This window comes from Podarcis gaigeae (genome assembly GCF_964106915.1).
Source record: "Podarcis gaigeae genome assembly, chromosome: 15".
Classification (NCBI taxonomy): Eukaryota; Metazoa; Chordata; class Lepidosauria; order Squamata; family Lacertidae; genus Podarcis; species Podarcis gaigeae.
In genome coordinates this window covers 44610993-44835801 of record NC_139692.1, presented here as the reverse complement: position 1 = coordinate 44835801, position 224809 = coordinate 44610993, and the positions used below count along the sequence as shown (strand labels likewise).

At 54.2% G+C, this 224809-nt stretch overlaps 10 protein-coding genes and 1 long non-coding RNA gene across 25 annotated transcripts; 8 read left to right on the top strand and 3 right to left on the bottom strand.

Annotated features, from left to right (window-relative positions):
* Positions 1–11229: 11229 nt before the first annotated feature.
* On the bottom strand, positions 11230–32941 carry LOC310832861 (apoptosis-inducing factor 3-like; the record flags this gene model as incomplete). Of its 6 annotated transcripts, none has more annotated exons than XR_014558468.1 (20): positions 27189–27833; positions 21318–21390; positions 20024–20133; positions 19828–19937; positions 18640–18684; positions 18415–18496; positions 18215–18327; positions 16657–16743; positions 16130–16221; positions 15819–15949; positions 15499–15614; positions 15075–15146; positions 14898–14961; positions 14002–14078; positions 13806–13923; positions 13382–13480; positions 12974–13049; positions 11918–12022; positions 11461–11812; positions 11230–11392 (listed from the first exon to the last, which is right to left on the bottom strand). XR_014558468.1 is itself a non-coding variant. In XM_083715119.1 (19 exons), exons 1-19 carry the CDS (start codon positions 32924–32926, stop codon positions 11776–11778), a joined length of 1755 nt encoding a protein of 584 aa, XP_083571245.1. In that variant the 5' UTR covers positions 32927–32941. The 6 variants fall into 6 exon arrangements, 4 of the variants coding, with proteins under 4 accessions (XP_083571245.1, XP_083571242.1, XP_083571243.1 ...); XR_014558469.1 differs by having other exon boundaries at positions 21318–21387; XM_083715119.1 differs by lacking the exon at positions 27189–27833 and adding an exon at positions 32779–32941 and having other exon boundaries at positions 11230–11812.
* Positions 22068–35318, top strand: TLCD2 (TLC domain containing 2). Its single transcript, XM_083715315.1, has 5 exons — positions 22068–25010; positions 25506–27093; positions 27929–28011; positions 30619–30701; positions 33263–35318. Exons 3-5 carry the CDS (start codon positions 27948–27950, stop codon positions 33629–33631), a joined length of 516 nt encoding a protein of 171 aa, XP_083571441.1. The 5' UTR covers positions 22068–25010; positions 25506–27093; positions 27929–27947; the 3' UTR covers positions 33632–35318.
* A 2965-nt stretch (positions 35319–38283) lies between these two features.
* On the top strand, positions 38284–62067 carry PRPF8 (pre-mRNA processing factor 8). Its single transcript, XM_083714982.1, has 43 exons — positions 38284–38475; positions 39462–39576; positions 39781–39949; positions 41036–41200; positions 41283–41501; positions 42952–43164; positions 43509–43634; positions 43744–43849; positions 44132–44322; positions 44914–45033; positions 45243–45432; positions 45723–45842; positions 46380–46514; positions 46652–46781; positions 47172–47368; positions 48062–48268; positions 48360–48523; positions 48864–48990; positions 49124–49316; positions 49790–49977; positions 50107–50345; positions 50743–50889; positions 51013–51223; positions 51851–51967; positions 52062–52309; positions 52407–52586; positions 52708–52843; positions 53304–53473; positions 53572–53701; positions 53868–54014; positions 54462–54622; positions 54751–54942; positions 56215–56452; positions 56589–56717; positions 56886–56999; positions 57142–57315; positions 57516–57709; positions 58053–58292; positions 58409–58550; positions 59440–59580; positions 60171–60310; positions 60512–60714; positions 61643–62067. Exons 2-43 carry the CDS (start codon positions 39477–39479, stop codon positions 61795–61797), a joined length of 7008 nt encoding a protein of 2335 aa, XP_083571108.1. The 5' UTR covers positions 38284–38475; positions 39462–39476; the 3' UTR covers positions 61798–62067.
* Positions 62068–63617: 1550 nt separating this feature from the next.
* Positions 63618–75204, top strand: RILP (Rab interacting lysosomal protein). 2 transcript variants are annotated; one of them, XM_083715230.1, is made up of 8 exons: positions 63618–63923; positions 64595–64718; positions 67748–67869; positions 68104–68295; positions 68555–68706; positions 70224–70346; positions 71369–71458; positions 72846–75204. In XM_083715230.1, exons 1-8 carry the CDS (start codon positions 63651–63653, stop codon positions 73018–73020), a joined length of 1251 nt encoding a protein of 416 aa, XP_083571356.1. In that variant the 5' UTR covers positions 63618–63650; the 3' UTR covers positions 73021–75204. The 2 variants fall into 2 exon arrangements, with proteins under 2 accessions (XP_083571356.1, XP_083571355.1); XM_083715229.1 differs by having other exon boundaries at positions 68098–68295.
* Positions 75205–76797: 1593 nt separating this feature from the next.
* Positions 76798–91395, top strand: SCARF1 (scavenger receptor class F member 1). Its single transcript, XM_083715067.1, has 11 exons — positions 76798–77352; positions 80615–80676; positions 80776–80877; positions 82352–82877; positions 83503–83724; positions 84072–84200; positions 84307–84410; positions 85584–85704; positions 86566–86690; positions 87757–87897; positions 88383–91395. The coding sequence occupies exons 1-11, from the start codon at positions 77240–77242 to the stop codon at positions 89345–89347; spliced, it is 2610 nt and encodes an 869-aa protein (XP_083571193.1). The 5' UTR covers positions 76798–77239; the 3' UTR covers positions 89348–91395.
* Positions 91396–92979: 1584 nt separating this feature from the next.
* Positions 92980–119901, top strand: SLC43A2 (solute carrier family 43 member 2). Of its 2 annotated transcripts, none has more exons than XM_083715157.1 (14): positions 92980–93306; positions 96726–96958; positions 101520–101769; positions 103131–103186; positions 104055–104131; positions 107063–107155; positions 108271–108404; positions 108937–109139; positions 109954–110100; positions 111944–112088; positions 113159–113288; positions 113811–113884; positions 115879–116002; positions 118602–119901. In XM_083715157.1, exons 2-14 carry the CDS (start codon positions 96799–96801, stop codon positions 118761–118763), a joined length of 1755 nt encoding a protein of 584 aa, XP_083571283.1. In that variant the 5' UTR covers positions 92980–93306; positions 96726–96798; the 3' UTR covers positions 118764–119901. The 2 variants fall into 2 exon arrangements, with proteins under 2 accessions (XP_083571283.1, XP_083571284.1); XM_083715158.1 differs by having other exon boundaries at positions 93268–93815.
* A 7171-nt stretch (positions 119902–127072) lies between these two features.
* Positions 127073–146709, top strand: PITPNA (phosphatidylinositol transfer protein alpha). The gene is given in 13 exon segments (XM_083715329.1): positions 127073–127222; positions 131609–131639; positions 135451–135596; positions 136660–136751; positions 139331–139359; positions 139361–139375; positions 140346–140420; positions 141354–141437; positions 142223–142300; positions 142621–142731; positions 143394–143516; positions 143775–143844; positions 144314–146709. Coding segments are annotated over 12 exon segments (852 nt in total). The 5' UTR covers positions 127073–127202; the 3' UTR covers positions 143823–143844; positions 144314–146709.
* Positions 146710–148180: 1471 nt separating this feature from the next.
* On the top strand, positions 148181–161847 carry INPP5K (inositol polyphosphate-5-phosphatase K). Of its 3 annotated transcripts, none has more exons than XM_083715166.1 (13): positions 148181–148545; positions 150344–150451; positions 150935–151043; positions 151974–152090; positions 152772–152947; positions 153812–153923; positions 154383–154492; positions 154697–154723; positions 155871–156060; positions 156952–157089; positions 158111–158194; positions 158282–158386; positions 158646–161847. In XM_083715166.1, the coding sequence occupies exons 1-13, from the start codon at positions 148196–148198 to the stop codon at positions 158745–158747; spliced, it is 1728 nt and encodes a 575-aa protein (XP_083571292.1). In that variant the 5' UTR covers positions 148181–148195; the 3' UTR covers positions 158748–161847. The 3 variants fall into 3 exon arrangements, with proteins under 3 accessions (XP_083571292.1, XP_083571293.1, XP_083571294.1); XM_083715168.1 differs by lacking the exon at positions 148181–148545 and adding an exon at positions 149110–150178; XM_083715167.1 differs by lacking the exon at positions 154697–154723.
* Positions 161848–167987: 6140 nt separating this feature from the next.
* Positions 167988–172692, bottom strand: LOC310832960. Its single transcript, XR_014558479.1, has 3 exons — positions 172587–172692; positions 171112–171225; positions 167988–168238 (listed from the first exon to the last, which is right to left on the bottom strand). It is a non-coding gene; the product is annotated as an uncharacterized lncRNA (long non-coding RNA).
* MYO1C (myosin IC) lies at positions 168316–206624 on the top strand. 5 transcript variants are annotated; one of them, XM_083715044.1, is made up of 32 exons: positions 168316–168558; positions 190333–190491; positions 190941–191056; positions 192303–192501; positions 192883–192963; positions 193500–193679; positions 193861–193959; positions 194100–194213; positions 194859–194930; positions 195112–195231; positions 195456–195541; positions 195848–195953; positions 196349–196429; positions 197184–197275; positions 197498–197592; positions 197751–197797; positions 197921–198001; positions 198109–198214; positions 198553–198670; positions 198956–199069; positions 199155–199231; positions 199385–199453; positions 200278–200362; positions 200514–200673; positions 201582–201665; positions 201795–201888; positions 201980–202035; positions 202232–202367; positions 202767–202837; positions 203838–203935; positions 204538–204637; positions 204975–206624. In XM_083715044.1, the coding sequence occupies exons 1-32, from the start codon at positions 168442–168444 to the stop codon at positions 204999–205001; spliced, it is 3240 nt and encodes a 1079-aa protein (XP_083571170.1). In that variant the 5' UTR covers positions 168316–168441; the 3' UTR covers positions 205002–206624. The 5 variants fall into 5 exon arrangements, 4 of the variants coding, with proteins under 4 accessions (XP_083571170.1, XP_083571173.1, XP_083571172.1 ...); XM_083715047.1 differs by lacking the exon at positions 168316–168558 and adding an exon at positions 172721–172983; XM_083715046.1 differs by lacking the exon at positions 168316–168558 and adding an exon at positions 186272–186620.
* Positions 206625–208763: 2139 nt separating this feature from the next.
* On the bottom strand, positions 208764–223845 carry YWHAE (tyrosine 3-monooxygenase/tryptophan 5-monooxygenase activation protein epsilon). 2 transcript variants are annotated; one of them, XM_083715283.1, is made up of 7 exons: positions 223581–223818; positions 220412–220611; positions 216849–216955; positions 215997–216203; positions 215272–215408; positions 211267–211312; positions 208764–210263 (listed from the first exon to the last, which is right to left on the bottom strand). In XM_083715283.1, the coding sequence occupies exons 1-6, from the start codon at positions 223642–223644 to the stop codon at positions 211305–211307; spliced, it is 723 nt and encodes a 240-aa protein (XP_083571409.1). In that variant the 5' UTR covers positions 223645–223818; the 3' UTR covers positions 208764–210263; positions 211267–211304. The 2 variants fall into 2 exon arrangements, with proteins under 2 accessions (XP_083571409.1, XP_083571408.1); XM_083715282.1 differs by lacking the exon at positions 211267–211312 and having other exon boundaries at positions 223581–223845.
* Between the last annotated feature and the right edge of the window lie 964 nt (positions 223846–224809).

Genomic DNA, 224809 nt, shown 5'->3' with positions numbered 1-224809 from the left:
AATTTGAGTTTGGTGCGTGGGCGGGTTGGAAGGAACATCATTGACCCGCCCGGGAACTCCAGACCCGACCCCCCCCCCCGCACCCACCACTGTAGCATCTGGAGCTGCGATGCCCCCTGGTGGCAACCTCGTCTTTTTCCGCGGTGGCGGCTGTTGCGACACAGCCGGCAAAGGTGGGCAGGCTGCGCGAGGAAGAGGAGCCTGCGAGCCCACCCTCTGCCCCTCCAGGCGCCTCGGACTTCAACTCCCATCAGCCCCAGCGGGTGGGCAAAGGCTCCTGCAAGCTTTCTCCTTTGTTCCCAGAGGTCGGGTCGTGACCTCCCTGGATTGTACAAGCACTCCAGGGCCCTCTCTGAAGATCAGATCTATGGGGTGGTGGGGCACCTGGGGCACCCCAAATCCTGCTGGACTCCAGCTCCCATCGCAGCATGGCCAATGGGCAGGTCATGGTTCTGGGAGTTGTAGGTCCAGCAACATCTGAAGGGTGGGGGTGGGGGTCTCCACCTTTGCATGAAGCCCTTGTAGTTCTGCGGGGGGGGGGTTGCCTTCCTGGCCCCCACTACTCTGCAAATCTCAGCTGCTGCTAAAAGCAATTCATTTACAGCAAATTGTTGCTCCAAAGAGTTCAAAGCTGTGTATCTTGTTCCTTGTTCCTCCCCTTCCCCAAATTATCTTCACAACAATCCTGAGAGGTAGACTAGATTTAGGGGTAGCAGTGGGACCAAGTTGGGCTGGCTGCTGAGTTTTATTATCTTGGGCAGCTGCGCTATCTATTGGGGGACCGTAGGGGCCAAGCCCCCCCACACCAACAATTTTCACTGACAGGTCAATATTCCTCAGCCAGCTGAGCCCCACGGGGCCTCCTCCCATTGTGTTGGACAGAACCCATCACACCTGATCTCGGGTCTCCTCAGGCCTAGTCTGAGACACCAACCCTGACAGACTGAACAAGTGGATGGACTCCCACCCCTCATCTGTGGGGCCCCATGGCTGCTCTCACCCCTGCACCACACCAGCTCCCTCCCAATATGCTGAGGTGCTTCTTCCTCCTGGTAACTTTCCACTCCACCATTTTTGGGTGACCAAGCAGATGCCTCTCCTGGGAAGCCCCCCAGCAGGACCCCCCTAGCTGCTGCTCTCCCAGTTTGCTATTCCCAGCAACTGGTATTCAGAGGCCAGCTGCCTCTCACAAGGGAGGAAGAACGTTGTCATTGTGACTAGGAGACACACTGAGCTTTACTCTCTTCTGTTCATATATCTCATCCTTCATAACAGCAGCAGCTGGATCTGGCCAAAGCAGGGCTATCTAGTCTGGCATCCCATCCTCACAGTGGCCAAATATCCCTAGGAGTCTAGGTAGACTGCCTGTGGACCTGGAGGTTCCATAGGACCATAATAAGAGCCTGGCTGCTGGATCAGGCCAAAGGAGACCCATCTAGCCTAGCCTCCTGCTTTCACATTGGCCAACCGGTGCCCCCAAAGGGAAGCACGCAAGCTCCCCCCAATTTAGTTTCCCAGTAATAGGCACTCAGAGGCCTCTGGCAGTGGCTATAGGCATTCAGCAGCTAGTTCATAGCTAGGCAGAAGAGTATCCGCAGAGCCAAAGTCAGGAGGATATCTCTTGCAAAGCTATTCCAGACTTTGGGTACCACAACTGGAAAGACTCTGTTTCCATAACTCATCAGCCACCATCCCATAATTGGTGGGTGGGGGCAGAGAAGGAGCACCATTTTGTGGGATGAGCAACTGTTGAGAAATTTTTATCCCATGCAGTTGGAGGCTTTGAAAGGTCAAAACCAACGCAAGAGATAAGCAATACAACCCTATGTGCTGCGAAGGAATGCCTAAATACCGGTAGTTACCTGAAAGATAAATAAGCAAAACCATCTCCCTGTGGCCAGCAGATGGCGCCCCAGCCAGGTTTTAGAGAAAGGGGTTTTCCTTCGGGGAACTTTTGGGGGAGCCCTGAAGGACAGCAAGTCGGGGGTCTCTTGTGCTCCCTTGATTCTTCTTCTACTGCCTCCCCACCGACAGCGCACAGCGCAGTGGATAAAATGTATTTTCGCCGCTTGGGATAGTTGCTTGCCTTTTAAAAACTGAAAAATACCTTTAATTGGTTCAGGAAAGGGGTCAGTTTTGACCCACCAGCGGGTCACCCTCTTCCTATTTCTATCTCACCTTCCGATTTTATCCTCCCAACCAGCCCTGCGCTGGTTGATACCAGCCCTGTGTGACCGTGCGTGGCCCAGGGTCACACTGAGCAGGAACTGCAGTCGGGGTCTCTCCGGGGTCCCAGCCCGGCATCCTCGCCGCTGCAAAGAGTCGCCCCCTCCTGCCCGCCCCCGAGGAGCTTCTCCTCTCACAGCAGGCGCGCGGGGGGAATAGAAATGGTCAATGGAGGGAGAGGAGAGGCTTGCCTGCTTCTGAGCTAACGCCTTAGCTGGGTCCGCAGGCATCCGCGCGGCTGATGACCCTCCTTCCTCCGGAGACGGGCCAGGGGTCTGAGCAAGGGGCGCCTGAGGGGGCGAGGGCTGCGAGGGGACGGCCAAGCACCAGGGGGGAGATGTGGGGGGCTGTCGCCTTCCTGGGATTTGCTGCGCGCCTCTCAGCCTCAGTCTCCCCTCCGGGAAATGGGAATAAAAGAAACCTCCTTCGCGGAGGGGTGAGCAGGGCAGCCTTGCCCGAGTTCTCCCCTGTCCAATGTGGACTCGAGGGAAACGGGTCGGCGCCCGGACGGGAGCGCGCGCGCGGCCCCGGGGATGGGCGCCCCTCACCTTGGCACAGGTGCGCCGGAGATGCTGCGCTGCCCTCGCCAGGGGCGGCCAAGGGGAGTTACGTAAGTCCCCGCTGGGTGCCCGAGGCAGCGGCCTATACATAGCCCGGCGGCGGCGGCGGCTATTTCAGTCCCGGGCGGCCAGGAGGAGGTTCTGCGGAGGTCAGAGCGGCGCAAAGGCGCCCCGAGGCCGCAGTCGGGAAAGTGGCGCTGGCGAGGCGGCGGCTCGTAAAGGCTCGGGCACCGGAAGGGCGCCTAACGGGGCTGGCGATGGGTGACGTCGGGGAGGGCCGACGGGGGAGCCTGGGAGTGGGAGCCTCTTCGTCCTCCGTCTAACGCAGAAGCGGAGGTGGCCGCGGCTGCAGCCGCCTTCCCTAGGAGAGGAGTTGGTTCTTTTTTCCTTTTAGAAATCCCCACGGGAAGAGCCAGGTTTCTGGCTGAGATGGCTCAGAAACCATTTGCCCCAAGGAAAGCCTCCTGCCTTCTTCACTGGAGATTTCCAAACACGCGTTGCCTATTTTAATATTCTGTTGGAAGCCGCCAAGAGTGGCTGGGGAAGCCCAGCCAGATGGGTGGGGTATAAATAAATTATTATTATTATTATTATTATTATTATTATTATTATTATTATTATTATTATTCCTCTCTAGCTGCCATTCCTGAATCACAGGGGGTTGGACTAGATGACCCTGGAGGGCCCCTTCCAGCTGTATAATTCTATGATTCTGCCACAGCCCTCCTAGTTGGCACCGGGAGTCGTGAGATGGGCCTGGAATCCCATCAGCAAAAGCAGCTGCCTGGGCCTAGGTCCATCTTCCTCACCCCACCTCTGCTGCCAATTCCCTTGCTCCAGGCCTCCAGCCTTGGGCCAGCTGCTCTCTGGCCTCCCCACACCCTCCAGGCCAATGGGGGGGGGGTCTGTTTCAGGTGACATGGGAAGAGCGAAGGCCACGACTGCTGGATTTCTGCTGCTGCCCCTGTGGCCACAGAGCATTCCTCTGCCGCCTCCTCCTCCCATGACTCATCCAGGAATGTCTGGAGAGTGTGACAAGCAAGGCTCCCTCCCTCTACACCCCAGGGCTGCTGAGGGCGGAGGGGCCCCCGGCAGAGGCTGCCTTTCCCCCTCCCACGTGGCATCCCTCAGGATGGTGCCCTTTACACCTGTGTTCACACATGCAGGCAAGGAGCTGCTTGTGGGGGCCTTTGCTGCCCAGGTGGGTTTGCCCTGCCCCTCCAGCACCAAAGGGAAGGGCGTGGCATTTCCTGGTTAGAAAAGCCCTCCCTGGGTACCTTCCCACTTCCAGGGGGGCTGCCTGCCAGACTCCTGAGCCAGGATGTGGTCCCTCTGCCTCTCCTGCCACCCACCATGTGGCACCACTCCTGGGCACCTCTGTCTCTCTGGCTGGAAAGGGAGCCCCTGCCACCCTGAGCTGCCTCCAGGGCTCCGTCAGGCCCACATGCTGCAGGAAGGGCGGAGGCACATAGCTGACATTGCTGGGGCATTGGCTCATGTGCAGAAGCCTGATTCGCTCTGCAGCTTCTGACAGGGTCTGGAGGGGCCTTGGCAGGCCAGGAGTCCGGCAAGGACAGGAGAGGCAAGCCAGGACTGGGGAGGGGAGAGCAGGGACTGCCCCAGAGGAGGAGGGGGCAAGCAGGGGGAAGCAACTTTCTGGGAGAGGGTTTGGCAGACTCCAGAGGGAGGGAAAGGAGTTGCAGCCGCCTGGAGTGAGTTGGTGGACCCCATCCCGCTCCTGTCTCTCCTGGGGCATCTGGTCCCTATGTAACAGGTCACCTCCAGGGACTAAGTTGCCAAGGCAGGCCAGAGGAAGAGGTCAGTGTGCTTGGGTGAAACAGAAGCTGATGTGTCAAGCTTGTGAGGAATAAACATATTGCCTCAGTTCTCTCTCAACAGCCCTCCTGAGGCTTCCTGGCCTGCTTCCTCACAGGGACAAGAGAAGCTGCCTTCTGCTGAGTCATAAGAACATGCGAAGCGCAGGCTGGATCAGGCCAGTGGTCCATCTGCTCCAGCATCCTGTCACCAACCAGGTGCCTAAATGGGGAACCCCAAGCGGGACCTGAGTGCATGAGCCCTCTCCCCTCCTGCAGTTTCTAGCAACCAGGATTCAGGATTCAGAAGCATTTACTGCCTCCCAACTCTGCAGAGCAGTCATTGTAGTTAGTGGCCACCTCCATCAGAAGAGGACGCAGGTGGCGCTGTGGGTTAAACCACAGAGCCTAGGACTTGCCGATCAGAAGGTCAGTGGTTTGGATCCCCGCGACGGGGTGAGCTCCCGTTGCTCAGTCCCTGCTCCTGCCCACCTAGCAGTTGGAAAGCAAGTCAAGGTGCAAGGAGATAAATAGGTACCGCTCCGGCGGGAAGGTAAACGGTGTTTCCGTGTGCTGCTCTGGCTCGCCAGAAGCAGCTTAGTCCTGCTGGCCACATGACCCGGAAGCTGTACGTCGGCTCCCTCGGCCAATAAAGCGAGATGAGCGCCGCAACCCCAGAGTCGGCCATGACTGGACCTAATGGTCAGGGGTCCCTTTGCCTTTACCATCACAAGACTCTTGTGCTCCACACGGACCAGCAGCAGTGGCTCTCCCAGGGCTTCAGGCCTACCTGGAAATGCCGCCAGTGGGGACAGAGCCACCTGCATGCCAAGCAGGGCCTCTGTGCCCATGCACTTGGCCTCTTCGCCTCCTGAGACCCTCCCAAGCCTCCTGTGCCTTAGATCCTCACCCTCATAGGCAGCAGCCCCCACAGCCCTCCCAAAGTGCCTCCCCTTGAACCTGACCAAAGAGGCAGAATGATAGAATAATAAAAGCATAGAATTGTAGTGGTGGAAGGGAACCCCCAAGCGCCATCTATTCCAACCCGCTGTAATGCAGAAATCATGGCTAGAGAATCCCAGACAGGTGGCCTTGCTCAAAAAGCCTCTGCCTCCCAGAGGCTGACGACTAGGAAGCCACCTCCAAAAGCCGCTTAGGCTAATTAGGGCTTAGCAAAGTCTCCCTCCAGCCAAGCGGCCTCCTCCTTCTCCTTCTCAGAAGCCTTCGCCATATGCATCTATCATATCTAGAGTTCTCATTTGCCTCCCCCGCCATCCTTCCACCCTCCAACATTAGCCTGCTTCCTCCATGCTGGCTGGGCTTCTGCTGAGCCTCGTGGCCGATTCCGTGGCCAGGATTTGGCAAGGCGCCTCTTCCCTCTCCCTCCCCAGCCTCTCAGTCAGGCTGCAGTCCTCTTTGCGCCTGGCCAGCGTCAGAGGAGCAAAAGAGCAGGAGGGGAAGGCCTAGGCTGCCCCAGGGCGGCCTCTGTGCCCCACTCCCAACACGAGCAGCTAGCCAGGGGGCTCAGCATGGATTGGCAGCAACAGTTCTCCAGGTTTGGGGCAAAGTCTCTCCTCCCAGCTCTGCCTGGACCTTCTGCATGTGGCTCTTTGGTCATGGAGGGGAGGGCTCTGGATGGCTCCCCGCCACACCGACAGGCAGCAGTGCTTTGATTTCCACCCTGGACCCTGCTTGCTGCTTTCTCACTGTTCAGCCACTGGGAGAACAGGGCACTCCCTGGACTATTGTGGGCTAGCTGTGGCCTGAGCCAGCAGGGCTCGCCTTGTCCTTATGATGAGCCCTTGCTCCAAAGAAGGAAACTTCGCCAATGCCGTCTACACGTGCAAAAAATCGTAACTCGCAACGCGGTGCTTCGCGCTTTTCCACCGCTGAGAGCAAGCGGGCTTCCCTCGGAGTGGGGGGCGGGAGTATGCGGGCGGCGGGCCCTTTAAGATCCAGTTTCGGGGAAGTGGCGCACGTGGGCTGCCCCCCCTCCGGTTGATTGCACGGCCGCCGCTGCGGCTCCTCAGGCGCGTGGTAGTCACGTGGGCGGGATGTGGAAACAGCTGATTGGCCCCCCGAGGTCCCGGTTGCTGCTTTGCATCCATCAGCTGTTACTGGGGCGAAGGGCGGCCAAACTTTCTTAAAGCGGCAGAAGCTTCACTGAGGGTGTTCGTGTGAATGCAATGCATTGGTTCATAAGCTTCAAAAGGGGGCTTCTGGCCGGGAAGTGGGGCGGCATTTGGAATAGGTCCTGGAGGCCAGGGCTCTGGCGAGAGCTCCGCCTTCGTTCTGGAAAACTCTCCTCCGGAGGGCAGAGACGGGCCTCTGCGGCTATGGGGAATGGGCGAGCACTCTGCATGTGCTCAGAGACTGCCTCCCGTTTAGCGCGAACCAAAATTCCCTCGCCCCCACCAGCTGAGCAGCTAGAACGGTTTTGCCAGGGAGAATTGGTTCGCACGTGTAAGGCGAGCGCATCTGGGCAGGTGGGGGGCGGCGACCCAGGTGGGGAGCAGGTGAATCCCCCTGACTCATCCTCACATTGGCAGCGATCGGTAGCCCTTAAAGGCAAGAGCCGTCAAACGTGGTGCGTTCACACGGCGCCTCTGTCCAGAAGCCTCTTCGTCCTCCCGCCAATGACGCATCCCCCAGACACCCAGAGGCGCCCCACTCTCGCCCAGGCCAGCGCACCCCGCCCCGCCCGAGCCGTGGATGCGAGGAAGCGGGGCCTGCACTACCATCAGGGCTTTCAAATAGGCTCCGAGAGGAGTCCTCTGCACATGCTCCGGGGCGCTCTTGTTTCGCCCTTCTTCCCCCGCCCCGATTCCCGGCACTTTTCTCCCGAGTTCTCCCGCGGAGCTCCCCACCCCCACCCGCGCCTTCCCACGGCGGGAGGCGCAGCAGGGCAGATCGGGCGTCTGTCCCTTTAAACAATTTGCGCAGTCATCGTCCGCCCTGCCCGGATTGCCAAGTCACCGGGTTCAACTGAGTTCCCCGGGCCACGCCCCCTCGGCGGGCTCCGATTGGCGGGCGGCGGCGAAGGACGAGAGAGGCGCTTCCGATTGGCTCCCGCAGTTTGCAACATCTCGGAATCTTTGCCTGCGTCATTGAGCTGGAACTCTCGTTAAAGCTGCAGTGCGCGCGACCCCGGGAGCAAAGAAACGGGGGCGGGCGAGGGGGGCGGGAGATGGCTTGCAAAGCGAGCCAGACAGAAAGTCTTGCAATCAGCATTAATGGCATCAGTTGCCAGGGATGACCCGCCCCCCCCCCGCCGCTTTCCCCTATTGCATTCATTAGAGGGCCCCATCCGAGTCTAGAGAGCCTCTTTCCCGGCCCCCCAGACGGGCTCGCCCCGCCGCAGCTTTTACTCCCCTCGAAAATACCAACTCACAGTGACGGCGCCGGGCATGCCGGGAGGGTGCCGGAGCCGGTGCTCCCCAAACTACATTTCCCGGCAGCCCCTGGCGCGGCCGCGGGGTCTCCCTGGGCCAGCCAGCCGGGCCCCCCCTCCCCTCCCCGGCTCAGCCCCTGTCAATCACGGCCGGCTTGGCTCGCACGTTGCAGCGAGACGGGGCGGGGCTCGGGGCCGAGGGAGGCCGCCGGCGGCGCTGATTGGCTGGGCCCGCTTGCCAATCGGGGGGCGGCGGCGACTGGGCGGCAGGCGAGGCCGCCAGCTGATCAGAGGCAGCGGGAGCCGGTGAGTGCGGCGGGGCGGGCAGGCAGGCGGCCGGCGGGCGGAGAGGGAGAGGGGAAGGGGCGCCCAGTCGCGAGCCCGGCCCCGCCCCTTGAGCAGGGGTCCCTTCGGCCAGCTGCGGGGTTCCTACCCCGGAATGACAGAGGTGGCGGGGGGTTCCTCCCTGGACGGAGGTGGCCGCCCAGGGGTCCCGCTGACTCCCCCTCGCCCCCCCTGCTGCTCCCTCCCCCTCCGGGCCAAGCGGGGTCCCTGCCCTCCTTCGGGGTGGGGGCGAAAGGGTTACTCGGCGGGGTTGCCGCGACTGGGCTGCGGCCGGCGCCGCTTATGCAACCAGAGGCCGGTTATAGGGTTTCCAGTGGGTGGCACCCGCCCCGCCGCCGCCCCCGCCGGAGGTCACCTTCCCTTGTGCCCGGCCGGGGAGGGGCGTCTCGCTGCCCCGCGCTCGACCTGTGCGGAGACCCGGCTGGGGGTGTCTCGTGTGGCTGTCCCCCGACCCCGAGGGGGAGTCCCGAGACCAGCCGCCTTCTTCCCCGGACGGCCAACTCCGCTTCCCACTCCGCGAAAGTTTGGCGCGCCCTGCCGGGGAGGCGTCCGGACAGCAGCACCCCATGGACGGCACGGAGCCCCTTCCTCCGCCGCGCCGTCGGAGCGCGCCCGGGCCACAGCCTTGGCCCGGGCCGGCTGCTGATTCATGCCTCGGAGCCCCCGGCAGGAGGGGGTGGAGTCCGGCCGGGCCGCCCTCGGGCCGAAGTTCAGCGCGGCAGACGGGCTGGAATGCGGAGCATCCGGAGCAAACGCGCGTGGAATGCGCGTCGCGCCCCTTGGCGGGATAAGTGGCGGCCCGGGAGCCGGGCTTGCTGCTGCCCGGCGTCGGCGAGGGTCCCCGCGGTGGAGGTGCTGCCTTTGGCCGGGCCGAGGGGGCGTGCCACGCGGGGCCCCGAGGGGGGCGAGCGGAGCCCTTTGGCCGAGCGGCGCTCCAGCGGGGATGAGTCAGAGCTCCTCTGGCGGAAGCTGCTGGTTCCTTCGGCATCCAGCCGGAGGCCAGAGGGCGCCGCCGCCGCCGCCTGGGGAGAAGGCAGGCGGGGAGGCTGCGCAGGGCTTTCCTTCGGCAGGCCAGGGCGGCGGCTGCGCGCCCGCGTCTGCCCGCCTGGGGTCCGTGCGCGCCGTCTAACGTGTCCCCGCTCGCTCCGCAGGCTCTGCGCCTGGTGGGCCCGCCTGGCTACCGCGCAGCAGTTCTTCAGTGGCATGCTTTACGTCTCCCCTCTCGCAACTAAAGCTGCCAGTTGAAGAACTGTTGGCCGTGGCTGCTCCTCTCCTGCCCCGACGGCGCCTCCGGATGGGTGTGGACGCGCCTCGCTGCGGCCTCCAGGTAAGTCGGACGTCTCTTCCGCGGGCTCTGGCCTTGACTGGGGGTCCGCGGGCAACGTGGCAGCCCCAGCTGGGAGCTGGTGTTGGTGGGCAGCCAGACAGGGGACTTTCTCAGCTCAGCTTAGCCCTTTTCCCCACCCACTCCGGTTCCAGCCTTGCTGGTGCTCCCACCACCCTAGAGACAGACAGCCACAGGATGAAAGGGTGTGTTCTTGTGAGAGAGAGAAATGGCAGCTCCAGGAGGGTTAAGGGAGGAGCTCCACCCCTCTCCCTCCCCAGGAAAGGAGACCCTGGTTGGGGCCTCTAGTCTGTTGGGGCAATTCCTCTGTGGCGCAGAGGGCTACAGAGGGTTGGCAAGCGAGGATAGGTGGGCATCCAGCCACCTCCCACCCTCACAGATACTTTCGCCCGCAAGTGCAGTTGTGTGGGGTGGGGGCCCCGGGGGCCCAGCAGTAGCGGAATGCAGAATGGGAGCCCCACCACCACAGCTTGGGGGGTGGGGGGCCTGGCCTTCCCACTGTCTAGTTAAGGGGCCCAGTGTATCTCCCATGGCTACCCTTAGCATTTGAGACATAAGGGGGGGGGGAATATTTGGCATGAGGGGTGTCTCTGGCAGGGGAACAGGTGACAGGACAGGCTAGCCTCCCCCCCCCCTCTTCTCAGCCAGGATCCTGTATCAGCTTATTTGGTCCAGTTCTGCTTTCCTGCTGGAAGCCTCATCTAAGGGGATCTCTTGTCTGCTTTAGCTAAATGAACTTGGTCGGTGTTTTTAGAAATGGTTATTGTGGGGGGGGCAGGGTCCTTCCTACAGCTAAAAGAGAGACTCTCTCTCTTGCTGCAGAAGCAGGGGAACACCCCTCCCTCCTGCCTGGCCCTCAAAGGTCTGTCCTAGGAAGAACTCCCTGGAGTTTATACCTGGGCCCTTCATTGCATGCAAAGCAGATGTTCTGAGCTCAGGGTTCTCTCCTTGGAAGCTGCCTGGCAGGGATCCAGCCTTTGCCCCACCAGAGTGCCCCCCAAGCTCCTTCCAGGGTACATGGGGGCACCCCTCCTGTGCAATGCAGATGCCGAGCTGCTCTTTGCGAGGTGTCCTTCCTCTCCTCCCTCCTTAAGATGGTTCTGTAGCAGAGGCTTCCCCACCCCCAAACTGGTCGTAGAATCATAGCGTTGGAAGGGATCCCTGAGGGTCATCTAGTCCAATCCCCTGCAATGCAACAAAATCTCACCTTCCCGCATGTCTTTCTGCCTGGAATGGCCCAGCCCTGCCAGACACTTGCCTGACTGGTGATGCAGCTGAGAAACTGGGGAGCCGAGGGGGGGGCAGGGCCTGCCTTGGGACGCTTTTCCCTCTGTCCTGGTCCCAGGGAACCTCCAGTCAATGAGGAAGTGAGCCGGCCAGAGAGCAACCAGAGCTGGGGCAAGAGCACCCTCTGCCGGCCAAGAGTGGAACTCTCAGCCTCTCGCCATCTGAGGAGGTGTGGGCTTAGTGGGGGCGTCTGTCTGTCAAATCTCCTTAAGGGGGATCCACATGCAAAAATCCTATTACATTAAAGGCTCTCACCTGGAGTTCTTTTGGACAAACTGTTTATGAACACTGCTACAGTTAATTCAGAACAAAAGTGGCAAAGCCCTTCATCATATCAGAACAAATATTACATTTTGCAAGACCTACTAGGCAGCTGCCTCCTCTCCACAGAATCTGGTGTTGTCTGCACAGGCCGGCAGATGTTCTGCAGGGGTCTGAGCAGAGCCCCTCCCTGGAGATGATGCTGATGCTCTACCCGTGAGCTGCTGCAGCCCCTTCTCTCTCCCCCCCTCCAAAAAAAACCCACGGCATGGGGGCCCTGCTTGGAGGGAGGGTGGGACATCTGGAGGCAGCTCAGCTCAGGCACTTTTTCCTGATCTTCAACACTAGCAGAGAGGACAGCTTAGATCGGAATTTCAAAAGTTTGTGAGAAACCTAAAGCTAACGTAAGTTTTAGGAATTCTTTTAGGCAAAAATTAGAAGCTTCAGTGCCTGTTAGGATCAAATCCAGCCTCTTTTTTCTCAGCAGGGCTAGGAGCCTCATGGCCTCTCCCTGGCCCCGATCCTGGCATGGGGTGGGGAGAGAGGTTAGGCCTTCTCTGGCGGGGCTTCTTCATTCATCGCCCTGAAAGGAAACAAGATGGCTGGGGTCACCCAAAGAGAGGAAGCATGGTGGCCCCTGGTGGGGGTCAGCACCTGTGTTGGGGGGGGGACCCCTGACGCAACTTACTCTGCCTCATCCTTGGTGATGATCTTCCCCGAGTACAGGACCTCAGCCACCATGGCCACCATGGGGTCAAAGTTCAGGCTGGCCACTGCAGTCACAATGCCATCCCTGCGCAAGGAAGAGAGAGGGCTGGGTCAGGATGGTTCCCCCCCCCCCCTCAGGATCTTTCCCATCAGCCCCTGCTGCCTGTCCTGTCTTTAAGGAGAGATTCTGAGGAATGAACCTGGGACTTGCCAGCAGCAATGTTCCCCCCCCCCCCCGCCCCTAATGACGGGTGCCACTCTGACAAGCCTCTGCCCAGCCCCACCCAGAGCAGAATGAGTCCTGCATGATTCCTGCATCGCAGGGGCTTGGCCGAGATGACTCTTGGGATCTTTCCAGTTCTAGGTTTCTCTCTGCAGAGATGCTCTTTCTGAAACTGTCAGGCCCAACGTAAGAGGGCAGGATTGGAGAACACCCCTCCCCCGCAAGGTGGCAGTGGATTCCCATCATCCCTGACCACTGACCAGCAGCATTTAGGGGACTCCCCCTTGCTGTCTCCCCTTCCATGCAATAGGCGTTAGAATGCACATCAGCCTGAGGGGTGGGGTGGGGGAGAAAAGGGATCTATCTGCCCCTACCTTAAGACACTTTGGAGCGTCACCAGCATTAATGCTCTATCCTTAACCCCCACCCAAAGAAAATACTGTTTTATCGATCAGAAAATGCTATATTGTCGATTTAGAAATCATACAATATGCCTTATGCTGTAATTCTGATGTTCAACTTATTTTTTAGGTTCCGTTTCGCTGACCGAATTTCATAAATTGCAGTTGTTTTACTGATTATTAATTAAATGATTTGTGCTGTACTTGTTCTGCTCTGTTATTGTTGTTCATTGTTTTGTGAGCCGCTTGGGGTTTCATCTGAATGGAAAGCAGCACAGAAATGCAACCAATCCAATCCAATCCAAAGCACAGCAGTTGCTTCTCTGCAGTGCTGGGTATGGGGGCTTCTGCGCTGGCAACTGGGGCCCCTGCTCGCCCCCCCCCCCATGACCAAGCAGAGCTCTTGACTCACCTGATGTAGAAGATGAGGAACTTCTCCTGGCTCAGATCGCCCTTGAGCACCGTCTCAGTGTAGCCGATCCCGCAGCCTGTCAGGCAAGAGGGCAGCAAAGTTTTGGGATCCGACAGGATAGTTGGCAGGGAGCTGGCAGAGGACTGAGACCTCTCCTGGACATGAGGCTCAAAGCTCTAGGATGGCATTCTCTAGGTAGTTTATGCAGATATTATGTTTTTATGTTTTGCTGGAATCCGCCCAGAGTGGCTGGGGAAACCCAGCCAGATGGGTGGGGTATAAATAAGAAAACTATTATTATATTTCATAAAACTATGAAAGGGCTGGGGCACCGCCAGTTGGTTGGCTCCTCTGCCTCCTGGCGGCTTTGGGGCAGGAGGCTGGTGTGTGCCCGCCCCCCTCGCCTACCTGCGTAACGGATGCTCTTGGCCTGCAGCTTGGTCCAGAAGAAAGGCACCGTCTGCAGCTTCTCCTGCCTCTGCAGCATGTTGAGGGCAGCGACGCGGCCTGGGGGGGAGAAGGAGAAGGGGGGAGATGGAGGGGGGCTGTGGTCAGTCCTCTAGGGATCACTCTGAGGACACAGCGACTGAGCAGGGATAGCTGCCCCCCACCCCTTTCTGGCTTTTCTTACACTCCGCCTGCCTGCCCCTTCTTCAAGAAAGCAATCCTCTGTTCTCTGTGGTCAATAAGGACTAGAAACCTGATGTTTCTTTAAGAAGAAACACATGCAAGCTCTAGGCTCTGGGCAATTAATTCTGCAAACGCTGTACTTGGGCTGAGCGGACTGCCCTGAGGGGTGCACACATTCCTTCCCCACTCCTGCAGTGCCTACCGTGGGCTTGGGCGATTTGCCAGTGGCAGATGTCAATGTTTTTCCCTCCGAGCAGAGCCACGGGGAAGGAGGCCACGTCCCCAGCAGCGAAGACAGAGGGGGCGCTGGTTCGCATGAACTGAGGGGGCAAAGGAGATGGTGGTCAGAGATGGGGAGGGGACAGAGGGAGGGGGGGTCCTCTGCATCTTCCACCTACCAAATCCACGACGATGGCACCTCTGCGGTCCAGCACAATGGAGCTGTCCTGAAGGAAGCTGGAATTGGGGGTCACTCCTGGGGGGTGAGAGGGGGGAGTGAGGTGGTGGCCATGCCCAGCTGGCACCAAAGTGCTTTGCCCTGGCCTCTAGCCTGGCATTGCTGAAGCCCTGGCCTGATCCCTCCTTGCCAAGCCATGTGACTTACAAATTATTTTCTGTGTGTGTGTGCGCGCGCTTATTTATTTGCTTGTTTGAGGGGAACACTAAGCTCCCCCTTTCAGAGCAAGATTGTGACCCTGCTGGCATGACATGCTAGAAATCATTGTAGCTAAAATAGCAAAGGATATGTAATAATAATAATAATAATAATAATAATAATAATAATAATAATAATAATAATATATTATTTATACCCCGCCCATCTAGCTGGGTTTCCAGCTAGATGGGCGGGGTATAAATAATATATTATTATTTATATCAGCCACTCTGGGTGGCTTCCAACCAAATATTAAAAACAACACAGCATCAAACATTAAAAACTTCCCTAAACAGGGCCGCCTTCAGTTGTCTTTTAAAAGTAAAATAGTTGCTTATTGCCTTGACATCTGCTGTACCGCTGAAGACATTTGTATTATTCTGTGCCTAGATATTATTTTTGAAAAATAAATAGAAACATACAGAGAAAGAAAGAAATCATTCCAGTTCTGCAATGGGTGGGTGGCAAGAGCACCGTACCTTGTTGCCAGAGTGTGCAAAGGGCTTCCAGCTTTTTTGGATGTGGGGGGGAAGGAGAAAACACCACCATCCCTGTATGTGGGGTACAGAGCCGGGGCTTCCTGCCCTGCTGCTCATGGGGGACAGCGCTCCCTCCATACAGCCCGACCCTTCAACTCACCTATTCCCACCACCACCACATCTGTGAGGATCACCTGCCCGCTGCTCAGAAGGACCTGCGTGACCTGGGGGTAGGGAAGGAAGAGGAGGAAGGCAGCTGTGATTTGAGGACCTGCCAAGCCCTCAGCCTCCCGCTTTTGTGGGCGCTGAGCTCAGCCCCTGCCCCCCCATCACAGACCTTTCCTTCTTCGCCTTGCAGCTCTGTCACCTCTGCCTGCAGGTGGAACTTCACTCCCTGCACCTGAAGCATCTGCAGAGGTGGAAGGAGACACAGGTGTTGGCCTTGGAGCACCCAGGGAGGGCAGGCAGCCTGCACCACCTTCTCCTGGGTTGCAGCTACTACACGGGTGCTCTGGGAGGGCGTCACAGGTGCCAGAAAATGCCCACAAGAAATTACCCCCACCTTCTACTTCTCTTTCCAAAGAGTCACCCCATAACCCAGCCTGGAGCTGTTCCAAGACCACCTCCTAGCCAAGCCTCAGAGGGGTGGGGGGAGGAAGGTCCAATCCACCATCAGAGCATGCCAAGCAGGCACTCTGGCCCTGAGCGCCCCCCTCTTCCCTCTCTAGAAATCCCTCTGGCTCCATGCCTGGGCTGCTCACCTTCATGGCCACGTGGCCCACCTGGCAGCCCAGGGCTGCTTGGTATGGGCACTCTGCCCTCTCAATCACCTCGATGCAAGCGGCTTTGCCCACGAGGCTGGCGGCCACTTCCATGCCTGCAAGAAGGAGAGGAGGTGCCTCACTCGGGGGGCCTTTTTGGGGAGGGGGTGCAGGGGGGAGAGGCCAGCTGCGTCTCTTTGGTCCTAGGCACCTGCTTCGCAGAAGGTTCCGTAATACCAGGCTCCTGCAACTGCTCTGTCCCTGCCTTCCCCCCTGCTGCTTGCCAGGCCCACCCTAACTGAGCCGCCTGGTTTCCCTACCGATGAAGGACGCTCCCACAATCGCCACCCTCTTGCCCGTTGCCAAGCGCAGGATCCGGCTGGAATCTTCAGGGGTGAGGAGGACGCAGACGTTCTGGAGGTTGGCGCCTGGGCACTGGAGACGCCTGGGGCTGAAACGGGGGCAAGAAGAGAGGGGGCTGAGCAGGATGGCTTGGCTTATGGTAGAGGCAGCGTTCAAAACTCCCATTGTTCTAGGCACGTTTTGCAACGGGGAATTTCAGTAGCGTGAGCAGTTTCTGAGCTCTGGGCGCAATACTGTACCCTTGTGCCTGGGAGGGGGCAGTGCCTACCTGCTGCCCGTGGCAATCAGCAGGTGGTCGTAGGTCTGCCAGGTCCCGTCACTGAACTCTGCCCTTTTGCCATCCAGGTCCAGAGACGCCACCTGCAGCCAGGCCAAAGAGAGGACCCGAAGTGGGACTGTGATGGAGGGTTGGGGAACAGACAGAGTCCTAGAGCAGTAGAGTCGGAAGGGACCCCAAGAGTCATCTAGTCCACCCCCATGAACTAAATCTGCCCTTAACATCATCCTCCGTTGAGCCTTTGACCACAGTCCTTAAATGGCCTGGGGAAGAGCTTGGGCTTTAAGAAAAGCCTCATCCTGCAGGACAAGGGTCAACACTGCTAGCTTCTCCTCATCCTGCCTTTCTGTTTGTCCTTTCCATTGTTCTGAAATGGGGGCACCCCATTTTGCATGGCATGAGACCCCCTCCTTATGCAAAGGTGCAGGGGTTTGTGTGGCATCATCCATGTTAATGGGGGGGTCTCCTTTCAGTGTCCTAATCTCCCCCCTCCCCTCACAGGTGGCAACACCACTCACCTCTTTCTCCATCCAGACTTCGATGCTATGAGCATCCAGGAAGCTCTGAGACCGCAGGTAGATGTCTGTTGCTTTGGCACCCAATGCCTATGAACAGCAAAGGAAGGAGACCTGCTTTATACCAGTGTTATTTTTGCTGTTTTATATTTATAAAAGCAGAGACATCACCTAGCCAACAAAGGTCCGTATAGTTAAAGCCATGGTTTTCCCAATAGTGATGTATGGAAGTGAGAACTGGACCATAAAGAAGGCTGATCGCCAAAGAATAGATGCTTTTGAATTCTGGTGCTGGAGGAGACTCTTGAGAGTCCCATGGACTGCAAGTAGATCAGACCTCTCCATTCTGAAGGAAATCAGCCCTGAGTGCTCACGGGAAGGACAGATCCTGAAGCTGAGGCTCCAAGACTTTGGCCACCTCAGGAGAAGAGAAGACTCCCTGAAAAAGACCCTGATGTTGGGAAAGATGGAGGGCACAAGGAGAAGGGGACGACAGAGGAGGAGATGGTTGGACAGTGTTCTCGAAGCTACAAACATGAGCCTGACCAAACTGCGGGAGGCAGTGGAAGACAGGAGTGCCTGGCGTGCTCTGGTCCAGGGGGTCACAAAGAGGCGGACACGACTAAACAACATTTATTTATACTCTGCCTTTCCCCCTGACATGGAATCAAGGCAGCTTACAGCTAAAAACACTGGGGGAAAACAATAATTTTAAAACTCTTAATTTTAGTTTTTTTTATTTAATTAATTCTAAACTATAGAATTAAAACTATACCTTTCGATGGATCTATATAATCTATTAAAAGATACAAATTACTGCAATAAAAACTTCACAGCACCAGCCCTTTCATTAAAAAGCAACCAAAGGACTTCAGCTGCTGGTGGAAAGACAGCAAAGAGGGAGCCTGTCTGGCTTCAATAGGCAGGGAGTTCCAAAGCTGCCTGGGAGAAGACACCATTGAAGCCTGGGAGCACCCAGCTCATCCCTCCCCAGCCCAGCAGTCTTCTAAAGCAGGGGATTTAAAAAGTGGTGGGGTTGACTGGGTGGGGTTCCTGCTAAAGGGCAGTATAAAAATGCCATCATGTGGCACAGGGGGTGCCCATCCTTTTGGGCAAGTGGGCACAGGTAGTGCCTTGGGCACCAGCCACAAAAGGCTGCCATGCAGAATGTGGCACAGTACACCATTAAACGACTGTCCTGCCTACCCTGCACCCGGGCAACCTTATGCCTGCCCAGAGAAGGCCAGTGCTTCCTGCTGGTCCTGGGTGGGCAGATCCTACCATACTGATCCTCTGTGCCAGAAAAAATGGGCAAGGCAGCCACACCACCCTCTCAGTTCTCAGAAATCACTTCAAAGGGGCCTCCACCTCTTGCCCTGTAACTTTCCTCCTACGGAAGCTAGAGGCAGCCTCATTGTAAAAAACAAAAGCTGAAAGTCTGGGCCCCCTGAAAACCTTGGGTGATCCCTGGTGTAATGAACGAGGGGCAAAGAGACTTCCCATCCTCAGCATTTTCAGGTATTATGAGCCCCACTGCTCATGCCCCAGGCCCCCCAGAGACCTTGCTCAGCTTTGTCTTGTCATAGGGCAGGTGGTTCTCCCGGGTCACCATGACGATTCTGCCAGTAAAGCCCTCCTGGCGAAGGATCTCGGCGCAAGTCAGGGCTGCGGGGCCTAGGAAGGAGAGGGCAGCCAGGTGAGCAGTGATGACACTTTGGCACTCTGGGTGACGCCCCCCAGCCTTGGCCCTCCTGGACTCACCTGCCCCCAGGAGCAGCGCCGTCTGGCTGTTGAGCAGGTTCCGTTTGCTCATGGGCTTCACCCTGTGGCTGCTCTCCAGGTCCTGCCAGAAAGGGGGGGGGGCAGGTGGGGAGAAGAAGGGTGTGAGCCTGGGCTGTGGCTGGGCAGGAGGAAGGACAGGTAGCCAACACCATGGCACCCCTGACATCCAGCCTTGAGAAGGGGAGGGGAGTCAGAGTTCCTTACCTTAATCTTGGCCGTGACGTACACATGCCCACCGTCCACAGTCACCTGCAGAGACCCAAAGGATACTGACTGGAGCTTGGACAGCAGAGGGTTAATGGGGCTGCAAATATCCCTTGATGCTCTGTAGGAAGTGGGCACAGACATCTTTTGGTGGCTCTCTAACTCCCCACACCCTGCACCAAGGTAACTGAGGGCGTGGGGTGTCTCTGGGGCAGGAAGCCAGGGGGAGAGCAGGAACTTTTCAAGGGAGACCCAAAGAGAGACAAGGTTTCTGGGTCTCTGGGAAGCCACCTCCCTCCGGGGATCTGATGGGGAGCAGTGCTTTTTGGGTGTGTGAAGCTGTGCCTGCCGGCTCCACCTGTGCTCACCTGTATACTGGTAACTGAATGCCACAAAATGCTCGTTAAGTCTCCTGTGACTTTTCCTTCCAGAGGAAATCAAAGCCCAGGCGAGTCCTGCATTTGTGGGACTTCTCACCCCCAAGGGAAGTAAGTGGGGCCATGTGGAGCCATCCTCATTCCCACTGCAGCATTTGTGGACTGGCCTCCCTCTACTGAGGCTGACCAAAGGCCAGGATTCCAGCTGCCACAGGCATGAAAACACACACTGATTTATATGCTCATTTTGGCGCCTTCACAGCTGACTCACTTGAGGCTGACTCTGGTTGCGGCCACCAAAGGCAGCTTATAGCCGTAATAATTCACATGGCACAACTGAGTCAGACCCTTGGTCTACTGAGCTTAGTATCCTCTACTCTGACCTGCAGCAATGGCTCTCCGGGATTTCTGGCAAGGAATCTAGACCTCTCCTGGGGTTGAATGGGCCTGAAGAAGTCATCCCTTCCACAGCCTGCCTAAGTGCCTTGAGAGAAGAAGGCAAGCCAGCCGCTCTTGAAAGGGAGCCCCCCAAGCTCAGGTGCCACAGGTGAAAAGGCCCCGCCATCCGTCCGAAGGGGCAACAAGATAAGCAGCAGGGCCTGGGTGGGGAGGCTGTCCTTCCAAGATCCTGGCCCTGAATTGGGCATGCAGTGAAGCACAGGCACCCTTAGCAGCCCCTTCCACCCAGGCAGGGAAGCTGCGCAGCAGGACCACAGCGGAGGCCTCCCCCTTCCTCTCAGGACGAAAAAGGCCCCTTGGCTCTCTGTGCAAGGAAGCCCCAGCAGATGGGGCAGTCAGAATCAGAGCGCACCTTGAAGGACGTGAGGCAATCCAGGGTGGGGTATTCCTCAATGTCCCCCGTCTTGAGGCTGAAGCAAGCCCCGTGCCAGGGGCAGCGGACCCGTCCCCGTCCCAAGTAGCCTGGAATTCAGAAGGAGAGACCAGCTGAGCAGGAGAGAGAGAAACAGGCAGGGAGGAAGAGAGATGGGAGAGAGGCACTCCCTTACCTTTGCTGAGGGGGGCTCCGGCATGGGTGCACCTGCTCCCTAGAGCGCTGAACTGCAGGTGGTCCCTCACGAGCAACACCGGGTGCCCAGCCACCTCCACCTCTCGCATCCTGCAAGTGGAAGGGAGACAGGTGGCCCTTGAGAAGCAGAGACTCATTCTCCCTCCAGAAGCCTATTTTTGGGAGAGTTCGGTGATGCTCTCCAGAGGAGTTTCCTAGGAACTGGACTCCCCCAGCCCACACATCCAAGGGAGCCAGGGACTCTAGGGTTTAGGGTGCAAAGGAGTCCTGCAGGCAGGCAGGCAGGGATTGTCCTGCTGCCAGTTGCCCTCCCCCTTGTCCAATCTCCTGCCTCCACAACAGCGAAGGCCAGAGGACCAGGACAGATGCTCCAATCTCTTTGTTGACTCAAGAGCTCCAAATGCACCAGGCCTGCAGGGTGGATGATTCTGCACCGTTTGCAAATGACAGCATGTCTAGCTTGCTGTGAAACGAGCTAATGTGAAAGCAGGAAAAGAAGCCTTTGCTGAACCTGAGCTGCCAGACAACTCTGCAAGGCCTTGGAGACATGTGCAGATGGGTGGGGAGGCTTGTGTAAGACCCGAGCAGGAATTATGCAAAGGCCTTTGCATAACATGCAGGCTCATAACATGCCGCCTGGCTCAGCTCCTGTTCTGGGCAGCCCGATGGCTTAAGAAACCGTAATGGAAAAGAAAGCATCCCATGCACGAGGCCAGGATACATATATTGTAAAAGTGGGAAGGGAGGAGGGGAACTTGGCAGCCTTAAAAATGTGTCCTTTCCCCCCCCCCCCCATCCAGATACTCTGCAGGTCTATAAAAGGGCAGAACTGGGAGGGGCTGGGTAGCCAAGCAGAAACCTGGAGGAAGAGGAGGCAGAAGTTAGTAGCAGGAGGGCTGGGTGGGGGGAGCGGGGAAGGAAGGAAGGAAGTCTTCCTTCGGGAGAGGGAGGGGGGAGAAAAAGAGAGAGAACGCTTCCCTGTGTGTGTATCTATATCTGTATCTATATATATCTGGATCAGCCCACAGCTTTCAAAGACTAGACAGATCCATGCAGGAAAGAGAAGTCAATCATTGGTTATTAGCCTCAAGAACTTCATGTGGAACCTCCAGGGACAGAGGCAGTCTATCCCTGAGCAGCTGGGGAGAAGCGACAGGAAAGGGCTGTTCCCTCCGTGTCTTGCTTGGTGGTCTTCCATGGTGGCACTGCTTCTGTTCATACAGCCAAAACAAACGCAGCAATGCTTTTACCGCTTCCCTGCCGTCTATACTCACTCTCCGTCATACATGTCGTCCTCCTGGCAGACCTGCTGCGTGACCACCGTGTCTCCCCCTTCCATGGCTCCTGCTGGAGGCCCAGAAGAAACAAGGTCAGGCAGAGAACACAAGGGCAGACCCTCCCTCCCTGAGCAGCCTCTCTTGTCTGCCCCCCACCCTGGGACCTCTCTCAGCAGAATGAGCGGTGAGATGAGTGGGTGGAAGCACCCAAATCCACCCGGGCCACACTCCAGTTCATTAAGTCTGCATTAACATTGCCCAGCTGCACACTCCAGGCAGTGAGTTCCACAAGGCAGGACTCAGTCAGAAGGGAAGGGAGCGAAGCTTGCTTTTTTCTGACATCAAAGACATTCCATGAAACATTATTTCTGACAATGATGACACCAGATTCCCTCATGTTGCGTTTGTAAAAGAAGAGAGCCCAGGGCAAATCAACGCCTAATTCCTTGCTAGAAGTCGGCTGGCAATGCAGAGAAAGCACTCCACACACTCTCAGAGGCACTCTCTTCTTTATTAGAACACACTATCCTTTCAGCTGCCAAGCACCTTGTGGTGGCTCAGCCCTCAGCAGTTTCTGATAACACCCAGCTGACAGCCCTGAGTTGAGAGGGGGGCTCAGCTCCGTGGCAGAGCTCACTGTTCTGCATGCAGAAGACCCCAGGCCAGCCCTGGGAAGTGTCTCCTGCTGAGAAATGACCCAGCAGCTGGTGATGGTGAGGCAGGCCCAGTCCTCCTTTGCCTGGGACCAGAGACAGAGAGAGAGGCTGCCTGGCAGAGGGAGGGAGGCCAAGTAGAGATGAGGGTTGGGCAGACCTCACTCATGTGGGACCTACTTTGTGCCCTCTGATTAGGACCCCCAAGCTCTACCAATCAGAGTCAGGTGCAAGAGACAGGCAGCTATGGCATGGGAGAGACAGAGAGGGCAGGGGAGCCTCCAAGCACCTTCTGAGCTAAAGGCCTTTGTTCTCAGTGGCAGAACCGTTTAATTTAATTTTATAAAATGTATACACAACTTTGTAAAAAACAAACAAACCTCAGAACAGTTAACAAACAGGATATGATGTGACCTCACAGCCCTCTCCCATAAATCCGCTTTGAGGTTGGCTGCTTCTTACAATCAAGCAGTATATTTTTAATGAAATAAGCATGACGTAGGAACAAAGCCCCACTCCTGATCAGCATCTCCCCCTCCCAATTCAGGAGCCTAACTTAGCACACCCAATGCTGTTCCCCTGTTTCATTTTACTGCAGGGCAGTTGGGAGCCCCTCGCCCCAGCTTCTCTCCTCCCGGCTCCTGGGGGGCGTCTTTCCCAGTGTCACCTCCCTCAGTGCTCTTACCCAGCCCCAGCTGGAGTGGCCAGGGTCCTTCTACATCTCAGGCACCTTCTGGTGTGCTGCTTGCGTGTGGGAAGGCAAGAGGATGTGCCTGGGGGAGGGAAGCCACTGGGCCGGAAGAGGCAGAACCAGGTGCTTCGAGTGCCATCTATTTATTTTTTGTGAAATTATTCCTGAGCCTTCAATGGCAGCTCATCAAATACAACTTTTTATCAAGGGACCCTTTCCCTGACACAGAAACAAATGGCACCATGACAGAGTTTGCCAGCCTGGCGCCCAACGCATGTTTTGGACTACAACTCCCATCAGTCCCTAGGTCATCACCACTGGATAGGCTAACAATTGGGCTTGGATTGGAGGGATCTGGGTTCAAATGTCTATCTGTTGATTGGAGAACCTCCAGCCAGCCAGCCAGCCTCTCTCTCTCTCTCTCTCTCTCTCTCTCTCTCTCTCTCTCTCTCTGCCTACCTCAAAGGAGCGTTGTGAGGGTTCAATGGCTGCTGTTACAAGACAGAGAGACAGTGCATAGGAACATAGGAAACTGCCTTATACCAAGTCAGACCATTGGCCCATCTTGCTCAATAGTGTCTACACTGACTGGCAGCAGCTCTCCAGGGCTTCAGGCAGGGGGTCTCTCCCAGCCCCACCTGGAGAGGCCATTGGGGATTGAACCTGGGACCTTCCATTTGCAAGGCGACATTCTACCCCTGAGGACTTGGGATGCTGCCTTCTAACAACCGGCCTGATCACCTAAGCTAGGATTGTGGCAGGCAGGGAAAGGTCTTCCTCATTGCCAGAGACCCTTCCAACAGAGCACAGGGAAACATTGGTGGCTGCCCTCCAGATCCCCTCAGCATCCTCCTCGCCCCTAGCTATGAGCCCAGGCTGGCTGCGGAGAGCCCAGCAGGCAAGGCCAGGGAGGAAGCAGCAGCCTCCCAAAGGCAATACAGGTTCTCTGTCCCCAGGGGGGAAATCAGATGCTGGCCACCCTTCAAACTTGGAGGCAAGCCCCATCCCTTGTACCTCCTTCAGCCTGTGCTGCCAGGGAGGTGGCCTGTGGCAGTGCCAGCGAGGCAAAAGCAAGTACTCACGGCCTTGGATTCGGTTTCCCTGGAGCTCAGCTGATCTGCCTGTGGCTCCTTCCCTCCCGGCTTCTCCTGGGAGAGAAGGTGGGCGTGAAGAGAGGCAGCCGGCCTGCTTCAACCAGTTCCTCCTCTCAGCTCCTGCCTCCAATGCACAGCTCCTCCACGGCTGATGCTCTGCTGGAAACGGGGGCCCCCAGGGGCACCCCTGTTGCTCCGGAGGGCTGAGACCTGGAGAGGAGCTTCTGGATCTCCTTAATCAAGGTGTCAGAAAGGGAGTGTGCAGACTGCCCATGGGGTAATGAGCAGCTGGGCCTGGGTGTGGCAGAGGCTTGGCAACTCCTACATCACATGCAATGAGGCAGGAGTTGCTCCATCCATTTCAGGACTGTCTACGCTGACAGAAAGAGAGCCATTCCTAGCCCTCCCAGGAGATATGCCACTGGGGACTGAGCCCAGGCCTTCTGCATGCCAAGCAGGTGCTCTGCTCCTGAGCTACGAGGACCCTGCCCAAAGCCAGCCCAGCCAAGGACACTTCTTCTTGGACTTGCAGCCTCAATCCTCTCCCTCTTCAACTTGGGGGAGGCAAACAGTAATACTCGAGCCCAGGCTGTTGGGGCCTAACTGCAAACCATCTCTCCACTGCCCCTACAATCTTTGGAACTCCCTGCCTATTGACACCGGACAGGTGCCTTCGCTGCACTCTTTTCGGCACCTGCTAGAAGTGCTTTTGCTTCGACAAGCCTACCCAGATGTTTGGAAAGTTTATGTGAGTTTTGATCCATTTTTAATCCCTTGTTATTTTAGCTTTTCAAATTTCTTAACTCATTGCTGCTATATTTTCTTAGTAATAATTTCATTGTTTCATCTCTTCTGTAAACCAGCTTTGAGGTGTTTTGTTTTTTTAAAATAATAATCAAGTGGCGGATAAATTTTATGAAACAACCAGCAAAACTTTCATTTGTATAGACAAGCAGATGTGAAGAAGGTGGACAGGCCTGTCTTGGAGGATGTGGAGGGGACCCAGCAGGCAGATAGGAAGATGGGCAAGATCCTGCTCTCTGGTGAGAACAGCCTCTGAGTCAGCAGGGAAAAGGGAGAGGCAAGTCCTGGGCAGAGGAGCAAAGATGCAACAGGTTGGTCCTCTAATGAATGATGAGTCCTTTATTAGGACTCAGAAAGAGTGCAGAGCCAAGTCTGCAAGTCTGGTGTTGCAACAGGGACCTGAGAGTGACTTGACTGGCTCTCGTATCGCTTGGAGAAGCACGAGAGTGTGCATAAAATTATTATTTTTATTTTTTTATTTTAAATGTTTATTAAGGGTTTTTTAATTACAGTATAAATAAGCAAGCAAAAATATTACATATCATAACATCTTTTCTTATCTCCTTTGGACTTCCTCACATCTCCCGCTCCTGCGTTCCAAGTTGTAAAAATTAAACCAGCAATTTATCATCTTATCTCCATCCTTACTATCTAATTTTCCAATGTTATATCTCAAATTTTAGATCCATTTATTTCACTCCTTAAAAAATTAAACTTAGCCTAATAGTTATCTAAAAATTTGTTTTTTCTTAAACTTGACTTATCTTCAAAATTCACTTCGTCTGTTTTAATGGTGCCAAGTTGTTTATAATCAAGCATCCTGCTTAACATTTATACAATTTACAATATTTTTGCAAATAAATCTTGAATTTTTTCCAGTCTTCTTCTACCGTCTCCTCTCCCAGGTCTCGGATTCTGCCAGTCATCTCGGTCAGTTCGAGAGTGTGCATAAAATTAGCGTTGCCAGAGGTTGGGTGTCAATTTAGAAAGAAAAGCATAGCTTAATAAACATTGGCAGAAAATTTCTGGCACGGCCTCCCCTACAAGTTGCAGAGTAAACAATGATGGGGGGAACCAAGGGAAAGCATGGCCATGGGGCAAAGCAGGGCACCCAAGACTACGGAATGAGTTTGCTGTGTCAGTGGACAAAGATTAGGCAGGCATTCTCTGGAGGGCTGTTAACCTTAGGAACGTAGGAAGTTGCTTTCTACCTCAGAACATTGATCAGGGCCTCAGACAGGGATTCCTTCCCCAGCCCTTCCTGGAGATGCTCTCTGAGAGTGATCTGGGGAACTTCTGCTTGCAAAGCAGATGCTCTGTCACTAAGTTCTGGCCCTCTGACCCTTGGCCAAGCCTGTGGGGAAGAGCGCATACTCAAAGTGTGCCCTCCCACTTTCTCATATGCACACACAGGCTGGTAGCATCCCCACTATTTGATGACTGGAGAAAGGTAGATCTGAATGCCCTTAAGAGCACTGGGCTCTCCCACCCCAAGCTTAGTGCTGATTTTATTTCTTCTTTTTCACCTTTTCTTCTGCCACCAACATTGTCTAAGTCTGGGAGAGGGCAGACAAATTTGGCTGTTTCCCCCCCCCCCTTTTGCCCCCAAACAGAGCGTTCTGCACTGGCTGGGAGTGATGGGGGTTGTGGTCCAAAGCATGTGACGGATTGGCACCAGATTGGCACAGGCTGCCATGGTGTCCGCTTTAGCAACGCTTCCCACACAGTTTGGTGCTTGAGGGAATTTACATGTGCCTTTGCTCAGTCAAAACAACACAGATTTTTCTCAATCTGTTACAGGCTGTACTCAGTGTCAAAGTAATGAATGGGCATTATGTCCTGAGGTCCGTTAATTTCAAGGTATCTACTCTTAGATGGGAGTGAGAGATTTTACTTTCTTGGGCTCCATGATCACTGCAGATGGTGACAGCAGTCATGAAATTAAAAGATGCCTGCTTCTTGAGAGGAAAGCAATGACAAACCTAGACAGCATCTTAAAAAGCAGAGACATCACCTTGCCAACAAAGGTCCGTATAGTTAAAGCTATGGTTTTCCCAGTAGTGATGTATGGAAGTGAGAGCTGGACCATAAAGAAGGCTGATCGCCAAATAATAGATGCTTTTGAATTCTGGTGCTGGAGGAGACTCTTAAGAGTCCCATGGACTGCAAGAAGATCCAACCTCTCCATTCTGAAGGAAATCAGCCCTGAGTGCTCACTGGAAGGACAGATGGTGAAGCTGAGGCTCCAAGACTTTGGCCACCTCATGAGAAGAGAAGACTCCCTGAAAAAGACCCTGATGTTGGGAAAGATGGAGGGCACAGGGAGAAGGGGACGACAGAGGAGGAGATGGTTGGACAGTGTTCTTGAAGCTACCAGCATGAGTTTGACCAAACTGCGGGAGGCAGTGGAAGACAGGAGTGCCTGGCGTGCTCTGGTCCAGGGGGTCATGAAGAGTCGGACTAAACAACAACACTCTTAGATGGAGAGAACGAGCCATATCTACAAATTAGAGATGAATATTATTATGTTGGTAGGTTGTTAAGCATTTTCAAAATGACTAGGTGGGCAGACCCCTCCCCTCTCCGGGTCCACTTTTCCCCCTCGCTGACCCTGCCCATTCCTAACCGGTTGGGTCCTTGCTGGCGAGGAAGGGGTCGTCGGAGTACCCCACCACGGCATCCAACGCGGCTGGCGCTACTGCTCCAGGGCGTGCCTCCCTGCCCCAGTTTCCCCGCTGGAAAGGGATCCCCGTGTAGTCCTGCCGCTGCCGGGCTGCGCTTTGCTTCTTGTGGGCGGCGAGCCCGTTGCTCTGCCGGGAACCGGACCCTACAGGACCAAGTCGCTCCGGCCGCGTCACTTCTGCCGCCGCTGATCCCGCCCGCAGCGCCCCCTCCCGTCCCGTCGGGGCGTGCCCGTTGCCATGGAGACGGGCTGGCCGAGGAGCCAATGGGAGGCGCGCCCGGGGGCCCGCTTCGTCCGGCGGCTCCTGCTCCTGCTGCTGCGCCCGGGCGCAAAGGGAGCTGGAGGCGCCGCCGTCGGGGGCAGTTCTCTGGGGCGCGGCCGGGCGAGATCGGCGGGGCTCGCGGCCCGCGGGCAGCCCCTCGATGGATCTGCTGGTCCTGGGGGGGTCGGTGGTCGCCTTCCGGCTGCTCAACGGCGGCCTGGAGCGCCTCGTGCCGCCGCCGCCCTCGGCGCAGCGCAACCGCTGGAAGTGGCGGAACATTTGGACCTCCCTGGCGCACAGTCTGCTTAGCGGCTCGTGGGCGCTGCTCGGGTGAGTCGGGGGCCGAGAGAAACTGGGCGGAGTTGGGGGGAAACGGAACACCGCGCGCTCAGGGGTCTCACGGCTCTCTTTCCTTTTCCAGCTTCTACTTCCACCCGCAGATGGCGGAGGACCTCATCGACACCCACTTGCCCGCCGCGCACCACCTGCTCGGGATCTCCGTGGGTGAGTGGCCGCCAGAAGGGGCAGCAGCAGGAGGAGGGGTCCCCGCCTGCAGCCGACCCCCGCTCCTCCTAAGCGCTGACCATAAAAGACGGGCGGGCGGGAGTGTGTGAAGCCGCACCGGTGGGCACAGTGGTTGGCACTCTGTGCGCACCCAGAGGCACTTTGCCCACGATTCCCCGGTCCCAGAGCTGAGGTGGGATTGAAAATGGGCCCTGGAAGCTGAACACAGCGCTCTGGACCCAAGGAAGCCACAGAAGGACGTGTGTGGGAAAGATTGCCTCGGTGCCCCCAGAGCCTTCCCTTTCAATGGCTGCTCTGCTTGCCTGCCTTTGTCCCCTGGGGCTGCAGTCTCAGCAGCTGACCCACGGGGCGGGAAGCGGCTGGTGCCAGGCTATCTCCTGGGTGCGCCTCTCGCCACTTCCCTCTGGCAGGCACGTGACCTGGGGGCAAACAAACGAGCCCATTCTCATCCCTTGCTGCTGCCGCCACAGCACATTCCTCTCCGCAGAGTTCAGCCTCGCTGCCCACCCCCAAGAGACAGAGAGTCATTGAAGCGCATGCAAAGCACCCCTTGGGCCACGCCCCAGCCTCACCCCATGCAGCAGACCCGTTTCAGAACTATGCCTGACTATGTCTCCCCACCACTGACAGGATATAGCATGGTAAGCTTCCTCTAGATAGCAGGGAAACGGGGAAAGTCACTGGAACATTTGCTTTGGTTTACCTCCCACAACGGAAGCCTGCAAAGCAAGGCACAGAGGTGGCAAGCCTCGCCTGCTGTTTCTCCCCAGCGGTTCAGTGGTAGACTGCCTCTGACCCTGGAGGTTCCGCACAACACTCTTGAGCGCATAGCCAGTGAGTGACATCTCACTCCTCCTTTTCAAACCAGGCTCCAGCACCACACCTCACCGCAGGTCCCTGAGGATGGGGCCTGGGAGAGATGCGAGTGGCCCAAGGGGCTTGGGGGGAGGCCTTCCAGAGCTGGGCCACATGGCCTCTTTCTCTCCCCACACTCCAGTCTTTTGCTCCAACAGACATTCTTCCGGATCAGGAGAGAGCAGGGCACCCGCCTGGGGGAATTAGATTCCTGGAAGTGGAGATGCCCCACCCAGCACTATGAGATTTTCCCCCCAGATACTCTTGAGGCAGGGGGGATGCCACGAGGAGGAACAGGAATGCTTCTCATGTGACTTTTAAAATAGTCGGCGGGGGTGGGGTGTTGTTATTCCAAGTCCCAGAGTCCTAGCCAAAGGGACATGGAAATGCCTTGCGGTTGCCAGCCTTGCTGAGACTGCTGCCTTCCCCTATTGGCAAAAAAAACCCTCATTTTATTTTTTGGCTGTGTGTCTTCACCTGCCTTGATCCCTCTGGGGGCACTGAGGACTGGGCTCTTGGCACTCGTGCCCATGTCGACGGGGAGGAGAACGTCCCGGTGAACAATTTGGGGGCCTGGAGAGGTTTCATCTTCTTAGCATTTGACAGAAGTGGGTGGAGAATCCTGTGTTTCCATAGATGATTTGTTTGATGCATGGGATTCTGTCTCAAAACATGCCCAAAGCAGCTTAGGAAGATCACCTTTAAAGCAACATATAAGCACAGCAGCCGGCAGTTAAAATTATGCCGCAACCAGAGACTCAGTTTTCGTAAATTATAACTAAAGGCCGTGAGAGCAGGCTGTTCCAATCTATCAGAGTGGATCCCTTGTGTGAGTGATCCTGCAGGCTCTGCTGGTGGGGTTTGTCCTTGAGCTGTGAGAGGGCTGGGGCAGCTATGGCTTCAACCTGGATCATGAGCTTAAATCCCAGGACTCAGTCACAGAATATAGGCAAGAGTGCCTCTGAACCTGTGCAGGTGCTGAGGCAGTATTCAGGTGGCATGGTGCAACTGCCGGTTGACCATGCTCATCAGGACGGCGTTTGCCAGCCTGGCCGGGGCTGATGAATGTTAAGACATCTGGAGGGCACCAGGTTGGTGAAGTCTGCTTGAGGAAAGTGGCCTTGAGCTGTCAGCCCCCGGGACAGGCTGCTGGGATCAGAGGCTGTCACATTGGAGAGGAGAAGGGGAAGCGAGAGGCCTTCTCTAGGCTTGTCCCGAAGAGGCCCTGTTGTTTTTTTTACAAGGGGGCGAAGGGCAAGGCCGGGAGCTTTAGAGGAAACGGCATTGTCAGGGAAACGTGGGCAAACAGCCCTTGCCAGCCTCGTTCCCTGCCACTGGCCCTGAATGGAGACACTAGAGCTGGGAGGGGGGGAATCTTTATCTGTCGGTTTAGAGGGGGAAACGCCCAGGCATCTGCTTGCCTGGGGAGCTGAAGAGACAGGCAGGGCCATCTTCCCCTCCCTGTATGCATGTTCTTAGCATGGGCTGAATCTGACCGCTGCAAACTAAGCAGTCAGAGGTGGGGTAGGGTGGAAGAAGTCTGGAGCCAGGAATTTGGAGACTTTTTTCCAGCCTCTTCAGCATCTTCATAATTTAATCTGTGGAAAGTTTAACACACGCCAGTCCTCAGAGGAGCACGAGGCCAAGCTCTGCACATTCCCCTCCTCTTTGATCTGGTGTGTGTGTGAAGGGGCCTGGCTGCTAACGCTTTCTTTTCTGTTCCTCCCTCAGGATATTTCGTGCAGGACTTCGTCGACATGATGTATCACCAGAAGATCCAGCAGTGCTGGGAACTGCTCTTCCATCACTCTGTGGTGAGTTCTGGGAGCACCTCTCCCCCACATGCAGTGGGAAGGGATTCTTCCTCCTCGCTTTATCTGCACAGCAGCCCTGTGAGGCTGGCAGAGATGACACCCAGTGGTCTCTCCTGGGTCCCAGTGCAATTCTCTCACCCCTGCACCACACTTCCCAGGCATCAGCCGACTGGCTAGGAGAAACGAAGGTGCCTCAAATTAGTTCAGGGATAGGGCTCTCCGGGATTTCAGGCAGGCAAATCCCCAGATGGCAGAAGTTTATAAAATTATGCATGGCCTGTAGAAAAGTAGATAAGAGGAGTTTCCTCCCTCCCCTGTCTCATAACACTAGAACTCCTGGCCATCCCGTGAAGCTGAATGTTGAAAGATTCAGAAAGGATAACGAAAAGCCTTCCTCACGAACCACACTCACTCCTGCAGCAGGCAGGGATGGCCAACTTGGATGGCTTTAAAAGAAGATTAGAGAAATTCATGGAAGCGGAGAGGGCTGTCAATGGCTGTGCTCTGCCTTCCACATTCAGAGCATTCCTGAATGCCAGTTGCTGGAAACCACAGGAAGGGCGAGTTGCTCTTGTGCTTGAGTGCTGCTAGCAGGCATCCTCCTGGGGCACCTGATCCAGCAGGCACTTTGGTTCTGATGCCAGGCGAGGATTGTCAGCAACCGCCCCGTCCCTGAGCGTGTTTTATAATGATGTCTGTGCAGCTTACATAAAGAGAAGCTGACCTGTGCCTCCTTGGAGCTGGGCAGGGCAGGGCGTGCCATGCTTGGCTGCTCTCCAACAATGGTCTCTGGCAGCTCAGCTTCTTGGCGCAGCCCTTGGCTCAGGCCACTCTACAAGGGCCAGGGGCTGTGAGGTCAGGCAAGCGGATACGTGCAGGGCTTGACTGCATGTGCTGGGTGGTCTCATTCCCCATTCAGACCCTGTTACTAGGAAAACGTGCTTCCTGCTCCTCCCGGTCCCTTTGCAAGTGGGCAAAGTTTGAAGTGGGGGGTGGGATGAGCGCATGATAAGTAATCTAGGAGCAGCTGGGGGGGGCAGGGGGTAGAGAAGGCAAGGAAAGCAGCCTTCGTAAGGCTTTGCCCCAGTTTTCAGTCCCAAGGCAGTTCAGCCTCACAGCAAGTAAGGTGGTGGTGAAGGCAGGAGTGTCTCTGCACATGCAGACAACCTTTTGACCCACACTGATTAAGCTGCCTGTCTGGAGTATGTTGGGGGGCAGTGTGCACACCCTCCAGGCAGGCACCTCTCCTCACTGGGCTTCCATCCTTCTGGTGGCTTTCCAGCCCATTAGAAGCTGCTGCTAGATGGGTCAAAAGGCCATTTAAATAATACATCTAATTCAGGCAGAGACAAAGCTTAATCCCCAGGGGGCAGCTAATCCCATTAGGGCCTGTGCTGAGGACAGCATTGCTGGGAAGAGCTAGAGGACCCCCCCCAAAATAATGGATCTCCTACACACACACCCCATTAAGAGAAGGGGATCTTGGCAGCTCCCCCTTCCTTCCTCTGCAGTCCTACCCAATCCACTGAGGTTTACAGAAGAGCAGGAGTCTGTCTGCTGTGTGATCCCAAGATCCTCCTCCCTCTCCCTGCCTCCCTCAGGTGCTGAGCTGTCTGGCTGCTTCTCCTCTTGCTGGCCACTAGAATTTTTTTGGACAAGGCCCCACTGCTTTTAACAGCTGCAAGACAGGTAGAAATTCAACAGGTGATGTAGGCACCACTGCCACATCTCCATGCAAGGGGAAAGCCATGTTTTTGCTTTGCTTTGCTTGCAGTTGTTAAAACCTCTTTATAAAAAACCTGAAGATTCAAACTGTTTTAGCTGGTGCCTGGCTTTGCTTTGCTCTCCCCACTCCCTGTCCCTTTGGCCTCATGTGTCGTACTTTTCAGATTGGAAGCCTATGGGCAGAGACTGTCTTACTTTAATTGACTGTAGGTAAGCTGCTGTGGGTGCCCTTTTGCCTGATACAAATCCTGTAAATTAAATAAATCCACCACAGCACCCTTGACTGGCATTGACCCAGTCACAGGCACTCACCCTCTCCCCCAGCCAGTAGTGCCCTGCCTTCCTTCCTCACCCGGTGGATTCAGCCTCAACCCCAAAGCTGCTCCCCAAAGTCTTCGTTGTAGGAAAATGATGTGACATGAAATTGGCTGGGGCTGATCCGCTCTCAGGCTCTCCAGGCTAGCCGTCTTCAGTTGCTGCAGATGGAGAGAAAGGGGCATAACTGCGTGGACACCTGTCTTGCATGCAGAAGGCCCCAGGTTCAATCCCCAATGGCAGCCTCTGCAGTTTACAAGGGTCAGGAAGCTGGCAAACAAGCTCTCTGCCTGAGAGTCTGGTGACCCGCTGCCAGTCTGAGCAGGCAATCCTGGGCTAGGTGGACAGAGAGTGTGAAGGAAAGGGCGTAGACTGTCTGCTTTGCATGGAGGATGCACTCTCCAATGGCAGTCTCTCCAGTTAACAGCTGGAGTGGGAGAGACCTTTTCCTCAGCCAGAGACCCTTCAGAGATGGTGCTGGCTTCCTAACAGCCACTGCTCCCTTCTTGCCTCTCTCCCAGGTGATCCTCTGCTTCGGCTTTGCCTTCCTGGTCCACCGCTTTGTGGGCTTTGCCATGGTGGCCCTGCTGGTGGAGATCAACTCCATCTTCCTGCACCTGCGGACGATCCTGTTGATGGCTGGCTTGGCCCACACCACCTCCTACCGCTTGACCAGCCTGCTCAACCTGGGCACTTACGTGGTCTTCCGCATCACCACCCTGGCTTGGATGACCCGCTGGCTGGTGCTCAACCGGGAGAACATACCGCCCAACACCTACACCCTCAGCACGGTGGGCATGGCCGTCATGACTCCCATGAACATCGTCCTTTTCTACCGCCTGCTCCGCAACGACTTCCTCACCTCCAGCCGGCGTGAGAAGGAGAAGTGACCACCCCTGGCTCCTCCCTCCCCAACAGCTGGCTGTACAGGCCAGAGGGAGGAGGAGAGCAAGTCAGCAGGACAGGAGAGGAGAGCAGGGGGTGGTCTTCAACATCTGTTTTCCAGGTTGCAACTGCCCCTCCAGCTGGATCATGGAAAGGCCACCACAGCCACAGCTGCAGCCGCATGGCAGGAAGAAGCTGCTCCTGGAGAGTCTCTTGGGACAGTGTTTGGGGGCCCTCTGGTTAGCTGGGGAGGGGTCTTGGCAGCGGTCAAGGAATGTGGGCTAGCAGGAGTAGCCAAAGATGTAAGGTCTCCCTGCAGGGAGGGAGCTGGTTGAAATGACTTGGCCCTCACAACTGTCTGTGCTCTGACCATTGTTTTTGGCACCTGCCTGCCCCCCCCCCCCCTTGCAGGGTGGGAGTTTCACTGCATCAGAGCTCCAGAAGGCAAGACCCCTTTCCGAACGCCAACACCTGAGATCCAGGCCAGAGCAAGTGGCAGGATGCCAGGACCCCTCCCTTCTCCCTCACCCCTCTGTCTTGTTGCCTCCTGGCCCTTCTCTGCCTGCACATGAAAGCAGGATTGCCCTGGCCTCTCTTTCTCTCTGCAGAATATTTATCTCCTTGAAGAGCCTGTATGTGATCTGCCCTTCCATGCCGTGCTCAGCTGAGCCTCTCGGTAACTAACAGTCTGTAGGTGCATTCTCTGCAGGCAGGCGTGGGGGAGTGCCCATTGGCAATTGTCCTTTTACTATTCTCTCTTTTGAAGAGTTGCAAGCAAATCCCACTCTCCTCACCTCTCTCCAGGCTAAGCCAGGGATGCTGCCATGGCCACGTTCTGACCCTGCTGGCCACCTAGATTAATCCAAGGCATCCCTGTGCCAGGGGACGGCACCACCTGGTTGTACTGGATGCTGAGGGCCAGGATCTTTTAACCCTGCTAAGAGCCAAACGGCTTCCTCTGAGGCCTCAATATTGTGTAGACCAGTGGTGGTGAACCTATGGCATGCGTGCCAGAGGGCGCACTCAGAGCCCTCTCTGTGGGTATGTGCGCCGTTGTCCCAGGAGGGCCGTAGCTAGGGAGTGAAACTGGTGCTCCAGCACTGCAGGGGGCTCCTGGCCGCTTCCAGCATGGTCCCAGCACTGCTAGGGCACCATTTTCATCCTCGGGGCCGCGCTGAGGGGAGGAGGAGAGGAGGGCTCGTGCTGGGAAACTGCCAGTCTGTCCAGGCCTCGACTTTTGATGCGTCAGGGCCTCCCGCCAGATTGTTGTTCCTACTCGGGAGTAAGCCGCCTTGAGTTCAGCAAGGTTAGACAAATTATCAGCATGTGTACAACAGCAAAAATCACATTAATTGTTCAAAAGCATGCCAAATGCAAACTTTTACCTTTCAAAAAAAAAAAGTTGTTTGTATCATAGAAAGCACTGTTATTGTGGGGTTTTTTTAAAACAAAAGATGTTAATGTATGAGTTGTTTTTTCTAAACTAAAACCTCAGTATTCAGGTTAAATTGCCATGTTGGCACTTTGCGATAAATAAGTGGGTTTTGGGTTGCAGTTTGGGCACTCGGTGTCTAAAAAGATCGCCATCACTGGTGTAGACAATAAGGGAGAATGCACTTACAAGAATTTTATTCTAACAAGGTGTATGGATATGTTTGCACAAAAGTAACAGAAATAAAAGGATAAAGTGAATGCTGGTGCTCGGTCTTACCTGGCAGGAGGGAGGTTCCTTGGCATCCAGTGGGGAAGGAGGCTCCAAGTGGCCCTGAAGGTGGGGCTGGGGGAACCCAAAGCTGTGTTGCTGCTCAGGCCAGCGTCATGGTTGTCCTGTAACACTGACCTTACAGGATGGATACGCCACTGTCCTCAGGAGTTTGACCAGGTTTACAGATGGACAAGATGGCAGACCCCACGAAGTAGTCACACTCCGAAAGATAGCTTTCTGAATTCAGAGGCCTTCCAACACGGCAAGAGCTGTAGGAAGACCCATGAAATGTCACAGAAGAGCAAGCTTTTGAGTGTTTCTGAACCCTTCATTGGGCTGGGATGGAGGATTCAGAAAGGCCCCCCTGTTCCCCAAAAGTAGAGCATAATGAAGTTGCCCCAGAAATTTGTAACAATTATTGAAATGGAACACAGGAGGCACCTTCTGCAGGTAAAGATGGTCCTCTGCACCAAGTGTTGGGGCTTTTCCTCCGGAGACAACCTTGTGTGCGTCTCCTGAACAGGTTTCGATGGAGCTTAGCCCCAGGCAAGTGTGTCTACAACAGGGCTAGGGAACTGGTGGCCTTCCAAGTGGTGCAGGACTCCCACATCCCATCAGCATCACCCAGTAAGAACCATGGCTAGGGATTATAGGGACTGGAGTCCAGCTGCATCTGAAGGGCCACAGGCTCCCCATTCTCCTGCTAGAGGATATCCAGTAAAACTGAAGGGCAGTAGATTTTGGACAGGCAGGACATACTTAATACATCAGCCACTTACACACCAAACATGTAAGGCACATTATTTGACCCTTTCAAGAATCCTGGAAACCATTTACCTCTCACAGCTACAATTCCCAGCACCCTTGAACTACAGTTCCTAGGATTCTTGGGGAGGGGGAAGTGGGCTAAAAATGGGCACCCCTCCCCCTCATGTATGGCCAGTAGCCAGACCGGGGGGGGGGGTGAGAGCAGGAGGGGCCCTGCAGCACCTGGAAGGCCACCACCAACACACACGTTCCTGTAGCCCCTGGGAAACAGGGGGGCAGCCTCAGGCAGACCAGCCTCAGCAATTGTAGGAGACACCCAGGGCTCACAGGATAGAGAAGCTATAGTGGCTCCCCATACATAGATACATTTGAAATATCTTAAATTGAAATTGAGGGAGAATCATTACTATAGTACTTTTAAGGCTAATAGTGGCTGCCGTATTTTTTAAAAGTAAAGGTAAAGGTAAAGGGACCCCTGACCATTAGGGGTTGTGGCGCTCATCTCGCTTTATTGGCCGAGGGAGCCGGCATACAGCTTCCGGGTCATGTGGCCAGCAGGACTAAGCCACTTCTGGAGAACCAGAGCAGCGCGCAGAAACGCTGTTTACCTTTCCGCTGGAGCGGTACCTATTTATCTACTTGCACTTTGATGCGCTTTGAAACTGCTGTTATAATTATTACCATACTGTTTAGGTTAATAAGTGCCTGGAAGCTGTACGCCGGCTCCCTCGGCCAATAAAGTGAGATGAGTGCCGCAACCCCAGAGTCGGACATGACTGCACCTAACGGTCAGGGGTCCCTTTACATTTTTTATTGTTTTTATAATTTTTAATTTTAAACGTTTCAAGGGATGAGTCATTACTACTGTTAAGGTTAATAATGGCTGAAACATATAAAAATGTTACTACCTATTTCAACTTAATATTATTATTACACGGGTGAATTCTTACTATTAAGGTTCTTAATGGCTGTGTATTGTTACAGGAAAAATCCGAGGGCTCCCTTGGACAAAACAAAGACACCAACCAGGATAACTTGGAGCAAAACAGCAGCCTGTAGGCTTGGCCTTTATTGAACTGTTGCAACAGGGTATTCCCCTCACGTGCAGGAGAGAGGAAAGACCCAGAAGAATAGTGTGCAAGGTCTTATAAAAACTTTTGAAATTCCCCTCCTCTAGGTCTAGCCCACCCCCAGAAACATCATGCATACATTACAGAAAGGAGGAGTTGAGGGAGGCATACATTACAGAAAGGAGGGGCTGAGGGAGGAGTTGGTGGTAACATGAGTGTCTTGTCACCTGGCTGGTTCCTCCTTTCCCCCTCCCCATGAGTACTTTCCAGAGGACAAAGGGGAGTTTGCAGTTTCCTGCCCCCTGAGGGAAGATCTGATCAGTGTCCTTTGTTTCAGTCCATGTTGAATCCACTCCCATATGCAAGTTCTTTGTGATCTTGATTGTCTTCTGTCTGGGTTGGCATGGGCAGGGCTCCTGTGTTATGTGCTGAGACAGTGAAGGGATTATGGCTGACCAGGACTAAGTCACCCCCCTTTGTTAGTTCTTGTCACATGGAGTAAAAATAAAAATGGAACAGTGCAAATCCAATGTATGGTTGACTTTCTATGAATTTATAACAGAAATGTGGTGTTATGAATTTATAACATAAATGTGGCGTATGTAGTGTGTGAGTGTGAAGTTTATACAAACAGAATGATTGGGGTGGGGGGGTTCCTGCTACAGTATGTTACATAAATACAGGCCGGCAGCCATTGAGAACCTCCAGGCAACGCAAATGTTTCTTGTCACGAGAGCGAATCAGTCGCTCCTTTGACGGCGAGGGAAGATTCCTCTCAGGACTTTCCTGGGGCGCCTATATTCGCCTCCCCCGGCCCTGCTGGACGCATTTCTTTCTCCCCGCCTCCCCTCACCTATTTTCGAGGGGGTGGGGAAGATTGTGGTTTCTACGTAAATGAAATAATAATAATAACTGGGGCGGGCGCGTAACCGACACCCTCGCGCGCGCCCTTTCTCTCTCCCGCTCTCACTAACCGGAAGTTCTGCTCGTGCCTTCCGGAGCGACGGTGGAGAAGACCTTTCCACTCGGCGCCGCCGATTGGACCCATTTTGCGTCCGTCTCTCGCTGCCGACAGTTGATTGGCTTCAACGGCCGTTTGCGCACACCGCGCTCCGCCACATCCGGTTCCGCGGCGCCGCGCCTGCGCAGTGGCTGCGATCTGCGTCCCGAGGGTGGCGTTGGTGGCGGCCATTAGAGTTTTCCGAGGAGCTCGGAGAGAAGCGGCGGCAGGGAGAGAGAAAGCGGGACCCGGAGCGGAGGCGAGGGGAGAGGAAGAGCCGGGCATCCCCCCTCGCGGAGGGGACAGGTATGCAAAGAGAGTCGGGCCTTGGGGGAAACCGGAGTGGCCGATTCGGATTAACGGCTCCACATGCGCCAATCCGGATTAAGGGCCGCACCTCCCCGGGAGAAGCGCCCTAAGGGTCGTTTTAAATGTGCGTGCAAAATACGGCACGACTAATTTATGCGTGGAGCGTGTGTGTGTATATGTTTGTATATATGTACATTATGTATAAGTATGTATGTATGTGTGTATGTGTATATACATGTACACGTGTATGTGTGTGTATATAAATACACACACACACGTCACTTTTGTGTACATACACACACACATATACATATATGTATTCGTACGGCTGATGTAATTCTGTTTGTAAGGCACCCACATTCCAGCACACGAGTCTGCATGCAACTAAGGTTTACTTGGAGGAAACCCCCAGTGAGTCACGCCCTTTGGGCCTTTCAGGGGGTCTCCTCTGAGTAGGGCTGACCTTGGCGCAACTCACTCACACACACACACACATTTCTAAATGTTGAAATGTGCCCTCATTTGTTTGCATGTACCATTTTTGTGGGCGTGTTTTGGATGTGCTTTGATATTTATATTTAAATGAACTTGTGAGGGAGCTGTAGTCCTGCAGCCTCTGGAGGGCACCCAGATGGCTCCCGCTGATCAACCTCATCAGATGGACGGACCTGGGGTGTGATACTGCCTTGGCCTCTTAGCCTGAGGCTTTGCCAGGCCTCCTCAGATGAAAAGTAAAACATGGGAAACACTGATTTTCTTGTAGTGTAAATCTTCCTGCAGAACATATTCCACAGCTTTGTGAGATATTGTGCTCCCTCCTGAAGGATTTCTGGGATTTTAAAAATGCTTTTCTGTCTCTCCGCAGAGGTGGTGTGTTTGGCGGGGTGGAGATTGGAGCGTGGGAAGTGCAGTGCAGTAGAATTCACACCCCTTGGCAGGAGGAGCACCCACTTCTCTCTCCCTGATTTGCTTTCTCTTCGCAGCCCTAACTCCTCAACATGGCAGGCGTGTTCCCTTTCCGGGGGCCCTGCCCCCCAATGCCTGCTCCCTTGACCCCACTGCCTGACTACATGTCTGAAGAAAAGCTGCAGGAAAAAGGTACGGCTGTGGCAGGATGTGTGTGCCTATCTGAGAGGTAGGGAGGTCTGTCTTTCTTCCGCTTAGACCCTGGGGGGTTGCCCTCTTGGACGGAAAGGCATTCATTGCAGATAGCTCTCCAGCTCTTTCAGTAAGAGCACCTTCCCCAACTCTCCCTGGAGAGGGCAAGGATTGATGCTGGGACCTCGCCTGCTCCCCTTCCAGCTCGCAAGTGGCAGCAGCTGCAGGCCAAGCGCTATGCCGAGAAGCGGAAGTTTGGTTTTGTGGATGCGCAGAAGGAGGACATGCCGCCAGAGCACGTGCGGAAGATCATCCGGGACCACGGGGACATGACCAACAGGAAGTTCCGGCATGACAAGCGGGTCTATTTGGGGTGAGAAGGGGAGATGGTGACCTCGGGCAGTTTGGGGGTATGGGGTGTTTCTGGCGTTGCTTATGCTGGGAAACAGCCACGCCTTTCAAGGGGTGGGAGGCTGAGTTGATTATGGGAGCTTTTGGCAGAATCCTTTATGCTTTTTACTGGGAGGATCTCCAAGTTAAGAACTTCAAAGAAGCCCTGAACTGAATTGGACAGAAGGCCCAGCAACCTGTTTTCCCCCATGTGGAGGCACTGACCTTCTTTGGCTTCTCAACAACTGGTCCTAAGAGGCAGACTGCCTCTGAATGTGGAGATTTAATTTAGCCATTAGGACTGGCAGCCATTGATAGCTTTATTTATTTCACCCTATTCAGTGGCTGCCTGTTCACTGCAAGTTCTTTACAGCTCTGCCTTGAACTTTCAGTGACCTGATGTCAGCTGATTGACAGGTGGGCAGCCCCATCCATCTGGCAGAAGTGGCCAGCAGAGGGTTGGCCACTCCTGGATCTGGCCCTCTTAACTGATCCAATTCCCCCTCCCCAGAGACTTATATTTTGCTTATTTAGCAAGCAAAGCTTAAGGCATTGAAACTGTCAAGGTTGCCAGATGCAGTACATGCAATTGACATCCATTCACTGTTACCCATTCATGAAACAAACCCACAGAAAATTAAAAGTACTGCAATTTTTTTTTTCTGGAAAATGTACCTGCAGAGCTTTGTGGTTGTGTGTTGGCTGCTAACAGCCAGTCAGCTAACCCTGATGATAATAAAGCTTCTGACTACCAGTTGCTGGAAATGGCAGGAAGGGAGATTTGCTTTTGTGCTCACTTCCTGCTTAATAATAATAATAATAATAATAATAACAACTTATTATTTCTACCTCACCCATCTGGCTGGGTTTCCCCAGCCACTCTGGGCTGCTTGTGGTCTTCTTCCCTTTGGGGCGTCTGGTTGATCACTGTGAGGGCAGGATGCTGGACTAGACAGACCCCCTTTGGTTTGATCCAGCATGGCAGACCTTTTCTGATGTTTGTATGACATTTGTAAGTACTGGCCCAACCTTTAGAGCCTGTTTTAGCTTTGCTTTTCCTCCCTCCCAGTGCCCTCAAATACATGCCCCATGCAGTCCTGAAGCTTCTGGAGAACATGCCGATGCCCTGGGAGCAGATTCGCGACGTCCCTGTCCTGTACCACATCACGGGGGCCATCTCCTTTGTCAACGAGATCCCGTGGGTGATCGAACCCGTCTACATTGCCCAGTGGGGGTAAGTGAGGTCTCCCATCCGGCTCCGGGGTCTTGGTCTTGCAATGTGCATCTCAGCCCCTGACCCTCTCGATCTGCTCCAGGTCCATGTGGATCATGATGAGGCGGGAGAAGAGGGACCGGCGGCATTTCAAGCGCATGCGCTTCCCGCCCTTCGATGATGAGGAGCCGCCCCTTGACTATGCTGACAACATCCTGGACGTGGAGCCCCTGGAGGCCATCCAGCTGGAGCTGGATCCCGAGGAGGACGCCCCAGTCCTGGACTGGTTCTACGACCACCAGCCTCTGAAGGACAACCGCAAGTGGGTACCATCTTGCCTGGGCTCATGGCTAAAGCAGAAAATCCTCTATGTCTGGCTCTGTACAGAAGGCAGGGATGGAGAGAGTGGGACCAGGTAGAGAGGGAGTCAACCAGAAGGGGGTCTTTATGGACATCAAATTCTGCTACCCCAAACAAGGCATGGCGACTGACAGTGATTGAGAAACCTGCAGAATAGGCAGAGGACAAACTAGGGGGCTTATAGGCAAGTTGCTAATTTCGGTATCAGTTTCCGTTTATGGAATTTGTATCATGGCAGCAAGGAGCCTCTCTCCCGATTCTCGTCATCCTTTGTGGTCGTCCATTATTCGTAAATACTTTGAGCCCTCAGCATGAGTTTTCCAAATAACCTGGATCCTAAAAATCTACCTAAAGACTGAATGTGTCAATACGTACTATCTCCTTCTGGTAACCCTCCACTCTCCTCCCTACCCTGGATTCTGGATCCTAATCCCCTTTAAAAAAAATTGTTTAACCAATTTATCGATACAAATATCAACTGCAAAAGACACATACAACAAAAACCGTAATAACAGTAATAACACAATTTGACAATTCAGATTTGGATACACTGATATACCTGTGACTACACCTTTTTAAACAATATTTTCCCACCTCTCTCTCCTCCTCCTACTTCCCACCATTATCCGCCTTATCACTTAAATATTCGTTCCAGATTCTTCATATTTATCCATTCTTATTTTGCGTCGACATGCAATTCGTTAATATGTAGCTAATCTGGCCATATTATCAATCCATGTGCTCAATGGCATCTTTTTGCAGCTCTTCCAATTCATCAAAACAAGTTTTTTTGCTTCTAATATAGCACAATACATCCATTTTTTTTAATCCCTTCTTTGATTTTTCTGCAGAAATGTAGCAGGATTGTGTTTGTTGAATTATGCTTTTTGTTCCATCGTGTTTGTTAAAAATGAAATTACTTGGGGGGGGGGAGCTTCACTAGGGCTTGAAAAAGGTGCTGCTGGAGAGCTTTGGAAAGTGTCAGTCAGGGTGGCTGAGAGGTGATGCACTTGCTTTTTCGGCTTGGGAGAACAACCTGCACTCTCAACAGCCCCTTTCTCCAAGGCCGTTCCTTTGTGTCTCCGGCTGGAAAAGGGAGAGCTCTGAAGGTGCACATGGGTTGGCTTTCAGTTGGGCCCAGTAGGTGCCTTCGGAGCCCTCCTTTGGGAAGCTGTGGAACTCAGGACTAGATCTGTGCCTTCCCCAGATGTAGGCTCCCCATCAGTTCCAGCTGGGACCCCTGAGAATATCCTGCTTTTGGTGACTGAAGCGTTCCTTGTCTCTATTGCTAAGCACTGCCAGTTTGACCTGCAAAAATACCATGCCAGTTTCTATGTGCAAGGCCTGGTTTCTGCTGTGGGGATAGGAAGGAGAATGGGTTTGAAAGTTGGCTTTCTGCTCTGGGCCTGCAGATACGTCAACGGTTCCACCTACCAGCGCTGGCAGTTCACCCTCCCCATGATGTCCACCCTTTACCGCCTGGCCAACCAGCTCCTCACGGACCTTGTGGACGACAACTACTTCTACCTGTTTGACCTGAAGGCCTTTTTCACCTCCAAGGCCCTCAACATGGCCATCCCAGGGGGGCCCAAGTTTGAGCCCCTGGTCCGAGACATTAACCTGCAGTAAGTGGGAGCCTTTTTCCCTGGGGGTGGGAGGGAGATTTGGTGTTTGAGGACCCAGGCTGCTTTTGGAGGAAGCCGATCTGGGGTTCACTGCCCTTGGACCATTTCAGGTGTATTTTGACAGGACCCAGAGGTGGGGTGCTAAGAACCACTGGGGGACAGTCGCTTGACCTGTGTGGCAGTGAAAGCAGGCTTTGAGGGGGGGGCAGCTGTAGCAGGCTGCTGTTTCCAGGGAGATCTCTCCAAGGCCAGCTTGAGGCAGGGAAGGAGGGAGCTGCCAGGTTTGTTCCCTTGCCCCATAGAGCCCTGGGGCTGACCACCCGTCTCCCTTCTGGTCCAAACAGGGATGAGGACTGGAACGAGTTCAACGACATCAACAAGATCATCATCCGGCAGCCCATTCGGACAGAGTACAAGATCGCCTTCCCCTACCTGTACAACAACCTTCCCCACCACGTCCACCTCACCTGGTGAGATTTTGAGGGTGGGTGGGGCTGGGCCAGTTGCGGGGTGGGGACGGGAGGGAAGGAGGAAGTGGTGGAGGGCATAGCTCTGCCTGATGTCACCTGTTCCATGCAGGTATCACACCCCGAACGTCGTCTTCATCAAGACGGAAGATCCAGATCTGCCAGCTTTCTACTTCGACCCCCTCATCAACCCCATTTCTCACAGGCACTCTGTTAAGGTAGGCTCATGGATCTAGTGAGGAGGGGGACATGTGGGGGGTGAGTCCACCCTGCCTTTCTGCCTTGAAAGTGGATAGAGCAAAGAATGGAAATTTCCTACACACTTGTCCACCCATCTATCCTCCGTCCAGCAAGGAAGAGGCATCAGAAGGGCAGAAGGGCCTGAGCTTCCCCACCGCACTTACAAAGGAAGGCAGGCAGGGAGGCTCACTTAAACAACTCCATAAATGCTTGCTGGCAGTTTCTGGAGCATTTTTGTGTGCGCCGGTTTCTCCTTCCAGAGCCAGGAGCCTCTCCCTGATGACGATGAGGAGTTTGAGCTCCCGGAGTTTGTGGAGCCCTTCCTGAAGGAGACACCCCTCTACACCGACAACACAGCCAATGGCATCGCCCTCCTCTGGGCCCCTCGGCCCTTCAACCTGCGCTCTGGCAGGACCCGCAGGGCCCTCGACATCCCCCTCGTCAAGAACTGGTAAGGGGGCTCTTAAAAACACATTTCCCAATGGCATTTCTAGGTGGAACTGGGAGAGACTCCTGTCTGAAATCCAGCGGAGCTGCTACCAGTCAGTGTAGACAGTATTGAGCTAGGTGGACCAAGGGTCTGACTCAGTATAATGCAGCTTCCTGTGTTTAGTCCTACCCAGAGTGGACATGACTAACTTGGGTCCCTTAAATTCAACATGCTTCTGAGCAGAACTTGGTGAGATACAACTGAGGGTGTTTTTTCAGTTGTTCCGTTGTAAATGCTTGAAGTTCTAACTTAGTGGTTGTAAACTTCCTGGAGCTCTCTCTCTGGAGAAGTAAAACATGTTACTGTATCTTATTTTACTTTGTAAGATTTATACACTGCTTGACTTTAAAAACCACACTCAAAGTGATTTACAGAAAAGGTAAACAATGAAATAATCATTAAGAAAAATTAACAGCAATAGACATTCGAAAAGTTAGGATAACATCCTTCTAAATATCTGGGTAGACTTCTTTAACTAGAAATGTATTTAGCAGGTGCCAGCCTGATATCAATAGGCAGGGAGTTCCAAAACTTTTTGCCTTTGACTCCCAGGTACCGAGAGCATTGCCCCGCTGGGCAGCCCGTCAAAGTCCGCGTCTCTTACCAGAAGCTGCTCAAGTACTACGTCCTGAATGCTCTCAAGCACCGACCCCCCAAGGCCCAGAAGAAGAGGTGAGCGGCCCTCCCTGGAGGGGAGTCCGTAGTTCAGTGACAGAGGATCTGCTTTGCAGGCATAGGGGTCCTTGTTGAAGCCCCACTGGCGTCTTGGGGAGGAGGGAAGGGTGTCGGGCAGGAGGTGATGGGAACTGGGCCTAGTGGACCAGGCAGCTTCCTGCACCTTGATGTGACACACAGCCTGCCTTCCCCTCTCTCCCCTCCAGATACCTCTTCCGCTCCTTCAAGGCCACCAAGTTCTTCCAGTCGACCAAGCTGGACTGGGTGGAGGTGGGGCTGCAGGTCTGTCGCCAGGGCTACAACATGCTCAACCTCTTGATCCACCGCAAGAACCTCAATTATCTCCACCTGGACTACAACTTCAACCTGAAGCCTGTCAAGACCCTCACCACCAAGGTGCCGGCTCTGTTCCCCAACAGGGGCTGACAACCTTCTCCAGTCACTGAGGGGCCACAACACAGCCCCTTCCCGAGTCCCATTCTTCTGTCAAAGGGATTGTGGGTAGCTGCTGCCAGTCAGAGTCGTGGGAAGATGGAGCTGGCCTTCCCTGTCAGCCAGCTCCTGCTCCCAGCCTGATTTGGGGAGGGGGGCTTGGCAGCTGCTGCTGGAGCCGTGGGCAGCTTCTTTGGTGCAGTTGCTGTTGGGGGGTTCTGCACAGCACACCTCTCCCTCCTCTTTGTCTGCAGGAGAGGAAGAAGTCCCGCTTTGGCAATGCTTTCCACCTTTGCCGGGAGGTGCTGCGCCTGACCAAGCTGGTGGTGGACAGCCACGTCCAGTACAGGCTGGGCAACGTGGACGCCTTCCAGGTAGGTCATTGCCAGCCCAGACCCTTTTCTGCTGCCAAGAAGGAATGTAGCAGAACAATGCAAGGAGAGCTTTCGAGATCAGTTCAAAGGGGCCCCATAATAGTCCAGCTTCCTGTCTTTGTAGCAGCCCGTCCCTTAATCCACAAGCAGGATCCTAGCACCAGGGTCCCCTCCCCTTCTGCATTTTCCAGCATTCAGAAGCATTGCTGCCTCTGACCGGGGGGGGGGGGGGGCAGAGCATGGCCATGCTGGCTAGGAGCCATTGATTGCCATTATCCCCCATGAATTTTTCCTGTCGTCTTTGACAGCCTATCTAGGCTAGCGGCCATCACAGCTGGGTTCAGGGTTGCCCTCATGGGCCCTCCCCTTTGCGGTATAAGAGGACACTCAACTAGATATGCCCCCCCAGTGTGACTCTTCAGTTCTGAAAGGAGATGCATGTCACTTGAAGAGAGGCTGTGCAAATGCCCCCCCCCCATTGTAACATATTGGCCTTCTCTCTCTCTCTGATCCCCAACTGCCCCCCTCTGCCCGCAGCTTTCAGACGGCCTCCAGTACATTTTTGCCCACGTGGGGCAGCTGACGGGAATGTACAGGTACAAGTACAAGCTGATGAGGCAGATCCGGATGTGCAAAGACCTGAAGCACCTCATCTATTACCGCTTCAACACGGTGAGTCCAGCGGGGAGCCTGGATGGGGGGTTGCAGCTGAGCTGGGGGTGGAAGGTGGAAGCGGGGGGAGGAATGCTGATCTGCTGGGTTCCCCCACCCCAGCTTTTTAATATGCTTTTCCTGCCCCCTTCTCCTAGGGGCCGGTGGGGAAGGGTCCTGGCTGCGGCTTCTGGGCGCCCGGCTGGCGCGTCTGGCTCTTCTTCATGCGAGGCATCACTCCCCTGCTGGAGCGCTGGCTGGGCAACCTCCTGGCCAGGCAGTTCGAAGGTGAGCAGATGGGGAGGGAAGGGGGGGGTTATGTTGCTGTCCATTTTGTGCCGCCTTTCAGCCAAGGAGGCTCCCAAGATTAAGAAGATGCCAAATAATGCAACTACAAATGACAAATTCAAAGCATACCAACAATATTGAAATCCAAACACACCTGTGTTTGTGCTAGAAAAAGAGCATTCCCTGCAAAAATGTTAAGAGACAAGGAGGACACTTGAGTAGCATCTCTGCCTTACAAGGTTCTTGGTTTGCCTGGGGTTTCCTGACCCATCTGGGTGGGAGTCTTTGGGGGCCGTTTCCAGAGTTCTCTCCCCCCACCCCTTGCTGCATAGCTGTTTGGCTGGCCTCATCTTTCCTTCCCTGACCAACCTTTCCTTCCTCCCTCCTTAGGCCGTCACTCCAAGGGGGTGGCCAAGACTGTCACCAAGCAGCGTGTGGAGTCCCACTTTGACCTGGAGCTGCGCGCAGCCGTCATGCACGACATCCTGGACATGATGCCCGAGGGGATCAAGCAGAACAAGGCCAGGACCATCTTGCAGCACCTGAGCGAAGCCTGGCGGTGCTGGAAAGCCAACATCCCCTGGAAGGCAAGTCCCTCGTGGCCCCTGGCTGCCCCCCAACCAAATACCCATATAGGACATTGGGAGCTGCCTAACAGAGTCTGACCCTTGGTCTACCTGGCCCACTGTTGTCCACACTGACTGGCAGAGGCTCCCCAGGGTTTCAGGCAGGCCTCTCCTCCAGTTAGAGAACGAAAGAGTTGGAAGGGACCCCACACCCTGCAACGCAGAAATCTCAGCTAACGAATCCCTCAGCAGGTGGCCATCTTACCTCTCTTTAAAAACTTAAGAAAGGAGAGTCCTCCACCTTTCCAGGGAGTATGTGCCTTTCTCAGAACCTGAATCCGTTGGTTTGGGTCCTGCCCTCCAGAGCAGCAGAGAACAAGCTTGCTCCACCTTCCCTGCGACGGCCCTTGAGATATTGGGCTCTCAGTCGCCCCTTCTCCAGGCTAAACATCCCCAACTCCCCAGGTTGTATCAGGACATGCTGAGGATTGAACCCAGGATCAATGGTCCTGTCCTCCTTCCACCTGATGCCAACTCCTCCAGGCAGCCTGCCCGCTGTCCTTCCTGTCTTAGAAAGCTGTATTTTCTTGAACTTCACAGAATAATAAAAAGCATAGACAAAACCAGAACTTGGAGTACATGTATCTTTGACCTTATGCAGCATAGTAAAGGTCCTGTCCCACCCAGTGACCTCTCCCTCCCTCCCCCTGCCAGGTGCCAGGGCTGCCGACCCCCATTGAGAACATGATCCTGCGCTACGTGAAGGCCAAGGCCGACTGGTGGACCAACACGGCGCACTACAACCGCGAGCGCATCCGGCGCGGAGCCACCGTGGACAAGACAGTCTGCAAGAAGAACTTGGGCCGCCTGACGCGGCTGTACCTGAAGGCAGAGCAGGAGCGGCAGCACAACTACCTGAAGGTGGGGCCGGGTGGAGTGGAGCGGGGGGCTGTGGGGCAGTGCGACGGAGAGACCCCTGCCTGACTGTGTGCCTGCTGTGCCTCCCCCACAGGATGGTCCCTACATCACGGCGGAGGAGGCCGTGGCCGTCTACACCACCACCGTCCACTGGCTGGAGAGCCGGCGCTTCTCGCCCATCCCCTTCCCCCCTCTCTCCTACAAGCACGACACCAAGCTGCTCATCCTGGCCCTGGAGAGGCTCAAGGAGGCCTACAGGTGAGCCGCAGGAAGGCGGGAGGGCACAGGCCACATTGCGGGGCCCAAACAGCGCTATGGTCCAATGCTGGTGGTTACCAGCCACAACGGCTATGCATCACTTCTGAATAGCTGCTGGTGGAAGCTGCAGGAGGGGAGAGGGGGGCTCTTTCGGTCCTGCTTGGGGGCTTCCCTTTGGGGCACCTGGGTGGCTGCTGTGAGAATGGGATGTTGAGCCTGATCCAGCAGTCAGGCTCTTCTCAGGTTCGTATGGTGGCCTTGGGGAACCCTGTTTTCTGAGGAAATGCGGCCATTGAGGAATGCCTACCCTTCCATGAAATGTAACTTCCCTCCCATGCAGTGTGAAGTCTCGGCTGAACCAGTCCCAGCGGGAGGAGCTGGGCCTCATTGAGCAGGCTTACGACAACCCCCACGAGGCCTTGTCCCGCATTAAGCGACACTTGCTGACCCAGCGAGCCTTCAAGGAGGTAAGGCTTTTGGAGGGGGGAGCGCCTACGGGGCCTCAGCATCCCCAGAGTGACGTGTTCCCAGCTGTGGCGTCCTTGGGGTGCCCTTCCCTCGCCCCCTGCTGGCTGACTCCTCTTCATCCTCTTTGGCCAGGTGGGCATTGAGTTCATGGACCTCTACAGCCACCTCGTCCCGGTCTATGATGTGGAGCCCCTGGAGAAGATCACAGACGCCTACCTGGACCAGTACCTGTGGTACGAGGCCGACAAGAGGCGCCTCTTCCCACCCTGGATCAAGCCGGCAGACACGGAGCCCCCTCCGCTGCTCGTCTATAAGTGGTGCCAGGGTGAGCCCTGTGGGGAGAGGGGGCCTGGGGCGGGGGGCTTCTTGGTTGTGCTGTGTAGGAAGTTGCCTGGTACTAAATCAGGCTGTGGGTCCATCTAGCTCAGCTTTGTCTGCAGTGACTGGCAGAGGCACTCCAGGGGTTCAAGGGGGGGGGGGTTGCCTTTCCCAGTCATACCTGTAGATGCCATCACAGGTGCTCTTGTCCGTGGGAAGCATCCATGGATCCAGCCCTCTGAGCAGCCTCTGTCTGCTTTGAGAGAGGGTTGGGTGTTTCCTGATTGGGAATAGGGCCGAGAAAGGCCTTGGCTGTTGAACTGTCAGCCCCTGAGCCTATTCCTTGACTCCAGTTCCTCCAGGGAAGTCTTGAGCAGGGCACAGCTGGCCTCAGGGGTTCCTTTCTCCCCTTCCTTCCTTAGCAGGATGGAACTGGATTGAGCTGGGCTCCTTCTCTTCCCGCCCTCCCTTCCCTTCCAGGCATCAACAACCTGCAGGATGTGTGGGAGACCAGCGAGGGCGAGTGCAACGTCATGCTGGAGTCTCGCTTTGAGAAGATGTACGAAAAGATCGACCTGACGCTCCTCAACAGGCTCCTGCGCCTCATTGTTGACCACAACATCGCTGACTACATGACAGCCAAGAACAACGTGGTCATCAACTACAAGGTGGGGCCTGGGGGCGTCTTCCTCTGAGGGCCCAGGGCCTCCTTCACGCAGGTGGAGTCTGATCTTGGCTAGCTGGGGCTTGTGCCCCCGGCTGAGCCCTCTGGCTGACCTCTCTCTTTCCTCCCCCAGGACATGAACCACACCAACTCCTACGGCATCATCCGCGGCCTGCAGTTTGCCTCCTTCATCGTCCAGTACTACGGCCTGGTGATGGACCTGCTGGTGCTTGGCCTGCATCGCGCCAGTGAGATGGCCGGCCCCCCGCAGATGCCCAATGACTTCCTCAGCTTCCAGGACATTGCCACCGAGGTGGCCCACCCCATCCGCCTCTTCTGCAGATACATTGACCGCATCCACATCTTCTTCAGGTACTGGGGGCCGTGGAGGGAGCAGGAGAAGGGGGGGGTGCTCCTGCAGATAGCGGGCTCCAGGAGGAACGCTAATGAGATGAGGAGGGGCCCTCGTAGCTGAGTGGCACAGAGCCCCTGCTTAGCATGCAGAAGGCACTCGGTCCCGTTCCTAGTGGCGCCTCCAGGAAGGGCTGGGAAAACCTCCCTGCCTAAAATCCTGTAGAGATGCTACCAGCCAGTGTTGGCAACACTGATCTGGATGGACTGATGGGGCGGCGCAAGGCAGCTTCCTACGATCCCATTGCTGAACTGGAAAGAGCCCCCTCCGCACACAGCCTGCACATGTCCAGCTTTGCCCCAAAGCGTACTGTGTCCTGGTGGACCCTTCTGACTTTGCCCTCTGCTGCTTCCTCAGGTTCACTGCTGATGAGGCAAGGGACCTGATTCAGCGCTACCTGACAGAGCACCCGGACCCCAACAATGAGAACATCGTCGGCTACAACAACAAGAAGTGTTGGCCCCGAGATGCCCGGATGCGGCTGATGAAGCACGACGTCAACCTGTGAGTGGCCGGCTCCGGGGTCAAGTGGACGGGCCGGTTGCCCTCCTGGCTCTGTGGCCAGAAAGGGGGTGGGTTGTGGGGTCTGCCTGGGCCAGGGGATTGACGCCTCTTCCCTCCTGCCAGGGGCCGTGCCGTCTTCTGGGACATCAAGAACCGCCTGCCGCGCTCAGTCACCACGGTGCAGTGGGAGAACAGCTTCGTCTCCGTCTACAGCAAGGACAACCCCAACCTGCTCTTCAACATGTGCGGCTTCGAGTGCCGCATCCTGCCCAAGTGCCGCACGAGCTATGAGGAGTTCACACACAAGGACGGCGTCTGGAATCTGCAGAACGAGGTGGGGGCAGAGGGCAGGCTGTGTTTGGGGAACAGTCTCCTTTGGGTTCAGAGAGGCCACGGCCAGGTCAGTCCATGGAAGGTGGTGCTTGCTTTTGCATGCTGGTCGATGGAAATCACAGCAGGAGAAAGTTGCTGCCGTTGTGCTTCTGTTCCCCTTTTGGGCTTCACTTTGAGGCATCTGGTTCACCACTGTGGAAGTTTGGGCAATGATGGGGGCCCCTTGGCCTAATCCGCCTGCTGCAGGCCTCTTCTGATGACTTTCAAAGAGAATTAGACAAGTTCACAGACAGGGCTGTGTTCTTTCTCCACTGTTGGAGACAGAAGTGCAGGGAGTGCATCACCAGTGCAGGGAATGCTGCTTGTGGGCTTTCCTTTGAGGGTGCCTAGTTGGTCAGTGTGAGAAGAGGATGCTGTGCTAGGAAGAATCAAAGAATTATAGAGTTGGAAGGACCCCCTAATCTGACCCCTGTGATGCCGGCACAGCTAAAGAACCCCTGGCTGGTGGCCCCAAACTTCCAAAGAAGGAAAGTTCCACTGTCAGAAAGTTCTTCCTGAGGTTTAGTCCTTTGGCCTGATCCAGCACTGCAGGGCCCTCCTGAAGTCCTTGCTCTGGCTACTCTTTCAGGTGACCAAGGAGCGGACGGCTCAGTGCTTCCTGCGGGTGGATGATGAATCCATGCAGAGGTTCCACAACCGGGTCAGGCAGATCCTGATGGCTTCCGGCTCCACCACCTTCACCAAGGTCGGGAGAGGGGCATGTCTTTGGGCCTGGGGTGTGTTTGTGTGGTCTCAGTGCAGAGTCTCTGAGGCCTGGCTCTCCGCTCTCTGCTTTTCAGATCGTGAACAAGTGGAACACGGCCCTGATTGGGCTGATGACCTACTTCCGGGAGGCCGTGGTGAACACCCAGGAGCTGCTGGATCTGCTGGTGAAGTGCGAGAACAAGATCCAGACTCGGATCAAGATTGGCCTGAACTCCAAGATGCCCAGCCGCTTTCCGCCAGTCGTCTTCTACACTCCCAAGGAGCTGGGGGGTCTGGGGATGTTGTCCATGGGGCACGTCCTCATCCCCCAGTCTGACCTCAGGTGAGCTGGGAGGCCGAGTGGGGAGGGAGGGAGGGAGCGGAAAGACCTTCCGGCAGGGACTTCTCTCCACCCACACCTTCTCCCCTCTTCCCTGCAGGTGGTCCAAGCAGACGGACGTGGGCATCACCCACTTCCGCTCGGGAATGAGCCATGAGGAGGACCAGCTGATCCCCAACTTGTACCGCTACATCCAGCCATGGGAGAGCGAGTTCATTGACTCCCAGCGGGTGTGGGCCGAGTATGCCCTCAAGAGGCAGGAGGCCATCGCTCAGAACAGGTGCGCTTGAGAGGCAGGAGGGCGCCTCCTTCTTCTCCTCCTCCTCCTCCCTCCCTGGTGGGGCAGGAGAAGAAGAGTGAGGAGCCAACGGCAGCCTTGTCTCTCCCCTTCTCCTTCCCAGGCGCCTGACTCTGGAGGATTTGGAGGACTCGTGGGACAGGGGCATCCCTCGCATCAACACCCTCTTCCAGAAGGACCGCCATACCCTGGCCTATGACAAGGGCTGGAGGGTCAGGACGGATTTCAAGCAGTACCAGGTAGGAGGGTCCCTGGCTTCCATAAACCTGTTCCTAGCGCCCTCTCACCCTGCCCTGTAAAAAGCATCGTTCAGAAGAGCGGTCTGCACAACCCAACCAAGGACGGTGGTAACACATCAAAATTCAGTAACAGTTAATTGTACATTTGTTCAAAATGAAATTAAAATTACTAAGGTTAATTAATTTAACAGAATTGATAAATGTCATCTGGTGAGTCCAGCTTTTCAGAGTCTGGCAGTTATTTTCACCTCCAGTAGGGAACTCCCCTGCCCCACTGGGCTAGGTGGGGACTGGGGGCCCATGACCAACCCTTCCCTCTTTCTCTTACAAGGGCTGGTGGCTTGGCAAGCGACAAAACCTTCCCCACCCCTAAACTGCCCAGGGGTGCTGAGCCCTCTGCTCTTGTTCCTCTCCGCCTGACGCTTCTCCTTCTCTAACATTCTCCCCCTGCCCCTTCCAGGTCCTGAAGCAGAACCCGTTCTGGTGGACCCACCAGCGCCATGACGGGAAGCTCTGGAACCTGAACAACTACCGTACAGACATGATCCAGGCGCTGGGCGGGGTGGAGGGCATCCTGGAGCACACCCTCTTCAAGGGCACCTACTTCCCAACCTGGGAAGGTCTCTTTTGGTAAGGAGGATTGGGAGTGCGGAAGAGAGAGGTCAGAAGACCCTTGCACGACTCCAGGCCTGAGCTCAGGCCTCACCGTGCCTGTGTTTTGCTTCTAGGGAAAAGGCTTCCGGGTTTGAGGAGTCCATGAAGTGGAAGAAGCTGACCAACGCCCAGCGCTCAGGTCTCAACCAGATCCCCAACAGAAGGTTCACCCTCTGGTGGTCTCCCACCATCAACAGGGCCAACGTGAGTCTCCTACTGGCTTGGGGGGGGGGCTATTGCTGAGTCATCTCTTGAGGGGCAGCTGGTGAGGACATCAACTCCGTCTCTCCTCCGCACCTCCCAGCTTTCCACTTCTGAGGTTTTGTGGTGCTTGCCCCCCTTTCCTGAACGTCTGCCCTTCTCCTTGCAGGTATACGTGGGCTTCCAGGTGCAGCTGGACCTGACAGGCATCTTCATGCACGGCAAGATCCCCACGCTGAAGATCTCCCTCATCCAGATCTTCCGGGCCCATTTGTGGCAGAAGATCCATGAGAGCATCGTCATGGACTTGTGCCAGGTGAGGAGGCGGCCAAGTGGGGCAGAAGCAGCAGCAGCCCTATGCTTGGTCTCTGGCCTTGGTTGCAGGCTAGTGGATTTTCTCCCCCCCCCCCCCACTGCCCTCCTTGGAGATGCTGTCGGGGTGAAGCTGGGACATTCGGAGCCCCCTCCTCTTCTCCAGCCAGTCCCCAGTTGCTCTTAAGGGGGTTCTCTGGCTCCTCTTCTGCCCCCCCCAAAAGGAAAATGGGAAGGCACCAAATTGGGGGGGGGGCAGAGGCTGTAAGAGGGTTTGTTTGGCGAACCTTCCGGCACAGTGAATGAGTCTCTAGGCTTTGCAGAAACCTCTTAAACCTCTAGGTGAGGCAGGACTCGGGGGGATCCCTCTGGTGCTGCTGCTGCCTTCTTAGGGGAGTGGTGGTGACTTGTGGGCCCACGGGGCTGTTCTGAGTGGTCCACTGCTCCCCAGGTGTTTGACCAAGAGCTGGACGCCCTGGAGATTGAGACGGTGCAGAAGGAGACGATCCACCCCAGGAAGTCCTACAAGATGAACTCCTCCTGCGCAGACATCCTCCTCTTTGCTTCCTACAAGTGGAACGTCTCCCGTCCCTCCCTCTTGGCAGACTCCAAGTGAGTCCGTCTGCTTCTTCCCACTGAGGGCAAGCGGGGACAGAGGGGGGAGGGACCCCCTTTGGGGTGGCAGTAAGGCTCCTGGGCTTGCCGAGTACCATGCCAACGGCTGCCCGCTTCCTGCGCAGGGACGTGATGGACAGCACCACCACCCAGAAGTACTGGATCGACATCCAATTGCGCTGGGGCGACTACGACTCCCACGACATTGAGCGTTACGCCCGGGCAAAGTTCCTGGACTACACCACGGACAACATGAGCATCTACCCATCTCCCACCGGCGTCCTCATCGCCATCGACCTGGCCTACAACCTGCACAGGTGAGGGGGTGGGATGGTGTTTTCCAGGGGATGCAAAGTAGGTTGGGGTCCCAGCAGGGTGTGGGGGCTCGCCTCTTAATAGGAACCTAAGAAGATCTGTCTGCTGGATCAGCCTGGTCCCGTCTAATCTCCTTTGGGAGAAAGGGAGAAAGACAGGGTAGCCCAGGTGGGTTGGCAGGGAATCGCCCTGTAAAGTAGACATGCAGAATGCCTGGCTTAAAAGCAATTATGCTGAAGGTGAGGGGGCTGGGAAACCTTGTCAAAAGAAAACACATCACCTCGTACATAAACACCATGAAACCCCACACAGCCTTCTTGCAAGAGGTTCACAACTCACCCAAATGAATCAAACTCCTGAGCGAACCCTGCTTCAGTCAACAGTGGGCAGCGCTCGGATCAGGAAAGGCTCATGGAGTAGCCATACTACTCAGATACTTGAATTTTTAATTATTATTTTATTTATACCGTACCCATCTGGCTGGGTTTCCCCAGACACTCTAGGTGGCTTACAGCATATATAAAACATAGTAAAATATCAAACACTAAAAGCCACAACAGTGCTAAAAGACAAAGGAGGCGGATTCATTTTCGCTAAAGATGGCAAAACTAAACTGACATTTGGCTTCATATATGCCCCTCTGAGAGAAAGGGCAGGATAGAAGTTTAGATAAAGCAAAAATAAACAGCCCAGCACCTTGATTGCCCTAGTGAGAAGCTCACAAACAAGGTCTGAGCATCTCTGCACAGTCTGCACCTTGTCCTCCAGCAACCGGGATTCAGAAGCAGACCTCCCCTGGCAGCGGAGGGAGTCTGCTGCCTCCAGCAATCAGTGGTAGCCTTGTCCCCTTCCGTGAATTTGAGCAATCCTTTAGAAGAAGAGCCTGGCTGCTGGATCAGGCCCAGAGGGGCCCATCTCCTCCATCTTTGCACAATAGCCAGCCAGATGCTATCATTGGAAGCCCATGAGCAGGACCAGGGGCAACAGCATGCTCCCTTCTTGCGAGTCCCTTCAGCTGCTGTTACTCACAGGACGAGCACAGCTATAGTTACCTGCACCCAACACATAGGCTTCTCCTGTGACTACCAAAAAGTAGATAAGCAAGCCAACGAAAGCAGACCCCCAGCTTTTTTGGTCCACAGAATGGGTCCCCATATAGGTGTCTGTGACGCCCTGGAGGAACAGGAGTGTCTGTGCAGCCCGCTGTGTGGAAGGGAGGGGAGGGGCTGGCCCTGACCTGTGGCCCTGACCTTCCCCCTGCTTGGCTTCCCCAGCGCCTACGGGAACTGGTTCCCCGGGAGCAAGCCCCTGATCCAGCAGGCCATGGCTAAGATCATGAAGGCGAACCCGGCTCTCTACGTCCTGCGGGAGCGGATCCGGAAGGGGCTGCAGCTCTACTCCTCTGAGCCCACCGAGCCCTACCTCTCCTCCCAGAACTACGGGGAGCTCTTCTCCAACCAGATCATCTGGTTTGTCGACGACACCAACGTCTACAGGGTCACCATCCACAAAGTGAGAGCCACCACGGACCCTGCGGGCTGGGGAGGAGGCAGCCTGTCCGCGGCCTGAGAAACCTGCTTTGAACCGGGGTGGGGGCGAGGGCAACGGAGGGTCTAGACACTCAAGGGCTTGTTCTTTCCCCTTCCAGACCTTTGAAGGGAACCTGACGACCAAGCCCATCAATGGGGCCATCTTCATCTTCAACCCCCGGACGGGGCAGCTCTTCCTGAAGATCATCCACACCTCCGTGTGGGCGGGGCAGAAGCGGTTGGGCCAGGTGAGGAGTTGGGGCCTGGGCCTGCTCCGCGGCCACCTGTGTGTGCACCTGTGGCTTGGCTGCTTTGGCGCCAGAGTTTTAAAAGGAGCCATTGGGCCAATGGCAGGGCTGGTTCTTTACTCAGCGCCTTCTCTTCCTTTTCTCCCTCCCCATCCATCCCTTTTCCAGCTGGCCAAGTGGAAGACAGCTGAGGAAGTGGCGGCCCTGATCCGCTCCCTGCCCGTTGAGGAGCAGCCGAAGCAGATCATCGTCACTCGGAAGGGCATGTTGGACCCTCTGGAGGTGGGTTGGGGTCTTTGTCTTGGGATGGGGGTGACTCCCTTGGCACCTGCAGAGTCTGTTCTCCTCCAGGTGGCGCTAGAGACCTCTGGCCCCACCCTGCTCTCCTGACCTGCCTCTCTTCTCTCTCTCTCCCTCCTCCCAGGTGCACTTGCTGGATTTCCCCAACATCGTCATCAAAGGCTCGGAGCTCCAGTTGCCCTTCCAGGCCTGCCTGAAAGTGGAGAAGTTCGGGGACCTCATCCTGAAGGCTACAGAGCCCCAGATGGTGCTCTTCAACCTCTATGACGACTGGCTGAAGACCATTTCCTCCTACACGGTGAGGCTGGGGTGGGAGAGCCGCTCCAGCAGAAACTGGCGTCTGCCAGGGGCTTGGAGCATGGTGGCACCCCCTCTGGCCAAGCTCTGGAGGCTTCCCAGAGAAGGAATCCCTCCCCAGCAAGATCCAGCCGCAGATGCCCACCCTTTGGGATGCATTTACATCCCTGTTCACCCGTCTCCCTCTCTCTCGGCCTGCAGGCCTTCTCCCGCCTGATCCTCATCCTCCGGGCTCTGCACGTGAACAACGACCGGGCCAAGGTCATCCTGAAGCCAGACAAGACCACCATCACGGAGCCTCACCACATCTGGCCCACCCTGACGGACGAGGAGTGGATCAAAGTGGAGGTGCAGCTGAAGGACTTGATCTTGGCCGACTATGGGAAGAAGAACAAGTAAGAGGCTCCCTAGTCTTTTCAGCCAGAGGGACGCATTCCTTCTTTGGGGCGGGGACAAGCACAGGCCTCTCGTGGAGGGGCAGGGGCATACGAGGAATGGCTGCAGAAGATGTGCACAGGGTCCATGTTGGTTCTTGTGGAGAGAGGCACTCCTTGAGGCATTGCACTCTTTGGACCTCCCTGAGCTGACCCCCTTCTCCCCCATCTTAGCACCAGCCGCAGTTTTTAAGAAGCAGAGGGAGGGAGGTTTGTCCTGCTGCCTTAGCAGGTGCCATGGTAGGAGAGTGTCTCCAGGCCTCTGGCTGCCCCATCTCACCTTTCCTGGCTCCTCTCCCACCAGTGTGAATGTGGCCTCCCTGACGCAGTCTGAGATCCGGGACATCATCCTGGGCATGGAGATCTCTGCCCCTTCGCAGCAGCGCCAGCAGATTGCCGAGATCGAGAAGCAGACCAAAGAGCAGTCGCAGCTGACGGCCACCCAGACACGGACCGTGAACAAGCACGGCGATGAGATCATCACCTCCACCACCAGCAACTACGAGACCCAGACCTTCTCCTCCAAGACAGAGTGGCGCGTCAGGTAGGCAGCCGAGGGGCTGGCGGTGGCAGCAGCAGATGTGGCCTTGGGTGAGGCGGGGGCGTGTCTAGCTCCTCCAGTAACCCCCTTCCTCTTCCTCCTCGTCTCCCCCCAAACAGGGCCATCTCCGCTGCCAACCTCCACCTGCGGACAAACCACATCTACGTCTCGTCGGATGACATCAAGGAGACAGGCTACACTTACATCCTTCCCAAGAATGTCCTGAAAAAGTTCATCTGCATATCGGACCTGCGTGCTCAGGTGCCCTGGCCGGTGGTGGTGAAGGCGGGGGTGGTGGCGGTTGAGGGAGTAACGGACTTGGGCCCTGGGGGGGTCTTTGCTCGCGCTCTCTCTCTCTCTCTCTCTCTCTCTCTCTCTGTGTGTGTGTGTGTGTGTGTGTGCCCCATGGCTGGCTGCGTTCTTGCCCACATTCTGTTGCCCTCCTGATCTCACTGATACCCGTTACCAGTATTATTCCTCAGCAAAAATGTTTTAAATGCTAGGAATTTTCTCTTTGGGGATAGGGAGGAGTCCAGAATAACACAGTGTCAGCCAGTAAAATTGTGTGTGACAAAGACAAATAGTTAATTAGAGAGGGAGGGAGGCTTTATAACTAGGCCAGAAGTTGGTCATAAAATTGACACAACTTTCAGTTGTCTCTTTTCCTCATGAAAACTAACACTCCAGAACATCACAACTGTTCTTCCTGTTGTGTTTTGTGTACAATGTCAGTGCAACGTAGACGGCACGGCTCTGATGTTTTTGTCATATACTGTGAAGCTTTGCTGCCCCCTGAATTCCAGCTCAACCTTCTCTACCCCTTGGGTCTCCTTGCTGTCATTGTGGGGATCATCTGCAGGCCTCCGGATGATGCCGGACTCCAACTCCCAGCAGGGCCAGGGACCAGGGGTGATGATGATGATGGGAGTTGTAGGTCAGCAACCACTGGAGGGCCAGTCGTTCCCCCGCCTGTTTCACTGGATCTGATTTTTTCCTGTGTGTGCCTTGAACCCTCGTTCCCTTCCTGTCCACTGACCTATTTCATCCGACTTGATTCTGTGGGGCTTCCTGGGCCTTTTGCCTCCTGGGGGCTGCTTTGCCAAAGCCTCTCACTGAGGCTGGTGTGCCTTTTCTTTTTTCCCCCTCCCAGATTGCAGGATACCTGTATGGGGTGAGCCCCCCAGACAACCCCCAGGTGAAAGAGATCCGGTGCATCGTGATGGTGCCTCAGTGGGGCACTCACCAGACTGTCCACCTTCCTGGCCAGCTGCCCCAACACGAGTATCTCAAGGTGCGTCCGGCCTGGGCACCCCAAACGCGGCAGGGGAGGCGGCTCTGGGTGTCTCTTGGGTCTTGGTGATGGGCCTTTATCTTGTGCCTCTGGGGGAGGAAGTCATGAGTGGTTAATGCAGCAGCAACACAGTTCTATCCTTGAATTTTTGAATCATTCCAAGGTGATTTAGGAACATCCCATGAAAACAGTTCCAAAAAACCCCAGGTGGGAACATCTGTTTATCTTTAATCCTGAAACCAGAGACCTTTTTGCCCAGCTAGGAAAGCTGCTTGAAATAATAAGGTCTGTGGTCTTTTTTAGAAAACACAGACCTTGGGTGTTAGTCGCATCCCATCAGGGATTTGCTGCTCCTTCTTGCCACCATCTTTGTGCTGCTTCTGGTGACCCACCAGTGGGCTGGAGGGGGCAGAGGAACAACTGAGCCCCACGGCAGGGCACAGCGGCTTAGGCCTGCCTGCGTTCCTTGCAGAGATGCCTGGCTTGCTCTGTCCGTTAGCCAACGGCGCCCCACCCCACCCCCTTTGGGAAGCCTCCCCCTGCCGCCAGCCCTGGAAGGAGTCAGCGATGACTTTCTCTCGATTTTTCAGGAGATGGAGCCCCTGGGGTGGATCCACACGCAGCCAAATGAGTCGCCCCAGCTCTCCCCACAGGACGTCACAACCCATGCCAAAGTCATGGCCGAGAACCCCTCTTGGGATGGCGAAAAGACCATCATCATCACCTGCAGGTGAGTCCCAGAGGCAGGAGAGGCTGTGGGCCCTGCTTGGAGGCTGGAGCAATCACTATCGCACCTGGGCAGTGTGCTTGGGCGCTGGGTGTCTTGGATCCCCTTGGAGGGCACAGGTGGGAACTGAGCTCTGCTGAGCAGGGGGGCGGAACAGAACTTGCCCTGTTCCTTGTCTTCACCCCGGGTTTCTCACCTGCCCAGCTTCACCCCCGGCTCCTGCACCTTGACGGCCTACAAGCTGACCCCCAGCGGCTACGAGTGGGGCAGGCAGAACACCGACAAAGGGAACAACCCCAAGGGCTACCTGCCCTCTCACTACGAGAGGGTGCAGATGCTGCTCTCCGACCGCTTCTTGGGCTTCTTCATGGTGCCAGCGCAAGGCTCCTGGAACTACAACTTCATGGGTGAGTTGGGGCGGAGGGGTTTCTGCTGCGATGGCCCATCCCATAATGAGCCTCTTCCTCTCTCTCCAGGCTGATGGGCCTGTGACCTAGAAGCAGCTCTCCCTGGTTAGCCTTCTCTCCAGTCAAGACCCGCCTCCTTCCCTCCCCAGGATCTTTTCCCCCAGACTGATCCAGTCCCCTGAAGCTCTGAGCTTTTGTGTCTGGTGGCAGAGATGAGGCTGGTGAGAAAACCAGCCAGCTGTGCCCACCACCCCACCTGCGCCTTCGCTTCCTGCCAAGCAGGATGTAGCCGTTCTGCTCAGAAAGGAAACGGAGGGGAGGAGGGCAGCCTTACTTCTGCCCTTCCTGCTGAGCAGCAGAATCAGCCTAGGCCAGGGATTGGGGGCGGGGGCAAGAGATCTGTGGCACTTGATATGTTGTTGGGCTCACCGCTCCCGCCAGCCCTGGCTGCTGGCAGTCCATAAAGCATCTGGAGGCGCCACAGAACTCCCCATCCCATGTCGGCTTAGCCTCAGCCCCGCTTTGATGTTTTCTCACCATCCATTCATGGCACCAAAGCAGGAGCCATTGAAGCCGAATGACGGAAGATTCAGGGCAGGTAAAAGGAAGGACTTCTTCATGCAGCGCAGACTGTGGAACTCACCCCCACAGGAGGCAGGGATCACCACCCACTTGGATGGCTTTAAAAGAGGATTAGAGGGCAATCAAGGAAGTGGGGGGCAGGGGCTATCGATGGCTACGAAGCCACAGTGGCTGTGCTCTGCCTCCAGACACCAGTTGCTAGAAACCCCAGGAGGGGAGAGTTGCTCTTGTGTTTGAATCCTGCTTGCTGGCTTCCAACAGGGGCATCTGGGTGGCCCCTGTGAGAAGAGGAGGCCTGACCAGATGGGACTGATGGCGGTGTTTGTGTCCCCCCCCCCCCTTGCAGGTGTCCGTCACGATCCCAACATGAAGTACGAGCTGCAGTTGGCGAACCCCAAAGAGTTCTACCACGAGGTCCACCGCCCCTCTCACTTCCTCAACTTCGCCCTCCTGCAGGAAGGGGAGGTGTACTCTGCCGACCGAGAGGACCTCTACTCCTAGGCCTAGGGTGGCCGAGGGAACCAGACGCTCGCTGGCCAAGACTGAGAACTGTTGACATTCAACAGTGCCTGCCATGTTTTACCTTCTCCCCCCTCTCACCTGCCCAGTTAATGTTCAGCATCTCCCTCCCCCGCCCCTTTTAAGGTTTCTGAGTCAAGTCACTTTACAACACTTGTGTAAAGTGTGTGTATTGGTTGGTATGTGTGTGTATAGTGCCTGCTTCGGAGTGTAGTTCTACAGTTGTTTAATAAAAATTTTGTATAAATGGGAGCTTTGTGTGGTCTCTCTCAGCAGGTGGGGAACAGCAGAGGATGTTGTTAATTACATTTGCATTCTGCCCTATACACATAGACCTCAGAACAGTTCACAACATACAAATTACAATATAAAAACACAAATACATAATAAAAACAAAGACCGCTCAATAGCCTCCCTCCTTCCACAAGGCGGTTGGCAGAAATGTAAGTCACATCCCATTGCCAGAAAAGTTTTCAAGGAGGTTAATTTTTGCCCTCCAAGGAGGTTAAATTTTGCCCTCCAAGCCGGGGAAGCCCTAATTTCTGTGATGGTGTTACATGCAGGAGGCCCCAAAGTCAGTCTCCCAGTGGTATCTCCCAATAGTGCTTTGAGAGACCGTCCCTCTGGCCCACCTGAAACCCTCAAGAGCCACTGCCAGTCTGTGTTGGCAGTACTGAGCTAAGTCGCTCAATGACTGGTTCCTTATAAGGCAGCTTCCTAGGCTCAGATACGGAGTGGCCCAGGCTCAGCATTGGGGCTCTGGTAGGCAGAAGGTTCAATCTCCAACAGCAACTCCACTTAAAAGCCTGCTGACACAAAGACTCCTCTAGGGAGCTGCTGCCAGTCAGAGCATGTTGAACGGGGTTAGATGGTCGAAGAATGCTGCTGCCACACACAAACTTCTTGTAGGTCCACTGCTCAGGGCTGCCAATAAGCCACCTGCTGCCCGGACCCTCCCCTGGGCAATGAAACTGGCCGCAAGCCAAGACTTGAAGGCAGCCGCTGCCACAAGCTTCTGGAAGCTGCAATCAGGAATAATGTGGCTGTTGTGCTGAGTCCTGCTTGCAAGCTTCCCTTTGGCGAGTCTGGCAGCTGTGGGAAACAGGACACTGGGTGAGGGAGGTGGGCCTCATCCAGGCTTTTTGCCTTCTGAAACACTGGCCTCCTACCCTTAACTGCCGCCGGTTGGGCTAGGACAAGCTTGCCAGGAAATCCCCAGCAGTGAAGTGCAATGGTTAGAGCGTCAGGCGAGGGCCTGGGCGAAGGGCAATGGAAACCCCTGCTGAGCCGTCAAGTTCACGGGATAACCTTGAGCAGGTCGCCGCTTCTCTCAGCTTCCCTCGCTTGTCGTGAGGATAAAGGGGATCCCCCTTCAACTCCTCGGAGGGAAAGTTTGCGGACTGACGCAAGAACGATCAAGGCAGCCGTGGCATTTCTGCCGCCTGCGCCTCCCTTTCAAGAGGCACAAACGGACTGCGTTATTTTGGCACCACCAGAAAAATCCTCCCCGCGCTGCTTTTCCCTCGAAGGAAAAAGCAGCCCCCCTGGGTGCTCCTCCCTCCCTCGGCTCAGCAGGGAGTCCCGGGGGCCGAGCTGCGTCACTGCCGCCGTCACAGTAGCCCAAAGTCCGCTGGCAGGTCCCGGGCCAGCCAGGCCGCCTTGGCCCGCCGCTCTCTGCGCTCCCGAGCCGCCCCGGCGGAGAGGCGGGCAGGAGGCGGAGCGGCGCGGCGCCTCCCCGTTGGCCGCGGCTGCCCCGGAGAGGAGGCGAGGCGCGCGGCGGCGGCGGCTGGGAGTCTGGACTCCGGGGACGGCGCCCCGCGCGGCTCGCTGGCTCCATGGAGTCTCCGCCGGAGCGGAGGGCGCCTGTGTCGGCGGCCGCCGAGCCCGTGTACCGGTTGGCGGGGGCGCTGGGCTCGGAGCTGCAGCGGCTCTCGGGCCTCTTCGGTCCGGGCGCCGTGGCCGGGCTGGTGCCGCAGGTGGTGCGTCTGCTGGAGCTCCTCGAAGCGCTGGCTTGCCGCGGGCCGGAGCGGGACGAGGGGCCGGGCCGGGCCCGGCAGCTGCAGGAGGCCGGCGAGCCGTCGCCGGGCCCGACGCGGGACTTGGCGCAGGTGGGCGGCGAGGCCGAGCTCGGCGGTGGGAGGGTGGCTCTCTGCACGCGCTCAGAGGCCCGGCGGGCGCCGGACGCGCTCGAGGGCTGAATCCTGGCACTGTCCGAGTGGAAACGGGAGGGAGGGAGGGAGGGAGCGTAGCTGGGCGCCAAAGCGCCCCTTGGGGAGGCCGGGGGGGGGGGGCGCCGGCTGGGAATAGCAAACCTTCCCTAGACCCTACTGCGCTGGATGCCCCAGCCGGCAGACTCCGTCTAAAAAGGCACCTTTGGGTGTTCTTTGGGGGCCCCTGCTCCCTTCCCAGGTCGGTTCAGCAGCTGTGTGCTGGACTTTCCACGTGGGCCTCTCTGTGTGCGCCCAGTTTTAGATACTCAGGAGGCCAAGGCTGGTTTTTTGCCCCTGGGAAGAAGGGGGGGGGGCGATTGCTGGGTCCCAGCTGCCTCCTTGTCCTCTGCCTGAAGTGGCTCTGCCTGAGTCCAGTTGCCAAGAGGTTTCCTAATAGGACAACCTTTGCCAACCTGCCGGCTGGCAGTGCCTGATGGGAGGTGCAGTTCACAATGTCTGGAGGGCTGCCCTCAAACAGCCCCCAGGATGAGCTGCCCACAGAGCGCTTTGCCTCCATCTCTCCACACATGCTTTCTCTGGTCCAGCTTTCTCTCCCTCCTCTCCCTCAGGCTCTGGAGATGCGGCTGGCTGAGGCCCAGGAGAGAGCGTGCCTCCTGCAGAGCCATCTGGCCCAGGCTGAAGCAGAGAACCAGCGCCTCTTGGCCCAGCTGGCAGGCACCCAGTCCCAGGAAGGTGAGTTGCAAGGGAGGCGGGATTGGGGGGACGGACTGCACCAGCCACGCTCAGGTGCCTTAGGAGGCACTTGGGCTGACATGTGGGGTTGTTGTGCCTGGCCTGGGGGAATCTCCCAGGGTGGGGCAGAAACTCGCCTGCCTCGTGACTGGTGTAAATGTAACCCACGTGGCTGTGGGAGACGTGCTGCCAGCTGGTTAATGACTTGCTGTGTGCTGCCTGCCCGGGACCGCCCAAGACCTTGTCCTCTTTAAGGGCTTCCTCGTGTGCCCCTTGTTTCTCTTTTGCTTTCTCCTCCCTTGGCTTGCCAGGGCGTGGAGGAAACTGGAGCGAGGAGACAGGCTGGAGGGGCCTCCCCGAGCAAGAGCAAGCAACTATAGTGCAAATAACTGGGCAGGTCACATTCACAGGTTGCAGACGGTGGAGAGATCTGGTTTTTCCTCTCCTGCATTGCAGGAGGTTGGACTAGATGACCCCTGGGGTGCTTTCCACCCTTACGATTCTGTGATTCTAGGAATGCCACACTTTTCTGTGACAAAGGGAGGCATTTCTTCAGCATTCAGTTGCATTTCTTACATGACGATTTCCTCCCTCCCTCCCTTAATCTGGCCTGCTTTACTTAATGTGTGAAATGCAGTTGACTGAATGTTGTGGGCAGTCTGGCTGGCATCTGTCTGTCTTGAGACACAACGGAGGTTTGAGACCCGCTGGCTGCCCTCACCTGCTTTAGCCGGCCAGTTGTGGGCAGCAGTGTAGTGGAAAATTCAGAAGTGCAGGGTCCTGTCATTATAATCATAGTCATGCCCTCTTCTATGATTATACGACATTCTAAGATAATGCAATAATCTTATAATTTGCAACTCTGGACCTCTACATCTCTGGGTGTGGGTGGCTATTGGCTAGTGCCTGTGACGTTGCTAAGGAGGAACAGGACTTCTGACTCTTGTGCCTCACCACTCTTCTGAGTTTTTAAACTGTTGCTTTGGGTTTAGAACAAGGGAGGGGACTTTTAGGCCCAAGTGCCGAATGCAGCTGTCCAGGCCTTTGCCTCTGGCCCTCACCTGGCCTCATCCCCACTGTCCTCGAAGGAATGTCTCCTTGAGCTGTGACATCTCCCTTGTGTGACTGGTTGGAGAGGATATGTTGATGTCTTTGCCCTCTGTGTGGCTGGAATGCAGCCCTGTGCAAAGAAGTGGGAATTGCATCTGTGTTGCTCCTCCCACTTTTGCTCCTGGCTCCGCCTACCACTGGCCTGTGGACCCTGGAAGGTTGTCTGTGAAGGAATGTGGCCCCCAGGCTGAAAAAGCCTCCTTTAGACTCAGAGGCTGGGCGCTCTCTCCCCTCCGGGTAAATGAGCCTGGAAGTCCCTGCAGGGAACTTGAAGCCAAGGCCCAGATGAGTGGGTGGGTGCAGAGGAGAGGAACAGCAACAGAGCTGCCCCTCTTCACACAGTGGCGCTTCTGTCTTCTCCTTTGCAGCCTGCACTTTCTCCCTCCCTCCCTCCTTGCCTTGTTTTTGAAAAAGAGAAAACCCTTGACATTCAGCTGGTCCACTAAAGGCGTTGGCTTGGCTGCTGCTGGCCTGGGTGCTTTGAGCAGCAACTTGGGCTGAGTGTCAGCGCAGCAGGGAGGCTTGTGCACTTGTTCAACTGTTTACCGTCCACGGTCACCCCCAGTCCCCCAAGCAGTGCGGAGTTCAACAGGAGCAGCGTTTCCCCAGACCCAGCTTCCTCTGGAAGGAGGTCAACGGAGGCTTAGGGTGTTTTGTAACAGCTGGATGGATCTACAAACAGGGCAGGTTTTGTAGTGACGGAGGCACAGTTTCAACACTCGGGCCTGCGGCCAAATCCACTGCCCTGCATTGCATCTCTGGGGAGAGGTAGGCACACCCCACCCCACAATGTTCTTATCAAGCAACTCATTCCAGTTTTGTCCCTGCCCCCCCCCCCCCCACAAGACCGAGGAGAAGGGAGATTCAGGGAACATTCAGGACAGGATGAAAGGACAGTGCATTTACACTGTGGAACTCCTTCCCACAGGAGACAGTGAGGACCAACCACCAACCTGAATGGTTTGAAAGAGGATTAGAAAAATCCATGGAGGAGGAGGAGGAAAGGGCTAATGACAGCTACTAACCACTCTGCAGTCAGAGAGTTGCTGGAAGCCACAGAAAAGGGCTCTTGTGCTCCAATCCTGATTGCAGGTTTCCCATTGGAAGCACCTGGTCAGCCACTGTGAAGCTGGACTTTTATGGCCCCCTTTGGCCGGATGCAGGAGGATTTTCTGATGTCCTTATCAAGCCCAAAGAGAGGCCGAGCCAAGTCCTTCCAGTTTTGTCCCCATTCTCCTTGTGGAGTCCTTCCGGACACTGAAACTGAGGATGGAGGAAAGGGAGCTGACAGGCAAGACCAGGCCCTGGGCTGGTTGTTCAGTAGCTGGGTGGGGGATGGATGGACGGGCCAGCTGAGGTTGGTGGAGCTGCCTCCCTTGATGGCCTGACTTGGTCTAAAGCAGCTTCCTAGGATGACGGCAGGGACACCTGAAAGCCTCTCTTCCCTCATAAGAACCTCCCTGGGTTCTGAGATCTTTGGGGGAGGCCCTTGTCTCAGTCCCACCACCTTCACAGGGGTGCTTGGTGGGGACGGGGGAGGGGACCTTCTGGGTGTTGGGTGCTCTTGGAGGTCTAGCTATCTGAGCGCAGGGAGAACTTGCATCGGCCAAAATTCTCCCTGATATTAATTTTACAAAAGGCCTGATTGATTTTAACGGATATCCTTTATGTGATTTTAGCTTTTTGGATTTTATCTGTGTAGTTGTTTCCATTTGTGGAAGCCGCCTTGAGTCTGGGGAAGAGGTGGGACACACATGAATAATCATAATAATAATAATGATAATACCATGGGCAAATGCCAGGTCAGGAAGAGTGTCTGGGGCTAGTGAAGGCAACCAAGGACCCTGCCAGAGCTGGGGGTGGTGGGTGCTGTGACTGTCCGCCCAGGGGCGCCACTCAGCTCTCTCGTCCTTGTCCAGAGAGCACCCAGCGCAGAGAGAAGGAGGTGATGCTGCGCCTCAAGGAGGTGGTGGACAAGCAGCGGGACGAGATCCGTGCCCAGGCCCACGAGATCCTCTGCAAGGCCCGGGACACCGAGGCGGTAAGGGGGCGTGAGGGTGGGCAGGCACAGGGGCTGGCCTGGAGGGGACCGGCAGGCGCTCAGCACCATTCCTGCGGCACGTGAGAGCAGCGCTGTGTCCTGTGTATGAGGGCCCCTTTCCCCCTCCCCAGTGTGGGGCTGGCACTATGGGCCATAGCACCCTAGAGTTGGAAGGTACCCTGAGGTCATCCAGCCCAACCCCCGGCAACACAGTGCCTGTGTCCTCAGCTGCAGGAGCAGCTGAACCGCTTCATGACGGTCAACGAGGAGATTCGCCGCAAGCTGGCCATCGTCCAGGCCCAGCTGCAGAGCGCCCTGCAGAGGAAGGAGGAGCTGGAGAGCGCCCTGCTGGAGGCCCGCCAGGAAGTGGAGAGGCTGAGCAAGGCTGCGGGGGCAGCAAAAGAGGCCTTGAGGACTAGCGCCACGGTGAGAGGATGTAACCCAGAACTATGTATCGACTTGTAAAAAAACTGGCATATCGCGGTTTACAGTAATAGCCTTGCATTGTGCCAGTCTGTGGCAACCTGGTGCTCTCCATCAGCCCAGATGTCCAAATATCTGGGTGGCACTAAGTTGGTGATGGCTGCCCTACCCCCCTCGATGGGCTCCAGAGAGGGTGGTCTGCGGGAGGCGGGAGGCCGGGCTTGTGGGATGGGGGTCCTGACCTCTCCCCACCTTCTCGTAGGACCAGGAGTTGGGGCCTGACCAGGAGCTTCCTGGCAGCGGCCAGGGCAGGCAGTCCTACTCGAAGGAAGAGCTGCAGCAGATCCTGCAGGAGCGCAACGAGCTCAAGACCAGCCTGTTCCTGGTGCAAGAGGAGCTAGCCTATTACCAGCGGTCAGTTTATTCCTGCCTTTGCAGGGGGTTGGACTGGATGACCCCTTGGGTCCCTCCCAACTCTCCATTTCTATGATCCTATGTTGGGAGGGGGAAGCCAGGCGGTTCTACTGGCCAGTTGCTCTTAGAGGACCGAATGCCTAAGCAGAGGGATGTGCAGTTTTATCCAAGAGTTGGGTTCCTGTAAGTTAAGAAGTAAGGGACGCGGGTGGCACTGTGGGTTAAACCACAGAGCCTAGGACTTGCCGATCAGAAGGTCGGTGGTTTGAATCCCCATGACGGGGTGAGCTCCCATTGCTCAGTCCCTGCTCCTGCCCACCTAGCAGTTTGAAAGCACAGCAAAGTGCAAGTAGATAAATAGGTACCACTCCGGTGGGAAGGTAAACGGTGTTTCCATGCGCTGTTCTGGTTCACCAGAAGCGGCTTAGTCATGCTGGCCACATGACCCGGAAGCTGTACACTGGCTCCCTCGGCCAATAAAGCGAGATGAGCGCCGCAACCCCAGAGTCGGCCACGACTGGACCTAATGGTCAGGGGTCCCTTTAGTTAAGAAGTGGGGAACCTGTGGCCGTCCAGGTCTTGTGCAACCACCACTTCCTCCCGAGTTAAGTGGCTTCAAAGATGTAAGGATGGCCACTGACTTGGGTGCCTTTAAAAGAGGAGGAGCAGGAGAGGGCTGTCGAAGGCTTCTAAACACCAGGGCTCTGTTCTCCCTCCAGGGGCAGAGGCAGTAAATGTCTCTGGGGTGCCAGTGGCTGGGAACCCAAAGTGGGGAGAGTGTTGTTGCCCTCGGGTCCTGCTGGCTGCTGGGCTCCCCATGGGGGCATCTGGTTGGCCACTGTGAGGAGAGGAGGCTGGGCTAGATGGACTCTCTTTGGCCTGATCCAGCTGCCAGGCTCTTCTTGACTCCCACCAACCCTGACTGCTGGCTGTGGGAGCTCAGGATCATCTGGAACAGCTGTTCTCAACCTGTGGGTCCTCAGATGTTGTTGGACTACAACTCCCATCATCCCCCAGCTCTGCCGTTGCTAGCTAGGGGTATGGGAGTTGTAGTTCAACAACATCTGGGGACCCACAGGTTGAGAGAGGCTGATCTGAAAGGTCACAGGTGTTTGGAACGTTGTTAGATGCAGTAAAAATGACTCAAAACAACTTACAAATTCAACAGAAATGTTAAATCAATACAATCAATAATGCCAGTCATTGCAGATAGTACCCGTGGATGGCCTGAGACTCTGTGAACTTGTCTAATCCCCTTTGAAAGTCATCTAGGTTGGTGGCCATCACTGCCTCCTGCAGAAGGGAGTTCCACAGTTTCACAATGAGCCATGCAAAGCAGTCCTTCCTTTTCCCTGTCCCGAATCCTCCCTCTTCCGACGTCTGTGCTCCCGAGCCCTGGAGATTCCTGGGTGGGAGGGAGGCACAGGCCCTTCTGTCTCCCTTTGGTGGGAAGAGTCCATTTCCTTCCTTCCAAGGCTCTCCTGAGACTCTCCTGCCTCTCTTCCCCCCCCCTGCAGGGAGTTGCTGAATGATGAGCGGATTCCCAGCCTCCTCCTGGATGCCGTGAAATCCACCATCAAGAAGCAGCGCAGGAAGATCCGGGCCAAGATGCTGGGCACAGCAGAGGAGCCCCTGAGCAGGTGAGTCTCCTGCTGCCTCCGCCTGAGGAATACCTGCAGGGCTGGTGTGTGTCTGGCCCACCTGGGACTCTGGCAGGAAGAGCCGGTGGCTGAGGGAGCTCCTGGCGCTGGGTCGCTGTGGATGCACTGGGACAGGCCTGGCTGGGACTGACTCTCAGGGACTGAGAATGTCTTGCTGAGCAGGGCAGTCTATCCTACACTTCCTTACAGATGGCTCACCTGTGGTCCTCCGGTTTTTGTTGAACTCCAACTCCCAGCAGCTCAATGGTCAGGGATGATGGGATTTGTAGTCCAGCATCAACCAGAGTAACACAAGCCCCCAGCCTCTGTGGTAATAATAATAATAATGATGATGATGATGATGATAATGATGATAATAATAATAATAATAATAATTTATTTATATCCCACCCTCCCCAGCCAAGACCGAGCTCAGGGAGTCTCACACAAAATATAAAAACAATTGATTGAAATACAGCTTAAAAAACAAGGTTAAAATACAACTTTAAAACATTAAAATGCAGCCTCATTTCAGTGGAAACTCAATCAAAAACTTTTTTGGGGATGAAAATGTCAAGTCTTCATGAAGGCTAACTATCCAGACTGGTCCTACATGGGCCAGAAAAAAGCCAGGGAAGTCCCCAAATAGGAGTTCCAACACAGAAGGAGAAAGGAAAAAATAAAGAGGGGAAGGGAATCAACTTGGTACACATTATTATTGTCGTCAATTAAATTTATATCCCACCCTTCTTTAAAAAACAACCCCGTTGCCCTGGCTGAAAGCAGGAGGCGCCAGGGTCACTCTGTGCGCGCTGGAGGTCCTTCTGCTGGTTTCACTGAAATGCAGAGTTGGGAGGGGACCCAAGGGGTCATCTAGCCCAACCCCCTGCAGTGCAGGAATCGGTTGTGCTTGGGCGACAGAGCGCTTCTTCAACCTGCTTTGGCTGTGCAAACCTCCAGTTCCAGTTTGTCCTCGGATCCCCCTGGCAAAAGACGTGACGGCCTGACCTTTCTCTTCCCAGCGATGAAGAGGAGGAGGGCGTGTGGCTGGCGTCCCCCACGGGCTCGGACTGCGTGGACGGCCGCCTCCCTGAGTCCAAGATCCGGAGCTTGTAAGTGGAGCCCCCTTGGCAGAGGGGTGGCTGCTTTGGCTGGAGTGAGAGGTAGGGGCACCCGTCTCCGGAAGAGCAGCAGGACAGCTTGCAGAGAGAGAGCCAACTGGCCCCAGCCAGTCCAAGCCTGCAGAGCCGCTGGGCGGCAGATGGCGATCTTAAATTCAGAATTAAACAGGTTTAAGTTGAAGGCAGCCTTCAGTTTAATCAGCCTGAGTGGAGCAGGATCACAGCGGCTGGAGAAGAGGCAGGAGCCTGCAAAGGATGGTTTTGCATTTACAGACCTTTCAAGCCTGGTGCTTTCCAGATGTTTTGGACCCCCAGCTGTGGGGCTATGCTGCCTGGTAGACGCAGCCCAAAACATCTGGAGGGAATCTGGTTAGGGAAAGCTGTTCTGAGTTCTCAGGGATGGCTTAATCATGGTACAACCTTAGAAGTTTTATACCTGCTTTTTAAAAAAACAACCAAAGATTATTTTTATATCCCACATTTATCCTCCTATATATGCTCCCGGGAGCACAATGAGGAATGGATGGTTCTCCGCTCCCCTTTGATTCCCACAGTAACCCTGGAGGGTGAGGCTCTCAGTGGCTGCTGGTCCTAATGCACAAGCAGTCAGTGCCTCTGAATACCGGTGACTGGGAATTGCAAGCTGGGAGAATAGCTGCTGCCTTCAGGTCCTGCTTGTGAGCAGAGGAGGCCGGACTAGATGGGTGCCCTCTGGCCTCACCCGGCTGCTGTGGGGCTCCTGGGATGGTTCTTAGGGGGTGAGAGGCGTCTTCTTTCCCATATGACCTCAGCTGGGGGAATGGGCTGGACACCCGGCATTTCTGCCTCCAAACTCTCACCCAACCAATCAGTCTATTATTTATATCATGTTTCTTTTTCTGCATGAGAACTTGGAGTGGTTTCACAGCATCAAAATAGAAATTAACATGTACACAAAAAAGAAACACAAAAAACACAAAATTTCAGCCAGCAATCGCAAACTCTAATAATCAGTTACAGATAGGTAGCCGTGTTGGTCTGCCATAGTCAAAACAAAAAAAATTCCTTCCAGTAGCACCTTAAAGACCAACTAAGTTAGTTCTTGGTATGAGCTTTCGTGTGCATGCACACTTCTTCAGATACACAGTGTATCTGAAGTGTATATTTCGTGTATGCACACGAAAGCTCATACCAAGAACTAACTTAGTTGGTCTTTAAGGTGCTACTGGAAGGAATTTTTTTTGTTCTAATAATCCAGTAAATGGTAGCAGTGAATTCAATCGGAGATGCAAAAACTCCACTCAAAAGCGAATGTTCTGGTTCTTCTGTGGGGCATTTCTCGACCTCTGCCAAACTCCACTTTTCTCTTTCTCATTCTTCTCTCTCTCTCTGCCTGCAGTTTTGGCCTCTGGTACCGAGGGAGGAGCAAAAGCAGTTCGCCAGAAGACTGCCCTGGAGCCTGGGAGATAGTTGACCCTCAAGATGTGGGTCCTGAGGAGGAGGAGGAGGAGCAGGGAGGGAGGGAGGCCTCCTGCAGCTTCAGCCCCCCAAGCAGACCCTCGCCCTTCCCTTGAGCCAGATGCTGCTGGCTGAACCCACAACAGCGCCCTGTCCGGGCTGACCCCACAAAGACGGCAGGCTCACAGAGGTCGCTGCCTGGCTTGCGGGAACAGCTCCAGCCTGGGAGAGGGAGGGAGGGAGGCAGCCTTGCAGAAGGCTCCTCTCGTGGGACTCTGCAGAGTCCTGCTTGAACCCAGGCCTGCAGCACAGCCGCTCGGAGGTGTCTCTGGCAGTCGTCTGCTGGTGCTGAGGGGAGAGGCGCAGAGGTTTTTATTCCTGCATAGCGTGCTCTGCTTGGCAGGGGAAGCAAGCTCCCCGTTTTGAGATGTGTGTGGACTGATATAGCTGACTTGTAGAGCTGGGGGAATGTGAACCTGCTTTTCCCGTCAGCTTTGCTGGGCGGCTGATTTTGCCTGGGCTCCTTCAAGGACTTTTCAGTGTGTCTTCCCCGTTGCCCCCCCCCCACTGATGTATGAACGGCAGGCGGAAGCGCTGCTTTGAACACACTTGAACCTGGAATCTCATGTAGGAAAGTGCCCTTAGAACCATGCCTCAAAATCTTCCTGACTCCGTGAAGCACAGTTTGAAACCTAAAGCACTTCCCTCCGTATAATTTGCACGCGTTTGGGGGATGTGATTTGTTTTTGCGAGAGATGTGTTTATATTGCACAAGAAGATCCCCAAGGTAGTTAACAAACATTGCAATTAAAATGTCAACCTTTGAAAGCGAATAAAGCAGGAGCCAGTAAAAGACGGAGACATGCAGCGGGGGGAGTGGGGCCGCATCGTCTCGTTAAGGGTCAGGAGAATCCCATGGTGTCGTTCCAGCACTGAGAAACTATTAAATTTGTGCCAGCCCCAACAGGGGGGGATTTATTATTGGCCAACTGGGGTGCCACCTGCACCCCCAGAAAAAAGGGCCTGCTCTCCATTTGCCACCCAAAGCCTGCCCTCTGACCCAAATCTGAATGTAGGGACAGAGGTACAAAGGGTGATAACCTGAAGGTGGGCCAGAAGTCCATGCAGATATTTTTACAAGGGGTGACCTGGGTTCTCGATTAGTCAAGAAACTGGTCTATGCATTAGGAATGGGCCCTCCCTCCAGGTGCAGTGGGGGCCCCTCAGAGGTTTGGGGTGGTGGTGGCTGCCAGGGGTAGCGTCCCCTGAGCTGTGGGGCTCCCTCCCAGCAGAGGTGCGCTTGGCACCTTCACCGGACGGGGCTGCAGGTGCATTTCTCCACCCTTGGATTCGTTGGACATTTTGGAAATGTATATTTTTAGGACCCACCTTATTTCTGTGATGAAAAGTTGTTTTAAACTGTATTTTTACATATATAAATATATTGTGTTTTAATTGTTGCAGCCTGCCTTGGGACCTTAGGATGATGGGCGGGTTAATTAATTAATTAATTAATTAATTAATTAATTATATCATATAGGAAGCTGCCTTAGACTACATCAGACCATTGGTGAAATGCAGAAGATGAGTGAAGGGCTGGTGGGGGCATTACAGAAAGTGTGTGTGTTTTTTGGGGGCTCCTCACTCTGTCACCAGGATTCCCTCCAAATTTAGGGCCCCTCCAAATGACTTATTGATGAGAGTGTCCTTTCTGATTTCCTTGCCCCAAACTTATATGGAGAACGCATTCTGCCTACTCTTTATTTAACCATTAGAATCATTTTATTGTAGAGTTGGAAGGGACCCAAAGGCCCCTCAATTCCAGCTCCCTGCAGTGCAGGAATTGCAGCTGAATTCTGATTAATTAATTCTGATTTGTTTGTGGGGCGGTGATTCAACAGTGAGCCTCCCTCCTGATCTGCGTGGCGGGTATCGTCTGTTAATCATTTGTTCAGCCCACATCATGATTCTCTATTGATTTCCTAATTGCAAGAAGTCAATTTAAACAACAGCAAAAATGTCAGCTGCAGCAGAGTGCTTTCATACCTGGTAATTGTGCAAGCCTGCCTTTGTGCTTTAATCTGCCTCACAAAATACTGACCGTCTGGAGGGAAACCCTCATTGCAAGGGAGTGTGTGCGTGGCTGCAATGCCTTCTCTCGACCAATATAATGTTACCTATCAATGGTGGAACAACACACCTTAGCCAAAGCAGGGTAAGGTTGCCGAGTGATTATGAAACCAGCTGTGAAATGCATGTGTTTTTGGCTTTGTGCATACAATAAAACCAATTTAGTTTGACAGCTGCTGCTAGTTGAATCAATGAGCGTGGAGCAGAGCAGAGCAGCATTCATGGATTGCTATAGCTGGCCGTTTGCCCTTTTTCTAAGAAAGGCTGGGATTTGAGAGCAGCTTCAGCCATTCATAGAATAAGCACATCACACCATTCTCTCTTTTTTTAAAAAGATTTTTATTAAAGTTTCAAAAATTATATAAAAAACAAAACAAAACAATAATACAGACAGACAAAAGTAAAAACAAGTATAATTTCAATCCCTTATTTTCTTATAACTTACTTCCCCGACTTCCTCAAACCTCCCCTTTCTGTATTCCAGTTTCTAATTTATTAATTCAGCAAATCCTTTCCCTTAATTTTCATTTAATTTTTGAGCACATCACACCATTCTCCGGGAGCCCACCTCCGACTCCCTTCAGAAGGATTCAGGACTTCCAAAGAGAACTAAACTTCCCCAAGACTAGAGACATCCTTTATCTTAAAACAATATTAAAATCAATTTTCTAAGCTGAATTCTACAGTGGGGCTCCAAACCCCACAGGTAGTTTGCGCAGTACAGCACACAGAATCCGGAGTCTTGGAGCCGGCTGCCATTCTTGCACACTTCACCCTGCCATCGTAAGTCCCTGCGGGTCCTTCTAGATTCGTTGCTGCTGCTTGAGGCTCAGGTAGCCTTGGTGCTGAGGAATGCCTTCCATCGGCTTCGACTGGTGGCCCAGCTGTGCCCCTATCTGGAGGGACAGACTAACTTCTGTGCTCTGTGCTCTGGTATCCTCTAGGTTAGAATGCTGCGCCTCATTATACATGCGGCTGCCTCTGAAAATGGCTTGGAAACTTTGGCTGGTGCAGAATTCAACGGCTAGGTTGCAAGAGGGTTTGAGCATACAGTGCCAAACCTGGCCTGACTGCATTGGCTGCCAACCAGTTTCCAGGCCCAATTCAAAGCACTGCTTTTGACCTATAAAGCCTTAAACAACTCAGGACCACAATACCTCAAGGACAGCCTCTGCCCATAGGAAGCAATCCAGACGCTGCTATCACCATCTGAGGCCCTTCATGTGCCATCTCTGTGAGCGGTCCGGGGGGGGCTCCCCGCTTGGGGGGTGCTCTCCCCAGGGAGGTTCACCTGGTGCCTTCATTACAGATCTTCAGGTGCCCAGTGAAAACATTGCTCTTCTCCCAGCCCTCTGACTAATTAAACAACCTATGAAACTGTGTGTTGGGGTGCATTTTTGACTTTTTCTATTGTAAACTGCCCTGTGATCTTCGGGTGAAGAGTGGTATAGAAATTTAATAAACAAATGCATGAAATAAAAGAAACCCAAACACCTACAATTCACAGATTTTCCTGGAAAGAGGTGTTGATGATGGGTGGGCTGGTTTTAGCTCTGCAATGCAGAAAAGCCTGGGACACAGACTCCGGCTGGACACGAGGCCTCAAGCAGCAAAGGTGGCGGCGGCAGGGGGACCGTCTCTGCGCAAAGCATCCATCGGAGCAGGAAAAAGGTGTTTCCTGTTAATCTGCTGACATGAAGCTATGCTAAAGGCGAGGGAGCGAACAGGAAAGACCCTACAAGGCCCTTGACTCCCCTCTCCATGGGGCTCCCTCCCTCCTGGAGCCTGTCCTGAGAGCTGGGAGGAAAGCTGGGACCTTCTGAAGGCCTTTATTGAAAAGGCACCGTTCTGGAGTCACCACTGAAAAATCGCAGCCATCACTGAGAAGGTTTCTGGACCACCAGACACACTGGGGGAAGGAGATGACTCCCTTCCCTCGATCCCAAGAGGCACCCTCCGCAACCACAGCTTCCCCTGCTCTTCCTCTCGCATTCGGCTAAAGATAGCCAGGGGCGCATGTGTGTCCATCCCTCTGTTGGTCTTGCCCTCTGCACCCTTCCACCCACCTCCCAGTTTGCTTCCTCAGGAAAACCCAAGGAGGAAATGGGCGGGAGAAGCAGCGCAGGAAGGAGGCGGCCCTGGAGTGGTGGCCACAGCAGCCGACCGGGCAGAGAGTCAGTCTAGTGGGACTCCCTAAGGAGGGTGATGGAGCGCTGGGCCCTGCCGCTATTCCTCTGCCTCCAGGCGCTGGGCTTGGGGGTCGGGAGCAGCAGCCCTGACCTGGACCCCAGTGGGAGAAACGTCTGCAGGTCCAGCAGGTAGGAGACCCCCCCACCCGTGGTGGAGGGCGGTGGAGGGTCCCTCGCTTCCAGGCTGGGAAAGTCAGGCGAGTCCCAGTCCATCTTGCTTAGCAAGGCTTTCTCTGTGTGGCTGTGGCTCTCCCAGGATGCAGGCAGAGAAGGACCTTCCCCCCTCCATCACTGCCCACCTGGAATCCTTTTGAACTGGAGGTGCCATGGGGGGGGGCTGAACCTGGGACTGACCTTCTGCATGCAAAGCAAGGGTTCTATCCTTGCCTCCATAGTTGCCATCTACCAAGTTGGACCTTTGCTCCATCTAGCCTAGTACTGGCAGCTCTGACTGGCAGAGCTCCTCAGGGTCTCGGGCTACTCGCTGGCTTTCCCCCATCACTGCCCCCCTTTTAAAAGCAGGATGCCTTAAGGGGTAGTCAACCTTTTTATACCTACCACCCACTAATGCATCTTTCTTGATGGTAAAATTTCCTTACCGCCCACCAGTGCTCAATGGAAGGAGGATTCAGCTTCTGCCGTAGAACCCCCTAGCGCCCACCTAGAATCCTGAAATGCCCACTAGTGGGCGGTAGGGACCAGGTGGACAACCCCTGCCTTAAGGGTTCAGACCTGTGTCCTTCTGCTCTGCCGCTGAGCTACAACCCTTCCCTTGTATATGAGATTCTGTTCCTCGTGGTTCCTTGTAAAGGGACTGGATTTAAAAAGGAACACAGGATGCGGCCTTGGGCTGACCCAGCTTGCTATTGCCTACACTGACTGGCAGCTGCTCTCTGGTGCTTCGGATCTCCCATCCTTTCTTGGTGAGGCTCCAGGGACTGAGCCTGGGGCGTTCTGCAGGCGGAACAGATGCTCTGTGTCACTGAGCTGTGGGGTGGGGGCAGAGTGTGTGGGCCCCATGCCGTGCCCCCTGCTTGAGGCGCATTTTCCACTTCTGAATATCTCCCCCACCTCCACTATTGTGTTTTCAGTTTCCTGCCATTCATACTGAAGTCTATTTAAGTTTGGGACTGCTCTGTTCAAAGCGCAAGGAGGAAGGAACAAAACCACTTCTCCATGGGCACATTCATTCAGGGGCCGTGAGCCTGTGTGCCCCCCCCCCTTCCCCAGATGATGATGGGGCTTCTGCTTCCATCCTCATCCCTGACCATTGACCCTGCTGACATGCTGGGACTGAGCTGGAAGTCAACAACAGCCGCCCCCCTCCATGCATTTAGGGTCACCCACAGAGCCAGCAAGGGACCTCTTGCAAAGTTTCCCCTGCCGATCGATAGCTAAACTCAAAGTGGAGGGAGTGGAGCCCCCTTGGGTGACATGCTCTGTAATAAAGAATCATGGAACTGTAGAGATGGGAGGGACACCCAAGGGTCATCTAGTCCCACCCGCTGCAATACGGGCTCCGTTTCCTTACTGGGATCAGTAGGCCAAAGTGACCAGTCTGGAAACAGAGAAAGCTGAAAAGTGAACTTCAAAGACACCCCCTCTAAAAAAAATGTGGGGGGGGGAGATGCAGGCCTGTTCTTACTGGCTGTGGGAGTTTATAATAATAATAATATATTTGTACCCTGCCTATCTGCCTGGATTGCCCAAGCTACTATGGGCAGCTTCCCGTTTCTGTCAAAAAACGAGACGAACCTGATCTCGTTTTTTGACAGAATTACAAGCCTGGTAGATGAAGGGAACGCAGTGGATGTAGCCTACCTTGATTTCAGCAAGGCATTTGACAAGGTGGCCCATGATATTCTTGTAAAGAAGCTGGTAAAATGCGGTCTTGACTATGCTACCACTCAGTGGATTTGTAACTGGCTGACTGACCGAACCCAAAGGGTGCTCATCAATGGTTCCTCTTCATCCTGGAGAAGAGTGACTAGTGGGGTGCCACAGGGTTCTGTCTTGGGCCCGGTCTTATTCAACATCTTTACCAACGACTTGGATGATGGACTCAAGGGCATCCTGATCAAATTTGCAGGTGACACCAAACTGGGAGGGGTGGCTAACACCCCAGAGGACAGGATCACACTTCAAAACGACCTTGACAGATTAGAGAACTGGGCCAAAACAAACAAGATGAATTTTAACAGGGAGAAATGTAAAGTATTGCACTTGGGCAAAAAAAATGAGAGGCACAAATACAAGATGGGTGACACCTGGCTTGAGAGCAGTACATGTGAAAAGGATCTAGGAGTCTTGGTTGACCACAAACTTGACATGAGCCAACAGTGTGACACGGCAGCTAAAAAAGCCAATGCAATTCTGGGCTGCATCAATAGGAGTATAGCATCTAGATCAAGGGAAGTAATAGTGCCACTGTATTCTGCTCTGGTCAGACCTCACCTGGAGTACTGTGTCCAGTTCTGGGCACCACAGTTCAAGAAGGACACTGACAAACTGGAACGTGTCCAGAGGAGGGCAACCAAAATGGTCAAAGGCCTGGAAACGATGCCTTATGAGGAACGGCTAAGGGAGCTGGGCATGTTTGGCCTGGAGAAGAGGAGGTTAAGGGGTGATATGATAGCCATGTTCAAATATATAAAAGGATGTCACATAGAGGAGGGAGAAAGGTTGTTTTCTGCTGCTCCAGAGAAGCGGACACGGAGCAATGGTTCCAAACTACAAGAAAGAAGATTCCACCTAAACATTAGGAAGAACTTCCTGACAGTAAGAGCTGTTCGACAGTGGAATTTGCTGCCAAGGAGTGTGGTGGAGTCTCCTTCTTTGGAGGTCTTTAAGCAGAGGCTTGACAACCATATGTCAGGAGTGCTCTGATGGTGTTTCCTGCTTGGCAGGGGGTTGGACTCGATGGCCCTTGTGGTCTCTTCCAACTCTATGATTCTGTGATTCTGTTTATATGAAAACATAATAAAACATCACACATTAAAAAGCTTCCCTAGGCAAGGCTGCCTTCTAACAGTTACAAAAGTCTCCTTGACATCTGAAGGGAGGGTGTCCCACAGGGTGGGTGCCACCACCGAGAAGCCCTCGGAGCTGAATCTCAGTGTCCAGGCTGAACAAGGGGGGTGGAGACGCTCCTTCGCGTAATGGATGGCACCATCAAACCGGCTCTTCCTGGGTACTTTTGCCAGAAGAGGGTGGTGCTGCTGGGGGGAGGGACCAGAGAGTGGGAGGCCCCTTCATTGCAGGGGGTTGGACTAGATGCCCCTTTGGGCACCTCCCAACTCTACAATTCTATGATGCTAAGACTTTCCAAACTGCAGCCCGGCATGGTGCCTTTTTGTTTGCCGTTTGTCTCTTTTTCTGTCCCCACCACCAGCCACCCGCCAGTCTATACCTGCTGCCCAGGATGGAAACAGGAGGGCCAGGAGTGCCCAGCTGGTGAGCATGCCCACCTTTCCCTTTCTCTTTCGGTTCTCATTGCCCGAGAATGAGGGCTTGTCTGAACACCTCCTTCTGTCTCCTTCGTGCCGCGGCCAGCACTCTGCACGGGAGCAGACGCCTGCCGGGAGGGCGAAGTCTGTGTCCGCCCAGGGGTTTGCCGCTGCCGGCCTGGATTCTTTGGGGCCAACTGCATTGCACGTGAGTACGGGCTTCAGGGTGAGGGGGGGCACAGGCGGACAGAGTGGGAGGGGGCTGGGAGATTCTTAAGGGACAGACAGACGGACCATCTGGTCCGCGAGGGCAAATGGGGCTCTGCCCCAACCACCTAGGCCAACCCCCACCTGCCTGCCTTCTGAATGGCAACCAACCCAGGGGTGGGCTCTGCCTCTCATTGGCTCTCTGGCGCCACCTACTGCTAGGCTCCCTGCCTTCTGCCCACTGGGGCTCCCACACAGTGGACAAGTGCAGGCAGTACTACACTATAATAATAATAATAATTTTTATTTATACCCCGCCCTCCCCAGCCAAGGCCGGGCTCAGGGCGGCTAACAAGCAATAATAAAAACTAGTTGAATGAATACAACTTAAAAACAAGATTAAAATTAAAATATTGAAAGTTTAAAAATATTAAAATGTAGCCTCATCGCAGGAGGAGAAGGAAAAGAAAAAAGAAAGAGGGGGAGGGAATCAAATTGGCTCCAAGCCAAAGGCCAGGCAGAACAACTCTGTCTTACAGGCCCTGCGGAAAGAAATCAGATCCTGTAGGGCCCTGGTCTCATGAGACAGAGCGTTCCATCAGGCCGGAGCCAGAGTTAAAAAGGCCCTGGCTCTGGTTGAAGCCGGTCTAACTTCCTTAGGGCCCGGGACTACTAGGGTGTTGCTATTTATGGACCTTGAGGCTCTCTGTGGGGCATACCGGGAGAGGCGGTCCCGGAGGTACGAGGGTCCTAGGCCGTGAAGGGCTTTAAAGGTCAAAACCTTAAATCTGACCCTGTACTCCACCGGAAGCCAGTGCAGCTGGAAAAGCACTGGGTGAATATGCTCCCATGGCAGAGACCCCGTGAGGAGCCTCGCTGCAGCATTCTGCACCCGCTGGAGTTTCTGGGACAGCTTCAAGGGCAGCCCCGCGTAGAGCGAATTACAGTAGTCAAGCCTGGAGGTGACCGTCGCATGGATCACTGTGGCCAGGGCGGGGCGGGAAAGGTAAGGGACCAACTGCTTGATGCGGCGAAGGTGGAAAAATGTTGCCTTGGCTGTTGCTGTAACCTGCGCCTCCATGGAAAGGGAGGCGTCAAGGATTACACCCAAACCCTTAACGGAAGGCAATGGCACTAATTGGGCCCCCGCAAGAGAAGGGAGTTGGTCCCTCATCTCCATGCCATCCCGACCTAGCCATAGGACCTCTGTCTTCGAAGGATTTAGTTTCAATTGGCTCCCACAAAACCATCCAGCCACAGCTAGACAAAACAATGGCAGCTTCCAAGTTCCCATGTCAACCCTGGATTCAGAAGCATGAGGACTAGAACCCTCTTTTGTTTTTATGGGGAGAGACACAGCTCTATGGCAGAGGGAAGAGTCCTGGCCTGAAACCCTGGAGAGCGGCTGCTGCTGCCAGTCCGTGCAGGCAACGCTGAGCGAGGCAGTTTCTTCACCACCTGCCCTTCCCTTCCAGGCTGCCCTGACCAGTACTGGGGTCCGGACTGCAAAGAGAGCTGCGCTTGCCACCCCAACGGGAAGTGCGACCCGGCCAACGGAGAGTGCCGCTGCCACCCTGGGTGGTGGGGCCCCCTCTGCCAGTCCGTGTGCCCGTGTGGCCCCAGAGGCCGCTGCGACCCCCTCACCGGGGTCTGCCATTGCGAGCCAGGCTGGTGGGCGCCCGACTGCAGGCGCCAGTGCCCGTGCAACCTCTCCGGCTCCCGCTGCGACCCCGTGACGGGCCGCTGCCTCTGCCACCGGGGCTGGTGGGGCAGGAGGTGCTCCTCGCTCTGCAGCTGCCACGGCTCCCCCTGTGCCCAGGAGACCGGCCGGTGCGAATGCCGCGCGGGGCAGTGGGGGGCAGCCTGCCAGGCCAGCTGCCAGTGCCTGCACGGGACCTGTGCCCCCCAAGACGGGCGGTGCACCTGCCATGCCGGCTACCAGGGCGACAGCTGCAAGGACCCCTGCCCTGCTGGGAAATACGGGCTGCAGTGCATGCAAAGGTAAGATGGCGGAAAGCTGCCATGATATATTTCTGGGAGACGGCGGTATATAAATATTTCTATGAATACGTGCAACTTGGGGTTTCTGGCTAGGGCTGAGACTGGCCCCACACGACACTAGCCATGGCGGGGGGGGGGCAGGGTCCAGTATACCTAAAGGAGCCTCTCCACCCCCATCATTCTGCCCGGACACAGATCCAGCGCCAAGGGCCTTCTGGCGGTTCCCTCACTGCGAGAAGCCAGGTTACAGGGAACCAGGGAGAGGGCCTTCTCGGTGGTGGCACCCGCCCTGTGGAATGCCCTCCAACCAGATGTCAAAGAGAACAACAACTAACAGACTTTTAGAAGACATCTGAAGGCAGCCCTCTTTAGGGAAGCTTTTAATGTTTAACAGACCACTGTATTTTAATACTTTGTTGGAAGCCACCCAGGGTGGCTGGGGAGACCCAGCCAGATGGGTGGGGTATAAATAATGAAATAATAATAATAATAATAATAATAATAATAATAATAATAATAATTATTATTATTATTATTATTATTATTATTATTATTTTATTATATTTGGGAAGCCCTTCTCCTGGGCACCCACTTCCTCTCTTCCGCATCCTGCCTCTCCTCACAGCTGTGGCCACTGCCAGGACCTCAAGGCCTGCTTTCCCGTGGACGGATCGTGCCCAGCTTGTGACCCGGGCTGGAACGGGACGCACTGCAAGCAGCCATGCCCACCGGGGCACCATGGGAAGAACTGTGCCCTGCTTTGCCCTCCCGGCTGCCGGCGAGGAGAGAGCTGCCACCCAGAGACAGGGGAATGCCGGAGCTGCAAAGCAGGCCTCACAGGTGCCAGGTGGGAGCATGCGGGGGCCGGCCGGGTGTGGGAAGTGGCCCTGACCTGCCTGGAGTGTGGGGAGGGCAGCTGGGGAAGGAGAGGGGCTCAATGGGGCTGGTGCGGGCCCTGCTCAATGACATGGGGGGAGGGCAAGCCAGAGCGGTGGAAGCTGCTCAGAGGGGCACCCCTCCTTCTTCATAGACTCTGGTGCCACCTACTGCTCGGCTTCCTGCCGCCCGCCCTATGGGCATCAGCCGCCACTAGTTTGTGGGTGGGTGCCTTAGATGCCCTTGGAAACTGAACCCGGGACCTTCTGCATACCACATCAGCTGCCCTGCTGCCCTTGCCTGCCTCCTCCCCTGCAGGTGTGAGCTCTCCTGCCCAGAGGGCTTATTTGGAGATGGATGCCGGTTTGCCTGCCCAGACTGCTTCAACGGGAGCTGCGACCCGGCCTCTGGGGCCTGCGTGTGCCAGGCTGGGTTCTGGGGCACCAGGTAAAGCAGGGGGAGGGGGCTTGTGGAGGAAGAGATGTGGGCTTCCCAGCCCACGAGGCGGCTGCTGCAGCTCGGACACTTCCTGCTCCCCTCTCTCCCTTTGCAGCTGCAACTGGACCTGCCCTGAAGGGTCTCACGGCCCCAACTGCTCGGAGCCCTGCCAGTGTGGAGGGCGCCTGTGCCACCCTGTCACCGGGGACTGCCAGTGGAGTAAGTCACTAAGGGCACAAAGGCAGCACAGAAGCAGCAGCAGCAGCTGAGTCAGGCCATCAAAGACCAGTATCCTGCTTTCTTGGTCCCCAAATACCCTAAAGAACCCAGGAATCTAAGTATACCATCTCTGGACCTGGAGGCCCCATAAGAACATAAGAACCCTCTTCTCACAATGGCCACCCTGGTGCCTCAAGCCTGGAAATGGTTTAAATTTGCAGAAAAGGGAACGTCCTTCCTTACTAAACCACCCCCCTTCTAGGACTGTATAACCAAAGCAACCTTTAGACCAATGCAGGCAGTACAAATTCACCCTGCTTGATAATCCAGTTTGAGGCAGAGTTCTGGTGGGGTTCAACACCCTGCTCACGAATTGGTGATGTTTTAGTTGCTCTTAATAATAAAGGGACTTCTGGATTTTTTTCAGTGGCAATTTGACGCTTTGCCTTGCATGCAAATGTCACGTCTCTCTGCCACTGAACATGGGGAGAGCCAGGATCTCGGTGGGCCAGGCCAAAAGGGGCCAATCAGGCACCCCCAAGGCAGGACGGAGTGTGGCAGAGACACTCTCCCCACCTGCAGTTACAAGCAACTGGCCTGTGATAGGGGAGATAGAACACAGAATCACAGAACTGTAGTTGGAAGGGAGCCTGAGAATCGCCTTGTCCGACCCCCTGCAATGCAGGATCCAACCTGTAACCTTGGTGTTTTCAGCACCACACTCTTAACAACTGAGCTATACAGGACCACGCTTAGCTTATTTATTTTGCATGCAGAGGATTGGAAAATGGTGCACCAGGATAGAAAAGCAGGACTGCGGCTGCGCCCACTGAGCAAGGCAGCCAGAGGCGGGGGTGGGGGTGGCTTGGAGTGTTGGACGAGGACCTGTGAGAGGCCAGGGTTCAAATCCCCACCCGGCCATCATGACGCTCACTGAGGTGGCCTTGATCTAGTTGCCACCCCTCTCAGCCAACCTCACAGGGTTGTTGTGAACGTAAAAGGAGGAGGGTGGAGGAGAACCACGTGTGGCACTTTGAGCTCCCTGCAGGAAAGGTGGAGTGTTTTATAGATGCCACCCCTGCTTTCCAGCACAGCCAGGCCTTGCTTCTGTGATCATCTCGGAGGTGGGGGCTTCTTCCCTTGCTCTCTCTGACTTCTCTGTCTCCCCAAAAGGACAGAACCAGGCAGCCCTCTTAGCAGGAATCCTGACCCCTTTGATTCTCCTCGTCCTCCTCTGTATGTGTTGCTGCTGCTGCTGCTGCTCCTCCTCTGAGTCCCCCTCGATGGACGCCAGGTACTGATACAGGGTCGTGGGGAGAACCCTGACACTCTGTTTAGCAACAGCCATGTGCCAGCCGCTGTATACAACCTCTGCCTGGGGCGCTGACACTGTTTGGAAACGGAAATTGCCGGAGTGGTGGTGGGTGGAGTGGGGGGAAAGTCTTGAGAAACAGTTAAGCCAGTCTTGGACTTAGAATAATGTGGACTAGAAACATGCTTTGTTTTCAAAGGAAGGCCTAGAACACTTATGCAAAGGGTCCCAGTGGCACCTCCAGCTTAGAAGGTCCAGGTGTCCGGCAAAAAGACCCTTCTCTGCCAGGGATTCTGGAGAGCTGCCGGCCAGAGCAGGCAATATTCGTCTTCTAGAAGATGGAGTACAAGGCAGCTGCCTGTGCTTTAAGACAAGGCCCACAGTTCAGTGGGGCAGAGCGCCTGCTGTGCATGCAGAAGGTTCAGTTCCAACGGCCCCTCCAAGCAGGGCTGAGAGATGCCCTTGTATGATCCCTGGAGAGCTGCTGCTCTCATTAGAGATCCAGAGGAGATCTGCCATACTGATTTCTGAAGTGCTGGTGGTATTCCACGAATCATAAACTGTTGGAGGAGCATCTGGTCCTATGAGCCAGAGCCCACAGACAGGCTGACCACCTCAGAGACTGAGAACTGGGTCAGAAACCACACCTGGAGCCGGAAAAGGAGCTGCTGAGGGTTTTTTCTCCACCTGTGCTCCCTGTCCCACAGCACCAGGAGAGGGGGCCCCACCTGTGCACAGGAAATGGTGTGTGTGTGTGTGTAAGGCCTTTGTCCCTGCTTGTCACTTGCACAATGCCCAACACCCTCCTTGTGTGAAGCTGGCATCTCTTTGCTCCCTCCCCAGGTCGGCAGCTGCGGAGGGAGATCCCATCTCCCGCGTGAAGCACCATGTTCTGGGGACGTTGGCCAACCTCAGCCCCGCCTTGCCCTGCTTCTCCTTGGGGGGCTACAAGCTCCCACGCGTGACAGGTGAGATGTAGCCGGGGGCTGCTGCGGCGGCGGCTGCTGCTGCTGCTGCTGCTGCTGCTGCTGCTGCTGCTGCCTTGTGAAAGGCTTCATCCGGCTTCTTGGCCTCCTAGTGCCCCTTGGAAGTAAGAAACGATCACACGGCTCAGGGACAGGACAGCTGCTTTGCATGCAGAAGGTCTTGGGTTCAATCCCTGTCAGTGTAGCCAGGTGAGGATGATGGGAACGTCCCCTGCCTGAAACTCTGGAGAGCAGCTGCCAGCCAGCATTCTTCAATCTGGAGTCTCAAGAAGGTGCTGGACTACAAAACCCATCATCCTTGGCTAAGCTACCTGTGGATGATGGGAGTTATAGTCCCAACGGAGGACCAAAGGTTAACAGCACTGGTGTAGCCAATACTGAGCCAAGTGTATACGTAGTAGAAGGCAGCTTCAATCTATGGTTACACGCAACTTGACAGTGGAGAGCTCCCTCCCACTTGCTGTCCTAAGAGCTGGGACAGGTGTGCCTGAGCTGAGCTACTGTAGAGCAATGGTAACCCCCCCCCCCACAAGATCTGTGGGGCAACAAAGCCTGGGAAGGAGAATGGATGGGTGCTGAGCAAAGGCCTGTGGTTTAGAGATCCAGGATCTGGGAACCTTCCTGTTTGTGCCTTGCTCTAAACTCTTGTTAACTTATTATTTATTTCATAAAATGTATACCCTGCTTGATTGTAAGAAGAGAAAACCCTCAAAGCAGTTTACTAAAATGATTAAACAATAAAATTATCAATGCACAAAGCTGACAACTTGAATTCAAATGTTTCTAAAAAGTTGTAATGACGATAGACTAAAAACAGGTTAAAACGGGCACCAGCATTTCTCCTAAACAAAAATGCTTTTAGCAGGTGCCAGAAACAGTACATCAAAAGGCAGGGAGTTCCAGAGTGCGGGTGCTGCCATACTAAAGGACCAAGTTGGGGGGTAGCTGTTAGTGATGCCAGTTCTGCAGATCAAAACTCTTGCACTCCCCTTCCCTTTCTTGGGGTTTCTTTCTCTCTCCCTCTCTCTTCCCCCCTCGCTCTGGGCAGTCTCCCACCATGACGCCGAGATCCCCTTCAACCCCAGCTTCATTGAGCCTCCGTCAGCCGCCTGGCCTTCGGACAGCTCCTTCTCCTCCTCCTTCGACACAGACGACGACCAGGAGGACCCAGCCTCCCCTGCCCAGGAAGGTACGGCTGTGGGTCTTGCTCCCTTCTTCCCATTGGCCTCCCTAGAGGGCTGGTGAGGTGGGGGGGCGGGCACAGTGTGGCACAGTTCAGATGCCAAGACCTCGGCTACTGAGTCACACGCTCAGCCACAGTGAAATGGTCTCCAGCAGTGGATTGGCCCAGATGGGGACATTTGGATTTTTGAGGGAGGGGGCCACCCCTCTAAATCGCCTCCCTGACCCCCAGGTCAGCCCCCTACCCCACGCAGAAAGCAAAGGCAGACACACAGACGTAAACATTGATCTTTCAAGGGATCTGGATAAAAGCTGAGCCCTTCTCCCCATCCTCTGCCTGAGTCCCACACTCAGGGCTTTTTTCCAGCTGGAACTCACGGGAACTCAGTCCCAGCTCCTCTCAACTGGGGGCAATTGCCATTCTAAGAGAACACGTGATTTCCAGCACCTCTTTTCCTAGAAAAATAAACTGCCCACGCTCCTTTCTTTCAGCGGCCCGTGCTGAGCACCAGCCAGGATTCCCCCCGGAGGAGCCAGCCTTGAACTCGGAGCCCTTCATCATCCCCCGCACCTCCAGCATTGCCAAGGCCAAGCGCCCCTCCGTCTCCTTCGCAGAAGGCACGCGCTTCATCTCTCAGAGCCCCAGAGGCTCCACGGAGGCCCTGAACCCCACCTGGAAGGCCAAGGCCCCCTGGGGCTCAGCCCGAGCCACCTCCTTGCAGCAGCCCATGGCAGCGGACCCTGCTGGGCAGGAGGGCCTCCCTGCCATGGGCGATGCGCCGGGGGGATGCTACGAGAACGTGGAGGCCGGTGGCAGGGAGGAAGGGAGCCACAGACCCTGCTCCTCCTCCTCCTCCTCCACGCAGAGGAGCAGCTCCGGGGGCCACAGGAAGCGGGGGAACAGCTCCCGGCACGTGGCCCAAAGAGTGGAAGCCCTGGAGGCCGCCTCCAAAGCACCGACCAAGGGCCCCAGCGTCACCACCATCTACGTGACCGTGGGCAAGGCGGGGGGCGAAGGGCCAGTGCAAGCTGTCCTGCAGCGGCTGGGGAGCCTGCAGAGGGCCAGGCAGCTGCCCAGGGAGGAGGCGCAGCAGCGGCCCAGGAGAAGGAGCCTGGAGGGCCTCCTCCAGAAGCCGCCGCGGAGGAGAGGGCTGCTGGACTCCGAGGGGGACGCCGGGAGGCTGCTGCCCCAAGGTGGGGCCGGCCAGGAGGCTGCCACCATGCTCTGTGCTGAAGCCAGCACCCCGGAGGAAGCGGCTGAGGCCCAGGGCTTTCCCAGGGGGCCAGGAGCTCCTGCTGGTGGAGAGAGCGGCGGCGGCGGCAGCAGCCGTGAGTCACCCAGCAGCCACAGCCAGGCTGAGGTGGCGGCTGGAGGAGGTAGAGGAGGCCCCTTGCTGGAGAAGGAGGAGCAGGAGCCAAAGTATGAGAATGTCTCTGGGTGGTCTAGCTCTCCGTAGGCACCTAGAACCTATCCCACCCCCAAGAACCTTCACGGAAGCCATTTGGAGGAGAGCCAGCCATGTAAAAGGCCATGTCCATTGGTGGGGGCGGGAAAGGGGCCCGTGGCTCCACCGGACGCTCCTTTCCTGCATCCGGCAGAAATCTGCCATGTGGCAACTTGAACAAGGGGCCAGGAGAGTCCAAGGAGCTGATTCTTAAGTACCGGATTTCGAATGAACTTCTGCATATCTTCTTGTCTGTTTTAATTTGCAGGCCTTGTGTGGCTTTGTTGTATTGGGTTGCCATGAGGTTTTATAATATTGAACTTTCTTTCTTGGTAAGCAGCCTTGCAGTCAATTTGGTGAAAGGCCGATGTAAAATAACACAGATAAAAGGAGTGGCACGTGCATGCACAAACCCTTTCTATCCCTTTGCGCCAGTCCCTGGTTTTTATCCTGAGTTCTTCACAGGCTAACAACTGCTAGAAACTCCCCTGGGACCTTGATCTCCACTATCACAAACCTAAAGTGGCCGGGAAGCCCCTCTGGCTCACCTGCAGTCTCTTCAGTCACTCAGGAAATGCTTACCTTTGTGAAGAACCGCTGCACAGACATCCTTTATCCTCCTGAACTCTGAATTCTCCCAGAACTGACCTCTATGAAGCTGAGCCAAGTTTCTTTATGTCCTTAATACACGGAGAATACCGGATCTCTCCTGATTTCCCTGGTGGGGAATGTTTACGCTTCCCTGACAGAGAATATTCTGAGTGTCATGACGCCAGTTTTGGTGCAGGCCTGGATGGGACCACTGTAAGGAAGATGAGCAGGGGATGTACCTAGAATCAAAACCAGATTATTACTATTATTGATTAGTATTATATTATTTCCACTTTAAGAGATTTATTAGCTGCTCTGCAGCTGGAACCCTGACAGCAGCATACAAGAAGTCAAAAGCAAATGTAAAAACAGGATAGTATAATACACAGCCCAACTGTAAAACTGGGCAGTGATAAATTTCAGTCATAAAAATGTAAAACTAACAAGTTTTTAAAGACTGAGGTGAACAAACAGACATTTTTTCAGCTGGTTCCAAGAGCAAAAGCAAAGTGGAGGGGGGGCAAGAATAAGAAGACCCTTTCTTAAGTCCCCACCTGCCTTAAACCTGGGGGTGGAAAGTGGGGTCTCCAAGGGAGCCTCAGGCACAATAATATCAATTTAAGTATCCTAGCCACCTATGCCGATGGTGCTTTGAAATGCAAAAGCGGCACTTTGAGTTGCACTCATGACTGGTCTAAGAGTCAGCACAATTGTGTAAAAGAGATGCTGTCATGCCCAGTCCCAGTTACAAAACACTGCTGCATTTTGCTCAAATTGTAAAGCACTCTCCCAAAATATTTACAGAGCAAGGATAGCTGTGGCCACAAGGGGGTGCTGCTGCCACTGGCAACAGACCAGCCTCACCTGGTACAGGGTGCTCCAAATTAGGCACCCAATAGCACCCTCCACCCCCACAAAGTCTGCTAATCTTGGGGAGTGTGACACCACCCAGATCACGCTGGACACTGCCTCCCATCCCACAGGAACCACCTGCCCACAGCACCACTGCCTTGGCTTCTGTGCCTTCTTTGGCAATCCCTCGTAGCCAAATAAGATTGACTTCCATGAACACGGTCTTAACAGTGAGTCAATAAGTGACTGTGGAGGCCAATTCTGGATCCACACATCCGTCCACAGTGGGGACATAGGTTTCCGGGTGGGAGTTGATCATGGTGTGGATTTGCCAAGTGTGCCTTCCTCCTAGCACGTTTCTCCCTTGCGTCCTGAGTTGGAGTGTCTTCAAAGCTTGTGACACCTCTGGTAGAGGTTGTTCTCCAATTGGAGCGTTTGCAGGCCAGTGTTTCCCAGTCGTTGGTGTTTATGCTATTTTTTAAGATTTGCCTCCAGAGAGTCTTTAAACCTCTTTTGTTGTCCACTGGTATTTCGCTTTCCATTCTTAAGTTGGGAATAGAGTAGTTGCTTTGGAAGACGATAATCAGGCATCCAAACAACATGACCAGTCCAACAAAGTTGATGTTGAAGAATCATGGCTTTGACGTGGGTGATCTTTGCTTCTTCCATCTGTCATTCCAGATGACATTAGATCATCTGTCTTCCCAGGTGATGTGTAATTTTTTTTGCAGACACTGTTGATGGAATCTTTTGAGGAGTTGGAAATGGCGTTTAAAAGTAGTCCATGTTTCACAAGTGTACAGTAAAGACTAACATGTCAGGACAGAGCTGAGCATCATACATGAGCCTTGAAGGCAAGACCTTGTGCCTGGAGCCAGCCTGCAGAGATGCTTCACCCCAGAAACTCCTCGCAGTGCCCTGAGACTAAGAGTGGAGGACAGTTTGCCAATTAGGTTGGTTCACCTGTCACTGCAAAGGATGTTTCAGAGTGTCGAGCAAGGCCTCCACCTCCAACGCTTCCCATTTGTGCAAAGGGAAAAATTAAAGCAATAATTTATATTCCACCTATCTGACTGGGTTGTCCCAGCCACTCTGAAAGACTTCCTCCCACTTTTTCTCCTGGCTGCTGAACAGCCTGCCATCTCTGCTAAAACTACCAGGAGTTCTGCGGCAGGCAGGACCCCTTGGCTGTGGGCTGAGCTGCTCTTTCTGCCTCGCGAGCTCCAATGGCCCCCCCAGCAGCTTGGAGGACAGCCCCTTCAGGCTCATGCCAGCCAGAGCTTGGCATGGAGGTGGGCAGGGAGGACACCAAACCCAGAGGCCCACCCCCACTCCTTGCATAAGCACAAACTATGGTTGGGGGGGCAAGAAGGGACCGCACCTTTGCAGCCTTTCCGGGGTACACCCAAAGAGCATCGTTTCTTGGCCTCCAGGCACAGGAATTCTTTGCTTTCCATTCCCACAAGAAAGGCTGACTGATCCTGGGAGCAAAGCAACCCAGTCACACGACGCTGGACGTCAGGCAGGGCTGGCTCAGACGTTGGGGAGGGGGGTCATCTCTGTGGCAGCCCCCAAGTGGTGGACCCCACCCCATCATACAGCTGAAGACGTCCGTCTTTCCCCTGGCCTCTGCGGTGCGTTTTCAGCCCCCTGCATTCATAGAAGTGTAGAGCTGGAAGGGACCCCAAGGGTCATCCAGTCCAGCCCCCTGCGACTCCTGTTGTGGGAATCTGATTTCACTCTTTGATGAGGGTGGGTAATAAATGCAATGACATTGCTAATAATAATAATCATAAGGAAGACAATCCCGCCCTGGGTGGCTTGGTGCTGCCTGGGGAGCCGTGGCAGCTGCCCCCAACTGCTCCTCAGGGCAGGAGAGGGCCAGGGCTCCCCCAGACCGGGCGGCCAAGGGGGAGACGCTGCCCGGGAGCCCCGCCGCCCTTTCCTTCGGACCGAGGGAGGGACGGAGGGAGCCGCCTCCGGGGCGCCCGCGGGCGGCGCGACGAACCTCAAGTCCTGGCCCGCCGCGGCTGCGCTGCTTCGCCGTTTCTTCCTCCTCCGCGAAGTGCGCGGCTCTCGCGGCATCCTCCTCCCCGAGAGGCACCCGCTGCAGGCGGGAGAGGACCCCGCGCCCCCGACTCGCCGCCCCTGCGTTCCCTCGCCGGCAGCGCGCAGAAGCCGGGCGCGCGCGGCAGCCAGGTGAGTCTGGGGCGAGCGGAGGGCCGGCGGCATCGCGGCGAGGCCCGCTTCCCCCGGCCCCCCTCCGGGGCCTGGGCGGCGCGCGGGAGAGCCACTCTGCGCATGGCCAGAGGCACCCTTGTCCCGCGGGGCTGCCCGCGGCGAGTAGCGGAGCGAGCTCCCCATCGCCGGGCGGGCGCGGCCTGATTGGTCCCCGGCCTGTTTCTAGCTGCGCCGCCGCCAATCAGCGCCCCGCCTTGTTTTGCTCCTCCGGCCGCATAAAAGGCGCGGAGCCGCTGCCGGCCCGGCCCAGGAAAGCAGCGGCGGAGCAGCAGAGCCGCGACCGGCAGGTGAGCGAGCCGCGGGAGGCCGGCTGCTGCCCGGCTGGCCCTCCCCGCTCTCCTCTGGGGGATCCCGCGCGAGTCCGTCCTCCTCGGGACCCCGGAGCCCCCTCGCCGCGCTCTCCCCATCTCGCTTAGGAATGAGGTGGGACCCCCGTCCCGGACTCGACTTCCAGGCTGGGGACCCGGTGGGGCGCTGGGGGGGGTGGCCCTGCCCTAAGCAGCGTCTCTTGGGGGGTGTCCTGGTGGAATGGGGGTGCGCCCTTGTTTGCTAAAGGGGAGGAGAGAGGAGCCTTGCCGAGCGAGCATCTCTTTGGGCGGGGGGGGGGTCCTTTCCGGGCGCCCCCCAAGCAGGACGCGAAGGCAGCAGCCTTCCCCTAATCAGGCATGTGATCTTCAGAGGTCCACTGCCTTAGCACATGGAGGCTTTACTTCGTTATCCTGGCTGATTGCGCTCGATGCATCTAGTTTCTGTCGAATTCATCTTATCTTGGCAGCTATTGCCGCATCTTGTGATGGCGAGTTCCAGAGTTTTTGGGTGCTGTGTGCGAAGAAGTCCCTTCTCTTGGATTGTCCTAATCTCCTGCTCTTCTGCCTTCATTGTGTGGCCCCTGCGGGAGGGGAAACTTTTATCTTTCCACACCAGGAATAATCTCGCACACCTCTGTGATCTCTCTTCTTATCTTTTCTCTAAACTAAAAAGACCCAAAAGCAGCATTGCCTCATAGGGGAGTCGTCTGTCCATTCCCTGGATCAGTTTGGCGGCACGCTTATGAACCTTTTCCAACTCTGCAATTTATTTTCTTTCTTTCTTTCTTTCTTTCTTTCTTTCTTTCTTTCTTTCTTTCTTTCTTTCTTTCTTTCTAGCTTCCAGATCTGTGCGGCTGCACCACAGATTGATGCAAAGGCATCATGAGTCAAGGACAGTTCTCTCTGCCTTGCCTAATAATTTTCTGTTTTTAACTGCAGCTGCATGTTGAGAGTTCTCTTTCTCTGCTTCTAAATAGTTGTCTCCGGGTGCAATTTGGATTGGGGCCATTTTGCTGTGTGGGTGGCGGTGGGGTTTAACCTAGTTGCACAATTGGGTAATTTTAGACTCCTAACTTCATGGTCTTATGGGAGCCCCCCCACAATTTAGGAAGCAACATGCATTACTTACTCAGAATTAGGATGGGGGCTCTATTCTGCTGACTGGGCTTTGGGTTCCCAGTGCCCCACTGATTAACCCTTCCCACACTTTAAACCACCCACCTCCTTTGCTCCGCAAGCTTTTATTAGCTGTGGAGAGATGCTCTGCATAGTTCTTAAATGATCACAGCCAGTTCATACCCCATCAGGAGATAGATAGATAAACTTTATTCGCATTAGCCAACGACCATAGCAACATAAAACAAGCAATATATACAATTAAAAAGACAACAATGGGTAAAATGACGAAGATTATCATTCAGATAGCGGCCCATCAGAATTTCACCCCCCACCCAATAAACGTGCACCACAGAAAACCACACTTGTATTTGAAAGCCCATTTTGGAGAAATCCTTCTGGAAATCCTTGGAAATTCCTCTTTCATTTTTAATCACCCTAGATAATTTGGTACCATCAGCAGACTTGGCCACCTCTCTGTTCACCCCAACTCCTGGTCGCATGTTAAAAAGCACAACTCCCCATATTGGGTGGAAGAAAATCTTTGCCTGCCTCCAAGGGTTCATTTTCCATTGTTTTTACCCCTGTATTCAGAAGTTGGTTTAGCACCGCTTTCAAAACTTAGTTTTACCTGTTTCTGTGCTGTGTTTGTAAACTGTCTTGAAATGCATGTAAAAGTCAACTGACTTTTTAATTATAATTAAATAACAGTGATCCTTGGAGGACCCTTCCCCCCCCCCCCCGCTTTCTTCCCCCTTCCATTGTGAGAACTCCCCATTTATTATTCCCTCCTGTTGTTTATCTGGAAGAGGAACCTTCCTCTTAATCCTATCACTGCTGAGTTTACTTTGTGGAGATGTTTTGGGAAGTCCAGGGGTATCATGTTTGCTGGATGACCCTTATCCGATGTGCTTGTTGACACTTTGAGAACACCCAGCGCCTGGCCTCTCTTTTGCAGGAGCTGCCAGGTGAGACTTGCTCCTCCTACGCTTCAGCAATGCTCTCCGGGGCTGCAATTCCTGGTTCTTTTAAAGTTTCCTTGGCTCCCTTCCACTTTTCCAATACGCTGCATATCTTTGCTAAAAGTTCACCCGTCCCGGGCGAACGCTCTTTGACCCCACGGTCTGGCTTCTTAATTCATAACTTGCCACTGGAATTTTCTGTCCCCTGTCTTGCCTTGGCTGTTGCCTTCTCCTCTGAGCCAAGAGAAGGGGAAACGCCAACAGGTACAGGATGAGGAGTCACTTACACGGATCATGGCCTTGGACTGAGCCACCCACAGCTCACCTGACATGGAGCCCCATGGAGATCCTTGGTCCTCAGTCCTGGGCGGAGGGGCACCTGTGTCTGCCACCAAGTGCCCCCTCCTCTCCACCAAAAGGCTTCTGGGATGGAGAGCTTAATTGAGCTGGGGAGCTGCTCCCAGTGGCCCCCCAGGCAGTTTCAAGGGGCTGCTTCTTGCAGCAGTTCTGGCTGGCTTTACAAGGGGGTGGGTCCAGTAAGAGAGAAAATGAATTAGTATTATTATCTTTATTTTGGCTATGTATACCCTGCTTTTAAAATGCTTCCAAATTATGAGGGGGTGGGTGGGGAACTCACAACAGCACAACACAGATTGAAAATAAATCCAGTTAAACAAATATTAAAGAAGCAGAAAACGGCACCAGAAGAGACAGAGTGGAAGAAAGGATAGGAAACCACCTGTCTGATATGCCTGGGAGATGAGAAGGGGGGGAGGTTACCTGGAAGCCCCCCCCCCCAATCCGCTTCCCCAGTCAGTCCTCCCCCACCCCAGGAGTTATCATCATAGAAATGGCTTAGTCAAGTGGGGGTTGGTCAGGACTTTTCAGGGTCTTCCTTCCCTTCTCTGCCACTGGGGCTGGAGGATAACTCAATTTATTTCGCACCCCACAAAAAGTTGCTTCCTTCTGCTGAATCTGGATTCTGCTTAATTTTCAAAGCCCAATTAAAACTTGACAGAACTTTGCATTCCCTGACCTAGAATTTAACGCTGTGTCCTCCCCCCTCCCCCGTGATGTTTTGTAATGTGCTTCTCCCTCATCCTCTGCCCCCCCCCTCAATGTAAGCGGCTACTAGTACTATTCATGGTGGCCGGGCAGGCCTGTGTGTTGAGGGTCTTGTGTCTCCTTGGTCCTCCTCCTTTCACTACTTAGAGGTGTGATTGGGACCTCCTTCTTTGAGGAGGTGGCTGCTCCTGTGGCTCCAGACCCCTTGGGAGCTCTCCCAGGGCCAAAGCATTGACCGCTTTCTGTTTCTTGCAGTTTGGAGGAGCCCACGTGAAGAAGGCCCCGCTTGCCTCCCGCCATCCTCGCCTTCACCCTCCTCACCGTCGTCATGGCTCCCACTCTGGCCACGGCCCACCGGCGGCGCTGGTGGATGGCCTGCACGGCCGTGGTGGAGAACCTCTTCTTCTCTGCCGTCCTCCTGGGCTGGGGCTCCCTCCTCATCATGCTCAAGTCTGAGGGCTTCTACTCCTACTTGTGCCCCCCGCCAGGTAAGGGGAGAAATGGCTTCCCAGCTCTCCTGGGAGGGCGCATGTGCTGCTGGAGGGGGGAGGCGCCTATGCCACCAGGTTGGGATTCTGGCCAGAGCTGACCTTGCTTCCTCCCTCTGCATTTGCCAGGCAGGCCTTGGGAACAAACTTCCATTCCTGGCCAGCTTGAGCTGCTTCTCAACCAGCTCAACTGGACACAGCATTTGCAGGCCAGGCTGGAAGCTGGCCTGGGAAGGGGCGTGTTTGTGCGTATCCAAGTGCTGTGCTCTGTGCTGAATGGGGTGGAGAATGAGCCACAGGCTGACCGGTGGGAGAAGCAGACCCTCTCTCTAAACTGAGGTTGGAAGGATTTCCTTTCATCCCAGGTAGGCAGGAGTGGGAGGTCCAGAGTAGTAGTAGAAGTGCCCACTGCGCATCCCCACATGCCACACAGTATTTTCCCCCTTTCCTGAAGGGATTTACAGTATCTGAAGCAGGCAAAGCCTGTGGCTTTCCAGAGGCTGCTGAACTACAACTCCCATCAGCCCCAGCAAACGTGGCCAATGGCGAGGAGAGCTGCAGCTCACCAGCGTTTCCCACAGCCCACCTCTCAAGCCCTTGAGGGATTTGGGCTTCTCGTAGGCTGTGATGCCCCCTTGCCCACTGGGCCAGTCACTGCCAGGAAATTGCCCCCCCCCCCCCCGGTACACCCACACCCCCAGGACTGAGTGGCCCCCAGTGTCGCACAGCAGGATCTCCTATCTCTCTTCTCTCTCTCCTTTTTCCTAGCTTCCCAGGCTCCGCTCTAGGCGCTTCCCTTGCAACATCTAATGATTAGCTTGTAAATGGATCTAGATGATTGCCAAAGATTAACAGCTGCGAGCAGAGTGGGGGGGGGGGGAATGAAGCAAACACTGGAGCAACTAGGCGGACTCTGTTGCTGCTCCCCTCCTGCTAAGGCTGGAGCAGACCTTACTGGCCAGGAGAGATTTATTTAAAACAGCATCTTCTCCTTCCCCCTCCCCACCTTGGCTGCTTACATATTTGCTGAGGGCCTTAAAGCTTATCAGAAGACTTCTGCTAATCTGCAGAAAAAATGCCTTGTGTTGCAATTGGAAAAAGGTGCTGCCATTTATTGCTCAGTAATGACCGAGGAGACATTTCCGGTTTAGGGTGGTGGAGTTCAGTAGTTTTGGACTCTGGAATTAGTGGTCTTGTGCCCCTCCCTGTCTGGGGAACGTCAGGCCTAAGACAACCTTGCTGTGCCTGCTCCCCACCCCTTCTGCTCATGCTACTGACTGGGCTCAGGCCCTGGCCTCTCTCCTGCCCCTGATGGTGCCACGACTCCTGCAGGTGGCCTCTGATGATGAATCTGGCAGGCCAGTCCTGGGCTAGTGGGGCATTCCTGCTGCCTTTTGGACCAGGAGTTGAGTTGGTGGGCAGGCAAACAGACTGGCCGTTGCTATCTCAGGGCTGTCCTTGGTCCCCGTCCTTGGGAGCAACAGTTGTAAGAGGAGGCAGCATCCAAAGAAGTCTGCTGGAAGCTGGCAGCCTCCTGGGGCTCTTGCGGGTGCCCAGCCTTGTGTCTGTGTGTCCTCTTTGTTGCTCCGTCTGGCTTGGTCAGGACTGCCCTTTGGACGCCAAGTCAATCTTTCACTGGCTCTGAAGAGATGCCCCATTCAGGGCCAGGCAGAGGTTTGGTGGAGAGCACGGGGCCCAGGGCGGTCCCTCAAGGGATGACTCTGCTCCGGGCTGCTTTCCTGCCCTCTGTGGCTGCTTCTGCTTCGGCTCCCGGAGGCAGGAAACAGGCTCCCTTTGCCAGAAAAGAGAAACTGAGATTGCTGAGTCAAGGCAGCCAAGGCACAGGGCAGGAGGGGTGGAGTCCAGAGGGCAAGGGTCAAGGTGTGGGGTCACAGCCAAAGGCAGCCCCATTCCTCGGCTGGGACTCTGGTGTGGGCCTGTGCTGCAAGACACATGGCTCCTTGTGAGACCTTCAGCCTCCTCTGTGCCAGGGGGGACTCTGGACCCTCCAGAATGGGTGTTGGCTTCTCACCCTCACCCCCAGAGGGGAGCTTCTACCTAGAGAGAAGGGACCCTTCCCCCCCCAACCTGGCCCACCCGCTCCTTCTACTCTGCCCCAGTCTTAATCGGTTGCCCCACTAACCCGTTGCCCTAGTAACCTGTTGAGCCAGCATCGTCTCCCTGCTGACTCTGCTTCCCTTATCTGCTTTTATCTGGGTGTCTAGGGCTGCTGCTGCTGCTGCTGCTGCTGTTTCTGCCTGCGTTTTCCTTCCAGAGTGGAGCTGAAGGCTGGGTGGGGGGGGGGGAAGGGTCTTGCTCTGTGCAAATCCTGTGTCTCGCTCCGCCCTTCCCTCCCTGGGCAGACGGCTGAGATCACCCTGTTCTCCTTCAGTTTCCTGGGTTAATGAATGTCAAAGAGCTCTGGGTTAATGAATACCACTGAGCTCTGGCCTGCCTGGATTGCGGCTGGGGGACATTCTGTTTGTGGGGTGGGGAGGAAAACGGCACAAGCTTGAGTTGCAAGTAGGAAGCTGCCTCCGAACTCTCAGCAGGCTGTTTGTTGATCCAGCCAGCTCAGGTTTATTGCCTTCCCCGGCTTCCAGAGTCTCTGCGCTAAGCCCTCTGCATCACCTGCTACCTGAGATCCTCTTAGCCGCAGGATGATGGAGACTGAACATCCTGGTGCCTTCAGAATGCAGAGTGGGGAGCTGTTCATGGGGGGGGCACTCTGGTATGTCCTCCCCCCCCCCCAACCAGTGTATTTTTCATTGAAGTCACCCGCTGGAACTTGGCTCTTAACTTCTCCACCTGTTGTTGTCATTATGTAAAAGAAGTCTATGGTGGTTTGTACTTGCGTGTAGCCTGAGTCACACCCACCCAGGACTCCCGGGAGAACTCGAGCAGCCGTGGGGCAGAGGGAACCCCTCTCTGGGGGACAGGGAGCCAGTTAAGCCACAATGGCTGTGCACTCCCTCCCCTCTTGGAAGCAGTAAATGCACCCCACTAATGCCTGTTGCTGGGAACCATGAGTGCGGCTGTTTGGGGCACTGGGCTGGGCGCTGTGGGCCTCCTGGGGCCTGATCCAACTGCTGCTCAGGGCTCTCCTTCTGCTTCTATGCAGACTGTATGAAATAAGTGGGTTGCAGGGAAAGAGGACTGAGGAGTGGACACCCCTAAGGAGATTCCTGGTTGAGCCTGGGGCTAACAAATGAGGGATAACAAGCCAGGGCTGAGCACAGAGGTGGCACCACCAGTGAAAGACCACCAAAGGGCCCAGACTGGATTGGGTGGGTTTTAAAATGGCAGCCAAGCTCCTGCACAAGTGGGGCCTGCAGCGAAATGTTGCTGCGTATGGAGTGTTCCTGTTCAGACCCCCACCTTGGCTCCAGAGAGTTGTCCCCACCAGCCCAGTTTGGCCCGCAGGTCCTTGGGCTGATCATCCTCCGTGCCCTCGATGCCCTCAGCTCCATGCCAGGTAGGAGTGCCTGTCACCTGAGCCGGGGCTTCTCAAGGGCATGGCAAAGTGTCCCCTGCCGGAATCTGTGTTTCCACTACAAACAGTCCCCTGTTTGTGGTGAGGCAGCTGCTCCTGCAAAGCCAGTCCTGCGCTCAACTGGTAACTGGCGTGACTGAGCTGCAGCCGAGGGAGCTCAGGTCACAGGCAGCCTCCAACTGGCAGCCCCCCTCCCTTGCCAGTGGCTGCTGTGGTTTTCTCTGAACCCCCTCCCCCCCCCAGTTTGGCAGAGTCTGGCCTACCCCCTCCACCTGTTTCCTGCTTCTCCCTCTCGGTCAGGAGGACCCCCCCCCAGGCTCTGCGTGCTTGAGCTGCTCTGCGGGTGCCCAGGTGAGGGAGCGTGTCTGCGAGTTTAGTTAATATTTGCACAGAACCATTGGCAATAGAGGCCTCCCTCGTTGGGGTGGGTGGGCATTAGCCAGCTGTTGGGTTTGAAATGCTTCTGAGCAAGGGGTGGGTGGGTGTTGTGTTTCTCTGAGCTCACAGCTGCAGCAGCAGCACTTCCCAGATTGGGTGATTGAACAGAGTCTGTCCATATTGCTCAGTATTTCCCACACTGGCTGGCAGCAGCTCCCCACAGCTACAGGCAGAGAAGGGTCTCTTGCCTGGGGAAGGGCTGTAGCTCAGGGGCAGAAGACAATCCTGGGTTCAATCCCCGCTGAAGTCCCCAGGTGGGGTTGGGGAAGATTCCCTGCCTGAAACCCTGGAGAGCTGCTGCCAGTCAGTGTAGGCAGCACTGAGCTAGGCTGACCAAGGGTCTGACTTTGTATAGGCCTCTAGCTCCCTGTGTTCCTGTGCCAAGCAGATGTTCTACCACTGAGCTCTGGTCCCTCTATATATGCCTGGAGAGCCTTTGCAGCCAGTCCGTGCAGATTATATTGAGCCAGGTGGATCGCTGGATGGCTTTCGGCTCCTACTGGAGCCAGTTCTGGCCGCTGGAGGTTTTCTGCTACAGCCGCCCTGTTAGTCCCAAAGGGCCCTGAGAGGCTGAGCTTCCTTCTGCAACAGCGGCTGCTGCCTGGGCTGAGCTCCCTCGTCTCCCTCCAGAGAACTCCACCAGCTCGGCGCACAGCAGTCCCGCCAACTCCTCCCTGGCGCTGGGCAACCGGACGGTGGCAGCAGCCTTGGCGGCCCCAGAGCCCGAGGTGCGCATGAACGGCTGGCTGATCTGCAAGGAGCAGGATGAGATGCTGAACCTCGCCTTCACCGTGGGCTCCTTCCTGCTCAGCGCCATCACCCTGCCCCTGGGCATCGTCATGGACAAGTATGGCCCCCGAAAGCTGCGGCTGCTGGGAAGGTGAGGCTGGGGGCTATTGGGTTCCTGAGCAGGGGTCTTGCGAGGGTTTCCCCCCGGGCATCAGACCAGGCCTGTTGGGTCCAAGCTGGAGGTTTCCTGAATCGAAGCAGAACTGGTCCTTAGCGCATGGTGGGTGTTTGTGATTTGTGTGTGTGTGTGTTTGTTTGTTTGTTTGTGTGTTTGTGTTTGTGTGTGTTTTCGCTTGCCTGAGCCTTTGCTTTGCCCCCAACTGCAGGAGGCAGTGACAGCCAGCAGCTGGGATGGCTTTAGAAGAGGATAAGGGGAATGTGGGCAGGAATGTCTGCTAGCCAGGGGCCAGTGTGGCTGTGTACTGCCTTTCGCTGGGTGAGGCTGTCTGCCTCTGAGTACCAGTTGCTAGGAGTCTCTGTTGCACTCAAGCCCTGTTATGGGGCTTCCCTTGGGGGCGCCTGGATGGTCCCTGTGAGGACAGGGTGTGACCAGGCGGGTCCCCTTTGGCCTCTTCCAGCTACTTCTGACATTCATAAAGAGAACCTAAAGAGCAGCCTGCAGGATCAGGCCCATGGCCCATCCAGCCCAGCATGTTGCTCTCTCAGGGGCCAACCCGCTGCCCTGCAAGAGTCCCACAAACAGCATTTGTGCACCAGAGTCTTCTCCCCTCCTGTGATTTCCAGCAACTGGTATTTGGAAACAGGACTGCCTGGCCTAGCACCTGGGACTCCAGATTTTTTTGGGGTGGGATTAAAGGCAAAGAGCAGAGCTCTTGAGATTCCTAAGTGGCCTGGGGTGGGGGTGGGGAGAACCACCATTGCAGCTTGGTCTGCAGAGGTGAGGAAGCAGTCCTGCTCATCTCCAGCTGTAGGAAGCTCCACCTGCTGATGTCTGCAGGTCAGACTGCTCTTAAAAGTGCAGGAGCAAGCCAATGGTAAAAAGCTGGCCCATCTCTGCAGCAGAAGAGGGGGAGCGTCCTTCTCTCCTGGGGATGAACCTGCAACCAGGCCAGCCTCCCCCAACCTTGAGTCCTCCAGGTGTTACTGGACTCAGCTGGCACCACCACCACTCCCTCCCCCCCCCTTTGTCTTGTGTTGGGCCTGTGGGGCTCCCCATTTGCCCTGATCCAGCACGGATGTCTTGGAAAGTAGACCGGAGAGGAACAGGGGGACCGAGGGGCAAAGAGGGAAGCCTGTATCAGTCTGTCTTCCTGTTTCAGCCTCCATTAATTGGGAGGAAATCAGAATGAGTGATGAAGGCAGAGAAACCATATCTGCTGGCTTTAGGTGTCCCTGTGCTAAGACTGACATGGCAAGGCAGACATGCCCCCCCATCAATCCTTCTCCTAAGCTCTGCCAGCCTGTGACCAGTTGCCTTTTCCTCCATTGCAGCGCCTGTTTTTCTGTTTCCTGCGTCATGATCGCCTATGGAGCCAGCAACCCGGACTGTAAGTCGCCTAGTGGTTGTGGGGGGACAGGGGACGGGACCCCTGTCTCTAGGGGAAGGGGAGGTTGTTGTGGGCCAGGAGCTGTCGGGTGGGGTTTGTGCCCAGTCCTGCCTCCAACCTGGACTCCACCTTCTGGGCCTTGGTTGTCTTTGGGTGGCACTTGAGAAACCAAGCTGGTTAAAAGCCCTGCCTGAATCAAGGGCGAGCAGCCTGCGGTTCTCCTGACGCTTCTGAACGACAGCTCCCATCTTCCCTGGGCATTGGCTGTCCTGGGTGAGGGGTTTTTATTCTCCAGCTGTGAGAAAGGGCACATCTACCCAGAGGTACAGCACTTCCCGGTCCAGTCCTGGGCATCTCCAGTGAAAGGGGCAGGTAGGCCCCTGCCTGAAAGCTACTTTGTGGGGAGGGAGCTATAGGTCCATGGGGAGAGCCCTCCCCAAATTGGGGGGCTTTGCAGCAGACAATGTCCCTGGTTCAAGCCCTGGCAGCCACCTCTGCGGTTATAGAAGGACCAGGTCACTGCAGCTGCTGGCATCAGGAAGACCCCAGAGAAACTGCTGCTGGTCTGGGCAGATGCTCATCTACATGGACCTGCAGTAAAAGCCATTTAGAACCACAAGGACTACTAGAATCTTCACTTTGGGGGAAGGACCACAGCTCAGTGGCAGGGCAGAAGGTCCCACGTTCAGTCCCTGGAAGAATGCCCCATTGCAAAAGGAATCTCAGCACTCTGTGTGGGATGGAGCTGGGGGGCTGGCAGATCTGGCCCTCTCCCAAAGCTGGGGCTGAGTTAGAAGGCCATTGGGGTTTTTGCTGGTGGGCCTGCTGCCCCATTGAAAACCTCTGCCCTCCCTCCTTCCCTCCTCAGCTCTGTCGGTGCTGATCTTCATGTCCCTGGCACTGAACGGCTTTGGGGGGATGTGCATGACCTTTACTTCGCTCACGGTGAGTGCAGAGAGAGTGCGAGGGGAGGACGGGAGGGGCTCCCTGTACCTGGCAGCTGATGCCCCCCACTCCAGAGTCCCTGCCTGGCCTCCCCTTCACCCCTCCAGCCCTTTCAGGGACCTCAAAATGGGAAGAGCGAATGAATCTGCCGGGACTGAGGCCTCATTGAGGAAGTGTAGGCGTCTGGTGCCCAGGGCTGTTTTTTCCGCTTGTCTTGAAGGCTTCACTTCCTTCTCCCGAATCTTGCCACATTCTCAGGCTCCCTTCACCCCTCCCACCCGTGGTTTTGTTGCACCAAAGTCTCTTGGAAATGAAGATGTGGTTACAGACCCCCAAGCGGTCCCCTGCCCCAAACTGGGTTGAGAACAGGAACGGGCTGCCGGGGGGCTTCTGTGTTCCCAAATCTCCTGGTCCCCCCCAGCACCCATTGACTCTGGCTGTGAAAGAGTCTGTAGAGCAGATATTGGGGTATTTTTTGAGGGGGGAGTTGTCAGTTTTTCCAAGCCTGAATGGGCTTTGCCTGGATCCAGGCTGTGTGCTCCCTCCAAGCCAGGGCTTCCTCTGAGCGGAAGGGACCTGGGGGGGGGGGGTCCCTAAACCCAGGAGCCAATCTGCTTTCCGGTTCCCAGGATGGCCTCCCAGAGATCCTCTTCTGGCAGCTGGAGGGGCTCAAGCAGGCTTTACCTGGGGTGCTTTCCCTCCAGGCAGCCCCCAGCACCTCTCCTCCTGCAGGGGTGGACCTCAGCCTCCCCCCCCCCACACGGGTGGCGTACAGCACTGCAGTGCAGTCCAGGATGCGGCTGCAGCCGGCTTCCTCTTTCCCTCCCCTCTCTGAACGCAGAACAAATCTGTAAGCTGCTCGCCTCCTCTGCTCTGGGGTTATTTAAGGACCCGGCTGCTGCATTGCATCCAAAGCGCTGCAGCTAGAGAGCCGGGGGGGGGGAGGGACGGAGCCAGGTGGAAGCTCCCCCCCCACATCACTGCCAACCCCCCCTTTCCTGCTGGAGAGATCCTCACAGCAGGAATATCCTCAGCCCTGTAAACAGGCAGCTGCAACAGGAGCCCGGGCAGCCTTTGGAAAAAGCAGCCAGAGCTCTCTGGGCATGTTGAGGGGGGAGGCCTCTTGAGCTGGGAGGGGGGGGTGGAGAACATCATAGTCTCTGCCCCCTTCCCTGGCACCTGCCTGTGTCCCCTTCAGATGGGCGGCCAGTGAAATGTCTCTTCAGCTGGTGGGGGCAGGTGGCAGCCATGGTTCAACACATCTGGAGGCTAGGGAAGGCTGACTGAGCAGGGAAGATCTGAGTCTCCCACTTCTCTCTCTCTCCCCCCCCCCCCGCCAGTTCCTTTCACAACTTGGTTTCTCTTTTCCATGCAAGGCTAAGATATCTTCTCTCCTGGCCATTGTTTGCCCAGGCAGGGCAAGGGCGGGAGCTGTTTTTCTGTTTCCAAAGTGGTGCTTCCTCCATTCCCCTTGGAGGGATGCTTGTCTCACTGCAGCCTCTCAGGGCTGGAGGGAGCGAGTGTGCCTGGTGCCTTTGGTGTGCAGAAGCTGCAGGGTGGCCAGGGTGGGGCTGAGAGAGGCACAAAATGGGCACCAGAGTTCATGGAGGAAATTGTCCCATTTACCGTAATATTCCCCTGGACTGTGTTACTGAGTGAAAGCTGGTGTGTGCTTCCAGAGGTCAAGTGCCTGGCCAGCCAGCCATTTCCTCAGAGCCTTAGTGGGGGCAGCTGGCTGGACAATGCTCCCCCCCCCCCAGCTTCTTGCTGGGCCTCTTGCACGCAGCCGAACCCAGCAGAGCACATTCAGCCACAGCTGGGGAAGGACAAGACCTGAGACGTACGTGCGCATCCAGGTCTTGTTTTGTTGGCAGGCAAGGCAGCCTGGAAGGGTGACTTCGTCAGCACGGCCCCCGGCTGCCTCCACACAGACTTGCCCCGGCCTTTGCAATCTTCTTCCCACGAGGGTGAGCCCAGGGCAAGAGTTGTTGTGACACTTGGGAAACTGCCTTGCGCTGAGTCAGCGCATTTGCACCATTCGTTCTGGGCTCTCTCCTGTGACTGACGGCAGCTGCCTTTTTTGAACCCAGAGCCTTCTGCAGGCCAACAAGCTGTGGCATTTTCTCACTTGGATCCTGGAGGGAAAAGGCTTTGAAACAGAAAGCCTGATGTCCTGGAAGAGTCTTTGCCTCACATGTTGCCAGGGTGCTGAGTGGATATTCTGAGCTTGCGTGTCAAGGGACAGCCCTGGCCCCCGAGGATGCCCCAGGGTGGGTTGTGGAGGGCAGCCGAGTGCGTGCAGAGAGCAAGCCTTGCAAAGCCCTTTGTCCGCTGAGCCACCTCCTGGCCTACTTGTGGGAGATGGTAGTCAGGCTTGCTGGCTGTAGCTGCTGTGGCTTCTGACAGACCCTGCAGGGCTGGCTGCTTTTGGGGGCACTGTGCTCTCGTTTTGTGTTTTCACATTGTGAACCGTCCTGTGATCTCCACGTGAAATGTGGGGTACAAATTAAATAAACGAATGAATTTCCTGTTCCCTAGCAAGCAACCTCTTCCAGCTCTGAGGGGGCTGTAAAGGGCTTGTGAGAGGCTTCCTCTTGCTGGTTGGACACCTGCCTTGGCTTGCAGGCATTTGAAATGGTACCAGAAAGCCTGCAAACTGTGGGGGGACGCCAGGGGGTTGCGGGGCTCTCAGGCGGCTTTTAACTCTTTAAAAGGGGGAAGGCAAATCTGCCTCCAGCATTGGATACCACAAGATATGGAGACCTCCCTCCCAAAGCTACCCTAGGAAGCCTCTTGATGAGCCTGGCAGCACCTGCCTCCCCCTCCTGCCCCCCTGGTTTCTGCTCCCGAGTAAACAGGCTCCTTTCCTCCCCACACAGCCCACCTGCCCTAACCCTCCCCTTCTTCCTGCCTTCCTTCCTTCCTTCTCAGCTGCCCAACATGTTTGGCGACCTTCGCTCCACCTTCATCGCCCTCATGATTGGCTCTTATGCCTCGTCGGCCGTGACCTTCCCAGGAGTCAAGGTATGTTGGCTGGGAGCTCCAGCTTGTTGCTGCCGGAGGCAGGTGGGGTCCTTTTCCAGTGATGCAGGCGAGTGACGCTACTGGGGGGGGTCCCTTGCCAAATGCAGGGATGGGCTCTCTGGGGGAGGTATTTAAGCTCCTCCAGCTTCTCTACAGTGACTGTCTGCCCCCCCACTCAAAAAAAACAAAACAAAACAAAACAAAACCAAGGCTGCCGTCTGTTGAGAGAGCAATGGGGGAATTCTCAGGAAATGGCCTTGGCATTTCAGTCATTCTGCCAGCTTCCTGCTACTGACCCCCCAAAACCTCAATGCCACTGTGAAGTGAGATGAGCTTTCCTAGAATTCTGCTGGCACCACGATGAGAATGTGAAGGTCCTCTTAACCAAGGGTTTGCTTAAAATACGCAAATAAACTGGAGGAGAATAAGCAGAGTTCATATTTTTAACCCGCTTGTGGCTGACAGAATAGGCAGCCATGCCCAGCTTGTCTTTCCACGGAGGAATCTGCAGGAAAGAGGGCATTATACCAGGGGCCTCTTATTGCAAACTGATGGACAGAAAAAGCAGGACGGATATAAGACATTTGGGGCAGCGGGTGCAGAATCCAGTTCCAAATCCCCAGACTCCCCAATGCCAGCTGTGGGAAGATGCTTTTTGTTGGCCGGACGAGCTGTGCGATTGGCCTTAAGGCCTGACATGGGACGGGAAAGCCCCAAGCAGGAGGTCAGGGGAACAGGCCCAGCACTCTCCCCTTCCGTTCCCGACCTCTGGCATTGGGGAAAGGGCCCCTCGGCTGGTGGGGCTGCTCTGTTTCACTATCAAACACCTCTTGATAGCCCCCCCCATACATTTGTCTCATTCCCTTTGAGGTTGACTGTGATGACTTACGGAATTCATTGCAAGAAGATGCAGAGTTACATGACAGAAAAATAGATGGAGCATCTTCTGTGCTTCTGTTCTGACATCCTGACTCTTCCATGGCAAATGCCTTCGACCTGAGATGCCCCCCCAGCCCGTGGGGAAGGAGGGGGTCCTGCTGCTGTTGCTACCTCTGGTGACCCCCCCCCAAGGGCCTGGCTGGTGATGGCTGCCTTTCCTCCCTTTGCCCCTCCAGGTGATCTATGACTTTGGTGTCTCCTTCATCCTCATCCTGGTTGTCTGGGCCTGCTGTGCCGGCCTTGTCTTCTTCAACTGCTTCTTCAACTGGCCCCTTGAGCCCTTCCCAGGCCCAGAAGACATGGACTACACGTAAGTCCTCTTGTGTGTGTGTGTTGGGGGGACCCTTGGCTGCTCTTCTGAGACCCTCCCCTCCCAAGGCTTTCCTTGGGATGTGCGGTGGCCCTTCCTGGGAATTTTTCACCTCGTCCACCATAGTGCATTGAATCGTAGAATTGTTACATTGCAAGGGACCCATCTAGCTCACCCCCTGTAAAACAGGAGCTTGCCATTTCTACATCACTTCCATGATACAACCCTAAAAACATGGCAAGTAAAATATGCTGAGGGTATTGTGTTGCACACATGAGCAAGGCCTCTCCAGGGCTTCATGCCAGCCAGGGGTGGGCGGGTGTTTGGGGACGCAGGCAGGGCATTTCCAAACCACCACTCTTTTGTTTGTGGTCCCAGAGTGGCTGACGCCTTGCCTCCCTGCAGGCAGTCCAGGGCAGATGCTGCCTTGAACCGGGTGCCCGTCAGCAGCCCAGCCCGGATGCTGCAAGTAGGGCAGCAGGTCAGGCAGACGTCCCAACCCTCCTCTGCCCTCTTTCTTCCCACTGGACAGGGTGAAGATCAAGTTCAGCTGGCTGGGATTTGACCACAAGATCACCGGGAAGCAGTTCTACAAGCAGGTGACGACGGTGGGCCGACGCCTGAGTGTGGGCGGCTCCATGAAGAACCAAAAGGAGCTGGCCACCCTGCAGGAGAACAAGAACCTCTGTCTCTCCACCGTAGACTTGGAAGTCAAGTGCGAGCCGGACAGCGCAGGTGGGGCAACCAGCAAGATGGTCCTATGTTCGTCTCTTCCTGGACCCCCACGTGTGTGTGTGTGTGTGTGTGTGTGTGTGTGTGAGAGAGAGAGAGTGAGAGAGAGAGAGAGCACTGTCAGGGCTGCCAACCCCCCTCATGTGGAAATGCAACTTTGTCTTACTGCTGTGTTTTTCTGGTGATGCAGAGTCCAGTGTGAGCTGCCCCCTCAGCTCTCCCTCGCAGGAAGGACTGGGGGCGTCCTGGGAAGGGCCTACTCTTCCTCCTCCTCCCCCAGGGAGCAAATGGCCCCCTGCCCAGCCCCAGGGCCGTTCCCCTCTCTCTCTTCCAGAGGTTTGGCAGGAGTTGACCAAACCATGAAAGACACGGGGAGGGTTGTCTGCACCTTTACTGATGGTGGAGCACTTCCTTTGTCTGCGCAGATATTCAGCAAGCCTCACTTGGTCCCCAACAAGGTGTCCAGAAATAAAACAAGCACAACCTTAGTAAAAACTATGCCAAATTTAAAGCTCATAGCAGCATGAAAAGCAGTATCACGAAACGTACAGCACAGGGGGAAATTGCTTCCCCCACTTGTGTGGGCCACACACTTTGGCCAGCCATGTCTGCACAGACTGTTTCCTCCCAGCCCCAGCAAGTGATCTGGGGCTACGCATTTGCGGGATGAATGCAGAGTGTGATTTGGGATGGCCAGGCGGCCCCGGCTAGCAGGAGCTGCCTCGGTGACCCTGTGCTGGCCAAGTGGCCCAAGGGGCAACTTGCGTCTCCCAAGGAGCCCCCTTCCTTATTTCCTTCCTCCTCCCTCCCCCCGCAGCCTCCCCGTCCTTCATGCACAGCGTCTTCAGCCCCATCCTGCTGCTCAGCCTGGTCACCATGTGCGTCACGCAGCTGAGGCTCATCTTCTACATGGGCGCCATGAACAACATCCTGGAGTTCCTGGTGGACGGGGATCTGCAGACAGGTGGGTGCAGCTCCCCCCCCCCCCAGCGGCTTGCAAGGGAAGAGCAGCACTTTCCCTGGCTGCACAGAGTCAGCCGCCCGGCAGCCTCACGCCAACGGAATTGTGCCTTGAAATATTCTCTAAGCCCCTTTCTCGAATAAAAGGGCGTCTGACTCGTCGGTGGCCTCCCAAGAGGTCCTTGGGGCTTTAGAAGTATTGGAAGCCAACAGTTTCACCTCCCTTCTATACATTTAAAGTACATTTATGCCACATTAACAGTCATGGCTTCCCCCAAAGAGTCATGGGAACTGTAGTTTGCTACTCACAAAACTGTGATTCCCAGCACTGCCAACAAAGTACACATTCTATATAATAATAATATAATTATTATTCATGCTCTGCCCACCTAGGGTTCTTTGGGGACAGCTCCATCATTCAAAGGCACAGCACTCTCAGTTCAGTGTCAGGAATCTCACCCATTCCACTGAGAGTGTGGCGCTCACATGCGCTTGTCATCTTGGCCACCCAGGCTTTGCCACTGGTGGTTCCTGCACAGGGTGAAATTAGAGCGTTTTGTGGCGGGGGGGGGGAGGCTCAGGAGGTGCTCCTTGCAGACCCCTCTTTGTGCTGGGTCTTCAGGTGTTGCCAGCACCTGCTGCTGCCGGCTGGGTCCAGCTGGCCTGGTTGTGCCTCCAAGCATAGGCTGGCAGACGCCCCTCTCCACGAGGGCAGCCACCAGCTGAATGCCAGGCTAATTTCAGCCCTGTTTCCGTGACACCCTTGGGTGTCTTGCGGCTCAGGGGTACCTGAGTTCAGTTCCTCAGAATGCCCCGACAACTCTTTCTGGTTTGCAGGAGAAAAAAATCGGTCAGCTGCGGCTTGCGCTGCTGCTGCTGGCTGGGGCGGGGGGGGGGGGGAGTTTCCTGGCTCTGGCTTCCCTTCCTCGCCCTCCCCAGAGCGAAGGGAGAAGCCCAGCAGCTGACAGGGTGTCACTGGGGGAGAGGGGGTGTTGTGCCTGTGAGCTTCAGCGCCGCTGACTCAAGGCCCGTATTTATAGCGGCTGGAAGGGAGCCAGCCAGGAAAGGGAGCGATTTCCATGAGCTGGTTGTTTGTCTTTTGCACAACAGGATGAAACCATTTGTGTCTTGCGCACCGAGATCCAGTTTGGGCTTGTTAAATCTGGAATCTGCGAGGCAGATAAATCAAGAGGCGCTTTCATGAAAACAACAGGGAGGCTGAGGGGAAGGGAAGCGCAGCCGAGCGAGCAAGTGGCCAGGCGGGCGGAGGGGGGGGGGCTTGAAGCTGAGCGGCTGCCAGGCCGACCCCCTCCCACCCCTCCTCTCTCCTTGGGGCTTTGCTGCTTGGCAAGCTCTGCTGGGGGAGGGCAGCCTTTCGGCCTTCACTCTGGACTTCCAGACCCCCACTTCCCTCCTGACTCTGCTCTGCTGTCCTCAAACTCCTTTGCCCCCAGCCTGGGGGGCTGTGGCTGCATCTCCTCAGGGTCTTGCTGTTCACCAGCCCTCCACCCAGGAGGCGCCCAGGCTCAGGACTGGGAGTGTTACACAAAGGAGAGAAGGGCCCGTCTGTGGCCCTGCAGAGACTGCTGGACTCCAACTCCCATCATCCCCCTGTCCATGCTGGCTGCTGGAGGAGCACAGCACCTGGACTGCTGCCACAGGTGTCCCCTGTTTTAAAGGGCTGCACCCCAGCTGCTTGCCTGCCCCAAATGGCACCACACACAGTGCCCCTCCTTTGCTTGTTGGCCAGCTGCCCTCCCCTCTCAGTCTCCCCTTTCCAGCCACCCAAACCCCACAGGCCTTCGCCTGGCCCTGCCCTGACGTCCCCCTTCCTCTCTCCCTCCCAGTGGACCTTTACACCACCATCTTCGGAGTCCTGCAGCTCCTCTGCCTGATGACGGCCCCCGTCATCGGATACATCATGGACTGGAAGCTCAAGGAGTGTGACGACGGCGCTGCGGAGGAGGCGGACGAGGGGAGCGCCCCCAGCCAGTGAGTAGCGCCAAGGCAGGCTGCAAGGGCACTCGCTGCCCTGTGGATCCTCCGTCTGGGGAGGGGGACCCCCAGCTCCGTCCTCCCCAGGGGAGTCTAACCAGACGGGAGGAGTCTGAGGTCACTAGGCCAAGGCTGGAAGCACAGTCTGCCCAGCCCTCGGCTGACCTAGAAAGACCAAGAGCCTGGAGGCCGATGTGGAGAGGTGCCTCCGCCTTCGTTTTTGCCAGGAGCCAGCGGTTGGCTTGTGGCTAGACCTCCTCTGCCCAGCTTGCCACCCAACCCGCTACTCTCCTGGCGAAAAGGGCATCCCAGGAGGGGGGAGAAGCTGAGCTCCTCCAGCAGATACTGGACTCCCAGCAGTCCGGGAGGAGGGGCTCAGCTGCTGCCCACTGGTGGCATGACCCCAGGGCTTGTGTGTGTGTGTGTGTGTGTGTGTGTGTGTGTGTGTGTGTGGAACACTGGCCTTTGGGCCCCTCCAAAGGGTCTGAGGTGGGTCTGCAGCAGCACAAGACACCCTGCAAGTATCTGGTAACACAACTTAGATGCAACTGCCCCAAACGCTCAGGTGGGTCTCAGGACTTGTGGCATGGTGGGTGAAAAGAGGGGCAGGCTCCTGTGGCCCCTCTTTCTTTGCCAAGCAATTGAGACTCCACAGCAGGGACCCCCACCAGGCAGCAGGATTGAGGGGCATTGGGGGTCTGCCCAGACCCCGACTGCTGTGACCGTGACACAGGAGCACAGGAAACTGCCTTGGACTCAGCCAGACCCCCAGTCCATTTACCCCAGTACTGCCTACACTAACTGGCAGCAGTGGCTCTCCAGGGATTCCCCTCCTTGCAGATGCCTGGGACCTTCTCCCTGCAAAGCAGCTGCTCTTCCTCTAATTTGCTGATCTATTCGATCCTTTTTTGGTACCACCTTCTCTCCCAAGGTGTTGGGAATCTCACACCATCTTTTGTTGTGCAGCGAAGGCTGGAGACCTGGGCCTCCTTCCTCCCTTGCGGATCTCCCCCTGGCCCCTGCAAGCCCCTCTGACCCCCTCCGTTCCTCTCTCCCTCTCTCTGCAGGGGCAGCAAGAAGAAGCGCCGAGACAGGCAGATCCAGAAGGTGGAGAACGCCACCCGTGCTTTCGCTTTCACCAATCTGCTGCTGGTGGGCTTTGGGATCACCTGCCTCATTCCCAACCTGCCTTTACAAGTGAGTAGCTGGCAGGGAGAGCAGTTGTCAAAGGCTCAGCACAGGAGAGGCAGGAACTGGGCCAGGAGGTGCTGTGGGGCCAGTCCAGGCCTCACCTGTTTGCTGGCTTAGCGGTCCTTGCGTCTCCTGTGAGCAGGATCCCCACTTCCCAGCCTGTTTGAACAAGGTGTTCCTCCAACCCCACCTGCTCCCAATAGGCAGACAACATGTGCTGAGTGGGAAGATGCTTGGTCATAAGACCATCAGAAGGACCTGTTGGGTCGGGCCCAAGGGGGGGGGGGAGTCCCACGTTGTGTGCAAATGTCCTTTCTCTTCTGACAGTCAGCTTTGTGGGACGTCTCTGGGCTCGAGTGTGCTGATGCTTCTTCAGTGCTTCTGTGGATGGAAGGGGGTCCCTGTGGAGGGGAGGGGCAGCCCTGCAAGCTCCCCAGAGGGCAGAGGGATGGGCAAGCAGTGTGCTGGGCATTCAGAAGCTGACTTGGGGTGAGAATTCAGGGTTGTGTGTCTTCCCCCCTTTTCCAGATCCTCTCCTTCATCTTGCACACCGTCGTGAGAGGGTTCATCCATTCTGCCGTGGGCGGCCTCTACGCAGCCGTGTAAGTCTAGTCCTCAGCCGGCCTCTGGCCATGTGTGTTTGCCCAATCGCCCGCCTGGGCTTTGCTGCCGCCCACTTTGTTTACAGGCACCCGGTTCCCGGCTGGGGATGCTCCTTTTCCCTGGCCACCTTGCCCTCCCTTCCAGCCCGTTTCTGGGTCATGTTTGTCCTCCTTCCTGGATTAGCTTCCGAGCAGCTGTGGCTGCTGGCTGTGGGCCTGCTTCTCTGGGTGTTGCTCAAGGGGAGGGTGCTGAACATGACCCACATGCTTTCATCCTCTCCTCTGCACCTGATACCCATTGGATGTCACCCTCTGCTCTGGTTGCAGCATTCCTGGTGGGAGCAAAACAGTTTCCTAATCGCAGGCCCAGCCCAGGGATCCCGCCCTCTGCTTAGGCCACCCAGACGCTTCTCTCCACCACAACAACCCCTTCCTTTGGAGAGCCCCATCTAGGCCAGAGTCTCTGGGGGGAGCCCAAGAAGGGAGTTCAGTCCTCTCCTCTGAACCGGGTCTTGCCTATCAGGCATGCAACGCTCAACCCATAACCAGATCCGGTTTCAGCTGCTGCAGCTCAGCTAGACCTGACTTGGGTGTTTTTGTCCTTGGGCTTCTTTTTTAATCAAAGAAGTATATGAACGTGATGATCAATGCGGGAGTTGTTGGTCCAGCTCCAGTTCTTGGCTTTTCAACATTGCTCAACTGGAGGAGGAGGAGGAGGAAGAGAAGCCCGCTGGCCTGCTTTCCCAGGCTCCTGTTTTCTCCTGGCAACCTCCAGCCTTCAACACTTTCCAATCAATGATGCTGATCTGCCTGGCTTGGCTGGGCCACTCCTCGAGGGCTCCTTCGTGCCCAGGCAGGCGGTGGGAAGGGAGCCAAGGCTTGTAGCCCAACCTGGACTCTGTTTGCTCAGAGGTGCCCCACATTCCAGCTCAGGGTGTGTGGAGAGTTGAAATCCAGGGGCCTGTGGTCCAAAGCAGTCGTTTCTGGTCAAGGGCACTCTAGTCTGGGGTGCAAGTGATCTGGCCCAAGGTCTGGACTCAGGGCACAAATGCCATATATATTTTAGCTTCCTCTCCCACCCACTTGAGGGAAGCTTGGAACACGTTACCCAGAAGCATCCCTTTGGGACAGCTAAATTTGATCAGTTAAGCTTGTGCATTTAGCCTTTTGTGGGATTTGATGATGCGCAAACCAGACTCCTGAGGATTGTAGGCTTTCCCTGCTTCCAAACACAAACATCTAGTCCTCCTTTTTCCTTGGGCAAGAGGGAAAATAATCTCTGCCCATGTTCTGCTGAAGACTTTGAAGGTAGAGGAGGGAAACTGCAGAGTTCCCCTCCTGTATCCTGCCCTGTGGCTGCTCCAGCTGTGCTCTGCACAGGGCAGAATTGCGCAGGCTGCTGCTGAGAGGCTGGAATGAAGAACGCCAGGAGCGTGAATTGCCAGGGAGCGGCAGGGCTTTGGGGAGATCCTGCTTCATGGCTGCTTGCTGTGTCTGCCACGTGGGGCCTTTCTGCTTGGAGCCTCCGTGCCCCTGAACGCCAGTGTTGAAGAACATAAGCAGAGCCCCGGTGCTGAATCCGGCCATAGGGGCTCATCCAGTCCAGCACCCTGTTTTGTAGCTAGATGCTCCAAAGGGAAGGTCCCACTGGCAGGGCTTGAGGGCAGCAGCCCCCTCCCCACATGGGACTCCTGGTGACTGGCACCCAGGGGCATTCACTGCCTCCAGCAGAGGAGGAAGATGACAAGGCAGGAAGGGGGCTTCTGCCTCCACCCCCTGCTTTCAGGGCTTGCTGGAAGCACCTGGCTGGCCGCTGGACTGGACTGCAGATATGGACGGGGCCTCCTGCTCAGATTCTGATAGGCCAGTCTCCAAGGGCCTTTGCTTCCAGAGAGTACTGGGCTGTGGGGCTGGGCTCTGGGAGGAGCCCCATGTGGCCAGGCTGCAAGTGCAGAAACATGACTGCCCCCTTTCTCCCCCCCCCTCTCCTGCAGGTACCCCTCCACGCAATTTGGCAGCTTGACAGGGCTGCAGTCTCTGGTCAGCGCCCTCTTTGCCCTCCTGCAGCAGCCCCTCTTCCTGGCCATGATGGGGCCCTTGGAAGGAGACCCTCTCTGGGTAAGTGGTTGGGCGGCTGGCGGAGTGAAGCTCCCAGCGCTTGGCTTTTGTGCAGAGGAAACGGCAAGGGACAATCAGTCGGCTGCATCTTACTCAGGAGACCCATTTAAATCAATAGACCTGGCCTCTGTGGCACTCTCCATTTTGATGAGTTTAGTCGGAGTAGAGCTGAGTTGGAGACAACCCTTTAATTCCAAAAGCAGCCTTGGGGGGCATTCCTGAGCAGGCAAAGGGCTGGGATAGCTCTCCCCCCTCCAGCTGTTTCTCTGCTCAGCACCAATGCCCCCACCCAGGTGCTTTTCTCAGCCACAGGCACTCCTCACCCTCTCCTGTGGGGAAAACACGCCAGGGCTGGTGGGGCTGATCTTTAAGTGGGCACAAGCAGTTGGAGGGGAGGCAAAGGAGAGTCTCTCTTGGCCATTCCTCTGCACAGACTTGAAGCAAGAAGCTGCCTTTGGTTTGGGAGAAAACCGCACCGGGTGGGTGGGTGAAGCCTTTTCGGTGGTGGCCCATTCTGGCTGCCTCTGTCTCCCTCTGGTTGGCAGGGCTCTTGTAAAGGCAGGAAACCCGTGGCCAAAGTAATTCTTGGCACCCAGGTGCCAACAAGAGAGGAAGTCCCCAAGCAGGCAGGGTTCGGAGGGCAGCAGCAACTCTCCCCTCTTGGGGTTCACCCTAGCCGGCACCCCACATTTACTGCATCTGGCAGTGCAGGAACGACAGAGGCTTTGACAGGGGCTGCCTCCTCCTCCTCCTTTGGAGCAGAAGGTTATGGGACCAAGTCTGCCGCTTCTGCCACACAGGCTCCCCCATGGCACCCTGGTCTCTTTGCTGCAGCTCCCGCTCTGGAAGGCGTTCCAGGGCCTGTTTGGGAAGTGGGGGAGGCTGCTTGGATCCTGGCTGGGCTCCCAGAGGCCACGTTGTTTTCTGTTTAGACAGCAGAGCACCTGACACCTGCCTGGGAACAGCGGAGGGCTGGCTGGCAGCCGCTGGTCTGTTTCCAAATCATGATGGGGGCACACGGGTTGCGGAGCGCAGCAGAGCAGTGCTGCCGGAGGGAGGCTGGCAGGAGCAGAGGACTCCTTCCTGTGGGTGCTGTGTCTTCCCGGGGGAAGAAACTGTTCAATAACTGCTTGGCATTTCCAGCTTCTGTTTCTTCCTGGGTTTGGGGCTAGCACAGACCCCCCCCCTTCCCGTACAACTGGAGCTACTGTGGGGAGACCCCAGTGGGTGCTGCTGGCCTGCAGCAGGAGTTTGCAGAGCTCTTGTGGCAACCAGTCAGCCTGGGGAGGAGCCACTTCCACTTCCACACAATGCCTTAAAAAATACCATCCCCCCAAAAAAAGGGTTTTCAAGAGAGCAGAGCCCCCCCCCCCACTCCTAGGCTGCTGCAGGGGCAGAGGCAGTGCTCTGTCCCCGAGAAGATCTTGGCTTGTTGGCCAGCGAATGATACCCAAGCAGATAATCCCAAGTGGGGTGGGGGCAAAATCCTGGCCACATGGAATCTCCTCCAGCTCTTTCCCCCCCAGCCCAGATCTGAGCAGGAGGTCAAATCCTGCCCTCCATCCAACACCTGGCCTTGTTGTGTAAACATACCCAGGTTGCACAGGTAAACGGCCTCGGTCCAGTATACCTGAAGGAGCGTCTCCACCTCCATCATTCTGCCCGGACTCTGAGGTCCAGCGCCGAGGGCCTTCTGGTGGTTCCCTCACTGCAAAAAGCCAAGTTACAGGGAACCAGGCAGAGGGCCTTCTCGGTGGTGGCACCCGCCCTGTGGAACGCCCTCCCACCAGATGTCAAAGAGAAAAACAACTACCAGACTTTTAGAAGACATCTGAAGGCAGCCCTCTTTAGGGAAGCTTTTAAGGTTTAATAGGTTATTGTATTTTAGTGTTCTGTTGGAAGCCGCTCAGAGTGGCTGGGGAAACCCAGCCAGATGGGTGGGGTATAAATTATTATTATTAATAATAATAATTTATTTTATTAACACCCAGGGAGGGGGCCTCACATCCCTCAGCTGCTTCCCCCCATCCTGGGGGCAGGGAGAGTACGCTTTGCTTGCAGAAGGCTCTCCCCTCCAGTTCAAGATGGGGGAGGCAGGTGCTTCAATGTGACATTCCTCATCATCCTCACCACTGAGTGTTGGGGAATCCGACCATGGGGGCTACTGCCTTATAGAGTCTAACCAAGCTGGCCCTCTGGCTCAGTATTGCCAGCACTGGCTGGCAGCAGGGCTTTGGGGCCATTCCTGTTCCCAGCACTCCCTGGGCTCTCCCACTGAGTCACAGCCCCTCCGAAGCCCCTGTGCAAACAGATCAGACTCCAGGCAGGCTGAGCTGCAAGAACCAACCCTCTGTTGCTGCTCTGGAGCAGCTCCTTTGCTGCCATTGCCACACCCTCCTCCTGCTCCCTGTACAAAGGCACCTCAGGGATCTTGGGGCAAAGGGGGGTGCTGGGCAGCTGGAACCCCCTACCCTCACCCCCCCATCCCTGCTGCAGGCCTTCTGCTGGCCACCAGGCTCTTCATCTTTGGCTGAGCTTCAGCCTTTCCTCTGCCCTCCTCCTCTTGCTGACACTGCCGGCCTCTTCTGCCCTCCTGCAGGTCAACGTGGGGCTCCTGGGAGCGAGCATGCTGGGCTTCTGCCTCCCGCTCTACCTGATCTTCTTCCGCCGGCGGCTGGAGCGTGAGAAGCAGCAGAAGAGCGAAGATGCCAAGCTCTTCCTCAAGATCAACGGCACACCCAGCCAGGAGGCCTTTGTCTAGGAGGTGGCTTCTCTTTGCCGGACTGGGCTGGCAGCCTCCATGGGCAAAGGCAGCAGCATCTCCTCCCACTCCCTGCTGGTGCTGCTTGTGCCCCCCCCCCGGCAGCTCCTGCCTTGTCCTCTTCTGCCCAGCCTCCAGAGACAGGCAGCGGCTGGGCCAGCATGGGCCTCACCTGAGTCCTCAACGGCTGCCACACACAGCGTCACGCCTCTTCCGCTCCCTCGCTGCTTGTTCACGGGACTCTGGTGTCGCAGGGGCGCTGACTGGTCTGCAAAAGCAGAGCCCCTTCACTGCCCCCAACTGCAGCTTGCGCCAGTGCAGGACACAGGTGCTCTCCTGCCGCCCTCCTCTGCCCTCTGCCATTCCTGGAGCCCAGAAGCAAGCCTCTTCCCCCTGCCTCCAGCCTGACGGGGCGGGGAGAGGAGGGGAGCCCAGTGGGACTCTGCAAACTGACCTGGGCAACAGCCACGGACCTCTTCGTTCTGCTCCGGACAGGCCTCCTGGCTACTTGCTGCAGGGCAAGGGGCTGCCTCTGGGCCACTGAAGGAGCAAGGAAGATTGGGGGGCACATCCAGCTGGCCTGGATCTAGGGGCGGAGGAGCTGGGGCCCTCCCCCTTGCTCCCCACTGAAGGGCTGGTCTGATGTGAAGCTGGCACTGGATTTTGCAGGGTTGCTGGGAGCCGGGTGCGTGTGTGTGCGGAGCTTGCTCTCCTCTCTGCCTGGGGAGGGAGCAGCTCCTGCTTTGCAAAGCAATAAATAGGCTGGCGGGGGGGGGGGGGGGCTAGAGTGAGCTCCAGGGAGGCAAGCTTGATGAATGTTCCCCTATCCCTTTCTTGAAAGGGATGCCACAAGCTTGCCCACCCCTCTCCATCCGTAGCTCTTTGGGGATCTCTCAGGCCAAGGGGGGGTCAGGGTGGCGGATGTCTTTGCCCCGGAAGGTACTTGGGCTCACCCTGATCCTCTTCTACTGGCAGCCTGGTGGAGCCTCTGCGCCCCCTGGTGGCCGACAGTCACTCCACAGGGAGGGCCATTTACTCACACGTAGTGACAATGGCAAGGATGACACAGCCTGTTTTGTGTGTTCTGAACAACCTCCTCCCCTGCTGTCTTGTCTCTTAAAAAAAGAAAGGAAAACCCCGACATGGTTTGAGTGCTGATTTCACAAATCTCTCATCAAAACAGCCTTCCTCCTAGGCAGGGAAGGGTTGGCTGCTCTGACTAGCAGCTGCTCAGGTGGGGCAGGACAGGGATGTGGGTCTTCCACATCTTGCGCTCCCTAGGATTGAAACTCCCCCACTCCCCTTTATTAGAAAGATGGGTGGGGTGATACCCTGCTCCCTCCCTCCCTCCCTCCCTCTTTGTTTCTGAAATGCAGACAGGGAAGGGGGGGGGGAGAGAAGAGGCAAACCTTTAACCAAGAGAAGCTCTGGCGGCAGCAGAGGGAGTCTGCTGTGATCCATTATTGAGGTGGGGGGGGGGAGTGGGGCTCATCACTGGGGTGTGGGGGTAGTTAAAGTGGAGCTAACCGAGGGGAGATTCTGAACCTGAAGAGCAAGGGGCCACCACCTTTGTAAGCCCACAAGCACAAACATGCGATGAGAGGCTGTATTATTTTAAAAGCAGTGGCTGCAGTTTTCTCTTGGGCTGCTTCTGCCCCAGCCTCTTCTTGCAGAAACCTTCCAGGTCACTCTAGGGGCTCTTCCCTCCCCATCTGGGGAGGGGGGAAGGAAATGGGCAGGAAGCTTAACCTCCCAGGCTGAGGCAGGGGGAGAAGACCCTCTTACAAGAGCCTCCCCCCCCCCGCCCCTTGGTACCTTCTAGAAGTGGTGCCAGCTGCAGAACTGGCCTCTTCCTCCAGCTCTGATGCCCCGAGCCTCACACGCCCCCACACTTCTCCCTCAGGGCTGCCACCTGCCAGCTCCTCCCTGCTCTCTTGTCCTGGCAAGCAAAGGCTGGCACCCTCTGCCAGGCCTGCCCAGCTGCAAAGGCAGGGCCCACCTCTGCCAGCAGTGAGCTTTGGCGGGGGGGGGGGGGGAGGTAAGGGCTGATGGGAAGAGAGCCCCTTTGAACACGAGAGGTGCCAGCAGGCACCCTGACATTTGCAGGACAAGAAAAACGTGTGTCACCTGTGCCAAGAAAGTTCAGCCCAGTAAAGGCTGAGCATGCTCAATAGCCACAGCATTGCATCTGTCCTTGGGCATAACACTGGAAAGCTCTGGTGGGTCTTCCATCCCCTGGGCTGTGCTAAAAGAGCTGTCAAGGGATGAGAGATGCTCCTCCACCCCATTTCTTGGCCCCAGAGCAGCTGATATTCATAAAACACGCCCCCTGTAAAACAGCTAAATGATGTCTAAGGATGCTCAGTTTTACAGATAGTTGGAGGGGGAACAGAATGGAGTATCCTGGAGAAGGGACTGGCTGACCGTTTCCCTCGCTGTCTCACACGCTGACATTGTGCCACTTTGTTCTGCTTCCCCCTCCCTTTTCTCTTCTCTTACCTTCTTAGAAAAGGCTGCTAAGAATGGATGGAATTAAGTACCCAAACATTTACAAAGATTAAGCATCTAAAACAGGAACATTTCAGCACCACAGCAAATATACACACCCCCCACTCCCCCCTGGAGGGGCAGGGCCTGGTGGAAGAGCTGAGCTGAGCTGAAAGTGCAACACAACCAGGTGGCCTGCTTTGGGCAGAGCAGAGGCCCCACCACCGAGAAGGCCCTACCTCCTTGCCAACGCCAGGGATGTGCCCATTTCCTTGACTCTTCTCCCTGCTGCTTCTTTTTGACAACCCAACAGGTGGGAGAAAAGCAGACCCCCCCCCCAGCCTTTGGCTGCCATGCTGCGTAAACCACATTATTTTCATTGCCCGGCAAATGACAGCAGCCTGAGCAAATCCTCCTGGCAATTAAAGAAGCATTTGTCTCTGTTGTCCTTAATTCACAGGACAGAGGCAGGATCACCTCCAGGTGGTGTCAGAGCCCTTGCGCACATGGAGGCTGAAGTGCAGGGAACTGGGCGGGTGGCTGTTTACTCCTTCCCAGGCCCCATCTCCTAGCAACAGCCTGCCTGGGGTGTTGCAAGAGGGCAGCCAGGCAGGAAGCGGCCCTGATTCAAGCTTGCTGGAGACGTGGAAAACTTGACTCGGCAAATGCCAGAGCAGCCACCCCACACAGCTGAAACTGGCACAGCCCAGGGACTCCCTCCGAGGGAGGTTTCAGAAAATGACACAGCGAGAGAAATATTTTAATGCCAGGTGTGTGTGCAAACTACACAGGAAAGCCGCCGGCACCAAAATGTACATGCATTTATAAGGAGCTCCATCAACCGGAAGCCCAGAATCGGAATCTGCATGCTGCTCTCATGCGTAATCTCACTGGCATCCTGGCGACATCCCTGGGAGGTAAAGTCAGTATTACTATCCTCCAGATTGCAGGTCCCGACCCCCAACAACTGCTGAAGCTGAAAGGGGGAAAGACTATGCTGTGAGTACACGGCAGAGGTGAAATTCGAACAGAGACTTCCTGATTCATAGGCTCTGATGGTCTCCCAGTAGCCCAGCCAGCATGGCCAATGGCCAGAGGCAATAGGAGGGGGGGTCCATCAACATCTGGAAGGCCAAAGTTTCCCCCATCTAGTCCAGCATCCCATTTCCTACAGCGCTCAGTCAATGCTGCTTCTGGGAAGCCTGCAGGCAGGGGCTGACGACATAGCTGCCCCCCAGAGGCAACATGCTCCTGAATAGAGAGTCCAATAGCCATTAACCAATGTCCCCCATGGGGCAAACTTTGATACTAAGGCTAGGAGAATATTTGGCCCCTCCCCCTGCTTTAGGAAGATGTGAGGGTTCTGGCAGGCTTCCCTATCTCTTTCCCAAAGCAGGGGAGGCAGGACTCTAGGACCCTGTCAGAGCCCTCAGGCAGCCTTCCCTCCCATCTGTTCTCCCTCCACTATTGGAGGCAGGGAGTGCGTCTGGAAATTGGGGAGAGTTGCTCAGGTCCTGCTTTTGGAATTCCCTTTGGGAGATCTGGCTGGCCATGTGAGAAGAGGAGGCTGGATTTTTTTCTTGATACATACATAATTTTATTGTTTGCCACCTTTCCACAGTTCAAGGCAGCTTACAACATGAAAAAATACGTAACTTCGACATAACAAAAGTAGTCATAAATGATAAATAAAACATTAAAAAAATACACAACAAAACTGAATGCTTTGCAGATAAAGATCTAAAACAAATATATAAAAAGTCCACATCACCATCAGCAATGCCCTGCAACAAAACCCCTCAAACAACACCCCAGTCTTTGAGGCTGTTCAGCATTCTCAAATTTTGTAGTCCTGGCCCCACCCTCCCAGGCCAGGCGGAAAAAGACTTGCAAGGAAGAGAGCAGGCCTTCTGGGACTCACAGCCAAGCTAGTTCTTGAACTGTGTTCCCTTCATATAGTTAGGATCCTTACTTTCCTTCAGGCCCCTAAAAGACAGTGCTCTACTGGTTAGAGAAGACGGGGGCACGGAACCCACTGGCCACACCCCCTCTTGGGGATCCTTCCAGAGGCTGGATGCCAGGAGGACAATGGTGACTCTTGCCACCTTGGTACTGCAGGGTACCTTCCCTCAAGAGGTTGTGTGTGCACACCCATGAACCTGCCTCTCTACCCAGGCAAGCCAGAGTCAGGATCCCAGTTCAAGAGCTCACTCGAGGCAGGCACTGAGAGACTGGTCTCAGGAGGGTGCGTGGTCTGAGCAGAGTCCCAAGGGCCAGAGAGAGAGAGGCTGGAGGGCCGCATTGGCTCACAGGGCTAGAGCATCAGATTAAGACAGTGGAGAGCCAGGATCACACCTCTGCTCGCCCATGAAACTGACAGGGGGCTGCTACTTCTCAGCCTCATCTGCCTCACAGGAGGCCTATGCCACCCGCCCTGAGGTCCTTGGAAGGAGGGGGGGGGGGCGTATTAAAAGTTAATAAATGCACATTTGTGACAAGGGACCATGTCCCATTGGGAAGGGGTGTGAAGAAGCACCACTTGCTCTTGGGGCAAATGAAGGATGCTGGCTTCCTCCAGGGAGGTGCCTGCACTTGGTCCCCAGAGCCAAACATTCGCTGCTGCCGTGGCTCCAGGGAAGGGGCCTGGGCTCTGAGCACAAGGCAGGCTGCAGCTGCTGCTCACTCTGCAGTCGGACAGCTTTGCAAGCGAAGCATCTTTCCCCAAAGATGACGTCCTCTGTTAAACACACTCCCTCTGGGGGCAGGCATGGTCAAGGCAGACCCCGCTGAAGCCAGTCAACAGGAGCAAGGGAGGCAGGCAGGTGGGTGGGGAAGGTTTCTCATCCACAAGGGGTCCTGCCAGCCCTCAGCCCCATTGACTTCAAGGGACCAAGTCCAAGGGCAGAGAAAAGCCCTTAGATAAGGGGCCTTGGACTTTGCCTCTTTCGTTCTGTGGGCGTAAGTTCCTCAGAGGGTTCACAGGAACAGAAAGTAAACTCAGCCGTCATGGGTTAAGAGGGTGGATTCCTCTAAACAGATTGGTCACTGGCTGAAACAGAAGAAAACCAAGAGTAGGAATAAATGCCTCCCCCTTGCACAGAAGGCGGCTGCAAAAAGGGGCATCCCTGAAGGATCTCCTGAGATTTCTTCCAGAATATTAAAATTCAAGGTAACCTCACCTAGCAATTTCTACAAAAATAACAAACCCATATTGACACAAGAAATAAAATACAAACTAGGTGACACCCAATTGCCCTGGCTAACACACCAACAACTGCACGCCGCCTTAAACAAACCAAAAGTAAAAGCAGCAGCCATATGCCCTTGACCACCTTTGAAAACCTCCTAACAGCAAAAGGACACAGCAAGGAGATGACAAAATACTGCTCCAAAACCCCACAAACCCCCGTGACATAATCAAAAAACAATAATGCTGATGACATAAACATAGGTTACGAAATTAACCTCACCCAATGGACTAGAATGTGGTCTAAACCATAAGGCCATAATGACCATACACATTCTAAAGAGCTTACTCTCAGCAGCCAGAAACCTCATAGCCAGATGGACCTGTCAGGAGTATAAACATGGACCACTGGGACAAAATCGTATTGGGAAAAGTCTTACCATAAAAGTTAACCAATAAACTGAAACTGACACGGGAACAAATAAACGAGGAGGCCTTCACCCTGGAATGGCTCCCCTTTATTACATACACAGCTCAACAAGAACCCACCAACAGCATACACATTAATATGGCTAACTTGAACCAACAATCCCTCCCCCCCCCCAACCAAATCTCACTGCAGCCAACTAAAGACAACCAACCACACACTGCCCCAGGGCCTCTTACTACCAAGGGAATATAACAAGTAGAACCTACTCAAGTGATGCTGACACAAAGACCCCACACATACACTTAGTAAAAGAATCTTCACCCCACCCCTCTCCCCCTCTTCTTCCCCAACCTTATCCTGTATACCCTGTCTCACATCAAATGTAACCAATCTGTAGAAAAGACTCTACAACCTAAGACAATGCATATATTTTTGTAAGGCAAGAAAATCATTTTTTTAAAAAAATTGAAGGTCACCTTGTGAAATTGATCAGGTAGAACAGTGGGCAGGAACCTCAGACCCAGGGGCCTCTCTCCATCTCCGGCCCCCTAAACTTCCCTCAGATCACACACACCCTTCCCAGTCCACAACTCCCTGCCCTGCTTTGGGCCTTCCTTGAGTGCTTTGCCTGACTGGACTCTGCCCATGAACTCTGGTCATGTCTCTTGATGGCAATGGACAGGAGGGGTGCGTATACGTGCAGAAACTGTGTAGCAAGGCAAATGCCCATTTTGCTTCTGGCCCCCGCTCCCCCCATGTGTGCAGCCCTTAGACTGTAAAAGGTTACTGAGCCAGAGATTCAAAACAGACAAAAGGAAGTCCTTCACACAACATGTAACCAAACTCATTGCCACATGAAGTGGAGATGGCCACTAGCTCAGGTTGCTTTAGAAGGGGGAAATCCAAGGAGAAAAAAGCAGCAGCTTTTCGGTGGCTGTGTAGGACCTCCACTTTCAAGGGCAGTCTACCTCCAAATGACAGATGCTGGAGAGCAGCAGGGAGAGGGAGCCCATGCTTTTATTCCCTTTCTGGGCTTCCCAGAGGCACCTGCAGGAAGTGGGAGGCTGGGCTCCATGGCCTGATCCTGCAGGGCTCCTCTTTTGCTGGAATTCCCTCCCAGGGCTGTACTGGGCCATGGAGAGGGTGACATCCTGCAAAGACGATGAGAAACTTCTCCCACCAACTATCAGAGGCAGCTGAGGAACAACCAGTGTAACCAGCCCAGCCGGTATAAATCCGGAAACCTAGCAACCCTTGAAATGAGGATGACAGCAGGCGGCTATCCTTCATTCTCCGTGTAGGGTGGAGGCACCAGATTGCCCTGCCATGCAGAAAGGGCTGTCCCAGCTCAGGGTGGGCCGGCATCTCCTCCTCCTCCTCCTTAGCAGCTGAGTCATGCTTGGCAAAGGGGGAGGGCCAGACTCAGCCCTCCAAACCACCTTTCAGCAGCTGAACCTTCCTTCCAGCCAAACCCTTTTCAAAAGGGTGCTTCCCCCACCTCAAAAAAATATGGAAAAATTCCCACCAACTAACTGATAAATTGAATAGGCAGGTGTGGGGAAGGAGTGCAAGTGTTGGTGGACTACATCTCCCATCGCCCCGATCCCTGACTATGCTGGTACATCCCCACATGACTTCCCCCAAAGAAACCTGGGAACTATAGTTCACCCCATCCCAGAACTACCCTTCTTGGGATTCTTCGGGGGAAGCCGTGGGGCTGTGCGGGGTTGCAGTTCACCAACCGGGGGGGGGCACTGATGCCCACCCCCCGGTTCAAGAGAAGCTGTGGCAGAATGAATATCCGCTCTCGGAGCCCCCTCTCTCAGCCGCTGCTCTGTTTCAAGATGAACCCCACGGGGGGTTCCGGATGGAAACCGAGGCACCAGGACAGGGACGCGGGGAGGGCACTTTATCACTGGGAGCAAGGCGGGGCCGGGATGCCTCTGAGCATACGCAGAGCGCCGCCCTCCACCCGCCCTCGAGTTCCGCGAGGAGCCGCCCGACCCGCCTCAACCTTCCCGCGCGCCTTCTGCGCACGCGCCGCTCGCGCGCCCAACCCTCCCGCTCTCCCTCCGCGGCGTGACGCCATCGCGCCGGGGACGCGGCGCAGTGACGCACCGGCTGTTGCCGGGGAACGCTCGTTCCTTCCCTCTCCGTGCGCCGCCCCCTCCCCTCTCGCTCCCGCCCCCCTCCCTTCGGCGCTCCGTCCGGGCCGCGCGCGGAGCCCAGAAAGAGGCGGACGGCGGGCGAGGAGAGACGGAGCGCAGCCCCGCAGGACGAGGAGGAGCAGGACGGACCGCCAGGAGCCGCCGCCGCCGCCGCCCGCCCGTCCGCCATGGTGCTCGTCAAGGAATAGTGAGTGGCCGCCCGGGGGCATGTGGGGGGGCGAGGGGGGTCTCTCTCAGCGCAGCCCCCGGAGGGGGAAGGGCTTGAGGGAGGTCGCAGGGAGTTCCGCAGGCGGAGACACCCCCCCCCCACTGTTCGGAGGGACGGGGGCTGCGCTCCCTCCCGAGAGGGGGGGTCTCTCTGTCTCCCCCCCCCGTGGGAGGGATGCGGGTCCGAGGAAGAGGAGGATGGACGAGGGCGGTGAAGGTCATCCTCCGCCCGATGCCGGGATGGGGAAGAGGATGGCGGAGCCGCGCTTCCCTCCTCCTCCTCCTCCTCCTCCTCCCCGGCGCCCGGCATCCTCTTTAGCAGGAGGACCTTGGAAGAGGAGGAAGAGCGGAAGGCCGCCGCCGGGAGCCCCGAGGGAGACGCGGGCCGCCCGCCTCCCCCCTGGCCCCTGGGTGGGCCACCTTCCCTCTCTGGCCAAGCGGCTGCCTTGGCGGACCGGCTCGTCCGGACAGGGCACAGCAAGGTGCGGGCTTGCCGCAAGGTTAACTTGAGATGAGTGCCTCTTTTTTGCACCATGGTGGTGGTTGTTTTTGAGTTGTATATTTTGCTAAGGTCACTTGACCCTGCCTGAGGTCAGCCTGCAAAACCTCCTTGGTATGGCCCTTCCCTGGGCCTCTGGCAACAGGGTCTCCCTCCTCCTCCTCCTCCTCCTGCTGCTGCTGCTGCTGCTGGAAGTCCTGCCTTGCCAGCGAGTGCGGGGGGGGGGGGGGGAGGACTTTTGCTGGTGCCTTCCAGGTGCTGGGATTTGCCAAACGCCAGAGCAGGGACCCAGAAGATGGGACAGACCATTTGCTCTCCCTGGCAACCGGCTTGCCAACATGGCCACAGCCATCAGATGCTGACGGGCCTTCCGTGGAGGAGAGCTAGATGCCGGCAGCGAAGAGCAGCTGCTTCTTCCTTGACCTGCCTGGAGTTAAACTTCTGTCCTTCTGCAGCACTGTGTATCCGCAGTGTGGGATAGAGTCTGGGATGCTCTGCTGCTCTCCTCCTGGCTCCAGGGTCCTGGTCACGTCTTGGGGGAAGGAGGCCCCACAGCACAGCGTTCCCTTTTCTCCCCCTCTCTGAAAGCACATGGAACTTCCTGAAAGAGGTTTCAGACTAGAGCTTGTTTCATATATTGCTCAAAGTTTGCCTCACCTCAGAGGCAGACAGATCCTGCAGCAGAGCTTCTTTTAAGCCTGGACCAATCCTCAGCTGTGGCCCCAAGGAAAGTGAGCCACGACTAATCAGCCATATTTGGTCCAAAGTCTACTCAGTTATGAAAGTATGACTCGATCGTGCTCCATTATAGGTTTCTAGTTGAGAGGGCTTTAAAAGAAAGTATTTTCGTTATTAAGGTGGTTTTACCTGTTTGCTGACTCCTTGACATGTCTGGAAAATGACAGCTGGCTATGCAGAGTCTGCTTCTTTTGGACAAGTTTTGGTTTCCCCAAGTTATATGCATTTTGACAGGTTGCTTGATGATGAACTGAAATTCTCTGGTATGAAATTACTAATTGTCTCCTGTCTGTCTCTTTGCAAACACAGACACACATCCTAGCCTCAGGAGTCATGCTCTGCTGGCTCATCTCATGCATTGCTTTATTCCAAATGCTCATAGAATTGGAGGGTTGGAAGGTATCCCAAGGGTCATCTAGTCCAACCCACTTGCAATGCAGGAATCCTAGCTGAATAATCCCTGAAGGATGACCATCCAACCTCTGCTTAGAAACCTCCAAGGAAGGAGAGACCAATACCTTCCAAGGGAATCTGTTCTACTGTTGAATGGCTCTCACTGTCAGAAAGTTCTTCTGATGATTAATTTCTTGCAATTTGAATCCATTGGTTCGGAGCCTCTCCTCTGGAGCAGGAAAAAACAAACTTGCTCCATCTTCCATGTGACAACCCTTTAGATGTTTGAAGGGTCATTTCTCAGTTTCCTTTTTTCCAGGCTAAACATATGCAGCTCCTTCAACTTTTCCTCTTAAGACTTGGTTTCCAGACCCCAGATGATCTTGGTTGCCATCCTCTGCACACGTTGCAGCTTGCCAATGGTCTTCTTAAATTGTGGGTCAGGACTCCAGGTGTGGTCTGACCAAGGCACAATGTTGTTGTTTAGTCGTTTAGTCATGTCTGACTCTTCGTGACCCCATGGACCAGAGCACGCCAGGCACTCCTGTCTTCCACTGCCTCCCGCAGTTTGGTCAGACTCATATTTGTAGCTTCGAGAACACTGTCCAACCTACTCGTCCTCTGTCGTCCCCTTCTTCTTGTGCCCTCCAAGGCACAATAGAGCAGTACTATTAATTCCCTTGTCCTGGACACAATACTTCTGTTGCTGCAGCCTAGAATAGCATTAGCTTTCCCCCCTGTTGTATCACACTGTTGACTCATGTTCAGCTTGTGGTCTACTAAGACCCCTAGATCCTTTTCACATGTACTACTGGCTAGCCAGGTGTTCTCAATCTTACATTTATGCAGCTGGTTCTTCCTTCCTAAGTTTATAACCTGGCATTTGCCCCTTTTGAAATTCATTTTACTAGTTTGGGCCCAGGTGTCCAATCTGTTAAGGTCATCTTGAATTCCAATTCTGTATTCTGTGGCATTAGCTACCCCTCCCGGTTTGTTGTCTTCTGCTAACTTGATGAGCATCCCCTCAATTTCTTCATCCAGGTTGTTTATAAATAATGTTGAACAACAACAGGCCCAGGACAGAACCCCGTGGCACCCCACTTGTCACTTTATTCCAGGATGATGAGGAACCCTTAGTGAGCACTCTTTGGATTCAGCCAATCACCTACAACAAAACCACTTAACAGTTACTTCGTCCAGGCCACATTTTGCTAGCTTCTCTGCAAGAGTATCATGGGAAACTTTGTCAAAAGTCTTTCATTAATCAAGATACACTATGTCCACAACATTCACCTTGTTTTTGAGAAACCCATGTTGGGTCTTAGTAATCAAAATATCCTCCCTAAGTGCTGTTTAATTATCTGTTCTGGACTTTTCCTGGTTTTGATGTCTAGCTGACTGGTGGGTAGTTTCCTAGGCCTTCTTCCCCCCCCCCTTTTTTTTTGAAGATGGGGACAATGTTTTTGTCTCCTTGTTCCCGTCTTCTGGTCTGTTATGACCAAGTTTAGGGCTGGGCTCTAAATATTTTGGTACAGGCTCCTGCTTTTAACAGCTATTTTGGAAATATATTTCTGGCTCTGACCAATGACAGAGAACAAAATAAGGCACTTCTTTCTTTGCTGTTCTCCTTGCCAGAAGCACAGGAAGTTACTCATTCCTCATCTTCCACGCAGACCCTTCCAGGTGACTCTCCTCCCCCTTGACTTCCATGTTTCCCTTTAGGGTACCTTTGCCCAAGACTGGTTTGGTGAGGGAGCTCACTCAGTAGGGCATCTTGCCCTCGGCCTGGTTTGTGGACCACTGTGAGCTCTGCTGTCCAACCGGCTAGCAGAGGGGTCTCTTTGCAGAATTCCATACATTCCTGGACTCCCAACGCCCACCATCCCAGTCTGTTGCCAGGTTGCCTGCTGGGAGCTGGAATCCAGCTGTCCCTGAAGGGCCACAGCAAGATCCCCTTCCTTAGAGGAAGAGGGCTGGCATCTCTCAGGGTTACTACTGGGTGTGCACTGCATTGCTGGGGAAGAGAGACTGCCACATTTCGTGCCTGGAGCCCTTCCCCAGTCTGGAGTCGTTCCAGTCCACACTGTCTTGACTTTTCTGGAGTTCATCAGTTGGCCTTGCCAAACATCAAGAGCTTTGCCAAATATTTAAGTTGTCCTAGTATGGAGATTACTGGCATAGTTGTAAGAAACCCTTGTCTCTTTGTTTTAGTAGAGGTAGGCTTTGGTGACAGCTGCTATTGTGATGCCATCATCATAACGCATTACATAAAGCAAACATCTTTGCATCTGACATTAATGTTTAACTAGCCACTGCATTTGTGTGTGTGAAACATTATTGTGGTGTTTGGGTTGGGGTTTCTTGAAAGTTCCTTGGTGGGGCTTGGAGAGAGTCCATTTTGCTGTTCTAGTTTTTCTGTTTATGGAAGTGACAGGCACATATATTCTCTTTCTGTCTTTCTCTTTCTCCACACAACATTTTGTGAAACGGCAAACTTCATTGCTGTTCTGGGAGGTCCTTGCCTGAGTTGCCCCAGGCTGCAGAAATGAACTCCCCAGCAGTGACAGCATTGGCAATGGGGGTGGCAGGCAATAGTGGGGACAGAGGGGGGTGTCCTAGCTCCACTGGAACCCCTTGGGCTGTAATCCTCCAGTGGGACTGTGAGTTGTTGGCACTGTGCAAATGATCCTGGTTACTGGACCTTTAGTGAACTTCCTTTTGTCTCTTCTCTTGCAGTCGTGTTCTTTTGCCCGTGTCTGTGGAGGAGGTAAGTGCCAACTTCTCTGCTGCTTCTTTTTCAATACCTGCCTTAAATCTAGTCTTGGTTCCATTTGTGGCCAGTGAGAAGTGTGTTGTGGCTACTTAAAGATTAGCTCATTTCTGCTTTAGTAGGGGCCACTTTGCTGCAAGCGGGGAGGAGGTGGGTGCTTAGTGCTGTGGAGAGGAACTTGTCACCAGTTCTGCAAGGGGTTGAGTGACATTGGACAAGTTTCTGGGACTCTCCTTAAGGTGTGAGGGCCTGGCATTTGTCTGCAGGCTTTCTAATGTTCTTCTCACTGTTTAAACACTCATGGTCAGAGCACCCACAAGTCTCAAGTGTGTGGCGGATCTTTCCTCCAACCCAGTTCCCTGCTCCACTCTTGGCATCAGTTATGGATGGAAGAATCTATAAGATTTATCCGGGCTCCTGGGCTCTGTTGCCTGCCTACCCTCCTTCTTAAGACTATCTGAATTATTTGCAACAAGCTGCTGACTAAAGAATGTTCCTGCATTTGCAGCAAGATTAGTGAGCGTTGTGTGAGGGCCTAACTCCCACCGTGCCATAAGCTTCAGCCTGGCTGCCAGGGGCTTTTGAGTGGAGGTGGAGACATCCCTAGGATGCATAGCTTGTTATTCCCCTTGCTCTCTCTCAGCGCTTTGCGCTCCAGGGAAGTGTCAGGCCCTCACTGGGGGCATTCCTGGGTGTCTGTGGCAAATGTGCACATTGCACAAAAGCGTGTGTCATTTCCCCCAACTATTTGTTTTGAAGCACAAGTGTGGAGGGGGCCGCCAGCTTGAGCAGAGAGCTCTGGTTGACTTTCCTTCCAGGTCCATTTTTCTGCTCCCCCAACCCTGGTGATGGCAGCAACAAAGGACAATGGAGGCAGAGCTAGGAGAATGTAGGTCAGCCCAAGTGGCCTGAAGCACACACGTGTGTCTTCTGTATCAGCTTCACCCACGGAAGGAGACCCAGCGGGGGAGCCTTGCTGGAAGTGTTCCTTGCTCCTGGCCAGTCTTTGGGTGCTGCCCTTCCTCCAGCCTGGATTGGACGGGGCTCATCCTGGTCTTCTGACATGGCACTCCTGGGGCACTGGCTCGCTCTCTGCTTGGGTTCCCCATGTGGAATATTTGGAGAGTAATGCCGGCCAACCCTGTACGGTTGCTGCAGAGGTAACTGAGACAATATGGGTGAAGTAAATCTGTCTGCTTGAAATCCCCACGGCTGCCCGCTAGCCTGCTCTGGCGCCCGGGTGGCTCCTCTTGAGCAAGAGCTGGCCTGGCTGCCTCGGGCTCTGCACCTGCTGGGGTCCTGAGTCCTGTCCGGTGCTGCCTTGTCAGAATTGGGGCAAAGCAGAGTTGGGTTCATGTTTCCCAGAGTTCGGGTTACAGAGCGCCTTGAAGGGAGAAGGAGGCTCCTGACAGCTTGCAAGTGCAGCTTGGCCTCTTGCCGCTTCTGAGGCTGCACCCCTTGGGCAGCCTGGCTTCCTGTCTCCCTGGACGGGGCCTGACAGGGAGCCCCCTGGGTCAAGCTCTCTTGGAGACTCCCATTCCTGGCTTGTGGCTTTGGCAAGGTCCGGCTGGTCCCAAAGCACAACTCAACCAATGCAGGCAGGTGCCGTTTCCATTAAAGAGACCAGAAAGCCAGAGGACCTAGAAAGGTGTTGCAGGCAGAAGCCAAAGCCCTGAGGCTACTGGGACGGGGAAGGGGGTGGGCCTGGGCAGCAGCAAGTTCTCCAGAGCTGTGTAAAGGGACGCCAAGAGGGGGAGCTGCAGAGCAGGATTTGTTTTGAGCGGGCTGGGTGCCAGCTGTGCTCTCTCTTGAGCCTACAGAAGCCCTCAGCATTCCTCCCCCCCCCCCCCAAAGGAAAGCAATGGTGGCAAAGGGGAGAAAGGCAGGAACCTTCCTCCCAATGAGGCAGCTCAGGCAGATTAAAAATCCAATGCATCACAGTCCTACAGCCCAATGGCCAAAGTTCCTTGGGGGGCTTGTAGGTGTCTGTACTCTGTATTCTGTAGGGGCATCTGCAAGAGCCTCAGTGGGGGAGGGGGACCTTTGTAGAATATAAACAAGATGGGCCATCTTTAATATCCAGAGGCAATTTAGGATTGGATCTAACCCCTCCCCCTCCCCCAAATATCAGTTGCTTGGTGTTTTTTGGCAGGATGTGTGGGTGTGTTCTCAGCTGTTACTTCTAACATGGTGCCATCATTTGTACCCACTCTCTGTGTGCCCCCCCAAACCATCCCCCCTCCTGCTTATGAGCTGGAGGATCTGCCTTTCCCAGCTGAATGCAAAGCTGCTTCCAGGAGGAGCCTGGCTGAGGGGTGGAAAGGAAGAGGGGTGCTTTCACTACAGGATCATGTCTCCCTGAGCATGGCACTGAGTCTGAAGTTTTAGCCCCAGCAGAGCACGGGGCCACTGACCGCCAGGCCTCCCAAAGCGCTGAGCTGTTCCTGCTGGACTGAGCACCTGAGCTGAGCGGCTCCTTCCAGCCACCCCACCACCCTCCTTCCTGGGCACGGGGCCTCTTGCCCTCTTGGACACTTTCTCTGGTGGATTCCCCCGGGGCCTGCTCTTATTTAACACAGCAATTTATCTGGGCCTGCTTCCTTGTTCCAATGGGATTAGGGGATCAGAAATAACAGGGAAGATTAAGGGGTGAAGATGGCAGTCCAGCAGCCTGATCCTCTTAGTGCCTGAACTCTAACTTGTGGAGCGAGAGGATGCAGGAGAGGGAGAGTGACCGGAGAGTGCGTCAGCGCTGGGGACACGCTGCTCTCTGTCCCCAGGGGACCCTGTCTGGGAGACCCCACCCACCCCCTGGGACAAAGCCACTTGGTCTGCCCCAGTAATTGCTCTCTCTCTGTGTGCATGTGAATGCCAGCCGTGCACTGGAGGGGCTTCACAACTGTGCTCACAATTATGGGGCAGATGGCCTAAAACGCTTGCACAGCGTGGAGGTTTAGTGTTGGACTAGGACTGGGTAGAGCCAGGCTCAAATCCCCCTAAGCACCTAGTGCTGCTTCCTCTTAGCGGCCTAATCCTTTCTAGGGTGAAATGGGGGGCGCTGGGCACTTTGGAGGGCTGGGTCAACCCCTGTTCCAAGGACTCTGCAGAGCAGGCCCTGCTTCCGGCCGGTGGAATGACCCAGGGCTCCTCACAGGCTCTGCAAAGTCCTGGCAGCAAATGCAGCACATAGGCAGAAAAACAGCTTGGGTGCCCAGCACCTGACCCAGGTTCAGTCCCTGGCAGCATTGCCAGGTAAAAAAGAGGCTAAGGGTCTGCACAGTGTAAAGCAGTCAGGAACATAGGAAGCTGCCTGACACAGGCTCAATAATAATAGTAATAATTAATAATAATATTATTATTTATACCCCACCCATCTGGCTGGATTTCCCCAGCCACTCTGGTCAGTTTACAGCATATCTAAAAACATAAAACATCAAGCGTTAAAAGCCTTCCAATGCAGGGCTGCTCAGACCTTCCTCTGTCCAGTTTTGGGTTGCCTGTAGGGCTGGGTCTATGCTTATAGCACAGCCAGTGGTCAGGGATGATGGGAGTTGTAGTCCAGCAGCATCTGGGGGCCCACTGCCCTATGCAGGATGTCTCCGATTATTTGCGGTATCTTTGCATGGTGCTCAAGCTCCTGTTGCAAGCCACCTTGCATCATTCCTGACCCACCAGTTGAGACCCAGTGGGGTGGGTGATGCTGAGCTGGCTGGACCAGTGGTCTGCCCCAGTCCAGGGCTGCTTGTTGTGTCCCTGCCAACCGGCTTGCCGAATCTCCAGTGATGCTGTGATGTCCCTCCTCCTTCAGTACCAAGTGGGGCAGCTGTACTCCGTGGCAGAAGCCAGCAAGAACGAAACTGGCGGTGGCGAAGGGGTGGAGGTCCTGGTGAACGAGCCCTATGAGCGTGACGGGGAACGTGGGCAGTACACACACAAGATCTACCACTTGCAGAGGTATGTGGCAGAGAGGCTGTAGGCAGGGTGGGTGTTGGTCAGCAGAGGCCTTGCTTGGTCTTCCAGGGGAAGGGGTGAACTCCACTGCTTTGCAGTCTCTTTGCCTTTGGGGAGAGGAGGGTAGTTGACCCCAGGCTCTGTCTTGGGAAGGCAGACCCTGTCAGAGGAAGGAGCCCTCTGGCCAGAGTTCTGAGCAGCCTTCCAAGTGAGCTTAAGGGGTGGCTGGAGGAAGTGCTTGTTGGGTGTGTGGGGGGGGGGGTTGGATCTTGGCCCCTCAAGTGACACACAGATTCATCCCTCCCCCTTGCAGTAAGGAAGCTCTTCTGGGTGTTTGTTCAGCTTTTCTGCATGTTGGGCTCGTTGCTGCATGTGCACAAGAAAAGCAGTGGGTCCCCTTCCTGCTTCAGCTTCTGGGCAGCTGTTCTTGTGGCACTCCTTGCTACAGCTCCTTTTTGGGTGGGGGTATTGCTTTGATCCCAGCTGCTGTGACCTGTTTGAGTGACCCTCAGGAAGCCTGCAGGCCCGTTGGAGGCGGCCACAGCCAGGCACTTGGGAGCTGAGGTTCCTCATTGAGCCTTTCTGGCCAGGTGATGAGCAGACTGGCGAGACAGAGAGGAGGAATCACAGCTGGGTGGGGGGAGGACGTGGGGAGTCCATAGAGAGGAGCTCCCTCCTGACCCTTTTACAAAGCAGCTTGCTGTGCAGTCAGCCCTTTGGCTTTACCTGCAACCGTGGAGAGCAGCAGGTGAGTAAGGGAGGTGGGGGGTCAGTCTGAGGTCCTGGGCCTGAGCACTGCTGGCTTGGGGGTGGTTTCAAGTCTGTTGCCTTTTTCTGCAGGGCCGGTGGCTCTTCTCAGCTTGGTGTGACCTTCTGGGTGTTGTTTCGGCCTTTGGGTGCAGGGCATTGTGTTTGTGGCATTTGACACATGTTTGCTGGCTGTTGCCGTAGTCAGTCAGAAGATCAGAGGCCCGAAAGCATCCTGGGCTTGTCTGTTTGTGGAGTTGGGCTGTGTGTGCAAGATGCCGTTCAAAGATAGCTGTCTTCTGTTGCTCGTTTCCTGCAGCAAAGTCCCTCCCTTTGTGAAGATGCTGGCCCCAGAGGGAGCCTTGAATATCCACGAGAAAGCCTGGAATGCCTACCCTTACTGCCGGACTGGTGAGTAGCCTTGCACTCTGTGGGGTGGGCACCCCCCTCATCTATTTGGAAAAGTGCAGGCAGGGCCAGGCTTTGGGGGCCTTTTACACAGACGTTCCTAAGCTGCAACTGAGGTCACTTTCCCTCCCTGGGATGGGCAGCTGTCTTGTGAGGCCAACCAGAGTTCCAGGGCTTTGGTGCTGGTGAGAAGCATCCGTTCGGCTTCCTTGTGTAAACCACAACAGGGCTTGTCTGATGGATACCTGGGCTGATCCTGCCTGGTTTATCAGCCAGGCAGGACTCTCCCTGCTCCAAATCAGCCCTCGAGAGGAAGATTCCTGGAGATCAGGCAGGGCTGAGTGAGCCAGTCTGGAGGAGTTTGCGGAGGGTCCTCTTCGTGCCTTGGCAGGTGAGGGCAAGGCTGGACCCTAGGGCAGCTGCTGGCTCCCTGGTGCCGTGGCCAGGAGGAACATCTGCCTTGGCAGCCCTGGGGGAAGAGCTTAGGCCAGCTGTCCTGGCAAGGATCACAGTTTGTCTCTGGCTTATCACATTAGCACTTTGCCTGAGACATTGGGATTCCTGCCAGGGCATGGCCAGTGTGTCCTGGCATTAATTGGTGCCCCTTTCCTGCCCAGAATTTCACGGCTGCCCGACTGGCTTTCCTCTGGGCATGGGTGAGGCTGCAAATGTTCTTGCCCCTGAAAGCTTCGCAGGGTCCCTTGGCCTCAGGTGCTTCCCCCAAACCATGGACTAATGAGCTTCTCATCTAGGGAAAACAGCAACCCTTATTCCTCTCCAGCAGCTGCCAAGCTGTGCCTCTGGCAGGCCAGCACATAGCTCAGCACTTCTGTTTCCCAGGCCTGCCATGTTAGCGTTTTGGGTGGGAGAACGGTGTAGCCACAAGGCTTGGTTGGTGCAGGAGCTGCAGCCGCTGCTCACGCAGGTCACAGGGTGCCTTGCTACCTTCGCCCGAGTTTTCCAAGGGCAGAGAAGGCACACTGGGTGGGGGCCCAGGCCGTGGCCTCTTCTGGCCGTGGGTCCTTGCATTGCTCCGGCCTCCCTGGGGGAAACATCCATTGCTGCTCCTGCCCTGGACCAGAGTCTGTGGAGGCAGCCTAGTTGGGAGGGGGAGCTGCACCTCCACCTGGACTTGCAGCCGTGCTGCATCCAGGCAGGCCACACTTTGTGGCAGCTGCGCAGGGCTAGGGATGACTTAGTGGGGATCTTGGGACACTGCAGTTCATCATTTCCTGGAAGAAACTAGCAAACTGTGCGAGGCCCATCCTTGAGAGTTGGGCTGCCGTGCTCTGATTCGGGAGCCCTGCCCTGTGAACCTCCACTCCCTCTCCCTTGCTTAAGTTGCCCTGGGACTGTGCGCCAAGGGAACTGCCATGGCGGCTTCTTGTCACGGTACATTCCCAGGTGTTCCCTTGTGAAAACTTGTAGGGCCAAGCAACCTGGCTGATCCTGAAAAGGTGGCGTTAATTCCTCAGAGGTCTCTGCGCTTCGAGCAGCTGTCTGACGCGGGGCGTTGAAACCCTGGCATTTGCCCTGTGAGCTTCCTCCGCTGGAAGAGTGGCGGTGGCTGGTGCAGATGCCCAGCCTGTCACCAGATCCACCGTGGCCTGGCTCATGAATAATGGAGCTCTTGCTATCAGAAGCATCTGATTACTGGCCTTGGTGTTCTGGTTTTGGTTACCACACGGTGGAATGTGAAGAGCTGGCCTGGCCTGGGAGGCAGCTATTTTCCCCTGTGCAGGACTGGAGCGAGGAGAGAAGGAGAATGTCCTTATGCACAAAGTAGAGAAGGCCTGGCAGGCTTCTCATCCAACTGGAAGCAAATGGCAGCAGAGCCTCAAGCCTGGTTCACCAGGCGGCTGGGACATTTCCCCCAGGGTGGTGCGCTGTCTCCCTCCAGAGGAAGCCTCTTCCAGCCTCAACAACCACGCCTGTTGTCTAGGCACAGAAACTCAGGGATGGATTGAGCCAGTTCCCAGGGCAGCAAAGTCTCCCACATCCCTCTGCCTGTGGAGAACACTTCTTCCCCCCCATCCTGCAGCGGGGGGGGGGGGGCCTGTGGCCCTCCAGATGTTGCTGGACTCCCAATGTCCATCAGCTGCAGCCAACCAGCAGAGGAAAGGAGGAGGAGGGAGCTGGGGATGGCTTTGTGATGCATGTTTGGCTATTGTAAGGGTTGAGTTGGGGAGGGCCTCCACAAGCCGGGGCCACTGTCAGTGCAGACCATGAAGGGCTGTGGTCCACCTTGTTATATGGGAGCTTCCTAGATGAACCCACAAGGCCCCTCCTGCTCTGAGATGTGACCCCCCCCTGTAAACAGCAATAGAGCTGGTGCCCCCTCTGAAAAGTGGAGGCTGGAGCAGGAGCCCCAGGCAGTGCTGTTGATTCAGAGGCAGGCAGGAGCAGAATGACCCAGGAGCATATCCAGGGCTGTGAGGAGGGTTTGGGGCAGCAGGAGCGCTTCCTTCTGGCAATCCATTTGCCCCCCCCCAGGCACCACTGGGCTACATGCATGGGGATGGGGGGGGGGAGTGTGGCACAGTTCCTGCTGCATCTCCAAACTTTTCTCTCTCTCATGAAAGCTGTCTTTCTCTTTCCATGTGCCGATTTCTGGAGCAGTTATTACGGTAAGTGTGGCTTCCTCCCTCCTTCAGAGCGGAGCTGTGTAAGTGATTGGGGAGGCTACTGGGATGTCCCACAGCCGGGGGGGGGGGTTTGCAGAGGGGCTGCACCCTCTTGATGTGGAGCCCCTGCTTTGCACATAGAAGCTCCCAGCTGGCAGAAGACCCTTCTCTCCTCAGGGGTGAACTAACCCTAACCCCTCCACAGCCTTTTGCCCCCAGCCCTGTTCTCATCCTGGGCCAGCTGAGATCCTCCCGGGCCACTTGTACCATCCGGCTCTCCCTGTCCTGTGGCCTTTGCCCCTTCCTTCGCTGCTCAGCAGGGGCCATTGGGCCCCCATCCTGGCCACTGAATCCTGTGCCCAGAGTGCTTTGGTTTATAGACTCAGTGTCACGACCGGTCCTGGCAGGCCCTCGATCAGCCCCTCTAGGAAGTGGCTGCCCTGGCGATGGATTCCAGGCAGGGCAAAGAAGTTGTGGGCTGGCTCCCTCTGGCCTGCTAGCCAAAACCCTGGAGAGCCTCTGCCAGCCTTTGTCCTGGGGCAGGGGACCAAGGCTCTGACTGTCAGCTCCAGGCATTCTTTGAGGGTTCTAGTCAACTACACTTTGCCCCCAACAGGGACTCTTTGTCTCTTAGCTGGAAGAGCACTGCAACATCTTTAAAGCTACTCCATTCTCATTTTGTGATATATAAAACAGTGCAGGTTAAATGTTAGCAGGCACAGAGTTCTGAGATATTTGCCAAATAATGTAAGAGCAAGTTTTCTCAAAATGTTTCTAAGGGCCTGGAATTCCATGGCTGTGATGTGATCCCAGCCTGTGAGAGAAAGTTGCCTGACCCAACTTAAGAAGCCAATGGGGAAAGGAGAGCAAGCAGACAGATCCGCTGCCCCAAGGGTGGAGTCTGGGAAAGGTGTATGCTCCCGCTTGCTTTTCCTAATTCCCGGCTGGTAACAGAATCTTCTCTCTTTGGCAGAATGAGTACATGAAAGACGACTTCTTGATCAAAATTGAGACCTGGCACAAACCGGACCTTGGCATGCAGGAGAACGTAAGTGCCCTTGGCGGGGACGGCCCCTGTGGCTGGCTCTGCGTCCCGGAAGCGGGTGGCAAAGAGATGGTTCTGCAGAGCTTGCCTTCTGGAGGTGGCCAAGTGCAAAGAAGGTTCGGGCATGTTGCTGGTTTGGAGCAATTCTAAGCCAGAAGCGCTTGTCCCCAAGTGCAGCCTCCCCAGCCCCCTCCCCATGCATTGCTCCGGAGCGCCACAAGACGATACGCCTCCCGTGCGTGTGCTGGGGGTCCCCCAGGAGTTTGTGTGTCCATCTTAAAATGCCTCTCCCTGGACCACACAGGCTGTGGGGTGAAGTGGACCCTCAGCCTGCTCTTGTGGGCAATGGGGGGATTCTTCACTTACTAGCTTGCTTTGGGACAGGAGCTCTTTCCACCTGGGGCAGAGGAGAGGTTGCTTTTGGGACCCCGGAGGACTTGGCTCTTCTTGAGCCACCCCTCAGCTTCTCTCATGTCTTTTCTTGCTGCTGCTGCTGCTGTGTTTATTTGATTTGTCTTACTTAGAAAACTATTAATTCTGAAGTGATGTGCAATGGGGGTTGTACAAAATCATAATGTAACAGTAAGAATGTATAAAACTAATGAACAGTATCCAACATTAGTCGTACTCGGAGCACCAAAGCAAATGGGCATTGTTAACTTGGGTCCATTAATTTCAGTGGGTTTACTCTGAGTAGAACTTAGTTGAATATAGCTTACTATAAATAGTCTGCTCTTTCATAAAAACTGTTTTCATGGTGATGAGTTTCTGTGTGTTTAAAGATCTTTGCTGTTATGTTCTTGTCCTGTGTTGGCTGCCATGAAAGCTCCAATGGCTGAAGGTGGGGGGAAGAAATCAATTTAAAGAAGAGCACTAAAACTTGGAAGAGGGGCACTGAGACATCACGCAAACGCTCCTCCTTTCTGCTGCCTGCAGGTTCACAAACTGGACCCGAATGAATGGAAGAACGTAGAAGCCGTCTATATCGACATTGCAGACCGGAGCCAAGTGCTTTCAAGGGTACGGCAGCCGAGTGCGAGAGCTGGCCTGGGGTGGGTGTTCAGGAGAAGGGCTCCTCTTGGGCTGCAGGCGGGGGGGGGGCCTTTGGGGGGGGGCGCATGCTTTGCTTGGCTGGAGAAAAGCAGCTGCCTCTGTCGGGGGCTGTTTCCAGTCGGCCGAACTGGGCCCTGGGCATAGCCACAAATAGCCACTTCAGAGTTGTCTGGCTGACTGTGACCTTGAGTTTTCCCTCAGAGCTCTGCAGCGGCATAGCTTACAAATGAAAGAATTGGCTTAGCCACAAAAACCACTTAAGACTTCTAATTTCTGTGGGCATTTTGTGTAGGCTTCTAGGAGAGTAAGAGGTTCCTTTTTGCTTTTCTTTTTATTCGCGAGCGCTGAGAAGGGACCATAAATCCCAGCATAAATCGCTCTGTTCCCTTGCTCAGGATTGTAATTGGCAGGGCGGCTGTGCCATGCATTGAGTGGAGAGAAAAGTGGGGTGCTGTCCGTCTTCCATTCCCGGGGGGGCCTTTGGGATTAGGAGCTCAGGCCAAGGTGGAAATGCCCAGCTTGGGCTGGGGCTTCTTCCTCCTGCTCCCCAGTGCAGGGAGCTCTAAGGCAGCCTGGGATGTCTTGCCCCTGAGCAGCTGCTGTGGCCCTCGATGCTACAGCGGAAGGGGGGAAATGGAACTCCCCACAGCTCCTTGCATTCCAGGAAGCAAAGGAGACTGCTTTGCACCCTTCTTTGGAGGTAGGTGTTACCTTCCTTTGCTGTAACCTGCTCCCTGTTGTATCTGCTTCAGGATTACAAGCCGGAAGAAGACCCATCAAAGTTTAAATCCGCCAAAACAGGGCGTGGCCCTTTGGGGCCCAACTGGAGGGTATGTATGGGCATTGGTGTCGTTCTGGGTGCTGTGCCAAATGGCAGTGGTCCTTGGAGAACTGGGGCTCTGTAGCTGCCAGGTGTTCAGGCTGCTTCATAGCTGATGGAAGGTGGCTCAGGACTGTCTTCCTTGAGACTTAAATGGGGGCTTCCTGGCTCACAGCCGATCATCTAGACATACTGAACCTGCTATTGTGGGTTGGGTTGCCGGAGGTATAAACACTGAATGAGCGGAGAGGAGGAAGAGGGGAGGGCTGGCCGTGGGGCTGGTTTGGGGCCAAGGGCTCCATTCTGAGGATTCCTCTCTTACGTCTGCAGAAGGAGCTGGGGAAGCAAACCGACTGTCCCTACATGTGTGCTTACAAGCTAGTAACGGTCAAGTTCAAGTGGTGGGGGCTGCAGAACAAAGTCGAAAACTTTATACAGAAGGTGAGTGAAAGGTCATCCCCAAAGGCCAACAGGACGTAATTGGGGAAGGCGGGTGAGGTGGTGCAGCCCTCAGCCTTCACAAAAGGGCTGGGTGGGGAAACGTCCCTTCCGTTGCTTGGGTGTTGGTGTGCTGTGGCTTTGCCAGGCGTGCCACATTGTTCTCTTGGAGCTGGAGCAGCCACACACCAGCTGCAGGCAGGCAAATGAAGCCCTGCCACGTTGCCCTCCTTGTCGTGAGGCCAGAGCAGTCAGCTCTGTCCTGTTCATAGCTGGACTGCTGTTGCTTTGCCTTTGGCAAGTGCACACAGCTTTCCTTTACAGCCAGCAAAACCTGTGCCTGCCTCAGAATAGTTACAAGCCAAGGGCTGAGATGGCCTTTTGCGCCCAGCAAGATGAACAGGCACTGTAGGGCCCATCTTTCTTCTGCTTTGTGTATCGGAACTCTTGCATTCTTGCGCTTGCCTGCAAGAGCTCAGAACGGTCTGTCGCTGAATGAGGCCAAGAATATTGGAAGTGACTTCTGGCAGAGAGCAACGTGGTGCTGCTCCCTTGAGGGGAGTGGGGAGGCATGACTCAGCTGCATGGCTCAGCATGCCCTGCTGCACGCTGGCTGTGGACGGCTCTTGCGCTGGAGCTCTGAGCTCTTCTTCCTTCTCTTGTAGCAAGAGAGGCGGCTTTTCACGAATTTCCACCGGCAGCTGTTCTGCTGGCTTGATAAATGGGTTGACCTGACCATGGAGGACATTCGCAGGATGGAGGACGAGACGAAGAGGCAGCTGGATGAGGCAAGTGGGAAGGGACTTGGTCTGCTGGGCCTCATGTCCCCCAGAGTGATCAAGGACTGGGGGTGGGCAAGTGGCCGGCAGCTCTGCTTTCCTCACCCGAGTGCCTGAAGTTCTTGCTCCTTTTCTCTGTCGGATGCTTTGTGCATGACACGAGGCTCTGCTGAGGTCTCTCACTCCAGGAGATCTGCCCACTTGGTTGTGCTGCTCCCTGGCCTAATTTTGCAAAAGACCAAAAAATCTCCTTTTCTCCTGCTGCAGATGAGACAGAAGGACCCCTTGAAAGGAACGTCGGCTGCAGATGACTAGCGTGGATTCCTCTCTTTGCACGGTATGTCCACATCTTCGGGGCTGCCTTCAAAGGTTAGAAAAGAGGCGATGCCACAAATATGGGGACAGGGTGCTTCTGACATGAGCTGTGTTGCCCCTTCTTAAGGATCCTGCATTGGCTCCAAGCATAAATATCAAGAGAAACATCTGTGCCAAGTGCAATAAATTCCTGGTGCAAATGTTCTTTGTGGGCTCGGCTGCAGGAGGCTTTTGGTGTGTGCGTGGGGTGTCTGACATGGAATAAGTCTGCTGCTGGCTCTCCGGGATTGCACAGTTGACTGTACCCTCACTGTTGAAACCATGCAGTGTCATCCCTGACAGAAAAGGCACTCTGCGTTCCCCCTCCTTCAAAAATGACTGCCAAGATACTCAGGAGTGTTTAATAAATCCAGCTACCCAGCAGTTTCCCCACTTGGAAGATCGCTTTCAAGCCACTGAAGTAACCCAGTTTCTCTCTTTCTTTCCTTAAGTTTGCAAAACAGCCAGCAGGAAGGCCCAGGAACTCCACCCTCTTGACCAACGGACCATCTCTGGATCAAGCCCTCCTCTATCCAGTCAGCAGGCAACTTCCAACCTCCCCTAGCTAACTCTAGTGGCCCTTACTATTGTGAGCAAATAGACAGTCCTCTGGTCCTGAGCGCTCTGGCCTTGGCACCTGGGCTGGAGGCACTTCCTGGGGGATGGCTGCATCTGTGACACAGCCGCCTTCCCCAGAAGAGTGTTCAGCCCGATTCCCACGTGGCTCTTTGATTTCCAAGTGACCGTTTTAGCTGAAATAGTCTTGTGATGTGGTGATTTAGATTTCATATGTATGTATATATCTATATTTTTCCTTTGAAACACTGGGATAAACTGCTGCCTTTGTTCCTTCACCTTTCTTTGTCCATTTGTGGAGATGGGAACTCAGTATTAGAGGGTGTCAGGCCAACCTTTTTGCTCCCTGAATATCACGGTGATGGGCAGGGCTCCTGGCCACAAGGAGCAGGGAAGATTGCTCCTGCATCAGCCTCTGCTCCTTGCCCAGGTTCTGCCTGCTGAGCCCCTTCCAGTGTGGTCCTCAAGGTCCACATTGCCGCTTGTGGGGTGGTGGGAGCAGGTGACTTAGTTGGCCTGCTAAGAAAACAGTCCTGGGTCTCCTCCACCTTCCCCTTTACTACAGTAGACGAGCTGAATGGTCTCTTAACCCGACCACCAAACAAATTGCACAAGCAGAATCCCGTTCTTTGGTTGTTTCCTGCTCAGGCGCTGCTTGTGTTGGGCGTTTGTGCTGCTCCTGAGCAATAAGGCCCGTAGCACGGAGCAGTGGCACTGCAGAGGGGATGATCTGTCTCTCTCGGTTGCCAGGAGCTGCAGGGGTCATGGCCAAAAGCTGGCTGAGCTCTTTGCTGCTGAGGAGGGGCTTCTGAAGCCCACTTGCCTGTGGGCTGGCAGCTGCTTAAGACAATCACAGGAGAAAGAGCGGGTTGAACAAACACTGCTGGCTTCACTCAGGAGCTGGTGGGAGCAGAGCTGAGGCCATGCCTTGGTGTGGCAGCCTCTGTAGCCGGGTCTCCTCCCTTTCTCTGCGTCTGAAGCAGTGGCCCTTGCCAGACAGAGAGGGTGGGAGACAAGCAGGGTGACGACGGGCAGCTTTGCCTTGAGAGGAGGCAGTTTATCCCTCTTGTCCTCTTGTTTTGTCCATTTTTTGCCTTATTGATGTCCAAGTGCAATAAGCAAGCTTGATCCGTTCTGGTCGCGCTCTCTTGACAGGTGACTTGAGGGGCTTTGGGGGAAAGGGGCTTTTAGCAAGTCCCCCAGGCGGAGCGGGAGACATGGCTCAGCACTGGGCCTGCCTTGCCTGCCTGAGAAAGAGAAGCCCAGGGGTTGGGGCAAAGTCTGTTGGGACCAGGAATGTGTCGGGTGCTCCCTCCTCCCTCCCCTCCAGGGCAAGGAGGCCCCCTGGTTAATCTTCCTGTACTGTAAAATACTGAGAATTGGGAATTAAAACACTGAACATTTTTTTTCCTTTTTTCTTTTGGTAATGAAGTGTAAGAGGATTCTTATGCTTGAATGTGTTAACTGTTTCTATGGCTGTTCTTATCACTCCTGCTGCTTAAAGATTTGTTTTTTAGCTGAGAGGCTTTGTAGCTGGTGACACCACATCTCTATGGAAACAGACGGTGACATTTTGAAGGGCGGGGGAGAAAATCAAGGGAAGATTGTGGTACGAAGGTGAAAGCTCTCATTAAAACACAAAGCTTTCCTGCTTAGCAGTAAGAGCGAGAAAAATGCAGCAAACTTCCACTCTGTGTGTTCTTTGTTCTGCTCTTTGCGTGTTGCGTTTTTTTAGAGTTCGCCTCCTGCTGAACTGTAGCTGAGGCACATCTTCTGAGCCTTCTCTCTGCCTCCCCTACCCCACCCCACCCCGTGATGACTGACCTCTTTGTTCCTTCCTGGGAGGAGGGGGGAGCCCAGCAATGGGAGCAGAGAGGGTGCTGCGGAGGCACTGCGTAACATGTTGCATTTGGCTTCACCACCCAGACCCCACCCTGTTGGCTTGGAGGAGGGTGGGTATGGTTGCTGAGCTGAGCTGCTTTCTCCCAACACCTGCCTGGGCTTCCATCTTTGGAGCCCAGTGGGGGGGAGAGAAGCCCCCCACCCCACCAGCATGCTCTTGCCTTTCTGGGCTCATCCTCTGCTGGCCTCTGCAGGGACTCCCTGATCTGTTTTGGTTGGTTCCTAGTGCAACTCCTTTTTATGGCAAACACTTTGTAGACTTGATTAGATGATCTTATTGTTTCTTTAATGTGAGTTTGTGCCTTTTTTTGTCTCCCAATCTTCCAATACAGGCATATTGGAAACAAATCTAATAAAATCATAGACAGAGCATTGGCCTGCAGTCTGGCTTTTTCTTGGGTGGGTGGGAAGGAAGGAAGGAAGGAAGGAAGGAAGGAAGGAAGGAAGGAAGGAAGGAAGGGGTTGTTTTGCCTCTCCCCCACCCCTGATATCTTTTAGGGTCAGCCAGTGTGAATGACTTCTCTTTAACTGGAGGAGGGAAGCAGACAGGAAAGCTGTGACAGCTGCTGTGCTTACTGAGCAGCTGGACTCCAGTAACCAGGGGGAAATCTCTAAGGACAACACAGCAGTGCTTGCAGCGGTTCTCAACCTGTGGGTCTCCAGATGTTGTTGGACTACAACTCCCATCATCCCTGAGCTCTGGCCTTGCTAGCTAGGGTTGATGGGAGTTGTAGTTCAACAACATCTGGGTACCCACAAGTTGAAAGAGGCTGATAGGGAGTGGGTGGGCTTCCCTGGTTGTCCTCTTAGAAGGCTACAGTGGAAACCATGATTTCAGTAGAGTTGGTGACAGCCGGGGGTGGGACTTGGGGAGTGAGTGAATGAATCCCCTCCCAGAAGACGCTGGGAAGGCGGCAGGAGCCGAAGGAGCGACGGGAGAAGCGTCTCCTAGCCTGCAGTTTCCCGGAGGCAAGACAGGAGCCCCTAGTGCCTTCCTGCCGCAGAAGGGGTGCTCGGCACATGTTCTTGGGTCTCCCTTATTCCGCATTTGCACTCGCGCTTGGGCGTCCGGCCTTTTCTAGTGGGACAGCCCTAATTTATATATAAAGCGAATACAAGGCGAGGCTCCCTGCATTCTTGTGAGCTCCTCTGGACTTTGAGGCTCCCGAAAGAGACTTTCCGCTCCCGAAAGAGACACATCGAGGTTGTATTTATGAAAGCCCCGCTGCTGCGCTCCTGGGCTGCGGCGCCAGGAAGCGGAGCGCGAAGCCTCCCGGGCCCGAAGCCGACCCGGAAGGCAGCTGCGGGACGTCACGGCCCGCTCTCGAAGGGACTCCGTCGGGGCCGCGCTCCCCCAGAGATATGAAATACATAGAGGGGACCATTTTGCTTTCCGAGATGGGTCACTCCCTGGATCCAATTGAGAAACCATGTTTGAATCTTCCTCCCTCAAGTGAGAGCAGCATGCAGAAAACAGTGGCAGCGCCCCCCTCCCCGCAAAAGAAGCACACGCACAAAACGCCACAGGCACGTCAACCAATCCAAGTGCAGGTTTTTATTTTGCGAGAAATACGTTAATTTTACTGCGCCGGCCATCGCTGCAGCAGAGCGGAGAGTCCTCTGCGCGGAAGAGAACCGCTTGCAACAGCCTTGCAGGGTAACCTCGCGCAGATATTGCGGGTTGGGGTCAGGCCCAATAATAATAATAATAATAATAATAATAATAATAATAATAATAATAATAATAATAATAATAATATCCTGCCCTCCCCAGCCGAAGCCTGGCTCGGGGCGGCTAACAACAATAAAATAATACAACATTCTAAAATCATTTCATTATAAAATTTATTCAAATCATGAACAGCAGCAGGCACCAGGGTCGCATCTTCCGGCGCAGCGACCCTCAAAACCCCATTGACTTCTCTGGACAGCTTCTTGTTTCTATCCGGAAGTGCAAGGGATATGACACTCTACCCTTTTTGCGTAGCTCTGCGTTCGCTACCCGTTGTTTGCATCACGTGCTCAGAACGACGCGGCCTCTTGGCATTCCAGCCAATCAGGAGGCGCGCCGACCTCGTCCCCTGCCCCGATTGGCCACAGCGGTCACAAGAGCGGAGCGAGCTCTTTCCTCCGGTCTCGCTCGTCTCGCCCTCCTTCTTTCTCGGGCAGCCGCGATGGAGCCGGAGGAAGAACCGCAGCATCTCAGGTGAGGAAGCGGAGGGGGCCTCCTGCTGCGCCTGCACATGCGCGCGGGGGACCCGTCTTGGGAAAACTCCCCTTTGGCCCACGTGCCCCCGGCGGAGTCAAGGGAGTCCCTGGGCATGTGCAGAGTGCGCCCGAGCCTTCCTGCCCCAAGTGGCGCCCCCACTCCCGTTGTTGGGGAGGCGAGGGCTGCTCCCTCGAGGCTCGTCCGCCCCCTTGGGGTTTCCTGCGAGGAGGCAGCGACCCCTCCCGAAGGATTTCGGGGCCCCGTGACCGGCCTCCGCCCGCGGACAGGCGCTCCTTCTTACAGCAAAGCCCCCGGATGCGGCGCCGAGGCTCCGGAGCGGGAGTTATGCTAATCGCCGCGGGAAGCGCGAAAGCCGATTTCGGCTTGCAAAGCACCGGCTGGGATTTGAGTCCTTCGTGGGCCGCTTATTTAGCAGGTGCTGCGCCCGCTGCCAAAGGGGCTCTCCGGCCCGCACTTTCCACATCCTCCGGGGGCGGTGATGAGGCGCACCCGCGGAAAGGCAGGCAGGCGGCCGGGAACACGTCCAGGATCGGGGGCTGCCGGGCTGCCTGCCGGTGGCGCTTCTCCCTCCTCCCGCGGGACGGGGGTCTTGCGCTTAAGTCCCAGCCAGGTCTTCCTAACCGCGGCCCTGCGCGGCACATCCGCGTTCTGCCTTTGCAGCTCCTGTATTTGCGGAGAACCTCCAATAGATGTTGGGCTCTAGTTCCCAGCAAGCAGCGGAGTCAGTGCTCAGGGGTGATGGGAGCTGTAGTCTGGCAGCATTTGCAAGGCCACCTGTCTCTGGGCTACACCCTGTGCCTTCTGGAGGGCTGACTTGGGTGCGGAAACAGGCCAAATATGTTTTCGATTCCCCACACTTCTCTGACCACAAGCTAAGCTCCAACAGCCACCTCTGAACCCCCAAACCCCTTCCTAGCCAGAAGCTGTGTTAATAAAAGCCTCCTGAGGGGGTCACTTGTCAGATTTGGTCCCTGGCTTGGCAATCCCTCCATGTGGGGCACGTGCCTCAAAACCAGTGATTATACCTCCATGACACAGTGGCAGAAACATGTGATTGGCCTCAGTTAACAATAGCTTTTCATAAATCTCCAGGCTCCAGTGGCATTAAATCTTGGCGCGTGGCATGGGTGTGGGGGTGCACCTTGAGTGCTTGCAAGGAGAGGAAGAGGACCTCCCTTCCTGCCTGCCTCAGAGTTGCCTTCTGGTGCGGTTGACGGCTTCCTTGCTTAGCTTGTGCCAGAAGCAAGGCTTAATTCTGCCTACATTGACACTTCTCTGGCTGGGGGGCGCCTTGGGTGAGGAGTGGGGCATGCCCCTCTCCTGCTGGCCCCATGGCATCTTTGCAGCCTGAAGAGCCGCTTCAGGACTTGCTCTCCGTCTCCTTGCTGGACCTGGAGGGCACCCCCTCTGCCTTGCGCAGCCGCTCGGCCAGTGTGAGCAGCACGGGCTCCAGCGGGCGGCTGCAGCTGCGGCAGCGAGTGGCACAGCTCATGGCTTGCGTGGAGGACGTCAGCTCCGATGACGAGATCCACGAGGAAGTCTCACGCACCATCGACGAGGCTTTTCTGATCTGTGGGAAGATGCAGAAGCAGAAGCTTCTAGGGATCAGGTGCCCTTCCCAGGCAGACAGGCTCTCTCCAGCGGGGCTTTGGTGTTTTTAGGGCAGGATTACAGATAATAAGGCACGAGGAGGGGAGAGGTGAATGGGATGACGAGGTAGCCTGTCCCCACCTGTTTGTACTTCAGCTGCGCTGCCTTTTGTCTGTCTCTGAAGGTTGCACTTGGTGACTTGGAACGTGGGCACAGCTTCTCCCCCTCCTGATGTCACCTCTTTGCTGCAGCTCAACTTGCAAGACCAGGAAATGGACATGTATGTCATTGGGTAGGTATTTTGGGAACTAGAGCTGGGGCTCCTCTTGGGGATATCATCCTGGTCATGCCATCTGCAGAAGTGAGGAGGCGGCCTTCACGAGCATGGTGCTTCTTGAGATCTTTTGCAGAAGGTCTTTGCAGGTCTCTGGACATAGGGGGAATGTGGCACAGGTGAGAGAACTCATTCAAGAAAAGGGGCAGCCATTCAGGATTGTGTGGACTTCGAGAAAGAATGCTCTTGGTGTGTGATTTCACGGAGTAGTACTGAGTAGTCAGTACTCAGTGTGCTAAGATGGTATCCAGAATTGTGCCACCGTTTAGTGATGCCCCCTCCCTTCCTCTGCTTTCATGTGGATGCAGGCGATGGGTTAAAAGATTAACAAACATTTTATTGGACAGCAGCTGCTTCTGCTCTTAGTGTTTCCCAATAGGTCTGGGTACTTTTTGTCAAAATGAGGTGTAAGATTACCTGAGTTAACCCTGGAGTGTTCAGTTTACAGGAGGTGAACTCCAAGATTGTGAATTTCCTATCCGACATGGCCTTTGATGATCCTTGGAGTATTTTCTTCATGAATGTTCTTTCTCCTCTGCGCTATGTCAAGGTAATCCTGTTGATTTGTCTATTGGTGGTCTCTGGCTTACATTCTCCTGATGAATATTCTCTCATGTGAGGTGTCTTGTCATTTGGGTGTGGCCCTGCCTCCTTCCTGACCAGCAGACAGTCCTAGATCTTCTGCAAGTGTTCCAGAGTTTGCATTCAGCATAGGAAGGGCACGTTGGGGAGGCATTCTCAGTGACTACCCACTCCTCCCAGGGACTCACCAAAGCAGAAACCATTCAAGGCTGGCTTTTGGAATTAAGTGTTCTAGAATTGTCTCTGATGCAAGAAGTAATGTAGTCACAGTGGCTCTGTGCTCCCTCCACTGGTCTGGAGGCAATAAGGGCCTCTGAATACGGTGAATTACAAGTGTGGAGAGTATTTATGCTGTTTTCAGGTCCTGCTCATGGGGAGCAGGTTGGCCACTATGGGAAGCAGGGCAGTGGGCTAGAGGACCCCTTTGGCCTGATCCAGTTGCTGAAGGACCTTCTTATGTTCTTTTGATTTCAAGAATGTTCTAGTCTGGTTCGATTCCAAAAGGCCTACCAACCACCTAGAATTGCAGTGGCTGTGCATTAAATTAAATAAGACAAGGCTACAATTTGGATATTTCCTGTACTTGGTCCTCAGACACTCCACGGCCAGAGTTCTGTTGAGCATTGCACTGGCTTTGGTCAGATGCTCCCCAGTGCCTTTATCAGAGCTGGGCAGAAAGAGATTCTTGATGCTGCCTGTCTTCCATTTATCTCAAATTCCATCAAGAATGGAGGAAGCAGAAGCTTTCCTTGGCCCTCAGAGGAGATGCAGTCGCCTTTCTTTAGCCAACTGAGCAGTGCTTGGACTCCCTTCCCAGGCCTGGAATTTCCTGGGGCATCCTAACCTTTTCTGGCGGGTCGCTAGTGTTTGTTTTTAAAAAAATCTCTTCTGCTTGCAGGTATCTTCCATACGCATGCAGGGCCTCCTCCTCCTGGTCTTTGCAAAGCAGCCTCACGTCCCCTTCATATGGGACATTCAGAGCCAGTTCACTCGCACGGGTCTCTACGGATATTGGGTAAGCAGCTCACCGTGTTTTCCAGACATTTTAATGGCTTTTTCAAATTGCAACTTAGTCTTGACTTCTGCATGTTGTCAGCGGTGGCTTCAGTGAGGAATAAAAGAACGCATAGAATTTTACTCCTTTTAGCAAAGTTTTAAAACATTTTGTCTGAAGTTATAAACTTGTCAAGGGCTACAGAGATTAATCTGTATGATGATGCAGGATTGGACCACATCAGAGCAAAAAGTGCTGCCATCCCTGGTGCTAGCAAATTTGCTCCTCGGTTCTGTACCCAAAGAACAGTCTGATTCCTGGCTACCTAATTAACACCCATGGTGGCTTACTTCTCTGTTGTCTTGAGCATTCCAGTCTCTTTCTTGCCTTCAAACAAGTTTTGGGATTGACCAGGGCTTTTCTTAGCTGAAATTCACCGGAACTCAGTTCCGACACATCTCAGGTGGGTGCCGTTGCTATTATAAGAGAACAAAGGAGGTATTCCTGGTAAATTCTGACACCTCTTTTTCTAGAAAAATAGCACTGTGTTTGATATTTATGAATGGTAGGTGTTGCTTCTGAAATGTAACTGTAAATGGAAACAAGTTCAATGGAAACAAGTCTCAAAACAGCCTCAAGCGCTGTTGTTGTGTGATCTGGGGGACCTGATCCGTCGGTCCCTTGGCTTCTTATGTCTTGTAGGGAAACAAGGGGGGTGTCACCACTCGCATGTCTGTCTATGGACATACCATCTGTTTCCTGAACTGCCACCTGCCAGCCCACATGGAGAATGCAGGACAGCGGTTGGATGACTTTGAGCGTATCTTGGAGATGCAGCAGTTTGAAGGCGAAAAGATTCCCAATGTCCTGGATCACGAGTGAGTGGCAACTGAATCTGGTCGAGGCTGCTGTCTTGCTTCTAGGAAAAGAGGATCCAGCTTGGCTTGGCCTCTGCTACATATGTCATTGTCCATTTAGTTTAGGGAGCCTCTCTGATAGCTCTGAACCCAAAGTGAGAGCATCCGGAAGACGGTTATTTCATTAAGATGGTGGTGGTGATTAATTTGTTGCTGTTTCCACAAAAGCAACTCAAAGTGGTTTACAAAAATGAACGTTAAAAACAATCTAAAATGCTGATCAATAAAATGTGGATTCAATTCAACTTATCCTAATAAAAAGCTGAGCGGAAGGCCACAAACTTACTTGATGCTCCAAATTCCCAGGGAAAAAACTATTTTTTTGCCCAACTCCTAAAAAGAGATAGCGGTTGTGGAATTTTGTAGTTTAGGGTTTATTCAGAGCTCCACAGAAGTCCGTTCAAGGGAACAAAATTCCTGGAAGAAGAGGAGGTCCTCAAGCTTGGCAGTCTTCCCTTTTGCTCTGAAGCACCTGGTTCTGTGAAGGGAGGGAGGTAAGGTGCCTGGACCAGAGAGGGAGGACCATTTTGAGCATTGTTCTGGCAGCTCTTTTGGGAGCCACTGTAAGTAGTGAGTCTGACTCCGCCCTCCGCCCCCCGTCTCCCGTTGTGTCACTTTCAAGACTAAGTGATGCTTCCTAATGGGGAAAAACCATGCAGTCCAAAGCGAGCAAGAGGACAGATAACTTTGCACAGTGGTGAAAGGTAATGGAGAGCTACAGAGTAAATGTGCTCCTGAGATATGAATCTGCTACGTCTGATGTCTGCCTTGCAGCTTTCTCCTGTTTTTTCTTAAGCAGTTATTTCTCGTTTCTTCTCTGTAAAGCGTTCTCTTCTGGTTTGGTGACTTGAACTTCCGGATTGAAGATTACGGCCTGCATTTCATTCGAGAATCAATCAATAACAGCCGATTCAGCCTTTTGTGGGAAAAGGACCAGGTACCACCTCCAAGTTCTGTTCTCTTCATTCCTGTGCCACCAGCAGGATCTTCTGCTTTCTTCTCTCTTTTGGCTTCCCCTGATGGAAGACCCTACAATTTCTCCTGCTGATTCCACCCACCCATGACTCACCCCCCCCCAAATGTCACTTGGCAACAGATCTGTGAATATTTACATTTTGTTCCCATAATTTTTTGCCTTATTCCTGATCCGTATCTATTTCACAATTGGCTCTAAATTTCCTCCTGGGAAGTTGTGAAACTTGCCTGTCCCATTCATATTGATTTCTGTGGAGTAAAATGACCTTCATGTGGATCTCCTTTCTGAAAGAAAGAAAGAAAGAAAGAAAGAAAGAAGCCTTGAAGAGGAGGCTGCAGAACTTCTCCTATGTAGGATTCTTTTAGTTGGGCCTGGTTGCTGCTTTGCGTTTCTGTTATTCCTTTCTTTTTATTTATGCAGCTTAACATCGCTAAGAAGAAGGAACCCATTCTTCAAGAATTCATGGAGGGCCCCCTGAAGTTCAAACCCACCTACAAGTTTGACCTGTACTCAAATGACTATGACACCAGGTAAATGCGGGTTACCCCCCCAACACACCCATCTTGGATGTATGACCAGGCTGGTGAAAGTGAATAAGCAGCCCACCTGAGAAGAAAGCGGGAGGCTGTTTGGGGAAGGAGAGAGCTTCATCAGTGTCTTGGCCCAGTCCTCCAAAAGAGCTCCAGTGGAATTGGTGTTTGGGATTTTTGCACTAATGTCTGTTTCTATTTCAGGGGGCAGAAGACGCTCTTTTGGTTTAAGTAAGGAGATTTTGATGCCCTCCTTTCCAAATCTTCAGCATTTTAGACTATTAGACTATTAGCATTTCAAACTGTTGCTGCTCTATTCTCTCCAGCTGCTGGAGGCTTGATCCTAACCTGCTAATTGGCACGATGGACCTGAAATAAAAAAGAGCCTCTTGCATCTGGGTGCAAGGGAGAGTTTCCCCCACAGTGATCAATGGGGATGAAGGAAGCAGCTGTTCTCCAGCATGATAGCCCTTGTGGATTCAATTTTGTTGGCTCACTAGGTTTGCTTTCTTGCCTGCCTGCTGGGGCTCCTCAGAAGTCAGGATAGGAAATGCTTCTGCTGCACTTGCTTCTACAAGGCACAAAAGGGCTCTGCTGGCTGCTATTTAGTCAGGTCAGCAGCTTAAAACAGGATTCGTAGGTTGCTCAGCTGCCCCTTGGGTAGCTTAATCCCTTCAAAGAGACCCAGGTGGGGAATGGAGTGAACAGGTCAGATCTTAAGCTACTGATAACTCCGGTGGCAATAAGAGTTTAGTGCTGCCGAGCAAACTGTCTTCTTCCCACATCTTTCTATCATAGAATTATAGAGTTGGAAGGGATCTGAAGGGCCATCTAGCCCAACCCCCTGCAGTGCAGGAATCCTTTGCCCAAAGTGGGGCTCGAATCCATGACCGTGAGATTAAAAGCCTCATGCTCTGAGTCCTCTGCGAATGACCAGGGAGCCCAGGCTGTATTTGTCTCCTGGGGTTATGACCATTTCACTCTGAAGAGACAGCAGAGTTTTTGAAAAACTACCCAGGATCAGGGCCAGAAATGCAGGTAGCACAAACTTCGATGTGGGCAAACCTCTCCTGAGCACTTGACGTTTTCACGACTTACCACATGGGCCACTCTAAATGTAGCTGATGCAGCCTGGTTAACACTTGGTTGCTGCTAGTTCCTGTTGTTTTCTGATACGAAGTTGATTAACCTCCCTCCTCCTTCGCCTGCCTTTCTGTTAGATCTGCTAACGTACAGATGTTGTTTGATTGAGCTGTAAAATGGAGGCGGTGGGGGGGGGGCAGTGTGTGCATTGGGTTGCTTTGTCCCCATAATGCCTCTGCTGCTGCCATGGGTGCTTTGCTTCCTTGGTGTGTCCTCACTGCCTCCCCTTTTGCAGTGGGAAGAAGCGGAAGCCTGCATGGACGGACCGGATCCTCTGGAGGGTGAAGCACCTTTTGCAGTTGGCCTCGGAAGCAGGAGAGATGCCAGAAGAGGAGGCCATTTCTGTGTCCCTGCACAGCTACATCAGCCACATGAGTTATGGCATCAGCGACCACAAACCTGTCACCGGGACCTTTGTGCTTGAGGTAATCTTCTCCTCTCCCTGAGTGCAGAACTGGCTCTAGGAAAAGGGACTCTGGTCCCTTCCATCAGAGAAATGGCTGGACGATGAAGCCCTGCCACAGAAGACCTGGGAAGCCTTTACAATCTTTCCAGCTACCCAAGGTGCATTTTCTGATGGACGCTTTGCAGTCTTGCTCTGTGTCTCAATGACAGATCACGAACCATCTTATGGCTGGTGGAGAGAGAGCCCTTGCACCCTAAGCAGATAAACAGGATTGACTCTGCCTTTGATTTCCAGGCCCGTTTAAACTCTTCTCTCGTGTAGGTGCTTTCAAACTGTAACTGCGTCTGCCTACTGATTTGGGAAGGTCTCCTATGAAGCTGCTGCACCCCCCACATTTTTTTTTGAGGGTCACTCTACAACCTTTTTAGAATAGCTTAAGTGGCAGCACGAGACGTGGGTGGCGCTGTGGGTTAAACCACAGAGCCTAGGACTTGCCGATCAGAAGGTCGCGGTTCGAATCCCCGTGACGGGGTGAGCTCCCATTGCTCGGACCCTGCTCCTGCCAACCTAGCAGTTCAAAAGCACGCCAAGTGCAAGTAGATAAATAGGTACCGCTCCGGTGGGAAGGTAAATGGCATTTCCGTGCGCTGCTCTGGTTCGCCAGAAGCGGCTTAGTCATGCTGGCCACATGACCCAGAAGCTGTACACCGGCTCCCTCGGCCAATAAAGCGAGATGAGCGCCGCAACCCCAGAGTCGGCCACAGCTGGACCTAATGGTCAGAGGTCCCTTTACCTTTAAGTGGCAGCACTTGAGGATTATTAACATTTTCAGAGCTGGGAGCCTGAAGAGCGGCTTTTGACTGCTGCTGAATGGGTGGCAATGGGATACAACTTCTTTCCTTTCTTCCAGATGAAGCCTCTGCCCCCTGTCCCACTGGTCAGGCTGCATCCTGTGGGCAACTGGGATGCTGAGCAAGATGCCACCGTCCGCTACTCCACAGCTCCTGAATTTCCAAGCAGTGCCTGGGATTGGATTGGTCTCTACAAGGTGACATTGCCACAGATGTGTACTGAGGGGGGCAGGATAGTAGCTCAACAGCAGAGACATGCAGAAGAGTCCTTAGTTGAACTCCTGGCCTCTTGAACTGGGAAAGACCCCTGCCTGAAACCCTGGAGATCTATTGCAGTGTAGACCAGGCATCCCCAACCTTTGGCCCTCCAGATGATTTGGACTACAATTCCCATCATCTCTGACCACTGGTCCTGTTAGCTAGGGATCATGGGAGTTGTAGGCCAAAACATCTGGAGGGCCGCAGGTTGGAGATGCCTGTTGTAGACAGCACACAGCCAACATACCAATGGCCTGGCTTCCATTTCCTCTGCTCCTTTGAGGGTAAGGTGTGCTGTGGGCATGAGAAAAACTGTGCCATTTTCTCCGTGTGAAGGAGAGGTTCTCCTGGTCCCTCCTGACAGTGCCAGAGATTTCCTCCTGCCCAGAGTGCCCACAGTTCCAAGAGGATTTTTGGCATCCTGCAGCCAAGAATGACTAAAAGGAGGCGGTGGTGGGTTGTGTGAAGCCGAGGTATCAGGGTAGGAGGGTTCCCTTGGGGGAAAGAACAGGCTGCAGAAACAAAGACAAGGCTCAGAGACAAGAGGAGGCTTGTGAGTGGCAAACCTCCTTGCGCCTGAAAATTCTCATTTTGATGGAAGCTGTCAAAAGCCAGGAAACTGACGAGAGACTTGGTCTTTGTTATGGGAATCTTTTGGATTATTTAGGCCAGTTCTTCTGTCTGTGTCTCAGCCTCTATGTGTTGCCATAATTTCCTTAGAGAAAAGGTTACAAACTTTGTGATAAATCATTGTGTGGCCTTGGCTTAATCTTGCTTTTGTCATCCTATTTCCTCATTTCTAAAACCTTGTATCACTCTTAGCAATACTGAAGTGTGAAACAGTTCAGAGTTTGCATCCCATTTCCTTAGCTAACCAGAGCAAAAAGCTCTCACTTATTAGACAGGTGTTCACTCCCCTGGCAACCAAGTTGTGCTCAAGGCATCTCTCCCCCCTTGCAGGTGACCTTCAAGCATGCAAATGACTACGTGATGTACGCCTGGGTGCAAGACAACGAGATTTCCTCAGAGGAGGATGCCAAGCAGGTGAGGGGGAAGAGAGGTTATCACTGCTGGCTGCTTCATTCCAGATGTTTTGCTGAATGCTGACTGCCTTTGCTTTATCTTTCCCAGGTCTATCTCAGTGCTGAGGAGCTTCCAGCAACGGGAGGAGAGTTTCTCCTGGGTTATTACAGCAACACAATGCAATCCCTGGTTGGCATCAGTCAGCCCTTTCAGGTATGGGGCTGATGGGCTGACTCAATACAAGCCAGCTTCCTAGGTTCCTAGAACCCCCAGGGAGCTCTTCCCAATGTTCCTGGAATCACCTGGGGAAATGGTTCTCCTCTCTGGATTACCTAGCCTACCTCACAGGGTTGTTGTGAGGACAAAATAGAGAGGGGAAGAGAACCGTATATGCAGCCCTGAGCTCCTTGGAGGAAAAGTGGGAGAGAACTGTAATAAATAATAAAAAACAAAGACTGATCTCTCCTTTCAGATTCAGCCAAGGAGAATGTTAGCAGAGAAGGACCTGGCCTGGGACGGAGTCAGCAGGATGCCGGAGCAGCTCTGTGATGAGAAACCACTGTGTGACTTTTGAACTGTGCCACGTGCCCCTGCAGCGGGGTCTGTGAGGAGGGAACCTCCTTCCTCTGCCTTAGAAACAGGCCTCTCTCTCAAGAAGGCTAGAAACACAGATGGGCATGTGAGTTTGAGCAGCCCAGAGCATCATTTCCTAGGAAATAAATAGTTCTATTGCTGTCCCAGGAAGCTGGAACAAGGCTGTGCCTGCCTTCAGCAACTAAAGAACCTTGACTAATTGTAGCTTTCCCAAGAGGACCCACCTTCCAGTGGCCTAGCGCAGGGCAGGGGGCACTTATTCCTGAGGCCTGCTGCTGCTTCCTTTTCCCAGGGGTTATTTTAGGACCCAGGCAATACACTGCAATATTAAGTAGTCAACGGTTGGTCCTGTTTTTAAAAAACCAGCATTCCAGGATTCAGCTCCCTATTTTTATGAAATGCACTTAGAATTTACTTGGGAGCTGAAATACACTTTATATCATAGATGAAGAGAGTATGCCATCAGTTGTGACATTTTGGTTGGTTGGAAATGAGCAGTCATGACAGAGCAGTGAAGAGGGAGGGACGTGAGCAGCTCATGGCTTCTGTTATCTTTACTTCCAGCTGCCCCACTTCCTGTGGTAGTTTTAATCTCCAAGATTTCAGTGCTTGAAATTCTGGAGGTAAATCTACATCTATCCATCCAACCAACCAACCAACCAACCAGCTGACTTTTGCTTGGAATGTGGGAGTTCTTGATGGCCTGTTGCATAAAAAACCCCAGCCATGCTGGTGATTCCACCTGGGGTTATTTTGAGCTGTACAACAAGGGAAGCCAATGTGGTGCCATCCAGATGTTGTTGGTCCCCCAACTCCCATCAGCCACAGCCAGCATGGCCAAAGGTCAGGAAAGAACAGGGGCAGGTCTTATCTCCCCCTTCCCCTTCTGGATCAAGCTCCACAGTAAGACAGCCTTGCTGGCACCTTCCTGGGGCCAGTCCTCATCGGGATGCGGATTTCCTGCACCTTTGCACAATTTCTGTGGAACTGGCCTGTCTCCTTCAGCCCATTTTTCTGCAGTTTCTGGCTCCACTCAGCACTCAAGGCCCCTGTCAGGATGGGCTGCTGTGCTGCACTCTCTGCAGCCCCCAAGCTCATAAAGCAAAGCCGGCTAGTTCTCCTCTGCATGCAAGTGATGTGGAGGCTGCTGTGGGCAGCATGTTGTGTGTGGATATGACTTGGCCGCTGCAGGGATTCCCTTTGCTGCTCATGCCCATCCTTTGCACTCACAAGGGAGGGAGAGGAATATGGATGCACCTGCCCTCTGGGCACTTGTCAGCTGCTCCTGTGACTCAAAGGTTTTCCATGGAGAAAAGGTACCAAACTGCCAAGAGAACAGGAGAAACCTGGGCTGAAATAATTAGTGGTGGGTGTTGTCATGGTGGGCAGCCTCTGAGCTCTGAGATAAGGCAGAGGCACCCACCAAAATCCTTATGTACAAGCACTTTCACTTTGTCTTGTCTGAATTACTCCTGTTGCATCGGGACTAGTTTCCATTTCTCCCAATGCAGTTTCTGTTTCCGAGAAGGTGGCCATCTTGCTCTCTTCTAGACCCAGACCAAGTGTAAGTATGGGAGGTTTTTGAATGGGGCAGATTTCCCCGTGCCTGTTAGCAGGTGAGCTTCAGCCACTGCCTAATGGATTTAAAGTTAAATTGTGGCAGATGGACAGCAGGATTCTTATGTAAATTGGCCCACAAAAAGGGTGCCCTGTCTGGCAAAGGCTGACTCTTCGCTTGAGCCTTGGCATTCTAGCTGGGGCAGGAACATCCTTGGGAGCCAGTGGTGGCAGGTGCTTTTCTGTATGTCACTTTGTTACATGCGTGAAGATATATTGAGAGCGGTTTTTTATTGTCTTTCCGGTAAACACCCTCGAGATACTGTCTGGGGTCATTGCTGTGACGGACATATTTTTTGTTTTAATCTTTCTGTTTGAGAGCTCTGTCGCACCCTGGGAAAAGACTCTCTTCAGGAAGGGCCATAGCTCAGAGCACCTGCCTTGCATGCAGAAGGCTGCTGGTTCAATCGGCAGGTAGGGCTGGGAGAGTCTGAAACCCGGGCAGTGTAAACAGTACTAAGCTAGATGGACCAGTGGTATAAGGCAGCTTCCTCAGTGGAATTTCATTTTCTCCTCTTTTAAGCATCCTGGCCATCCACTTCCTTTGTTCTTTGCTGTGCGAATTTAAGATAAGCATCGTATTTGTGTCATTGGATCATGACATCATTTTTGTGTGTGAGAGAGATTCACCCCGAAAATTGTTTGGTAGTCAGGTATGCTCTGTCAACACAGAACAAGATGTGGCAAAGCAGGTGTTCCACCCTTTCACTGTGCCAAAGAGTCTTGTGGCCTAGGGGTCACACTTCTCCATACCAAACTGGTTCACAGTTAAATCTGCCATTAAATCTAGTCCTGGTGTTGACACCCAAGTGGTAGGAAACACTTCTCATCAGCTTTGATTGGTTTACTAGTGTGCATCTCCTCTTGAGTAATTACATGGCCACATCTGCAGTTGATAACATCCAAGAATTGGGGGGGGGGGGGCTGCCTAGGAAGAATGTCCAAGCTACTGAATATGTATCGGCAATGCTTACAAGACTACCACTGGGTTGCTGTTGGTTTCTGGGTGCAGTTCAAGGTGCTTCTCCTACTGTTTTTTAAAGCCTAATTCCTTAAAGGGTACCTGAAGGAGCTCTGCTTCCTCCCATATGAATCTGCTGGTTCCTGCAGACCACTGTCTTAAGGTCCAGCTCCTGGCACCTCACTGTGTCACAGGTCAGGCAGGTGGTGATTTGGGACAGGGTGTTTTCTGTGCTGGTGCCTTGCTTTTGTGATACACTTTCAAGTGCATCAACTTTTTTTTTAAATCATGTTTTAGGTACCAAGTAACAACTGTATTTCCCCCAACCCCTCACCTGTTATTTGCTGTATTTTGCTGCTGCTGCTATTTGTCTTCACTGCTTAGTTTGTATTGTGCTTCTATACTATTTTATTTTAGATGGTAACTTGTCTTGCAGTCCTTGAGGTGAATCACAAATGGTTTAAAGAAGAAATGTTAAAATAAATGTTAACTCTGATAGTTACTCTGCCTCCCAGTTGTTGCTGTTGTCTCTGAGCCACAAGGGGGCACTGCAGAGGACGCAGAGTCTGCTGAAAGGGTTCCAGCTGTTTTTCGGGCGTGGTCTCTCCTCTGGAAGCTCTTCTGAGTGATGGCAGTGCAGACGTCTTCACCATCAGTAGGGTGCGCCTGCCTTTAAATGAGGCTTGTGTGTGTCCTGAACCCTGGTGCATGCCGTTGCACAAGGGGGTTGCTGGGGAGACGTGGAGATTGTTAGCGTGAAAAGAGATGGCCCTGCTCACTGCCATTGGCAGGGGACGCCTATCTGGGAAGGTTCCCCCCACTCCCCGCTTCAAAGGAAGTGGGAATATTTTTTCACGAAAAGTTTTTTCACAGCTCAAAAGCGCCTGCTGTTTTGGCTCCTATTGGCAGAGGGAGAACAGATCCTCGAGACCACAAAACAAGACCGGAATTGATCACTTGCTTCAGAAATGCCAGTTCAGAAATGTGCCAGGGAAAACTGCTGACACTTTTGAACTGAGGGGGTGGATCTGTCTTTAGTAAGCTAATCTCTTGGCAGAACAATGCTGCTGCTGCTACCACCACCGGTGGAAAGTCGTCTAATTAAATCTTCCCAGCTTGTGGCTTTTCCATGCCTTTGTGGCAGAGTGCAACCTGGGGTGGGAGGAGGAAGAGGGCCTGTGCTGCGGATGGAAGCAGATAACCAGGCAGGGAGCGGCTGGCTCCACAGGGCAGGCGCAGGGAGCCTGAGAGGGAAGGGATGACTGAGCCAGAGGCGGAGGGGAGGGAGGCTGGAAAGTATTTGAGGAGAGGCTTGAACATGGAAACAACTAGGCAACTTTTAAAAAATCTGCTAGGCATACAAGAAAACTGGGAGGAGTTCTCACATCTGTCCTCCCCCCTCCCAGCACTGTTGTTCACTGGTTAATGAATTGAAACAATCCTGTTCATGGTTTCCTCTAAAAGCAGTGCTACAGTGGTAGGAAAGATTTGCTTCGCCACAGCCTTCTGGGACCTGGCACCCTCAGGATAGGATGGCCTGCAGCTCTCAGCACCAGGCATCGGGAGGGCACCGGCTGGCAAAGGTGGCTAAAATTTTTTTTTGTTATTTTGTGGTCTAGTAAGATGCTGTGAACTCCTTGGCCTGGCTCAGCTCTCTCCCCCCCCCCACTAGTAGCACTGCAGGATCGCCAATGCAAAGCAAGTAGGAGGGAGGAGAAATCACCACTGAGGTTCACAATGCAAAGAGGAAGAGTTTTGATGTGTGTGTTTAAAAAAGCTGAATCTGGGTTGCTACTGAAACGAAGTACAGTATACTTAAAACAAGCAGAAGCATCGGGAGATAAAACTTCTGGCAGGGTTCGCATTCTGGGACAGCTGCCAAGGCCCCAAAACCTAACCCAATTCACTGCCCCAGAGATGCTGGAGCAGCAACCCCCATGGCCTGCCCTTTGCCTTGCGGCACCATCAGCCTCCCACCCCTTGAAGTGGAGGCCATTGATTCCCACCTCTTGCGCTGCTGAGGGGGGGGCGGGCAGGTGGTGGCAGAAGCTGCTGCTTGTTCCTGTCCCATTGCCTTTGGTTCGTCCACCCGACTGCATGGGGGAGCAGCAGGCAGCTCTTCCCTGGCACAATGGGACACGGGACTAGCAGGCGGCAGCAGCTCCTTATTGCCCCCCCCCCACTCAACACACCCTCCAGATACAGCTGCTTCCACACTGCTTCGCTTCCTCCTTCCTTGCCTGCAGAAATCTTCCTACAAAGCCCTGCCCTAGAAGCCAGTTATGGCTGCCTGCCAAGAAGACGGTTGGCCCCTGACCCGAATGATTGACAGACAACTACACATGCCCTGGAGGCAGCAAAGTGGGCCATCAGTGTTGAGAGCGATGAGACAGTATTTCTGCAAGTTCTCTTCCGCTCCCAACCTCCTGGTTTTAGAGCCAGGGAAAGATTTTGCAGCGAGGGTGAGGGTTCCTCTGCTCTCAGCTTCCTGAACTGTTGTCTGTGGGCAGCAGCACAGGTAAAGTTGCCTCGCCTGGCTGCTGCATGTTAGAGGCACGAGAGCAGTCTATGAGGTGACTTGTGGGGTTTTAATTCCCAGCATGGGCCTGGAAAGAGGCTAGAGGGTTGGGCAGGGATGTGTGTGTGTAGAGGGGGCAGAGGGAGTCTTTCCTCCTGGGACAGAGCAGAATGATCTTTCAAGGATTTCTTCCCAAAGTGTTTCTGATTTTCTCTCACCCAAGCTGCAGCTCCTCTGTAAACACCCAGCACCGACATCAATCTGCAACTTTTTTGCACAACTGCTTAAGGCCTAGGAGTCCTTTTTCTGGCACTGCATCAGACAGCCACAGACTCATAACTGTCTTTTGTTTAAGTCTTAGGTACCAAGCTGTACTAGGGAAGTAACAAGAAGTCATGGACTGATTGTGTCCAAGGGTTTTCTTTTTTCCAATTGCCATAGGCTTGCTTTCTGGCTTTGGGCCAGCCATTTCTCCTCACTCTGATGAGAAGTAGCTGGTGTTGTTTGCTGGGAAGAATTGGAGCAGGAGCAAGTAGGGAATGGGAGCCTGAGGGTGGGGGCACCAGCCACCATTAGGAATGACTTGTAATAAGAGTTTTTGCTAACTTAACTATCAGCTATTTGGTGAAATCCTCAGAACCAAAGACAGCCAAAATCATCATGTGGCAGGGTGTGGGGGGAATACACCCATTTTCAGCTAAGAGCAGCAGAAAAACTAGACTCCAAGGGAACTTTGGGTGACCAGGAAAAGTAATGTGACTTAATGATGTTAGCAGAGTTGGGAGCAACCTTTCTTTTAAAGTGGGTCAAATTTGACGGTGCTGCGTTGGGAGGCTTTCACATGATTGTGGCTGTTCAAACCTTCGTTCGAAATCAGTCCCTGCTCTTTTTACTCCTCTTAGGCAAGGAGGTTGAGTCACCCGTCTTCCAACAATTCAAAATCTGCAGGCTCCTTCAAGCTTCTCCTTGTTAGGGGTAGACAGGCTGGGGTGCTGGAGACTCTGGCTCTACAATTAAGTCCTTGCATTCTGATTGGTGGCTTCCGAATGTGGGTAAAATGCTATGGCAAGGGGACCCCCAGTGTGTGTGTATGTGTGTCCCAAGCAATGGCATGAAAGAAAGACAAATACCTGCTGAGGCCAACATGCTGCAACTGCCAGTGTGGATGAGGAAGGCCAAGCTCTCTCTTGGGCAGGAAGAGCTCCTGCCAGATGACCCTTCCCTGCCTCCCCCCCCCCCCCCGCCGCCCATTTGTCAGATACTTGGCAGCTGCTGGCTCCATCAGTCTTCCATAGGCTGTTTCTCAAAGAAAACATTTGTCTGCTTTCAAGTTGCCTAAGTGAAATCACTTGAGGACAATTCAGCCAGAGGGGTAGCAAGTGAAACATTGCAGGTTTCTTCAGGCAGCTTGCTCCCCCCTCTCCATCCCTTAACGCAGGCAGGAGCCATCAATGGTCACCCCCTCTCTTGGGGATAAATAGTGAACCTCTGCATTTACATAGCACAGCTTTATGTAAACAGGAAATGTTTCCAAGATATTTCGCATGTTTTCTGGACCCTAAAATATCCACTGATAAGAGCCATTGTTTCTTTCCCCACTGCTTCCTGCAAACTAAATTATGATTTCCTTGAAACGGCCCAGCCTTAGAGTCCCAGAACATTGTCTCCTGTCTTACCTGATTATCCTGGAACGTGGACCAAGCAAGGCAGTTTCTCTGAAGGGCAGGAGACAAAGTTCACGGAGGCTGGTGGGACTCATCACCAAGAGGCAGTTACAGCCCTTGCGGGTGAATTTCCAGAGCACTCCCCATCAGGAAGCAGTTGCAGGGTAACACTGCAGCGTGGGAGGAAATCAGTAGTGTATGTCCACCAGATCATTCCTTCATTCTCTCTTCCTTCAAAACCTGAATGGGGACTGACCAGGCACCCCACCAAGAGGTGGAGGGAGGCTGCAGCATAGTTGTGACACCCTTGCATTCTCAACTGCACTGTCAACAATTGAAGTATATTTAGCTATTTCACTGGATGCCAAACTAACTGATTTCTGCAAACAAACCTCTGTATAGGTTTCCTACCTAAGTCCACCAAGTTCAAAACCTTTCCCTTTCTTCCTCCTCCTCACTGTCCCATTGCATTTGGGATTATGCCACTCTCTCTTACAGCCAGTGACACACCAGAGCCAAGGTGGCTCCATAAATAAATATAAGATTCTTCAGAACTGTGAGACATCTTGGAAAACATGGAGTCTTTGAAAGGACACTGTTATTTTATACTAGAAGGCAACTTTTCTCTTTCAACACAAGTTTGATACCTGGGGAGGGTGCCTCTTCCCACCCAGGTTTGGGTAGTGTACATGACAGCTGAGCTTCTGATACCAGTCTATTTTTAAGAGAGGTGGGATTTCAATCTCTGATGAAGGATTCAGTTGATTAATCAGACCAATTAACCCTAACTCCACCTTGAACCCTTAGCAGGAGTGATTCTATCACTAATATAAGCTCAATTTTATCAGCAAAGGCTGCAGATGGGTAGCAAAAGCCAAGAGTAACAGCTGAGAGTTTTTCTTTTTCATATACCATATTTACTCGGGTCTAAAGCACCACTGAATCTAATGCACACCTCAATTTTCAGAACCTTGAAATAAAAAAAAAGGAATTGCTGGCGAATGTAAATGTGCCATCGAATCTAATGCACCTTGATTTTTGCAACGTAATTTGGCCAAAAAACGTGAGCATTAGATTCAAGTAAATACGGTACATATGTATTTCTGGGTATGCTCGTCACCCCTCAACATTTAAAGTTTCAGCAAATAAATTACTTAAAATTACATTTTTCCAAACAAAAATAAACTAGTCTTATTTTTGGATTGTTTATCTCCGGGGAATATATTTGGACAGCTGTGTCCCAGCCTCCCTTTCTCCTCAGTGTGCTCTTTGGCTCCTTTCCACCTTCGTTTAGTTCCTGGTCCCCCCCTCCACCATTTTACATCTATTTCTTAAAACCTGTTCTTATATTTTGTTTCAGCCTGGGTCTTAAGGCACATCCATTAAACCACTTCTGAAGGAAAAGAGAGATTCAAGTCTGCTCCATGTTTTTAGGAATAGGAGAAACTGTTGGCAAGTACTTTCCACCAAGGAATTTGCTTTGGAAATGGGAAACTTATTCTGGAAAAGACATAAGCAGACTCAGAAGCGGTGACACAGTCTGTTCTGGAAGGGGAAGTGTTCCTTCTTTTGAGCCTGGCTGGGGTCAGGTGCTGGCAGTAGCTGGGCTTTGGCTGCTGTGTCTGCCCTGGAGAAGGCAAATCTGGCCACTTTCATCACCCATGATGTCTTGGTCACATATTTCAACTACTGTAAACCACTCTATCTTTGACAAGGGCTTTGCAGCTGGTGGAGATTTAGGATTTCCTCTGTTCCTCTCTATCTATTTATAGATATCAATATAATGTCCTCCAGAATAAATTCCCAAGGTGGTTTACATAAAAACAGGCAGAAATTCAAAATGCTTTTTTGTTTTGTTTTGTTAGCATTGAGATGTGGTGGCAGGCAAAATGTGAGCATATAGAATTTATGCCTGTCATGGAACGGCTGATGACATAGAAGACCTCTCAGATAAGGAGAGGACAAATTGTTGTTCCCTCTTAATCAGTTCCTAATTTCTTTCTGAGCCCAGTTCAAAGTGCTGGTTATCATCTCTAGTCCCAAATGTTGTTAAACCGGGTTATCCCGCCTGCCGTTCCGAGATCTGCTGAGGAGGCCCTGCTCCATATCCCTCCTTCCCCTCCAGCAGAAACATGGAGGGGGCCACATTATTATTATTTATTAAATTTGTATATCGTCCTTCATCCATAGACCTTGAGGCTGTTCACATGCAGGGAGGGTCTTTTTTGGCTGTAGCACCAGTGCAGACTCTGGTCCTCCTTCCTTTGGGCGCAGCCTCTCTTCTCCCTGGCCATTTCACAGACTGGTAAAGACTGTCATGCAGGTGTTCAGATTGGATTATCGCTGTCATGTATTTGCCTACTGCCAGTGGTGGCCTTTTTTTATATACTATGTGTTTGCAGCTCTTTTTATGATGTTTCCGCTGTTTTTTATGAATAAAACGGCTTGCTGACTTCAGGAGCCTTTGGGTGAAAAGTTGTGCATATAATTTACCAAATTAGCACACAAACAAAGCTTTGCCCCTTAGGAAGAGGTCTGACAGAAAGAAAGACACACCTGGCGCCGGCTGGGCAAGGGGGACCAGGAGGGCTAATGTACCCAGGGAGGAAAAGAGCCCTTCCGCTGCAGCTTCTCAGGGCAGAACAGCCAAGGTCACAAAGGTGGTGCCAAAAATTGCAGATGTCCATCTAGGTCTCCAGAGTCCCCTGGGTCTGAGAGAAGAAACACTGGAGTTAAAAGCAATAAGCAAAGACATAAATTAAAGGCTCTTGGAACGACTGAAAGGACGTGGAAACAAGTGCTTGAACTGCATTGTTGCTTGAGCTCACACCTAGAGCTTGTACAAACACAGGCCTCCAGTTCTTCCGCTGCTGGGCCAAGGAGGCTGTTTATTGTGCTGCTGCTCCTTCAGAGAATGCCAGGACTGTTCGAGGTCCGCCGGCTGCAGAGGGATGGTGAAAACCAGAGACCGAACCCTGGGAGGATGGAGCTGCGGACCAAGCTTATCGCCACCGGAGAAATGATTTGCCAGGTTGGTCAGGATCGAGGGGCTAAGCCTGTAAGCATGACTCTTCTTGTGCTGCCTAAACCTGCTTTCCTTTTCTTGTTTTGGTAACTTGGCGCAGACAAACCTGAAGAGGGAGGCACGATTCAGGAAGGGTTCTACCAGTGCGAGGGAACTGCTGCATTTATGGAAAGGGGCAGTCTAGCATGGCTTGTGAAGAGAATGAGGACAATACCCAGTGACAACTTCAAGCTTTGAGAAAACTGGCCCTTGCAAGGCCAGAGGAAGGAGGAGACAACGGTGTCCATATTTCAGACCACTGGACTGATGCTATAGCAAGTTAAAAGCAAACACAGTGAAATCTGTCAAGCTGGTCAAGTATCAGGGGCGGGGGCATAAAGGAAAAGGCTCCAAGAGCTGTGTAAAATTAGCTGGGCTTCAGGCAGTCTCTATGTTGGTGAATGATTGGATCTGGAATACCATACGGGTGAAGAGGAGGCATTTGTTGGTTTGGGCTTTACACATCTCTCCCAATATCTGCTCTGTTGCTTTAAATTAAGGTTGCCTGCAGGTTTCTAACTCTTTGTACAGGTGACATAGGAAGGATTCCAAATTCAAGAGGTCACAAAGGTTGGAGTGGACGTTTCTGGCTTTATTGGGACCTCCAAAAGCTAACAGCCTGCATTGCCAAAGGATGTTGGCTCTTAGCTTTATACAGTCCAGATGAATGATTATTGCTCTGCCTGCAGTTGGTCTTCTCCAGTGTCTATTGTGGTGGACCATGGGCTGGGCTGTGGGGCACTAGTGGCTATACCCAATGTGGGAGCCACAGGGGAAAGTCTTCCTTGCCCTGTGCTCTCTGGCGACAAGATTTGGCTCTCAAGTTACCCTGGGACTCTTTCCCCACTCTCCAGGATGTTCCTAGTAACAAGGGCTAGGCCCTGTCATAACGGCAGGATTTCTCTCCCCCCCCCCCCTTTGGCTCTGCTGTGGTTGTTTATCTCTGCCCTCTCAGACAGCTCTTGTGCCCATGTGGTACCAGCCAATGCGCCAATGTGAAATGACAATGGTTGTGGGGAAGAGGACTCAGAGGGCGGGTAACATTCTGGGCTGCCACAGCCTGCTGATGGAGCTTGTGGTGACAGCAGCAGGGTTGGCTTGCCAGTACTGTACTGGGTTACATACGCTTCAGGTTACAGATGCTTCAGGTTACAGACTCCGCTAACCCAGAAATAGTACCTCGGGTTAAGTACTTTGCTTCAGGATGAGAACAGAAATCGTGCTCCGGTGGCACAGCAGCAGCAGGAGGCCCCATTAGCTAAAATGGTGCTTCAGGTTAAGAACAGTTTCAGGTTAAGAATGGACCTCTGGAACGAATTAACTACTTAACCCGAGGTACCACTGTAGTCCAATGGCAACAGTTCCACTCATGAAAAGGCTGGAGGCTGCTGCTGGAAGGACACTTGTGGCAACCTTGGAAGACTTAATCTGGGAGTAGCTGGGAGAATGCCATGTAGATCAGACTCCCCACCCCCACATGCTGGAGCCTGTGCATTCTTTTGAGCTCCTGGTTCCCTCTCCCTGCACCCACTCTCTCTTATGAATCTCTTGCGTTCTCCCCTAGCACCAGGCCATCTTCTATTCTGCCTTCCTCCTCACCCCCCGCCCTGACTGCCTTTATGGATTGGTTAAATATGAGATTAACTGGGGTAAATGTCTTCTACATGCTTACTTCCTCAGCCTCAGTGTTCCCCATCTATAAAATAGGCACGTTCCCTAGAATGCCTATCTCTCCTTTAGCTGATATGGTGCTGCACTGCTGTTTGTGTTATACATGTGATCTTGTGTGCGATGTGACTTGATGTGGTGGGGTTCAGAGTAATGGGGTCTACATGCACTCTTACTTCTTGCTTCATGTGGGACCTGGGTGACATATCTGTTTTGTGGGTTGGGGGGGCTGGAATTCTCTGCAAGGCTTTGATGCAGCACAGCTTTTTTGAGTCCATTGTTGTTGTTTAGTCGTTTAGTCGTGTCCGACTCTTCGTGACTCCTGGACCAGAGCACGCCAGGCACTCCTGTCTTCCACTGCCTCCCGCAGTTTGGTCAAACTCATGCTGGTAGCTTCAAGAACACTGCCCCACCATCTCGTCCTCTGTCACCCCCTTCTCCTTGTGCCCTTCATCTTTCCCAACATCAGGGTCTTTTCCAGGGAGTCTTCTCTTCTCATGAGGTAGCCAAAGTACTGGAGCCTCAGCTTCAGGATCTGTCCTTCCAGTGAGCACTCAGGGCTGATTTCATTAAGAATGGAGAGGTTTGTTCTTCTTGCAGTCCATGGGACTCTCTCTTGAGTATCCTCCAGCACCATAATTCAAAAGCATCCATTCTTTGGCGATCAGCCTTCTTTATGGTCCAGCTCTCACTTCCTACTGGGAAAACCATAGCTTTTACTATACGGACCTTTGTTGGCAAGGTGATGTCTCTACTTTAGGTCCTTCTAAAAATAACAGAAATGTGCAACTGTTGGTGACTTCGGGGGGGGGGGGGGAGAAATCCTTACCAGGTCAGCAACACAGAATTTACCTCTTAGCTGAAGTGCTGCAGATAGCTCTGACAGGAACCCACAAACAGTCTTCTACTATTCTGAATACGACACTCGAGATTCTTGGGGAATAAGAGCTGTGTAGTTTGAAGAGCCTGTCATTGTGAGCATAAATGCACTTTTAAATGTCCTGTCTCCAGATGCTTCAAAATAAGAAACTTGAAATGTTTTATTACTAAAATAACCCTCTACTGCTCTATTAGCTGCCAACAGCTCACTTGGGAGCATCTGAAAACAGGCAAGACTCAACCCTATCAGAAGCCTGTCAGCTACCCTTACATTGGAAGCTGTCTTATCCTAAGCTGTCTTATCCTTCCAGTGCAGTACTGTCCTCGCCCTCGCTATCCCCCATCATTGTTAGAAATTTGCCAGAGCTTCAGGCAAAGTGAGCAAATAGGTGTTACAAGGTGCTCCCTTACAGGCTAAAGCTGCATCTGCCCCAACACTGGGCACATTAACTGGCAGCAACTCTCCAGACAGGTGTCTCTTACAGTTCTGTTACCTGAGACCTTTCATTGGAGAAGTCAGAGCCTTAACCCACAACCTTTTACAAACAAACCGTGGACTTGCCAACTGCCAGAGCCTGACACGTTGTAAACTGGTCAGATTTGCAAGCAGGGCTAGGCTCAAATGAACCACAAGGCAAAGGCAAAGACTGCTGGTGGCGGGGAACTGCAAAAGGCAATTTTCACCCTTCCACTTTGCCCCTAAGTATAGTGTATGCAGTGGCGTAGCGTGGGTTGTCAGCACCCGGGGCAAGGAAAGTAATTTGCACCCCCTAACCCGTGGATTTTAGTAGGGGCAGAGAGCTGCAAGTGTGAGCGCGTGCCCCCCCAGATGTTGCGCCTAGTGCGGCCGGGCCCCCCTTCACCCCCCACGCTACGCCACTGAGTGTATGTGCTGTGCAACCCGCAGAATATGGCTAAATCCCACTGAAAGTCTCCTTGGGTCTTCTGCATGGCAGAGCCCTCATCTATTTTCTAGGTCGGCGTTTGCTCTCCTTGCAGTGGGCGCCTGGGAAGGGCTGCAGCGAATTGCAATGCTCTCCTGCTTTCTTCATGTGAGCAGAGCAGATCCCAAGCTCTCTTCCCCCTCCAAGAGTTGACAAATGTTAGAACTTGTATTTAAAAGTCACCGCCGGCATTAAAGGCCTGGCCTTTCCGCCGCTTGCCGTGCCCCAGAGAGGCCCTCCGGCAACAAGGACGAGGCTCTTCTGGAAAGAGCCGGCCGGCCCAAAGCAGGGCGAGGAGGCCTTCGCCCGGATCCCTCTCACTGCGCGGGGAGCCGCCTCGGACCCGCTCAGGCCTCGCTCAGCGCTGCCCACTCGGACGGGCAGCAGTGGGGGCGGCTCTGAGGGCGGGTGTCAGGCCCAAGCGCCGCCGAGAGGCCCTCCAGCTCCACCACGGATGGTCCCCCAGGGCCCCTCGAGCGCGACCGAGGCGAGGAAACGCCTCACCTAGCGGGGCGGCGGAGGAAGTTCCCTCAGGGACACCGAGGCGCCCCGTCCCGAGGTGGCTTCTCTCTCTCGCGCGCGCGCCTTTCCCGCGCAAACGGGCCCGCGGGGGCGGGGGAGCAGAGAGGGTCGCGCAGGCGCGGAGGGGCGTGGCCAGGCCGCTCTCCTGCCCTCCTGCCCCCGCCCCCCCCGGGAGGGCCCGAGCCAGGCCGGTTCGCCAGCCCCGCCGCGCAGGCGCACTCCGCCCTTGCCACGGCTCCGCCCGGCCCGTGACGGGAGCCCCAATTGCCGCCGCCGCCGCCGCCGATCCGATCGAGCGGCTGGAGCGACCGTCGCCGACGGGGCACGAGGAGGGCGCGGCGGAGCGGGAGGGCCAGGCGGCAGCAGCTTACTCAGCAAGGTAGGCCAGGAGGGAGCGGCGAGGCGGACCTCTGAGCATGGGCAGAGCGCCTCTCCCGCCGCCCGCTGGACTGGGTCTCCCACGGGGGCGAAGGCAGCCCGGCGGAGCTGCGGGACCTTCTCGCGCGCGGCGACCCCCGGAGGGGCTGAGGGGGCGGGGCTCCTCTTCGCCTCCCGCCCGCAGCCCCGCCTCCTCCGACCCTGAGGAGCTAGGTCTCCACGTGCAGAGGAGGAGTCCCGTGTCCGCGTGTCCCTTGTGAATGCGCCCCCCCCGGTGGGCTCCCCGCGGCGAGGGCTGGGCCGGTGTCCCGGGGGGCGGCGGGTCTCGCTTTCTCCCGAGGAGGCCCCGCTCTGGCGCTGACGACAACAACTTCGCTTCGGCGCCGGAGTTGGCTGCGCCGGAGCAGGAGGGAGGCGGCTGCCCCGGGGCGGGGCGGGTCTGCGAGGGCGCCGCCGCCGCCGCCCGAAAGCGGAAGGGCATCTGGGCTGCCCGCGGCGAAGCGTGGCTCTTGCTCCTCAGCCTAATCCGTCTGCTGCCAGCCAGCCGCTTCCTCGCCGAAGACGCGCGCCTTCCCCTGGGGAGAAGACGAGGCAGCAGAGGCTGCTCTCCCGGAGGGAAGGCGGGGAAACTGAGGCACAGGGGGATGGTGGCTCTGGAGAAGCAGGCCATGGCACGGCATACCCACTTGCTGCCACCCCCCACCCCCACCCCGGTCCTGTATGCCAGGCAGCAGCTACACGTGAATACGCCCCACTCAGAGCTCAGGTGTGAAGCCCACCTCCCTTCTGGGTGCAGCAGGGGCCTCTGGGTGTGTTAAAAGACAAGGCAAGGCAACCTGGCAGATTCAGCCTCAACTGGACTTTCTCCTGGGTAGCCACTCAGGCTGCCTTCTGGATCAGGCCCATGGCCCATCCGGTCCAGCACCTTCTCCCAACCAGATGCCTGTGGGAAACAGGCAAGCAGCACTCTGCTCCCATATGTAGCATATTATACTTCCATGTTTAACTTTCCACTGGGCAAGTCACTTTAATAATATTTCTTTTTTTAAAAAAAAAAATCTCATTATAAGTGATTCCAAAGTAACATACTTTTCAAAAGCCAAGCCATGGACCTCCTACTTTTGAAAACTTTGATATCTCTATGATAGTTTTTGTTATGTGAATGGAGCCATATATAGTACAAATATGTATAAGCAGTATATAACAGTGTATGGGAACATCAAATCCCAGATGCAGGCCAGGAGGATTCCTATACTGTGTTATGTTTGTGTGTTTCTTTGATTATCTTGGGACTCAACTCCAGGCGAGGTCCCATAATGGGCAGGTATATCCTGCTGACCAGGCTTGCAGTTGTGTTGTTGAGGGAGTGGAGATTCGTGTGTGTGTGTGTGTGTGTGTGTGTGTGTGTGGCTTTCCAAGTGCCTGGTGAGAGTTGGGGTCGCTGTTCAGTGCAGTGGGAGTGAGGGTGAGGGTCGGCCAGAAGGGATGAAACCTCCGGTGACCTTGGGAAGGAAAATGAGTTGGACTCTGCCACCTTTGTATGGGTGTCTTGCAACTTGTGTCTCTGTCAAGGTTGTTAGCAGCCCGAGCCCTTGGAGTGAATTTGGCATTAATTAAAAGTGACCTGAGGTCAGCAAATCCACAGCTGCAAGGGCAGGCGGGATGCTTACTTAGTGGGCGTCCTGGGAGAGGGGAAGGTATTCTTGCTCTGCTCAGGGTTTAGGCGTGTACATTTTCATATTCCGTTTTGCATTCCAGTGCTGGGTGATTGCAGGGAAACCCTGTGGCCTTAGGAGGAGTCACACAGACACACTCTCCCCCCTTCCCCAGGGTTTTGACCTGACTTACAGAAGTGGCTGCTGGGTCAGGGAAGCTGGACTCTGAGCGGAAAGTCAAGAACTGCCCCAAAGGGGATTTTTTTGTTCTCAGGGTGGGCTACCTAATCTTTCTGGGCTGAGCTGCTGGGCTCTTATTTCCTGTTGCTTATGAGTGTTATGGAAGCTCTTAGTCACAAGCAGCATTGCCAAGAGTGGCTTGATGCAAAGAGGAAAGGAAGCATAGCAGGTGACCTCTGCAGAGGCTGCTTGAAGGTCTCCTGGCTCCCAGTTGCAGCGCAGTGGAACGGAGGGTTGGGGGGTCTCAGCCAAGGAGGTGTGATAAGGGCATGGCAGTCTGTGTCTGCCTGACAAGCTCTTAGACATGGGTTCTCTCCACCTCACCCCTGCCCATTTGTGCCTTGGATAAGCGGATGAGATCTGCAGAGTCCCCCCCCCCCCAGAAATTGGGTGCCATGGAGGAGAGCAGTATTGGTTCCCGATTGCAGCTTTTGAATTCACTGCACTTGAAAAAACCCTTATCTTACATTTGTGAGTTGGGCTGGGAAAAAACCCCATATGTCAGGTTGCCAGAACATTTGCAGATAGGATGCTGGTGCCAGCTTGCAGGTCTGAAGAGCTGGTACCTAAACTACCATGGCTGGCTTCTCGGGATGCGATGGAGGGGAGCAGAGCAATGGAACTCTTTTCTCAGGCCTGTCCGGAAGTGCTGGGAGAAGTGGATTCTGCTTTCTGTGGTGCCTCTGAGGGAGGGAGGGGCACCTGGGTGCAGCGCTGCTGCTGCTGCTGCTGCTGCTGAGAGAGGAAGGCCTTGTCCACTTCCGTGGTGCTCATGGATGATCCCAGGAGGACTTTGGAGCTGTGACTCTTTGCTAGTGAGACACAGCGGGAGGGACTGTCTCAGCTGCAGCCTGTTCTGCTGTGGTTCCAGCAGGAAGCCTTTGCTGGATGTTCTGGGTGGGCTTCCTTCGCCACCAGTGGCTGATGCTGCTGGTGCGGTGCAGTCAGTTCTGAGCCATTCTTTGTGCAGGAAAAATGCATTTTGTTGGCCAGACTTGGTGTCCTCGAAATCATGCCTGCCCTGCACATTCTGAGCCTTTGTTTCCCTGGCCAGCTTGGTTTAATAACATAAGAGCAAGCTTACAATGCCTCTAACTCGCTTAGCTGCAGCCTGGCTAATTTCCTGGCTTCTGTCGTTTAAACAGGCAGCGCTGGCTGCCCATGGGGCCAGTTGAGCAGCTTCTGGGTGGAAGCCCTTATCCTGTTGACAGGTAAAGGGCTTCCATGGGGCCTCCCCGCATCCTGGAGCCAGCCCCTCCCCTTGCCTCCCTAGAGGGCCTGGCAGGAGTCCTGCCTGGTGGCTTTTCCAAGGGAGTGGATTATTGGTTTTAGATTGAACTGCCTTTTATATCCTGGGCTGTGTGCTTTGCTCCCACACCACCTGCTGCATCTCAGGTCCTTCTCGGCTTCTTGGTGGCATTTGGCTGGGCCTGGGCAGAGCTTTCCTCAAAAGCACAGGGCATCCTTTCTCCTCCCTCCTGCCCCCTCTCCCCGCCCAGAGCCTCCTGCCCCCCTGCCATTTTGAAGGTGGGGGGGGGGGATGACCACTTTTGGAGCCCTTTGAGTCAATTCTCTTTCCTCTCTTCACTTGTCTGAGTCTCACCCAATGAAGAACCACTGAGGGATCCCTGAGACAATGCAGAGTGAAGTGTTAGCACTTCATGCAAGAGGGAGGGTGCCGTTCTAATCCTGGAAAGAGGCTGGTGCGTATTCAGATGCAGTTCTGCAGGTCTCTCTGCCCTCCCAGCCTCCCTTCCTCCCCAGGTTAAACAGATGGAGCCTAACATTTATTTGCATCCTTGTCTAGTGCTTGTCACAACAGAGCCAAAATCTCCCACAAGGAGGGGCAGCCCGCTGGCTGGTTGTACACAAAGCTTGGTGAACACTCCCTTCCTTGAACTCAGGTGCTTTTTCATTCAGCCTGCTCTTCCTTCAATAAGTGTGTGCGTGAGCAGGCAGAGGCTTATCCTATTCTCACAACAATCCTGTGGAGTAGATTAGACTGAGAGGAGGCACCTGGTTCATGTTCACCTGGCTGCGCGGGGATTCAAATGCAGAGTGCTTCAGCCTTCAGGTCCATCTCTCTCTCTGTGCAGGATGTGCAAGGCAGAGTCCTCTCTCCTACTTTTCTTTCCCACTAATTCCCACCCCCCTCCCCGCAACTGAGCAAGTGGGATGTAAAATGGGAAATGCAATTCCTTGTAAGCAAATGGAAGGTGATGCATGTTGGGGCAAAAAAATAATAATCTAAATTTCACATCTACTCTTACGGCGTCTGAACTGGCAACGACTGACCAGCAATGAAACCTTGGGACATAGCAAATAGCTCTGTGAAGATGTTGACTCAGTGTGCTGCATCAGCCGTGAACAAGGCAAATGCCATGCCTGGGCCATTAGGAAAGAGATTGAAAATGAAACTCCCGCTTTCCCAGTACCATTATACAAAACATTTGGAATATGGTGTACAGTTCTGGTTGCCCTGCCTTAAAAAGGGTCTTTTCAAGCTGGAAAGGGTTCAGAAGAAGGTAGCCAAACACATTTGGTGGAGAATGGTGTTTATTATGGAGAACTTTTATTATGAACACAGCCCTGGAAATGAGGGACCCCCTCCCAAAGGAATCTGCCAACTTGTGGATAGTGCAACAAATGATCACCTGTGTTTGTTTTTTTGCCTTCTGTCACAAAGCAATCTGCTCCTGCGGTCAGGGAAGTGCTAGCCTCTCACTGGGGTCTCCAAAACTGAAGGCCAGGGGGATGTTTTGTTGTGAAATGCTGTGGGCTCAAGCTGCTGTGCAGGACTGCAGGTAATAACAATGAATAGTGATTTTAAAAGGAGAGGGGGGCACCAAAGTGAACAGGGTGTGTGTGGAGAGACTCCTCTATCAGGGCAGGTTACAACTTTGGGGGGCCTTTTTGGTTTAGGTAAGTGAGTGAGGCAGGACATGATAGGGAGTTTTGCATATTGGCAAAAGAGGGTTTTCTCCCCCGTGGCACAAGGACTTGTGGACATCCAGTGAATTGGGGAAGACAAAAGAAAGTCCTTCACAAGCCACATGTTTAACCTGTGGAACTCGCTCCTGCAGGAGGCAGGGGTAGCCACCAGTGTGGGCGGCTTTAAAAGAGGCTTGGACAGATGCATGGAGGAGGAGAAGGAGGCTATCGATGTCCACTAGCCAGGAGGGCTGTGTTCTTCCTCCACGGTCAGAGGCAGTGATGCTTCTGAATACCAGTTGCTGGAAATTGTGGGAAGGGAGAGGGTTTTGTGTTTGGATCTTGCTTGCGGGCTTCCCCCAATGGGCATCTGGTTGGCCCCCTATGAGAGCAGTTTGTTGGACTAGGTGGGCTGTTGGCCTGGCCCAGCAGACTCTCCTTCTGTTCTTCTCCTCTGGTGCCTTTGAGAAGCAAAACAGGACATTGTTTACTCCAGGCGATAAGCATGAATATGCTGCAAACTGAAGGTGCCTGAATGTGTCTTTTCCCTCACCATCGCCATCATTATGCTCAGGAAGGTTGCTGGGATCCCTGTGTGTGCTCTGTCAAGAGCAAACCCTCCAGCTGGCTTGAGTGGCTCCTTAGGAAGTCGCCTGTCCCTGGCTGGCCTTGCCCCCCTCTCCCCCCGCTTGTGGGATGAGAATGCGGCATGTCAGAGAGAGAAGGACCATCTGCCCTCCGGGGTGGGGCTTGGACCCACATCTGTGGGTTGTTTGCTGGGAGTGGCAGCTGAAGGGGGCATGGGAAATTCCTGGGTGGGGGGCTGAAGTCCTCTGGAACAAGAGCACTTGAGACACTTTTATATTTGGCAAGGGAGATTCTTCTGCTGAGAGAGAAAGAAGGTTCTTGAGGGGAAAGGCTGCTAAGAATAGAAATCATTTACGTACAGGACATAAAACATTCCAAATCCCAGCCTTTTCCAGGCCTGCAACTCAGCGCAGCCCTGGGAATTGGGTCCCACTTACTGCCTTGGAGTTTGAATTGTATTTTTTTTTAAAGATATTTATTGAAGTTTTCAGTATTAATACAATAAAAATCAAAAAGAAAGAAAAGGAAAAAGAAAAAGTAACAAAAATACAAAAATAAAAATAATTAAAAACACACAAAGTTTCCATTACTTATTTTCCGTTAACTTATTTCCCAGACCTCCTCATACCTCCCTTTTTTGTATTCCAATTCAGATTATTAGTTCAGCAAATCCTTATCAATAAATTGTAACCTGCTTCTAAAGCTTTTTTTCCATATTCTCTTAAAACATTACAGCTGGAAACCACTTAGTTTCTATCCGACATCATTCTAACATTCATTAATTTTGCAATATTTCTGTAAATAGTCTTTAAATTTCTTCCAGTCTTCTTCCGCCGACTCTTCTCCCTGGTCTCGGATTCTGCCAGTCATTTCTGCCAATCCCATATAGTCCATCACCTTCATCTGGAGTTTGAATTGTAGGGATTCAGGGCTTGGGACTTGTGAGGCTGGGGGGTTCCTGTGCTCTTCCTTGGACAAAGGAGGTTTCCAGCTTTCTCCACCCATGTGGGGATGGCAGGAAGAACCAGCAGCTGCGTCTTGTTCCAGGCACTCAGGGCTCTGGGAGCACGAAAGCCTCCCTCCTGACATTTTGTCCCTGGGTGCTTCCTGCTCTCCTCTCATTGCCAGCATTGTTGCAGAGGGCCCTGCGCTCTTTCTTTCTTCCCTCCCTTGCTCCTCTCCTCTGCTTCCCTCTCCCACACTTGGGTCCCGTGCAAGAGAGGAATTTCAGCAAGATTCTCCACACGCTGGCATTGCCACTCCTCCCCACTGTGGAAAGTAGGACTGAAGTCAGCTCTCTCCCCCTTTCCCACCCTCGCCAGATCTCGACACAAACTGCATTCCATTCATTCCATGGGCCTGACTTGTGCGGAGGGGGGGCTTGCCATGACAGGCTGGAAGCAGAGCTGCCATCTCAGTCTGCAGCCCAGGCAGGGCTCCCCCTGCCTTGCCCCATAACGCTTCCTGGAGAAGGCGCTGCAGGATTGCCCCACTCCCCAGCGCCTCTGTAAGGACAGCGGCAAAGGTGCAGGTGGCTGTTGCAATTGTGGGTCCAGCCTCTGGGATCAGAAGTGTCCATAGCTCCCTGAGCCTTTCATGTGTGTATATATTGTGGGTGTAAAGCAGATCTGTAGTGTCGGGGTGCAGTATTAGAAACTCAGGTAGATAAGCTTATCGCCAAATGGCACCTTGAATCTAAGTTACGGTCAGTGTGAGAAACTGGGATACGAAAGCTAGGAGCCAAATGGTTTCTGAGACCTGGGTTGTGGGTGTTAAAACAGAATGTCTAGTCACCACTGGGGGAGTCAGCAACACTGTTAATGCATGTTTAATTTGGTGTTGACGATATAAATATTGGTACCATACTTGAGTTTTCAAAACACTCTACTCCATTGTTAAACTCCTTAACGTATTGTCTATTCTTAACACCTGCTTCAAGGCTTCAAAGCACCTACATTTCAGGAATCCTGGAGTGTCATCCAGGTGCAAAAATGGCACCCAGACTTTTTGAGGTGCTCTCAAATGGAGAATTTTTAGACGCAAAATGCGCCTGGCACTCTGCTAATTTCAAACCCTGGTTACAGTCACCACAATGCACTGTCCAGTTGCCTTTTCCCCGAATGAAGTTTATTATAGCAACAAGACATCGCCACAGATTGGCAGGCTGGCTGGCATGCAGCAATGTCTTTTGATGCGTGAGCATGCAGGAACAGAAAACTGCTGCACGCCAGTCAGATGGTGGCAATGTCAGCCATGAAACCTGGCAACAAGGCATCTTCACTTGTTTGCAATTGGTCCTGCGCCAGGCACAAAATGCGCCTTGCGCCTGGGGGATTTTGAACACTGCCTGAGTGGTCCTCCGGATAACACTGGACTCTGTCAGAAACTCAGATGTATACGCTAGGCTCGAAATGGCTCCTTAAACCAGGGTTAAAGTCACCAAAACTAAATGCCTAGTTGCCATTTGGGCACCAGATGCCTTGAAAGTCATATTTTTCAATATGACTTTTTGATTCCTGAAATTCATTCTGATTGTGCAGGTAAAATATCACAGATAGAATCTTAACAGGTTGCATTGCTAGTGTGTGAAAACAGTCCAGACCCAAGGATCCCCAGGCAGGCACCTCCAGATGGAGAAGACGTCAGGTGTCATCCTGGCGCCCAGGCATCTTCACTTCAGTGCAAGTGGCCAGCAGCCAGGGGCAAAGTGCGCCCAGCGCCTGGCAAGTTTTGAATGCTGGTTGGATTACAGTTCCCATCATCTTTGGCCGTGATGTGAGTTGGAGTCCAGCAACATCTGACAGTCTGCCGATTCCCCATCCCTGATTTAGCAGGGGACGTGTGATGGTTGCCTGAGATAATTTTGGTTTCTGCATTTTGTGTAATGCGAGATGGTGGGGGGGGGGGACACACACAAGCAGAATCAGAAGGGGACCTGGTTTTATTTGGCCAGACAGGGCTGGCAGCAAGGCAGCCGAACAGCTCAGCTTGGTTCTTCATCTGGGACTTAAAGTCAAGCAGACTCACAATCTGAAAGGAATGATGATGGAAAGAGGCTGGCATGGTGGAGCAGATCTGCAGCCACACCCCAGCTGCTGAGGGCAGGAAGCTGCCCTGGTCAGACCTTTGGTCCCTCTGGCTGGCCGCCTGGTGGCTCTCCAGGACGCCACTGGGCCTGGACCTTTTGCACGGCAAGCAGACGCTTCCCGCCGAGCCACGTTGAGTAAGCCCCTGCAGGACTTGGTGGTGCTTGTTCTGAGGACGTTTCAGCATTTCAGAGTTGACAAGACGGCCGGGCGAACCTCGCCTGCCCTTGTCTGGGTGGGGCACCGCCTTGGCACTCTGGTCCCCAGAGACGTGTTTGTTCTGCTCCGTGTGCCTTGGCTGGGATCCTGCAATAAAGAATGAGTCACGAGTGTTTGGCCAGCAGCACCACTAAGTGGAGCCTTCCTCGGAAGAGGAATTTGGAGAGCTCTGGCGGCAGGCCTCGCTTCACGGGCAGGTGCTGAGCAGTCACAGGTTGCGGAGAGAGAGACAGAGAGAGGGGAACTCCTCCAAACTTCAGGGCGTGCAAAGGTGGCGTCTCCTCAGAGAAGCAAGAGCCAGGGGGGCCTGGGTGAGCCATCCATGTTTGCTTACCAGAAAAGGCAAAGGGGAGGAGGGGAGGATCTGGGCTGTTTCAAGCTGCGTTTTCCACACCCATCTGCTGGGAGAGGTTGGGGCCGTTCTCCTTGGCTCCCCTGACTGTTCCCTATGGGATGAACATTTCTGTAGCTTATTGTTTATTCACTTTATTACCTGCTCTTTAAAAGAGGATTAGACAAACAGCCTTAAAGGAGGATTAGAGGAATACAAGGGGGTAAAGGCTATTGGTGGCTGTGCTCTTCCTCCACAGAGGGAGGCAGCAGTGCTTCGCCTGAGTCCTGTGGGCTAGAAACCTTGGCAGGGGAGGGCTCTTGCTCTCAGGGCCTCTTTGTGGGCTTCCCATTGGGGCATCCAGCTGGATGGGCCGCCGCCCTGGTCCAGAAGGCTCTTGTGTTCTTCTGAGGTCCCAGGGTGGGCTACAAGAATTTAAAACACAAGATTAAAAACAGATTAAAACAAATTACAATCGCAAGAATAGGCCGGGTTCTAAAAATACGCATCTCGAGTGTTCAAGGCCAGGGTGCAGAGGTGCATCTTCCGCACACTGTGCAATGAAGGCGCCAGATATCTGCACCTCTGCGGGGAGGGAGCAAGGGAAGCGGGCCACCCAGCTCAGTATTACCTGCACTGACTGGTAGCCGTGGCGCCATCACTAGTGCTTCAGGCAGGACTCCCTCTCCCAGCCCTCCCTGGAGATGCCTCTGGGGGCAGAACCTGGTGCCTTCTGCATGCAGGACAGATGCCTTTTTCCAGCCCCCCCCCCCAACATCCAAGGGCAGTGGAGTTACCAAGAAGGCCCCCCCTCCCCTGATCTTACTCCTCCCCAAGAGGGTCAGGAGGGCTGGAGGTGGCCTCTCAGATATTAAAGGCCCAAGTCTTTCACCGCTTCAAACGCCATGCAAACCCCTTGAAGGGGGCCTGGAAATGACCTGGCGATCAGACAATTTGAAGGGTGGCTTATTTTGGCCCCCTGGTCCCACCCAACCCCCAATAGAGCCCCTTCTCCCCATGGCTGCTCTTGGGGAAGGAGGTCCTCGGGGGCCACAGGAAGGGGAGTAGGAGCGGCTGCTGCGTTTTGCCACCTCCCTGCCTCCTCCACAGGCTTTCCCGTTCCCTTAATTCCCAGGGGCCTTGTGTGGGAATCGGCAGCAAATCAATAATTGGCCCTGGTCTGTCAGTGGCATCTCCCAGCTGCCTCCCAGCTGCCTGCCTGCCTCTGCTCCTCCAGGAGCCCCCAATGGCTCCGGGGAGCCCCTTGGAGCAGCAGGATCTGGACCTCGTTGTCGTTCCTTGCAGCAAGTAGCCAGAGAAGCAGAGAAGCCCGAGCCTTCCTGGGGCGCCCCTCCCTGGGCGTGAGGCTGGGGGTGGCACGACCATGCCGCCCCCCTCTGTGTGGGGAGAGGCCTGTGTCTGGAGCTGAACAAACAAGCCGTTAAGCGCCTCCTGGGGCTGGGCGTCAGGCATCAACAGGGCAGGCGGCAGAGCTGGGACGTTGTGCCAACCTGCCAGGAGCCACGAGGGACGCCTGATCAGCGCTCTCTGTTCATTGTCAGGGCCCCCCCAGGACGGGTTGGGCAAGGGCTTTTTCCCTTCCAATTAATTAGTTCTCGCAGACTGGCTCTGAGCAGCAGCAGCAGCAGCTGGGACTGCTCTTTTGAACAGGGCTGCAGGTACTGAGTCTCTGTCAGGGAAAAGGGTAGCCTGTTGTTGGGGGGCAACTGATCCTCCTCCTCTGCCCCACTGGGCCCCCAGGAGGACTCCCCTGGCCCCAGTGCTCTGTGGGAGAGGCGTCCTCTTTCAACTTTTGCTGGGAGTGTGGTGTGTGTGTGTGTGGTGGAGAGGGAGGGTTGGCTCTGCCATCGGGGACCTTTGGCATGTGGAGCAGGTGTGGAAGAGGCCCAAGGGAAAGATGTCAGGAAGCATCCTGGCTTTGCAGGGGGTCAGAGCAAGGTGCTTAGCCCTAGACAAAAGCATTGCTGAGTGGGAGGAAAAGAGTGTGCAAAGCGAAGAGGCTGCTGAAAAGTGGCCAGTTCCTCCCTCCTGGACAGATCCTGCCTCTCTCTCTGTGTGTGTGTTTGTGTTGCAGCAGCGAAGCTGCTCTGCTGCTCTCCTCAGTTCCCCTCCCAAACTGCCAGGCACCCAGTGCAAATCTGCCCTTATACAGTCATTTCCTATTCTTAGAAGCTTTTCCCTGGGATTGTGCTGGGGGAGTCATCCAGAGGAAATCCTGTTTCCTCCGTTGAAAAATGGAGGGCTGCAAGCGGCACTTCTCTCACTTCCTATCTGGTGTCCCCGAGGGGACCCTGGATGGAGGGGGCAGGCCCTGCCCGTCCTCCCCACCTTACGTCCTTTGCAGCAGCCTCCACAGAGCAGCCAGGGAGCAGACTTGCTTTTTGACTTTGGGCAGAGGAGCAGAGCCTTCTCAAGCTTGGGGAGGCCCCATCTGCAGGGCCTTCTTGCCCCACTGCTGCAGCTCAGGACCAGGGCCTGGATCAGCCCAACGCATCAAGGGGGGCGCAGGAGGGGACCCCAGAGTCTTTCCGCTGCCCTGAGCCTCTTGAGGGAGGAGGCATTTCCAGCAGGGGAGGATTCCAGCAACCGCAGGCTCTGGACACTGAACTTTCCCAGTGAAAACATATTTTCTCCTTAAAAGGAAGATGACGGTCTGGCTGCTGGGAGGAGGAGAGGCTTTGGCTGAGCAGAATCCAGCTCTTTCTCCTCAGTGCCACATCTGGCAGGAGAGGGAGAAGCTCCGCAGGCGACTGGGCTGAGCCGGGGGTCTGCGTGGCTGCTGCGCTCCGGGTGCTGGGGGTGGCGAGGGGGATCAAGGCACAACAGCAAAGCAGGGTCCGGTGCAGGGGGCACCAATGTGACATCTTGTTCCGCATGGGCTCTGGACCCCACCACCCGCCTGTCCCCGGTCTTCCTCACTCTGAGGGCCTTTTGGCACCAGATGCTGTGCTCCTCTGTTGTATATGGAAGCAGGGCTAACTTTGATCCGGATGTGTATGCCTGCCCACAGGCCTCAGGGAACGGGGCAGCTGAGAGCCAGCAAACCCCTTCGACTGGCCTGTTTGGGGCGCTTCTCCTCCCAAAGCTCCCTGTGGAGAGACATTCTGCCTCCACTCGCTGCCTGTGCCTGGGAGGGAGGCCCAGGGTGACTGAGGGGCTCCTGCTCACCCTCCTGGGGGCTCCCGGGCTGCTTTTGTCTGTCCCACCCCACCTAAGGATGCCACCCCTCCCTTCCCTTGTGGCCTCCATTTCTCAAGCAGCTGTGGGGTTAGGATACAAAGGGCTTATCCTGGCAAAGCAGTGGGGGGGGGGACGACCAGTTGATCGATTGATCTCTCAGGTGTGAGCGTGGCAGTCCTGCGTTGGGACAGACAGACAGACAGACAGACAGACAGACAGACAGACGAGGATCCCAAGGCCCTTCTGCCCCTTCTGAATCCTGCCCTTTGTGGCCTGCAACATGAGGTGCTTGGCTGGTGGCACAGCTGGCAGAGCCTCGCCCCCTCGCCCAGCCCAGGGAGAGATTCCACCTGGCCCCTTCCAGGCCTGCTGGGAAACAGGTGCTTATCAGCTGTGAGTGGAGCAAGTCTGGCCAGGAAGGCCAGGATCCGAGCACTGCCAAGGGGAACCGTGCAGCTGTCCTCCCCCGTCCTCCCCCCCCCCCGGGCAAGGAAGAGACTGCTGAAGAAGACCCCCTCAGTTGCCTTTGCCGCCCTTCCCCCCCCCCCCCCCCCCCGTTTCCCAGAGGCTTGGCCATGTGGAGATCCAGAGGAGGTTGGGCCGTGTGACGGTGCAGCAGGAGAGCCAGCACAGCCCCCCATCTGGCAGGCTGGGCCCCAGATCTCCCCCAGCCTCTTGGTGAGCGTGTGATGCTCACAGGGTGTTGTTGCCCAGAGGGCCAAGATGTAGGAAAGTGTGTGCAGGACATTGTGGACTAGGCCCCTTTTGCTCCTGCTGCGGGTCAGTTTGCGACTATGTGGAGATTTCTGGGTGCCCAGAATTCAAGGCGCCATTAGCCCCTAGCTTGTATATTTGTGTTTCTCACACTGCCCGGTGGATCTGGTCTGGTGGCCGCCTGCTCCTCCCTCCTGGGCTACCTTGGCTGGGCATCTCCCAATTGCCGTCCTCCTCTGGGAGCCAAGTTGGGCCCGCCATCCTCCCTCCCTCCCTCCCTCCCCCTTCCTTGTGGCTTTTTATGAGGAGTGCTGGGCTCGGGCCCAACTTTCCCAGCCACTTGGATTCCTTTTTTCTCCCTCTTGCTTGCTGAGAGGGAACTATTCATCCAAGGCAGCCGGCAGAGGCTTTTGCTGCAGCTTGTGATTTAGGGTGTGCCCACTGCCTGCCCGCCTGCCTCTGCTGCCCATTGCTCCCCGTGGAGCCAGGAGGGGGGCTCCTGCAGTGGCGGCTCCTGCTGCTGGCGATGAGGGAAGGCCTTCTGGAGGGCCCAGGGCGATGCTGCCGGGAGGAGAGAGGCGGCAGAGAGTAGCGGCAACATCCTTTGGATCCCTGCTTTGAGAAGCAAGGCCCGTGACTCTGGCGAGGGCCAGCCATGAAGTTCAGGGCTGTGGTAAGGCTCTTCTGCGGTGGGGAGAGGGCGAGGAGGGGCAGGAAATTCCTCCATGGGTCTCCTGGGGGTTGATCTTGGCCTCCAGCTGATTCCCCTCCCTGTGGCCCTGTCCTGCAGGGGCAGACCTGGACTTGGGAGGAGGTGTCAATGTGGCCACAAAGCTCAGGAGGTTTTCTCTGTGGGGCTCCTGGATCTGGTGTGGGGAGGGAGCCTATTTCTTGGCTGGATCAGGACATGGGGAGGGGAGCCCACAAGCAGTGAGGCTCTGGTGTTGTCCTGTCCCCCCCAGTCCTGCAGTGACCCAGGAAAGCTAGGCCTGACGTGCCTCCAGGGCCCCTCCTGGGTGAACTGGTGTGGAGGGGGAGCCTTCATCATCCTCAGGTGGCCCCCCTCTCTATCCTGGGCCATGGACTCTGCCTCAGGCAATGTTCCTCCTTCACAGGAGCCTTGCCCCTGAGTCTCCCCAGACACAGCCTACCTCAGAGGAAGCTAGCCCTGCCCTTACAAACAGGGCTGAGCCATTTGTTCAGCTGCAGCCCCTGGGACGGTTCTGGGTTGCCCCGTCTCCTTGCTCTGTGTGTGTCACAAGAGGGGGGGGGGGTATTGTGAATCCATTAAACAGTTGAAAAAGCCTTCCGAAGGGTGTCGAAGGAGGACCCTCTGGGGGCACTGGGGCTTCACACCTTCAGGTGCCTTTGGGGGGCTGAGCCTACAGGGGAGCAGCTGAGCGACACCCACAGCCCCCCTCCTAAGTCCCAGCCCAAGGGGCAGGGCAGCAAGACAAGGGAAGCTGGAAGCAGAAGCGCTCGCGAGTCAATGGGGAAGCTGGCCTGGAGAAACCTTGCTGCTGCCTTTCCTCTTTGCTCTCGGCCTGGGCTTGCGCACCAGGAGGAAGTTGACTCGTGAGACATGCTCAGTCTTGCAGTCAGAAGGGGAGCTTTGCCTAGTGGGCGGCCAGAGCAACAAGCAGGGAGGGAGGGAGCAGGGTGGCTAGGCTGCCCCAGCCAGGCAAGAGTGACGTGGGGCCCCTTTGCCAGCCAGGGCAGGGACCCCCTGGGGCAATGGTGCCATTGCCACGCCCCGTGAAACTCCTGGCAGCTGAGGAGGGGGTGTCTGTCTGGGTGAGGGAGGGACCCTGTAGAGATTTCAAAAGGCCAGCGAGTGGTTTGACTGGAGCAGTGGAGCCAGCCAGCCTATCCTCTGAAGGGGGTGAGGGTCTTCTGGAGTATGGGGAGAGGCTCAGCCTCCTCCATCTCTGTTGTCAATTCTGCCTCTGGAGGAAATTGCCTCTGGGGTTGGTGGAAAGCAGGACCCCTTTCTATGGGGTGTGGAAGGGGGTCCCAGACACAGGCAAGCTCTCCTCTGCCCGGCATCACTGCTTGTGGTCCAGCAGAGGCAGGCAAGGAAATTCCTGAGGCTGCAGCAGCCTGAACTTCTTCTCTATATGCCCAAGTTCCTTCTACTTTGGAAAGGGAAACCCGGGGTGTGTGTGTCCAAAAGGCCATCCTTCCTTCCTTCCCCATATCTCTCCACCCCACCCCAACAAAGCAATGTGCCTTTGGGTGGCCTTTGGGCCTCACAGCTCTGCCTCAGATGATGGGGATGTTTATAATTCTTGTTTGAATAAATACTGCAGAATTTACACTTGTTTGCTTCAGAAAGACGCCTAACGGAAAGGCATGTAAGATCCTGGCACAAAACATATGTGTGTGTGAGAGAGAGAGAGAGGGGGGGGTAAACAGTGAACACGTCTGCATCATGTTTAGCACCAGAATTGCACCAGAATTTGACTGCCTGCATCACCAGGCAGTCAAAAAACCACCCTGCCTGCCTTCCGCTTCCCGTATCTAGCACTTCCCTCCGGTGGACAGAGGCTCAGGACCCTCAGGACCATGGGCAGATTCAGTCCCGTCTGCAGACAAGCTGCAGGTGGGCCAGCCATGCCAGCCACGTGTCCTGGAGGAAGGGGAGGCTGCCCACTCCCCGCCAGCCCTGGGGCCTTTGCCTCCACCTCCTCATCCCAGGGAAGGCAGCCAGCCAGTGCAGAGCATTGCTGGCTGGTCCCAGACAGGCCCATCAGCTGATCTGGCTGGCCAAGGGGGCTGCCTGCCAGGGATGAGCCTTCAGGATTTATGTGGGGGTGAGGGTCCCATGAGGGTCCTGCTTCTCCCCCTCCTTCCACCCTCCCATGGGGTGGGCATCACTGTGGCTTAGTCTCCCTTGGTTTGTGGTGAGTCCCCTCCCACCTCCCACACTGCCCTCCCCTCCAGTGTCCAAAATTCCCCAGGTGCGTTTTGCTACTGACGCAGGTCCAATGGTGATTGTGTGAGATTTCTGGGCGCCAGGTTGGCAAACACAGTTTGAAAATCCATAGTTTCCCCTGTGTGTGTGTGTTTCTCCTCCTTGCATGCTGGGATTAGTGAAGTGTTGTAAGAGCAAGTACAATCAGGCAGTGCAGTTGAGATCATAGGATCGTAGAAATGTAGCGCTGGGAGGGATCCTGGGGGTCATCTAGTCCAACCCCCTGGCGAGCAGGCGTTCCGTTGAGGTGACCGTAACCCAGTGCTCTCCTCCCCACAGAGCCACCACTTTGTCCCCCAACTGTACCTGTGGCACCTGGGGAGACCGGGGCGGAGAGGTGTCCTTCACTCAGAGGTCTCTGTGTCCGGCTTGGATGTGACCTCTTGCTGCCGCTTTACCCTTCTTGGCCAGCCAGTGTTTGGAGGAAGACCTCTGGGCTCCCTTTGCTGCTGGGGCTGAGGGGGCTGGAGTTTTTGGCCGGTGGGATGGGACTGGCTAGTGCCAGGAGCCCCTGCAGGCATGGGGGGGGGGAAGAGAGAGAGAGATGCTCAGCTGCCTCTGAGGCATCCGCCTTTCTCTCCCCACTCTGCCCCCCCAAACTCCAGGTCTTCCCCCCTTGGAAGAGCCCCTCCCAGTAGCCAACCCCCAAAGGCTCCCTGCGGGGCCTGAGCAGGGGAGTGGCAGGGAGAGGTTAAGAGGGTTCTTGAGGAGCGCAGGTGCACCTCCTTTCTCCCTCTCGCCTCCTGGGGATTTGCTAGGGGAGGAAATGTTCCTGTTGGCATGGAAAGTTTCCTCCATGGGGGGGGGGGGCTCTGCGCAGTGCTGGGGAGAGGCCGGCAGGCTCACTCCGCTCCACTCCCAGCAAGCGAAGGACGTGGGACGCTGTGTTCCCTCTCACGCCAGCCATGAACGTCGAGGGCTTGTTGGCCCAGATCCAGCAGAAGAGGTCTCTCATCCCCATGGGCTTCCACCTGGCCAACCATTTGGTGAGCGCCCATGGCATGTGCAGGGTGTTGCTGGCCAAGGGCAGGACCTGGAGGCCTGGACGGGATGCCAGTGGAGTGTGTGTGTGTGTTGGGGAAAGCTGCTCCCTTCTGCCTCGCAGCCTTCCTGGGAAGGATCCTGATTTGCATTGCCGTTTGTGGCTTCTGAGACCTGGACTCATTTACTCTAGGAGATGTTAAAACTTTGGTAGTGAACCAGCTGAGGGGCGTTGGCTGGGCTGGAGTGGGTCGTGTGGACTTCCGTCCCCTCCTTGTTGTGGACATGCCTCTCCCTGAGCCCCACCAGCCCTCGCTCTGGCCTCCGTCCTTTGGCCCTTCCTTGACAGCCAGCCCAGGCAGGACGAGGCTTCCCTCTCTGTCCACCTCTGGCCGCCTGGCTCAACCTCCCCTCTTGTTGCTCCTTGCAGCCTGTCGGCAGTGACGGGGTCCGGCTAGCAGCCATGGAGAGCGCCCTGACGGCTCGCGACCGCGTGGGAGTCCAGGACTTTGTCCTGCTGGAGAACTTCACCAGCGAAGCGGCTTTCATCGAGAATCTGCGCAAGCGGTTCAAGGAGAACCTCATCTACGTGAGTGGAGCGGGTGGGGCAGCCCCCTTCATCCAGCAGCCTCCTCTTTCCCTGTGGGGCTCTACCTGACGGGAGCCGTGGCCCCACAGAGCCCCTCTCCTTGGGTGCTGGGCCCCAGCAGGGCGGTCCCACTGCATGTTCTGGAGCAGAGGGTCCAGGAGGGCAGACTGAGGTGCAGCTGCCCTCAGCCCCGCAGGCAAACATTGAGGAAGGCAGACCATTCTGCCCCCGCCCCCAGTTTCCCACGACATCCAGTAATAACCCCCTGAGAAAGCCTCCCCTCCTAAGCTGAAAGCAAAGTTCTTTGAGGGATGCAGGAAACGTTTCTTGGAGGAAGATTTCAAGGCAAAGAAGAAGAGCGTCACTATGAGGGATCACCAGGTGTCCCAGAGGCTGCTCTCTCCCCCTCCCTGTGCCTCCTGACCTCCCCTCCCTCCTTTGCTCTGCAGACGTACATCGGCTCTGTCCTGGTCTCCGTCAATCCCTACAAGGACCTGGAGATCTACACCAAGCAGCACATGGAGCGCTACCGGGGCGTCAGCTTCTACGAGGTCTCTCCTCACCTGTGGGTAACGCCAGGGGTCAAGCCAGGCCCCCTCCCCCTCTTGCTTGTCCTGGGCCTCTGGGGCCGCCGGCCGCCAGCCACACCCAAAGGATAGGAAAATCTGTGTGTGTGTGTGTACAGGAGAGGGCAGAGGGTGGGATTTTTCCTGCTCCCTCTGCCCAACATTTCCCACGTTGCTAAGAGACCAGTATCTTTGTTTGCATAGCTGGGTGAACACTCCTCATTTAGAGAACGGAGTGCTGATTCTGAGCACAATTTTGGAGGGTTCGTAAGACAAAAGAGCCCTTCGTGTGCGAAACACCCGGCGGCCGCACGGCTTGCAGGGCGTGTGTGTACAAAATCTAGGGAGTGCCTTTGGGAGATGGGAGGGAGGAAGAGAGGGGAGGAGGGGATATCCCGGGTCACATTCTGCCCCCCTACCCATGTTAACTGGGATTTGGCCCAAGGGAAATGCTGAGTGGGCGGAGCGCTGTCTTTTAGATGGACAAGCTGCCTCCCAACTTCCCACTTGTGGGATCTGCCAGGCTCTTGATCACAAGCTTCAGCCTCCTTCAGATGAGGGAAAGCAAAGAAGGGAGGGAGTGGGAAAGAATGCTAAAATCGGGATTTAGTCTCTCCCAAACCCTATCAAATTTTTTAAATTTATTTATTAAAATAGTTTGCTCTCCATATACCACCCAGGGCAGCATACAGCAAAAAGGTACAAATTCTCAATTATGACCCAGCAGACAAAATCCTTGAAACGTCGATGAGGATTTCTAGCAGTGGAAAGTGCCTCCCTGAGTGCCCAAACATTTGCCCTGTGGGCCCTGGGCAAGGCTCTTTGGGGGCGTCCTTCCCCAGCTGGGGCACCACAGCCAAGCAGCCCCTCGCGGCCGCATCACGGGAATCAGATGCTGCCACAGCCTTTCCCTGGCCAGATGGGATCCGACCCAATATCAGTCTCAGTCCCTGTTTTAACCAGCTTTTACACTCGTTTTTTACATTTTGTTTTAATGGCAATGCATACTGGGTTTACGGTAGATATTTTGGAAATAAAGGAGGGAGGTGCCTGGAGAAAGAGCCTCAGCAGAAGCTCTTTAAGGCACAGGCAGGTGAAGAGAGAAGACGTAGAAGCAAAACTCTGGCACAGGTGCCCCCTAGGGAGGCCTCCTTCCCCCACCCCCTGCAGGCCCCGGGAGCGCCGGATGGTGGCGCTGGCCGAGTGGTGATGACTGTGGCCCTTTGCTCCTCTCCTCCTCCTCAGCTACGCCATTGCAGACAATGCCTACCGCTCTCTGCGCACGGAGAGGAAGGACCAGTGCATCCTCATCTCGGGGGAAAGCGGGGCTGGCAAGACGGAAGCCACCAAGAAGGTGCTGCAGTACTACGCCGTCACCTGCCCAGCCAGCGAGCAGGTGGAGACCATCAAGGACCGGCTCCTGCAGTCCAACCCAGTCCTGGAGGTAAGAGCACGAGGCCCAGTTCAGAAGGTGCCGGGGCTGCGGCTGCTCCTTCCCCTCTGTGGCTTTTGGGCCTGGAAGAGAGGTGGACACAGCACAGCACAGCCGCTCCTCCCCAGTGGACCTGCCCCATCTTTGTGGCCTGGTTTGCTCTGCTGGGTGCCAACAACCAAGGGAGCCCATATGCCAGCCCCGGGCCCAGGATGCCTGTGTGGAGGCAGGAGAGGCGCTGCAGTGGTCAGCACTTGAGTCTAAGTCGAGGCCAGCTGGGGACCAGGCTAGAAAGCCAAGCCAGGCAAGGCCTGCAGTCCGAGGGGCTGTGCCTGAGCCAGAGTCCTTTCCCCACGCCTGGAGATCAGTTGTTGTCCTCTTCTTCCTCTACAGGCGTTTGGAAATGCCAAGACCCTTCGCAACGACAACTCCAGCCGCTTTGGGAAATACATGGATGTCCAGTTCGATTATAAGGTGAGTCCATAGGAGGGCAAACCGAGTTAGCCTCCTGGTCCGTCCTGCTCTCCCCGCCTCGCCTGGTGACGTCGGGGGCTGAAACTGGACCCTTCTGCTTTGCAATGTGCACACTGGGCCAATGAAACCCCCATCTTCTGAGCTGTGGAGGAGTAGGGGGAGCCCCTCTCTCTGTCCTCATGTGGAGCCAGGTTTCCCCCAGCCCCCAAAGCTTTTCATCATGTCCCCTGTGGAAAATGCACGTGAGCTCTTCTGAGCTCTTTGGAGAGGAAAGACCGGCCCGGAAGGGGTGGGCTCCGGTTACTGAGATGAGGAGGAGGACAGAGCTCCAGCAGTAGGGCGCTCCAAGGCGGCTCTGCATGCAGGGCTGACCCCTGGTGGACGGTCTGCTGGTGCTTGGTGGGGAAACCCTGAGAGCTCTGGCAGCAGCCTTCTTGCTTGGCTGCGGACTCCCTCTGCCCCTCTGCAAAGGGGTCCTGAGCAGCTGGCTCCCTTTCTGCCCTCGCCAGCCACAGCTGCTGCCTTCTTTGCCTTAGGGGGCTCCCATTGGGGGCCACATCCTGAACTACCTCCTTGAGAAGTCACGGGTGGTGCACCAGAACCACGGCGAGAGGAACTTCCACATCTTCTACCAGCTGCTGGAAGGGGGCGAGGAGGACCTGCTGCGGAGGCTGGGCCTGGAGAAGAGCCCCCACCAGTACCAGTACCTGGTGAAGGTAAAGCGCTGCACACACACACACCCAGCAGAAGCTTTTCTGGGGCCTGCAGTGGGGCTGAGCGGTAGCTGAGGACCGCCTGCCTGCCTGCCTGCTGCCTGTCCATTTTGGGGGCAGCCAATGCATCCCCCCTCTCTGCTGCTGAGGATCTCCTCCCCACGTTCCCCATCTCTCTTGCCAGGGCCAGTGTGCAAAAGTCAGCTCCATCAACGACAAGAGCGACTGGAAGGGCGTGCGCAGGGCCCTGTCCGTCATTAACTTCAGCGACAACGAAGTGGAGGTAGGAGGCCCCGTTTGCTCCTGCGGCTGCTGCTGCTGCTGCCTCCCTGTGTTTGGGAGGGAGGGGGCTGGTCCTGCGTCCCCTTCTGTGGTGTTCTTCTGCTAGAGACCCTCCCTGGCCCTCCCCTCTTCCCTTCCCAGGACCTCCTGAGCATTGTGGCCAGTGTCTTGCACTTGGGCAACGTGCAGTTTGCTGCCGACGAAGAGGGCAGCGCACAAGTGACCACAGAGAACCAGATCAAGTACTTGGCCAGGGTGAGTAGCAGAGCTGGCAGGGAGGGGGCAGTGGGCGCGGGGTGTGGAGAGGAGCGAAAGCCCCCCAGGTACCTTCGGAAATGGGCCTGAGCTGCATCACTTGGAGGCTGTTTTTTAGGGGGGACATGTGTGTCATGAAGTCTAGAGAAAGGGTTCTATTCTAGAAGGGATCAAAGAAAGGAATGAATCTGAGAGATGGCCAAGTAACATTGGGGGAATCAACGTCCAGTGAATACGAAGGCAGGCCACAGTTTTATTCCTGCAGCTCTTGGAGTCAGAAGACGGAATGCTAGAGGAAATGACTTTGGAGTACTTGAAAAGTGTGAATAAGGCCTTCAGTATATTTTGGGGGTGAGGATTAGTCACAGCTGCTGGAAGAGAAGAGGCCAAACCGTCCCTCAGACTTCCATTCTCTTCTAAAGTGAGGAGAAATAATGACACCCTTTCTCTGATGCTAAGCAGAGGTGGGGCAGGTGGCACCTTCTCTTCTCTCCCGGCTGCACTGCACCCATCCCTCCTCCCCCAGTTTGGGTCTCTGCCTTCCTGCTCCTCTCAGGGCTGAGAAGGAGCCTTTTCCTCTGCCGTGGGCAGAGCCTGCTCTGGCTGTGGCTCTTCAGCCGTGGCTCTCCTTTTTCTGCCTTGCAGCTCCTGGGGGTTGAAGGGACTTTGCTTCGAGAGGCTCTGACCCACAAGAAGATCATCGCCAAGGGGGAAGAGGTAAGAGGGTTGGCCGGCTGACTGCCGCGGAGAGTGGGGGGAGGCGGCCAGGCCAACCCAGGGGTGTTTCCTGGTGATGGTCACTGTGGCCATATCCATGGGAGGTGGTTCGGGTACCTGCTTGCCCTCCCTCCCGAGTCCGCTGGCCGGAGAGAGGCTGACGGCAGCTCCTTCCTTGCAGCTGGTCAGCCCCCTCAACCTAGAGCAGGCGGCTTATGCACGGGACGCCCTCGCCAAGGCCATCTACGGGCGCACCTTCTCCTGGCTCGTGGGCAAGATCAACAAGTCCCTCGCCTACAAGGTCAGCAGGCTCTTCTCCCCATGACGGCCGCTGGGTTCTGGGCGGCACCCTCCGTGGAGGAGGCCCTGCTTCGGAAAAGGGGCCCCCAAGGAGCAGGCCTCCTTCTGCAAGGGTGGCTTTGCTGGGACAGGAGCAAAGTCCCCGTTTTCCAGGCAGGCAGGGCAAGGGGCAAGGGGAGGGTGCCGTTCCCAGGGGGGCTCTCACTCCCCTGTGCCTTTTGGCAGGAGACGGAGCGCCTGGGCTGGAGAAGCAGCGCCTCCGTCCTGGGGCTGCTCGACATCTACGGCTTCGAGGTTTTCCAGCACAACAGGTGGGTTTTCCTGGCTCCTGCCCAGGTGGAGGAAGAGGAGGGGCACCTGTCTTCCAAGGGGCTGCCTGGCACAGGGCTGGCCTCAGGGTTTGTCTCTGACCTTGTGCTGTGCCACTGAAACTCGGCATCCCCGGTTGCTGCAGGCCAGCATGGCCGTGAGAAGACCCAGCACCAGCAGGGAGGTGGGTCTCGCTCTGCCACCCATGACTGTGCCCCCCCTTCAGTGAAAGTGGTTGCTTGGAGGGGGAGGGGGGTCAGAGTCTCTGCTGGGGCCAAGCGCTCTTTTCTGCCTTCCCTCCTTTGCAGCTTTGAGCAGTTTTGCATCAATTACTGCAATGAAAAGTTGCAGCAGCTCTTCATCGAGCTCACGCTGAAATCGGAGCAGGAGGAATACGAGGCTGAGGGAATTGCGGTAAGAGCAGGCAGTGGTGATGGGGGGGCTCCTCTGCTCTCCCAGCAAGGGAGGGGCTGCCATTTACACCTGAGGAGGCTGGCTGACTTAGTCCAGCTGAAAATAGAGTCAGCCCTTTGGCCAGCCGGCCTCTGCTGAGCCCTTGCCCTTTGGATTACTGGCCACGTTTCTGTTGAATGAGAGGTGCCTAAGAGTGACGTGGCAGCCATCACTTCTCCTTTGAAGGGCAAGGAGTTGAGGCCTTAGTGCCTGACTCTTGGCAATGAGGGGCTTCCCCTTGTGCCCCCTAAGGCCAAAGGGGGGGCCCAGCCGGCTGGTGCCTCCAGCTGCTCCCCCATGCGCCTCTCCTCCTGAGCGGGGCCTATTTCACTCACTCCCTCGCTTCCTTTTTGCAGTGGGAACCTGTCCAGTACTTCAACAACAAGATCATCTGTGACTTAGTGGAAGAGAAATTCAAAGGCATCATTTCAGTCTTGGTAAGTCCTCAAGGACGTTTTGAAGAAAAGGGTGTGAGAAGATTGTGGGCAGAGGGCCTTCTCGGTAGTGGCTCCCTCCCTGTGGAACACCCTCCCTTCAGATGTTAAGGAAATAAACAACTATCTGACTTTTAGAAGACATCTGAAGGCAGCTTTGCACAGGGAAGTTTTTAACGTTTGATGTTTTAGTATGTTTTTATATATGCTGTGAGCCACCCAGGGTGGCTTGGGAAACCTAGCCAGATGGTTGCGGTATAAATAAAAGTATTACTATTATTACTACTACTACTACTACTATTATTATTATTATTATTATTATTGCTGCTGCTGTTGGTGGTGGGGGGTGGAATGGCATTTCTGTCCCGTCCTTCCCCAAAGGTCCCAGGGCTGCAGAAAGGCAAGATTTTAATCGGTGGAAACAATTTACGGTCAAAGGAATAGGGAAGGTTCTGAAAACATACATTGTCTGTCTGCAGCTTCACAAGAGAGGCACCTCTGCTGGGAGGGAGGGAGGGAGCCCCGCAGCACAGGAGATGCCCTCCTGGGCCCCCACCCCCACTGCTCTGCTCCCTCTTTTGGGCCCATTAGCCATGTTGGTCAGCGGGCAGCCTCCTGGGGACCCCTGCAAGCCCCCGCCCGGCCCTCCGGAGGCTTCCATCTGCTCTGAAAGGCTCCCGTGATGGACGGTCTTGGGGGGAGGAGGAGGGTGGTGTTTCCTGCTAGACCCCCAAGTCCTTCCACTTCCTCCCTGCAGGATGAGGAGTGCCTGCGGCCTGGAGACGCCACCGACACCACCTTCCTGGTGAAACTGGAGGAGACAATCAAGAACCACCCCCACTTCCTCACGTGAGTCACCTTGCGGGCAGAGGAGCCTCTCCATCTTCAGCCCAGGACTGGAGGCTCCACTTTGGTCTCTGCACCTCCTCTGAGAACAGAAGCAGCCAATCTGCTCCTGCTACAGGGACCCGATCCCCTCCAGCCCAGCCTTGTCCCCTGGGACCCTGAGCCATTGGTTCTGGCTCCCTCCCTCCCATCTTCTGCCCATTTATGGGGTTTCCCTCTCCACAGACACAAGCTGGCAGATGCCAAGACCCGGAAGTCCTTGGGCCGAGAGGAGTTCCGCCTGCAGCACTACGCAGGGGACGTCACCTACAACGTGGCAGGTAGATGGCGGTTGTCTCCAGGCAGCAGTGCTGGGCAGCGGGGGGCGTCTGTGCCTGTGCCCCCCTTCCCATACAGACGCTGTTTCAGGAGCAAACCCTCTCTCCAGCTCCACCTGGCAGGGTCTTTTATGCTGCTGGTTTTGTGCTTCCTTCCCCAGGTTTCCTGGACAAGAACAATGACCTCCTTTTCAGGAACCTCAAAGAGGTGAGTCCTGGCTGGAAGTGGGCCTGTGCCCTGGGCAGGAAGGTGCCTGTCCGTGCAAAGGGCTCCTGGGGCTAAGCCAGGCCCACTTTGCCCTAGTGTGACTCCCTCTCGCTGCCCCCACAGGCCATGTGCAACTCGGAGAACCCCATTGTCAACCAGTGCTTTGACCGGGCGGAGCTGATGGACAAGAAGAGGCCAGAGACAGTAAGAGCCCAAAGAGGGTGGGAGGGTGGTGGCTGATGGCTCTGCTGCAAGGCCAGGTGGCCGTGATCCTTCCCTCTGCTCCATTCCTCTCTTCTCCTCCCTTGCAGGCAGTGACACAGTTCAAGAACAGCCTTGCGAAGCTCATGGAAATCCTGATGTCCAAGGACCCCTCCTACATCCGCTGCATCAAGCCCAACGACGCCAAGCAGGCGGGTGGGTCTGAGCCTCAGTCCCTGCTTCCTTCCCAGAGGGCGGGGAGTGCTGGTGTGGGGGTCCTGGGGGGATTCTGAGCCTTGGCTGGATTCCCCTCTTTCCAGGTTTCTCATCCCTGACGTTTCTCAAAAACTCCCAACTTACAAGCTCTGGCTGCCGCCTAGGCCTCCTCTGATGCTGCCTGGCTTGCACTGCCCTGTTCTTGGGGGGGGGGGACACTGTCTGCTGTGGAAGAATAGATCCATAGGCAGCAAGAGGGCAAGCCAGGCACTGGGCAGGGCATTGGCCCGGCTGCCCTTTTTTACTTGTCACTCTCCTTCCTTCTGATCATTTTCTAGGCCGTTTTGATGAAGTTTTGATCCGGCATCAGGTGAAGTACTTGGGCCTGATGGAGAACCTGAGAGTGCGCCGGGCTGGCTTTGCTTATCGGCGAAAATACGAAGTCTTCCTCCAGAGGTAGGTGTGCGTGCAAACCCTGTGCACCCTGTGCAGGAGCATTACAGCGCAGGAATGGATTTGGAGGGAGCAGGTGGCTCCTGGGGGCGAAATGAAGAGTGGCTGCTCTGCCTGCAATGTTGCGCCAAGGGAGGGGGGTGTTGTGGCTGCTTGCTGTGCTGTGGCAGCTCCAGCCCCCTCAGAGGAGAAGGGCAGCAAGATCCTCCTACAGCTTCTGGGGGGTTTGGGGCTCTGCCTGGCGCTCCCTTGGTCATGTGACCAGGCTACCATCCCTTCCACGGCCAGGTACAAGTCTCTGTGTCCCGAAACGTGGCCCACCTGGGATGGGAGGCCCCACGATGGTGTGGCTGCGCTTGTGAAACACCTTGGCTACAAGCAGGAGGAGTTCAAGATGGGCAGGTAGGCGGCTGAGTCTTGGGGTGCTGCCCCAGATGGGGGTGGGGGAGAAACGTTCTCTCTCTCTTATGGATAATTTCCTTTCCAGGACAAAAATATTTATTCGTTTCCCCAAGACTCTCTTTGCGACAGAAGACAGCCTGGAGATCCGGAAACAGAGTCTGGGTGAGTTTGTCCATCGGGGAGTCTGGGGGCAGGGAATGCCTGGGGCCCTCCGGGGGTCAAGGAAGGTGGGCGCTGGGCCCCAGCAACCTTTGAGGCCACCGGGGGGGGGGGGCATCTCTGTGTTCAATGTGCCTCTTCCCTCCCTGGCTTCAGCCACAAAGCTCCAGGCCGGCTGGAGAGGCTACTACCGGCGGAAGAAGTTTCGGCAGATGAAGCTGTCAGGTAAGAAGCGGCGACGGCTCTTTGCTTCTCCTCTAGGGACAGACCCTCCCTTCCCGTCCATCGCAGGAGCAGTCCTGCTCAAGGTGGCACCAGTTCAGCAGCAGCAGGGCTGGCGCTCCAAGCAGCCCCTGAGGCCAGCGGGGGGTGGGCAGGGCAAGGGCCTCCCTCCCAGGGGCGTTTCTGGGCCCTGTGCTCTGCTTGCAGCCATTTGCAGGTGGGGCAAGCAGGCAGTGGGGGCTGCTTTTGCACCTTTCCTCAGGGCAGCTCTTGCCACAAGAGGCAAGCAGGCAGGCAGCTGCCAGGGAGGGACAGGGCGGCACAACCACTGCTTTGCCGCCCATGACTGGCCTGTGTTGAAGAGTCCGTGCCCAGCCCCATTGGCTTCTGCATCTGGAACGGCCAGGGAGCGGGGATTCATCTCATTCACCTCAGGAAGCCCAGATACCTACCTTGCGGGTTCAGCAAAGGCCGGCCAGGTTGGGAATCGCAAAATGCCCAGAGAGTGAGAGAGAGAGAGAGAGAGAGAGAGAGAGAGTGTTGGGTAGCCTCCTGCATCTCTGGCAAGGACCCCGCTGGCCACCTCCTGAGGCAGCCTCTTCTCCCACTGAAGAGCCCTTGCTCTTGGGGAGTTTGTCTGCCCTCCCTTTGGCCAGAACCAGCCAAACCCTTGCAGGTGGTGCCCTCTGGAGCAGTGGAGAAGACGTGGCCGCCTCTGTGCCAGGCTCCCAGGCCGCCCTTCTCCAGGCTCCTTCCACCATTCCTGCCCCCTCACCGGCACTGTCCTGTGCCCCTGACCCCCGTCTCCCCCTCTTTGCTCTCTCCAGCCATCACTATCCAGTCCTGGTGGCGAGGGACACTGGGGCGGCGCAAGGCAGCCGAGAAGAAGCGGGCCGTGGAGACCGTCCGGCGGTGCGTCTGGGCTCCCTCTTCCCTTCCCTGGGCTGGGGGGGGGGGCGGGCGCACCCTGCCCCTTGCAGGGCTTGTGAGGGGGGTGGGGGCTGTTGGGGGGGTAAGTGCCACTCTGCTCTCCTAAGAGGCCTTGCTCTGGGTCTCCCTGCAGGTTCATCAAGGGGTTTATTTACCGGAATTACGCTCGCTGCCCCGAGAACGAATACTTCCTTGACTACATCCGCTATTCCTTCCTGATGAACTTGAAGCGGAATCTGCCCCGGAACGTTCTGGACAAGTCCTGGCCGGTGCCTCCGCCCTCCCTGAGAGAGGTAGCACTCCAGGGGCAGTGGGGTGGGGTGGGTGAGAGCCCTGCCTTGCCCAAGGAGCTCCTCCTCCTGCTGCTGCTGTCCCGGGCCTGGATCCAAGCAGGGCCTGCATGTCCCACGTCCTGAAGCTTCGGCCTTTGTCCGTCAGCAGTTGTGGGTGACAGCAGAAGAGTGTCTAGGCCACCGTCTCCTGGCTGAATGAGATGCTCTGCTTTTGAATGAACGAACCCAGATCATTGTGATAGTGCTTCCCCCTCCTTGCAGTCCGTAGAGATTTTCAAATATTAAGCAGTTTATAAATGTTGTGTTGTTGTTGTTGTTGTTGTTGTTAACGTTCCAAAGGGAGTCAGCAAAACAGACACTGCAACCCAGTCTGGGAATTGTGGGACATTTGGCAGGGAGAGAAGAGGGAGGATTCTTGACGCCTTTGCCCTGGTGCCAGACACCACCCCTCCCTCCTCTCTCTCCCTCCCTCAGATGTGATGTACAAGGAGCTGGAGGCCCCACAAGCTGCCCCACAAGTGCCAGGCCCATCTCCTCGAGAGGCAGGCAAAAGCATGAAGCGTGGAGAAAGCTCCTGCTCTGACCTCAAAATATCTAGCTCAGGAGGAGGAGGAAGAGATGGTCCTCTTGGCAGGGAGCTTTTGTCTTAAGTTTGAAGTTGTGCCGTTGCCACCACCTCCTATTCAGGCTGCAAGGCTGCCCTGAACCCTGTGCAAATGTCCAGACTTGGGGCCAGTTAAATCTGTGAGCTGGTGTCTGCGTGGGTGCTGAGAGCTTAAAAGCTGCCCAAATGCTCCTCCTTCCTCGTATGGTGTGCTGAGGAGCAGCCCAGGGGTGTCTTTGCCCTGCTGCTGCCCCTTGTGGTCTCCCTTTCCATCTGGCAGCTGCCTTTGCTCCTTGTCCTTCAGGCATCTCAGCTGCTGAGAGACCTCTGCATGCAGAACATGGTGTGGAGCTACTGCAAGAGAATCAGCCCCGAGTGGAAGCTGCAGGTGGGTAGCGCTGGGGCTGCCTCCTTCCCTGCCTGTCCCACCCCAAGGAGAATGGCTCTCTGTGAGCAGCTTCCAAGTGGCTCCTCCTTTCCCTGGGGAGCGCTGTGACTCCGCCTGTCTCTTCCGCAGCTGGAGCAGAAAGTGGTGGCCAGTGAGATCTTCAAGGGGAAGAAGGATAACTATCCTCAGAGCGTCCCTCGCCTCTTCCTTAACACCCGCCTTGGTGAGTGGGGCCTCTCAGGCTGGCCAGGGGTGGGGCTGCCGTCTCCAGCTAGCTGCTTCCAACTGCCCCCCTTCTTTCCTTTTTGCGGCAGGTAGCGAAGAGATTAATGCCAAAATCCTTCAAGTGCTGGGAAATGAGACGCTCAAGGTAAGTGAGCCACGGAGGCTCTTTGGCCGCAGCTCAGGGGCTCTGAAGGAAGGGCGCAAGGAGGCCGAGCCGGCCCAGAAGGGCTGGCTGGGATGGAAGCTGCCGCTCTTCCCTGCTGCCCCCCGTAGCCTCTTGTCTGGAGGCTGCTTCAGGCACTGTGGAAATTTGCTGTTGGGATTCTTGCTGCTCCTTTCAGTATGCCGTTCCCGTGACCAAGTACGACCGCAAAGGCTACAAGGCCCGAGCCCGGCAGCTGCTGCTCACCCAGAATGCAATTCTGCTGGTTGAAGAGGCCAAGGTCAAGCAGCGGATTGACTACGGCAACCTGTCAGGTGCGGAGATGGCGACCAACAAGCGCTTGGCTGGCCTGGGGGGGGGGGAGAAGCTGCTTTTGGAGCCAGCGTTGCCTGGTCCCCGTGGTCCCCGTTGTCGGGAGCTGTTGCTTCTGACACATGCATGCGGCCAACTCAGAGGAATTTGTTGTCCTCTGAGATTTTAGATGCACTTTCCAGAACGTGGCTGGCTGCTGGCATTGTGGGGCCTGTTTGTGGGCCTCTCTCCCCTGTCCAAGTCCCTGACAGAGCTTCCTAGCTTAGAGCTCTGTAGGTGGCAAGAGGGGCCTGTTCTGCCTAGAGGGCTGGAGCTGCCAGTGTTGCCATGGAAGAGAAAGGTGGCCGTGCCTGGAGTGAGCCCACTTTGCCAAGCAAAATGGCCCTTTCTTGTCTCAACAGGAATCTCCGTCAGCAGCTTGAGTGACAGCCTCTTCGTTCTCCACGTGGTCCGGGAGGATAACAAGCAGAAGGTAGCTTCTCTGCTCTGTTAGCTGTGGATTTGGGAGGGGAGGAAATTTGGGTGAGGGAAGAGGCACATGCTGGATTTGGGGTTTGGTGGCTCAGTCCAGTGATGAGCAGCCAGATTCCCAACAGATTGGTACCTTGTGGCAGTGGCGTAGCGTGGGGGGTGCAAGGGGGGCCGGCCGCACCGGGCGCAACTTCTGGGGGGGCGCGCTTGCTGCCTCTGGAGTCGCCGAGAAGCCGCTGCCTGCCATGCCGCCCTGGCTGCTTCAGCCGCGTCCGACAGCCGGCTCGAGGCTCCTTCCGGCCGGGTCTCCCGACGGGGCGCTGCGGGCGGAGGCTCCGGCGCCAAGCGCCACGCCGCCCAGGCTCGGGTCGCTGTCTGGACGCGCGCAGCCCGCCATACGCGCCACCGGCGGCGAATGAAGCGCCCAGCCGGAGCCACCTGCGCTCTAGTGCCTGCGCGCCAAGACCGCCCACCCGCCCCGACGGGGCCCACCCCCCGCGCCGGAGGCCGGCCGATGCACTGGCCCCAGAGGCGCCCCCTCCCCGCGCCAGAAAGAAGCCGCGTCGGGGCTAGCCGGGCCGGGGAGGGAGACCGAGCAGGCTGCGCCGCGACGCCCAAAGACGCGCGTCTTGGCGCAAAGGGGCCCGCGGCACCCAGACGCGGAAGGGACCCTCTCCCCCTGACCCGCCACTGAACTGCAATTCCCAGCTCCCTTGGCAAATCACAGTCCCCAATCCCCAAGATTCTTTCTTTGAGGCAGGGGTCCTTTAATTGCAAAAACAACACCACGGAGGGCAGTAGTCACCACGGAGTTTGCCCCAGAGTAGAGCTGTCAGTATTAATGACCATGGTTAGGGGGTAGGGGGCGCAAGTTACTTGCCTTGCCCCGGGTTAGGGGGCGCAAATTACTTGCCTTGCCCCGGGTGCTGACAACCCACGCTACGCCGCTGCCTTGTGGGAATTCGAAAATCTCTCTGAAAGATATTTGGTTTGTTTTCCAGGGCGACGTGGTGCTACAGAGTGATTTTGTGATTGAGACTCTGACCAAAATTGCAATCTGTGCCAACAAAGTAAACAGTGTGAATATCAACCAGGGCAGGTGAGCTTGCCATACTTTTATTTTAAAATGTGTGCCTGTCTGATGTGGGCCATAGGAGCTACCGCCCTCCTGCTTCTCTTAAGAGCAAAGGCCTCCAGGCCTGCTCCTGCTTTATCAAGGGAAGGGGCAGTCTATAGATCAAGCGGCTTTGCCAGAAGAATGTCTTGTGTATTTTGCGCTGCTGTGGAAAGCCAGTGCCAGGCCACTGGGCAATGCAGACAAAAAGCCCCAATATCAAATCCGAGCTCTTCTCCAAGCTCACAAGAGGCCAGTCTCTCGGCCTCAGATTGTTCCTCTGCAGACAACCATGGCCTGAATTGAAGGGATGTTAGGACTGCAAAAAGAATGTAAGAGAAGCATGTTGAAGATTGGGTCACTGTACTCAAGAGACAGTACTAGTGACAAGCCTTGTTTGTTGGGTTTGGTTTTAATCCTGCCTTTTATTGTCAAATTATACCAATTTCCATCTATTAATCCCACCCCTGGTATGTGGTGACATGGATTTGACGTGGCTGAGCTAGGTCCCAAGTTCCGCTTTTGTGATTTGAGCCAAGATGCCCCAGTAGAGCTGCCCCAACTCTTCTCCTTCCCTTTCTCTACAGCATAAAGTTCACTGTTGGGCAAGGCAAAGAGGGCATCATTGATTTCACATCGGGATCCGAACTGCTGGTTGCCAAAGCCAAGAACGGCCATCTTGCGGTTGTAAGTAGCATTGGGCTGGCCAAGCTCAGAGTGGCTCCCCCCTCCTGCCCACCCCCCAGGGGTCACTCCATGCGGCTCCTAAGCCAGTCTCTGTGAGGTGCTATGATGGCAGCTCTCCCTCTCCCCTGTGACCCTGCAGGTGCCATAGGCTGGGCACAAAAGCCTTTATGCAGCTGCATCAGGAGCCTCTCATCCCTCTTGGCAAAGCCCTGCCTCAGTTCCTGCTCAGGGCTGACCAGGCTCCTTGCCAGCTCACCTTGTTCAGTTCTGATCAGGAGTAGCTGCTTTGGGCTAGCTGTTGCTCTCCTTCCACAGCTGACCTTTGTCTTCTTCTCAGGTGGCTCCTCGTCTGAATTCTCGATGACAAAAACTGCCCTTCCGCAAGGGACCTCTTCGTCGGACGACATTCTGTAATCCTGGCTGGACACTTTCCCTGCCAACCTTTTTGGGGGTGGGGGCTGCTTTGCAGACCTTCTTTCTAGCTACCAAAGACCTGCAGATCCAAAGAATTATCCTCTAATTATGTCCTTTGGTTTCCATCGTACCAGGCAGGAACCTTTTGTCACAGCAGTGGTGGCTGCTCTGTCCCCTGGGCATCGAACGGCTGTGTGCCACATCAAGGCCAGACCCAGAACAGCAGCAGCAGCAGCAGTGAGAGAACCTGTAGAGCTGCCGGCCAACTAAACGAAATGCCAAATTTTATACTAAAAATATTTTATGAAGATGTCTTCTCCTAGATTTTTTGATGCTTTGTATGAAAATGTAAAAGCCATAATACATGTGTGTAATTCTGTTAGTACGCCCTAGCTCATTGTATGGGATGTTTGCACTTTGAAAACTATTTTCTTATTTTTAATTGGAAGAGCTGTGATAGCAATCTATAATTAATGCCCGTCTGCCTTGCCCTGACCTTCTCATTTCCTCAGTTCAGTCTTGTGGCATCTTGCATCAAAAACGTGGGCTGCTTTTGCTGCAAGGGAGGACTGGCATGCTTGTACCTCCATCCATATGTGCTGGGAGGGGCTTCTGGTCCTTCGGGGCTATTTGCCTGGAATAGCCATCTGCCCCAGGCCTGATTGCAGCCAGCTTAGTTGGGACAGTTGGCAATGATGGCTTCCTTCCCCCACATGCTACCTCTGGGGTTTCTCCCCCTGCAAGTTACTGCCCTCCCCGCTATGAACTTTAATCCCATCTACCCCCAGCCTTTGCAGGGTATTTTATCATGAAGTGACAAGCATGGAAACAGAACCAGAGCTTTTTAAATGCCTTTTCAAATAAAGTGCAGTTTTAAGAATGCAAAGGTGCTTAATTTAGGCTCCAGTGCTTGGCTGCTCCAGTGGGAACCCCTGGGTTTTGGAAGCAAAAGTATTGTTTTTTTACCACCATTAAGACACTAAACCAACCTTTTGGTTTTGGTAAGCTTTTTGTGAAACAGTTCCATCTGGTGTCCAAATATCGTTTTAAATCTGAATGTTCAAATTAGATGAAAAGCCCTATTCATTGAGTCAGAATTCTTTTCATTTCTTAATTAACCTGTGGAGGCATGATTTGTCTTTTACAGGACCCACAAAAGTTTGAGCACTTCTTTAATCCCATAAAACAAAAAAAGGAGGAGCTATGATATCTTTTGAAGGTAGTTACAAGTCATCAGTAACAGCAGCTGCAGTGCTTTCAAGGACAATTACTCAAGATAAAGGAAAAACTTCTTTAGTGTAAAAATGTGAATACGAGTCACTTTTGTAGTTGGACTGGACAAGCTTAAAGGCACTATTTGATTTTGCATTACTGATGGGCAAGATGTAGAACTTGGTGTGCTTGTATCCTTAGCCTCCTCCTGCTGCTGCTGACCTTCAGAAGCCCAATTAGATTTTCTTTTCCGACGGGAATAAATGTTGCACCAGGCCTGGAATGCTGTCCATGCTATAGTGTATATAAGATTTGATGCACTATTGCTATATAAATGCCAAATAAATTTTTACTAAAATCAGATTTTTCTTTGTATTACAAACTAGCTTTAAAGTGCACTGGGACATTGTCCATGAATGACAGGGGGCAGACTGTGGCTTTAGCTATGGAGATCTCTTAGCCTGGGTCAGATGTAAAAGCTGCAGGAGGAGGTGTGCATTTGGCCTAGCCTAGAAATTACAGCTCAATGGAAGCTACTCAATCACAGCACTGTCAGTTTAAAAGGAGCTGAAATCCAGAGAAGCCACTGGTAGGCAGACTGGAGTTGAGCTGCCTGGCTCTTAGCCCAAGGGTGGGGGCTGGGATGGATGTGCAGATGCACATCCAGGAGACCATTTTCTTACCCAGCCTCATCTAATAAAGGAAAGGACCCCCGCCACCCCTCAGATTGTTCCTCCTTCAGAGTTTGATGATCTTCCTCATCATTGCAGTTTGGGGCTGGGCTGCACTTTGTCCACCTAGCCCAAGGCTGCAACATCCCCCCCCCCACAAAACCACCATTACTTTGGCTTTGTGGGCCAGAAGCCCACCACCCCTGAAACAGAAACTATGCCAAATACTCCAGATGGAGAATTACTCTCACCTTACATAAGGCAGCATCCTATATGGCTTTAATTGGCCTGGAAAACCCTTTATTTTGTAAAATATATATACCAGTACACAATACAAGTTCAGAGGGTAGTTGAAGGTAGAAGAGGAGGAATTGGGGTGAGTTTCACAGACGACCCATTTTGGGATGGACAGTGGTGGCAACTCAAATCTTCCCATTAGTGTGCTCAATTCTTGCTTTCAACTGATAACCAAAAAGTGGCAATGGTCTTTTCTGGTTTGAGTTTTTGAAAACTGGTCCCATGAAGCAGAATTACCTGTGAAGAAACTAGAACCTCCCAATTCCAACCTCTTCCTAGGGAATAGTTGATGGGGACCCCAAAGATGCAATAGCAGCCAGCAGCTGGGCACTGCCAGACTCCTACAGCACCATTTTCCTTCCTTGTATCAAAAATTCATGTAACAGATTGGTTGTTGCCCAGCACTGAGGGAAGTGGCAGATCGCTAAGTGACAGTGCCTGCAATGGCAGCCAGGGATGGGGTGGATGCTGAGCAGAAAATTTCTTGCCCTTGTCTGCCTCTACTTCACTGCTCCTGGAGCTTGACGTGCCAGCCTCTCCCTCTATAGAGTCCAATATGGTTCCAGCTAGCAGCAAAGAAAGATGAAGCAAGCAGCCTCAGAATGAGGCCTAATGGCAAACTACTGCAATCCCCCTTGCTGTGCAGTCCTTGGTAGAAACCGTCTGCTGTCACCTGTTCAGTCAGAAAGGGGAGGGCACAAGTATTATGGGTGTGTGACCTGTTTCTCATCAGAGCTGTAGTACAGTTGGTGCTGCAAAGCGGCTTCCCTCATCTTGCACCCACTAAAGTATAAATAGCTAAAGTATGAAGAGTCCATGCAAGTGTAAGGAACCGTTTGTGCAACTGCACACCTTTCACACAACACTAGTATGATCTGTTCATTGCGTTTCTGTGGACTGGAGGGGGCTGAAGGCCACTGCCCTAGGAACACAGGAGGAGGAGCAGGCTCCTGGCTCCGATCGCCAAACAAGGCACGCAAGATGGCCACTCCATGGTCAATACAAAGGGGTCCTGGGACCAGTCATTTGCGCCAGACTGTATTTCAATGGACGGGTGGTTCTTGTGGCAGGCTAGATGCTCACTCTTTTCAGATATCCCCCTAAGAAAGGGATCCATTAACCTCAGTTCTATGTGCAGGTAGGAGCAGTAGCAGCTGTTAGCACAAGGGCAATGCCAGAACCTCACTTGCCCCAAACAAATCCGTTAATGTGCAGACTTGCCATACCACTGGCTCATTTGGCATTTTGAGAAATGGAGAGTGGGAGAAGGGAACAGGCTGTTGAAAGGAATGAGCACTTGAATCAAGCAATCCATTTTAACCCTCCAATACCAACTACAATTCTTGGCATCGTTCAAGAGGGAAACACTGTTAAAAGCCCCAAGCCCCTACCCACTCACCAAGAAGGGCACTGAAAGGCATCACTAAGCATATTACTGCAAGGGATGGAGACTGATGGGGGCCTGGCAGATGCTGGTTGAGTGCTGAAGCATTTCCCACTTTTGAGAGGGTTCAGTAGAGAGCAGTCTGAGGTGCAGAATCTTGACACAGTATTTTATTTATCCAACAGACTCACTGCTCAGCCAGAGGGGAAGCCCAGATGAAGCTAAAAGGCAAGGAGACAGTTCAGACCAGAAGGAGGGTACAAGGCATTAGCAGAAGGAGGCTGAAGCAGCCAAGGAACAGTTTTTGGGGCCGGAAGGCTTCCCCACAATCCTTTCAGTGTTTTGTCAGCATGTGACCAAAAGGTCTGAGCACAGCTAACAGCGGAGTTGAACTTTGAAAGGAAACAGAGCCGTTAAGAAATGAAAGGGAGCATGGCTTGGTTTTCAAAAAGGTGTTCTAGCTCAACCAGAGTACAAATTTTTGACCCAGTTAGGCAGGCGTCTGCCTTGCTGCTTCCCTGATAAAAACTGCTTCCTCGCAATGCAACAATTAAGCAGATTGAACCACCTCAGATTGATTCAGTGCCCAAGTTTGCGCTCTCTGGGCAGCCGCCAATTGAGACCCACAAATTCTGGTGATGGCCCTCTCCATTTTGATACAGCCAGCCTCTCTTCCATTAAGTAACACTTTTCCTGCTACTTGTTCGCTCTGCAGCTCTTGCTAAACATTTACCAGGGTAAAGTAGCAGTAGTATTTGGCATCATTTTAATTTAGGGTTGTTTTATTTAAGTTTAATGTTAATTCCATGCTGTGTTTCAGTAAGAACAATACAGATCCTGTATCTGTGGCTCCAGTCAGATATCCAGTAGTACAAATTAGCTTCAAGTTACACATACTGAACAAAAGAGGTTGAGCTAGCGAAAAGGGAGGGGGGAGGGAGAGAAAAATATTGAACACACATGCAGGCTTTCAACGCCACCTTCAATGCTAACCTGCTTGGAGGGAAAGTAAAGAGAAGGCAAGAATGAGCAGCCACGGATTGTTGAACCGTTACCAGCACCGTCTGTTGCAGCAACATCATCTCAGCACAGTTGGATTTTTTTTTTTTTTGCTTTTTGTTTTTTCTTTTACAGCAAAACCACTACAAGAACTGTCCCAATGAAACCGGTAACTTCAAGCTAAACGCCCAATTCTAAACACTCATATAAAATTGTTTAAACAATTATAAAAAATGAAAAATGCCAACACATGCACTCTACAGTGCAAGCCTCTGCTAGAATTCTAATGGCTTCCAGATGTCACCTCCAACACTGACAGAAGACAACACAGGAATGCAGAAAAAGCCTCTATGCAGCCAGTCCGGTTAGTGTCTTAAAAGAAACTGAAAGCTGGCACCAGTAAAATCCACAGACATTCACTCTTGCCTTTTAAAGAACTTTTCAACTGTGTAAAAAAACCAACAGGGTAGGAACCTAAATTCTGGGGCCCATCACAAACGTCAGATCAGATGGTTCCCAGGGACACTGAGGGGCTTATGGGAGTGGGTGCGGTAGAAGGGGGACAAAGATGGGGGTCTCTTATTGGCCTTGATGTCTCACTGGTTCTCATCTTCCACATCCTGCAGCGCTTCTTTACTCTGTTCTTCACCTGGGAAGGAAAACAACAGAATTAGGCCATGGCTGTAGGACAGCAGATCACCCTGTCATTGAGGCCTCTGCCTGCCAGGATTCACCTACAGAGCTTGGCCCCTCACAGCAGCGGCAGGACAAGTGGGCAGCCCAGCAAGGGGGGCCTGACAGTCACGAGAGCAGGCCCCCCCCGCATTGGTGAAAGCTCAAATGCTGGCCAACAAAACAAGCATCCAAAATAACCAAGTAACTTCTACAGCCAAAAGAAACGCCTTCCTCCTTTCTCCCTAGGACCATGGCTCTTTTCAGTGGCTCCTATCTCTACAGCAACACACTGTTAGTCTACCCTGCAAACCTGCTCTGCAGAAGGCAAACACTGTTTTAATGGTTACTTTGCAACTCCAACACAAGCAGCCTTGTGCCAAAGGTTACAGAAAGGGTTTTGACCAAGGCTGTTCACATGCTTGGCGTTAATTTGGAGCCACCTCCTCAGACTGAAGCATGCAATGAACACAGACTGCTCCTCTGCCACTAACCAGTTGGTGCCTGACCTTACACACACAAGCATGGACCCCTACATCCAAAGGAGAACACGCCTAACATGGATCTAGCCCCAGACATGCAGGGATCAACCAGAAGAACAAGAAGGCCAAAATGCCATCTGTGCCTCTCCCTCCTGGCACTCCTCTTGCAAGAGGTGGAAGGAATGCGTCACTGCACGTGCCAGGCCCTTTCATGGGGGCCACTGAACTGATCAGCTCCGGGGAGCCCTGGCAGTGCAGAAGTTAAGCTTTGCCATTTTGAGAGGCACAGAAACGTGTTGAAAACTGCCTGAAGAGCAAGCACTTAAGGGGGCCTGCCCAGGTCTCCAGAAACCCAATGCCAATGGCCCATATTCAGAACCTATGGGAAGCAGGTGAGCTGGTGCACAGCCCTGAAAGAATCGAGATATGCAAGCAGGACCACGAGCATTAGTGCCAAGGAGGAAAACAGTCACTCCCCAAGTAACCATGAAGACTTACAAAGTAGAGTTTTAGAAAATGAACAGGTGGAGTTCCTTTTAAGAATCTACACAACAGAAAGGGGGGAAAACAGGAGTTAGAGAAAGGCAGCAAATGAGCCCAAGTACAATGTTTACGGAAAGCAGGAGATGGGAATGTGGCAAGCCCAATCTGGCTGGTTAGGAATGGGACTGCAAAGATACCAGCGCACACAAAATTCAGGCACATCTGGGAACTGCCACTGTGCACTGATGCTCCCTTTTCACCCTTCATACTTTCTCACAACTCTGACCAATAACTTTAGAGGCAGAATCAGACATCCTGAAGTGGAATTGAAAGTATGCAACTTTTCCCTGGGTGTCATTTTAGCACACAGGCAGTGTCCACTTTAAGCAGGTCTAATTGACACACAATCGCAGACGCACTGGTCCTTTTGGACCTGAAAGAAGACTGGAGTGGGGCAGAGCATGCTTATATGCCCGCCGCTGACGTGCATAGGGGCTGGGAAAGGACACCCCATGTGAACTGCTTGCTGCCTGTATTTCAAAATACGGATGACTACTGAATAAAAAACCAATTAACCTTCCCCAAAAGAAGAAAAGGAGGAATGGATTACCCCTTGCTGCCCTTTTGATACTTCCTTGAGCAGCTGAGGTGGGGGCAGGGCCTTCTGGAAGGTGGCAGTCCACAGGATGACCTTTTGAGTACCCAGTGAACACCTTTTCGTCCTCCCAGGCATTTTTACTGTAACGGGTGCATCTATTTTAGTGATTTGAGATCTGTGCACCATGCAACGATCCATACTGGTTTTAATATTTTTTTTAAGTTGCTGTGATTGCAGTGGTTTTAACTTTTTGCTTTATTATTGTTTAACTATTCTAATTTGGATTTGTTCTGTTTTGTTTACAGTATTTATAGTCCACACTTCACTAAAAAAAAAAATTCAATTCCAGAGTGGGTAACAACATAGAAAAAATTATGCAAAAATTACAAAACCATATAAACAATGGTATGTACACAATGCAAAAAGCATAAATTTTATGTGTTGCATAAATACAAACAAAGATAGGACATATAAAAATTGATTTTAAAAAGCCCTTCTCTCCTGCTGCCGCCTCACTGACCCAGAAAGGTACTGGACCTTTTAATACTGAGTTGAATGAAAATGAGGGTTGACAGCAACACTTAAGATCTCCCTGAGAAGAGAAATACTGGCTTCACCAGCAAAACCATTTCTGCTAGATGAACCCCACCTTGGTGCTGAATGGTGTGCCTGTGGTAAGACTCAGGGAGTGCTGCAACAGTGAAGAGCTGGGTGGAGAACAGGGCTTTGGAGAGGGGGTCTGTTTTCTAGCTGGGAGAGGGGCGTCCAAGCCTGACAAAACGAAGCCCAAGGCCACCTGTCCTAAAGGCGCTTTTCCTTAATTCTGCCTGGGAAAGAGTCATGTGCTTGCCCCCCCCCCTTTTAACGTACCAACCGTCTGGAAAAAATAAATGTTGGAATCCAAATCTGGACAATTTGCTGACTACCTGAGAATATGTCTGAAAGTATCCGACACCAAATACTACTACTACATTTATTGCACTGGCATGTGCAGCATGGAGTGCTCCCTGTTTGTGATGAAAAACATCTAGTCCATTTGGGGTAGAGCACCTGACTGAGCACCTGGCCTTGCAAGCAGAAGGCCCCACATTCAATCCTCAGTGTGTTCAAGTCGGGCCGGAAGACTCCCTGCCTGAAACCCTGCTGAGCTTATGCTACTCAGCACAGACATTATCAGACTGGGTGGATCAATGTTTTGACGCAGTATGGAGCTTCTTTTGCTCCTCTCCACCTCATCACCCGCCTTGGGGATTCTTTTTTTTTGGGGGGGGGGGGAGAGCTATCAGCAACAAATGCTGCTTTGTACTCTTGAAAACTTCAGGACTCCTCTGAGCATGCTGGGTGCCACATTAGCTCCACCAGGACTGGCACTCCAACTATTAGTGGCCAGGAGGGTCGGTTTCCTACAGGACCCAAGACAAGCTGCTCAGCTCCATTTCACCTGTTCTGGTTCCATGCGATGCCACCCCACACCTTGTCTGGATCATGTACCAAGCACAAGTGCATTCCCCGCCTTCCAGCCACCAACATTCTGCACTGATACCAGTTCTGCATTTACCAATGCCAAGTCAAGCTACCTGAACAGTTTTCCATCTCATGAGATGAAAGATCTGCCACGTGAATGGTGAAAATCATGATGATGCTTCTTTTTCAACAAAGAGGAAACTATCTGATCACTTTTATTTTGTTGCAGAGGACCAAACGAATGATGGCCAGGCATTCCTGATTTTAAACAGCAGCAAAGTTTCAGCTGGGAAAGTGAATTTTGTCTTTTTCAAAAGACTGATCATAATTCTGAAACTAAAGGTCAGCCCCTATAAATAAAAACACCCCGTTATGATGCTGGTGGTCTCAACAGAAACATCTCATGAGATCATGACCATCGCTTTCTTTTCCTCACTTCAAGTCACGCTTTGCAACTAGTCTGGGACTGAACAAGTTTCTTCCAGCATTCACAGCTAAACTGAGGGAATCAAACTGCCTGCTATGTGGAACCAAGGCTTCTCCGTGGGACCCCAGCTGACATGCAAAGTTCATGAGGACAACTGGCTGCTTTCTGCCCTCATGGCCTTTATCTGTGATGTATTTTGTGGCTTGTCCTTGTTTGCTTTTTAATGCTAGGCCTGGATTCAATATTGAAGTGACTGCATTTCTGCTGCCTTAACATTGTTTCGTACCCAATGTATTTTTGCCTAGAGAAATGTTATTTCTGAGGCAATCAGCAATATGCATAATACAGGCACCCCACCCGTTTGCACGTGCTAAATGTATGTGCAACAGTGGAGCACGCCAAACCCAGAAGTGACCCAAAAGCATCACGGGAAGGGGGGGTTGTTTGCAGGCTTTTTCAATGGTGCTTCAAATATATGCAATTTCACTGATGAGTGAAGGCCTCGGAACATATCTTCTGCGTAAGTGGGGGAGTGGGTTGCTTGTAGTGAATTTAAAAATTGTGATTCTCAAACTAAATGCTTGAGGTACATAAGAAACACCCTCCTCCTGCCTGTCACCCAGAGATGACAACTCACTGCAGTAGCAAATGCAGTCACTGAATGAGCCCAAAACAAGGCCACAGAAGAAGAATGAGAACAAGGCTCACAGGAGTGTAGCTGAAAGGAAAAAGCAAATGCAACCCCAGAACAACAGTCTCATGAGCACATTGAAGAGCTGGAAAAGAAAATGAGGAGTGCTGAGGAAAAGCCCTGCTTGGGGTCCTGACAGTTCCTAGTAACTTGGAGGGCGGAGTAGATGTCTGGCACCCTGAACAAGAGCTGCCCTGCTAGAAGGGGAGGCCACAGCAGTCACCCCTCCTACAGCAAATTCAAGTGGCTGAGCATCTATCAATGCAGTGGCTTATACATACTACGGAGATCCTTAGGCACACCTAAGTATGAAAGTATGCAATTAAAAAACTGGAAAAACTAAAAGGAAAAGGTAGTTTTAAAAAATACTTGCAGCTGAGCCCATGGGAAAGGGAAAAGGGTCAACATAAACTGGAAGGCAGACTGTGTCCGTTTATCAATCAATCAATCAATCAATCAATCATTTATGGTTGAAACCTGGAAAAAGACAAGAGACTATCCATGTGTCAGTTGGAAATATGGAGAAGAAGAACTGGAGCATTTCTGGTGTCATGCCAGTAAGAATCCTAGATGGGGAATCAGAACTGAATGTCCTCAAAAATATAAGCATTAAGACTCAGCTTTGAGGCTGACAGTCCCAAGGTGCTCAGCTGGGAGGGAGAAAAGGTGTCCCCTATCTCTTCCCTACTTCTTAAATACCGTGCCCCCCACAACGGCCTAACTAATGTGACAGACTTCCTGTTCCAGGCTAGCTGGAACCATGGGGACGCACTGCAACCTTCTGCCCCACTTGCTCTCTCCCATGTTAAGATTAAGGCTGGAGAATCATCAGCTACTCACCGTCACCCTGCATGTCTGAAGTCCATAGTGTCAGGTTATCACGTAACAACTGCATGATAAGTGTAGAATCCTTATAGCTTTCTTCACTCAGCGTATCCAGTTCTGCAATAGCATCATCAAAAGCTGCTTTTGCCAACCTATAAGGAGACAGATGACACCGTGTTCCGAGATACCAGATCTAACAAATCAAAACAAATTCATGGAGGACAAGGCTAGCAATGGCTCCTAGCCACAATGGTTGGAGGCAGCAATGCTCCTCAATGCCAGTTCCTGGAAACTGTGCGAAGGGAGAGCTGTTGCACTCAAGTCCTACTCGTGGGCTTCCCTTGGGCCACTGTGAGAACAGGAGGCTAGAATAGGTGGCCTCCCTTTGGCTGCAGGGCTCTTATGCAAACCCGCCACTGAGATGCCACTGCCCACTTCTACAGCACTCTCAGGATTCTCTCCACCTTTTGTCTCTCACCAGGGGAGCAAAGTTTTAACCCACAAAGATGACCAGGGGTGTATGGGCGGGCACACAAGGGCGACCCTTTTGCATGCCTACCTGGCTGCACACTCCAACAGGCCCAGAGACCCAGAAGCAGTGGCAGCTGCTACACCCACCCACCTGCCCTGACATCTTCTGCTTCTCACCCCTGCTCAGAGCTGCTGGAGATAACCTTGAGAACTCTGCTTAGCAGGCAGCACCTCCCCCAAACCCTCCCATGCGGGGGGCTGCTCCTCACCTGCAGGCGCGGTCAGGAGAATTAAGGATTTCATAGTAGAAAACAGAGAAGTTGAGGGCAAGTCCTAGGCGGATGGGATGTGTTGGAGGAAGTTCTGTCATTGCAATGTCACTAGCAGCTTTGTAAGCCACCAGGCTGTTCTCAGCAGCTTCCTTCCTGTCGTTTCCTGTGGCAAACTCTGCAAGATACCTGTGGTAGTCCCCTTTCCTGGGGGCAGGTGGAAGGAAAGAAGAAAACATTGCTTACTTCAACAGCTTACCAGCTGGCATAGCATTCCATATAGAACATTTAAGCAGAAATATATATATATATATATATATATATATATATATATATATATATATAAAATAAATAAATAAATAAATATGCAAGCTGTTGACTGTACAGACAGATTTGTTTCTAAGCTCAAATAATACAATTTCCTTTTCTTTACTGATAGTTTTCTGCCTTAAACATAATTCCCCCCCCCCCCAAGAAAAAAGCATGAAATGTTAGTTACATTATGGTGAAGTAGCTAGTTTACTGTCTGAATAAAGGCAAGGCGTTCATTCATGTCAAATTTAATAAATATAGTATAATTTTATGTGCTAACTAATGCTTGCTATGTTGTTCACAATACATTTTATGTTCTTAACAATATTATACGAGAACGGATGAAAAATATTACAAATGCTTCCATTTCTCTCCGAACTTCTGCTTCCTTCTGGAGGGGGCAGGAGGAGAACTGTTCATCCCCTCCTGCCCCTGCCTCCCAACATGTTACACCACTAGGGAGGATCCCGTCACCTTTGAGAAGAACCCATTCTACCCACAAGCATCAAAGTCAAGGCACCTTCCCCATTTCACACCTACATTTTATAATAGAAAACCTTGGATTCGCCAGTGTTGGCTGCTGGAATGAGGTGTTTGTCCAGTACGTCCAGAATATCACAACAGATTAGTTTCAATTCAGTCTCAACCTTGGGGGGGAGAGGAAAAAAGAATGGCCAGTTCAGAAAACCTGCTGCCAATGAATAAACAAACAGAACTTTAACAGAATTTTTGAATAATCATCAATAATCACAGTCTCACTCCTGTGGAAAAGTGTGCTGCTTTGCCTTCAAATCCCTGCCTCCAGCCCAGGTAAAGTTTCTGACTCAAGGATTTACCTCCCTCCCCTACAAGCACAAGAGGTGTACAAGGTAGGAGCAGAGAGGCCACGATGCACCCCGTGCCCCACTTAAATGCCCCAGGGGGCAGAATGGAGGGTCTGAAGGAAGAGGCCTGCTGGGCTAGCTGTTGTTTTGCAATCCAAGGCAGGGATTGGGTGAGGAGATGCACAAATTTCATCAGGTGTCCCACAGATCTCAACATGGGAGCCTGTAGGGAATTCTTTTTGCCCACTTTTCCCCCAGCTGTTGTTCACAGCGACATCCTTCCACCTCACCCTGATCCCAAAATCTTCGGCTTTCAGAAACAATCTGTGTATTCACTGTAGCGCAAATGCATTCCCAAATGATCACTGCAATAGGGTGATCTAAGTTATTCCTAATTTCCCAGTGACCACTGAATGATTTGCTATTTGATCCAGCAACTCACCCTAAACTCTTATTTGAATCCAAGGTTGCGACACTACAGTGGTACCTTGGGGGTTAAGAACTTAATTCCTTCCGGAGGTCCGTTCTTAACCTGAAACTTCTTAACCTGAGGTACCACTTTAGCTAATGGGGCCTCCCACTGCTGCGCAATTTCTGTTCTCATCCTGAAGCAAAGTTCTTAACCCAAGGTACCATTTCTGGGTTAGCGGAGTCTGTAACCTGAAGCGTCTATAACCCGAGGTACCAATGTATCTACTGTTATGAACTGAATACAACACACAAAGCCCTTTAAAGATCCAGGGAACTTTTCAGAGCTTGGTTTGCCTAAGATGCAAATTCCTCACTGTGCTCCAGTGCAGACTTATAGATGCCCATTGTTAGACAGCTTCATTTCCACAGCACAGAGGCACCACCGTTATTCCCTTACAATTCCAGTTCAAGCGATTCCCATCATCTTTATGCAAAGGACAGCATGCTCGATTGTAGGTATGGGTGCCAAACAAAGGATCCCCCACCCCAAAGATTGTCCACTTGGAACAAAATGAGACCATTCGGACCTGGTGCTGTGGTGGAATCCACCGGGGGGGGGGGGTGCTATTGTGCTCATGTCCTGCTTGCAGGCTTTCCATGGTTGGCCAAACTCTATGCTGCAGCAGTCAATGACAAACTGAATATTTGGCATTATGAGGAAAGGGATGGATATAATACATGCCTTATATATAAATAGATGATTTGTCTGTGCTTGAAATGCAGGTACAGGGCTGGTTGTCTGGTTTCAAAAAGGATATCAAAGCACTGGAGAAGTGGGCAGATCTTCACAAGGAGAAAAGGTTCACACTCCAAGGCTGGTTAACTATTTGTGCTCTTTTACACTTGGCTCCCACAGGGGTTTCCATGATCAGGAGCCAATTGTTGCAATTCCCCCTTTCTCCTGCATGCCCCATAAATACTGCCCCTCTGGAGCCAATGTGAGAAGGAGGAGGGTGCAGAGGAAAAGGGAACCACCCATTCCCTCCAATTCATAGAAGCCTCCATGTGCAAAGAGACACCATGGGATGCAACCTTTAGAGCAGTGTTTCCCAACCTTGTGCCTCCAGCTGTTTTTGAACTACAACTCCCATCATCCCTGACTAGCAAGACCAGTGGCAAGGGATGATGGGAATTGTAGTCCAAAAACAGCTGGAGGCACAAGGTTGGGAAACACTGCTTTAGAGAGCCGAAAAGCTAAGGAGAAATGTAACAAGTGATGTGAAGGGAGTGGATACTTTTCTCTCCTCCACATAATTCCAGAACCATGATTTGCTCTTTTATATTGCCCATGGTTTTCATACAATCATAGACACAGAGCTGAAAGGGGCCCCGAGCATCATCTAGTCCAACACCCTGCAATGCAGGAATATGCAGTTGTCCCATGTGGAGACTGAACCTGCAAGCTTGGTATTATCAGAAACCTTGCTCCATCCAACTGAGCTATCCCTGGAGCTTATTAAAGGCTTATTTTATTGTATCAGATGCAACACAATGTCTTTCTTTCTTTCTTTCTTTCTTTCTTTCTTTCTTTCTTTCTTTTCTTTCTTATTTATTTATTTATTTAATGACACACCATGTGACATTGTTACAGGGTTGCAAATATAAAGAATTAAATTCACAGCCATCCCATAAAACTGGCAGTTGTGTTCAGAAAATGTGTGCTTAACTGGAAGAGGATAGTCATGGGTTTGCTTGTTTGTCTGTTAGATTTCAGAAGGTTTTTTTCATTCCTGGTCAAATGAACGCTTGCCCTGTGCTCTAAGAATCCCATTTCCTGAATCTATTGGGGCTCCTAGAGAAGCATCCAAGGCCTTTGAGGGCCAGAAGCCCAACAACCAAATCCACTGTCTTCTAAAAGCAGAAAAGGCATTTCACAAGCAGAGATTGCCTTATTGTTACAGGATTCAGTCTAAGCAAGTAGGATGGGCAGCAACACTCTCCAAGGTGAAGCGATTCTAGTTTTGAGTTCTAGCCGTTTTCTAAGTCTGCCCTTTTCTAAGAAGGTCCTTTCTGCCCACCCCTGCACCTGAGCATCACTTTTCCATCTTTCCCATCCCTTGAAAAAGGTAAACAGCGACTGGGAAGTTTTTGTTCCCAATGGGCTGTTTCAGGGCTTTTTACCCTCTTTGGTAGTTCTGTAAATCTTAAGGGTTCCCTCAAACCAGCTGATTTGTCCCTTCTGTGAAAGTTGCGGTTGTTAGTATAAACGCCAGCAACCCTGGTTGATTTGCTACAAAGCTGAGGATGAAATGTGTGCCTGTGATGTAACCAGCAGCCCTGAAGACAGCTCCTCATTCCTCTTTCACATTTATACCCAGCACCTTGACTGGAACAGGCAGAGACCAGGGAGAGGGCAGGTGCCTCAAGAAGCAGCTGCCCAGGTCAAGGAAAGGTCCAAGTGCACCTTGGATGGGATTGAAGAGCGCAAGCAAAACACCAGTGCAAGGTACACACAGTTTTGCTGGCAAAGAGCCCAACAGAACTATGCAGCTGGGATGTTGGGGAGGGAGGGGAATCCCCAAGCTCACCCATGCCTCAGTCTACACTGGGGAAAGTCTTGCTTAATCCCAAACACAGCCATCACAGAGAAATCGTGAAGCAACCCTTACCTGAGGGCTACCCCAAACAGCATGGCTGTGCAGCTGGAGAAGTTATGTTCCACAATCCAAAACTCACACACTGATGCTTGGAGCGACAACAGAGTCTGTGAGCTCCCCCCACCCACTGGACTGTGTTGCAGGTAGGGTTGCAAAACCCGCCAGCTGCCCCTCAAGCGTCCCAGGGGTCCCTTCTCTCCTGAGAACTCACCATTTGCCGATACTCCCGGATCATCTTCAATTTGTCCTCTCCACCTTTGTTTTCCTCTTTCTGTTCAATGCTGCTGATTATTCTCCAAGAAGCTCTTCTAGCGCCAATTACATTTTTGTATGCAACAGACAGCAGGTTCCTTTCTTCGACGGTCAGTTCAACATCCATCCCAGCTACTTTCTTCATTGACTCAACCATTTCTAAAGAGAGAATAGGTGTGTCTGTGTGTGCTTGAGCAGAGTTGCTCTCCATGCCCTTCATTTTAAAACCATCACCAAACCAGACACAAGCCTGGCTTTGAATTAATGTCAGTCTGGACAAACCTGAGCAGGGGAGGCAGGAGGCAGGCAGCCACCTGCACAACCCAGGACAGCTTCACAGACCTACAAGAACTCAAGTGGTGTGATTGTTATCACCAAAGCACTTTCATTTTGCATCCCTTATGCTATTCCAAGGAGCCAGGAAAGGGCACTGATGAGCTGCACCATTGACATGCTGAGCTACAAACCACCAGGGCTGTGATTTCAGGTCAGCTACTCAGATTAGATGTACATCATACAACGTTTTCAGCCCTCAAGTGTTCTCCTGTTCATGCACATGTAGCATGAAAACAAAAGATGCCTTCACTACAGTGGATTTATAGACACTGTAGCAAAGAACAATAATCAGAAATGGAGCACAAATATATCAACCAACTCCAAACTGTATCCATATTAAAAGGGAAGCCCAGTTTTTTATGTAAAGCTGCTTTGGGGCAACCATCACATATCACTGGGCACCAGCTGCAGTCAAGATCTGCTATATGATAAAGATAAGGCATTCCAAGCTATGCTGAGCCAGATGTGTGCTGAAGAACAGTGATGAAAACGACCAGATTGTATTCTGACATCTGTTGTCACATGTTTATACTGCATAATTCCTTCTGCTTCCAAAATATAAGTTTCTAAATTTGGAGGGGAAGAGGGCAGAAACAGAAGCATTGGAAAGGCTAAGAAGCAGGGGACAAGAGGTGTTACCTGGCTGCTTTAGCAGAGGAAAGATGAAGAGGCAACAAATGCAGGAACCAAAAGGGGAGAGAGAGACACTAAAAATGCTCAGGAGACATTTACCCAAAAGAATTTAAAGCAATACTGTTATTCAGGCGGGAGTCTTAAAATATGCTAACGAGTTATGCATGTATGATGTTTCTAGAATTCAGTACAGGTTTTAACCTGAAACACATTGGGCAATGAAGTATATTCAGTGCACCTTCATGGTCTCATGCCCATTTATGCTTAGAAGTCACCCAAACATCTGGGGTTGCCAGGCCACTGCCAAGCAGGGAGCGCCTTTGACCTTATACTGCACTTCTGAAGCTCAGTTTTCAAAATCAGGAAAGGCCTCCTGCTCTGGGAGAACCTCTTGCCTCTTGTTGTTAAGGAAGGAGAGCAGCTGTAACCTGGAAGGGGCAGGGGGAGGGAGAAGAGCACCTGTGATGTTCAGCTCCTGTGGTCTGCAGGGAGCCTTTGAAAGGCAGCCTACCATGCTTTAGATGTACCACGTGAGGTGAAATAAGAAGTCAGCTCAGCCTTAACATTTCAAGCAGACAGGTGAAACGGAACCAGGTCATCACAAAAAACACACAGGCATGCCCAAGAGTGGTAGTCACAAGCTGTTCAGCACTCTAAGCCATTGCCACTTTCCTTTGCCCAAGACGAGGCTAGCCAGGCCAGGGATAAACTACTGTACAAAGGTGGCGGCTTCAAGGAGCTACAAAGGAGCTAAAAGGCACTTCATGCGAAGACTGCAAAAAGCCGGCTGGGTCAAGCGTTTACAACTCCCAGAGTGTCACTGCAAATAGCCCAGCTCCTTTGCAATAAACACAGCCTTCCTTGTATTGTAAGCTCAGCCCTCATGGCCAGGATGGGATGGAAATAGGCCACCTAATAGTAAGTGGCTTTCTGCCTTGGACAGCTCCACCCTCCCCTGCTTTGGAGAGGACCTCCCTGCACTGCCATCAATGTGTGCTCCCCACAGGAACAAGGGCACCACCCCATACTCTCTGCCCCGTCAAACCTCCCTGCCCTTCAGCATGGAGAAAGGATAAGGGCCAGTGTCACACGAACCCAGGTAAATGCTTACTCCCTACAGGTTGTAAAGCTTAAGGAGAAACTGAGTGTAGCGGAGAGTGTACTTTTGCTTCCGGGTTTCACAGCAGCAGATGCTTTTAAATACTAGATCAAATGGACCTAAGCAATCCCCACATCTTCAGTTTCCCAGCAAGGGACAGCGATGGCAGCTAAGGAAGCATGCTATTTCCCAGTACCCCCCCCCCCCCATTATCTTCCTGCGAGTCTCAGAATGGTTGTTCCCCCAGCCCAATAACGGGCAGTGGTATTCTAGAAGTCGGTCCCTCTGCTTTCAACGAGGCTTAGCCCCAGGAGAGGAAAAGAGCCTGGCGAATACCCAACAATTCTGCTGGTCTTTTCCAAGGGAACACGTGGGGGGGGGGAAGAGAGTGTTCGCTTCAAGTAACCAGCTTGGGGCAAAAAAAGACCCACCTCGGGAGCCCGTCCCCAGTGCGGGGCGCGAAACTGACAGTGGACACACACACATCCCGCCGGGCGTTCGGGGGCTGCGGGAACCGGGGAAATGGGTGGACGTAAGAGAGGGAGCCCATTTGCCCGCCCGGAACAAGGAGCCGCGTCGCCCTCCGGCTGGCTCTCCGCCTCCGTCCGCCACGCCCCTCTGCGCCGCCGAGACCTCCGGGAGCCGCCCAGGCCCAGCGTGGGGCTTTTGTCCTCCCGGCAGCCCCCCCTCCCCGCCCAGGAGACCCTCACGCCGCTCCCCCGCCGGCGTCTTCAGCGCCTGTCGCGCGCGGCAGCCATTTTGTGTGCGCCCCCCCACGCCCCGCCGCTTCTCCCTCTGTCGCCGCCGCCGCCTCCCCGCCCGCCCCGTCTTGCCGGCCTGCGCCGCCATTTTGTGCCCGGCGCTCCCCTCCGCCAGCCAGCGAGGCAGCCGCCCGCCCCTCCCTCCGCTGGCCCTTGGTCGCCGCCGCCGCCCTGTTCTGGCTCCCCGGCTAGCTGGCCGGCCTGCTGCCTCCCTCCCTCCGTCTCTCCCTCCCTCCCTCCCGTCCCTCTCCGCCTCCGCCGGCCAGAGGGTCGGCGTCGTCGTCGCCCCCCGCGCGCACCATCGTAGCGTTCGGCCTGCTCGGCGAGCTTGGCCTGGTAGACGAGGTCCTCCCGGTCGTCCATGTCCGTCGGGCGAGGGCGGCGGGGGCTGCGCGGGGCGGATGGAGACCGATGGTCCGGCGGGGGGGGCTCAACCACGATCAGCTCTCGCTGCTCTCCGGGCAAAGATGGCGGCGGCGCCTCCTCCCGCTACATCCGGGCACTCCGGGCCGCGCGCGCAGGCGCACCGCTCTGCTATGCACGCGCGTTCTCCCTCCCTCCCCCCCGTCCATAGCAACAGCGGCTCCCTAGCAACCGCGAGAGCCGCGGCGTCCGCTTCCGCCCTGGCCTCCAGCGGTTGTCCGGCGGGCGGGGCGGGCGGCCTCTTCGCGCCGCGCAGCGGCTGGCCTGTGGCGTAACGGTTAGAGGGTCGGACTAGGACCCGGGAGAGCAGGGTTCGAATCCGTCCCTCAACCCTGCAACTCATTGCGCGACGTCGGGCCACTCACTGTCTCTCAGCCTAACCTACCTCACAGGGCTGTTGTGAGCTCCTTTGAAGAAAAATGTGCTATATAAATGTTGTTGTTGTTTAGTCGTTTAGTCGTGTCCGACTCTTCGTGACCCCCTGGACCAGAGAACGCCAGGCACCTCTGTCCTCCACTGCCTCCCGCAGTTTGGTCAAACTCATGCTGGTAACCTCGAAAACACTATCCAACCATCTCGTCCTCTGTCGTCCGCTTCTCCTTGTGCCCTCCATCTTTCCCAACATCAGGGTCTTCTCCAGGGAGTCTTCTCTTCTCATGAGGTGGCCAAAGTACTGGAGCCTCAGCTTCACGATCTGTCCTTCCAGTGAGCACTCAGGGCTGATTTCCTTCAGTATGGAGAGGTTTGATCTTCTTGCAGTCCATGGGACTCTCAAGAGTCTCCTCCAGCACCATAATTCAAAAGCATCAATTCTTCGGCGATCAGCCTTCTTTATGGTCCAGCTCTCACTTCCATACATCATTACCCCTTCATGGATCACTGCCTTGCCGTGGCGAAGGGGCTTGAAGAACTCAGAGAAGCTATGAACTATGCCGAGCAGGGCACCCAAGATGAACAGGTCATAGTGGAGAGTTTTGACCAAACGTGATCCACCTGGAGGAGGAACTGGCAAGCCACTCCAGTATCCCTGCCAAGAAAACTCCATGGACAAAGACAACAGGCTATATAAATACAATAACTAAAATAAAGCCCGCAGGTGTGTCCT

Coding starts and splice junctions, on each gene's coding strand:
- MYO1C (XM_083715044.1), top strand. CDS start 168,442: ATGCCAGGACTGTTCGAGGTCCGCCGGCTGCAGAGGGATGGTGAAAAC. Junction 195,954..196,348: donor ACGAGGCTGAGGGAATTGCG/GTAAGAGCAGGC, acceptor TCCTTTTTGCAG/TGGGAACCTGTCCAGTACTT. Junction 201,889..201,979: donor CTTCCTTAACACCCGCCTTG/GTGAGTGGGGCC, acceptor TTTTTGCGGCAG/GTAGCGAAGAGATTAATGCC.
- SLC43A2 (XM_083715157.1), top strand. CDS start 96,799: ATGGCTCCCACTCTGGCCACGGCCCACCGGCGGCGCTGGTGGATGGCC. Junction 104,132..107,062: donor TGACCTTTACTTCGCTCACG/GTGAGTGCAGAG, acceptor CTTCCTTCTCAG/CTGCCCAACATGTTTGGCGA. Junction 113,885..115,878: donor GGCGGCCTCTACGCAGCCGT/GTAAGTCTAGTC, acceptor CCTCTCCTGCAG/GTACCCCTCCACGCAATTTG.
- TLCD2 (XM_083715315.1), top strand. CDS start 27,948: ATGGCGGAGGACCTCATCGACACCCACTTGCCCGCCGCGCACCACCTG. Junction 28,012..30,618: donor CCTGCTCGGGATCTCCGTGG/GTGAGTGGCCGC, acceptor TTCCTCCCTCAG/GATATTTCGTGCAGGACTTC. Junction 30,702..33,262: donor TGCTCTTCCATCACTCTGTG/GTGAGTTCTGGG, acceptor CCTCTCTCCCAG/GTGATCCTCTGCTTCGGCTT.
- SCARF1 (XM_083715067.1), top strand. CDS start 77,240: ATGGAGCGCTGGGCCCTGCCGCTATTCCTCTGCCTCCAGGCGCTGGGC. Junction 84,201..84,306: donor GCTGGGTTCTGGGGCACCAG/GTAAAGCAGGGG, acceptor CTCCCTTTGCAG/CTGCAACTGGACCTGCCCTG. Junction 85,705..86,565: donor TCCCCCTCGATGGACGCCAG/GTACTGATACAG, acceptor CTCCCTCCCCAG/GTCGGCAGCTGCGGAGGGAG.
- YWHAE (XM_083715282.1), bottom strand. CDS start 223,644: ATGGACGACCGGGAGGACCTCGTCTACCAGGCCAAGCTCGCCGAGCAG. Junction 216,956..220,411: donor TCCGGGAGTATCGGCAAATG/GTGAGTTCTCAG, acceptor CTCCCCCCCAAG/GTTGAGACTGAATTGAAACT. Junction 210,264..215,271: donor TTCAGACATGCAGGGTGACG/GTGAGTAGCTGA, acceptor TTTCCTTCCCAG/GTGAAGAACAGAGTAAAGAA.
- PRPF8 (XM_083714982.1), top strand. CDS start 39,477: ATGGCAGGCGTGTTCCCTTTCCGGGGGCCCTGCCCCCCAATGCCTGCT. Junction 53,474..53,571: donor ACCTGGGAAGGTCTCTTTTG/GTAAGGAGGATT, acceptor TTTTGCTTCTAG/GGAAAAGGCTTCCGGGTTTG. Junction 53,702..53,867: donor CCACCATCAACAGGGCCAAC/GTGAGTCTCCTA, acceptor TTCTCCTTGCAG/GTATACGTGGGCTTCCAGGT.
- RILP (XM_083715229.1), top strand. CDS start 63,651: ATGGAGTCTCCGCCGGAGCGGAGGGCGCCTGTGTCGGCGGCCGCCGAG. Junction 64,719..67,747: donor AGGCACCCAGTCCCAGGAAG/GTGAGTTGCAAG, acceptor GTCCTTGTCCAG/AGAGCACCCAGCGCAGAGAG. Junction 70,347..71,368: donor GCAGAGGAGCCCCTGAGCAG/GTGAGTCTCCTG, acceptor TTCTCTTCCCAG/CGATGAAGAGGAGGAGGGCG.
- INPP5K (XM_083715166.1), top strand. CDS start 148,196: ATGAACAGCAGCAGGCACCAGGGTCGCATCTTCCGGCGCAGCGACCCT. Junction 151,044..151,973: donor CTCCTCTGCGCTATGTCAAG/GTAATCCTGTTG, acceptor TTCTGCTTGCAG/GTATCTTCCATACGCATGCA. Junction 152,091..152,771: donor CGGGTCTCTACGGATATTGG/GTAAGCAGCTCA, acceptor TATGTCTTGTAG/GGAAACAAGGGGGGTGTCAC.